The 221,063-nt window shown below is 32.0% G+C and overlaps 5 protein-coding genes and 1 long non-coding RNA gene across 11 annotated transcripts; 3 read left to right on the top strand and 3 right to left on the bottom strand.

Moving 5' to 3' along the window:
* Window positions 1-19,413: 19,413 nt before the first annotated feature.
* LOC130898479 (uncharacterized) lies at window positions 19,414-26,011 on the bottom strand. Of its 2 annotated transcripts, none has more exons than XM_057807816.1 (8): window positions 25,385-26,011; window positions 25,030-25,199; window positions 24,805-24,964; window positions 23,205-23,822; window positions 22,581-22,868; window positions 22,382-22,490; window positions 21,305-21,482; window positions 19,414-21,147 (listed from the first exon to the last, which is right to left on the bottom strand). In XM_057807816.1, exons 1-7 carry the CDS (start codon window positions 25,437-25,439, stop codon window positions 21,305-21,307), a joined length of 1,578 nt encoding a protein of 525 aa, XP_057663799.1. In that variant the 5' UTR covers window positions 25,440-26,011; the 3' UTR covers window positions 19,414-21,147. The 2 variants fall into 2 exon arrangements, with proteins under 2 accessions (XP_057663799.1, XP_057663800.1); XM_057807817.1 differs by having other exon boundaries at window positions 25,030-25,181; window positions 25,385-25,769.
* LOC130898480 (POC1 centriolar protein homolog A-like) lies at window positions 25,896-28,529 on the top strand. The gene has a single exon (XM_057807818.1). The coding sequence runs from the start codon at window positions 26,172-26,174 to the stop codon at window positions 27,087-27,089; it is 918 nt and encodes a 305-aa protein (XP_057663801.1). The 5' UTR covers window positions 25,896-26,171; the 3' UTR covers window positions 27,090-28,529.
* Window positions 28,530-30,352: 1,823 nt separating this feature from the next.
* LOC130898478 (transient receptor potential channel pyrexia) lies at window positions 30,353-42,476 on the bottom strand. Of its 2 annotated transcripts, XM_057807815.1 has the most exons (3): window positions 41,977-42,476; window positions 36,705-39,054; window positions 30,353-35,484 (listed from the first exon to the last, which is right to left on the bottom strand). In XM_057807815.1, exons 2-3 carry the CDS (start codon window positions 39,048-39,050, stop codon window positions 35,317-35,319), a joined length of 2,514 nt encoding a protein of 837 aa, XP_057663798.1. In that variant the 5' UTR covers window positions 39,051-39,054; window positions 41,977-42,476; the 3' UTR covers window positions 30,353-35,316. The 2 variants fall into 2 exon arrangements, with proteins under 2 accessions (XP_057663798.1, XP_057663796.1); XM_057807813.1 differs by having other exon boundaries at window positions 30,353-39,054.
* Window positions 42,477-46,688: 4,212 nt separating this feature from the next.
* Window positions 46,689-70,679, bottom strand: LOC130898574 (phosphatidylinositol-binding clathrin assembly protein LAP-like). 2 transcript variants are annotated; one of them, XM_057807967.1, is made up of 13 exons: window positions 70,330-70,679; window positions 64,545-64,687; window positions 60,168-60,243; window positions 58,390-58,492; window positions 58,096-58,304; window positions 57,936-58,042; window positions 56,281-56,405; window positions 55,488-55,656; window positions 55,155-55,428; window positions 54,994-55,098; window positions 54,729-54,924; window positions 54,488-54,668; window positions 46,689-54,428 (listed from the first exon to the last, which is right to left on the bottom strand). In XM_057807967.1, exons 1-13 carry the CDS (start codon window positions 70,469-70,471, stop codon window positions 54,348-54,350), a joined length of 1,911 nt encoding a protein of 636 aa, XP_057663950.1. In that variant the 5' UTR covers window positions 70,472-70,679; the 3' UTR covers window positions 46,689-54,347. The 2 variants fall into 2 exon arrangements, with proteins under 2 accessions (XP_057663950.1, XP_057663951.1); XM_057807968.1 differs by having other exon boundaries at window positions 54,729-54,903.
* A 1,236-nt stretch (window positions 70,680-71,915) lies between these two features.
* On the top strand, window positions 71,916-77,002 carry LOC130898577 (uncharacterized). Its single transcript, XR_009059907.1, has 3 exons — window positions 71,916-71,992; window positions 72,053-72,204; window positions 76,634-77,002. It is a non-coding gene; the product is annotated as an uncharacterized LOC130898577 (long non-coding RNA).
* A 187-nt stretch (window positions 77,003-77,189) lies between these two features.
* Window positions 77,190-219,984, top strand: LOC130899133 (caskin-1). 3 transcript variants are annotated; one of them, XM_057808911.1, is made up of 11 exons: window positions 152,671-152,853; window positions 156,805-157,236; window positions 179,891-180,061; window positions 201,184-201,371; window positions 201,433-201,654; window positions 205,276-205,488; window positions 205,546-205,779; window positions 210,933-211,109; window positions 211,786-212,311; window positions 212,375-212,535; window positions 213,044-219,984. In XM_057808911.1, exons 1-11 carry the CDS (start codon window positions 152,829-152,831, stop codon window positions 213,326-213,328), a joined length of 2,634 nt encoding a protein of 877 aa, XP_057664894.1. In that variant the 5' UTR covers window positions 152,671-152,828; the 3' UTR covers window positions 213,329-219,984. The 3 variants fall into 3 exon arrangements, with proteins under 3 accessions (XP_057664896.1, XP_057664895.1, XP_057664894.1); XM_057808913.1 differs by lacking the exons at window positions 152,671-152,853; window positions 156,805-157,236 and adding an exon at window positions 77,190-77,581; XM_057808912.1 differs by lacking the exons at window positions 152,671-152,853; window positions 156,805-157,236 and adding an exon at window positions 91,772-92,056.
* Window positions 219,985-221,063: the final 1,079 nt, after the last annotated feature.

Genomic DNA, 221,063 nt, shown 5'->3' with positions numbered 1-221,063 from the left:
CTTTAAATGTATATGGTGCATTAAAATATCAGTTCCCTTCAGTGAGTGTGGATGATCTAACAAGTATGTGATTGAAGATGACAAGTCTAGGAAAATCAACGGTCTACAAACTTCTTAAGGAAAGGAAAACAAGTGGATGTTTAAGTGGTCCAAAGTCTCAGTTAGGAAGGCCAAAGGTTTACATCGGTGAAGATTACAAATATGCAATCCGCGGGAAAGTCCACTCATTTTACTTTAAAAAGAAAATTCCTACCATTGATAAAATTTTGGCGTCCTTTTTGGAAGACGGATGGCCACCAATCAGCAGAAATAAGCTTTGGCACGGTCTACATGAACTAAATTTTTGTTGGGAAAAACAACGTAAAAATTCATATAGTAATGTGTAGTATATAAGTATGTATATAGTGTATATATTATTATAATGTGTAGTTTAGTATATTTTATATTTTTATTTTTAATACTTACATGTATATATATATTTATAAATAATTAAATAAAAATAACTGTATATATTAAAAAGCAATAATAATATTTAATTAATTGCGAAAAACCCATTTCAACGGCTATGATGGTAAAGGTCTTCTTACTTTTGGGGAGATTCAGGGGTTGGTGTGAAAGTATTAAAATAGAGAGAGAAATAAAGATATCCTTCAATTTTGGAAAGAAAAGGATGGCCATTTGGATTATCTAGGTAACCGCTTACATCTCTGTCCAGTTACTTATTTATCAATGGCATATATAAATATTCCAAATTTTAGACGTAAAATATCGTACTAAAAATTTCAGGGTTGTGAATTTATAATGAGCATTTATTAATCTACGCTCTTTCCAAATAGAGTATAGTAACTTACGTCGATCATAGATTTGCATCAAAGAATTCAACCCCTCTCAAAGTCGATACTAATATAATTTGACAAAATAATGAATTCATTCACGAAGATCGACTACAAACAGTATTTGGTTCACTTAGCTTTAAATCGAAATATAAGTAAGAAAAAACGCGTTGGTGAACAAATATGCTTGCTATTCAGTATAATAAATAATAGTAGCTTACCATTGTCAATTGAGATCAATTTTTACCTAATTACAGATAAGAAACGAAGAGCTCAACAATCTAGAAACACGAGTGAATGAAGCACTAGCTTCCCTATGTAAAATAATCGATTTAGGCATTCTAGCCGATGAACATATGCAATTAAACGCCATGTCTATTCAATGGTTGACAGAAATTTTACCTATAATGGAAGATCAGTCCGCAATTTTTGACAGTCTTAAATATGACGCCGAAGAGAAATTGCAAAAAGTAGTTGAAGACGTTTCCGAAATGGTTAAGGAAGTTTTTCCCTTACTGGTGATTTTAGACGAGATGGATGATATTGATAACGCCAAAAGTTATTTGAATTTTATAACGTTACATATGAAAAAAATTAGGGAAATTGAGAGTCAGATAGAGTGGATCAATCAAGAAGAAGTAAGTAAATAGATATTTGAACGTATAAAAAAATTATTAGAAGATTTAACTATGTAAGTACATCGAAATTAATGTAAAGATGCATCGTGTGTCGAGAGAATAAGCCATTTCGTGTTTTTTATATATTCAAAAAGCTCTATTCAAATATTATACCAAAATGCAAGAGAAAGTTGCAGCACTCCCAATAATGTTTGAACAAGGCGTGTGACTAACACAAAATGACAAAAATCAAGTTTATTTATCAATGTAATCTCCTTCAATAGCACTACAATCATTACAAAGCTTCTCTAACTTCTCAATACCGTGCTTGTAGAAGGATTTGTCTTTTGCCTCATAATAGGCTTCAGGCTTCTTCATTTGAGCTGAATTTCTAACCGGCGACCATTTTTTTGAGATCAGCGAATATCCAGTACTTACTAGGGTCTGAACTATTTGGTTTAATTTAACCATAACCTCCCCAGCTGACTGTTGTGTCTGTGTGGTTCACCGGGGCTGCAGTCCTTTCAGATGATGATCGTTTTGATTCGGAAGTGAAGTTATGGATTCATATTTCATCCAATATCACATATTGACACGAAAAATCTTATTTATTGCGTGTTAACATGACCAAACAATGTTCTGAATCATCAACACGTTGTTGTTTTTGATCGTCTGTGAGTAAACGCGCACCAACTTTAAAATATACTTTCACGTAATCAAATGTTCATGAATAATTGTAAACTTACTGACTTCTGATATCTTTATGACCTCAGCTATCTCACGTAAGTTCATTTTACGATTAGATATAACTAATTTGTGGACTTTTTTGATGTTTTCTGGAGTAACCACCTCAATCGGAAGACCAGAACGTTCACCATATCGATGTCTGTACGACCAGGATGTACGATGAAATTCTTCTTGTATTCCTCACGATTGTCTTCAGATTACATGCAATGTACATCGAAGAAAACCTAAATGTATCCATACCACTTGATTCGGGCACTCTTTCGTAGCATACTCGATGTGTACTCTCACTTTGGGGGTGCATTGATAAAACTCCTTCACCAAACGTTCATAACTAATTCTATCACTGTTGACAACATTAAATCCTCTTCTAATCGTTAACCAACTAAGGCAACGTCTTCAGTTTGCTCGAAAATTAACTTAAGGCAACTGTGAACAGAGCCATCTACATTATTTTATCTGTTTAATGACTATCGTCTTAGAAGAGTATCTGAACGTTCTGGTAAGCTCAATGCTCAATGTAATATTACGATTGGTATATATGCGTTAGTTTGGAAGCTTATACAGTCTAGTTGACATTCGAGGCGATTGTTTGACAGCTTATTGCTTATGATAGACATATAATGCCTTATGTAAAGGTAAATTGCCATTCATACTAACAGGAATATTGATTGATAACTTTTTTAAAGCTTTTCGAACGGTATATCAGGCAACGTTTTGTGATGCATTTTGACCTTTCGAATGCAAATAAATATGTTATAACTTCGCATAGTAATTTTTTAATACAAATACATTAACATCAAAGAATCCAAAAAGAAGATTACTTACTATTTTATAAAGCAAAATTATTGAAAATCTCGTCAGTTTTGTTATTTGTTGATAAACATTTAATAAAACCAAAAATTATAAATAAAATTTTAATTTGCATTGAAATAAATTCAGAAATATTATATTCACTGAGAAAGGGCTGATATTTTAACCAATATTAACAAAAATAATAAGAGATTCACATAATATTTGCAGGTTACGTTAAGTTTCCCGAAATCCACGTATTTAGAATACCAAGAATTAAAAAATTACGTTTATCCATTTCATCATCTCTTGAAAGTATGTTTAGAAGTACAGCAAAACCTCTACTGTTGGCAAGACGGACCTTTTGAGATGTTAAGTTACGAGAGTACCAAGAATGCAGTAAAAAAATACCAAAAAGAATTATCTGATATATACAAAATTTACAGACAGAAGTTAAGACAAGCTCAAGATGAAAATATTACTCTTAGATTCAAAGGAACGGTGGATGATCCTGATATTTTAAACTGGCCGGCGCCGTTGAAGTTGTGCGGTACTGCTTTGAAACGGATCGAAGCTTTCCAACCATCAGTGAAAGTTATGAAAATTATTTGCAATGATTGTTTGAGAAAAAGACATTGGAAAACCATGTCTGAAATTGCTGGGACTGACGTAACTCCTAATGCTGGTGAGTGAATAAATGTATCGGAGTTCAATAGTGATAACTTTTGCAATATCAATAAATTAATTAATTCGTGTCATTAATTCATTGAAATAGAAGTTAGGGGCAACATATTTTGGCAGCATTATTATTATTTTTGGTTAGTGCCAGTGTGCCACAGTTATCAAATGATTGAAAATATGTCGACGGGGCATGGAGACTTCTAGAAACTAAGAATAATTCTAGAAAATGAGAATAATTGAATTAGATGTGTGTTAATCTATATTTTATTTTTATTATCGAATGAATCGCTTTTATTACGTAAAATTTGAATAAAAAAGACTCACAAGATCTATAATCAATTTTTCTCTTCAGCTAAACTTAAAAATACAAAATTCTGATCATGGTAGCCAATAGTTCAATCTTTCGTACTCTTATGCAAAGGATACAAAAAAATTATAAATCCTAGTAAATCTAGTCAAGATAATCAGCTCTTTGATCGAATTATTGCTTTTTTGTCAGTCTGAAACGTGCGCAAAATTTAAATTGAATATAGTCACCCAAAGTATGGCAAAATCGAGTCTAAAAAATCATAAATGCATGTTAAAATAAATTCGGAACATTCAACATTTTGTTTACTTTACGTTTATTCTATACAAAACTTCAGTTTTTCACAGAGAGATTTGAAAAAGTTTTGAGAGTCGCAAGTAATGACTTTTTACGTTTCAAATTAACTTCATATTAATTGGGCTTTAGCCATAAAATATATAAATTCCCTTTATCATTTTTAATTCTCAAAATTTGGAAACAACTTATATAAACCTTTCCTTTAAATATAATTATTTTCACTAAACTTGTAGAAATAAACAAATTTTCGAAAAATTGAGGATTGAAAAAAAATATTTTTTAGAAATATAGTGAAATCATATTATAGGGCATGAAGTTTTCTACAATTCTTCTATTAACAATACGAGTAAAAATGAAAGAGATATCAACGTAAAAGACTCAGATTTCGATTGCCTCAGTTTAGGTCCTGGTCGCAGCGACACGATCGTGACGATCAGATCGCCGTGTTGTTTTCCTTCTCCAGATCAGATCAAACTATAGAATATAAAGTACTGTTAGTAGTTATTGTCTCGAGATATTTACGAAAAAAGCGAGGGAAAAGAAAATATACTATCCATTCAGTAAACGCAAACAGATTTATTTATGTCGATAGTTTCACACATTATTTGGTCTTCTTAGAACCAAGAAAAGTTTTTTTCATACTTACTTTTATCAGCATTATTGAGTTCAGCCCAGTATTGCACCACAGTACTGCTCACTTCGATACATAATTTTCCCTTGATGCCTCTATTAGAATATTACTTCAACTTTACATTTAAAACCGTCAGCCGTGTTTTAATTTCATATGTAAATACCTCAGTATTAGATTTTTTCAATCTTAACGTTTCCTCGTAATCTTGTCTGTCAACAGACTGAATGAAACTTAATCAGTTCGTTGCCGTTGAAATGTTGAATGATGCGACCATGACCATCGACATAAGAAAGTATGGATAGCGTTTTTGCGATCTGGTCGCGGCGACGTAAACGCTGCGACCAGGACGCAAGGATGGCCGTAGACTTGCTCTATGCCCAAAAGTTTCATTTCATCAGAAAAAATTGACATGAGGATAAGTTTTGGATGCATTTCACTTTTTTAGGTACAACTTTACGTAAAATTATGAAAGTAGATTTTTTTTCGAAAATAGAAGAATACGAAATCGTCAGTATCGGGGCTACAAAGGAACAACTTCTATTAGAACAACTAGTAGATTTGAGGAAACAATGGATTAACATCAATTTCAACGTAAATAAACACAAAATATATGATATAAAAATCTTGGTACAATTGGATGAAATAGAAACTATTATTAACGATCACAATACTATAATAAGGAATATGAAAAGTTCAGTTTTTGTATCACCACACGAAGCAGAAGTAAAAGATTATTTTGAGAAAATTTCCAAGGTGCAAGAAACAATAGAAAATTGGTATAACGTTCAAAATATTTTACTTAAACTTTACCCCATCATATCACTTAAAGAACTCGAAATTATCATACCGAACGAAACAAAAATACTAGAAAATATAATCGAAAAATATAATCAATCTATTGATGTAATTTGTAATCAACCAAATGTTTTTAAAATAATAGAAGAAACTAATATAGTAGAGGATTTGAAGACAAACGTAAATAATTTAGAAATAGTATTTGTGGGCGTAAATACTTATTTGGATAGAATACGAGTTGATTTTCCGAGATTTTATTTCATTTCTAATGACGAATTTATAAAAGCTATTTCAAACTCGAAAGAAATCCTGATGTGTGAACATTTCTTGAAAAAACTCTTCCAAAATGTCACTAGTTTGAAAGTAACAGGGAATGAAATAACGGGCATAAAGGGCACGATAGAAGAAGTTGTATTGGAAACTTCTCAAGACATAGAGCCAACATTACAAGCTACATTTATAAAAATCGAAGCTGAAATCAGACGTACAATTAGGACACAAATTTTTGAATGTTTTAAAATTTTTACAGGACTAGAATTTAAAGAAATTGTTTACAAATATAACGAACAAGTAATCAAAGTGTCTTTACAATGTTATTGGACGGAAAATATAGAAATGGCTCTTTGTATTCAATCAGATAAAAAACTAGAAATATGCCTTAAGAACTTATACAATTCCATTGGAGAAAAAGTAGAAATGATAAAAGATAATTCAAATAACGCTCATTATCTAAAAATTAAACATGTTATAGTAAGTGAATTGTACATAAAAGAATTCGTAAAGAAGATTTTAGATACTACTAAAATAAGTATCTATAATTTCGAATGGGAAGCGTATTTTAAATATAATTTAATCAACGATTACGTCAAAGTGACATGTATGAATACAACATTCGACTACGTATACGAATACTTAGGAAATTATTGTAACCTAATAACACCTAACACTGACAGGTGTTTTAGAATATTGATTAATACATATAAAATGAATTATTGTAGTTTACTTCAAGGCCAATCAGATGGAACCAAATTCGAAACCGTAAAATGTTTAGTTTCCTTGTTGGGAAATTTTTTAATCAAATTTGTTTGCAGTAGCCATTTAAGGAGTTATACGCTGGAACGATACTTGAAAGGTAAGCCCATACCAGGTGAATCCGAAATTAAATACTTTCGTTGTCTCAAAATATACGAACATAAAACAAAGTTTCACGTATTGAAAGTATTTTCTAATATAGAGAGTGTCCCATAGGTTCGCAGCTAGTGTTTCTAAAGCTTCCAGAATGCAATAATTTTTTCCGTTCTCTTCACAATTGGTTACCTACCATCTAGTCCAATAAAATGAGGATTTAAATTGCCTTACAAATGTATCTAGGTATAATTCAGATTGTCATCTACACTGTAAAAAGATTTACGAGGGTTGTCTAAAAAGTTGTCGACCTCAACCTGGGAAATAAATTAAGAAATATATTGAATGACTTAATGAGAGGATCTCATTAACATTTCCACCATTTTAGACGCTAGGTTTCTGTTTGACGTTGTGAAGATTTGCCTGAAAAAGGAAAAAATTGAGTATCACGTTGTCATTAAAGATTTGCTTCTGAAATGCAATAAGCTTAGCAGATGAAAGAGTGAGACACTCTGCACCATCATCTGGATTCACCACGACACTCCTGATACAAAAAAACAGTAGAGATTGTAGTGGTAAGTAGATTGCAAATGCGGATTTTCCTCCGAAGGTTTTGGGATAAACATGAAATTGTTGTCATCGACTATCTTCAAAAAGGTAACAATACAACAGACGTGTATAGAATATCAATGACTATGTTGAGACAACTCCCGTTTTCTTACTTTAGTACTAGAGATGCTTCGTTTATAATTGATCCTACTCCATTCGAGAAATTCTAGTAAAGCGGCACTAGCTGCCAATAACACTCATTTTCTATTTCTCACGCACCTAAGAGAACTATATGAAGAACGCGTTCCTATGAAATATTCAGTGCTTCAGATATCCGTTTTAACTCAATTCGACGGTCTGATAAAATCATGTCATGAACTGCAATGATATTTTCGGTGACTGACACAGAAACTGTCCTTCCCGATCGGTCATCATCTTCTATGGAAAATTTACCTCTTTTGAAGCTTGCAGTCCAATTTTTCGCATATGAAGGATCACCAAGGGTATTATGCATATCTTCGTAATCAGCTTACCTCTTAACCCATTTAAATACAGATACTTGATGATGGCTCGATATTCCAATTTTTCGATTTTCACAATTTCGGTGGACATCTTTTTTCTTTTAATTTATCGCGTAACTGTGGTTCACTTTTTTGACGTCAAACTTTACACTGACACTTCTAATAAGTTATTGTTCGTTGCTATGGTAACGCAATATTTTGTTTATACATGGAACTGGTCTAGGCTAACTAGATATCAATACATCCTCGTATTTACCATTATCTTTTGTATAATCGGAAGGAGATAATAGACAATTATATTATATAAAATATCCAGCTGCCTACAATCTTTATTCCTTGTCATATATTGATTATCCAATTCGCTTTGAGAAACGTTGTATTTCAGGTACTCTCCTATGTGGATCTTGGTTATGTTTGGAGAACTTAACAGAGTTGCACCCCAACGTAATGTCTAGACTTACTGAATGTCTTTTCAATATCGAACACGCTAGAAAAGAAAACTTGGAATATTGTCAATTTGGAAGTACAAATATTAATTTAAAACTCAGTAGTTTTATATGCTTTTGTACAACAAAGAATTCTCACAACAAATTACCAGAAACTATGAGAAAGTATGTCAGAGCTATAAGCTTACTAGAACCTGATTACGAAAAAATCGCTGAGATTATGTTATGTAGTATAGGAATCAAAAACTCCTTGTATTTATCTAACAAAATATGTTTTATCTTTAAAACAACACAAGACTTGTTATCGGCAAAACAAAAATGTTATTTTGGATTGAGTAAATTAATAAAGGTTTTGAATGAAATTGAATCGACTACAAAAGAAAATGTAGACGTAAATGAAACAGATAGAATTGTCTCAGGTCTAATTAACGTATTAGAAAAAGAAATAGATATGGATAATCGTGAAGAATTTCAAACTATTATAAAGTATGTTTTCCCAAGTAATAATATGAATTATGAAAAAAATATTTCAATCAAAGAAATTGTGGAAATATGCCAACAGAATAAACTAGAAACATCTGGGGACTTCTGTTCTATAATTTCAAATATAAATCAAGCTATTTCAAATGATAAATACACTATAGTAATGGGAAAAACCTGTACTTCCAAAACTACAATATTAAAAGTATGTCAAAAATTATCGGAGGTTATTAAGGAACAGAAAATTCATCTCCATTTCGTTGTTCCAAATTGTTACCATTACCGATCTCTTCATGGATACTTAAACAGCCCTCATGAGTGGATTGACGGACTAGTGACGTCGATTTTGAGGAAAAATATCGATGACAATCCCCACGTGCAAAACTGGATAGTATTCGATGGAGATATTAATGAAAATTGGATACAAATCATTAGGTTCAAAGACAAAAGAGTATATTTGGAATCTGGTGAAGTTATAGAGCTTGGAAACTTGAATAAAGTTGTTTTCGAAACTGATAATCTGCAAAATTGTTCTCCGTCTGTGGTAAGTACAATGATTTATTCTATTTGAGATGTTTTTTTTTCTATGAAAAAATACTCTTGACACTTAAGTATTAATGACTTCAGCTGGTATGTCTGGTAGACACCACGTCACACTGTCATCTGTCAACAACACAATTACAAATATATGTACAAAGTAGAGTATCACTTATCGACTATCTTAATAGCTTCCTAAAAGACCGATCCATCCAGGTCACTATCAATGGACACACCTCAGAAACAATCTACTTGACAAATTCGTAGACAGCAACAGATTACTACCATCAATACCCATCTTGAAATCCTTCTGGAGTAGGGTGTAAGCAATCTAATTGAGTTTAATACAGCAAAGACCCAAGCTTCTACATTTTCTAAATTATAAAGAAGACCATCACTGCAAATTCTCTTGTTAAGTATTGACGTTGGAAGCAATATGCTCTAATATAGTCACATGGCCGAATTAGCTTAGTCACAAAACCTTCGTTGGTAAATTCGTTCATCTTTAGAGTATGGCTCGCACATTAGGAGCTCGAATCCCAAGCTCTGAGAATTATCGACTCAATAAAGAAGAGAGCAATTCGACTTACAAGCGATCCAGAGTTGACTACTTGGACAGCTTAGAGCATAGAAGAAATGTCGCCGATCTGACTCTGCTTCACCGATACCACCACGGCAGATGCTCTTCCGTTCTGTCCAGCATAATCCCACCTAGAGCAGTATATGCAAGACCTATTGGAGAGGCAGACGTGGCCCAAGATCCTCGAGTTCGCCTGCAGGCGCCCAGCAGTGTAAGCCTTTAGAATCAGCTACTAAGACACGTCTTTTCCGAACACTACAACCTACTAAAGTTCAAGGTCTTTATCCACTGGTATCTCCACACTCCAGACACCATTCGAACTACACGAGTGTAGTGAGGTCACTGTCTTTTGCTTGCTTTTTACATAAAAAAATAATACGCAATACATTTGACTTGATCTAAATGAGCAGTAGGTTCAATTAAAACTTATTAAGGCAGAATTCTTATAGCTATCTTGCTTTAATCTTTTGATATTGGGTTTATAAGAATTTAATCATATTGTTTGCTCTTTTCACTTTTTCAATTATCATGATAGCTAATTTTCATTTTTTTTAACCTAGCTCTACACATTCCAAAGCTAATTTCAAATTGCAGATTTCCCAATCAACGGTTATCTACGTAAATCACGGGATACCGATGTGGAAAGCTTTAGTTAAATCATGGACTAACTCATGCACTTCGGATTGGATCCAGGGTTATCGTATTCAGATGGAAGACATATTTTATTGGATAATTTCAGCTAGTTTAGATTTTTTTGCGAATCATTGCAAACAACTCTACGAGTTGAGCGAAATCAACTTGGTACGTAATATGATTGCCATAACTCAAATGTTCTTAGACGACGTTTGCAATATCAATAAAAAAGAAGAAGATTCTAAGAATTTATCGACTTGGATACAAGCTACTATCATCCAAGCGGGAGTGGTAGGCTTAGGGGGGTTACTAGATATAGCTTCGAAACATAAGTTTGATGAATTTTATAAATTATTATGGAGAGGACAAAATCCGTCTCATCCTTATCCACATTCATTCGGAAAATTAGAAGTTAGTATCCCACACGATGGTCTTTTAGACGAATATCAGTATATTTATAAACAAAGGGGTAATTGGAAACTATACCAAGATTTATTAAAAACGGAGAAAATTGTAGAAAATGTTTATATGTGTGAGTTTCTAGTACCTACAGTAGATACTCTTAAATATTCTTATATACTTTCTCTTTGTATAGAAAATAAAACTCCTATTTTATTATTCGGTACTAATTGTACAGGTAAAACTATATTAATAGAAAATACGTTAAGGACTAAATTGGACGAGCAACTATATGAAATATCTCACATTAATTTTAATATAAATTTCCATGCGCGTAAAATGCAAGAAATGATATTCTCAAAAACCAACAAAAGGAAACACAACATATACTCACCTTCTATGAATAAGAATTATATTGTTTTTATTGATAATATGAATCGATTAGTACCAGATAAATATGGAACTTTCAGTTGTTTGGAACTTCTACGACAACACGTGGATCATAAAGTTTGGTACGATTACGAAAATTATAACAAAATTCAACTTAGCGATATGAACATAATAGCAGCTATGAGTGAAACCAAACATTTATTCAACTCAAGATTTCTAAGACACTTTTGCGTATTTGGAATTAACGAACCTACAGAAGAAACCATAACAAGAATCTATAATAATACTTTATTACATATATGGAAAAAAAACGGTTTTCCGAGTGATATAGGAAATATCGTAAATCATATAATAGACGCGACATTATTTCTATACAAAAATATAATAACACGCAGTAGACCAACATTAACACGTAGTTACTATAATTTCGATTTGAATAGTTTCTCAAAAATTATTCAAGGCTGCGCTTTATTAAAAAAGGAAACTTACGATGCGAATAAAAAGATTTACGTCAAATTATGGATCCATGAGGTTTTTAGAATATTCGGCGATAGATTCCATCCATTAGATAATAATTTACTTGATAATGACGTTAAAGAAGCTATTAATATATATTTTAACGAAACTGGAGAAGATTTATTAGACATTAATAAAATTATATTTAGTACTATCCAAGATAAAGAACATTTTAAATATGAAGAAATTGTTGATCATAAAAATATTATCGATATCATAACAGATGAATTACATAGATATAATTACGTTAATAAGGTGAAATTAAATATTAATTTCTTCGATTACGCGTTGGAAAAGTTATTAAAAATTTGTAGGATATTATCTTTATCACCTGGAAATTGTTTATTCTTAGGATTTAACGGATTAGGGAAATCCGTATTAACGAAACTTTCTGCTTTTATTTATAATTACAAATTGTTTCAACCGACATTAACACAAAATTATACTATAGAAAATTGGAAAGAAGAAATCAAATATGTGCTTAAAGAAACCGGCGCTATGGAACATAAAACCGTGTTTTTAATAAACGAGAAAGATTTAAAAGAAGATAAGTTTCTACAATATATAGAATCTATAATAAAAGATGGAGATGTTTCTCATATTTTCAATTTGGAAGAGAAACAAAGTATTTTAGAACTAGCACGCTTATCAGCACAAGGTGGAAATAGAAACCTCGACATCAGTAGTTCTGCGGTGTTTCTACATTTCAACAAATGTTGTAAATTGAATCTACATTTAATACTATGTCTATCGATGAAACCAAAACAACTAAGAACGCGTTTACGAATCTTCCCAGCTCTACTTAAATGTCATATTATGTTTTGGGACGACTGGCCTGATCAAAGTCTACAACACGTAGCCGATATAATGATAAAAGATTTACAAATAGATGATAAAATTAAATCAATCGAAACATTGGTTTACTTCCACAGAGATTTTCAATTATACGCTAAAACATCTTTTAATTCTTTATATATATCATCAGCACGTTTTATCCACGCTATAAAATTATTTATAGAACTGTTAACTAAAGAAAAAATGTATATAGGAACAAAAATTAAGAGATTTTCTCAAGGTTTAGCTAAAATATCTTACGCTTCTAAACAAATCCTGAATATGCAGAAAGTATTAGCTGAGTACAAACCACAATTAGCCGAAATGACAGCTAAAGCTATCGAAATGACTAAAGAAATAGCATTAGAAACTATTGAAGTGGAAAGAGCTTCTGAACTAGTGAGACAAGACGAAAAAATAGCTAGCGAACAAGCTATCGTAGCTCAAATATTAAAATCTGAATGTGAATCTGAACTAGCACAAGCTATACCTATATTAGAAGACGCGATATCGGCTTTAAATACTTTAAAACCTTCCGATATAACTCTAGTAAAATCGATGAAAAATCCACCAGATGCTATAAAACTAGTAATGGCAGCCGTGTGCGTTATTAAAGACGTCAAACCTGATAGAATACCAGATCCTAGTACTGGTAGAAAAACATACGATTACTGGGGACCCAGTAAACGTATCCTTGGCGACATGAATTTTTTACAATCACTCAAAGACTTCGATAAAGATCACATAAAATCTGAAATTATGATAAAAATAAGAAAAGATTTTCTACCTCACAAAGATTTTAAACCACACGTTGTAGCAAAAGCTTCAAGTGCCGCTGAAGGTTTATGTAAATGGATAATAGCGATGGATATGTACGATAAAGTAGCAAAAGAAGTAGCCCCGAAAAAAGAAAAATTGAGAAAAGCTGAAAGAGAATACGCCGAAACCGTAGCCGTACTTAACGAAAAAAAGGAAGAAGTAAAAAGAATAGAAGAAAAATTAGCGGGATTAAACGCTTTATTAGAAGAAGCTAATAAGAAACAAGTAAAGTTGCAAAGGGAAGTTGATATTTGTAATAGGAAATTAGCAAGTGCGCAAAAGTTGACGGGAAGTTTGAGCGAAGAACAAATAAGGTGGAGTGAAGCGGTGGAAAATTTAGAAAAAAGAAATGAAGTGATATTGGGGAATATGTTATTAACAGCAGGAATTATGGGGTATTTAGCACCGGTAGATTCTATAAGAAGAAATAATATAATGAATAAATGGAAACAACGTATATCAGAATACACTCCAATTTCGAAAAGCTTTTCCATCGAACAATCTTTTTCGGCACAATTAAAAATGAGTCGGTTTAAACTCGGAGATTTCCTTAGGGAGAACTTCTTCCTACAAAACATCATAATAAACGAATTTTCACAGCAATTTTCTTTATTTATCGATCCAGATTATCGGAGTTTCACTTGGATAAAAAAAATTGAGAAAAGAAACAAATTAACAGTAACGACATTTTCTCACGAAGATTTTTTGGATAAACTCACAGATTGTATCGTTTTAGGAAAACCAATCCTCATCCACCAAATTAAAGACGTCATTCCACTTTTCCTCTACCAATTCATATCGAAAGAAAGTTACGAGAGCAATGGAAAAGTTTTTGTTTTCTTAAACGGAGAACATATAGAAGTCAATATGAAATTTCGTATTTATTTAATAAGTAACTTACGGAACCCCAAGTTTTTCCCAGAAATGTATAACAAACTTACAATTATTAACTTCGTAGCAACTTCTGAGTATTTAACAAATCACTTTTTAAGAACTGTAGCTAGAGTGGAAAAACCGGAACTGAGAAAATTTAAAAAAGAAACGTTTTTGAAGAAAAGTAAATGCGATGTCGATATAATTAAAAAAGAAAAAGAGATTCTAGAAACATTGTGCGAATCTGAAACTGATATACTGGAAGACGACATTTCTATAAAAATATTAGAAGAATACAAATTAGTTTTAAAAACTTTAAGAAACGATTTTTATAAATATGAACAAGCAGAAAATGTTATAAGAGATTTTATGAATCAATATACAAGTGTAGCACGTTTCGTAGCTGATTTATATATTTATGTAACTAAATTGAGTTCATTGAACTTTATTTATAACTTTTCTTTCGATTGGTTCAATCATTTGTATTATCAATCGATTATAAACGCAGAAAAATCAAAATATGTCTTAAAAAAGTGTGAAAATATCAACAAAAACTTCCTCTATCAATTGTATAAATCACTCAATTTCACTTTATATCAAAAAGATACATTTCCAGTTTTAATTTTTTTATCTATATGCGTTCTAGTGTATCAAAAAAAAATAAGTGAGGAAGAGTTGATGTTATTTTTCAAAACTTGTGAACTGAATTGGGAAACTTTGAAATTACTAGAAAATATACCGGTGTTTTATAATTTTTCTTTCCATTTTAAAAACAATTTTCCGAGCTGGAAAAATTATATATATTCCAATTGTTTACTACCAGAACCTTGGGAATCGAAACTTAATATTTTTCAAAAACTTCTCCTAGTGAAAATATTCAAACCTAAATATTTATACGCAGACATAAAAAATCTTATAAAAATCGAACTCGGGAAGGAATTTATGGAACATTTTCAATGGACAATTGACGACATTTACAACGAATCTTATAGTTTATCCCCAATTTTAATAATACAAGAAGGAAACGAATTTATAGAAGACCTGTACGTGTTGATAAACAAAAAAAAAGTAAACCATAATTTTCGATCTTTCTGTTTAAGCGACCAATCTTCTAAAAAAACTTCTTCATTATTAAAAGAAGCACAAGATAACGGTTATTGGTTGCTTTTCCGAAACTGCCATCTCGACAAAAACTGGTTACAAAATTTAGAACACGAATTAGTCAGTATGGATTTTGAAAATACAAAAGAAAATTTCAGATTATGGTTAACAATTGAACCAACACAATCAATACCTTTAGAACTGTTACAAAATTGTATTAAAATCGTATATGATGATCCAGGAAGTTTTAAGCAAACCGTTCGTAAATTTATGAACAAAAAATTTATATCGGATTTTTTTTCGAACGGTGTACCAGGAAAACAAGAAATTTTCACAAAATATTTATACGGACTCGTTAATTTCCACAGCGCTATTTTACAAAGAAAATCTTACGAAAATCCCTTCTGGAATCCGACATATATTATAAATGAAATTGATTTAAGAACGTCTATAAAATTATTACAATCAGCTATAAGTGAACGAATTATAGACGTAGAAAAAATATTGTTCATCATAGGAAATTATCAGTATGGAACTCAATTAAATAACAAATGTGATATTGATTTTTGCATTAATATGTTAAGTGGATATTTAAATCCAGAAATGATGAAAAATAGGAATTATTGTTTCGGAAATGTTGCTGGATATAGTTTACCAAAAAAATGCGACTATTCAGATTATTTAAAACTAGTAAAATCTCTACCGGAAATAGATAACGTCGAAATATTTGGAATCAATAAGAATTTAGAAAATATTCACAATACCAACTTTATTATAGCAACAGTAAGATCAGTTTCTGAACTATTCAATGCCAATAAAAAAGATTATATAGAAGAAAACGAATTCAAGATTATATCTAAAATTAACGATATATTAGATCATCTACCAGAAATGATAATAAACAATTTTTTTGACGAATATTTCATTATTCAAGAAATCAAAACGTATAATAATTTAATAAAGATTATATACAATTCTTTGATTTCGGTTAGAAAAGGTTTGAGTGGAATTGAAAGTATATCGGATGAAGTAGAAGAAATAGCTAACGATATTTTAAGAACTAATGTTCCGAAGTTGTGGAAAAAACTGACTTGCTTCGAAAACGATTCATTATGTGAATATTTACATAAATTAAAAGAGAGAACAGATTATTTTAAGCAATATAAAAAGAAAGTTTTCTGGTTAGGAGCTTTTTTATTCCCAAAAGCTTTGTTTAGTAAAATAAAATTCGATTTCACGTCAAAGTATCAAATACCTATAGAAAAAATCGATTTTTCAATTGACGTAATTGAAAATTTGGACTTTTACGATACTGATGACATAAAAATAACAGGTTTATATAGCACAAACGCTTTGTGGGATGTCACTAAACGATCTTTCACTGAAACTATTTCTAATTATTACAATCCTTTTCCAACTGTTATACTGAGACATTTCGATATTTCAAATATCGATCCATCGAAATATTCCGAACTAGCATTATTTCAAACTTGCGACTTGAAGATTTTTGTTTATAATCTCAAAACTCCCCATTTTAATAACGTTAAATATTGGAAAATAAAGGCAACAAAATTGTTAACGTATATAAATTAGAGAAAATAACAGTACAGTAAGTACAACCATATGAACGTTCAATTAATGAAATTAAATCTAACCTATAAATCCAAATCCGTTCCCATAAAGGTAAAATCCACAAATTTCTATAATGGCCTTTTTTATCGAAAATACATTCATAGTTAGCACTTAACACGTTTCTTTTTCGCAGTGGGACTTCTTTTGGTACATTTTGGATTGTGGAAAGTATCTGGAAGGTGTCTCTAAAACGATTGAGATGCTTCATCTTCCCTAGTGTCTTTTTTCATCTTTTTTGTGTCATGATGGCATCATTCACATCATCTAAATTTTCTAGAAAGTAGTTGAGATGAGAATGAAGAAAAAGAACTTTTAAGTTCATTAGATAACCTAAAGCTTGAAATGCTTTTATGTTATTGCCTGAAAAATTCTCCACAACCTATCTAATGGCAATCTAAATAATTTTCTGTATACGTTTTTCTAAATATTCTTTTAATTTTATTGAATACTTTCTTCGGCACGTTTTAAATTTTGCTTGTGATAATCGCTTAAATCACTATTTGTTTCAAATTTGTCTGGAAATATATGATTTTACTTTTTGATCTTGCAACACTGTATTAATATTTGAAATTGTGAAACTATTATGTTGTTTGCTTGTACCAGCACTGTTCTAATCAACCGGTTTTTGTGAATTTTATTGACTTTTAGAATACAAATTCATGCAGGTAAAATAAACTGATAACAAACTTTTCCTTTAATTAAAATTGAAAGACCTATTAACTGCTAATCTCTCTAACTTTCAATCAAATGTCCTTTTTACTTTTTCTACGAATGACATCACAATCTTCAGTTTTCTTTCCATTTTAATTTTCTACAATTTAGTTTGTTACTGTGCTAACATTCCGTTTAATCCCTATACCTTGCTATTGTCTCCAAAACCATCTAAATAATTTTCTGCGTATGTTTTTCTAGATATTCATTTTCTTTGATTCAATTCTGTTGTATATCCTTCTTTAGCGATATTAATGTTTTATTCCCCAAACTTTTTTGAAAACCACTACTCTTATGTACTCGTCCACTATATGGACCGTAAAGCCGGTTCTGTTCGATTAATTCAATAGAATCGAAAATTTAGTAGACGCGCCGGGTATGAATTTCCGAGAAATAAAGTGGAAACCTTTGATATTGTTTTTTATAACTCAATTACAATCCGTTATAGCGGTTTTGATAGAATTAATAGGAAGACATTTTTGTTTGCTTACATTCTAGAATTCTAATTCTTTTATTCAAATGAATTAATATGTAAATAATTAAATAAGTGTTTAGTCTTAGTGTATAATTTAGTGAATTTTGGGTTGGTGTATAAATAAATTGAATAAGTAAGAAAAATCATGTATAAATTCACCCCACCGTTTAAAAATAGTTTAAATAAATAAGAACAACATTATATTACTATTCTTTTTTCAAATTATGTCTGGAAATCTTTTACCTTTCAATATTGCAACACTGTAATATGATTATTTGATGAGAATATTTAATTCTGGAAAATTCAGACAATACGTTGTAACCTAGGATTATATATTGTATATTTTTACAATAAATTCATTTGTGGCAGTGCCTTCCAGCTTTTCCACCTTTCTTATTCATTTTTAACGTCGTTCATTAAAAAGCTGATGGCGTCCAATTTAATATCAATTGATCACTCCACCAGTTATTTAAATACCTCAACTGATGCCGAATACCACTTCCTGAAGAAGAGTCTCCTGCCAGGGAATTAAGGTTATAACCTACTAGAGATTAATAGGGTTTGCCCTCTTGTGATTGCTTTTTACATAAAAATATCTTTAGTTCCAAGATCAAAAATAAATGATTAAATGCAGTAAAGATATGAATTTTACTAAAATGAATTACTATGCTATTGAAGTGAAAAAATTATGTTGTCGAGATCAGATTGAATAGAAACTGGTTAGTGATTTGCGTCGGAAATGAATTTCTTCTGAGGTGATCCCTGTGTATTCTGCCCAACAGTAATTAGAAACTAGTATTAAAAGCTAACTTTATTAGCTTAGTTTTACAATTGGTCTTTTTTGTCTCTTCATACATTATCTGGCAGTACCAAATTTTTCCAGGACATGTATATCAACACCATGTTTAATGTAGACACTTGATCGAAGTTCCATCTGCTAAATCCGATCATACAATAGCTAGATGATGGGAGATTTCATGCTTTCAATAAACTCTGTTAGCTATAGATACATTTTTGACTTCCACTTCTCGGGTTTATTTGTACCTATATTTCATGTTAGATCTATAGATAATCAAATAGTAAACAAGTTGATAGTTGGTTTAATAATTTATTATTTCCACTACTCTTATATATATAAAAAAAATATGTTCAACATATGTATACATAATGCAATATATTTATGACTAAGCCAATTTGAATAGTTGAATCGCCCTGCGAAATCGATTTTGAACAGCCAATTAAAGTTTTATACACTAACTCTACCTCTCAGTAATATTATTCATATAATTTGCATTTTCATCTGATTCCTTGGAAAATCGATCATCTCAAACGGATACACTTTTTCAATACTAAGTACCTTTGACCATAGTTTGGACAAGAAATCAACAAAAAATGCGTTATATCATATAATTGTCCAAACACATGTTATAAACTATCACATATTAATTATAGATAATTATTTCATGAATATATTGTGACATAATTATGGCAAAGCTTTAATGTACAACTTATTTTATACAAAAACGGTAAAATTACTAGCTATCTCTTACAAATTAAGTTTATACAATTTTATTTTGGAATAAATTAATTTCAATATCAGTCTGATGATTATATTAAGAGTTAATATTTTATTACATATAAGCCAATAATTACGTTTGAAACATTAATGACATTCATAGAAAATACACCATTACACAATTCCACTAGCTGGTCCTTCGAGCCTTGTAGCGGATTCATATCTAGTTCAAACGACTAATCAGTGTAATTGTGTGTTAGTGTCAATGCCAATAATTCTGCTGTGGCTAATAAGAATTTTGTTTATATTGTTACAAAGTTTCATTAACACAATGTTGAAAAAAGTTATCACAGAATAAAATAACAATATTGTATTTATCTTGATTTTTATAGAGTTGAGGTTTCCAACCCATAGAGAAAATATTGTAGATAAAGAAAGCGAGGTATAGTAACTTGGTATACCACTCTCTACTTCTTTTTACTCTATTCTGATTGGATCGAAATGATGTCGAAATTTCAAGTGGTAGGAATTGCAGAAGATGGATAATAACAAGTGTTGCATTTATTGTAGAGTAGAGGGATATAGAGAGTGATAAACCAATGCTTTTTCTCTTTTGTCCAATAGTACATTTTCACTTATACTCCACTCACTCTTTACATCTTTAATATTTTATCTATGTTCCAACTAGAGGTCACCTGAAAGTTTGCAAAATTTTTCCAAAAGAGCTCATTAGAAGACTTAATAACATTAGTAAAAACAAATTATTTCTCAAAATTCTAAGATTTCCTTATAACTTTTAAATCCTTATTAAAAGCAGTTTTTCCAAATTAGGATTCTTTCAGAATACTTGTGCTTAATAATTATATCAATAAAGAAATATAAGACCAAAACTTAAGTTTTAGTTAATTTCATTTAAAGCAAATTAGACCTTAGATCGCCTGTAAATTAATCTTCCTTTCATCTTTATGCATTCTCCTCCTTTTTAAATAGATTTCATCCTACAATTATTACTATTTTTTCTTTATTCAAAAATTATCGAACCTGGTCTAAATGTTAGAAACCGCTACTCTAAAAACAACTTTTAACCAATATTTTTAGTTTCTTTAGACCTTTTCTACATAAAATACATGAAATAAACTTATTTAAAGTTTGTAATGCAATAAAATAAGAAAATAGCTACTAAAATCCTTCTTATAGATAAAATATACAGAAGAACTTTTTTTCCAAGTCAGAATAATATATTAAAAATATTGTATTTTTCCTTCATCATCCAGATAATGATCTCTGATAACATCTTCACCAAAATCCATATACTGCGACAAAAATAAATAGAAATCGATTAAAAATTTTTAATAGTTTTCCAGTTTAAAACCTTATTTTACTATGAAAGTGGTGAATAATATGAAATCGAAGAAAATGAACAAAAAAATTTTTATAATAAGGAAGTTTTTTCAAGTTTTTTATACTCACTCATGTCATGCTACCGTATTTACTACCGGGAGGCCATACTGGAACTTCTGAAGAGCTAGGCGTCGGGGTTCGTGTAAAAGCATTGGATATTGAGTCTTTGAGCCTCTCTCTAAATGTTTTATATTCCAAATCGGTGTATTGTTGACCGAAATTGAAATCAGCCACTTCTATTATAAATCTAAATAAAAATACCTTTAAAAAACACATCTCCTACCCATAAGAATAGAAAGAAAAGTGTACAGTAGGTTGATCCTTAAAAACATTTCACGAAGCACCCTCTTATTTTGTTCGATGATGTATAAAAAGAATTCAAGAAAAATTTCAAGTTAATCAAAAATGTTCTGATGATCTATACCTCCCTTTAAATGATTGAAATGATTTTCACTTTTCTACACTAAAATTAGTAAATTACTTCAATACAATATTAGCACCTATCATTGTAATGGAAATCTGTGTTTTGAAATGTGTTTCATCAACAGTGATTTTTAAAAAGTTAATTTTTTAAATGTTTTTATCGGTCAAATTATAAAGAATATTTTTTTTAAAATCGAATTAAATTGACTTTAATTTAAAAGGTAAGCTTTCATTTTATATTGCTATACTATCAAGACATTTAAGTATGACATCAAGTAGAATTTTAACAGAAAAAGAAAAAATAATGACCACTATGAAAGCGAAGAAAGGATAACGAAAAAAGTTATAGAAGCGATCAAATGGATAAAAAATTGAAAAGCTGCGACAAAATAATACCTGGAATATTAAAAGGGAGATAACACTATAGAATTATTTGCAAAAATATGCAACATACCTCAGAATAAGGCAAAGATACTCAAAAATTACCAAAGACAGTTAAATTGGTGGGACCATTTAGAAAGAATGGAAGATTTAAGACCAGTGAAAAAGTATGGAAAGCAAAAACAAAAAAATAGGAACACCTAAAGCGATGTGGTACAAAGTAATTGGTTCTATACTTGAGAAAAGGGGCATTACGTTCATAGAAACAAAAATAACAGCATTTAACAAAAAAGAACGGACAAAATTAACTTAAAAATAAATCAGTGCTACATATATACTCACCTAGAACGATTTTGGAAGTAGTATGCAACTCCAAATACAATTAGGACTACAGCTACTAAACTAAAAGCCACTGGAACCACAATGACTGACAACTGACCTTGTTTTTTCACTGAAATAATTATATATAATATTATTTAACATATAAATCAATTTTTTATAAAAACAAACAAACTATAAAATATTATGTATATTAACTAACCTTTGTAAATATTAACAGTTACTGGTGTTACCACTTTATTGATGTCATTTTCGATGATGATCAATACAGTAGTTTTAGGAGAACTCAAATATCTAGATATAGTGAAATCGCAGTTATCTAACATCTCATATATATCACAAGTTTCATTACCAGTGATATTATATTCCCCTCTTCTATACTTAACACAATATGAGAAGTTTTTCGAACCATCACATCGAATTCTCAATGATAACATGTCTCCTGGTTGGAGCCAGTTGTTTCCGGTAACATTAACTTTCGATAGAGGATCTAAAACACAAAAATCATTAAATTTCACAAAATTATATATAAAAAACCAGTATAAGATCTGGACGGGTCTTGATCTCATTCACTATCGTCCTCAATCGTCCGTAATATTGTGCTTTCATTTCCCATGGCTGGTTTCCAATCCTAACAAAGTCTGTTGTGACAAAATCCTTCTACTAATCTTCACTCTCAGAAAATATTTTTATCATCTGTTATGTTTTTATCTTACTACATAACCTGCCTATTTTATTCAATATTAGATATTGGATTCATGAGAAATAGAGAATAAATCAACATATCTATTTGACAAAAGATAAGTTAGCTACAATATTTTCTTACCTTTAGACTGTAATATTTTATAAAAATAACCGTAGGTCTTTTGCAAATCATAATATGATCCCAATGAATAATTATGAATCATTGGAAATTGATTGTGATAAGGTCGAAAACTCCCATTTGCACAGGCCAATGATATTGGTTCAGACACAAATTTTGTATTAATAGGAGATCTCTTGATTTTTCTAGCAGTAGTTGTTTTAGGTTTAGTAGACACAGTTGTTGTGGTACCATTAGAAGTAGAAGCAATGGTTGTAGTTGTTGATGTGGGAGCTGTTGTTGATGTGATAGCAGTTGTTGTTGATGTGGTAGCAGTTGTTGTTGATGTGGTAGTAGGTACAGTAGTAGTTGGTAGAGGAGTAAAATCTGCCATTACTAAAGCTTCAATCATATGCTTTTCATAGGGCAATGTATAGTTGAAAGCAAACTCATATCCATTCGTGATTCCATAATAATTGCAATCGACAAACCAATATGTTCTCAATGTCACTGCATTTTGAACAAAATCTTCATCAGTTTGTTTCAATTTTACTTGATGGACAACTTCTGCTTTAGTCGAGACATACCCATTTGTTATTGTTTGGTTATGTTGTTCAATGAGAAGATCTCCATTTAGATCAACTGTTAATAAAAAAATAAAGATTAGCAATGAAATTTTTATTATTAAAACTAAATATACAGACAAAAAAATATCGAAAGAGAAATAGCTTTCAAGTCGTTGTAAAAATAAAGTCTTCAACAAGTATCTCAAGAACAATATTAAAACTATTTCAGCCCAATGTATAAATCTGTTCCTTATATGGGGCTGAAACATATAATAGGAAGATGTTCCAGAAAATTCAAACGTTCATCAAGAGTGTCTAAAAAATTTTTTGGCCAAACAAAATAAGTAAAAAACACCTTAGGAACATAACTAAAGAAGAGAAATAGATGTACTAGATGCACTTATGAAGCTAAAATGGACATGGATACATGTCATACACTATAAAAACTAGCACCAAACATAGCCAGAAAAGCATTTAATTACAATAAAACAGGCAAAAGAAAAAGAGGCAGACCTGTATGAACATGGAGAAGAATTAGCAAGAAAGATTTGCAACAGATAAACTTAAAAAGGAATATAAACTACAGAAATAGTCAAAAACAGAAGGAATTGAAGAGCCATCATCACAAAATCGTATATAACCCACTAAATGACTCATGAGGACTACTACCTCATTTTTTTATCACAGCTGCTGAAGCACTGAAAGATGCCCTTTGCTCCACTAGGAGCTATAAGATGATTATGATGAAACATTGAGCCAAATTAATTTTACAGCTCCAGAAATAGTAATTTATATTACAAATTGGAAAATGGTCTGTTAAACTACAATATTTATGGTAGCAATATTGAGTAAAAAATCCTTCAAGATATTATACTTTTCATATTTTCAGTTTACTATAATTTGGAGATAAAAGTTATTTGGTAAAATATTGTCAGCCTTGTAAAAGAATTGTTAATGTATTAATTTATAAAATAATAAATTATCATGAAAAACATATAAAAAGGTATAAGAAGTAAAAAGTTGAAGAAAATTAAATATAAAGTATAGTACATATTTACCTGTAATGATAAATTGAGTCCTAGCAGAACCAATTTGGTAGCAAACATCAAGAAACCAACATCTGCTTACAACTACTTGAACAATGTAAGCACCGCCTGGGTATTTATCAGCAGGGTATGTAACATTCCAGATATCTTTTGGTGAAGTTATTTCATTCGTCTTTAAATTGAAAATAAACTCTATTAATCTCAATAGAACCAGATAATTAAATTCATAAAACAAACCTGTTTATGCTGAGGTATAGCATTATCGTACCATTCAAATTGCAAGAGCTTACCATCTGGTACAAAGTCAAGTACAGTAGCACTGACATGTAAGGTAGCTCCTTGTACAATTGGACTATCAGTTTTGATTTCAACATCATAGCTTGAATACACTAAAAAATTAGTAGACCCTAGATGTAAAAGAAAAGTAGGATAGTAAACACACATTACTTATTTGAAATACTACAAGAAAATTTCATATACTGTTCAAGGGAATTTTTATATTCAAGTTCTAAAAGGGGAAGCACATACTAAATATGTAAATGAGTATTATTAAAGTCAAAAATAGTATTGATAATATCATAAAATCACTTACCAAAATCGCAACACAATATATTAAGTAGTATGACTATCACAGGTTTCCTAATCATTATTAGTTTACCAATTACAAAAAAAAGAAATTCAATATATTATTTTGTTTTTATTATCATACATAGTACTACTGTCAATCACAGAACTAGATTTTTAAGAAAGTTTAGCAGATCATATGACAGAAGGGTTCTTCGAAACCTACGATCTGATTAACTCAATACTCATCTGAATGTTGGAAAAGTAATTCGAATCCCATTCACTGTCGTTCGAAAACTGAACAAAGTAAAAAAATCCATAAATTTATAAATTGATACGCGAAGCTAAAATAATCAAAATAAAAGGTTGAGTACTAAATTTGAAATTTCCCATAAGCGAAACACAAAATTGACAAAGGTTATCAGTAATCAGCTGATAGATGATCTATCATTCAATTTGTTCAAAAATAGTATGATTATCCTTTTTAGGTTATGAACCGATATACTTCTGATTAAGCTATAATCTCATTTTTTATTAATCAATTTACTGTGAATTTCTTGGAAGCAATACATTACTATTTTCTGTCTTGTAAATCAATGAAATTTTAGTGACGACTAAAACATGTGGGTACACAAAAAATATAAATAATAGTATTTCATAAAATAACACATCAATTACAGAACATTAATTCTGTGGGATACACTTTTCGATTTTCCATAATACAGTTGGTGTCACTGATTAAATAAGAATAAATTTGAAAGGGAATAACGACAAAAGTATTTATTTTGAATAGTTCATTCTGAAAGTGCTTAATAATGTCGGAAATAAGTGAGACATTTTCTCAAGATCCTGTTTTGGTAATGAACTTGAAAGGACACACAAAGGCGATCACTGATATATCATTTAACCCGCATACCAATCAGTTTGCTAGTAGTAGTGAAGATCATACGTTAATGATATGGAATACAGGAAATAACGTACGAAGTTATAATTTCTGTGGTCATGTCGATATAATAACAGGTGTAGAATTTTCCTCTGATGGCAAATTAGTAGCCACTTGTTCGAAAGATCAAACAGTTCGTTTTTGGGTTCCTGCAGTTAAAGGAGAAACAACAGTATTCAAAGCACATACTTCCAGTGTGAATTGTTTAAATTTTTCCTCCGATGATACAAAACTTCTTACAGGATCTAACGATAAAAGTGTTAAAATTTGGGATGTATCACAGAGATTATTTTTATCAAGTTTAGTCGGCCATACTAATTGGGTGAATAGTGTAAAATATTCCCCAAATGGAAACTTCATAGCTTCAAGTGCAGACGATCATACACTCAGAATATGGGACTGTCATACTGGAAAATGTGAACAAAAGTTTGCTTCTGCTAGTAGTAATCCTACTCGGCTCGCAATCCATGCTAATAATAATACAATTGCAGCTGCAATGGATTCTGGTTCGGTTAGAGTGTACGATGTAAGAAATAATAAATTGCAGCAACATTATACTTTACACAAAGGAGCTACAAAATGTGTATCGTGGCATCCCACAGTAAATTTCTTACTTACTTGTGGAGAAGATGGTAAAGTTACAATTGTAGATGTCATGGAAGGAAGGCCCTTGTATACTCTCACTGGACACACAGGTAATGTTAATACTTGCAAATTTAATACAAATGGAACATTGTTTGCAACTGGAGGAACAGATCAACTTATTATGGTTTGGAAGATTAATTTATAATAATTATCTCTTTATTAATATTATTGACCACTGAATATTTTTTAGTAATTATCATGATATAATCACAATATATTTTTTAACACATCAGATGCTTATCAAAGTGATGTAGACTATAATCTTTTTTGTTGTAATGCTTTCGTCACTATTTCTCAAATTTGTATATTGAATAAAGCCTTATATACTCTTCAGTATGGGTATAGTGATGAATTAAAAATTTTAAATGATTTCTCAAAATCACATTTGCCTATGTTTTTTTAAGCTCGTACAATGTTTATTTCTCTATGAAGGGTGTAGAGGTAAATTTTTATTTATTTCTAATAGAATTTGCTCTATAAATAAGTATTGTATTGGTCGCTTTTAACATCCATAAGTTTATTCTATTTCTACAGGGTCTCCAGAAAGTTTACTGTTGAACACAAATAACAAATGTGTTTTTATGTTTGTCTAATGTAATTTACCTTTATCTAAAAGTTTCTTCTATAACAGTTAGATATTTTTGAAAATGACTAGATTTTTGGAAAACCTGTTACCTACACATTTTGTACATTTTATAATCTTGCAGTGATAGATGTTTGTGAAAGAAAGATTTGTTGAACAATTTTTAGATATGATAAGGGAAATTTTGTTTGAGTTGGCCCTCATATAGGAGGGTTTGTGAAGGTTGTGTGGGGTTGTGTTTGCTATCCTGGCTGGGAAGGAGAAAAAGCTAACGACCATTGGCTATAAGAAAACGAAAAGATATATATTTTTTTGTATTATTTTCGAAGTTTTCTAAATTTTTTGGTACTTCTCTAAAAATTCGAGTACTGTTTTTCAGGAAAATCCACTTCAATTTTTTATATTAATCATTATTTAGCAGCCTGTCTGGTCCACTGTCTCTCTTAACCTAGACCGTTTTGTTTGGTCTTGCACATATTTGACCCAGTTGGAAGATATACATTTCAAATCGGCCGTCCATCGATTCAGGAGTCATCGCTTGTTTCTGTATAATTCATCCCTGGGACGCCATTCTAGTATTCGCTATGTCCCCATATTATTTGATAATCTTACAACATGTCCAGCCAGTTCAATTTTAAATGTGTGGTTATTTCAATTGCATCATTAACTTTTGTTCTTTTAAGTAGTTCTTCATTTCGGATTTTTTCTCTTAATGTCACTTCTAACATGGATCTCTCCATGACTCGTTTTTTAATATCCAGAAATCAAATAATTAATTGATTATCAAACTTTTGATTCTGAGATACAGACTGATTTGAACAATGAACATCTGTTATCTGTTGGGTTAGAGGAATAATTTCTGGACACCCTTCATGTATACCTATATTTTTAATCTGTTTTTATGTAATTTAGGAACCCATTTTATAGTTTTTTAGTTATTTAAAGTAAAAGTTGGTTCTAGCAAGAATATATGTGTTTTATTTAAGAAAATAAAATTTTATAAACCAATTTTATTTTTATTAGCAATCAAAATTAATATAGCTCTATAAGCCATTCTGTTAAAATCAAATAAGATCTGTTATTATGTGAGAAAACCAGTAATCCTCTTCATATTTTGTGGTCTGTTTGCTAATTTATTTGTGGCATCTACATCCAGATTAGTTAAATTTTTAAAAATTAGCATCTTGTTCATTTGGATTTTATACATATAACCGGCACGAAAAAAGAATTTAGGTACTATACCATGTTGTCTGATCGTCAGAATAGTGAAAGAATGTTTTCAGGGGCGCATTTGAAGATTTGCCTCCCCTGGGATATTCACAATTTGAATTTTAACAATAAATACCATGAATCTCCAATTTTTAATTACTATATTGAGTAAATATGTCTATCATCCACACTCTTTACCAAGGAACGAGAGAATGTGGACGGTGCGCTCGTGTTCAATCGACTCGCCTCCCTGTCGCTCCGCTCCGTGTGGTGTTTCGTGCGTGATTCAAAGGATCAATCAAGAGTGTAGCTGGCTAGTACTCTTGTCGTCTCATCTGGTCAAGGACCAGGATCGGATAACAGAGAAAACACCATTTTTAGTTGGAAAACGGTAACAAAAATGTGTGATCACCAATTTCTAATATGAGGCCATATGTGTATAAAGGTCTATGGTAATCATTCAATTGAAAGGAAACGAAAACGAACCCTATTTTTGAAAGTGTAAACACCCAGAGACTTTCAATTTTAATTATCCACATATTTATAAGTCTTAATTTATCATAACTAATTTGAGAACAAACTGAAGGTAAATTAAACAATTGGGGCACTCAGTGACGTCATGAACTAAACCTACAAATGCAAAATGTCTTAATACCGTTAGAATACTTCTGGGTTACTTTGTGGAAACAACTCGTAAGGCTGTGTTATCGGGAAGTACCCAATTTAAAAGATTTTAAATCTTTGTACAGTTCTCATAACTTACTGTTTGTTGTACGTAAGAAAACCGAGGAAAGTGAAGATTTTCGTATTTCAGACAAGCACGCAGTGAAAATACATGGTGTATTATATTTTAACACATTTTGAGGCAACCACGTTTCAATGTGTCGATCTTAAAAGAAATTGACAAGCGTGTTGTTTTTCCCGAACTTTTACCACAAATTCGTGAGCAGGTCAATGAATTGAAAGTTGGACCAAGAAATATAACCACTTCAGTCATTATTGCCTTTTATACAGCGCCAAAGTGGACGATCTAATTATCCAGATATTTTGAAATCTAAATTTATCACAACAAATTTGAAAATAAACTGAAGGTAAATTAAACAATTAGGGCACTCAGTGATGTCACGAACTAGACCTACAAATGCAAAATGTCTTGATACCGTTAGAGCCCTTCTGGGTTACTCGGTTGAAACATTTCTTTTGGTAACATAAATAAAGCAAAATAACATAACCTCACAATTACAAAACTTTCAACAATCGACGACTTTTCCGACGATCAGGCAACGTGGCATTATTATGAAGATATAAATTGTATTGAAATGATTCAAGTGAAAATGTGTTAAATCATTTTTTATCTTAATTTTTACGTGAGTTAAGGGAATAAAAAATTCTGTTAAATACTTGCTGAATACAGATTATGCTTTTTCTTTTACTCTAATGCCTTGTTTGCGATGTTAGTAGAGTTATTCTATTTAGTTGACGACTTACATGAAATATTTAATATTTCGCCCTAGAAATTTGGCAAATAAGATTTCATTTCACTATAGTATGAAATGGATTGTCAGGTGTACATTTGTTATACCAATTATTCTGTCGAATCAAAATTCAAAGAAAAATGTTGTTTACAACGTTTATTCAAAAAAACATCAACAATCCTAGATCTAGTATCACACTTTCAATGGCAAGATGACTTTTCTATTTAAAATATTTATAATTTTTAAATAAAAAAATACATCTAAGTAATAATTTTCATGCATACACATGTTATCAAGTCAAAACTTAATATGTAATATTGAATAAATCAACAGCTAATTCAAATGGTGGTTAAAAAAAGTTAAAAAGCATAAAAAATTCAAGATTTATTTTACTTGTCCTTGGGCAACTTGTAGAGTAGGTATTTATATGCCCATTTATCGAAATTAGTCCTGTACTACTTTTAAGATTAGTTGTAAATGGATTATAATATCCTGTGAATATAAGAAATGATCTTCAAATCTAATAGATGTGGACGATTTATGTTCATTCATTACAACGGCAATGAAACGGGAAGATTTGGGGTGGAACTTGCAGCGCGGGATGATGTGGTAGGGAAAACAGTCACAGGTCTGCGTTGGACGGGTGAGGACCGCGTATACGCAATCAAGGCTTATTATCAAAATGGCGAGAGTTTAGCGTCGGGATTTTAGACGACATTTTAACATACCGTGTACCCAACCTGTCAGACCATGCGATTAAAACGTGGGTGAATAACCTCGAGCAAACTGGATCGACGTTTACAAAAAGAGGTGGTAGTGCCAGAACGCTTCAAACCCCTGAAAATATCGAACGTGTTCGACAAGCCGTGTTAGGAAGTCCACGTCTATCGACCGTCCGTCACGTCACACGCCTTCGAATAAGTGACAGATCGGTGAAAAGGTCCTCGATATCACCCGTATAAAATACAGGTTGTTCAATCTCTTCACCCGGATAAGTATCAACAACGTCTCAGATTTTGTGAGGTTACGCTTGCCAGGTTGGAAGAAACTGATGACCAAATTAACAATTTGTGGATGAATGATGAGGCACAAAAAACAGGTCTGGGTATAGGAGAACCCTCGTTTGCCTCACGAAACACCTCAACAATGTCGGCAAATGGAATCATCGGTCCGTATTTGTTTGAGATGAGGCTGAAAATGCCGTTACTGTTAATTCTGAGAAATACGTTGCAATGATTTGAAACTTCATCGCTTTCCAGTTAATGAAAACACAATTTTTCAACAAGACGGTGGATATCGCTTGGCCCTCTCAGTCTCCCGACCATTCTGTCTGTGACTTCTTTTTATGGGGTTATCTAAAAACGAAAGAGTTTGGAACTGATCCACCCAGGACAATCCCGGCCCTCAAACAACGAATTCGTGACGAGATTGCAGCAATACCTGTTGATATGCTGCGAAGAGTTATGTAGATATTTCAGACACGACTCCATGAATACATAGATGTCTACAGAGGACATTTGGCAGATGGAGTTTTCAAATAAATGTATATCGAATGGCTACTTTTTTATTTCCTATTAATGTATTTTTTCGACAAAAAAATTATTTGCGAAATCTTCCAGTTTCATTTCCTAACCCATTATAACCCAAAGATATTCCTACAATTTAAAGTAACTATTTCCAAAAATATTATGACAGCTTTTTTTGAAAAATATTTCGTATGGAACATAGTCTTGTATTTATGTATTCGTTATTATGAACTGTGATTAAATCTTGAATTGGGTACGTTACACCAGGATTTCCCAACGACGTGTATAAAGCCACATCTCAAATGCCTCAAGTTTTTTGATCATTTGAACTTTCAAGGTCCAAGTACAGCAGTATTGACCACACATAACATTTAATGAATCCTATTCTGACGTGGAGGTTTTAGATTTCTGTTTGCAAACGTTGAGGAATACTTGACAAATGCCTTTCGAGCCATTTCAATTCTGATCTTTTTAAGTAGAAAATAAGTCAACTGTTTCTGAAACCGATTCAACTACACACAATCCTGCCAAATTAAAAGAATAGGTAGCATAAGCAACATAATCTGGTAAAGGATTAATTGCAAGGAAAAGACTATCACTGATATATAAAAAAATTTATATCTTATCAACAGATTAAGAAGTTAATTAATGAAGATTGAATTAGAATTGATGAAAAAACTGTTAACTTCATTCAACGAAAAAAAATATTGAACCAAGTCAATAATTTTGAGAAAAAGAAAAATAACTTGTACTCAAAAAATTTACTCAAACCGAGAAAAAGTTCTTGGCTCAAGATTTTTTATCTTGAGTCGAGTTACCTATTTTTTCAGTCTTTATTCCATAGAAAAATTTTTCATTACAACTAATATAAATCAATTTTTGAATTGGATTATCTTTCTGGCAAAAATTTTGCCGTCTTACACCTCATGGGTCTAGGCGTCAATCCATCACTAATTATGAATAATAATACAAATTTACATATTTATCACGTTAGCAACGTCTCTTCTAATTTATTTCAGAAAATATACATAGAGGAATTCATCAGCTCTCCACTTGGAAAGACTTTGATTGTACAAATAACACACATATTTACTTAGCACTTTATCAAAATAGTTTGTAAATAATCAACAACTGGAAATTATTTTAAAAAACCAAGTCCTTGTATTGCAATACATTTAATTAACATATATGTTTATGTTGGTATTTTTTCCGAGATTTCATGAATTATTCAAAAAAGAATAATCAAATCATTATAAAATTACATAATATGACAAGGTCAACAACACATTTCTTGATATATGAATGTATTTTGTTTCATGTTCATTCAAAAAATTTCTCATAAAACTCCTTGTTTTTGACTAATAGGCTTTCAAAGTTGCGAAATCAGAACTTATATTTAAGTATATTTTCCAAATAATTATACATTGTGTTTCAATACCTCCTATAATTATTTTCAATAAATAATAACAATTTATGATAATTTTCTCCAGAATGTCTCTTTATGGCGAACAGTTTCTTTGGCATGTACAACGATCTAAAAGTCTACATATCTCCTAAACCATACATTTTATTGAGTTAAACAAAGAGTATCTTTTTGTTAAAAAATCGATTGAAAAATTCTTGTTTGCTATTTAGATTGTACAATTTGTCCCTGTAAAAGCTATGGATTGTTAACCATTAGGTATGAGACGCCCTTGGCCTTCAGATAGTAGTGTAGAATTATTTATTCCGTCAAACACACAGTTCATGGACATACGTAATCATCCATTAAAACTTCATAATATTCTAATGTTAATTTAGAAAATATATTCAATATAAGTTTTGATTTCGCAAATTTAAGAGCTCATAACTCAGAAACGAAGAGACGTATGAGAATTTTTTTTCTGACAGTATTTTTTTCACGTCATCTACGAATTTTTTGGACCCTGTATATCACTGTTAAATACATTATATACACCTATTTCGGTTTTTGTCAAAATATTTGGTTGAAACGTCAAATTCAAATATTCAAATAGACAAGACCTAAAATTAAGACAAATTAACAAGAAAAACATATAAAAATGTCTAGGAAATAAGAAATTTCATTATTTTTATAACAATATACACCAAAAAATATGCAATTTTGATACTTATTTGAAGCAAAAAAGTATTATTAAGTACTTGTTTTTGGTATTAACTACCGTAAAATAAAATTTAAATTTCGCGCTATTTTTAAAATATGAATTTGCCAGTATTTTGTCAAATATGTCAGTTTAGTAGTTGAAGTTTAGACATATAGATGACGCCTATTTGTCGTTGTTATGAACCATCTAAATATAGGTGACCTGTGATTGCGGATTTCAACTTTGGAAATTCTAATACAAGTGCTAATAAATGAGAATGTTTCTTAGTTTAAAAATCGATACGATACGATACGATAGAGCAAAAACTGAGATTCCAGAATGAGAAAAGTTTTTTTGTAACATTTTTACAAAGATTACAGACCATAAAATTACTGAAAATCAAAAGGCATTGAGCTTCATTACTAGAGTTATGCACGTATCAAAACTTCGTGTTTTCTAAAAGTAGTCCGAAACGCTCACAGCTTATTTCTGCTCTAAGGCATCGATATTTTATTTTCAACTTTTCGTCACAAAATATTCAAAATTTTAGATCATACAGTTAGATGATACTTTGGTAGAGAAACTGGTTAAACATCTTAAAGAATTAACGTCTTGTACATACACTTTGTACACTTTCTTTCAATCGTTTTTTTCTATATAGTATGGAATGCGATAAACATTAAATTCGTATATTGATAAGATATTAATGTAAACAAAGTTGAAATCAGCCGTAGCAGGAAGGAAAATATGTGCAATATGTAGCAAACCATACTCGCCGATTATCGCACTCCTTTGGACCTTCTAAAGATACCATACATCACCATTTAGAATCGTTAGATAAGACCTATGAAAGTTATCGACAAGGGCCAGAGGAATTAATCGAGATTCAAGCGAAACAGCTCCTTTCCCTTCCGAAAGATGATTGTTTTATTAGACGCTTTGTTATTTCCGATGAAGAATGGATTTATCTAAATAACCCGAACATGAAAAATCAGTTGTTAGACACAAGAAAATTACCAGAACCTGTCGCAAATACAAGTCGATTCGAGCGAAAAGTCTTGTGTCTGGTGGAATTATGAAGATTTAGTGAACTTCAAAATCATTTCAAAAGTTACGCGAAATGAGATCAATTGATTTAGTGGTATCCAGAGAAAGTAATGAAAATGCACTGTGACAATTTTTTGCATCTAATCCCAAATAATGATCTCACCAAGGTCTCAAAAGCTTGCTGATCGTTGGGCTCAAACCATAGAATACGATAGGCTATACTTCGAATATCAAGGCTTTTTCATTGTATGATTATTAAATAAACCAAGTTGACATTGGAATAGAACATTATTTATGAGGCACCGTCTGCTTTTATTGACTCCAAAACAGTTTTCAATATTTGTATAATTTGTCAATGGTTTTAGATTTTTTTACAAGAAGAATTAAAAGTTATTTTAATTGTTCTATAGGCTCTCCATATTCACTTTTCTTAGCTCATTTTAGCTGTGTTTACAATATAGTAGTTAATGAACCATGGAAAATTTGCAACTTGGTTCCATGCTTTAGCGCATTCGCACGTAAACGTAGAAAGCTCTTTAAAAAAATCAGAAATGTGTTCTATTAAATCCAAGCAATCGAAATCGATTATTATTGATTCCTAAAACAAAAAGACTCAAAAGTATTTTTCTATTTTCTTTTGATAATTGATTTTGGATTTTTGAAACATTGACTGCCCGTTTTTAAGAAACTGTATCGAAAATAATCATTGATTGTTTTACTACTGTTCTTTTACTGGGGAGAATAGAAGAAGGAGCAGTCCATGTAACTGTATGATCGAAGGTTGAATTGAAGGTTCGTTCCAACTCATAAAAAAACCGTCCTTGATACGGTGACGATTCTGCGCAATAGATATTACACGTGTTCCAACCGGACAGTAACCGTAATACGAACGATTCCAACCGAGTTGTGAACCGATTCCGGGATGGTGTTTTCGATATTTAGTTGATAGCAAGTACTGTTACAAGAATAAATATCTATAAACGCTTCTAATAACCGTTCCAGCTGGGAACAAACCTTAAATATGTCAAATTAATCAATCGATGCTTTATACTAATTGATCTTTCACAAGTGAAATATGAAATAGATCGATAAATATATTGATTTGCACAGGATATTATGATCGTGTATTTTATAGTGAATATTTTAACTAATTTTTTTATATTGTATACATTCCAGTTCGTATGCTAATATCTAAATACATATCTATCTACTTTATTAACATTTGCTGTTTTTCTTATTTTGTAAAATAGTATTCAAAAGCTGTTCGATAAGTTTTTGATTTGCTTCAACAAGATTTTTCAATTCCCTAATTTCTTTACTAAGATGTTCGACTTGTTCGCCATTTTTCTCAATTTTACTTTGCATTATCGGCAATACACTGTGACAATCTAAAATTTCAGAATTCTGATCTAGATTATTATTAACGGGTTTTTTGGAATAAGCCATTTCGCTAGCTCTAGACGATATAGTATGTCCGAAATGTTTCCTTTGTTTCGCAATATCATGCGCTGCTTTCAGTATATCTTTAGGTAACCTTTTTTCCCTCGGATTCAAAGGTTTCACGTTTAGAACCACTCGGTATGCCTTAGGGGATACTAATGCCGTCCAATGTAATAAATTTAACAAATATTGAGGTAAATATCCGTTGAAAAGAGCTAATTCCATGTATGAAATTAATTTAGTTTGTCTAACTAATTTTGATAACCCCGCTGTTTTTTGTAAACCTTGTATATCGTGTACAGCTATACCTACTAATAGATTCATTAAAATAACTGTAACAAATAATAAAAATAATATGTAAGTGACTTGAGCACTTACTTCTAAAAGAAATGGCGGATCTTCGGGATCATCGTCAACTAGAAGATCTAGATTCAATTCTCCCGTCATCATTACCATTACTGTAATCAAACCTATAAAAGGATTCGCGAATGTCGACGAATCTGGAAACATAACGCAAAAACTAATAGTAAATCCAATAAGTAAGCAAGAATAAGCTAGTAATAGTTTAGCGAATTCCCCTTGAACTCTAGTATACATAGCAACGTACGAACCAAAAATAGGCAACTGTCCCACCATCAACATCAAATTAGTCCAACCGAATAGCACAGCGAACGCACCTACATGATTCTGCCAAGTATAAGTTCTTCCTGTATATATAAAAGAAATAACGAAAACGCTCGCAATAACAGTCCATTCTATGATATTTTCCGGATGAGATAAATACTGTCTTACCGATGGATATCCAGCTATTCCGTACACTTTTCTAAGTATCTCACAGCAAGTTATTCCTACTAACACAAACCACTGCATTTCTATCACAAAAGGATTGTTTCTCAACATATGACCCATCATGGATTTTTTTTCGCAAAGTTCTATAACGTTTTGAGGTTGAGTATCGTTCATATTCTTACCGTGGTTGTAACAATTATGCGCTAAAGCTGTTAATACGTATAAAGATAAACTTAAAACGAAAATAAAACAAAATAACATACGCGCTATGTAGTACTTTCGTATCTTTTCCCATTTCAAATAGAGAAAAGCCGAACAAAGCGGATGGAGTAGAATTTCTTTCTGTCCTTCGTCTACGAATGTATTTAAAAAACTTATTTCTCTCGGATGGCAATATTGTAGAATACCTCTGAAATCTAAACGTAACTCTACTTCTCTATTGGAGGATTCTGGATGGTGGTGTAACGTTATGGCGGAATCTAGTTTTTGCGTTACCATAGCTAACGAAGCAGGAGTTTTTCTAGTTATTATCCCTAAAGCGGTCATGCCGAATTTCGATTTAGCAGTTACATCAGCTCCGTGATACAATAAAACCTCGACGCATTGAGATAGTTCGTTTAAAGCTGCTATATGTAGAGGAGTATATCCATATTGATCTTTAGTGTTGATATCGGCACCGTAATTCATTAAAATTTCTATGATATCGTAAGATCTCGCTGCTTTTCCTACGGCGCAATGTAAGGACGTTCTTTGATCGCAATCCCCCATATTCGGATCAGCGTTTCCTTTTCTCAGTAAAATTTCTACACAGTCGTAAGCTTGTGCTCTAGCTGCTAGATGTAGAGGTGATTGTGCTCTATGATTTCTTATATTTGCATCAGCTCCGTGTTCTAACAAAATTTCTATGCATTCCACGTAACCACTTTCGGCCGCTAAATGTAACGGTGTTTGTTCCTTATCTTTCGTTTTCGTATTGACGTTAAACTTTTTGGGTTCTAAAAGGATCTTCAAGCATTGCGGATGACCTAAATCAGCAGCTAAATGGATTGGAGATAAACCTGATTCGCATTCAGCTACGTCGGCGCCTTCTTGTGTGAACAATTTCACGCAAGCTATAGCGTTTGCTCTAACCGCGCAATGAAGGACACTCTCATGGCAACTATGAGGACTGTTGGTGAGTGTTTGTACTTTAGCGTCATTGTTTAGGAGAATCAGAGCCGTTTCGGGACTGTCTCCGAAAGCTGCGCAATGTAACGGAGTGTAACATTTATACAAAGCATTTACGTCACATCCTTTTGATATCAGGAATTGGGTACCGCTTGTACAACCGCTGAATGATGTTAAATGTATCGCACTTAAACCTTGAATAGGTTCGTAATAATTAAGATCGGCACCCATTTCTAAAAAACCTTGTAATAAATCATGCCTTCTCATAAATGCCGCCCAAAGAAATCCCGTATTAACTTCCACTTTAGAAGCTCCTTTAAAATGAACTTTCAAATCTTCTATATTTTGAATTTTCTTATTTTCTATATCGTCCAACAATTGATGCCGCCCCGACGAAACTTTCATATGCTCTAACAGATTCATTTTGATGGTGTCGTGACATATTTGAACAGATAAATCCGCACTTGTCGAGAATTCTTCGAAACTCTCGTAAATATGAGGCGTATGATCGGCCGGTGGTGACGGTCCGCACTCCATATATTCGAAATCGTCAGAAGGTAATTCTTCTTCGAAGATGCTTTGCGGATCGCCTTTGGATTTCCTCCATCTCAGTATCGTACCTGACGTGGGAGGTCTGTAAATGTTAAAATTGGTTACGTCTACGTTTACGCTCACAGATCGACCTAATCTCTTGGAGTTGCAGCTAGAATCTTGAAAACAGTAGTTGTCCATCCCGAAGTATGAATGGTTTTCTGAAGCCGAAACCATTTCCCTACAACAACAATAAAAAGTGATAAAGCTTCCAGTAATTTCTTGGGTATTTATAAAAATATCAATTTTGTCGAAACGTCTGTTTTTAAACGAAATTTCAATTGAAGGAGGCCTAAAATCAAGACAGATGATGACGAAAAAAATCATTATTACTAAAATTAAATAGAAAATCCGCCCCTTAATTCTTATAGAAAGGAATATAACGTGGAATGCAATGCGAGAAAAAACATCAATTTATATAGTTCTAATTATTAGAAACGTTGAAAATATTTCGATTTTTTATTGAAAACAACTATATATCAACCATTTTTTTTCGTCAATTCATTAAGCAGTCATGTTTTAATGATATTGTTTATAAACAAATTCCAAGTATATTTATTATATAATTTTATTATAATCACAGAGTATGAATTAAACGTATTTAATTTATAAACAAACTGCCTAAGATTAATGCATAATATCGTGGCAATGAACTGAGGAAATTTTAAAGTAGGGCAATATTAGAAAATGACATCACGAACAAAATGTTTGTAATTGCATTGCATTCTGAAAAAAAAACGAATAAATCGTTTAATGAAATTAAAAACGATTAAAAAAGACAATCTCTGTTTGAATTGAGATAAAATTTAAGTTATCAATAAATAAATAATCTTTAAAAGAACCTGATAATTTATAGTAGAAAGGAGAAAAACCTGTTCCAGGAAGAATTTTCCACGAAAGTCTGGAAAACTGGTTTTCGCCTAACTAGAGTTTTTGCGAAAATCGAAGTGAAATTTTCATGTTTGCAAATATCTCGAGAATCAATCAAGGCCCTCTTCAGCATCGCCATTTCTGTAGCAGTTTTGTGGTAAATAAATATTTCATGTAGTTTAACTCCATTTTCCGGATATGAACTCGTCATCTTGTACAAATAACTGTCTCATTTCTTCCAAAATTGAGATATTCTGGAAAATTCTACTTATTCGTAATAACCTCACCTGCATGCCCATTTGAAAAAAACCTTTCTCCTTTTCACCTGAAAATGGGTTATTATCCCAAATTCATCTAAATTGATTGCAATTTTTTCCCTATAGATTCAATTTTTCTAAAAAGTTTCTCATAACTGTTATTTTTTCAGTTTTGGGTCACTTATCAATCAATTTTTTTTCATTTCATGGGAAAATATTTGTTAACATTCAAAAAAAGGAAGATTTCTTCACATATATACAGAATAAAATACTTTAATTACAAGGCACTATGAATTTTTGTTGTCTGTCTTGTCCCTTCCACTGCTTGCAAACATGGATACTCGCCAAAACGACAATGGTTTCAAATAGCCTAATCAATATCAAAATCACGTAATAGTAATCTAACGACAACATTTTTCACCTCAAACATTGCCTAGAAAATAGGCAAGTATTCGTAGAATGTCGATTTTACTACCTCCAGGAATTTTAATTAACTACTAATCCATATTATTGTTTTTTTATTTTTTTCAATTTCATCTCCCATAATTCATATTTATTCACATTTTTTCAGACAATATTACAACGTATATTTCCGATAAAGTATTTTTTTGAGACTGTGACTATGAATATTTCGACTGAAAAAACAGTTATACATTACGACATCCAAAGAGCCCATTGGATGCAAATTAGAACTAGAAGATCAAATAATACAACAGAAAATGAAATTCAAATACCTTGGAATTGCCATAACTAGTTATTGAGACGTAGAAAACGAGATAAAAGGAGAACTAGTCATTGGCGGAATAAACACCTAAGATAAGAAACATAGGTAGGAATTTACAAAGCAACAATCAGACCCACAATGAAGACAATACGTTAGAAACAAAGCCAGGAATACAAAAACCAAAAGATATCGAAGAAGAACAAGCGATACACCTATTATAAGAGGAAGAAGAAGAAGTATTTATTTTTAATATCCTCTTGAAAGTTTTTTATGCTAACCTTTATCTTTACGCGGTCCATCGCTTACAGAAGCTTTTTTTTTATTAATAAACGAGGCGAATGAATGTTTTATAGAAGCAATCACATGTATCTATTATGGTATGTCTATACGATCATGTGTTAAGACAAGCATTAAAAATTGTTAATAATTCAGTAACTGGAAATGCGTTAGATAAGACGAGAATCGGTCAAAATGTACAGGAACTAGAAAAACCTATTTGTTCAGATAATTCACTATACGATAGGTTAGTGAAAAACTCAAAATTTGTACCCTACAAAGCATATTAATATGCAAATGAGATGAGTGCCAAATTTTGCTTTTCATTCGCGAGTTTTTGCTCGATATTAGTCTTCTTGTATGCCAATATCCGCCTTATACACCGGATTTGGCATCATGTAAGCTAAGTTCACAACATAAGTGATCAAAGTAATGGATTTAACTTTAGTATAAGTATTTTACTAGCTATATCTTGAATAATATCAATCAAATTTTATTTTTTTTCAATAAAATATTTCCGCGTATTTTTTAATCATACCTCGTAATAATTAACCTCCATTTGCTGCATATTTATGATCTCTATTTACTAGCATATTTTCGCGTCATATTTTTCATCCATTTTTTAGCAAAAAGTGCAAGTAAAAGTTATTTTATGAAATTTAATACTTCATAATTTTTTTTTAAAATGTAGACTCCTATTTTTTTATTTAGATTTTTGTTTTTAGTTGAATAATTATTATTATCAAATTTCTGTTAATCTACTGATTTCGACTGTTTCTTTTGGCTCTAGTAAAAAGGAATATTTTGCAAAAAACCTTCGAAAACAATTGTATAAAGCTATAATTTTATTCTGATTTTACCATAACAAATGAAATTAATTATTTCTTTAATATTAACTTCATATTGTAATCTATTCATTAACCTATTGTCTGATATGAAGAAAAAGTGTATGGAAAATTAGCAAAAATGAACTCACCGTCAATAATAAATAGGTAGTTAGACTCAACTTGATTGGCACAATAAAAATATCCCAACATCAAAACACTTAACTCTCGACATTCCTACGGTTCCCATAATTATCATTGATGTTTAGTAGTTGCAAATTCAATCAATTGAAAATATACTTCCGGATGTAATGGTCGGTATCCTTTGTCAAATCCATGGGTTTTATTCCGCTTTTATAACAAAAATAATGGAAAAACCTTTGGCCCGGTAAAAAGACATTCAAACATTCGCGTAGGTCGTCAAGTCAAAGTAACTGCGAATAACGCAAATTACTAAATTGCCATTCCACTAAAGACATTCTCTCTCTTTTTGAAGATGACGGAGAGGGGAATCTTTAATTAAAACTACTGTTGGTAGATTTTATTATACCGTAAGTGTTCACACTTATACGGCAGTGTTGCTTAAATCAAAAGTAAAAGGGTACCACCATATCTGATCCGATGATACTGATGACACTCTTGCAGGTACCACAAGCGATTCTGTTATGTATACGTTTTTCTATGAAGTTCTTTAACGCAGTGACGGACTGTACTTATTTTAACTAACATTATGTATATAAAAATTGTTCATTTCTTAAAGTGAATAGTCGTGAGGTCATATTTTGAAGAAAAGGAAGAGAGAGACAGAGAAATGCTTTATTGTCAAAAAATTGTTACAATTTGTAGACAAAAGCTTGTAAAAACTAAAAAACAAACATAAAAATAACTAAATAAAGATACAAATACAATAATATTTCAATATACACAAGAAAACCACAATGAGTAACAAAATTATAGGTAATAGTAATTGGTGACAATAGTATATAAGTCTATAGCAAAATGAAACCAGTATGCAGCATGTCCGGAATTAAATATTATTATTAGAAGTCGTTTAGAGTAGAAGGCACTTTCGATGATATCGATTTCATTTCAATTGGCAAGTGATTGTGCATTTTTTTGAATTGAGCCCTGGACCAATTATGAAGGTAGAATAGGTAGGTAAAGATCGTGCTCCGCGTTCCTATGTTGATAGCCGTGAGACGATCTTTCTGTAATTGGAGAAGCGTGCTTACGAATTAGGCTGTTTAGTCCGAGTAAATCTGTAACGGATCTCTTTTGTAGTTTGAAGATTCGCTCAAATTTAGTCGCACCACACGTACCCCAGGGCATATCGGAGATGGGACTCAAAAAAGGTATAATAATCTGTTAAGGAGGTGGATAAGTTCAGTTCTTTAGAAACTGATCTCAGCGCAAAACAGGAGGAACTTAATTTTTTAGATAAGGAGGCAATATGTAACTCTCATTCCAAGGAATTGTCTATAACAAGCACCAAGATCTGTCCTGCTTCTCTAATATTCTTCAACCAAGAAGCTTGTTTCCTTCTAATTCCTCTAAGACCTTCAACTTTGCCCATGATAATCAACTGGAGGATACTAAACCGGCTATCACGCATTATGTGTCCTAAATAAGCTATTTTCCTACATTTAATGTTATCTACCAACTCATGAACCGCATTTGTTCTGTTAAGAACTTCATCGTTTATTTGCATAGCTGTCCACGGTATCTTGAGAACAAAAGACATAAACGAGGTTTTTAGCTGTCGATCGAGATTTGTCGTCAAAACTTTTAGATATTTCTTTAAAAAAAGGATTGAGCTGAATTTACACTGTTTTCACTGATTAAGAATTCTTCATTGATGAAATTGATGAAAGAGCCTTCCTCCGCGATTGCAAACATGCTCAGTCCGGGTCTGTTTGATAATAAAAAACCATAAACTAGTCCTGAAGCTACTTGTCCGATACAGGAATAAAAAAAACAATTTAGATTTTAGTATGTCTCTAATATAGTATAATAACGAACATTAAAATATTTGTTTATCGTTATAAAACATAATTATATGCAGTTCATTAAAATAGCGGATGCTACAATCTATGATGTCAGGTACAATGGTCCAATTACATGTTACACCTCTGAATTACATACATAATATATTCGATGGACGAGTCCTTGAATAAAAATATGGGAAATTCGTTACACATACGGTATTGTTTATATAAGTTGCAATAAAAAATTAAAAGTGAAATTCCTAGAATTTAAACTAATTATACTTATGGTCATTATTATGTTTATACAATACATGGTGGCGGTTGTATTTGTGGAACCTCGTTATGGGATTTGGTTTTACAAAGTCGTTTGAATTTCGATTAATTTGATAGAAATTCAAAAGTAACAATCGCACAAATAACCCTCGGAATTTCCATTTTATATGACGATAATACTGAACTAATCAAAATAGATAATTTATGTTAACTAAAATATCTTGTAAACAATAAAATTTTCATTTTTGAACTTTTCCTTTTAAATGTGTTTTTCTAATATAAACAACTTTGCAAAAACGGGTCTATCAAATTTTTCCTGTAACACGGCTCTTACCAAAATTGCTACTAGAGGAGGCTATATGGATGTATAATAAAGATATAATCAAAATTATCTAATATTTTCTTACTTTAAATGTTTATTCTTAATTGAAAAGTTTGTTACAAAGGACTTAACCGTGTTTTGCATAGGACTTTTCAGTTGGGAATAAACAGCACCATGATATTTATACCATCAATGCTGTTCCCCTACTGGAACCAATCCAAACCTTAGAATCGAAGGAGAACTCATGGAAAAAGGAAAATAATGAGAGGAGTCCGTCAAAGCTGCATATGATCTTCGAGTAGTACTCGAGCGGATATTCAGCGAAGCCCTATATGAAACAGAAAAAGGTATACTACTAAATGGATACGGGGTAAATAACATCATATATGAAGATGACACATTGTCAGCAATATCAATGTCAAAAAGACAAAAAATAAAAATACGATGACAGGAAGGCATCTCTATATCAATCAAGTTCCAATACAAGAGTCAAACAATATAAAGACCTTGGCACTATTATAAACGAGGATTAGATAACTTTCATTCTAAGCCATCTCGGCCTGGTGATTTCTTTGATATTCCAGATCGTTTAACACGTTCAGCCCCACTTCTATAGACCTCACGACGAATTTGATTCCGAATCTACTCCGCGCATATATGTAATACTCCTATATGGACAGTTGGTATGAAAGGAACGTCCCTACCTCTAATTCGAGATACTTTATGTATACTGCGCATGCTTGAGAAAGCGCAGAACCGAACGATAAAGAAATGTTACCATTCTCTCTTTCTCAATCGGAACAGCTTCCACTTATAGAAGCTATAGAAGAAAGTATTAAATATATGACTCCGTGTCACAAAGGACCGTATTTAAATATATTTTACGGTTTGGATGGACAGTCCTGGGTCCTTGAAATATTATCCTACGGTTAGGTTTGATTTTTTTTCATGACTTTTAACTCCATTGTAAAACAAAAAAACTTACTTATTATATATTTTTTTGTTTTCCTCAAATAATTCAAATAATATTTGATTAAAATTTTTAATTTGTGCTACCTCTAAATTACCTTCATTATATAATATCCTTCATAAAACATTTTTGTTTTTGTATACTTCATTAAAAGCATAAATCATCGTTTAAAGAATAGAAAAGCAAACAAAATTTTGGTTTTCTATGCTGCAATTGAGGTGTACCTTTAAAGAAATATAATGAAAAGATTTATTTCTAATTAAAAGTGCAAAAAATGATGTTTTTTGTGTACGGACCATGGGTCCTGGGGAAAGTTTTAGTGATTAACTTTCCCTCTGGCTCATAGCGGGCCTATGGACGCACACAAAAAACATCATTTCTTCGCACTTTTTATTTCAAATAAATTTTAACTTGAATCCACACCTCATATGGAGTGTAAAAACAAAAAAAAATGTTGGGCCCAGGAAAAAGTTTATCAATTTTAGTTGGGGATCAACCTGTTAAAGGTCAGAGATATACTGGTCCTTCAAGGGCTTATTTAAAACGATATGGGGTTTTGGGAGATCCAAAATCACAATCAGATAGAGAATTGATCCAAATAATAGAATCCGTTTATTGAAAATATAATCCATTCACTTCGGATAGTGGTATTAACTCTTTTTAATAAATTTAATACGAGTTGTTACCAAAGAATTATTGAAAACTAAATGAAATAGTATCTACCATAAAATTAGAATTAATCCTGAAAGTTTTGCTGCAAGACTTTTTTCTGAATGCCCTCCATTTTCTCTGATGTGGTCTTCTAAAAAGTTTTTCATGAATCATTTTTGGTTAAAACCATGAGTCCTATTGTTTAAATATATAAGGACGATGTGGACAGGTATAGAGGCTTTTAGGGATCAAATTATCGGGAATTAAAACATGAAGCAGTTGGTTCATGTTTAAGCATTATTTTTCGGCTCCTTGTCCTGCAAGCGTTATAGTTTCCAGGTGAAGTTTTCGCACATTTTCAATTTTTTACGTCTTATCTATCCTGTTTTATGGAGTTGAGTCCTTGATCTTGACGAAGATATTAGTAAAAATAATGCGAAACAAATCCAGATATGTATTGCTACTGTGAGGCAAAATATATTTGGAAGAGGTCCAGGAAAAAAAACGAAGACCATGGCGTAAGAACCTTAGAACTGTCAACATTCCTCACGAATAGGTACCACAAGAAGAATACTGTTTATATATAAAGACTTCTATCCTTGTTGGCTAAACTAATGGTAACAGTACCCAAGTTGAGGAACAGGAACAAATAAAAATGCACAATTTCCAAAAAATATTTAATGACTTCTGATATTTTTCAGTCAATAAAGTTTGAAGAAACAAGAACATATTTAAAATCGAAATTAATGACAAAATACAGAATTTAACAAAGTTACATAGAGATTGGACTAAATTTGTATTAATACACTTAATGAAAAGAAAATATTAATATTAAAAATTTATAGAATTACTTTAAATATAGTATGAAACTAACCATCTTTATATTATAGATAGGATCTTTTAATCAATCGGCAGTTTCTGGCAAACAAATCAGATTATACCTTAAAAAAATTATTCTAACTTATATTTCCATGTTTATTAACTTTTGCCTGAAAATTATCAATATATAAACTAAATGAAAATAACTATTTCTACAAGAAATAAATATATTTAAAGAGCTCTTACGTAAAGTTTTCAAATTTGACAATAACAACTACTAAATATGGAAAGTGTAAATAAAAGCAATACTCGTGTATTAGGGAAAAATAAATATTAAACGTTGGCAGCCGTGTGGTATCGGGCCTCGGCGTGGCAGAATTTATTGTTATCAAAATCAGATTATTGTGGTAAAATTTCTTGTGTACTTATTTTTCACATATATGTGATACTCCTATATGGAAAGTTTCTATAAATGGAAGCTGTTTCAACTAAGGAAGACAGAATGGCAACGATTTCTCTATCCTGAGGTTCCAGCTCTGTTCTGCGCATTCTCAACCTGTACGAGTAATTCTCAAGCATGCGCAACCTGTACGAGGTATTCCTCAAGCATGCGCAATCTATACGAGGTATCTGGATCGATTGTAGTCACTATAATAGTGGGACATTCCTTCCCGTTTAGATAGAAGACAACGAATTATATATATGGAAGAGGAAATTACTTAGAAGGATATACATGAACAAGAAATTCGTAAAATTATTAGGTCTAGAAGAAGAGATGCGGAGGTACAAGAGATCTAATGGGGGAAGGAGTTCGACACTGAAAGGCGAATACAAGAAATGGGAAAGAGTGGAAGAAAAGTATTACCACGCCTAGATGGTCAGTGTGTAGCACTGAAGTCTTTTCCAACTAATTTATAAACGTTATTATTACGAGACTGTTGCCATGGAACTCTTTTTAATATGTATTTCAAGCTTTCAAATAACTAATTATAACAACCATCAAAATGACAATTAGATATGGTTAAAAGGGAGACCTAAAGTAAATGTACCAATTTCCGACAGTCTCCAATTGTCGACACACTAAAAAAACAGCATTTTTCCCAAACACAAAACCAGGAAAGGTTGATGGTGTAAACAAAAAGAAAGAAATAAAGAAGCGCAAATATTAAAGGAAGAATGAAAGAAATTGAAAGAAAAGAAAGAGCTACTGAAAAATTTAAAGCAAAAAATTAAAGAAGCGAAGTTGATGAAAATGATAGTGATTCTAATGACCAAATGTCATTTAGGAAATCTGACGAATCTCGATGGGAAGCTGAATGTGAGGATGAGGAAGAAATCTAAAAAATTGTTTTCATCAAATGAGATTAAAATAATGGGACTAAAAAGTACCGATGAGAAAAAAAAAACATTTGTTTCAAAAGAAAATGATATATTATCTAAAATTTCATTTGATCTAATTGTAGGAAAAGCTCCACATGCTCCACTGAAATTTGTATGTCGACATTTATGACATTTGCATACTTTGATAAAAAAAATTAAAACATCCATCAATAGTTAATGCGCTCAAAGTAATAGACGACATAATTTATATTCTGTTTTATTATGATTTACAGACAAATTGTAAAAGTTAAATCCTCAAAGTGTCGACTATTGGCACATTTACCTTATGTCTAATTGTCATTTTGAAGGTTCTTTTTTTTAATTAATTCCCTGATGATAAATACGTACTTATTCGAAAGCTTGGAATACATATTAAAAAGAGTACACTTTAGTGTTTGATTGCAACAGTCCCACAGATTTTTGTTAAAGATTATATATATAAAAAATTCATTTACAATGTAAGCTTATTTTCTTATAAATAAGCAACGGAAAATATTGCAACGTGGCAACGATGTAAAATACGTCATGTCTTGGAAACTTACCGTAAAAGCGGTTACTAGTGCAGTAATACCCACTAATTTTTATTACTACTTAATATACATTTTGCATTACAATCAATCTGGAAATAAAATATTACTTAAATTATATTTACAGTGCCAAACGAAAAAACCCTTTCATTAAATATTGGGATGAAAGGGTTGGTTTTCCAGTTGACTTTATGAAGTTTTTGTAAATTTAGTCCAATCAAATTATTCAATTATCCAATAATCTTATTTAATATTATTAAATATGCAAATAGAACGAAAGATGGAAGGGTTAAAAGTAAATAATTATAAAATGATCAAATGATTAGGAAGAAAATGTAATAAATACGATTGATTATACAAACAACTTAATAGGGAGAGGCAGACTAATCGCATAATGGAAAAATAGCATTAAGGATGGAAAATTTTTAGGATAATTGATAAATAAATAAAAAATATAAGAGGATTTATTGGTATAGAGGACGATTGTCGACGATAGTGCTTACTAAAATTATCTATTAAATGAAATTCCATTAGATTTAAATTGAAGTTTCAATTACCACTCGCCAAAACACGAGTATGTTTCGTGATTATATAATATGAATAGTTTTTATCACCGTATTGATAATGGACCCATATGGGCGCGAGAGAAGGCACAAATATCAATTAACAACAGCTAAATCCTGATTCCTTTTTGTTTTGGCCAATGACAACTAAACATAATTTAGAAAAAGGACGATGTAGAATCGGAACAAAAAAATAGCTTTATATGTATTAACTATATAATTTTTTAAATATATAATTTATTTCGTTCTAAACGATCTATAAAATATAGAATTATTTCGATAACAAGAATATTAAATTGATTTATTTGGAAGTTTTTAGGAAAATATCAAAATGTACAAGCATTAAATAAATTTCTGTTGATCCCGCAATAACGTCGTTTTTAATCTATTTTCCGTATTTATTAATATTTAATTTTTGATATATTTTTTGTTATTTAACGTCTAGAAAACTTGAGAAAATAAAAAAAACCAAACAATGGTGATAATAAAGATACTTTCAACAAATCTACACAAGGAGGACTCGACAATAAATAGAGAAAGACTCTAATTTTACTATAAAAATCTATTTTGGTGGAGATCAGGCTGCCGTTGAGTCCCCAAAGAAAAGTATACAATTGAGGTTGAAGTTACATTGAGATTGAAAGCTATGTTCAGTTCTACATACTTGTGTTGTATGTTGAAGTATGAAATTCATAAAAAACAAATATAGAAATAGACTGAGTGATGAACATTTGGACAACTGCATCAGAATGGCGGCTGCAACATACTCTCCAAACATCAAGAAAATACTTGATGGCCAAAAAGAGTTCCACTCTTTTCATTGAAATGAACATTTAAACTTGTTTTGCTACACTTTGGCGACCACTGTTCTAGAGTAACCTAACTGAATTGCTTCAAAGCAAGTAATAGACATTAGAGACAAGAATTGTATATTCTTGGGGTTCACGAGTCATGTGAGTTGCATTTTTTGCCCTCCTGTAACGCAAGCGCCATCTAGCGGTCAGATAAAACAGCTTTTCGTCGGCCATATTGTTGATGTGTTTTTTGTAAACAAACCAGGGTGATCATAGCACCATACCTTTGTCTTTGATTTTTTTTAAAGAATTACTGAAAGATGGTGAACTGCGTTGTAATGAACTGTATTCATAGGACAGATAAATGCCTTGTCGGACTAAAGAATGAATCGTAAGGCGCGTGAAATTTCTATCAAATATTGAAAAATCGAAGATGATCTGAGAACCTAAATTTATTAATCTGATATCGAAATATCTGGGAAGAATCTCAATTACTCATAGGGACGCAAGACATAAATTTCAGTAGGTAAATGTATGCACAATAAGTTTAATGCAAACCCCTGGCAGCACTTTCACGCGAGGACGAAATACTAGGTTAAAGGTGAGGAAATTGTGAGCTTCTAAGCTCTTTCTAAGCTTCTTTGGTCGTGCGGAAAACTAGGTTCTCCAGTTTGTCTAATTTGGTCACGCGTAGCCACTGGTCCTTATCTTCCTCCAATCTTCATACCGCAGCTGAAACGGGTCACAACTACACTCCTCACCTTTCTTCTGATAGCGCTCATCTTCATCAAACAATAATCACTAGTAATGATTCGGTATGCTCTCACCTTGTTGTCATGACCTGTCAATAGATGGCTAAACCGGGCCCTCGTGGACCTAAGGATAAACCTGAGTAGATCCCATCCAACAGATAATGAGATACTTAAAATAACATATTGAAATATGAGAAAAAGATTATTGATAACCACTTTTAGAATATTCGCAAACGTTCTAAGGTTATTCTCAGAGCCTCGGATGGGATGTAAAAGCAGCGGAAAAAAAGAGGGAACAAAGTTGAAAGATGAATTTAGGCAATATTTTATTTATTACTCATCACTTCGCTACTCTAATTTGAACACTTTTAGTAGAAACATACTAACTCTAAAAAGATCAATGTAGGATATATTACTTACAAAGCCTTATAGCAGACAAAATGGAAGATTACAAAATGTATTATTCAATGATCATGTTAAGGTTTGACTAAAGAGACAATTTTCAAATTTATTTTTAGAGTAACCTAACTGGATTGCTTCAATGCAAGTAATAGCCCATCGAGACAAGAATTGTATATAAACCTGAGTAGATATCATCCGGCAGATCAATAGATGAGTTACTTCAAGTTACATATTGAAATCTGAGTAGTAAAAGAATTAATAACAACTTAGGAAGGCTTTATATTTTAAGTAGCTCCATTTTCTTCTTGTCTCTGGCCATTGCCTATAGAAAGACTAATAAAATTTTACTTACAGAGTCTTGGGGCAGAAAAAATGGAAAGTTACAATGTGCATTATTCAAATACCTTGACATTAGCAGATTTATTTCTAGAATAACCTAACTGGAATGCTTCAAAGCAATTAATATATCATCGAGACAAGAATTGTATGTAAACTGTAGTAAATTCCAACCAGCAGATAGATAAATGAGATCCTGAAAGTAGCATATTGCTGTATAAGGATAAAAAGGGGTGATAACAACGAAGGCTCGATAAGTTATTATTAGAGCTTTGGATACTTCTAAGTGGTCCAGTTTCGAGAACATATCGACCTTTCTCTTGTTTATTTGATAATATAGTTTTGACAGTTTCTTTGCTTTCAACTTTCAATTTTTCTTTATAATTCTGGCATTTTATGGTATTATTCATATTTCCCTTCGAGATATGTGTCATTTTGCTGGTCTAACTTTAACACTTTCATTAGAAACACTCGAAAAACTCAAAAGAATTTTAGTTAGAAAACCTAACGGTACAAGAAATGGAAAGTCAAAGGAGGAATTGAAAATTTTAGAAAAAGAGACAATAAGAAGCAATATCATATACCTCACAAACATATAACCGAGTTGCTGGGAATTGAAAATTAGAATCTTAGAAGGAGAAAAGTGACAATTTAGGACAACTCGACATTTTAATTTGGTTCATTTTCTGCTGACGTCGAGTGTTTTACATCTTACTTGTAACTGGTTCCGATTTCAACATTTTTATTAACAATATTTCCATTATTTAATCATTTATTCAATAATATAGTGTTTATTGTGATACACTTATTTTTTTTCTTAATTTTATTTTATATTATGATTCCGATATTTGTCATAAAAAAGATAATTTAACTGTTTTTCAATTTACTGATTGTCTATTACATTAATTCGGTATTAAAATGTGCCAGATTCAAAAGGAAGTACCATAATATTTTCAAAATGAACTAGCTGCACGAAAATTTTAAAATTGGATGTAAAAATGGAATTTTTGGCACACAATTATGGCAAAAGTAATTGATTGAGAAACAGGGAATTGACATATTAAAATTTGAGTTCAATATTTATATAAAAGGCAAGTTTTTTTAGATTTCAAAATAGTTGAAATAAAAAGACACTTTTATCTTATATTATTTCGTCTAAGTTTTGGCAAAAGTCACTAAATTCCAGTTTTCAGTAATTTTATAGGCCTAACCTAACCATTCAATTTAAAATTAACTGATCTACAGATTGACAAACTCACTACTCACTCCTACATGTAGTTGTGGTAGTGCCTAATAATTCAACTACAGCGCTGCCTAATGTTGTCTAAACCTTTAAAACCGTCCTACTGTGTGTTTCATTGGATTTAGTAACTTCTGCCAGAACAATGACGATTTGAAAACTTTGTAACTTCTGCTTTAAAAATATAAATATTAACCCTGTATAAATGATAACACAAACAAGAATTTAAAATTCAAATTTGAAAAAAAAATAAATAAATATACAGTGAGGACCGAAATAACGAACATCGATCACTGTATTAATTCTGAGACACACTATAATATGGGTATAACGATTTTTCAACATTTCTTTGATTTTAATAGTTTTGCTTTATAAAAATTATTCCGCTTTGGATTGGGATACCTCATTTATTTTAATCTGAAAAAAAAGACTAAATCTTATCCTAAAAAAAGTGCAATTACAACATCAACTTTTTGCACACTGTGTAAATCAACATATACATACAAAATAGTGAGTTAGTGCCAACATTTTTCTTAAAACTAATTTAATTATAATTGCACTGTAAATAACAAGGCTGTAAAGTGAACAAATCATTTTATCTGCCATAAAATTTTTTTAAAATACATATTTTTTCGTGTAAAAACAATAATTTGATATCAATTCGCATATCAATATCCTAATTCATACATAACGTTGATGTACAAGATTTTACTTTACACAAAATAGATATAAAGGGATGAGCAAGCAAATCAATTGTAGCTGTAGTATCAAGAAGCCAATAGAAAATTCTAAACAATGCACGATACAATTTGTGAAACATGTCGTCAACATTCGAAGTCTAAAACACCATAAAAGAATAGAAAATCACCCAAATGTTTTTCTATAAGCACTAATAGAGCCCAACCATAATAGAAGACCACAAGAGAAGTAATCAGCTATGCTCCTTGGTATATGTATAGACCAAACACTGCATGATGATATCGGGATACCATTTGTGAAAGATTTCTCTCACATCTACCCATAACGTCATAAAATCTAGGTTAGGTTAGACTTCTAGCATTTTACAGTCGATTATAATAAATTTGCAGTGATCACCCTTGTTTTTTAAAGTTGTTAAACTTTATGGCAGACAATATAAATATATTCAAAGTATTTCAACAATAACAAATCTCAAAAATGTGATTTTCTTCTTTACTTATTACTAAACACACTATATACTATCAATTATCACAATAATTACGCTGTTTGATTCCTCGAACCTTTCAGTAGGCTCGAAGGACCAGACAGTGTATTTACAGTGTGTTCAGAATGAATATCACCGATGGTACCAGAAATTCCAACTTAATTTTTACTTCTTGTTCCTCTTTAACATCAGCCTAATCCAATGTATTTATTATATTTTAATATTATTAAATATATTAATTGATATTCATTATATTTAACAAAAATAATTTTATACATCTGGGAATTTCTTATTTATAGACGGATGTGGATGAGATATTGTAATGATCAATGAAATAGGAGAGACTGTGGTCCCATTTGACTCATCGCAGGATTCAATTGTGGCATCGTTTGTATAGGACGCATACTCTGAAAATAAAAAAAATCCGATATTTTTTTTGGTAAAATTTGTTTTAATTTTTTAATACCATCATTTGAGGGTGCTGAAGGTACATCTGTGGTTGCGGTGACGAAACTGTGGCATTATTAAATGGCGATGAAGACATGGCTTGATTCATAGGTTTATAACCTGCTCCTGTAGTATCTGATATGGGTTGAGGAGTCCAACTGGTTTTAGAACCGATTTTAGGAGAATTCCATTGAACTCCTCTGAAAATAAATATTCAACATAAATAAATTATAGATAATCTAGATCCTTGTTGAACTCACTTTGGGGTCGTTCTGCTGTTAATAGAAAGATTTTCAGCAAGAGATGCTAAACTTGATTCCAAATCACCAGTAAGTAATCCATTCGAAGACGTTGGTTGATTATTATTTTCGGTATTGTTGGATGTACTGTTTGAACTCTGTTTTCCGTCTAAATTAGATGGTTGGAGCACACCACCTAGGGCATCAAAGTTGGTTCCTTAAAGAAATGCATTTTATACAGAAAGAACGCAAATTACAAGTTACCACATAGTAAGATAGAACTAACCTTTAGATTCTGTATTTCCAAATACTGAAGCAAAATTATTTTCTGATACGAATGAACCAGTAGACGATAATGTTGAACTAGGTCCCGGATTCATTACAGCAAATCCTGGAATATATTTTTTATAGTGAATTTATACATTGTATAATATTTTACAAACTCACCATTTCCATTGGTCAACCAAAGGTTATTCTGTTGTGGCGGTAAGAATGCATTCAAATTTTGTGGTATTGGTTGTGCGAAAGCATCTGAGAAGGGATTAGAAAGTTGCAGTAGATCATCTGAAGCTTTAGAATTAACTGAAGCAGGTTCCTCAGTGAATAGATCAAATGTTGGAGTACTAGTGAACTGAGACGAAGAAGAACTTGTCTTAGACGTAGATGACATAGGAGATTTGTTCAAGAACGGATTGTTAGCTGCTGTCGGTGACACCTTAGTCTGTAAAAAATTTTTTATTGATAATTAGCTGTAGAAAGTAGTGAAAAATAATTTTATACCTTAAATTGATTCATGGCTGCTTCCTCTTCGGCCAGTAGTTGTAATTTTAATTGTTCGTCTATACCATTCGCTGAGCCAAATTTAGAATTTGCCACATTACCGAAAGCATTACTTGTTGAAGACAATGCAGTTACTCCCGATTTCACGTTTTTCTGGTTACTGGCGTTACTGTAGATAAAATTAAGTAGTTCAGGATAAATTAAGTTACAACAGGTGAATGCAAACATGAACTGACATAAATATATAATGCTTCATTAATAAGGTTCTTTTAACAATCTGTAAAATTTACAACTAGCAAATGGTTAATAGCAATATTATAAGTTGTCATGTAGGAAGATTGCCCAGTGGCAATTTCCTTTCACATTAGAAAAATTGAGGGATAACTACACGCCATTAAGACCCTAAAATCTGTTAGGCAAATTAGAAACATGGAAGAGATTTCTTTCTTATTCAACTAACTGGACTCAAAAAAATCATTGGACAAAGACGAGCTAAAGAGAGTTTCTGGTATGCTTACCGGACACAGTCTGGTGAACTACCAGCTGAAAACCATCAGAGAAACTACCAACAGCATTTGTCGTTTCTGTAAGGAATCAAAAGAAACTGACAAATACCTTTTTGAGTAAGAGGCACTCATTAAACAAGGACTACAGAACTTATATTCAAGTTTTTTAAAGCCAGAAGAGGTAAGCCGAATAGCCCACAAAGTCGTTACTGGTGAACAGTCCACAGTACATAATATCCATATCTAAACTATGTTCACTTTACTTTTCCAAACTAAACATAAAATACCTTGCTTGACTGGAACCTGATGTTTTTTTTCCTTCCATATAATTCAAATGTTGTTCCAAAGCATCCAAGAGACTGCTCGGGGCTTTTGTTAAATCTGGTATATCTCCTTTATCTATCCCCACGTTCTGAAAAAGAAAAATTCCAAATTTTATTCAATAAAAAATAATGATATTGTGATAAATGTAATTGATTTTTTTGCATCAGATAGTATAAAGTAAAAGATAAATTTCAAATCTTATGTTACTTCATCTCTCCATGTGTTGAATAAATGAATAAAATGAGCAGAGTTGAACATAAAGACTAAATTTAAACCATTAGTGTCTAACTGCAACTAAAGTTGCATGACAATTTAGAATTTTCTAGTAATAAAAAATTTTCAATGTTTAGAGAAACTTTTGATGTTAAAATGAGCAGGTGGTTTAGTTAACAATATCACGTGGTTCATATTGTTACCTGCTTGATTTCATAAAGGGAAAAAAATATTTTCTTCCTAACAGATCTATTATTTTCATATTCATGTATCCTTTCTTTTACTATGGCCAAAAAAAGGAATTATGTTCAAATTTTAATGCAATTGAAGTTGCTTATTTCAGGAAAAACTGAAAATCTAATTCAAATTTACAATGAAAATATGTGGAAAAAATTTAGTTTTGATGTATTGAAAATATAACTTAAATAAACACTTAATATAAAAGTCCTGTGGGAAAAGGGACATTACGTGGAAATAAACAGGGTATAAACATTCCTTTTCTTGGAAACTATGGGGTAAATTGATTTCCAATGGGAAATTGAATATGGACCGATGAAATAAAAATTTTCAGTTTTGATAAATTGTGTTCTAGTGCCCCAAAATCCGCCAATAGGTAATTCAAAAAGAATCAAAGACTCAAATGACTCTAAATCTCTTGCAGCTATAGCAAACCCACATTCTGAACCTTCTAAGAGGATGGAGATTAACAGATCAGATCAGCTGTTAAAACTGGGTTCCTCAGTATCGCAGCAGAAAAGGAATTATTTGGGTCAGGGTGTATATGATACCCCAATATCTACATACATCCATACATAGAAATGGAACAAGGTCCAAAAAATGGGGCAGCCTTATGCCATAAATGTTTGTACGGTCCAAAGATAGATATTGCATAGGCAATTAGGTTCTAACATAGACCTTTTGCCATACCAGAGGGAATTTTTTCTGTATATTCTGTATGGTCTTACCAAAAAGAAATGAGCATGACTTGGAGCGGTTAGATCATTTAATTGTGAAAAGTGAATATGAATATAAAATTTATGTAATGTATAAAAACAATTTATTGCAATAATAACTTCAATGTTTCACTACACCCAGAATGTTTTTTTAGGTACCATCAACAATAAGACATAAATTATTTGGAACAAAATTAATGAAATGTATTAGTAACTTTTTTTTAATTTAATTAATTAATAACTTTTATGACTATTAGAAATTCTTTCAAAAATATTTGATGTCATTATCCTAATTTAAATCCTGATTTGCTCCTTGAGTGATCAGAGCGCAAATTCAGTAACTCTATTGATGATTTATTGATTCAACACCATTTTGACACAATATAAATTGAAAAACATTTGAAAAAAAGTTTTGAGCATTAATGGGTTAAGGAAATTTATGTTTAACTTACCTCGGCTACTTTTAAAAATTCTGCTACTCTATCCATTCGAATTAAAAACCGCTTGTAAATATCTAGAGCTTCTTTACACTGTTTCTTATTCATATCAAAGAATTTTTCTAAAAATATATAATAAAAATGTTGTCAATTAATTTCCATAATATTCACTTACCTAATAAATTGATAATTCCATCATTATAACAGGCAAATAAACGAATTAAATCCTTAAAAAGCAACATGAAGCTCATGTTAATGACACCATTTGTTAAATCGTTTGCAGAACAATCAAACTCCAATAAAACATCCAGTTGATTTTGTAATGTTGGAAGTGTTTTTAATAATTTATCTGCATTCATAGTTCTCAACATACCATCATCTTTTCTGAAAAAAATAAATAATAATTATAAATTATTCGTTTGGAATAGTTTATTATAATTTTGATAAAAATTAAAAAAATCATAGTTACCCCCTTTTTATTTTACAAAAATCAAAAGCAATCGTTCTGTATGCTAGTGCCTTTTCGTTCAGATATCTTGAATATTTTCTTATAAACGGGGACATATCATAACCTGAAAAAATTCGTACCATTTGGGAATTTGCGTGGTTTGAGAAAAAAATAGTTTTGGATAGTTTATATATATATATATATATATATATATATATATATATATATATATATATCTTTCATTATAATTTTATGTTGAATCTTTCATCAATATTTATAGAGAAAAAAATTATTGAAGATTCCAAATTTTGTAGGTAGTTTGAACATTTCAGTAAGACCGCCATATTGCGTGACGTCATAAGTATAGAATAAACACTGAACATATGATACAAAGTAAATACGACAGTTATTCTCTCGGTTATCGTTAAATAAGTGTTATTATTAAACTTTGATTAATCTGAAAAATGGTATGTAAATCGTATTTTGTGTCAGGATATAAGACACGAAACACAAAAGTTTTTTTTTATAATGCCAAGCAATTCGAATAAACAATTAACGGATTCCACCAGGAGAACTGATGGAAATGTGGGACTCCCTTAGCCTACCCACTAAACCGCCATCTTCTGTCAACTCCGTCCAACCAGCGACTATTGTGACATTACTTCTGATTGGTAGGTCTGTCCGTTTATGATGTACGTTTCTATTATGATATCGTCATATCAGGCAGCCGTCTACATTCTCTCTGTGTAGGTAACAATCCGTTGCCAACATTCTACCTTGTGCAGCATCAACTGGACGATATTATCAAGTTTTATCCTTTACCTCCTCTCTCAAACCCCTCCAGTGATTACACAAGAAGAGTGTGTGTTCGGCATCATTTAAGTCGTTTCCACAATACGTACACTCAGTTGTTTGTACTTTCTTCATTTTGTGAAGATACCGTCGGAAGTAGCCGTATCCCCTCAAAAGCTGGGTAATGTAGAAGTTCACCTCTCCAAACTTCCTTTCGATCCACAGTCTAAGGTTTTTTTATTAGACCCCGCGACCATTCAGCTGATTTCTCTTCTGTCCATCGTTGTTGCCACGTCCGTATTGTTCTGGTGCTTTCGATTGTTGCCGCATCCTGTCGTGTTATATCTGAGCTGCTTCTGCATATCCTCTTACGCTTGAGAGCCAGGAGGTCCACGGGAATTATAGCCGCCACCACTAGGACCCTTTATGCAGAGACAGTCCGGTAGGAGCTGGGCGATTCTCGGTGCACCTTGTCTCTGTCCCATCGTCATCGCTTTATTCTCAGGGCGTCTGCCCCATACAAAAGAATTAAGTTAGTTGTCGCCATCAGCAACATTCGTTTCTTCGGCCGTGGTTCGTTAATATTTGCCATTAAGCGGCTCAAAAATGCTGTTATTTCGGCCGGTTTTTGAGCTGTCTTCCGTATGTGGGGCCAGAAATACATCTTCGTATCTAAGGTCACTTTATTTCGCATCTAGACTCTATTTCGACTGTCCCGATCTCAATGGACAGTCTTGTCTGTATACATTTCCTTTCCAGTTTTTTTCGTGGAGAGTTGAAGTCCATGATCTGTTATCCATCCCCCCACTCGTCTCATTGTCTGGTACACTTTAAGCTGCGCTAATTATGCAGATTGTTCGGTGATCACAACTGTGACATCATCGGCGTAAGCAACGAGAAGCACGCGAATAACTCAATTATTTTCAATGAAATTCACATCGTTGATTTGCAGCTATAGAATAAATACATAAAAAGGAAAAAATTGTTATGAAAATTATTTTCCTTACCTTGAACGCCGCCTTTGTCTAAGAAATTACTCAATTGGAATGTGCTGTTACTAGATGCTAAATATTGTGTGAATCTCTGAAAAAATAATATTTCGTAGTGATTGTTTCTATATACCAATTTATACATTAAAGCCGTACCTAATACAGGAGATGATGAAAATTTACTGAAATAATCAAAAATCGATTCAAATGTTTGTCTCTTCTAAGTCATATTATGTACAGAGTGAGTTTTATGTATGGAACTCCTCAATTTTCTCGGGAACGGCTTGAACGATTTTTATACGGCCGGTATTATGGTGGTATCTACATATTGATGTCAGATCTTTGTTATTTAAAATGAATCACCCTGTATATTTTACGCTTTACGAAATACTGATTATGTTTCATGTAATATTCTCTATACCTAAATGCCATAATTTCGTAGTTATAGCTACATTTGGGTTACAAATTTGACGTTTCAATAAATTATTATTGTTGAAGTTTATTGAAAGTCACAATGGATATTTTAATGATATTAGGATGTGGTTATAGGCGTAGAAGTCAACAAGAAACGTGTAATATCTTTAATAATTTATATCCTAACTGAAATCCCATAACAAGATCTACTGTCAGTAAATTAGTAAAAAAGTTTAACGAAACTGGTTCAGTAAAAGATATAAGCAAATCGGGGCGCAGAAAAACTGCATCAACTGAAAACAAATCTTTAGATGTTTGTGTCCTGTTAGAAGACGATCCACACTTGAGTACTAGACACATATCCAGGGAACTTGATATTTCGTAATCCTCCGTAATGAAAATTTCACGTGATAATAAATTTCATCCATACAAAGTAACGTTGGTTCAAGAGTTGTCAGATGACGATCTTGATAGACGTTTGCAGACCTAATAATGGAAATAGTTACAATCAAAACGATCCAAATTTTATAAGTAATGTTATGTTTTGTGACGAGGCCACTTTTTGTATTAATGGAAACGTAAATGGGCATAATTGTAGATACTGGTCACGTAACAATCCTCGTAGGATGCATGAATCCCTCACCCAATATCCCGAAAAACTGAATGTATGGGCTGGAAAAATAGGCAACAAAATAATTGGTCCCTTTTTCATTGAGGGCAACTAAATGGTCCGGCGTATTTAGAATTATTGGAAAATAGTATTATACCTGAGTTGGCTCAGATATTTCCAAATCCAAGTATATATTTTCAACTACATTTAAAAAAACTTCATTATTAGAAATTTTCAGACAGTAACAATATCCCAAACGGCAATAATTGGTTACAACAAGACGCTGTCCCACCTTCACTATACGTGTGATGTGAGGAAAAACCTAAATAATGTGTTTTCCAGAAGATGGATTGGAAGGCGTGGTTTTATCGAATGGTCCCCGCAATAACACGACATGAAAACTTTAGACCATTTCCTGTGAGGTTACTTAAAAAACATCGTTTATAAAACAAAACCTGCAAATATTTCGGAATTAAAAGATAGGATTACCACAGAGATAAGATGAATTGAGCAGTCAGGGATGTTGCAAAATGTATTGCAAAGTTTTAAAAATCGCATGGCTTGTTGTATAGAAGTAATTGGCAGCATTTTGAGCATTAGCTGTAATCGTTTTTACTGTATGTTTTTTTAATTTACTGTATGTTTTATAAAATTCCTAATTTTTCCACTTCAAAATGTGGATCTACCTCTAACAAGACACAAACATTTAAAGATTTGTCTTCCATTGTTGTAGGTTTTCTGAACCATGATTTGGATAAATATTTGACTCCTCCAGTTTCCGTTAACTTTTTACTAACTTACTGACAAGAGACCTTGTTACGAGATTTGTATTAGCACATAAATTATTAAATAATATTCAAATTAAACGAGTTTATTCAATCGTAGCCATCTAAATGTGTAATATTTATTTTAACTTTGGTGGAACAAAGTTCAATATATTTCCGGAAAAAGGAAAGATCTGACAACAATGTAGATACCACCATTATCCGAGATAATTGAGGAGTTCCATACATAAAACTCACTCTGTATAATAGTACAGTGATAAAGTACTAGATCTGTTCTTAAATTCAAACTGCTACTACGTTTATGGGAGCCTTAATATTTATAACTTTGTAAATTATTCATGAAATCAGAATGTGATAGATGGAGGGTATCTTAAAAATTCACTTCCATCTTTATCCAACTAGAACGCAAAGTTTTAATAAAATATGTCAATTTAACTACAGCGTACCTTGAAATTTTATAAAGTAAACGGAAAAAGAAATATTTATGTTATTGAAATTTGTAAAGGGCAAAATGCTTAACTGAAATAATTTCTGTTTTCTTTCCATGATTCAATTGTAGATGCCCTCAAAAAAAAAATGGCAAGGCTTAAACAAATTGAGAATTAATCGAAATTTCAACCCTTCATAGTCTAACAAACGTTATAAAAGTGGAATTTATTGCTAAGTATGTTTTAAATTTAAATAGCTATATCAGCGGGTGTTTCAATATATTATAAGAAAAATGTATGGAATTATAATGTCATACAACTATAAACAAAGTTTTAACAAAATATCTATATCAAATACTAAAATTTCATGTTTCGATAAAAAAATTGAGGTTATACAGTGAGAATAATCTGAAAATACTGGCACAAGTATTCTTAGAAGAAACACGAAAAGTAGGATTGAGGGTAAATAAAAATAATACTGAATATATGAAAGTGGGAAGAGTTGCAGAGCCCAATCATTCAACGCTGGACGTTAAGGGTTACAGCTTTAAAATTACTACAGAATTTAAATACCTAGGATTTATTATGAACAGGAACAATAAAATAGAAGAAGATACAGATGAGGTTAAATGTAGCCAGTAGATATTTATTGTATCGAACTGAGGTGTGGACACTAACTAAACACACCCAGAAGAAGTTAATATTAAGGAGGATCTATAGGCCAGTTTTCGAAAGTGTATAGAGAATACTCAAAAACAGAGAACTCAAGGACCGGTATAGACGACCAGCTGTGATAAGAAGTAGAAGAATTAGGTGACTGGGCCATGTAAGAAGAAGGGATGAATAGACAATAAGAAGAGTGAGGAGAAGTCAACCAGAAGGAAGGCGCACACTGGGAAGACCAAGAGAATGTAAGGAGATTTAATGGAGAAGTAGACATGGCTGAGAATAGAAAATTATAGAGGCAACTTGCTTGCTTTATATCAAAAATATCTTATATCATATTGGTAGACAATCAAATGTACAATATTATAAAACATCTTACCCTTAATAGTTAGGGAAAAAGTTGGCAATATACATTATAAGAGTTTATTGGGTAAACTATGGGACTTGATGGAAATTCAAGTAAAAATTGTAAGGGGGTATTTTGGTCTAGAAATTTGAAAACACCATTTTTTTTGCATATTTTCAAAGCTTAGACCCTTAAGATTATGTCCTTAAACGTAGCGTCTAAGCCGGCCGAGTGGAACAAGTTATTCTTCCGGATTGTTTCTCCAACTTTTAACGCGTTTTTCTGGAAACTATTTTTTTGAAGTGGTTGACATATATTAAGTTCTACCCGACGAGTTCCTTTGAAATTTGGTTGAAATATTTCTTAAAATATCTGTCTATCGCGTCTTCCTTGTATTTGAAAAAATTTTATTTTGAAGTATTTTTATTCGAAAAGGTCAAAAAAATTGTTTTAGATACTTTGGAATTGCAATGTTTTTTTTTCTTTTGTTATATTTGCAAAGAATTTATTTTACTTTTTTGGTTTTGGCTTTGAAATTTCGTTTACCAGAAAAAAAAACGATTGGGGTACAAAAAGAGCTCAGTTCACGTTTGGTACCCTGTTTAAACCAAACGCCTTACAAGTAGGTACATTTTACTCGTCTATTTACGTTCTATAATTTAATATTCAGTTGTAGCAAGTTAACAAGGTATAATAATGATTTTTTTCAAGTTCCAAGTAGGACTACAATTAAGTGCATCTGTCTTAATAACGGCGTATAATGCAGTCCAATTTATAATAATTCGATTGCTTGTAATTTATTGAAATTCTGTTTTTTAATATGCTCAAAACGTCAATAAATATCATATAAAAAAATGGATAGAAAAAATGTTTTTTATGTTTCAAAAATGCCTAAAATTTAGGCTTCTAGACCAGAATATCCCCTTTAAAGGATTTTCCACAGTTTCCAATCATATGATAGCTGCTGAAAAAAACGGGTAAAGCTAGAAGTAGACATTTAAATAGAAAAAGAAAATTATGAAAAACTGTCAAGACATAATATTCCACACCCGGATCAAATAAAACATATGGAGGGTTTGTTTGTTTGACAAGAGTCGTTTTCATATGTTTGAGACAAACCAGCACGTTTAGGTTTGGTATACATACTTCATTTCCATAACACATCATGTGGTGAACTGTAACTAATGCTTTGTATACTACTATCCAGTTCGCATTTTGTGATCTTTCTATCAACAAATTTGCTAATTGTGGTATTGACACGTTCGGTTCGTTTGTGCAATGAACTAAATCTAAAACAATAAAAAAAACATAGCAAAAAATATCTATATAAAAATTTGATTAGGAAAATATGGTTTATAGCATGAATATAAGAAAGACAAATAAGAAAAGCGTGAAGTATAAAGTAAAAGTGGAAGAAAAAGGAATGTCTGGAATGGGTAGTTTAACAGTTTCATAGTACAATATATTAGTCAATAAAAATAATTGGTTATAACCCTAAATATCAATAAACTATTTGAATTTGGCTTTTATAGCGATGAACAACAATACAATCCGTAAGGGTGTTTACTGCTGTTTAGTTTTTTTTTAAATATTTCTAGTGATTTTGGTAGGATTTTCTTTATTTTTGTAATTTCCTCTGTTTCCTAAACTTGTTTGTGTAGGTAGAATAAAAAGTTGTGCTTAAGAATCGGTCTAAAAGTGACAAAAATTGAAATAACCCTTTTAACACCATAGAATATGTTAAAAACCATCAAAAACCATTAAAAGTTTGTGTCTAAAGATGTCAGTTCTAACTTCTCAGCCTCATGAGATAAAAATTAATCTGAATGATGTATTCAAAGAGTGGAAATGGATTTGTTCGTGGAGGAAAAGACTTGAAACTACCAAAAAAGTGCACAAAAGTTTTATTAACTACTAGAATCGGATTTTAATGATTAGTACATTTGTAACACTACAACTTTTACCACGTTTTTATTGTTTTCGAAGGATGTGTGGTTGTTTTTATCTCAGAAAAGCACTTTGAACAGGTATTAAATTACTATTTAGACTAAATTTTCAAATGACACTTTCTATTGTTTATTAAGCAACATAATTAGTTCGTATTCTGGCTTTAGTGTTCACCTCTATTGAAGTTTGAAAGAAAACTAACAGATTTTCACGAATATTTTAAATCGACAGATGGAAGAGTAAAATGGTCGCTATCTTGAGCAGACAAGGTTCTAACTAGCCATTTGTTATTATTGAGAAAAACGTTGCCAAAGTTTCAAATAACTCCATTATTTTAAGGAATTAATTTTTAATATATTTTATTTTTTCATACATTTCATACAAGTACTAAAATGTAATTAGAACAGGGCCGGATTAAGATTTATAAGGCCCGGGGCTAAAGTAATGACGGGGCTCCCTTAAGGAATTCGGAAACTCGGAAAAACAAGACTAGTAAAAGTGATAGGCATTTCCAATAAATTGATTATACCACATATTTTTTGTACAAATAATTATTACATATATTATATCAAAAGTATACATTATAACTAGATTTTAGAATCTCAGTAACAATGTATACATTCGAGTATAAATTTATATGCTCTTTGAGTACTACATGAAAAAGTCATTAGAATTTATTTATGCACTTTGAGCTGTGAAATTATATGAAAAAAGTACAGAATGATGGGGCTTTTTTGGACCTGGGGCCCGGGGCTATAGCCCCCCCGGCCCTGAATTATAACCTTGTCACATATATTTTTGAATTATACGTAGATAAAAAATCTTTCTGCCTCTTTAATCATAAAACTTACCGCACATCACGCTGAAACTTTTAACAATAGTTTACTTTTTTATACTATTAATTATTTTCAAAAACTATATAATATTTAAACTGAGATATTTGTACATATACTGTATTATTGTTTCAATGGAAATTAAAGAAATTATATTAGTTAAGGGATGAAAATTTGTATATATAAAAGTACAGAACTCCACTTATTCTAAGATATCTTAACATACAACAGAAACTTTCTGCATTTCTGTTTGCATGATTCTTATATGGTTTATGAAATTTTAAGAACAAGTTTAAAGTAGTCTATGCAGTCGCATAAGAGGCATGGAATTGATATCAATCAATTAATGAGCTTGGAGCATGCCTTCAATTTTTTTGTTAAACAAGCTGTTCTTGAATGTTATAAGAATGTAATAACCATTCCGAAACAACCTCTATACAAGTTGATTCTGGAAGATCTATTATTTTACAATAAATAAATGTCTGAGGATGATTCAGGGAAGAACCAATGAGCTTGGAGCATGCCTTCAATTTTTTTTATTGAATAAGCTGTTCCTTAAAATTATAAGAATGTAATAGCATTTCGGAACTAACCCCTATACAGTTGATTCTGTAAGATCTAATTTTTTTTTCATTAAATGAATGTCTGAGGATGATACAGGTGATGAATCAATAAGCCTCATATGTCGAAGAAAAAACCACGGTTTCACCAAGACAATGCACCGATTCTCAATTCAGCTCAAATGAAGAAGCAATTGCTGAAACTGAAGCCTATTTTGAGACAAAAAACAAATCCTACTTGGCACTGCATCGAGGAGTTAGAGAAGCGTCGGAATGATTGTATTGGTCTTGAAAGAGATTACATTGATGAATAAAATCGATTTTTGGCAAAAAAGTTATTCTCAAGACTTATTGAGTGATGTGTAAATTGACAGAAATATTATGTGTATTGAATTTAACATCATAAACAATATTTAAAAACTTATAACAATGTAATACAAAGAGAATGGATGTGATATTATCATTAACAAATGATACGCCTACTTATTAGACTGGTGTTGTTAGATGATATGCTGGGCGTCCTGTTTTTTATCTTTTTAATTATCAATTTCGACAAAATTAACATTGTGAAAGTGTTTCGGGTTAACGTTTCAAGACATATGTGACCAAGATAAAAAAAATATTTTAAATTTTAAATTAAATTTACATCTGTACATATTTACATGACATTAAACGTTAAAATCTCTGGCTTACTTGGAATTAATTGGAACAATTTCTCTAAAAGAAGAAATAGAAATAATCAAAACCTCTTTACCATATTTAAACTATGATTGACAGATTTTTTCTCTTAAAACAATTCTACAAAGTCAAAAAATCCAAAACATTATTTTTCATTTTAGTTAAACAAATAATTACACTTTCACTTTTAGCACAGTTTTTATTTTCGGAGAGAATCGAAAATCGGATAGTGTCAAATCTGGTGATGTGAGCGGAAAAGAAGTTTTTTTGTGGTCAGAAACTTATGAATCAAAAGCAAATTATAGCATGATTAGTAGTGATGATAAGGAAGAAGTTATTGGTCCTTCTTTGCACTCTTCCTTTATAAATTATTTTGCAAACGTTTTTGTACCCCCTACCCTACCCTGACATCTCTTAAATCCTCCATCGGGCTCCAAAAGTGAGGTAGCAGCACTTATCATTATTGCTACTGACCACTTTTTTCTTGTTTATTTCACTTAGCTTTGTTACTGCAGGCAATTTATTGCAAGATCAAAATATTGCATAGATAAATATTGCATTTCGCTTGACATTATGTAAGTCTCTTACTAACGCGTCATAGTTGCCAATAATCAAAATTCCATAAGTAAATGCAAACAATTTCCTAACATAAAATTTTATTCAATATTTTGTGATCGGTTTAAAAATGAAAATAAGAAAGCTAGATAAAGTGGATAAGAAAAAGTGCATCACTCGCAATAATTACATCTGCTTCTGCCTTGCTTTTTCAGTCTCGTGGGCAGAAAAGAGAACCTAGGAGATGGTGGGATAAGCCCTGGAATTAGATGAAGAAACATTTGAAAAACTAATGAAAATAAAACATAAGATAACTAAGAAATCATTGCCGGAAGTAATATCAGAAGATTAGAAATTCATTTCTCTCTAGAATTGCAACTTATACAGAATAAAACATCATCTGATCATGATTTGATGAAGAAATATTGCGTCTTGCATTGAATTACACATTGTCTTACATCATATCAAGTGACCTTTATGAAGCCTTAATGAATGTCCACTAGATTTGATTGTAAATATTAATAAAAATAAGAACTCATCTAATCTGTTGAGAAGATTTTATTTTCTATCTTTTGATATGACAAAAGCAAAACAACTTTGAAGTTTTTAAAACTTCAAAGAATTGAAATCAGTGCCGCTTCAACAGAATTGTTTAATATAGATAGGCAAATAGATTATGTATATAGAAAATTCCTCTCATAGAATGGATCAAGTCGATGGTAGTCAGCCAAAAATATGCGGATTTACTACACTATACACCATAAAAATTTCAAATAAAAAATCAATTGAACAAACAGCTTTTTTTTAACTTGTGATCCAGATTATAAATTCTATTTGAAGTGGAAACTATGTTGTTTCAGACAGATAACTAAGGCAATTCTTATTATAAGTTGAGGCCAAGTATGGACACTTATTATTCAATATTCATTTAGTTAATATGAGTACTAGAATTCATAATGTACTTTATTCAAAATGTATTTAATGTGTCAAACAATTACTTGTATTGAATGAATTAAAATTTATAAATAAATAGTTGTAAGTCAGCATTTCATCAAATGGTAATAATAATTTTTGTTTTTCTGAACCTGTTTCGATAATGACCTACTACTTAAATTATTATTTAATTAATTTGTTGTTAAATGATATTTTGCATTTTCATCTTTTTAATACTTTAAACTTGTTTCTATCATTAAAAACAAATGTTGTTTTAAAAATAAATTCCTGTAATAGACAATTTATAAAAATTAGTTTGAAATCAGATTGAAAGTGAAAAATTTGAATGTAAATACAAAAAATTGATAAAAAAAACATATTTATATAATGATGACAAATTCATGTTTGACTGATCACCACACTCCCTTCCAATAACTCATTATTCACACCTAATAAAGATAATTGAATGTATTATTATGTTATTATAGAATATAGAAATGTATTATTAACATACAGTTAGGGACAAAAATATTTAACCTTTTAAAATTTATTACCTTCTGGGTTAAGTTGTATATTCATAAACTTAGTTAATTAAAAATACTCTTGCCCTGTTGTAAATAATGTTTTTCAAATTTACTCATCAGAATAGTTCAACTGATTTTTAAGAAAACATTAAAATCTTTACTGTGAGAAATAAATATATGATCCTACATTTACTGTTCAAAAGAGAAGGTCATGTCATACCTAATCAAGTAATTCTAGTTCTAAAATGTGTGCTTGTAAAATATTCAAAAATTTGCATAATACAAAATAACCTTATATCTATTAAATCGATCTGTTTGGCAATACTAAAAGTTGGTACTTATATAACTGCTAAATATGATGGAGGTAATCAAATTTATCATTTAAAGAAAAATTAACGTTGACCCGAATTTTGAAAACAGGTTTCTCTGTCAGATATCTTGTGTCTTTTACCATATAGTCCAAAAATAATGAAATAATATAGTTACATCAGTGAAACCTTACAATTCATTGAAAAATATACATAAAAATAGGATTCATTTTTCAATGGCATAAAAGAATTATTCTAATAAGCTTTAATATTATATGTTCGATAAAACATTAATCTAACTTATTTTTTGCAATCTTACCAATTTAATATGTTTGTTATATATTAAAATAGTTTAGTCAAATAAATATTTGGGATGCAAATTCAAGGGAATGTCGTTGTAACTAGTGATAAATTTGTAAATACTGATTCATCAATAGAATAAACAATAGTTTAATCAAAACTTTTCTACTGTAATAGAATATTTTATACAAAATTCAATGGAGAGGGTTTCTAACATATTTGGTGGAATGATTAGTTTTTGACAAGGGATATAATTCTAAACGAACCAGTTCTAGACTGAGAAAAAAACTCACAATCTAAATGCTTCTTTTTTGGTCCAATCATTTCTTCTGTCGTTGCTTTGCATACTGATTTTGCTATACCTGAACCAGATAAGCTATGTTTTGCGGCCAAAAGTCTATCGTTTATAGTCTGCCCTGCTAATCTTCCTGTCATATTGCACCTGTTGAGTCACTATTACTGACGGAAAAACGGTTAAACGAGGACAAACAATGTCTAAGAAACTCACTCAGATTTTTAAACGTTTGATTCAAATTAAATTGTAATTAAAATGAGTTAATAAGTGTATATCATTACTAACTAAAATCAAAATGAAACATAAGTGACAGTTGCGACACTGAGTTAACTGACAGCATTAGCGATATGAAGTTAGTTGATCCTATTGAAATGACCTTCAGCACGAGCTTACACGATCAGTGTAACATAAGCGTTCATGAATTTTTATAATCAAGGTAACTTCACCAATTATTATAGTTACACTAGTATCATTGTATAAAGAATATAATATAAATATTCTTTATACAATGCTATTATTATATGTGTTAATTAAGAGTGCCGCCACATGATTATCAAGGGAAATTTCAAAGGAAACGCCAACTATTATTTTCGCCTTAGATATTTTTTCACACTTTTGTAGAACGTAGGTTATTGAAATTTTCAATAATGAATAATATTTAACTGGATATTTCTCCCACATGAGATACTCCTCCTTCTCTCTACCATACATAATTATTACATTTTTTTTAGTTTAGTAGATTTAGTAATTGTGAGCCTGACATATAATTAGTTGGTTTTATTTCTTGGATATATATCTACTGTTATTTCAAAACTAAGATTTATATGTTGGTTGTAATAATGTGAACTATTCTCAATATATATTTAGAAATATGGATTCCTCTTAACGACCTCAGGGCCTAGTTTCAGGACTAGAGAAATGCTCTCTTCAATAACGTAAAAAACCGTAGGTGTTGTAAATAAAAGTTATAGTGGAACCCCTAGATTACTGGAGACTTAGGATAAACTGCTGAGTGTACAATATATACTTTTAGTTTAATTTGCTGCTAAGTTTTGATTAAGTCCGCTCTAACACACAAATATTTTATAAGCTGAGCGGATGTGACGTTGTCATCAACAGTGGTGCCATTTTTTGAGTAACCGCAGGCATTATGGATGGAACGGTAAAAATAATACTAAGGGAGAGTTGATTGGAACGTACCCTTACTAGTGTTTTCGATTAGGAAGGTGGAATTTAATTTCAGCAAACTAAATTATTTTCAATTTTCCATAAAAAACTTCTTTATTACTCTATTTGTTAATATATTAATATTTTCATTTTATTCTTTAGGTTTTATCATATCATGAAATTATTCTTAAATTTCAATTAAAATATATCTAATATTTTCCATCCAATATATACAACCAATATTTTTTGCCACGTCTATGGCAAGAGCGTTCGGTAATCTTCGACGTGCAGCTAATTCACTGAACAGACTTTTCAGCTGAATACCTCTCCCATAACTTCTTTTTTTGTCCTTGTCGCGATGGGAACATAAAAACAAATTTTCAGGCCAAGACATATCGATATAAACACGTTTATTACGTAGGTTTTACGTTATCGTAGGCCAGTCTGTTATACACTTAAGAATGTTTAGAGAAAAACGATGCTCTTAAAATGAGGTTATATCTTTGTCACTATGGTATAAAGCGAATTTATCAACAAAAAATTATCGTTTTTAGATCAATGTTTGTTTCGTTCAATGAACTTCGGTAATTTCAAGGTTGCTTCGTTGCACACAATATTAGTAAAAAAAACTACTTGGAACCGAACTATAAGTTGCATAATAGTGTTTAGAAAAGATAGTTGCGGTAACTAGAGGTTATAGGTAAAGGTAATTGACACATTTATACTCATTAATGAGTAATTACTTTACGCGTACTATATTTGATGTTTTATTTACTTCTATACAGTTCTCTCTATATTTTAGATGTTTCGGAATTGTAATTAGGTATAAATATATAAGCAAATGTTAACTTATATTTTTTATCAGTTTTCCGTTCAGATATTCACTGTGTGGGCACGGGTAAACACGACAAATGAAGCTCTATTTATTTTACGGGCTTATCGTAGCTTGCAGGATTTACGTATAAAAGGTGGTATTGTTTTTCAAGATGCTACGCACATCGAAAATTCTAACTTAAAGTTTAGTTTACATCCCGTACTTTTCGTTGGTGTTAAAAGCATCAAGATTTGTTTATTTAGAACTGTTAACAAGGTGTCAAGACTAATAATTGTGTGTGTTTAAAAGATAAAGATAGAAGAAAGGAGAGGAACACATTCGAGATTTATGTGTTCTATTAACAATACCGACTTTGATCGTCTGAATGGAGGTCTACTGAGAGCGTCTCGACGCGAAACGTCGTCGTCTCTTTTGAAATACTCCCCAATGACCGGCGCGTTGCCTCCCAACATCCTACCTACCGCCCTTTCGCAGAATCGATAATATTATCTAGTTATTTGAAAGCGACGTTGTCAGATTCAATATAATCTCATAGCAACTAATATTTTATAAAATATTATAGACGCGTATTAAAAATTAGAAAGAAATCTTGGTTGTTCCCCTCCCTAACTCTTTCCTTCACTATCTTACTTCTAGATTTATTAATCTATCAATTTAAATGTATCTATCAACAGTTTTTTATTAAAGTTTAAATTGCAATTGAAAAATTTATAGCATGCGTTCTATTAAATCGTCAATTTAGAATTGCCAATGAAGATTTCATGTTTTGAAAACATCGAAATATAATTACTTAGAGCGCTACAAGTTTGTTAATTTAGATGAATACATTTTCATTCTAATGATGTATTTTATCACATTTATTATATACTAAAACACATTGTTTTTATCTGTTTAATTTATTTATTGATGTATATTTGAGAAAATTGTCATTAGAAGGTATATAAAATGTACATTTGCTAAATTTTCAATATTTAACAATGGAATTATCATTAGTAAAAAGATATTCCGAAATGTACAAATTTGTATAGTGACTTATCAAAATTTATCGACAATCAGAAAATATTTTTTTCTTTATGCCTTAAGTACTCATCTTATGCATCTAGAGGCAGAAAGAATGATTCGTGCATTGTTAGGCTTAGGCGCATATTGAGCTGTGTGGCGCAGTCCGGAAAGCACAGCCCATGACAGCATCGTCCTGTGGGTGATGAGCATGTTGTTAAAATATTTGGATTATAGTTCTGAGTCGGATTCGGATGAGATTTATTATTGCTACTTCATCAGATAACATGAGAAGAAAAAGTGAAGAAACAGTGACTTAACTCAAAAAAGGAGTTCTTATGGGAAATTTGTTTTAACGAAAAAGTTGGGTAACGAAAGGTTTATAAACGACTTTCGTCAAAGTTCACAGGATGATCCAACCTCCTAGATTTCTCGCATTTATTTACTTTTTATATATTTGCTATAACTGATATTATATAAGATGTCCAAAGGTGGATTTAGAAAGTCTACGTTCGTTGGCGTTACGTTCGATTTTACGTTGGAACGTGAACGCGGGCATTTGTGTTTAACGCGGGCGTGTGCGTAGAAGTTTATAAATTGACCTTAATTATGCGAATGACAGAATTGAGAATCGAAATTTCGGATTCACAACAAAAACACCCCAGTAATCGACAGTTTCATTACCATGTCATATATAGATTTACTCATATTGTTAAATATTCGATTTGTAGGAAAAATTGAGAGTCGTGGATCTGTTCCATAAAGCCAACATATATTTGCGCATTTGCATACAGTCAAAACTTGGTATTGAAAACTATGGGATAAGAAAGACTCTCTGGGTTGCTCCTTATGAACGTACATCGTCATTTTTGCATACATAATCACTTGCCAATTGAAATCAAATCGATATCATATTTCGCAATAATTTGAAGGCATATTTACTGGAAAGTGCCTTCTACTCTGTAAATAATTAATTAATTCCGGGCATGCTGCTTGAAATTTTATTGTATTTGTATCTTTATTTAGTTATTTTTAAGTTTATTTTTAGTTTTCACAAGCTTTTGTCCACAAATTTTGGCAATGAAATATTTTTCTGACTCTGTTTTAAAAGAAATTCGCGCAAAAATTAAGAGCTTTGGCTGGTCTGAGAAAATGACTGTTGAAATGATTACACAATTTGTATTGAGTTTTCAAGTTCCATTCATTCGAAACGGAATAGTACCTGCCCCACTATAGCCCAAATTCTTGTTTCATATATGGATTCAAATATATATTGCTGATAATGGTAGCCCCTCAACTTTATTATATACATAAAAAATTTTTTTCAACCAGTGGGGGACATCTTTCAAAGTATTCCCATTCGAAGGAATACCATTTTTCGAATGGTTGTTCCAGTTCCTGAAACAGTCCTCCAAGTCGGTTTTTACAAGTGTCTTTGTGGTATTTGACGCATTAGCTTGAACAGACTCTTTATCATTGTTTTGATATCCTTTGAACGATAAAGTACGATAAATATAGTTTCGTATATATCACAGTAGGATCATTCACAGGAGATCATTTGTGAAGAATATCACCCATACGAATCCGAGGAACAAAACGGCTTCAGAGCAGGTCGATCGACGATAGATAGTATTTTCTGTCTATCACAAATAATCGAAAAGAGAACCGTAAGATCACAAGAAGTGCACCTACTATTGGTAGACTTGAAGAAAGCGTATGACACAGTACCTGTCTCAAAATTATGGGAGGTTCTGGAAAGAACGAGCATAAATACCACTCTAATAAAGGCTATAAAAGAACTATACAGAGACACAACAGCAAAAATAAAAATAGGTAACAAGGTGACAGACGGCTTCAAAACAACCAAAGGCTTGCGACAAGGGTGTTGTTTATCCCCAACTCTGTTCAACATATACATAGATGAAGCCCTAAGAATTTGGAAGAAAAAATGTAAAGGAATGGGACTAACTATTGGGGAGAGCACCTTGTATACACTGCACTATGCCGATGACCAGGTAGTGGTAGCACAGGAAAAAGAAGATCTGGAGTACATGTCTAGAAAACTTATAGAAGAATACCAAAAATGGGGTCTACAGGTTAGCACGGAGAAGACACAATACATATGTATAGGATCAGAAGATTCACCTGGGGATTTAGATCTAGAGGGAAAAATAATTAAAAACTGTAAGGAATGCATATACCTAGGTGTAAAACTAACAACAACAGGACGAAACGAGGAAACAATTAGGGACAGAATAACCAAAGGAAGAAAAGTAATAAGAGCCCTGAACTCAGTGCTGTGGCAAAAGAATATTAGACCAGAAACAAAAAAGAGAATATACAACGCCATTTTTCAACCAATAATTACATATAGCTCCGAGGTTTGGCAACTTACAGAAAAGCAAAAAAATAACTTAAATGCAGTGGAAATGGATTTCTGGAGGAGAGCAGCAAGAATATCTAGAACAGAACATACAAGAAACGAGGAAATAAGAAGACAATTGAAAGTAGAAAGAACTTTAGTAGAAGATATAGAAAAGAAACAGTTGATTTGGTACGGACACGTTAAGAGAATGGGAAGAGAACGACTACCAAGAATAATATTAGAATGGACCCCCACAGAAAAAAGAAAGAGGGGAAGACCACCTAGAACATGGCTACAAGGAATCACTAGAGCAATGTCCGAAAGGAACCTAGCAGTCGACGACTGGCAAGATAGACAGGCCTGGAGATTAGGAACCCAAAGGCGTATAACGCTATAAAAGGGGATATATATATATATATATATATATATATATATATATATATATATATATATATATATATATATATATATATATATATATCACAGTGCCAAATGAGCAAAAATAGACCGTTATTTGTAGTCAAAAAATCGATTTCCTTGCCCATTTCGGACATAAAAAATCGACAACACTTCACTATCAATAATTATAGATAAATATCAGAGAATATAAACTGAAAATAAACCAAAATTTGTTGCTAATTAGTGGCTGAAGAGCCCTACTCAATTTTTTTTATTATTTTTAGTCTTTAATTGAAATGTGAACCGGCCATGTATGCTGTTGGGATTATGGATAAGGTGTATTTATGAAAAAAAAAAACTAAATACGTTCTCAATTGTTTTATTGAACTTATATATAACGTTAATGCTCGGAGAGAACTAAACTACCTTTTCCTAACCTTAATACATTTTGAATTTAATTCTATTCAATTCTATACATAAACCTATACTTGGTTTTAAGACCTGTAGCTCCCAAACCTTTTTTTTTCTTTGTTTTAGGATACTACTACTATATAATACCAAAATATATTCTTGGTCAAGGTTATAATGTGTTTAACAGATGGTTCAAGGAAGAAAATATTATAAAAGTGCAATATCTTAAAAGAGAAAGATCTTTGCATTCAATATTCCCACACATCCTTATCTCGAAAGCCATCTTTTGAACATCTTTCTTTATTTGAACTGAAAATATTCAGTTATGATAATCTTCCCTAGTTTCGAGCTCAATTTTTCTGCTATTTTTGATGTTATGTTTTTTTGTAATATTTGTAAATGTTTCTGCTGCCATGTAATGCACGTTTGATAAATAATTTCATAGAATGTCAAACTTGTGTCTTATTATCAATTCATTTGAGTGACGAAAAATATACATGGATAATTGTTTAATTAATTAACTAACTAAATGATTGTTAGAATTATACTTGAACATTTAAATTCGTTTATTTCTAACAAATTTCGAACTTTTTCCGCCGTACTATTTCTACGGATGACATTACCTAGATCTGGCATCGCCGCCTTTAGTTTTACAGCCAAAACAAAACCCAACCAATAGTTAAAAAACAATAAGTTATGTTTTACCGATAAGCAGAATAAAAAAAAATGGTAAAAATTTTTCTGTCCATCATATCAAAGTTTGAGCCTTAATTTTTCTAATTTCATCAAAATAGAAAATGTTACTGACGCGATCGCGAATTGGAGGTGTGTTTCTGAAATATTTCAAATTAATTTTTAAACTTGTGTCGGTTTTTTGTAAGTGAAAACATGATGAAAAGTGTTAAAAGAATATCGCCGGATAGATATATTGTACGATGTACTCATTGATTTTTGTATTTGGCACAAGAACTGCTTCGGTTTTAGGTTAAAAACGGCTAAATTTTCATTCAACACTTAAAAGTATATGTTGAGAGTTGTTTTTTGTGCCGTTAAAGTGCCGGTGGTAGTATCTAGGTGAGTACGCTAAAAATATTAATGAATGGTTATATAGTAAAGCAGTATACGGTGTTGTAAGTCATCATTTCATCAATAAAACCTTGAATAATTGTTTTAATCTCAATTAAAAACATTAAAGTTTTTGTGAAATTATCTTATACTTGTAACAATACTAAATTTAATTAAAAAATGTTCAATTATATTTACAATATTCATTAAAGATATTAACAAATCCATTAGTTGATAAAAATTGTTATTGAAGCACCTAGAGGGCGTCACATGTATCACAAACTGCTTATTTATCATGACATTTAGTATTCGTGGAATATATTGTAATATGGATAGCACGCAAGGGAGATATTTCCAATTTTTTAATAATACATCCACCACAGAATGGCAAACATACGAGAAAAAAATAATATTTTTAAGAGATGATTTTAATAAAGCAGCTGTGATGGCGTGGCAATAAAAACTATTAGAATATATAAAAAATAAATGAATCTGAAAAACTAATTAGTAAGTAATAATTTTTGTTACAAGAAGAAAATTACTAATTAGAACATTAGTGTCACTATTATACAAGCGTGGAGTGTATTCTATGACATGTTTTTTGCAGTATTTATAACTACTTAACTTTTGTTTTGTAACTAGTCAGATTCCCAGACCAAATACTGTCAGAATGATTTTCTCGATTACTAAAAATTATTCACTGAGTAGGACCTTATTCCTTTCTTTTTCTATTCTCTTAATGAGCTCGAAATGGCTCTCTATAGTAAAATGGACGGTAGTGTTTCTCGGTGATGGGTCTCTAATGTAGGTGACTGAAATTTAAATGCGGAACGTGCCTCTAGGATAACTAAACTGATAAAGCTATTCAGGGTCGTACGAATTATTTTGCCATTACCGAAAATTACTTAGTAAATAGGTATTCCCTTCCCTTTAATCCCCATATCCCCATTTACCTGACTCGCTCAAAACTGTGATATCGAAATTTAACAGTTAAAAAAGTCCTACAAGCACCCCACGCTTTTATAATAGTGACATCAATGTTTTCATCAGTAATTTTATTTTAATGCCAAGAATTATTTTTCACTTTTTCATTATTGCTAAATTGTTTTTCAGTTTTATCAAATTATATTTTACTTTATAGCTGACTCTAAAATATTGCTCCTCAGTTAGTTGCAAACATACAGGTGAAATTACTAAGAGCGTGTTGATATATTGAACTCTGACGCGAAAACTATACAATGTGCTACTTTAAAGAAAAAAGTGACAAAATATCTAAAAGGACTACCGTCAAAATGATGTTGTGCGATGCCGACTGCTTTTCATTCTTTAAGAAGAATCAGAAATGATTAAAATTGTTTAAAAGTAATGTGTGTATTCTCTTTAGATAATCAAATGTTTGAATTGGAGTCAATTTGGGTTGTAAGAATGCGGATTGAAAACCCCCACTAGTCCTAATATCCTCATGTTTTGCTGCTGAGATAAAAGGAGTAGCAATTCATGTAACTGTATGGACTAAAGACGGGTTAACACGGAGTTGTAAACTGGGCGAGAATACTACTATTAGAAGAGTTAGTCGTAATCACTACCTGGTGTGAACTGGTAGTCTTTGTAGTGGGAGTCGTCAACGGCCAAAAATAGATCGGTCGTGGTTACTCCGGCAAGTTGGAGTGAACACGACCGGTTTAGTCGTGAAACACCCACCGAATGTGAAGTTTCTATTTATTAATTAAATAAATTAATACATTTTATTCATATATAATAATAATTGATAACATCTCCTACGTCAGAGAAATATAGACTTGGATCCATTCTGAAAAAGGTTCTGTATCCACTTTGATCTTCCAAAGACAGTTCTCGACATATATTATTAGTGGCACCAAGAGTTCCATTTTTTTAACATTGTTCAAACGTTGTAATTCATTAAATAAAAGTTCACAAACAATTTTTGCTCTGTTTAGCCATGATTAAAACACAATAAAAACACAAATAAATAAAAAACGTATCATGAACAACTAGATGTTAGCGGCGGTTCGTTTCTGGTCGGGACGCCTTTCAAACACTAATTCGTATGAACTGGAGATCGTATATTATAGGACGTGAAAATCAAGCAGTCGTGAGATATGTGCAGAACGAGTAGTATTCTAGCCCGTGCGAACCTGCCTTAAGGGTGGGACTATATTTTAAGTTATAGAACCTTCAGTACTATCCTGTCAATTATTAACCAGATTTAAGATAGTCTTTACTTGCGCCTTGTACTTTTTCTTTTCATTCTATAACTTTCCCTTCTTTTTATTTTTCCATTTATTGTTTTTATTTTTTCTTTAATCGTGGCCATTACCAAATAAGAGTTAGCGAATTAAATCTGAGCCTATTTGGGTACAAGTAAAAGGATATATGTATCGTTAAAACATGGCCCCTCGTAAGGGCTACTGGCGACTCTGCAAAAAATGATTTTAGAGCCACGTAAGGCATTTCGGATCATCTTTTTTTATTTATTTTTCTGGAGATAGGTAGGTAGGCAGGTGCTTGAAATAAAGCGAAAAAAATGAATATTAGTAGTCATATTTATTTGTAGAATAAAATGTCAAAATCAAATAAATTCTGGTTCAAACCCATTTTCAAGCATTTAATTGACTAATGGGGTACAAAAACGCTAAAATATATTTCATGGTTATATAAGTAACCACAAAGTTACAGATAAAAGTGTTAAAGATGAAATACCATTTATCTATATAAACTATCACCCGAGAGTACGTTTATTAAAGAGAGAACCCCCCTGTAGTGCCTTATTTTTATTTCACATATGAGTCAGGTAATTAGCTTCACTCCCCCCCATTGAGCACTGCGATTGTGATTTAAAAGATATTAGAGTTGGAATTAATAATGTAATTTCGTGGAAAGATTTTGATGTTTTTCCATAAAATATAAATAAATAATAAATAAAAAGTTTAGATACATCTATGAATGTTGATACTATGATTGTGGGTTAAAAGTGTGCTACAGTTGTTAATTTTTCAATTAATGTAATAAAAAGTTTTCGTAATAATAAATAAAAAAACAGAAATGACAGTTTAGAACGTGTTATTTCACCAAAAATCAAAGGACAAAAATATGTTTCCATTTTGTATATTTCATAAAAATTTGAGCAATTGTTTGGAAGTTTTCAACAATGGGGATCTTACGAATGTTTGCAGTTAGTTGAAAACCAATGAGAAAGTGTCCGGAATTTGAATATAAATAAAAACTATATTATAAATGCTAGAAAATTCCTATGTATATCAAAACACGTAATAAATCTTAAATTTTTGTTTTTCCTTCTAAACAGAGAGATCCGATAACATTTTGTAGTATATTTTTCTTAGAAAATCAGGTATATATTTGAAATGACAGTTACTATCCATGCGTGGATTTATCCGGGGGTGGATGCTTAGAGGGACGGGATTCCTCACGCGCACGTGTGTGTGTGAACCATCACTTAGTTTCGAAAAGTTTGTGACTTATTGATATGCAGTTTTCTTCTGTTTCTCACATGACAAATTGTTTTTCATTAAAAGTTTGAATCATGTGAAAATGTGCCACATTTCTAATAAAACTAATTCACGCAACAAAAAGAACACGTACTATTCTTACATAACAACTTATTAGCAAAAGAAAGTTTTAACGAGAATCACTATACTTTTAGATATTCAATTTGTAACAGAGGAATTGGTGTCTAACAACCAAAAATCAGTATGGTACTTTTGAACTAAGTACTTAGACAATTTTTCGAACTTTGTGAATAGTTTAACTGAACTCTAATAAGTAAAATAAAATTATTCATTTAATATATTTCCTCCTGAAATATGTCATTAATTCTATATTGCGTATTTTATATAATTTACTAAGTATATACAACCAATAACTATACTTTGACGTTATCTTCTATTTAATTTTGCGCTTGCGACGTTGCCAATTTGCTATCAACATATTAAATATGTTTATACAACGGTTATTGAACGGGTTATTGTCACATTTTAAAAGAGATGTTTCTAAATCATCTTGATTTTAAGTTTTCTTCGATTTTATATTAATCAATAAACCACTTACATACACAATACACATACACAATACCCAAATTATTAAAAAAATATATTAAAACAGATTTCTATTTTGATTTTATTCTTCTAATCATGATATAGGTGATGTATTGATTAATATAAATAAGCAAATTGCCAGTGTCAAGTTATACTTTGATGAAGACCGTCCAAACGTCAAATTCTCACCTGTTTATGAAAAAAACTAATTTTAAATCGGAAGAGACCTACAATCAAAACGATTTAGAAACATATATATGTATATATAGACATCTATTGCTTTATAAAAACAAATATTACCATAAAAAGTCTTCAAGATCAAGTTGAAAGTGAGAAAAATGTTCATCTACTTCTTTGACAGCCTCTTGGTGTTCCATAAGGAGTTTTTTGTACCTGGACAGGTATTGAATCAATCGAAATACTTGATAAACTTTGAAAAAGTGTCAACACTGTAAGCCTATATGTCGCGTACAATTAGGTACTGCACCCTGCCGCTGCGCATTGGTGTGACGCTGTTTTCAGATGCCAGTACTACATCTGCCATCCTATTTACCGTCCCAAAACCTCTTTTTTTAACCCAAAGTCATTCAAATACTAATTTCATTTATCGTGATTCAGTTTTCTGTGATATCTTCATGATAGGTTCTTAATATATAGTATAATTTATCTCTTGCTTATCAATTCAAAGTATAGCCTATCGTAATCTATGGTTTTAACCCTACGTTAGCTACGCAAGCTCTCTGATACTTCGATAAGACCATTCTTTGGATGAATTTTTTCTCGCGTAAGAATTTCCTGTACCATATTCCGCATAACTTTCGCAGTATGTGGATTAGCATTTTCTTGTTGTAAGAGAACCCGATTTCGGTTTACTAAATCTGGATATTTCTCCTTTAAAACATCATACATTTCGAAGTACCCTAAGCCTTCATAAATTCTCAAGACACACAACATCATCAGGACGCAGAAAAACTGCATCAACAGAAAACAAATCCCGTTAAAAGACGATCCACACTTGAGTACTAGACAAATATTCAGGGAACTTGATATTCCGCAAACATTCGTAACGAAAATTTCACGTGATAATAAATTCCATCCCTACATAGTAACGTTGGTTTAAGAGTTGTCAGATGACGATCTTGATAGAGGTTTGCACACCTAATGATAGAAAAATATTACAATCAAAACGATCCAAAATTTTTAAGTAATGTTATGTTTTGCAATGAGGCCACTTTTTGTATCATTGGGAAACGTAAATCGGTATAAATGTAGATGCTGATCACGTAACAATCCTCGTAGGATGCGTGAATCCCACACCCAATATCCCGAAAAACCGATCGGTCATCATCTTTAATGGAAAATTTACCTCTTTTCAAGTTTGCTGTCCAACTTTACACGGTCGCATACGAAGGACATTGATCACCAAGGGTATTAAGCCTATCTTCGTAAATCTGCTTACCTCTTAACCCTTTTTAATACAGGTACTTTATGATGACTCGATACTCCTATTTTTCGATTTTCACAATTTTGGTGTACATCTTTTTTCTTTTAATTTAATGCGTAACTCTTGTTTACTTTTTTGACGTCAAACTTTACACTGACACTTCTAATAAGTTATTGTTCGTTGCTATGGTAACGCAATATTTTGTTTATGCATGGAACTGGTTTAGGCTAACTAGATATTAACACATCCTCGTACAATATTTATTGGAATTGTTGGAGATACTGTAAATGTAGCTCTAACTTCCGAAATTATGGCATTTAGGTGATCCATTTGAAATAACAAATCTCATTATTTTTCCGAAAAAAGAAAAAATCTGACAACACTGAAGACACCACCATAATACCGGCCACATCACAAGACGATTGCGCACAGAAATTTATAAAAATCCTAGAATCCCAGATAATTGATGCGTTCCATACATAAAACTCACTCTATATGTGTTTTAAATCACATTCCCATTCTATTGGTATAATAATCCGGTGTGCCATATGCTATAAGTTACTATGACGGAATGTTTCTTCACCAACTAAAAATAATATTTGATATATAAGAGAGTGTCCCTGAAGTCTTCGTTATCAGCAAATATACTATACTCAATAAAGTAGATAACAACACCAGCTGTGCCGTAAATTCATTCCCGTTTTGTATATGTGTGCGTGGAACACTTGTTATCACCAATGAAATATAGCGGGAAAATTTATGTGGAGAAAACCTTGCGCACATTACAAAGAGAGTAGAGAAACAATGGTCTAAAGGGTGAGCGTCAACGAAATGCGTATGAGAGAATAAACGCGACATCATACCTTAGCTTTTACTTTATAGACTGGATATTAGGATCGCACCCGCGGGAAATCACTTCCCAAAATACGGTTATGTATCGTACAAGGTGTCTCCAGACACAAAATTTACACTACAATAGAATAGTTTGATTAAATCAATTTTAACATAAAATGAGGAGATATATTTGTATAGTAGTTCACAGTAACTCATTCAAGAGCGAACGTCAGTGTCAGAATTGGTTTGTTCGACTTCGTTCCCGAAATTTCAATCCTTGTCCATCCAAGTCAATACCTAGGTTTGGCATGAACATATATATAATACTCCTTTACGGACAGTTGGTACGGGAAAAAACATCCCTACGCCCATAGTATTCATTTTCCCTCTCGTTCGAGACACTTTATCTATACTGCGCATGCTTGAGAATGCGCAGAACCGAGCTGAAACTTCGGAGGATAGAGAAAGCGTTAGTATTCTGTCTTTCTTAATCGGAACAGGCTTCCATTTATAAAAACTGTCCATATAGAAGTTTTACATATATGGGCATGAATTAACATTTAGAAATGTAATGGACTGAGTGGCTATTCATTCGCGAAAAATACTTTGAAAACGTGTTTTTTTCAACTCAGTTTTGAATCGTGAATAACTAAAAAACTATAGATTTCTCGAAAAAGTTCTTCAGATATTTTATATTCAGAATTTGATTCTCTATTGATTTCTCCTATTTTTTAAAAATAATTTTTCACCCCCGAGAAGGGGTGTCAGCCCCCACCGGGATGGAAGCGACAATCGGCGCTATGTCTAATGATCACTGACCGTTTCTCTAAGTATGTGCCAAATTTCAAGTAAATTTGTACTGTTTCAAAAAATTCGGAGGTGAAAAGCTTCACTGACTGCACTACAGTAGTACAAAAGACGATATAGATCTGTAAATTAGAAAATAATAATTTTAAACCCATTAAAACATACTTTTTTTTATTAAATTACAATGCACGATGAAGCTACAGAAAAAAAAACTTATGACTCCAAGTAAGTTTGGCATTTTTGATATATTATACAATCCATACTTTACGTACACACTGTATGCATTATATCACCTCAATATCTAGAAAGGTATATCCTGTAGGTAGCTAGAAAACTATTACAATCCATTGAAGTTAACAATTTAACAGGGATCCTAAATTACTTATCGTAATTCAGGACCTAAATTACGGAATGTGTAAGAGTTAAAATTATTTTCCGCTATAAAACCGTGCGGCTGTGAAATTTTGGGATTTCCGAGAGAAATTCCATGAGATTAGTAGTTACAAGGATACTAAATAAAGGTGCTAGACGTTCGTATTTTGACGAGATTAATTTTAATTCAGCTTCTACTTGACCCTAAATACAGAATCGCTCATTAGATTTAGATAGTGAAATAAAGTTAATTGAAATTAGTGGAAAGATTAGATTTGGTATGATGTCTGGAATAATATTTTTTAGTACATAAAAAAGATGAAAATGAAAATAATGAAGATATTCATTTTTTTATGATTATTTCTAAAACTCTAAATATACGAAAATTTTCAAAAAAATCTTCTTGAAGAATGTTTCATAATCCACTAGCTACTTTTCTGACCAGTCGACTTTAAATATTTTAGGTTAAGTTCTTTTCCTCGTTATTCGTTTAGTGCCCGGCAGTTGCTACAATCGATCTGTATAACCCATGATCACGTGATACAAATCGCTCTCTGCTTGCTATGTTCCGCTAACACAACTATTGAATGCATTTAATTCTGTCATATTTTGAGTACTTGAGTGTACTAAACGTTTTCAAATTGTTATATGAATCAATAGTTAGATAATGATGTATTCAAAATTTTATAAAATTGAACTTTGTCGCTTGTAACCACCACAGTTGATGCGAGAGTCGAATTGAAGCGAAAAATAAAATTTGACGAATTTCCAATAGGCCAGGTACCAACAGACTTCCCGTGCAATTTTGATTATCAAAGTCAATTTTCTTAAAAATTGGTATGGAGGTAGTATTTATAACCCTCTTTAAAATATATCCTGTGCCGAAGGCTGCTTTTGCCCCGGGGGTGAAAGCCACCCCTTCTTGGAGATAAAAAATTATTTATAAAATAGTCTCGTAGATCTATAGATTAACTAATTCTAAGCAGCTTTCACTCTATAAAGTTTTTTTCTAAAGTTGGTACTTTTAGAGTTATTAACGATTGAAACTGCTCATTTTTCATTGAAAAAATCATGAATAACTTGAAAAGTTTTCATTTTATCAGTAAAATCATCAAGAACAAAAATGTAGATAATAAAAAAAAAGAAAGATATTCGTTTTTCAAGGACATCTGTAAATTCAATAATAACTGAATTATCGCTCGTTGAAGGAAGGTTATTTTTGGGGAACCCCGAAAATAAAAACCTTTAACTTCAAATAACAAATGAAATTTAGGGAAAAAACTTAAGAGATCTTTTTCAAAGCACATATAAAAACCCTTAAAACGAGCACTGTCAAAAGTCTTTTGCATAAGAGTTGACTGATTTATAACAAAAATAAGGTTTCTTCTTTATCCTTTTTTGAAAAACATATAATAATTATACCCTCGCTATTACCACTCTAATAGAAATTAATCGTAATCCAATTACAATTAATTTTACTTATGTATCATTGATATGATCCTTATGATTTGACCTATTTTGAATGCTTATTTTAGAAAAATAATTGATTAAATTGAACACTGCATTTCCGTAATTTTGAAAAAAAAATTTTCTTAAATAAACCAAAAATTATTCATGCTATGAAAAAATGTTTCCAATATTATTTGCAAGTTTTTTCTTCCCAAAATTTTTGACCTTTTTTAAATTTATGTATCATAACAATTGTAGGAAATATATTAGTCCAAAGTTTGCATTCGCGTACAAAATGTGGCTTATGTAACCCCTTTGAGCTACACTCTTTTCAAAATCGGGTATTGAAAAAAGTTTTAACTGATATGAAGTTGAAGTACTTGAAATCCCCTACAAAATGTTCTTTTAGAAAAGTTTTCAGCTTGAAAATTAAGCGAGTTATTGTCGAAAAGACAACTGCTTTTTTTTAAATTTCGGAGCATTGGAAAAAGAGAAACGTGGAAAATTTAAACTGCAATTTTGAAATTTTTGGTCATTGGGATTTATAAGGGTTGAAATATTTAAAAAGCAATACTTTTTAAAAATACTGCCGAAATATTCTCAATTCAATATAAATACACTTTTGAATAATTTTTAATTATAAACGAATCGTCCAGATTATTTTTTAACTTTTCATATGATTAGGGGATGATTTGGAGGGGTTGCATGAGTTCGATTAATTATAAACTTGTTAGAGAATATCAACAGATCTGCGAATAATTCATTTAAACTGTATTTTACTGAAATACATGCTAAAATCGAAGGTTTCTAAATTTTTTTCGATACAAAATAAAAAGCACCCTTCGGCACAGAGTAGATATTGAATAAGGGGGTAAGTAGGGCTTAAATCCCAATTTTCATAAAAATCGACGTTTTCTACAGCTGGTTCCTGGCCTAAAAATTGTGTTAGAAGCAGAATTCAGAAAAAGTTTTGAAATCCTAATTTGTAAAGTAAACTTTCAACATTAATTATGGAGAAAAAATCCATTCAACGATGATGTTTGTTTGCAGCATACAACCGTTATATTGTTTTGGTAATTAAGCAGTACACGTTTCACTAAAATGTCCGTTTTTTTGCAGTAGTTACAGCCAGAAGAGGTCGTTAATTTCAAACAGTTAATTACTTATCTTAATTACTTCACTTTCCCGTGTCCTGAACGTTAATTATACCACTACCAAAGAGAAAATCTAAGTTGTATTTGGTACCCATATAATTTAGATAGAAAAATATGCAAAAGGTTCATTTACAATTTATCTATATGGAATTTCAATCATATTTTAATCTCCTATTTCTTTGATTCTAACCTAAACTAACCAAAAAAATTACCTTGTGGAGGTGCTAAAACGGTGGGCTGTTGAAATGAATGATTTCCATGCAAGAAAAGAATGTTATTCATCAAGTACTACTTTTATTGTCTTCAAAGAAAATAATCAATTTTTAAAAATATCCTTAAACAGCTCAAATTGATTCAACACTTCCAGTAACTTGACCATGTTGAGAAAGAGTTCACTAAATTAAGTTATACTTCAATATCTTGCACACTTAGTGCCCTTATGCAATTTTGAATAAAGCCTAAAATTGTTTCCTGTAGAAGACTGGCGCAGTCAGAGGTACTTTGCCAATATACTGGAAATTAATCAATCAATCATGGGTAGTTGCAACTTTTCCAATTAAATTACACTGTTTCAAACCGCTGAAATGATCGAAAAGCGCGTAGAGATCGCTCGTATATCCCAGATGAATCATAATATTGCAACTAATCATTATTTATCTATGGTTTCATAGTTCACAGTAGGATTGAGGACGCTGAAGGTTGTTAAGCATAGAACACTACAAGAAAAACCTAGTCGAAAAGTTATCTGTTCGTAATTGAAGTTCTTAAACTAACATCCTGTATTTAAAGCACGTAAAATTCGCTATGATATTAAAAACTTTCCAAATCTTAAAAAAATATAATTATTGATTGCCCTGGGCATGTCATAATTGCCGAAAATTTCAGTTTCATATTTTTTTTATCTAATAAACTAAATGTTCAAAACGTGGATCATTAAGACCGAAATAACATGTTTTGTATATCGATAATTGTAGTTTCTAACCTAAAATAAATATAACATTATTAACGTATTTATAAATTTAAAAAAAAATGATAGAAAATCGTCTGAAATGGGGTTTGAAAGCACGAGTTTGTTGACAGATGTAAATGAAATATTTTACGAAACAACGACGGCTTCCGTTAATTATAGTACTTTCAAAATTAAACATCACAATTCTCAAAGCATTTTCAAATTATAAATACTCCCTTTTAAAAATAGTTATTTTCTATCGGAATTTCAGAAAGGAACGTTTCAAATCAGATTTGTTATCGTGAAACAACAAAATCATCGAAAATTTAATGGTAGTTATTATTCTTGAATTCGTGTTATGAATACTATGTAATTTCCAGAAATAACGTATAAATTTAACTGGAAATTGAACTACCTAATATATAATTTTACAACTTCTCAACAATAAAGTATTTGCTTTGCCCATACAAAAGGCTTCTTGATGTAGCAAATAACAATTTCATGATTGAAGCTTGAGAGATATTTGTAAAATGTGTTGCCTATAGAGAAATATTTTTTTCAAAATAAAGTTTGAATTTAATTGTATTACCACTAAAAAGAATATTTGATTTTAAAATTTTGTTTCAGCCTTAAGAAATACATTTTAAATGTTAAATTCTAACCATTAAATAAAACGCAGTCTAAATAAATAACATGTAGGTGATATGAATCTCAAAATAACGGCAAAAGATATTTTCTCTTGGTAAACAATAATCATCAGTTATTTCCTTGTAATAATCCCTGGGTAGGGGTTTATTTAACGTGAGTTTATAAATTTGAGGTTAATTATCGATGTGTATTATTTTTATTTATTTGTACTATACATTTATTTAGACTGAAAATTTGTTTATGTTAAAGTTGCGTCATTTCGATTTCAAGTAGGTAATCAATATATTTCCGTGTCATTGAAATGTTCCAGCTGTGCATTGATGTCACAATTTCGTAACACATATTCATTGTTTTGGATGTCTGGAAGCTCATAACTGGAAAACAAACAACAAAAAATAAAATTAGATTCTATTCATAACGGTTCGTATTGATACCTTCCAACACTTCAGCCATCAATTGTTTCTAAAACATTTTATTATTTGCAATCGGAATCAATTATTGAGAAATGCCCTAATCAGTAATTTTCATTTTACTCCGTGTTTATGATAAATAATAATAGAACATAACATTCAATTCTAGTACTAGGTATAACCTTTCTATGTTTACATTCATATTTATTATGTCTAAGAATACATACAACGGGATTGATGTATACAACATATTTATTTATATTTTTTGGGAATAAGTAGTAGATAAAATAAATAATCCTCAATGATTATTTCCACTATTGTCTTTTTATTTAAAATATTCAGAAAGTAATAACAACCTATTAAAACAAAATCACACCAACAGTAAATTACATATGAATTATTCACAATATTCACGCCCACTGCACGGTAACAGTAACCACTTTAATTTGACTTCGTTTTGATCTAATTCCTGTTTGTTGGTTATGAACGAAACCGTAAATTTTTTTATAAAATAATCATTTTCGGGATTCTTAAATTAATAATTCAGCTATTTGAATAATCAAGTATAAGATTCAATAATTAAACTAAATTAAAACTTAATTAAACTAAACTAAACTAAATTAAAAATAACTCGAGCTATTAGAAAAAATATTGAGGGTAGATTTGATGCAAACGAGTCATAAGTAAACATTATTCACCACAAAATTCTAATGTTACGAATTTTCAATTATCAATGTTCATTTAAACTTCCTCATGTTAGTAGGTTATAGTACTGCCATAAACATGCTTGAAACCTATTTTAAAATGCTTTGTCTACATTAAGCTTATAAATATTAATTGAAACTGTTGGAAATAATAAATTATACCAATATCAAATCTTGTATGTAAATCCCGCCATTCCCAATACCCCGACCGTAATATCGAAATCTGTCAAAACTTTCCGACCACAAATCAAACCCGGCCGAGAAAGCGGAATACGGGAAATATAAAACAAATGCATTACGTATGTATGTACCTATATTTTATACGCGTCCGCAGTAAACATATTTTCTATAATTAGTACACAGTCCAGATGCATGCATATGCACAAGATTTAATTTTACATTACATCGAACATATTGAATATATCAATAACGAACTCGCCCAACAAAATTAGAAGCTAGCGAAATATTATTTATAATTAAAAATTGAATAAAAAGAAAATTAAATAACATTAAAAGTAAATATAAGAATTTTTCATGGTTACCAGTATAGATTTTAACTTTATTTTTCAAAGTTGTGCACGTGTTTCACTCCATATAAATACAATGTTTATTAGGTACTGTGACTGAATTGACGTTTTGACGTGAGAAAAACATGAATCAAAAATTTCGTATTCAGCAACGGAGTTCCGAACGAGACGAGGTAATGGGACTTTTTTTGCTTTTTACGGTCCTTTTTATCACGTACTTTATCGAATACAGAGAATATTCGGTTCTTGGATGTTTGTCTATGTCTGACTACGATCTCAGTAACTTGAGTTGTTTTGATGCAATGTTGACAATAGTAGTCCAGTTCCAGACGTTATAGAACTGAAAAAATTCTGTAAAAAGTATTTACTCATGGCTCATTTGTGAATTTCTATTATAATATTTGAGTAATCACATACATCATTTTAAATATAAAAGTAAAATGTAATTAAATTAAACTGTGAAAATTGCCTTGGCAGTCAACGTGTTAACACACCTAGAAAAATAAAATGTTTTTGAAAAAATTGCACTTTTTTACCGCTATTTAGAAGTTATAAGCAAATATAAGTGTACATATTCATTATATTCATACAAATATTATTTCATACGAAAATACTCCAGTTATAACTTCAAAAATATTTCAACTGTCTACTAAGCCTAAACCGACTCTGTATTGTACTTTATATAATCAAAATTATGTAGGCAACCAATATTACACTTAATATATCTCAAAATTTATAAGCAATAAGTTTTTTTTTGAGACCAATTTTTCAAATTAAACTAAGAATCTTTTACATGTGCACTGTATTATGTTCAGTCGCTTAAGACCGGTCTAATCATTTGGGTTGCCTATCCGTGAGCTCCACAGTCAGTATTGTATTTGTTCCCTTCTTGTTAGAGTTCGACTTGAGCGAAAATTTCAGTTCTTTATCGCATCCTATCGTGAGCGTGTCGATTGTTTGCCGCACTTTAGTCGTCCGGGTACAGCTCCGTCAAAAAAGTACTTTTAACTAATAAGATGAATTGTTGTAAACAATAAATTGTGTGGTGTGTGATTTAAATTAAACTTTATTTAGCTTATGTGGATATTATTATGGTTTTATTGGCAAAACACGGTTAGTACCAATACATTCTTATTTGTATGTTTCTAGATTTGTTGTTGTTTTGCTATGAATTGTTTTAAAAATTGTTGTGCTTACTAAATAGACTTTATGTCTTGAAAATATGTTTCCATGGGAATTGATGACAAAGAGGTCGTTTATTTATCAAATGAATGCTTATTATTCTCTCGAATTAATTATTGTTATTAGAAAACAGATCAGTTCATGGACAGTACAGATACGTACTAGGATCTTCTAAAAGTAACAATAATGTTATCTTTGGTTAATTAAGATATCCCTTTATTGGTAATTTAGAAATCAATAGTTATAGGGTTTATATAAAAAGCGGATTACCTATTTATTACGTATGTGCTTTTTTACGTTCTTGTTGTAGGAACTGATAATGATTAATGGTTTTATATTCAGTATTATAATGAGGTTAAATTTGAAGGTGTAGGTAGAAGAAACAACTGTTTTGAATTCAAAATGGAAATAATATGATTTATTTACAAATAAAAATTATTTTATTGCCATATGTGGAAAATACCCAATTCTTCGATAATTCTAGTAAATCAATGTTTATGGAATTTGTTATTTATTTATCATATAAAGAATCTTTTCAATTTTAATTATATTAAATCAAAATTTTAACTTAGCAACTAGTAACTAAGCGATTGAATCAATTTTTCAAGTAATTTGTGATAAATTACTCTCATTTTTCACACAAATGGCGCAGTTAATAGGATTAGGGATTGTACATTGTCGAATTATTTTCAAGTCACGTTTCTACCACTGAGTCACCTCTACAAAATAAGATTGATTAATGTCTATATCGACATCTTACAGGAAATTATACAAGTTTTTTAAACATTGATGATACAAAAACAGCTGTTAAGAGAAATTTTCTAATAAAATAGAGATTAGTTATAATTTTAAATTAGTAATTATAAGAATTAAATCTTATGGTATAGAAATTCTTAGAAATGTGATAAATTTGACAAGAACAGATATAATATTTTATTAACTAAAAAAAGAACAATTTTAAACTTGTTCCTACAATGGAAGGTCTTATCGGTTTCCCATTGTTCAAAGTAAGTTAGGGAGCTTTTTTGGAAATATATATTTCCTACGTCTCTAAGGTATCGATCTTTGGAAGCATAAAAAAACACATGGTGCTAAATCAGGATAGTACGATATGCTATATTAAGATCTGTTGACGGATGGGCATTGGATGAATTCAGTTTTTGAGATCAAATTCTTTCACAATTTCTTCATGATCATGTGAAATGCTCCTGACAGTTTCTCTTTTCGCGTTTAAAAATTTTTGCAATCATCTGAATGGTCATCTTATACTATTCTCACATATTTTCATTGATTTTGGTTACTTTTTGCAAAGTTGAAACCCTATAAACCTCTAAAAAACCTTTACACAATTCGAAATATGTACCAGATAGAGTCGTGGTTCTCTAACAATTTATTTAACGAGACATTTCACTTCAATTCATTGCTCGTGTCTCTCTTTACAAATTATTATTCGTACGAAAATGTGAAAGGTCTTCTTCTTCTTTCTAACATATAAGTAGGCTACTGCATGTTCATTGGCAGCAAGCAAGGTTAAGTCCAGCAATCTTGCTATTGTTTAGATGGTCTTTCTTGTGGTTTCCGTAGTCTTCTTTCTTCCGGAAAGTTTATTTTTGCGTTCTTAACAAGTCTACTGTCTTTTATCATCAAATTAAATATAAAGGGACTGAGTGATTCTCCTTGTCTGATTCCCGTATTTACATCTATATCTTGTTGATGTCCCACTTTGATTTTTGTTTTGTATTGGGTATTATGTTGTATTAGGATAGAAAAGTAATTCCTATTATTATTTTTATCATAATATCCAGTGTAATTAATAAAAATTGTGTTGTAAATTATCAAAACATTGCTGTACATTTAATTTGACCTATTAAGTACTGATAAGAACCTGTACTAAATTTTCAATTTAATTTTTTTACAATAAATTTAAATTAAAATCGATATGAAAGTCACAAACTGGAAAACAACTCAATTTAACAAACTTTTACTATATAAATTGTCGATTACCTCGTTTTACTATCTATAAAATGCTAGATCATGTCCATCAAGATGCTGAGCAGTACCACATTATAACCTAAATATGGCGCATGTGGTTCCTCTTAATGGGTACGCGAGTTTCATGTTTCCTAAAAGCGTACATTATATGGGTAGATTTCTATAGTAGAGACGTGAAAACGCCAACGACTTTTTTATTAGTACAAGCGCTTAAGACATTTTTCAATATAATACAAGTTAACTAATTAAAAAGAGACGGCAATCCGCTAGCACGCCAAATTTTGAGGTACGGAATATACTAAATGTCTATACGAGGATGGTCCCAGAAGTACCTGACACAACATAGAAAACGCAAAAATTTTGAAAGAAATAAATTTATTTTCCATCATAATCTCCTTTCAACTTCATACACTTTTCATCGCCTCTTCATTGTTGGAAAATTTTTGATAACCGAGCCATTTTTTCAAGTGTTGGAACAGAAAATAATTCGAAGGGGCTAAATCTGGCAAATAGGGGGTAGCAATTCTAATTTTAACTCATTAATTTTGGCCATTGCATTGTTGACAACAAACAATACTTTCTTCTTAGCCATTTTTGCTTGATTTCTTCGCTCAAACGCTGCAATAACTTCGCATAATACTCGCCGTTGGTAGTTTTTCCTTTTTCAAGATAGTTAATGAAAATTATCCCACGCGCAACCCTAAACAACCGACGCCATGACCTTGTCTGCTGGTGGAACGGCCTTTGTTTCTTTAAAAACCGATTCTCCCTTTTCAATTAATTGTTTTGATTGTTCTTTTGTTTTGGGTGTGAAGTGATAGACCAACGTTTCATCCATGGTTATGTTTTATATCTGTGAAAAATTGCCAAACACTAGATGGAAACATCTTCACGACGCTGTTTTTGATCCATTGTGAGCAAACGCGGCACCCATCTAGTGCACAGCTTTCTCCAAATTTTCAATTGATATGCGATGTACCGCATTTTTTTATATGCCTACTGCTATGTCTGTTAGATCGCGCACATTTCATCGACGATTCAGTACCGCTTTGTGTATTCTCTTCAACATTTCTGGAGGCGTCACCTCATTTGATCGACCATTGCGATGCTGGTCTTCGCTGGTCGTACGTATCATATAACGATGGCAAAATTTTTCCATGTTTACAAATTCACTGAAAACGTTCACTATTGATGGCTGTCAAACAAATACTGAACAACGTGGCTTCATCAAACTTGAAACATATGCTGTACAAATTGTGTACTTTCTAATACAGTGGAATTTTTCAAGTAACTACCGCCATCTCTAAGGCAAGCCAGGTACTACTCCTATATAGACACAGTAGTTTAAAAAATTATTAAATGATGGTGAAGAAGAACTATGTGAATATAAATTGGAGGAAGAAATTATAAGAGAAGGATATAGTCATAATTGAAGGAAGAGAAGGTGATAGAATGCTTAAAATGTATGAATAATAATAAGAGTGAAAGAGAGAACAATATCCCAAGCAGACGTTCATCATCTTCCCCATAAAAGCTGCAGTCGCAGGAGTTAATTATTTTTATTTACTCAAGGTGTTCTTTTAAGTAACATCCTGTGAGAATAAGTGGATTATTCATGCAAATGACGAAGTGTTTATTTGATTTTTCACGATCGTAGTTTGCGAGGAAAAGTCTCGAGCATCTAAGGGTTTCTCGGCTTCCTGTTTTGTTTTTTCTTTCCTATGCGTATTTCTGTTCCTTTGGTGTTTCTATGATCAACTTTTCGGACACAATTTCAAAAAGTTGTCAAATCCAATTATCAAATAAAATGAATGTTGTCAATTAATTTGCCTAGCACGACGAACATGATCGAGTCAGCGCTCTAACAGTTCGCGAGTCACTTTTGCTCACTGCTCGTTGCTTCCGCGACAGGCCTAAGTCACTGTGCATTAATCATGGACGCATAAGTACTAAAAAAAAACAAAGTTACGCCAAATAAATATGAACAAGGTTTTGGAAAACGTGATTGATGGAAATATCAGTCAAATGAGATATTCTGGAACAGAAGCATATTTTGAGAATAAAGAAAAATCGGTCTAGAAACGTAGGAAGTTTAGAGAAGTTAATTGCATAATTGTTTAACGAAACTGACTTGATGTCAACACGATTAGTTTGGAACAATCATTTTTTGTTTAATTTATCTCGCGTTTCTCTCTAAATATTCACGATTTAGAATTTTTTGAGTTTTTTTAGAAAGAACCATATTGTTCTCGTTACTATCCTCGGCATATTACATCAAACGGCTTATCACTAATAATGATTAACTATTGCCAATAAACAATTTTATTGTTTTTCTGTATTGTATAACAATTTTGCCACGCAGTCTACTTTTTTGTCACAACGACCTTCAGTTAATTCACACTCAGTATTTACAGGTATGTAAATTACGAAATACTGATATCACTAGATATGGATAATTTATTGAACGTTACACTTAGAGTTGCGTGAATTTTGGCACGTCCTTGTTGTGCATGAGTAATTTAATACCAAAGTATAATAGGTGAAGTTGTTTTTACCGGTTTCTTGAAATTATTTATAATCAGAATCAGATAATAAAACATAAATAGGAATGAATGAAGTATGTAAACGAACCATTCATCGATGTTATGAAATTTTTATTTGCATCGTAAGTTTTATTTTAAAGGAATTTTTTTTTCAATTTCAGTAATTTTCTCACTGTTTTGTGTGCATTTTCCCTAAATATTCATTACTAACATATATTTCATTTAAAGTCAATGTGAAAAGGGCAAAAAATTCAAAAATAAATGTAAAAAGATAGTTCCCAAATAAAAGATAAATAATTCCAATCACTGTACTGTAGTGTTTTGTCACTAAAAAGAAGGTAATGTATTTTTCAAGCACAGTGCTGCTCTAAAAGAGCTTATTTTAGAGGCTTCAGAATAGGAAAGTCGAAAATCACGTGTTTGGCAAATACAGTAGGGTTGACAACCGTCCTGCTTTCCCAGGACATGTTCTAGTTTTTGTAGTGTCCTGTGACTTCCTGGATAGTTTTTAAGCAGCGTCCTGATTACTATTTTTTTTTTGCCCAGAGGTAGGGTGGAAGCTAATGCCTTCCTCACAACGGGCGGGTGCAAATGCTGTCTGGGACTCTCACCCACTAAACCACCCTCCTCAATCCTCGGGAGTGTCGTACGCCGGGAAGACAACAAATTGTCATTGCATCAGCGTACAACACTTAATCCTTTGGATTTTTGAGCTGTTTCACTCCTCTCCACCAGTCCGACAAGACGGCACAAGAAGAGAGAAAGTTACTGAGCCACTCCACCAACTTTAAGGTCTTACAGCTCCTAGGAGTGGAGTCAGATTACTATTTAGTTGTAACTATATGTTATAGTGTCTAATATCTAATAGTTATAGTCTATAACTTACCTAAGTTTCAAAAATTTGTTACAAACTGTTTGTTTTATATCTCAATGACTATTTTTCATATTTTATTCAAATATTTTTATTAATTAATAAAAATAGGGACCGTACTGATCCCTACTACCATCATTTAGTAACGCACATTGAGAGTCGTGGCTATTTGACATTCATTCCTGTATTTGCCAAAGTGTAGCAACCCTCGTATACAAACTTTTTAACTTCTAGCATCTAAACCTGTAAATAATAAAATATTTTATTTTAAATATCGGACCTGTCCCAATCTACTAATTACTTTAAATATATACGTAAATGTGTAATAAATTTAATAATGTCCGCTTGTAAATTTAATTTCTGGCAGTATTTGACACTTTAATATTGGAAACGATTCATGATTGATATAAATGATTTTCCGAATACAACATATCGGGAAATATTTTTTAATTTCTTATTTTTAATATAAATCGAGTACTAGTTTCTTATCACGTATTATGTAGAACGTCAGATATTGTCTTTTGTGTGATTGATTTTTATCAAGGACGTGTTTAGGTTAATGAGATTGGTCTCGTTGTATTAGCATGTAAATACGGATTGCCATTAATCAAATTAACTGATGAACTTCATTAAAAATGTACAAATCGACCGCAAAGAAGAAAATATTTATTATACTGTGTTACGTGATATATCATCATAAATTATTTTTTTGGCTTCAAGAACTACATAAATCTATCTGCTAATCTGAAATATTGAAAAAAAATACCTATTTTACGTATTAGAATCGTACTCGATAGGTAACAAAACTTCTTGTTCACAATTTATGCAAATAATACAATAAGCACGGTCGTAGCCAGTGGGAGGCTTTAGGGAGTTCAAACCACCATCGAAATAAACAAGATATCACCTAATAATATACCGAAAAAATACGAGGAGTGAAGAGAGTTAAATTATTACATTTGAATATATATAGTAGCGCCTAGCGCCATCTTTTGACAAGAGGCAGACGCCATCTCTAGTCGAGTAGCCGATTTATTTTGCATTGTATGTTTCTCGATTATTCGCCACGCTCTCGATCGGAATGAGCCAAGCTTAGTGGAAGTTTCTGGACGGCTACTGAGCTGTCTAATTACTTATGTCCATCAATGTTACATGAAATCTCACATTTTGTGTGTAATTAGAGCGGAAAAATTCAATAAACAAACTAAAAATTTTACATTCTGATGGTAGTTATTTTCGTTTTATAGTTGCCTTTTCTGAGAAAATTTACCGTGGTGACGGTATTATTTTTACACAATTAGGAAGTAGAGATTTCAACGGACAAAAATCTCACCGACGTTTAAAAAAAAAGCGGATATTTTGACGGGAGAATTCTCTTAGGGTGTTTTTTCGATATTATGTCAAACTTGATTTTTTTAAAAGTGTGAATACAATAGTTGTAGATTTTCTTATTACCTACAACTTTGCTATTTGTTTTTTTCCATAGCACTTGCCAGAAATCCAGAGAAACCGTTTTTTACCCTTAAAAACTCACCCCCTTTCCCTTCCCGATCGCAGATCAACCGTAAATTATTTTTCCTTTTATTGTTATCTACTTCTCCTCCTTTTGCAATGGGTTTCGTCCTACTATTATTTTTTTTGGTTTCAAAAATTATCGACCCTCGTCTACACAGTAAATGCGAACTATGTTAGCCTTGGGGATGTGCCAACCAAATTATAAACGCTATTACTCATTTCCAACTTACGAGACATTCTCATGCTACGGACAAAAAAGACTATTGCGACTTAGGTTAAGAAAATACTTCCCAGGAGACAATATGAAACGGATGCATTTTTCATGTTTCTAAGGTGGAAAATTGATATTTTTAAAAAAAACATACTCCGCCGTAAGATATTGGCCTCAAGAAAATAAACACTCGAGAATTCCTGTACGGACCCAAAAAAGTTTGATTGGAAATTTTAGGGGAGTACATCATTGGATTAATGGAAATATGGAATATGAAAAATCAATATTTGTCCTGGTGGACAACGTACTAAACGTGAAACTCAAAAAGAAAAGCACCTTTCTGCGGTTTAAAGCGGATTGGTTACCGCAAGTTAATAAAGCAGTAACGAGGGTGAATTCTAAACAATGAAGTTTGTTTTTTAATAATATTGACGAAGTTATAGTAACAAAATACGTCGTCGACCCCAGTCTAGAGGTAATAATGTCTGCCATAATTTTATACCCCATTTCCGGGTGCGAGTTTATCGTCCAAGGATAAATTTCAAATATCCGTAGGTAAGCCTATTCATAGTAATAAAATTTATCGAATGATTCATGGCGCTAGCTCGTGTCGATCTCGAGTTGTCGCAAAAGGCTACCCTACACTAAGATTAGACGAGTTGGATCAATAAAGTTTAGGAATATTCCAATTTAGAACTTGAAATTACAAATAACCCTAAAGAAATGTATTGTTACGAACAAGCTCGCGTAATTAGTCCTTAGGCCCAACCTGTCCAGGTATAATGGAATTTTAAAATTAGATGAATTCGCGCGACGCCTTTTATCTGTTTTTATAAATGGCGTACGCGCTTTTGGTATTTCCTTTCACAACTTTTTATTATAGCGGGCGGTTTATTTACAGTATTTCTTCTAAATAACTTCTAGGAAAGTCTATTTATTTATTGGTTGTGTTTCTTTTTGTTCTAGAACTTATTAGAATTTTACTTAGATATATAAAAGATTTATGTAAACGCATTTAGTTTAGTTTTAAATAAATAGTCGTAGTATTATTAAAAGTAATCGTAGAAATGATTAAGTGATATTTATAAGTAAATTATTATAAGTGTATTAAATAGTGTGTAAATAAATTAAGAACGTAAGAGATAATTCTCCCCACGAATACAAAGAGTGTAAATAAATAAAAACGAAAAACGTTACAGTATTAAATATAGACGGATACGGGTATTTTCGAAAAAATGTATCATACCCTAAGTTATTTTAGTGCGCATAGAAGTTATTTGAGTAAATATAAACTATTACCTATTACTAATAAATTTACCGCTATATCAACTTTACCGGTATTGGGCAGTACTTCTGTCATTCATCAAATTATTTATTTAAATTCTTTTTTCATAGTTTCACATATCGTAAACTATTTGAACAACATATTATATGCAATGTTGGTTACATAGCGGACCGTATATAATCAAAACAACCACTAAACGTGGTTTTCAAGTTTCTATATATAGAATACCTAGTTACTTGGAATAAGAAGAAAAAGAAAATACGGTTCGTTTGTATTAGAGATGGATAGGCTATTTCTAATGTCGACAATAACCAGATATTCTCATAATAAAGGTCCATTCCGCATTTGATCGATTGCTATATAAAGTTTTCTACTCGTATTTTCCCTATTCATATCATCGTCTGTTATAGTAATTTTCTTAATTTGTCTTAAGGATTTAATCCACTGTTGATGATATGAGAAGGACGTATTTAGTATGCGAGTACTAAGAAACTGGACGCCGTGAAGACATTGTGTCAAACAAGTATTTATATCCAACTGGTACCCGGCTCGTGCCTTCTGTTTCTTCTTCAAAGCATTTAAGGAGCCACGAAACACTACTTCAAGCAAGAACGGTTCTTCCCCATGAAAGCATAGTCATATCAAACAATTGTTTGTAATCAAATGGTAATCGGCTTGTGCCTACTGTTTCCCTTTCAAAACATTTCAGAAGCCATGAAACAGAAGTGCAAGCAAGAACGGTTTTCTCCATGAAAAAATTGTATCAAACGGTTGTTTATATCCAACTGGCAACCGGCCTGAGCCTTCCATTTCCTTTTCAAAGCATTTCAGAAGCCATGAAACAGTAGTGCAAGCAAGAACAGTTCTTTTCCATGAAAAAATTGTATAAAACGGTTGTTCATATCCAACTGGTAACCAGCCTGGGCCTTCTATTTCCTTTTTAAAGCATTTCAGAAGCCATGAAACAGTAGTGCAAGCAAGAACGGTTCTTTTCCATGAAAAAATTGTATAAAACGGTTGTTCATATCCAACTGGTAACCAGCCTGGGCCTTCTATTTCCTTTTAAAAGCATTTCAGAAGCCATGAAACAGTAGTGCAAGCAAGAACGGTTCTTTTCCATGAAAAAATTGTATAAAACGGTTGTTCATATCCAACTGGTAACCAGCCTGGACCTTCTATTTCCTTTTTAAAGCATTTCAGAAGCCATGAAACAGTAGTGCAAGCAAGAACGGTTCTTTTCCATGAAAAAATTGTATAAAACGGTTGTTCATATCCAACTGGTAACCAGCCTGGGCCTTCTATTTCCTTTTTAAAGCATTTCAGAAGCCATGAAACAGTAGTGCAAGCAAGAACGGTTCTTTTCCATGAAAAAATTGTATAAAACGGTTGTTCATATCCAACTGGTAACCAGCCTGGGCCTTCTATTTCCTTTTTAAAGCATTTCAGAAGCCATGAAACAGTAGTGCAAGCAAGAACGGTTCTTTTCCATGAAAAAATTGTATAAAACGGTTGTTCATATCCAACTGGTAACCAGCCTGGACCTTCTATTTCCTTTTTAAAGCATTTCAGAAGCCATGAAACAGTAGTGCAAGCAAGAACGGTTCTTTTCCATGAAAAAATTGTATAAAACGGTTGTTCATATCCAACTGGTAACCAGCCTGGACCTTCTATTTCCTTTTTAAAGCATTTCAGAAGCCATGAAACAGTAGTGCAAGCAAGAACGGTTCTTTTCCATGAAAAAATTGTATAAAACGGTTGTTCATATCCAACTGGTAACCAGCCTGGACCTTCTATTTCCTTTTTAAAGCATTTCAGAAGCCATGAAACAGTAGTGCAAGCAAGAACGGTTCTTTTCCATGAAAAAATTGTATAAAACGGTTGTTCATATCCAACTGGTAACCAGCCTGGGCCTTCTATTTCCTTTTTAAAGCATTTCAGAAGCCATGAAACAGTAGTGCAAGCAAGAACGGTTCTTTTCCATGAAAAAATTGTATAAAACGGTTGTTCATATCCAACTGGTAACCAGCCTGGACCTTCTATTTCCTTTTTAAAGCATTTCAGAAGCCATGAAACAGTAGTGCAAGCAAGAACGGTTCTTTTCCATGAAAAAATTGTATAAAACGGTTGTTCATATCCAACTGGTAACCAGCCTGGGCCTTCTATTTCCTTTTAAAAGCATTTCAGAAGCCATGAAACAGTAGTGCAAGCAAGAACGGTTCTTTTCCATGAAAAAATTGTATAAAACGGTTGTTCATATCCAACTGGTAACCAGCCTGGGCCTTCTATTTCCTTTTTAAAGCATTTCAGAAGCCATGAAACAGTAGTCCAAGTCAGAACGGTTCCTCCCCATGAAGACATTGTATCAAACAATTGTTTATATTCAACCGGTAATCGGCTTGTGCCTACTGTTTCTTTTTCAAAGCATTTCAGAAGCCATGAAACAGTAGTCCAAGCAACTAAGATCCTTCACTGTGATGACTTTGTATCAAATAAGTGTTTACATTCAACTCTTGTCTTCTGTTAACTCACTTTGGTTATGAGTGCCAACGAAGTTTTTGTGGTCAGATTTTCACCTTCACTCGTACAAAAATCAAATCACTAAATGATGAGAGATTTTGCTTTTGAAAATGTGGAACACAAAGCTTTTAATTATGAAGCTCAAGAACTTGACAAAAAACCTTTCCATTCGCCCAATGTTTTTTTTTTGGAAATGTTGGATGTTACTCGAAAATTATTTATTCCAAGTCTTCACGAACGTGAGCTGAATGAATGCATGATTCTCAACAAGAAGTTCTCCCAAATCTACTGATATCCCGTTATTCTAATTTCACTGCATTTTTCTTGTGAGGCAACCTGAAGAAAAAAGTTTTTGAAAAACTAAAAGCCAGTTGTTGCTAAGAAATCGAAAATTTTAACAATAAAATTATTTATCTATTTTGAATGGTGAATAAGTATCTCCGTACTTACTTAATTAATAAATGGAATGTATTTTTTTGCAAAAACGAGGATTTTATAGAACCATTTCGTAAGGGAGTCGACCACGAATGTTGATTCCTACCTACCTAAAATAATAAAAATAAAAAATTACGTGATAATGTGTCTAAACAACGCTCATTTCCTATATCGTGTTCCATCTCTATAGTATAGAAGAAAAAGAAGTAACAGTTCGTCGTTATTATGCGTTCTTCTCGTGTATTGCTGCTTTCTTGACTATTGCGGAGGTCACCAAGTCTTTTTTATGTTTATCCTGCCTGCCTGCGCCTTGCAGTACACGCTGTATATCCAACATACCACTCACTGGGCCATTGTTGCTTTTTATCGGCGTTGTCACGTTTCAGTAATTTCCGGAAAATTACACGTGTAAGTTATAAGTTGACATTCTTTAATTGATTGTATTTTTTTAAATGTGCTTATGCACGGAACATGTCCGAAAGTTTATATACTGCTTGGTTGAAGAATAATTTTAATTTTAAAAAATAAAGTATCTTAAAATTTTCGAAAAACCTATTCTTCTATACAGTAATGTGTCTCTTACTTTGCGAATACGGCAAAAAGTTATTCAATTAGAATCAACGTACATAATTCTATACCAAACCTCAAAATCATCAGTTAACTACTCGTATAATTTTATGTATATATATAACAATTCAAAGACTATTTGTGTCGAAGCCTAATTAAAAATATGAGTAGAACACATTTACAGACAATTTATAAAGCACACAGTATTTATACGTACAAAGTCAAATTTTTTCACACTTTAGAAGAAGGTGACGAAGCAAGGCGATGGCAGTTTTGTTTGTCTTTAGAGGAGCTAATTTCAGAAACCAGAAATATTCATAAATTGATAATTTTATCCGACAAAAGTATTTCTACCACAAGTGTTGTTTCGGTTCCCCAAAATATTGGAGCGTCTCATAAAAACAAGGAATCATCGGACCTTCGTTGAAGGGAACTTAAATGAGTATATAAGAAATGAAAAATAATGTTTACTCCCCGTATAAAATCCGGTAAACATCTAACAAACCGTCAATCCACGTGCACTCATCATCTCTACTGTTTACTAATGAAAATATCGAATCGTAAACATAAATGCATTTCTATTGGCCGAAGCTGTCGGAATGCGTATGTACACAAATATTCCTGCTAGAAAGTCTACGATAAGCAGTGGCGTGGCTAGGTGAGATTTATTTAATTCATAAATTTCTTTAAATAGATAGAACTATGGTTAGAACTTTAGACAATGGGCGAATTAAGTGTGTAGTGAGAATAAAGACAGGTATGAATTTAATAATAAAGATTTAGATATATCTACAAACCCAGCAAGTTATTTTAAATTTATTCGAATGTTTAAAAACGAAAAATATTCAGCAATCTGATAATGCAATCTTAATAAGAATTGCTGAATTAATATCGTAAGAAATCAGTTGACAAAGCTACTCAAGATTTTATACGTAGGACAATTTATAGTTTATATAAGAAGAACAGGGCTGCAACATTAGAAGTAATACAGCAAAAGAGAACAAATTATCCAGAATACAATTATACCAGTTCAGAAACATTGCATCAAATTTTGGCGGCATGTGGTTTTAAACACAAAAAACTGAATAAACGGATGGAAATAACCAAATCGTCAAGGCTAGTTCGATGACTACAAGATTATTTGCGTCAGATAAAAGACTACCGAAGTTCTAATAGACGAATGAGGGGCTCTGTTAACGTCTGGTACCCTGTTTAAACCAAACGCCTTTCAAGTAGGTACATTTCACTCGTCTATTTACGTTATATAATTTAATATTCAGCTGTAGCACGTTAACAGTGTATAATGCTGTCCAATTTATAATGATTCGGTTGCCTTTTAATCTGCAATTTATATTGGAAGAACTATACATACTTTGGACTCTACACCAAAAAGTTAACCAGCAACATTTAAAAAAGTAATCGCACCAAAAAATCTATTGGTTTCATAAACATATTAATGCAAATTTTTTTAAAAACTAACCATAGGAAACATTAACATTTTGGATAAAAAACTTATAGTTTTGAATAGAATGTAATCACATATTCTCACGGATAAGTTTTGTTTAGCAATAAAAGTCCAGTTTATTCTTCGCCTTATAAGCTTTGTTTGGGTGGTTTACTGTTTTAAAGAAATATATTTATGTATGTTAAATGCAAAACAAGGCCTTGTGGAACATCTGGTTCGGTGTAACGAATGATCTCACATCTGTGCGCGCGTTTTCTTACACCTCCATTACTTGGAAATACAGATGGCACTTTTCTTTATATCATCTTACAAGTGTTTCCTCTGTTGATAGAAAAAAATATTTGTTTGGTATTTATTTAGGAACGGAGGGGATGTACAAGAAACGGAAGATGGTTTCTAGCAAGAAAGTAGTCTATTATGCGTAAGATGAAAACGTAAACAAACAAGGTCTCTATCGAATCTATATTTGTTAAATAGTCCAATAGAATTTTTAGTTTTGATAAAAATGACAGTTTGGTGTTAGTGGCACTAGACGAAAGTCACCGGAAATATGTTTACGAGGATGGTCCCAAAAGTACCTGGCCCAACAAAGGAAACACAAAAATTATGGGGAAACGTAATCACTTTTTAGCTCCATACATGATCAATAAGTTCGATTCTTTTTTTTATAATAAGAATCAAGTTCCTCAAAATAGCCATTAATTGACGACATCATTTCTACATTGTTGGAAAATATCTGATCACCGAGCCATTTTTCAAGTCTGGAAACAGAAGATAATCCGAGGAGGCTAAATCTGGTGAATGGGGAGCATGAGGTAACAATATAAACTTTAATTCATTAGTTTAAGGCATTGCAATAACGAATGTGTGAACTGGTGCATTGTCTTGATGAAACAAAACTTGTTACCTTTTTGTCCCTCTTATAAAAACTTGATTAGCTTTGTCAACTGATTTCAGTTTTTCTTGTTATCGGTTGTGTGAATTATCCACAGCAACCTCTTTCGTGACTACACAATAAATGGAAAATTTATTTACTCTATTTAATTCAGCAATTCTTTCTTATTACGATTGCATTATCAGATTGCTGAATATTTTCCTAAATATCTAAATCTTTATTATTAAATTCATACCTATCTTCATTCTCACTACACTGTGCAATTTCATTATCTTCATTCGCCCATGGTCTAAAGAATGTTATATTTCTGTTTATTTAAAGAAATTTATGAATAAAATTAATCTCACCAAGCGAAGCCACTGCTTATCGCAAATTTTCTAGCAGAAATATTTCGAAGAAATTGTGAACATACGGCTTTGGCCAATAGAAATGCATTTTTATTTACAATTCGATGTTTTGATTGGTAAATAGTGGAGATGATGATTGACGTGGATTGACGGTTTGTTCTTTAATAATAATATTGATTGTTCCTCGCATAACTGTCGTTTGTAACTGGTATTGGAAAAACTAAATCACCTTATAGTATTAATATTTAATAAAATTATATAGATCTTTATCATATTTTTGAACAAAAATTGAAACAAACACACTACAGAAAGTTTCCGAATACTTTCTCTAACACATACCCAGTTACAACGTAGTGCTTCCACCGGTCGTGTCTTTGTTAGCTATACAAAGAACTGGCAGGGGCGATCGTAAAGGTAATTGCGGAGTACCCTCAAAAAAGTTACGACCGTTTTTTCTCTTGAAATTAGTAATTTCTCAAAACCACTTTATTCTCTAATAGCAGGAACTTTAATCATATTAAAAAATGTATATTTTTTATAAAATTTCATTAAATTTTAATTATGTTCAAGGGAAGGTAAATAGGTATTTCTCATTTTGTCTTAGTATATTTTTTCATTATTTACAAGATTCTAATTTAACTTTTGAGGATAATCATAAATTGCGTAAAATCATTTTCATTTTGTTTTCAAAAAAAGACTTTTTATTGGCCTATCAGATATAGTTAGAAATGCCAAAAATAAAACATAAATAGATAAAAATGAAAAAGTGAATAGAAATTTTCATTAAATCAAGTCATAAAACGTCAAAAATAGTATTAACAAAACAAGCACATCAAAAAAAAATCAATTTGTCTTCATCTTAATATCGTTAAGTAGAAGTAAGAAATTATTTCCTTTCTTCTTAAATATTATTTAAAAAAACTAGATTAATAAATACAATGAAAAATTGATACCAACTATTACAATAATAAAAAAGTGGTTACTAAGTTTCGTTGTGGCTCTACAAGCAGTTACCGGACGTTCTGAGGTGTCTATCCTCGAAACAATCGAAAAAATTAACGATGTTGGCTTATTGGAGTTTGAACGTACGAAACATTTGTGGAAGCCATAAACTTGTCATTTTGATCAATGGTTTCAATTTTTGCGCCGTTTCGTAACTGTTAGTCTATCGAAACTCAATAAAGACCAAACAACTATGGATATTTTAGGGTAGATCAATACTCACGATATAATCTACATTCACTTACTTCAAACAGTTAGAACAGTTAATATTGTTTCGATTTAACGAGAAGAAAGTTTTTTGCAGCTCAAAAATACAATATGTGTAGTACCCATGTCACAAATTGCTTCCTCATCCATTCTATTGTCCTGATTTAGCCTTGATTGATTATATCTTTTTTCCAAAACACGAGGAAATTGCTCGATAGATATTGATTCAGCTGAGATGGAATTGTCTTAGAAATAAACATGATATCCTCAATATACTTTATGTTTTTGAAGGGAAAAACTTTTAACAAAAATTTTAACACACTTCTCTAGGAACGACCTCGTTTTTCCAACTTTTAACTTTTATTTCCTCCAGTTTTGTTCCACCCCATCTAACTGAATTTTTTTGGGCACTCAAGTCCCCGTTTTTTGTCTATTTTTTAGATTTTCTACATTTACTATAGCTTTCTCTTCTTCTTTAATCGTATCCCATTTTTCATGCTTCACGTTCCTTACAGCCTCCAAAAACAATTGCTTAACATCACTAATTTTAAAAGAATTCTTCTTTCTTAAAACTTCTCTCTTTATCTGTGTTCATACCAGTTCAAACAGGTTTTTGTCACAGAACTAAATATTCTTTGAATTTAGCCAACTCTATGAATCTGGTTTCAACCACTTGGATTTGAGTAAAGTCTCGAGTGATTATCCATTACTATTATACATTTCTGAGGAAGAAGATCTATCATTTGTTCGAACAATTCGTTAAAAACATCAGTATTCATGTCTTCATGGCAGTTACCAGAACGAGTAGATTCAAAAGTCAATAATAGTCCAGGCTACCACGGGTTTCTCCTCCGATTTCCATCATGTATCGATTTTAATGAAATTTTGACAGTATGACAAGCAAAATCTACCCTATGTTGATGTGTGCTTTTGCACTAGGGGTAAGCTCCAACCCAACTAGGAGGTGAACATTTTTATGTTGAAAATAACCGCGGAAACTGGTAGAGGACCATATTTTCTTAGTATTTTTTTTTTGAAAAGTCAATAGTTTTTTAGTTATGCGCGATTAAGAACTTGAATTTTTCTTGAAAAAAACCACGTTTTTAATCGATTTTTCACGAATAACTCAAATGCTTTTCAGTTTATCAGAAAAAGTGTGAGAAGTAAAAATGAAGCTTATGAAAAGATAAAGAGATTGGTTTTTCTAAATTTGCTTTAGGCATAATACAAACCTTGTTATGATTTATAGAAGTTTGAATATTTTTATCGAGCGAAAATTTTTTAAAATTACATTTACTCTTTTTCAAAGCACTTTTAAAAAGCTTTGAAATGAGAGCTAGGAGAACTCTTTAGCATAAAAATTAAAAAACCTATGAACTTATAACTTATAAATATTTCAATTTCACCTTAAGCAATAGTACCCGAATTACAATAAAAATATAATCCAGTGAATATTTGCTTTATTTACGCAATAATAATAATAATCTCTGGAAGTTTGAACGATTTAGAATGCATAATTTCGAAAAAAATTATGTTTAAAGTCAAAAAATCATTTTCAAAATTTCGAAACCCCTGAACATATTAAAAAAAAATACCTGTACGTGTTTTAGAAAAAAAATCCGGCTCTTGGCCTAAATGATGAAACCATTAAATACGATAGTAACTCTGGAACATTACAACTTTTTGAATTATTATATCTCAGAAACAGTGGCTTGTAGGTAAAAAAGTATTTATACGTTTTTTGTAGATAATTTTATGATCTACAATTTTCGTCTGAGGCATTTTTATGATAAAACTCACCGTTTTGCTGAAAATTGCGAAAAAATCATTTTTTTGACCTTTGACATTGAATAAAATTTTTTCCATGTACGGAAATGATGGGGAACATTCAAATTCTATGTTCAAATGTATTTTAAACAATTTCACTGATTTTCAGCTTGATGGGAATTTATGTAAATTCGAATGTCTTGGTAATTTTTCCTTACTTTATATTATACCAGACCTTGACAAAAACTCAAAAACTTGACAAACATCAAGGAAAACTGCATCACAGTGACTTCTTTCTTCAAAGGCTTTAATATTGGCATCGATCACTCTGGAATATGTTCAATGGTGGTTGAGTTTTTTTTCAAAAATCTATATAACTTTTTACTGTATACACTATCAACAACTAGCTTTATCACTTGTAAAAGTATTTGTATGAGAAAGTTTGTTTACATATACGCTGTTATTTGCCTTCTATTTTGAATATTTATATTTCAAACCTCTTTTATATCGTGCCGTGATTTAGTTAATCAAATTTTTCAACCCAATTACCGACCTATAATTACCTGTCACAACGATATCAGAATAATTGCTGGTGATAATCTGAATTTTATTCAAAATGACTTCGTACTTAATGGACTGTTGTATCATTTTCTTTGCCCTTAATTTCTTGATTTCACTGTGTACACGGTCAGAGTCCAGTATATGTTGTCTTACCGTAAATAGAAACTTGGAGAAAAAAAAAAAAATAAATGAGTATCGATCGTTGCCTAAATTCTGAGAACAGCTTTTTATCAATCGGCAACGTTGCACCTTATACCTACCGTCTATATTTAGGCCTGTTTGGATGTAATATGATGTTAATAATGTTGTAATTAATATTAGGCTATGGGGAGGAACTGTTTCAGCACCCAGTCGGCTCCCTTTTTTAATTTTTTTTAAATGTTGCATTAAATTATGAAATACTAAATTTGGAAGGTGACGGATCACTTTCCAAACAAAGTTTTAACTGAGTTGACGATCGGATACATATTTTCTTTGATAAATTTTGCAGAAAAATACCTCATATATTCAATCTTGCAAAAGCACAACGTCTTTTGCATAATGAGCACTTACCGTATCTAGCCAAAACATCAAATTTCCTTCTGGATGCTTTCTCTTTATGAACTGCATTAATCTTAATCTAATACAACACTTTTTCATATGTTTTGGCCTCAACTTACCATAGGATAGAATCTGGAGTACCTCAGGGTAGCGTTCTGAGCCTATGTCTGTATCTGATATTCACAGCAGACGTTCCAAGCACAGACGATACCTTCATAGCAACCTTTGCAGACTACACGACAATCATGGAAATAGATGTAGTAGCTACAGAAAAGGTACAAAATAATCTAAATTTGTAACAAAATTGGCTTCATCAATGGAAAATTAACTTCAGTGAATCAGAGGGAATAATATTATACAACAAGAAAATCTGTTTGTCCGCAAATGTTCATCGATAATATCCCCATTCTGATAAAACCAGTTGTCATGTACTTAGGTTGCATTTATATGGAAAACAAATATCAAAATCAAGAGAAAACAGATTTGGAACTAAAAAATATGCACTGGCTACTCAACAAAAGGTCTCAATTAATAAAAGGCTCATCTACAAAACTATATTCATACCAATCTGGTCGTATGCAATAGAACTATGTGGCTGCAGTAAACTTTCAAATACGAAGATAATCTTAAACACTCTGTTTGTTGAGTAGAGCCCCCTGATACAAACAATTCATAACGATCTGAACATCACCACTAATCAAAGATGCGATAAAGAACTATCTTACAAGATACGAAATTCGATCCAAATTTAAAGTGTCATAACTGAAAAAGTATGTGTGATAAAAATTCAAAATTTGGAGGTATTATTCAGCTCTATATATAGAACAAATCTACCAAGTTTCATAAAAATCTGAGGTATTTGGTGAAATGGTATGAGTGAATTGATATGGAATGACCCATATAGGAGGATATATGGAAAAATTCTTAGCCTACTATAGAACCAAACAAAATTTCAATAACAAAATATTTTAATACTCAACATATTCTCTTCTTAATTAGATACATTTATTACTGCAAACCTAGACTTCTCAAAAAAAATCTTATTGCTCTACAAACCACACCTCCACAGCTTTCATTACCTCCTCGTTGGAAGAATACTTACGACCTTTTAAATCTTTTCTCAGTTGAGGAAAAAGATAATAGTCAGATGGAGCCAAATCTGGTGAATAAGGGGGTGCTCTAGTAATCCAAACCCTAAATCACCAATTTTTTGCATGACAACATGAGATTTGTTTGCAGGGGCGTTGTCCTACAAAAACAAAACACCTTTGGATAGCTTTCCGCGTGTTTTCTCTCTAATTTTTTCCCGTAGAGTGGTCAATAACTTCCAGTTATTGTTCTACCCTTATCCAAAAAATCAATCATGCTTACTCCATGGCAATCCCAAAAAACTGAAGCAAGAACTTTTTCAGCAGATTTTTGGACACGAAACTTCTTAGGTCTTGGAGAACCAGAGTGCCGCCATTCCATCGATTGTTGCTTTGTTTCTGGATCGTAGAAATATACCCAAGTCTCATCCATAGTAACAATTCGGTTTAAGAAGTCTACATCGTTTTCAAATCGAGCACAGATCGAACGCGATGCTTCTACCTTTGCACGCTTTTGGTCAACATTCAAACATTTGGGGATCCATTTTGCAGCAATTTTTCTCATGTCCAAATTGACGTGAACTATATGATGAACGCGTTCGTATGGAATATTCATTGCTTCAGATATCCTTTTTAGCCCAATTCGACGGTCTAATAGAATCATGTCATGAATTGCATCGATATTTTCGGGGACTGACACAGAAACTGGCCTTCCCGATCGCTCATCATCTTCAATGGAAAATTTACCTCTTTTGAAGCTTGCAGTCCAATTTTTCACGATCGCATACGAAAGACATTGATCACCAAGGGTATTGAGCATATCTTCGTAAATCTACTTACCTCTTAACCCTTTTAAATACAGCTACTTCATGATGGCTCCATACTCCAATTTTTCGATTTTCACAATTTCGGTGGACATCTTTTTTCTTTTAATTTATTGCGTAACTCTGGTTTACTTTTTTGACGTTAAACTTTACACTGACACTTCTAATAAGTTATTGTTCGTTGCTATGCTAACGCAATATTTGATTTATGCATGGAACTGGTCTAGGATAACTAGATATCAATACATCCTCGTATCCAATTCTGCAATTGTGTCGAGACAATCTATTGTGTATTCGCCCTTTCTTCGTCAATGTAGGATACTGGTATTGTAGATACTTCATCGTTTCTTCTTCTTCGTAATAATTGTCTGTTGCCACTCCTCATTTCTGCAGTTCTGTGCCAACAGTACAATGTACAGTTTACATGGAAATCGTGCAATCACATCTGTTTGACCATATATCTTGATCTTTCAATAAATTCATCGGTTATAACACTGTTACTGTCTTTTCACCAGCCTTGGATCTCATATCTTAGCGACCAAGTACTCATCAGAGGTTTCCTCCAAAGTGACGAATCCAGGAGAGTGTTCCTGTTTCTGTTTGATTCACACTTTTTTAACCAGTTTAGCAACTTTATTACTACCATAAATTTTAAATAATACAGACCTACAGATATTGACTTGGGATCTTCTATAATTACATATAACCAATTTAATATAAAAAAATTGCTTCTAGCCGTACAAAAATATGGTCTTTACACGAACACATAGTTGAATATCTTATAATAGTCTTGTAAATAAAATTTTTTATCTCGCAAAAACTTTCAAATTAATTTAAACTTCCTTCTAACCTCAAATTGATCCAGTTCACATGTCCGCGAATTATTTTTTTTCTGTGAAGGTCATATTCCATTAACCGTACTACATTCAACCGATATTAAAATTTGTTCCCGAACCGTAATACCAGTATTCAAATTAAATCGAACAATTCACGCCGAGCGAACAGTTTCCAATGTCGAATTGTACGACTCGCTAGAATCCAGATCAAAAAAGTCACACAAAATTCATCAATCGGTTGAAACGTGTGTTATTACCTCGACAAATTGGTTGAACGACTGGATGAAGGAGTGGAAGCCGTAGTCTGGTTCTTAAAAGAACCAAAACAAAGCAATAGAATCTCGCCATCTCGGATGCATCTTTTCTAGATGTATGTGGTCATAAAACTACTGTGTGGTTCTTGTGTATATGGTGGGTTGGGGACTGCTTTGAATTTCGATAGAGTGATATATCTAATAACGTATGGTAATAAAACAGAGGTTTGAACTGTTGATGGTAATCGTAAAGTGTTTACAAAGTCTCATTATACAGATCAACAACACATCAAAATAAACTCTAATGTGGGTTGCTTTTGTATCAAAAAAACAATACAAAAGAACCAAGGAAACTATGTATAATCGACTCTTGGATTTACGGGTTTCAGAAGGGAAAGAAAAATGATTATTTAGTTGGGTTGTAGTTTCTACGCCTGAAAAAATATAATAAATTCCTCTTAGAAAGTTTCTTTTTAAATTAGGTTCAAAAACAATCTAATCCAATACAGTAATGACATTTATTTTAGACACAAATTGAACGAATTGAAGTTTTGGATGGTTTGAACAAAAAAAGTCTCATGATAATTGAAAACCGTAGATTAAAATGGTATTGCAGATGGCCAAAACTTTCGAGAATTGTCATAATTTGTTATTTATGAGTTTCCAACTTCTCCAGCAACAAATTTTGCTAACTCTCAGTTCCGTTTCTCTGATATTGAGCTTTAGTCCATTTAACAATGGTAAAAATAGGATACGGGGGTTGCTACTTAAGTTTTGAGATAGACACATAAATATTTATAATTGGATATGACTTTATTGTTTTTCAATATATTCTTCGTTTGAACCAATTGTCGATTCCGATTCAGGTACCTCTAAAATATGTAATTTGAGCGCATCAACCGCTTCTTCAGGTGTAGAAAAACGTTGACTTCGCAATTTACTTTTGATCTTCTGGTATAATGAGAAATCACTGGATGCCAAATATGGACTGTATGGCGGATGACCGATCAATTCTATATTTTGACTGATTTTGTTTGAACTGATGAGTGAGAGATTAGGTTGTCGTAGTGGAGAATAATTCGTCTTCTGTAATTGGTTTCCATGATTTTTTCTGGCCAACAAATGCTGGTGTACCATTCAGTATTAATCGTTCTATGTTACTCTAATTATCTAGTTATTCTGATAAAACAAGCTTCGAAGTGATTTGTGTGCGAACGTTTGTTGGAAATCTTGATGAATGTTTTAAGTATTTGTAAACAACTGAACGTCAGATTTGACATATTTACATCGGTGTTACCTTATCTCAAAAATTGAGTAGCAGACCTCGTATTACCTCGAATTTTTTTCCAAACAACATTGATTTCTATGAAAATTTTGCATAAAGCTTGTCTTACCCTGTTCATCAAAAGTTGTGTATGCTCCTAAGGGGTGGAATCTACCCCTTCTTTTCAAAACGAATAAATAAACATTTCTTGGGCTAAATATCGCTTGATTGGATAAACTTAATTTTGCATATTACTCTTTAAATATGCCTTCATAATTCAAAATCCACGATATAATTGTTTTCAATAAATTAGCCATTCGAAAATCCACCCCTGAGATAAATTCATTTTCAACAGATTAAAATATCTTAACAGAGTATTTACTATGAATATAATTTTTTTAATGGTTACCAGGTGGTTCATGATTTATTTATAAAGTTTCATCTCTCAATAACCATCCCTCTGTGCATAAAAATTTTTATGGGTTAAACTGTAAGATAAATATATGAATATGTTATTTAGGTTGTAGAATTTATCTATCTATCTGTTCATCCCTCTAAAACCACCAGTCATCGCATAAAAATTTTTTATGCGATGTGTGTTTTATGATTTTTAAGTTTTTAGCGTTTTTAGTTATTCCGAAAGGTCTTTAAGAAATTCCAAATCTATTCCTACATCATTCAGTTCGACTTGTAAAAATAATAATTGTGGATGGTTTCGAACTGAGATTTTCGGTTCAAAATCACTTTCCAAAGCATTTAGGTAGCCGGAAGTTCAGGTTGTTTCAGTATCTTCTTTTAGTACTTTGGAGATATAGGTATATACTTCAACTCTGGAAGAAACTGGTTTGATAGCTGATTTAGTTTGGGTACAAAATATGTTTTGAAGCTTTTCTATTATGTTCCTTAAGTGTTTTCTATTCCCATTGGTCCAATGTCTTATTTCTACATAAAAATTGAGCTCAACAATCTAAAATCACTTATCACAAATTTCATTCGGGCCTGTGTGATCAATTTATGCGTCAACAATAATTATATTCAAAAATTTGTTGATTATATTATTGAGTTTGAAGCTTCACAGAAAAATATATGGTGTCATAAAAACCGAAAGGGATAAAATTTTGAGATAGAGGTGAGAGAATTGAATAAATTCTTATATATCACGAGGAATTTTACAGCTAAAGCTTTTCTAAAAATGATTGTCAAGAAATATAACATAAATATAGATTTGTTTTAAGAAATACACCAAACAGAAAGATTCCCGATCGCAATTGATGTCGTAAATTGAAAATACTCAATTTCTTTTGTCACTGAAAGCAATGAAAATACTCGTAGCGAAATATTTCTATCACGTATTTTCAGTAAAATTGATTTAGTGATGAGGACAATGTAGTTTTCACATCGGGAGACGAAAGATAAAAATAAATGTAAAAGAAGTACGAAATTTATAAGTAAGAATATTTTAACAAAGAGAAAGAACAAGAATTTGAAAAAGAATTAGTAAATTAATTAAGTAAAAGTAACAAAAATTATAAGGATAAGTGTTATACAAAATCTATGAAGTAATAAACTAGTTACCTACAATCTAAAATAATTTACTATTATAATAATTTACTATATATATATATATATATATAATCTGTAAAGCCTTCTACCACTTAATGGTATCAGGTATTAATGGTTATATTTGTATAGATTTCCTCCATTCATAAATATTCTGAGCTAGGTCTTTTGCTGCAGGCAAGGTCACGGCGTTGGTTTTTTTGGGTTGTGCATGGGATAATTTTCATTGACTATCATGAAAAAGGAAAAACTATCAACGGCGAGTATTATGCGAATTTATTGCAACCTTTGAGCGAATTAATGAAGTAATAACGGCGGCATTTGACTAAGAAGAAAGTATTGTTTCATCAAGACAGTGCACCATCTCACACATCCGGTATTGCAATGGCCAAAATTAATAATCAAAGTTTGAATTGCTACCTCATGCACCCATTTTGCCAGATTTAGCCCGCTTGAATCAATTTCTGTTCCCAGACTTGAAAAATGGCTTGGTGGTAAAAGATTTTTCAACAATGAAGTGGTTATTTTGAGGACCTTGACGATTCTTATTATGAAAAGAGTATAGAACTTATTGGACATCGCTGAGAAGAGTGTATGGAACTAAAAGGAGATTCACATCCAAATGTTAAAATTTGTTTGTATATTGTCTCTAGATATTTCTCTTGATGAACTGAAACATCAGTAATAAAAGCAGCAATGGTATTGAGAAATGATGTAAGAAGAAAAAATTTATCGTAGTAGAAAGATGAAAAAGAGTTGGCAAAATTAGATGGAATGAGATATCAGCAATAAAAGCAACAATGAAATTTAAAGTATGTAAGAAGAAAAAGACTTAAAGAATAGTAATGGGATAATGGAAGAGGCATTCAAAGACGAAAAAGGTGTAGACAAGAATTAGACGAAGTGAGTAATAAAAGCAACAATTGTATCCCAGAAAAGATGTACTCATAGTAGCAGTAATAGAAGAGAAATTGAAAGATGAAAAAGAGGTAGACAAGAAATAGATGAGGGGAAATATTAAAAAAACAACATATATGGAGACAGGATGTAATGAGAAAGCATGATGTGAGAATATACTGAAAGAAGAAACTGTATTAACTCTTTTTAATACATTTACAAAATTTTAAAAAAACTGTTTATAGTATAGAAAGAATGAAGGGTTATGTTATCGTTGAAATGAAACTTCTCTAAATAATTAACATAATATACGGTCTCTATTCACAAGAGCAATCGGCAACATCACATTTCAATTTTATGACCGAGGGCTTATATCACAGATGCACGTACTCATGGTACTGCCGTCATTTTTAGTATCGGTACTATCGTGAAGGTTGTCCCGTGTTCGTGCATATAGACTTCTGTGCGCGAATTTGTGTCTTTAAACCTGCTGTCGATATTTTCGTTAATATGGTCAATAGTGACTACTGAATTTTTCCGAATCGCAGTGATTCTTACTTATAGTGATAAAAATATCGTAGGTGTCGTGATTTTTTGCGAAAAAACCGATATTAAATTATGTTATAAACGTTGCTAGGCAACGATAGTAACGGTAAACGGTTTAGGAGGGGGATATATATTCTTATAAATAGTTTCAAGTAAATTTATATTATTTTTATATAATTTATAACATTATGTATCAAAATCACTTTCTTCTTGTCGCATTCGATTTACATTCTTATGTTTACGAATATTTTAAACTTATCAAATTGTTTGACAAATTTCTTTCACATTCCCAATTAAATCATTCGTTTCTAAACTAACAAAGAAAGAAGACATTTTTTTTTTTCATAATCATTTATATTTTTAAGTCTTTTTCATCGAAATAGGCGTTTACGTTTGCGATGACGTCCTCGTCTCATAAAAATCTCTCCCGGAAGTGAAACTTTGAGGTTAGGAAACAGCTGAAAGTCGCTGGGGACCAGATCTGGTGAAAACGGTGGGTGGTCAACGAATTAGTAGTGCAATTTGTGAGTATTAACCATAGCAATCGGCGAATTATGAGTAGGTGCTCTGTTCAAATGAAAAATCTCATTCGTCTTTTTCAAATGCGGAAGTTTTGCAATTTCACTTTATGAAGCAATGATGCGTTTTATATTTTTCAAGATAGTCGATGGACACAATCCCATGACTTGCAAAAAACGGGCGCTATCACTTTTTTGGTCGTTGAAATTGTCTTTGCTTTTTTATGATCGAGTTCATCCTTTACAATCCACTGTCTTGAATGATTTTTTCTTTTCGCAGTGTAGTGGTGGTTCTAGTTATAAATCAACTCAATTGGTTATCGTATTCAACTAAATATATCTATTTTCGAAGTGGGGTCCTCGCTTCATTGTGATTCATATTTAATGCAAAAGGATCATCCACTGTCTTTTTCTAAATGAAAATAAAATTGAAATTTGGCAGGAACTCGATAGAAGATAAGCCATGATTTCAAAAATGAAAATTGAGGAACAAGTCACGTAATACATGAAACTTTGTTCACTGTATATCTCTGAGGATGACTATTGTCATAAAAGTTATTGCAATGGAATATTCATTCGAGAAAATGAACTTTGATATATGAAAACAAACGAGAGCGAGAACGGAATTATTAAGGATACATTTTGCAACAAACATGAACAGACACTGATATTTTTTCAAATATTTTCGTTCTAATTAATACTTTTTAATTGTTTGTATTAGGTCAGTTATCTATGCGGAACTTTCCAATAATTAGTTCAAATTATAGTTTGTCATATTATTCTCACATTTTATTCTATATTTTTAGTCCGATTTCTTGCCTATTTCATCTACATACTTTGTTATTAGCTCATCAATATTAATTGCTCCCAAAGTTTATTTACTACTACAAAATATTTGTTTACTATTATATAATGAAATAATAATTTAGTTGAATATGTTCTGTAATACTTGAAAGATAACTTCGTTATTTTCTGCCACCGTTAAGAAACGCGATTATTACACAATAGAATTTATGCTCAACAAAACTAAGCGTTAAGCATAGAAATTGCTAAAAATTGTATATTTAGTAATAAGAAATCCACATAATCCCATTTATTATTTTGTTTTAAAAGTTATTGTGAAATTTTACAATACGAAACAAAATGGTTTGCATTGTGACGACGTCAATTATGAATATACTGTGCTTTTAACAAATATCAGAAAGAATTATGAAACTTTATGTAAGCGGTCGGTTTTTATTACTAAATAGGATTTGAAATTTTGTATAGAATTTGGATCATGAATAATTATTATAGTAACATCACCTCTAAGAACTTTTTGGGGGATATAAATTCCGCGAAATTACCTGACCTACGGCTTCACAAAAGTCGTTTTAAATTCAGTAATAAATTCCGCTGAAAAGGGTCACAGGTACTTGAATACAGCAGGCAGGAAGTAATCAAAAGCGGAAAAAAGGAGAATGGTTTGCACTAAATGGGTAGATAAACGACTGGAAATACGTAGTGCGGAAACATAAGAATATAATTTTTGGAAAATTGTAAATAATCATCGTTAAAGCTCTTCACATTTTTGGAATTGTCTTCATTAACTGTCTTAAAAAAAGGTGGAACAGTAAAAATGAATTATTACATAAAAAGCGACCGCATTTGGAGAAAAAAAAGTGCTGATCCACTTCGATGATTGCCAAGACTGAAAGTCACGAATGGAATTTGTGTATCATCCACTGTATTCACCAAAGCAAATTTTTCCGGTTTCCAGGACAAAAAAAAATGTGAATCTTCCACGTCTAGACCAATGTTTTCAAACCTGGGACTCACAATAGATAGTAAACTTTTCTGGAACAAACATGAAAAAGAGATAATCACCAAAGCCACAAAAGCCCCGATGGGGCAGTGGTTTGGGGTACTAGAACAAGTCTGAATACCATAACGAACAATATCTTAAAGGTACAAAGACTGGCTGGCTTATTTGTAAATGGGGCCACGAAATCTTTCCCAACAGCTACACTAGAAGTGATTTTAAATCTTTCACCTCTCCATATAGTACTGGGTGGCATAAAAAACATCACTTAGAATATTCAGAGACTGAATCATCAAATAAAACCCGTTCCTAAATGATGACCAGCCCTGGGACATGCCACAGAACGTTACATCGAAAAAGTTTATCTTTAAGAAAAACTTCACGTCAATAATAAAATGTGAAAGCAAGTGGGATCAAAACACCATACAAGACGGAAATGCCATTAAATGGTATACGGATGGATCAAAAACAGCAGACGGAACTGAAATAGGAGTATACGGAAATAAAATAGCTGTTAAGCTCGCTAAAAAGCAAAACCAATTATTGGGACAACCTACAGGGGCTGAGACAGCGAAGACTCTTCTGGAAAACAATAACCAGAGTAGATCTGAATGTATGAATCTACCTAAGTAAAAATAATCTACTAAAACTAAGAGGAGATCCATCCGGACACTGTTGCCTCAACAAACACCTGAAGATGCTAGACCTAGCAGATAATACGATGTTCAGATTTTGTTACACAGAGGACGAAGCCTCTATCCACCTTCTCTCGAAGTTTGAAGCACTGAGAAACTCCAGAGCACTACACCTGAGAGGTGTAGAAGATCTCTGGCAATTAAAATCATCTCACATTCTAGACTTTTTAATTGGAGTGGAATTGGTGGATTATCTGTAAACACTGGGTTCTCTAGTATCGCTGCAATAGATCCTTTAGATCGCAGTGTAAACGAGACTCCAAATTCCTTTTTATATAATTATTCAATCAACAAGCTTTTAGAAAATTTATTACTACAGTAGTTGCGATAGAACATTCAAGCTGTTAGTGAAATTCTAAAATGTCCGGGGTTCCCGGGGTTCAAGTTTACTTGACGACGCCAAATAACCAGTTAATATTTTTATTTCACATTCAAATGGTCCGTAGCGGAAGCGAGTTGAACTCGTGTCGAGTCTCATTTTTGAATTGCTCTTACAATCAAATTTCTCTTCTGTGGGACGTGGGCCCCACGTTGGAGAAACTGGTCTACACCATCTATACACAAATATGATTTAAACCAGAAATTAACTTGCCGTGCTAAATTATTAAACATTGAAGATGTTGAACCTGATGAAAATGTGTTGAAAGAAAAATGTGGGACGTCTGTAAGGCGCTAATACGAATTAGAGGCGACAATCTCTCAAGAATCAAAGAGTGTTAACGACGTAACTAATGCAGTAAATTTGACTTCGTTTTACGGATTAGTATGATACAAAATTCTATTTGTATTATTCACATGTTGAAACCATTAAATCGTCAAAATCAGTTCGTTTTCTCGAACTATTCTAGTGCTTATTCACTATAAAGAACGATCCTGTTGAAGATACTTTCCACTTTCTTAAATTTATGAGATTTGAATTATAGGTTAGCTTTCTATATTTAGTTTAAGAACGTGCTTCACCATCAATTAGATGTTTCCCCAAATTTTCAAAATAAATTATTAGCCCGACAGGTTTATAGAAGTCTTGTATATTTAAAAATATAGAATTACTAATTGAATTGCAATTGCGTGAATATGTAAGTACTTACATGCACAAACAATGTGTATTTAATTCCATTATTTATAAATGAGGAATGCGATAATAGTCTAGGCATCAAAGCAACATTTTTCCGGAAAGTATCGATTTATATGGAAATTAGGAATTAAGCTTGTTGCCTTGGCCTCTTAATTAAAAATTGAATATGCACTGCTCTTTACAAGTAAAAATACGTCGTCTCTAAAAAAAATGAAAACAAATATTAAGAACTTATTCTTATAATTTTTGCCGTCAGACTTTATATCAAACCAAACTTAACAATTTTTTCAATCATTTTCATTGTTTCTTGATGTTGTAGCTTGTTATTGTGGCTAAACTTTGATTTTTCAACTAAAACTGCTTATCTGGCTCGAAGGACCAAAAATCTGTTTTATTGTTTCAATTATTGTTAAGAAAAAAGTAGTAGAATGTATAATTTATAACAGATTTTGAATTATAAAGGGTGTCTCATAAATAATGATAGTTTCCAATGTTTTCTTTGTTTATTATATAATCATGCAAAAAAAGCCTTGATATTCGAATATTCTATGGTCTTAATCCAACGATCAGCAGGTTCTTTAAAACCTTGGTAAAACCATTATTTGAGCTTAGATGCAAAATATTCTTCCAGTGGTTTTTCTTCATCTCCTTTTTATTCAATTTTTTCCACGCAAGAATTTGATGATGGACTAAATACTGGAAGTGGTAGGAGTTCAATACTACCAAGTCGTTCCATCTTATTCCGAGAATATTTCGCATTATGAGGTTTAGCATTGTCTTGTTGTAAAATAACCCGCTTCCGGTTAACTAAACCTGAATATTTCTCCGATAAACCTTACAGATTGACATCAGATGTCCTGTATTGATAGCTCGACCATGTGGAATGATTTCTAAGTACACTAAACCTTCATCATTCCACCAGACGTTCCGCTAGACTTGATCACTCTTTGCGACGCGTTCTAACCTATGATTTTTCATATTCGAGTTGTCAGAAAAATCCATTTTTCATCTCAAAAACAATGCTTCTAATAAAACTGTAATCTTTCGTCAGGGCAAACACACATCGACACTTGGAACCTTTTGGTTACTAACCAAAAACAGTTGGTGACTGGACTATAAATGCAGCCAAGTTAATTGAATATTACATGAAAAATTCCTAAATGAATTACGTTATTACACTCTTTAAAACGTCTTGTTATAGATCTACCGTCATTCACCATTTACAATTATAATAACTCGAATACGAGGTATAATCAAAAACGCGTTGATTGAATTTTTTAGCACTTTTGTCAATTAGTTTTTTTCGTATCCTCATATAAAACTCATTTCGCTTTAGTTAGATTGTGTTCGCAGTTTGTCGTGAAATATGGATCTTAAACACCTAACGTTACGTCTATGATTCAAAGAATCCTTTTTAAAGTATGAAATTAACTCATTTAGAACCACGTTTAAAGCTTATTTGACTTCCCCTACTAAACTTTAATGAGTTTATTTGAGGTGTGACTTTATCTTGTGATTAAAACCAATCGCATAGGGCAATTCCGTGACTATAGGATGGGCGCGGCATTATCGGAATCACTTTTTACTAAGAAACTTATTCACAATCAATGTGGAATGGTCCGGTTCGTAATCATGGTGTCAAATACAATCTGGCTAGCTCTCATCCACGGCTAGCGCTAGAAATGTTCGACTGCCGACGTACTGCCCTGTGGATATCAAGAATACATTACCTTTAATTGTCACTTGGACATATTCGATTCTGTTGTACATTTCCCACATTGCTGACGTATCTCAAGGTCATACATCCCTGAATGATAACTTGAATCATTCAGATTCTGTTGTCAGTCTTGATGCGCCCCTAGGAATTCTAGTAATCGTTTCATGAGTGATAACCTTTCGGAGTTTCTTAATTGATATTCAATTCATCAGTTAATGTACGATTGGTTAGGCGCCAGTTGGATTTGATTAGTTTTCGCAAATATTTGATGTTAGCGTAGCTACGAGTAGTAACCTCCACGTGGATGGCTTCTACTGATTCACGCTTCTCTTAGAATCGGTTTCTATCATACACGATTGTTTTTAATATACACCAATCAAAACCAAGATAAATCAAACCAGGATTGGAATGAAACTGAAAGAGAAGATCTCTGTGGTGTTGATTTAGTGACGCAGTTATGCCAGTTCCAAAGTTGTGACTATATTCCTTGATTGTCGCATCATTTCGTATAAGGAAACTCCGAATAAATGGAAGACAATAAGTTAATAACAATAATTGTGAGGTGTTTTCATAAGTTACGTAAAAATTAATTTTACACGAGCTAGTTCTGCTTTTATATTTCATGTTTATACAGCTGAAAGTATAAAATTATTAAAAAACGAATTTGATTTAATATTGCTTGGTAAGATTGCGTACATTCTACATTCTCGTAACTAATAAATCTGTCACAAAAATAGTTTTATAGGTACGAAAACAATAGCAAACCTACCTTTGTTTTGTGTGTAATAAAATGGCTCGGCCCGGTTTTAAAGACCGCTACACGTCTTTGAAACACGTGTGTTCACAAAAGCCATCCAGAAATAGAAAAGGTTTCGAATTTGAAAAGGGTCGCACCCACTCTCTAGGTAGATGAAAAGAAAGGGATTCGGGGGTCGATGGAATTGGTAGAAAATATGTGAAATGAAATATTTATTAGAAAAGTCGTAGAATGTTTAATTGTTCTCACGGTTTTCATAAATTTTTTATCATATAAATGGGACAGAATAATAAATTTCATACTGGAATAGAATAGAAATTGGTATATCAGGATTCTTTTGTTATTTTGGTAGTTTACACCTTTTATAATTTTCAAGATTTTCAAGATTGTTAAATAATTAGCCCAGTCTATCAGGTAAAAAAAAGGAGTCAATCTCAGAATGAAAGATAATAAGCTGAAAATTGATATAAACCTTTGTTTTGTCGTTCTAAATATTGTCTCAAAAGCCACCATTGCTATCGTGTCCCCGTCTTAAGATATTGAAGGTCAAAGGTCATCAAAATCGGTTTTTTGCGAGTATCTCGGTTCCTATTGCTCAAATGAGACTTGTATTTATTATAAAAGTTGTAGAGTATAAAATTCTCTACAACTTTTGTTTAAACTTTTTTTCCAGACAACCAACCATTGTTGAGGTAGAGCGCTTAGAGTGCGCAGTGTATAGTATATGGGCTTATGCAAGGTTAAGCTGAGTTACGGTTGTCATTACGTTGTATAAAGTCAATCACTTACTAAAAATTATAATTATTAAGCAATGCCAATTATTTATGTACGAATTATTAATTATTTATTTACTAATTATCAATTATTTATATTTATCAACATCAACATATAAACGTAGTTAGGGAAGAACTTAGAACCTCAAGAATGGGGCTGGATACTTGAAAATGAAATCCCGGAGCCCGTCAGAACGTTATTACCTCCAGCACCAGCCGAACTACTTAACATAATATTTTGCAATTGCAAAAATGGTTGTGGGTCCCGCTGTGGATGCAAAAAATCGGGGCTACTATGTTCTTTAGCTAGTGACCAGTGCAATGGACAAGCTTGCCTAAACGCTCCACTATATCCAAGTAATCCTGATGAAGAAAGCACTATCCTGAAATTCTGGAAGGTTTGGAGATGAATATGACCGATAATGAGGCTGCTGACAATGAATTGAACATTTTTGAGCGACAACAAGAAGACGACGACGAAGAAGAAGATAACTAGCTACAATGACAATCAATTTCAATATTTAAACTCCCATTTTAATAAATGTATAATATGCCATATTTAATAATGAATAAAAGTTCCTTACTGTTTTTTTATTTCAAAATATATAATCCAGAATTAAAAATATAGTTAAATATAAATAAATAATAATTAGTACAGAAATAATGGGCCGTATCTCACGCTTGACCTTGCATAAGCCCATATACGCCGCGCACTCTTCGCCCTCTACCCCAAAAATGGTTGTTTGGAAAAAAAATTTAAACAAAAGTTTTAGATAATTTCATACTCTACAACTTTTATAATAAATACAAATCTCATTGGAGCAATAGGAACCGAGATACTCGCAAAAAACCGATTTTGATGACCTTTGACCTTGAATATCTTAAGACGCGGACACGATAGCTATGGCGACTTTTGAAACAATATTTAGTACCCCTAATATGACTGGGCTAAATGGTAAGGCCAGGTAATACAGCTTAGAATCTCCAAGCTTCGTTATTAAAGATGGATAATGGAATTAAAGCAACAAAAAGATAATTCAGAAAAACTAGAATGTTATAGTAAAGGTTAAACTTGAAAGGATTGTCGGAATGCGCCTTCGGAGATAACCTCATGATATGTGCATCTACAGAAAGAGATTTAATAACGATGGAATATTTAGGGGTTACTATACAAAGTAAATGAAGAAAAATAAATTGAAGAATCTATAGTGCCCTGACACTGTATCATACACCTTCAAAATCCCCTAGAAACCCCAAATGATGGTATACAAGACAGTATTTTGGACAATATTAACATGGAAGTGTAAGCTGGGTACTGAGAAATACAACAAAGGCGCTCTCTACGTGCAATTTCTTGTTCTGCTTTATTTCTTTCATTCGCAATGTTTCGAATGTTGCATTACAGCTTCATCAGGAAAAATTCGATTGTCTTTGGCATTTTTAATGATAATATCCGCACGATAAGCTAATGGAAACTCGAAACAACCGGTCAACTTCAAAACTTCTAATTGTCACATTTTCAATCATGCTCAATTTGTTATTTCGTGTCAGTTGTGTTTTGTTATAACATTTTTAACAAATCAACAGCTAGATTGATTGACCCATAATTTTTTAGGTTTGTGACAACACGTTTCATGGATAAATAGTATCCTATGTCCTGGTTCCAAGCTACCCTCCCATTAAAATTCATCCAAATCGGTTCAGCCGTTCTTGAGTTAAAAATAGTGTAATCAACAAAATATAACAATCGAACGTAGTCGAAACGTCAAATTTTATAACAGAAGAGGCCTAAAATCAATACGTTAATACTACTTATTGTAGTTGCACTCATAATATTGTGTGGTACAATTATTCTTGTTAAGTATTTCTATATTTTTGTTTTCTCTCTCTTGTTTTTTATGTTGTCGTCGATGTAAACATAGGTAATTGATTTTCACCCTCCTAGTTTTTCTACAGCTGTGATCTTTTCTTGAACTCGTTTATTTATTTTGATCATTTGATTGATTTAGCACGGCGCTAGATTTATGAATAAATTAAAGCAATCAATAACTTTAAACACAAAAGTGTACACAATAAAAAAATATACAAGATAGCTAGCGCGTCATAGTTAGACCAATTAAAGAAATTTTGTCGTGAACCAATAATTCATATATAGCTTATAAGACTGTAAATTATGGTTATGAAACGAATGCCAAAGGGAATTCCAGTCCAGACACAGTGGGCGATACGTCGCCAATATCTCAATGTAATTACTAATTCCAATCACATTCTACTATTAAGTAATCCTAAAAAGGTACTTTCATTTATTAAGATACTGAAAAATCAGGTCTCTTAGCATACAAAGTATATCCTTGGTATTGTAAAAACACTTATTTCGAGAAAAAAATATTTTGTAATACGTTCAAAAGTTGTATTAGTTTCAGCAATAGCATAAACTTTTAGTGGTGATAGTCTAGGCATCAATTGCTTTTCAGTTCCAAACTTTTTTCATTCCTCCTAAAAATATGGCGGATTCAGAATCGCATGAAGGAAGGTTTTGAAAAATTGAAAAGCCGTTCGCAAAAATTGCAAATTATAAACAATTCATGACAAATTTGTTTGCGGTATTTGAAATTCGATGGCTTTTTTATAATTATCTTACTTTTTCCTCTTAGACGTATACATGAGTGTATATTACTCTTAACTAGTAGTTAAGATATGACACATCCTCAAGAGGGCGGCACATTAGATCTTTGCCATTTCCATAGTTGCCGTTTCTGTTTGGACCCTTGTTGTTGCGATATTGGAATCCCATTCCCAAGTCTCATTGCTATGATTATAGTGAATAGTTTAAGCACTGACCTTAACACCCTTTTAAATTTGTCGGAATCCCTTTTTTTTCTCATTTTTCATAGTATAGCTCTTCTAATATTAATTGAAGAAGACAGTTATGCGAGAAACAATCAATATTTCATAAATACGCACGGCACTCATACCAAATAAGAAATGAAAAATTATGTTTACTCCTCGTATAAAATTCTGTAAACATCTAACAAGCCGTCAGTCCACGTGGACCTATCATCTCCACTGTTTACCAATAAAAACAATGAATTGTAAACATAAATGTATTTCTATTGGCCGAAGCTGCCACAATTTCTTTGAAATATTCCTGCTAGGCAGTCTGCGATAAGCAGTGGCGTGGCTAGGTGAGATTTATTTAATTTATAAATTTCTTTAACCAAATAGTTAAATGGCTTGGTTCTTTAGACTATGGGAGAATGAAGACAATGAAATTGCACAGTGCGATCTTCATTTTTAGTGTCTCTCCATACTTGATTCTTATATTATCAATATCAGATGCTTTTCCTTCTTTTAGTGTTTCCGTTTCGTTATTATTATTATATACTGCGATCTTTATCGGTATATTAACATTATCAGTAATATGTATTTTCAAATTAATTTCTGTAATGTCATTTACTAGTATTTCTTCAGTAATTTGTTTTTTCCGTTACGTATCATGTTCTACACATTCTTCTATAATTTTCAACAGTTTTGAACCTTTCATACTCTCATTAACCTGGTTGCAGCTTTTTATTGTCGTATATTTAGTTTTATCGCCATATTTGTTTCCAAATAACATATTAACTATCACCCTATATATTTTTTGCTACTATATGGTAACATCAATTTTATTTAAACACCTTGTATACTAATAATTAATATTGATGACCTAAATTCATAAAATATTGGCTTGGAAATTATGATTTCTAATTGACCTAAAATCTCTTATGCGATTTAATGTACTAACAAAATATTTGCCGTCGAATATGGATGGGTGCGTCTATAAACATACACACATGGAACACGAACGTGTTTCAGCGCCATCATTGTCGAAAACTAAAAGCAGTCAATTTTATTTTGGGAGTGGAGATGATGTTTAGGGTTGGGTGTCAAGGTAGACGACCTTATATCGTTACTGCTACACATCTTCTGGGCCACTATAAAAGGATTTTTGACGAATTACAGGATATTCCCGTTGAATAAATTGATTAACTTTATAAGTCGTAGTAATGAATCAATAAAATTCAAAATTTGTTAGTAGAATGAAAAGAAAAAGACATGAAATCGCAATATTGGAAAGGAAACAGAGGACAAGGAAAAAGCAAAATAAATATTTAAATACAACATTATATTTTAATGTTCTGCTTGCTCGGGAACCAATCCAAAAGTTTCTGAGACTTAAAACAATATACCGGGAACTCGCAAAAATTCTTTTGATGTTGATTTTGATGTCAAAGAACCTCGAATACTTTAGGATGACAAAAAAAGCCAAGAAACGGCTGTTCTATGTATTGTCAGGTAAATTTGTAATAAAAGAATAAAAAAACATTGAATTAAGATCTTCTTAATAATTATAATGCTTTTAATAGAGACCGAAATTTTATATAAGTATGACAAACATCTCAATAATTAGTTAATAGATTAGAAAGTCATCAATACGTTGAAAAAAATGGAATTACCTCAACCAATACAGAAACGAGTAAACTATTAATGATAAAAAAAAACAACAATTTGAGTAAAATCTACAATTTCAATGTTTTCTTTTACGTAATTTAAAAATTTGGATGGTTACACAGATTTTATATTGATACTCATGCGGAAGGTGATCTATTCGCTCGCCATAATTCAAAATAAAAATCAAGACGTTTTATCAGCGAAAGCATATAAAAAAAATCTTACAACTAGGAAATTTTGTTGAATTATTGAATTATTTGTTGAATTATACAGTGACCAAGTATATAAAACTAAAATTTGTCTAGTTTATAGTCCACAATTTATAATATTAACCTTCAGCGCATCACATCTTTAATTTCTCGTCTAAGACCCTCAAGCTCTCATTTATATTTAATGTTTAAGACCTGCGCAAACCAGAGCGGGACAGACGCGATGGGCACGGTGGACACTTATACCAACGACTTCGATTCTTATTTTTCAAATATCCTTTACTTAAACAAGTTTACAATCTTCTGTTAGTGGTTTTTTCACTTATTGTCCACAATAAGTACTTTTTGAATAAGTTTAATTAAGTCTTTTGAAGACACATATTGTTATTATTTTGTCCATCTCTTGGAAATTACATTGCAAATAGTACAAATGTGTTTGCTAGATCGCTCATTTGTATGTATATTTATATTTCAAGTTTGTGCGCACCTGCCATCACTTAGTGCTCAAATTCTCGACCAAACACATCTATAAAAGAATGATGCAAAACTCTATAAGTGGCAAATTCTCAGCATACTTATTAAGGTTAAATATCTTCTATCTATCTAGTTGATCAGTTTTCTGAACCAAATTAGTAGCCCTGCTAGTGGTCTAGCTGTTTTCTCAGCCGTTGATGCCTGATATAGTCCGTTAGCCCAGCAGCTGGATGCATCCATCGCATAGACATGTCCAATTCTTCCATTTTGGGCAAAAAAAAAATCGTCAATCATCACACGGTAACGCTCGCTATTCACAGTAACGTTCCGGCAATCGTCGCTTTTGAAGAAATGCGGCCCGATGATGCCACCGGTGCATAATCCACACCAAACAATGTCTTTTTCGAGATGCATTGGTAGCTCTTGCAATGCTTCTGGCTGGTCTTCACTCCAGATGCGGCAATTTTGCTTGTTGACGTATCCATTCAACTAGAAATGAGCTTCGTCGATGAACACAATTTTTCGATAAAAAACTTTGCCAGCGCCTATTCACCAAATGTTAGACGTTTTGGAAGATCGTGTAGATCAATTCTTGCATCAGTCGTATTTTATAAGGATTTACACCCAAATCCTTTCGCAAAGTTTTTCTCGTAGTGGAGTAACAGAGGCCCAATTGCTGCGAACGGCGGTGAATCGACATTTCACGGTCATCAGTAACACTGGCGTATACAGCCACAATATTTTCTTCGGTTCCCACTATACGTTTGCGTGTTAGTGGTTTGATGCCCAATAGTGTGAACTGCACTCTCTTAACCAAGTATGAATTTTGCAAAATTCAATAATTTGCAAGCGTTGTTCGTTCGTAAGTCGATTCATGATTAAATTATAGACCAAACTGAACAAGTTTGACAATGACACAAAACACGATACACGCGTTATCTGTCAAAAACAGTGTTGCCAAAAATATACCAGCAAAAAAATCACTATTTATTAATGATACGTTAATGAATAGAGTACAAGCCTATGTTTATATGTTTTGTTAACCTCTCTAAAGCTTTTAATAAAGTACTATTCAGGGACGTATTCTAGAAGGGAATAATAGAGATCATTAGTATGAAACTCTTCAAAGAACTGAACACCGACAAAAATAATATCTAAAAACGGGTACACAAAGCAAGATAAGAACCGACAAAACATCTTTGGGATCCATTCTCACGTATGCAACGTGAGAATGCAATGAGAAAACAGGATATTAGAAAAGAACGATGAATTCAAGAAGTGGTGAAATGGGTCGAAGAACTATATTGGATAGGAGAATGCCAGAAAACCAACACCAAACACAATGGAGACCACTTAGCAGCCCATTACTAATATAGTATAAGAGGTGGAGCTTATCGTCTCGAGAAGAGCTCAGGAGGTGGCTAAATATATTTATGAATGTTAGTATTAAAAGAAGAATATTCTAGTCTATTATTTATCTTTGTAATATAATTTGTATATTATCATTATTTTCAATATAAATTATATAGAACCTTGAAATAAAACTGCAGTTTTCAACGAAACTTAAAAGGATTCAGTATGCGGAACGATGTAGTTCGTTTTAAGAGTTTCGTGAAATAATCTTTACACAGAATAGCATATTGTCGGTTGGAAACGACCTCGAGAAGTTGGTAGAATCGAAACCAATCTTTTCTTAGAATTCGGAGTATTACTATTCGGCTCATTTCCGTAGAATTAAAAACAGGTTGTATTGTCAACACTAGTTTATGGTTTGTGGTTTCGCAAATTTATAGATTTGCATTGTTAGATAAACTGTTTTCTTTTTTGGAATACACTTCCAAATAGAATTTTTAATATAATGGAGAAATTTTATTTTATTTTACAAATTAACCATGAAATTATCCACCTAAATTTACCCGTAAGTTTTACAGGCACAATTTGTACAATCTGAAGATAGCAAAAATTAATTTTTCAATCGGTTTTTCTACGAAAAGGCACTCTTTGTTTAACTCGATAAAATTTATGGCTTAGGAGATATGTGTAGATGTCAAGGAAATCGTTAGCCATCAAGAGATATTCTGAAGAAAATATCATAAATTGTGATTATTCATTGAAAATATTTACAGGAGGTATTAAAACACAATCAAAGATTTCTAATGTACTGCATACTGTTGAACAATTTCTTCTTTCCTGAACGCCTTCCTATAGAATCTTCTCAGACTCCACCATGGACAATGGAAAGCACCAAATTCATTTCAATCGAAGGACACTTTAATAACATACTCAATGAGTACAAAAAGTTTGAACACATTTACACAGACGCATCGAAATATCAAGACTCTATCTCTATCTCTATCATTGCACCGACCTCCAAATGTATGCTAAGAGCTCCTCCAACCCCATCAACTTCCAATGCTGAATTATACGAGTTACACAGGTCGACGCTACATCAAACGAACCTAATCACCTCATACTTCCAGATGCCCTCAGCTCAATCCAAACTCTTCAAAAATTCACACCACAAATTCCTTAGCAATCAAAATCAAGCAGCAACTACAATATATACAAGATAACAACAAAAAATAGCATTTTTTTGTATCCCCACACTTTTTAACTACTGCCGATATTAAATCAATCCTAACGCGTAAATGCTCAACGAATGGGAGAACACATGTCCACATATAAGCTTAGTGAAGCGAAAGACGCAGTGAAAACACGAAAAATCGTAGAGATGCGACGCATCTCCGTCTAGGCCAGGGATTCCCAAACCATTTTAGGCAAGAGATCCCTTTTCCTAACTGAACTGATATCTCAGACCCCCGTAATCACCTTACAATTAATTAAAAAAATTCTATCTCTATTTTCTTTATCTATTGATACAAAATACTTACCAACTTCGCGGTTGGTTAAGTGAGTGAACTTAACATTCTTTAGTCATAAAAAACTCAGTAAATACCAAGTGTAATTAATAATTATTAATACAAGTTACGCAAGAATACGATATCGACCCCAAGATGTCAACATCGACCACTTTGGGAATCTCTGGTCTAGGCCACACGCGACTGACCCATAGATACTTATTTAATGCGAAACCTGAACCAAAATGTAGCAATTGCTATTGCAAAATGACTATAAAACACATAATCGCAGAATATCCATCTTATAACTCATCATTAAATCTACCACTCGGAACAACACGTGAAATTTTACGACCTAAGTACAATATTACTTACCTTAAACAGATCTCGATCATAAACTTAATTTAACAAAAATCTGTAGATAAAACATTTAATTTTTTCATTCATTAGTTCACCAAGAAATCTTTCATTGTATTTTAATACTTCCTGTAGATATTTTCAATAAATAATTACAATTTATGATAATTTTCTTCAGAATGTCTCTTTATGGCGAACAGTTTCCTTGACATGTACAATGGTCATGATGATTTAAACAAAGAGAGCCTTTTCGTAGAAAATCCGATTGAAAAATTAATTTTTGCTATCCTCAGATTATACAAGTTGTGTCTGTAAAATTTACGGATTGTTAATGTTCAAATGAATAATTCAGAAAATATACTTTTTTTTCTCATGTCACAGCAATGTTTTCACGGCATCTACTCATTCCCGAATTATAATATCAACACCTGGAACATATCATTTTTTATTAGTTCTAGTTCCTATGCAGGTATAAAACAGAAAAAAACATGTATTTACTAGGAAAAACTTTACTAAAAAATTAATTATTGAGTTGATGTGGAGACATCATATTTTTAATTATACCAGGTACAAGAAGGTGTTCTACTACAAGTTCAAAGTAAAGTTTATTATTCTTTTATTCCCAAGAAAATTTTGCATCGCCAAGACGAATGCTGTCCAAGCTTTTAGTTCTAACTAAGTCATAGAATTTCTAAATTGAGTATTGTTCATCGATTAATATGTACGATTAAATGATGAAAATCAATAACAAAGTAACCAAACAAGTCTTAAGTGACACAAATTTACATTATGTAAACCAGTGTTGTTCACTGGACATAGTTTAGTTAGAGTTGCAATAACTCATGAATATCAACTTTATTTGTAAAGATTATTAGAATTCCCAATTTAGGTGGTCATAATTTAGCAATGAAATCTACCCTAAAGCATTGAAACTCACATTTTAGAACTCTGTATACATTTCCTGTTTGATAAATACTTTTAGGAAGTCCCCTAAAATATCCCGCAGGTAAAAAGCTCCCCCAATCGGATCTCCGGATGTAAACTACGCTAGGGGAAGTTTTCATAAAAGACAAAGATAAGTAAAGCAACATCCGTAATTTAAATGAAGGAGGGTGGTTAGCAAATTATATACAAGAAATGGATACAATAAAGAACAAAATAAAAGAATAGGGAAGGAATCAATCCATCAAAATAATGAAATGAAATTAGAATTAATACAATTGTGAATATTGATTCATATAATTAGATGAAAACAAAAAAGTATTAAGAAACTGTACTAGAAAAAAGGGTATCTAGGAGATTGACGTCGAGTTTAAGGAAATTGCTCTAATTTTATATGTATGGAAACTAAATAACCGGTGGCAGGTAGAGCCACTCATCTAACAATAGAAATAACGATCATCAAACGCTTCAGGAATGATCCCAGATATTAGGAGATGAATAGCTGCCCTAATGGGAAACTTTGGACACTGTATGGATAAAAAACATGATAGGGTGGACTATTACCTGACACAGTTTCAGAGAATACACGGCTATTACCGTTTTTAATTGAATAAGATAGTGTAGGAAAAAGAGGCACGTTATCTTATGTCCAAAAAAAGGAGTAGCTTAAGAAAAAAGTGTCAATAGCGATCTAAGCATTCAATCTTGATTCAGCGGTTACCAAGATGCGAAGTGAAGAACAGACAGGAACACGCACAAATACACTGTCTGGTGCGTGTTTTGATACCCAAGTAAACTATTAACCTTAGGTCTCCGAAGAAGATTACTTGGTTATCGAAACGTGCATCAGACAGTGTAGTTGTGAAGGTTAGTGTATTCAGAATCTTTAATGATACCTGAATGCAAGCTGTCATCATAAAAGTAGATAGGAACGATGTTGGTATGAAAAATATCTTCAATTATCAAAATAATTTTGCTAAATATGAAATATTTCAAGATAGTGAAATGTAAAACAACAAGAAATACCATATTGGTCACGACTAAGATACTGTTTACTTAGGACAAAGATCGCAAAACTTGGAAAATTAGATTAGAAAGTCATCAATACTATAAAAGTATATTTTGGCCACACTCTCCTGACTCACTAGCACTATGGACTTGTAGCTGTGACATATTTGACACCATGATGTGCGTTAAAAAGCATAAACATAAAAAAACTTTAGTTATGATAAGTGTATTGCTTGTCTAGGGCAGTGCTTTGACTATTTTTTATCTTTTAACATTGTTTTTAATAAGATAATTCATTGTATATGTTATAATAAAAATAAAAACACGATTAAACGAGCAAAATTTTTAATTTCATAATATAAATTGTTGTTTCTTCTTATCTTTCGTATATTGAAACTAATAGAACACCAAAAAGTGTTAATAAAATAATTAAAACGTATGTTTGATTATATATTTATATATTTATATATTAAGGTTATCAATGTCAAATAATATTTTGATAAAGGTCAAAATTAAGCAGAAAATATTAACGTTGAAACATGTATTCAAGAAAATGTAGTTTATAAATTCTAAGAATATGATTTTTTTCATAATAATTAATCTTTGCTAAATTGAAAACAATCTTTATCGCATTTATATGAAAAATTGAATCATATCAATAACATTTGATGTTGTAAAACTACCGTTAAAAATTTCCTCATATCTTGCTGCGCATAACATCATGTTTTAATATAAAGATTCCGTAAATAGTTATACGGGGGCTATTCAATTTATAACTTATTTACTTTATACCTTGGATATTGAACTGAATAGTCCATTATTTAATATTCTACTGATTTTTTGCAAAGATAACTCATTGTTTGAGCTATAATCACTATGCTTCTTAGACTATATAGTTATGTATTGCACTGTCTTGGTCGATGTACTGCGTTTTTTCACAATGGAACAAAACCAGCGACGTGAAGATGTTTCCATCTAGTGTTTGGCAATGTTTTTCAGAAACAAATCCGAATTTTACGATGGTCCATAGCCATAGATAAAACGTAGACCCAACCCTTCACACCCAGAACAAAAAAACAATGAAAACAATGGACTGAAAAGGTAGAACCGGCTCCAAAGAAGCCAAAGACCGCTCCATCTGCAGGCAAAATCATAGCGTCGGTTTTTTGGGATGTACGTGGGATAATTTTCATTGACTATCATGAAAAAGGAAAAACTATCAACGGCGAGTATTATGCAAACTTATTGCAACGTTTAAGCGAAGAAATCGAGCAAAATTGACCGCATTTGGCTAAGGAGAAAGTGTTGTTTCATCAATACAATGCACCAGCTCACACATCCGTTATTGCAATGATCAAAATTAATGATTTAAAGTTTGAATTGCTACCTCATGCGCCCTATTCGCCAGATTCTGATCCCTTGGATTATTTTCTATTTCCAGACCTGAAAAAAAGGCTCGGTGGTCAAAGATATTCCAACAATTAAGAGGTGATGTCGGCAATTGATGGTATATACCAAAAAGAAGGAAAGAATTGATATTAGAATCAAAATCGAAGAAAATGGAACCATTCTTTTGTGTTTAAAGGAAGAAATAAAATATAAAAACCGATAAACAAGAATATTAAATTCTCTATGCTTATTCATAGGAAAATCAGGGAAATTTTAAGAGTTAATTGAAATTAGAATTATAAAAACTGGTAAATTGTAACTCGCCGAGGATACCAACGAATCCGAGACGCCAACAAAACAAAATAAAAAGAAAATAAAATGAAATTCATAACAAAATTAGAAGAATCATAAGTAGGAATCAAATTAAAGAAGCAAACACATGAACAAAAATAAAATGAGAAAGAAAACCCACGAAATTATTAGGGCAGAGCAGCCACGATAGAAATGGGAAGACAAAGCTAGAGAAGAGACTCCTCTGGAAAGTTGTTGGGTAATTAGAGCAGAATGAAAATGTTTGAAAAAGATAATATATCATTTATAACGGTGAGATTGATAGTGATTAATTAAATAAAGCCCCCAAACAAACAATGATATTTGAATTTTTGACATGACGGATACTACAATCCATGTCAGCACCATCACAGATATAAATGCGTCAACATTCAATCAATAATCTTGTCTCATTAGCCCTTCTTTCCATTATTGCCAGTCTCATTTTTGTTTATTCATGCGACAAGAATAAATTTTATACTATTTATTGAGTTTATAAAGCTTTGAAATCCTTTTATTTCGTAATCTACCAAAAACATTGTAAAAACCGCAAAAACAGAGGACATAGTGATTTGAATTGAATTTTTTTTATCAAAAGTTTCTGTCTACCCCTCTAGATAGACATTCGTCAATTGTTAAATAGTTGAGTAAATCAAAAAGACTTCTGCTACTGCCATACCTATTTATTTTTGTTTTTCTCATACTTCTAGTTTGATATTTTTACCAACTATCCCTCGTAAAATGTATCTCGCTGAGTTGTAACATCATTTTGCATATTTTCGAATGCTTCTGAAAATAATTGTTGGTAATATATGGCGATTTAATTACTTATATCTTAATAAAGTGAGTTCAATGTCAAATAAGTTGTATGATCCTTTTTAAATTCCGTTTATCCATGTTATCTGGTTTAGCTAGCAGCAGCAGCTTTACGTGATAGTGAGGCCGCTTATTATGCAAATTACCTCATCTCTTATTTTAGTTTTAATGTTTCACAAGATGTGACCTTCCAAGACGAGGTACTTAATATTAAAGTTTTGCTTCTTTTTCCAATTACCGACAATAATCATATCAAAATTATTATCCACTGGTTATCTCAAATTAGGTATCTTTCGTTTCGATGTAAAGTTACTTGTAAAATAGGTTTTGATTGGTAATTTATGGGTTTTAATTGTGGTTTTTTTTGTTTTCATTTTACATCAGTTGATTTAATCAAAGTTAATATAAATTTTTTTCTGTTTTCTTTATTTTTAAGATTTGTGAAGTAGATGATTTTGACTTTTTTTAATTATACACAGAAATTTTTTCTTATCCCCCAAATATATCAATATTTACAAATATTATCGGTTGGAAAAAAGATTTAAATTATACCTTTAAGCGAATTTTGGTTTTCTCAATAGATTTCGAATATAATTTATCAATTGCAGCTATGCCCAATCAATTCCGGATTTTTTCCAGCTACTTTTAGTTATTTTTAATCAATTTTAGTTGTTTTCAATTAATTTTCAATACATTCAATGCTTCTTTTTATAGATTTAAGTATTTACGAATACTTTACATTTACTCTTGCTTTAAATTGTCTCGCCACATCTGTATCATTATCTGCTTCCACATTTTCACGTGTCACTTCAATAATAACATAGCCTTACATATTTCACTCGCGGAACCACTCACTTAATATGGGATAGTTTCCCATTTCATAGTGTTCCTTCCCAATCCTATATCAGGGCCATTTTAAGAAGTTTCAGGCTTTATTAAGGTGTTTTCAATTGATTTAAGTTTACATTTCCAGTTTTAAACCATGATGAATTCATTTCAAGTTGTTTTACATAATTTTAAGTTAAACTTTATTATTTTAAGTACATTCTCTCCTTGTCTATATAGTTTCTAGTAGTTCCAGGTAAAATTAAAGTGTTTTCAATTGATTTAAGTTTATATTTCCAGTTTTAAACCATGATGAATTCGTTTCAAGTTGTTTTACATAATTTTAAGTTGAACTTCATTATTTTAAGTACATTCTCTCCTTGTCCTTATTGTTTCTAGTAGTTCCAAGTACAAGTAAAGTGTATTCAATTGATTTAAGATTATATTTCCAGTTTTAAACTACGATAGGTTTGTTTCAAGTTGTTTTACGTCATCTTTAATTCATATTTATCATTTTTCATTGTTTTGAGTACATTCAATATCTCTTTATAAAGTTTTGAACAGTTTCAGGCTTTATTAAGGTGTTTTCAATTGATTTAAGTTTACATTTTCAGTTTTAAACCATGATGAATTCATTTCAAGTTGTTTTACATAATTTTAAGCTAAACTTTATTATTTTAAGTACATTCTCTCCTTGTCTATATAGTTTCTAGTAGTTCCAGGTACTATTAAAGTGTTTTCAATTGATTTAAGTTTATATTTCCAGTTTTAAACCATGATGAATTCGTTTCAAGTTGTTTTACATAATTTTAAGTTGAACTTCATTATTTTAAGTATATTCTCTCCTTTTCTATATAGTTTCTAGTAGTTCCAGGTACAAGTAAAGTGTTTTCAATTGATTTAAGATTATATTTCCAGTTTTAAACTACGATAGGTTTGTTTCAAGTTGTTTTACGTCATCTTTAATTCATATTTATCATTTTTCTTTGTTTTGAGTACATTCAATACCGCTTTATATTGTTTTGAAAAGTTTTGGTTGATTTATATATTCATCATTATAAGTACATTCAATGCTTCTTTTTATTGTTTTAAGTAGTTCCAAGATTCAAGTGTTTTCTATTGTTTTAAGTTCATATTTCCATTTTTAAATCTTGCTGTTTGTTTGTACTTATTTTACATCATTTTTATTTGATATTAACATCATTTTATTGTTTTAAGTACATTTAATCCTTGAATATACTGTTTTAAGTAGTTTTAGGTTGAATTAAGTTAATATTTCCAATTTTTAATTGCACTGAATTTATTTACAGTTGTTTTACATTATTTTTAGCCGATCTTTATTATTTTAAGTCCATTTATTGCTTCTCTAGTTCTAAACTGTTTCCAGTAATTTTTTATCGTTTTTCACTGATATTCCATTTTCAAAAATTTTACATGTTTCTTCAAATAACATATTACGAATATCACAATTTTCTATAAATCCATCAGACGTTTGTAATACGAGAAATTTTCATTTTTATCACAGTTTTTTGACGACGGTTCTTTTTATAATTTCATCTATCTATCAACAACATACTAGAACAAGGAAGTAGTATTTGCTCTATCGATTTCACAACAATATTATATTTTAGCCTAAACATAAATACATCCTAATGTAAATACTACTTTTGAAAAGATAAAATGTTTATACAGTTTGATGTATAAACAAAAACGGAACTTCCCGACGAATCGAAAGTATGTGGCAAGAATCTAACGATGATTAGTTCAAATTGAACTTTATATTTCTGGAATTGGTGACAACCTACTCGTTTTCAATGCGCTTTGTTTTCTTGTAACGTGACCTAGTTTACAAAAATAAATCAAATCGATATTGAGTCGACGTTTCGACTAACGAGCGACGCCACTATAAAATAAATTACGTAATTTCCTAGTTGATGATTGTATCTACAACACTACTTGTGGTTGTACTCTGTAACTGTTGGTGCATTAAAAATATTAAAACTCGCCGACGAATAGACGATTAAATCTTTACATTACTACCAGCAGGAAGTTTTTAGTAATTTCAAATGTTCGCTTGTTCGGATTTTATTTACCATTCCCGATCAGAGCAAAAAGAATAGACGATATGTGGATTAACTGTCGAGAACATGGACGTTCTTATTTAAAACACAAAAAAATCGTTAAAATTTATTATTAGGTTAACTAGCAGTTGATATCTTAAATTTTATTTAAAACTACCAAGAATTATCCATCGCTTTTTCTGAATAAAAAACATGTATCTGTCACATTGACAGGTATATATAATCTAGCGAAAACAACATACCAAACCGAAGACAACGTGCAGTTTGCACAATTTAACATGTCGCATCTCCGCTCAAATAGTGTCATAAGTGAAAAAACTAAACTATTGATAATAATTAGAATTTAAAATTAATTATAACTTTCTTTTTCACTTTTCGAATGATAACTCAAAAACTAACGAAGTCACTGCAACGGCAACTATTTACGTGACGGTTATATCTTCTAATTTGATAACTTTTATAAAGTGTCGCTCAGACCAATCAAAAATAAATAATTTGAGTGAAAGTCGCTTGTCACTTCAAAAAATATCCATTTATAAAAAAATTATATATGGATGGGTTGATTATACCATTCAATAACACGCCACTTATTTATTTCAATATATAGTCGCTTATATCCTTTTATGCCGAATGGTTTAAACCGTTTAATTCAATCACAATTCGCTTATACCGACCATTTATAAAATGTCACTTAGACTCTTCAATATAGAGTGTCATTTATACAAGTTGTTATACCATTTAATAAAAAGTCACTCATACCATTCAACAACATGCCACTTAAAAGGCGTTATTCATTTCAATACAGTGTCGCTTATGGTTTATACCGTTTAATTCATTTAATTCAATCACAATTCGCTTTTACCGACCATTTAAAAAATGTCACTTTAATAAAGAGTGTTACTTATACAAGTTGTTATACCATTTAATAAAAAGTCACTCATACCATTCAACAACATGCCACTTACAAGGCGCTATTTATTTCAATACAGAGTCGCTTATGGTTTATACCATTTAATTCATTTAATTCAATCACAATTCGCTTACACCGACCATTTAAAAAATGTCACTTCAATAAAGAGTGTTACTTATACAAGTTGTTATACCATTTAATAAAAAGTCACTCATACCATTCAACAACATGCCACTTACAAGGCGCTATTTATTTCAATACAGAGTCGCTTATGGTTTATACCATTTAATTCATTTAATTCAATCACAATTCGCTTATACCGACCATTTAAAAAATGTCACTTCAATAAAGAGTGTTACTTATACAAGTTGTTATACCATTTAATAAAAAGTCACTCATACCATTCAATAACATGTCGTTAGTACTGTTCAATAAAGTTTTTCTCTTACCATTTGACAAATTAAAACTTTAGTATTTCTTCAAGTTTTTACTTTTTTATATTATTCGACATATCATACATAACATAACATAACATAACATTTAATAGCCAATAAACAACCTACCGTCTAGTACGTCTTCGACAAGATTACGATTAAAGGTGTCATTTAGGTGCTAATCTTCTTCTTTGTCTTCCACTTATTGTAGGAATTGCCTTGTATTCTCCAATTTTTCCCGTCTCGATGCCATAGTCCATGATTCGGCTATCTCTTTGGATATCTGTCTGCTGATTTTCTGGTACTTGTCTTCTCATTGAATGCTTGCTTCGCCAGCCGTTCCTCCTCCATTCTGTCTACTTATACCTTCCATTCTCGTCTTCTCCTCTGTACCCATCTGACTACATTTGTTATATGGTCGCAGGCCTATCCAATGTCGGAACTGTATTTTCTGTCCCAGATAATTACTCCGGCTATTGATCTATCTTCTTCGGAGAAGTTGTTTTATCCTGCTTGGATCCGCTCTTCTTTCAACCTCATAGGTGAATATACACTTGTTTTGTATATACGCACCTTACTTGAGGTGGACAAAAACTTCCGGAGATTAAGGCAGCTTTGTTAGCTTATATGCGCGCTTCCTCGTTGATGTTTCTATTGCATGATATTATAGTAACTAGATAATTGAATCTTATAACTTGTTTCATTATTTTATCGTCTATCGCTAATTTGCAGCGTACTGTGTTTTTACTTTTTGTCATAGACTTTGTTTTGGGGATAGATATCTTTATATTGAACTCTTCTGCCATTTGATTGCATCTGGAAAGAATTCGTTGTAGATTGTCTTCGTCTTCTGCTATAAGAACAGCATCATAATCTGTGTAGCATTCAGAACACGCTGCTTCTGTCTAGGACAAGGTTGAAAAACATTAGACTTAGACAGTCACCCTGTCTAATTCAAATTCATAGTCAAATTAAATAATACTGCCAGCACCTTTATTAGTGAGTTGTCACCATACTTAATCATTTCGTTGCTAATATCGTCAGGTTCTGGAGACTTATTTCTCAATCTTGGAATCGCTGTTTGAACCACGCCCTCGCTGATTTCGAAAGTATCAGTCTCTTGTTCCAGTATACTAGGGGTATTATCTTAGTCTTGTGATCAGATTCCATATTCTTCTTTGACCCTCATAAAGATCACGCTGCAATTGGATTGAGAACTTCTTCTAATACGTCTACCCTGTTTCGTACCATAATATATCGTTGGTGTTCTTTCTCGGTTTTAGGCTTCGATATATCAGATATTTACTTCATATACACATATTTTCAAGAAATGTGTAATTTTATTAAAATTAAACATTTTATAAAGATCTATGGTATGATATAAACTTTCTTCTGAGATACCTATACGATTTAACTTATTTTATCTGTGAAAGTATTTCTCTTTGTGTTTGTACGTAATACATGATTCAATAAAAACAAATAATCTACTTATTATTTGTTTATCTTTTAGTTTTAATCAATTTAGAACAAGAATGTCTTTCGAGATAAGAAATAATCATATAAAAACAAGCGAAAAAAAAGAGCAGATGACGGGAATTCGGCCTATTATTCTCTTCAAGATTTGCGACAATAACAAAGTCCGAAAGAATCGCAAAGGTTATCAGTGCACATTTGATCTACACATATTATTATTATCAATAATAAGTTGAAAAACAAACTTTTACAGCAAAGATAGGAAACAATTTCATCATTTGCAAGAATTTGACAAAACTGAATAAATGACAGACAATTTGACGTGTAGGTTCAACAACATAGCCGTTAGCAATTGTCAAAGTCTTTATTAAGAGTCTCTATCTAAACATTAGTATATTAAACAGAGTAGAAGATGCAATTATTCTAATAATTAATTAAAAATAACGATAAAGAAATTATTTATGAAACAAATTGTATAGGATGACTTTTTTGATTTTGAATTGACTTTGAGTACTCCATACACGCTCAATTAACAGCTCAGGTCACTCTATCGAAAGTAAAGTACAAGCTTTTAAAATGTCTCAAGCTTTTGTGTAAAACTACATTTGGCAAGATTACAATTTTCAAAACCATCTCAGTGAATCAAAAAGTAACCGTTGAAAAATTGGAAATTAAGGTGGTGCTTTAGTAGCAAGTGGAAAAAATTTAGAGACTGCGCCAGTTATATTATTCAAATAAGTATTTAATTCACTATCTTACTCTAACTATTTCAACAAAACTATTAATATATAAATCCATTCAAAAATTGTACATAAAATATATGACTGCTAAATTTATATAATTTCCACACTAGTGCTATTTTCGTGAGTCTTACTTACAGATTGACACTTTTTCAACTTTTCTCCCTTCTCCTTCTTCTTCAAGTACCATACACTTTGAGGCGTGTAGGTATCTCTTGTCCAAAACTTCTAATCTATTATCTGAAAGTACCCCACTTCTGCACGACGAATAATTGTTTCCGCACCCTGAATGCCGCACCAGTCTCTTATATTCCGTAGCCAGGAATGTTGTTTACGACCTGGTCCTTTCCTTCCATCGATCTTTCTCGTTACTATGAGCTTGAGAGTTTAATATTTCGGTCCTCATTTTCAGGGACCACGTCTCCACACCATACAAAAGGATTGGCCAAATATAACATTTTATCGCCCTCAATCTAATGCTTAGGGGAACTTCTCGGCGGATTAGGAGCTTATTAAACTTTGTAAAAGGTTTTTTTGCAATTGCTATCCGAGTTTTAACTTCCTCGTCGCAATTCCATTTTTCATTTAACATAAATCCAAGGTGTTTAAATTTAGTGACTGTCTCTATGTTATTTCCATTGACAAATAATTGAGCTTGGCAGTGTTGTTGTTTGCTTATGACCATTAGTTTGGTTTTATGCGCGTTTATTATGAGGCCGTATTTGGTTCCAATTTCGTTGATAGACTTGACCACCTCTTGTAGATCTTCCACGTTATCGGCTAATATCCCAGTATCGTCGGGATACCTAATATTATTTAAGAGAGTTCCATTTACTTTAATATCTTTTCGTTAGTTTTTCAATGCCAGCTGAGAAATTCGTTCTACGTATATATTAAATAGCATTAGTGAGAGTATGCATCTCTGACGGACTCCCCTAAGTATCTGAAGGTGTTCTGTAGTTAAAGAGCCGCTAGTTCGCAGTTCCGTTGTTTGATCTGCTTACAGATTTTGTATGATCCTGAGGTTTTTATTATCAGTATCAACATCCTTTAAGATGTCAAACAGTAAGTCATGCCCAATGGAGTCAAACGCTTCTTGGTAGTCTATAAAGCAAACGAAGATGTCTTTTCTTTCATCATAACATTTTTGAATTAGTAACTGATGCCTAACCCGTTTTTAAACCCAAACTTCGTTTAACCACTAATCTCTTCGCACTTTTTAAATATTCTTTTGCGTATAATCTTCAAAAAAGTCTTAAGTTTTGACACTGGGTTTCTTCGGGAGAGTCACAACGGTGGATTTTAGCCAGTTTAAGGGAATACTGCCATCTTACCTCTATCCTCCATAATTAGTGGTAAGGTTCCAAAACAAAACTGTTTTCCTCTAATGAAAAGACATTATAGAAACCAAGTTTAAGTCTAAGAACAAACTAATTGATCATAAGTAGTTGAACGATTCGTAGTTTGCAAAAAAAATAGCATCTCTGGGATGTAATACCAAGGCCACATTCTTCTTGTTAGTCATTAATCAAATGAATAAAAAGACACTCAGTTTCCAATTTAGTTGTTTTTTTTTTCATTTACACGTTATCAGTTCATTAATTTCACCCTTTTTTTATTTCATTTATGTCACTACCATTTTTTTCTGCCGCTTCCAGAAAAATTGTTAATCATTCGATGTTCGTCCTGTATCATATATTAAATTCATCTTGTCATCATCGAATAGGTCCCCTTTGTATACTGCCGTTCCTCTTTTCACAAAGTAGACGTGTCGTATTACATTTTTTCAAAGCCATGTCATATTATTTTTAATAATGACCTCAGCTACCGAATTTCAATTTTGTTTCGGGAGGAGTTGCAAAGTCACTAATCACTCGTTTATTTCAAATGCGAGGGTAGGGCGGCTCTATAAATAATGTACTAATTAATCTACTCTTTAAAAAAATGAGAATATAATTAATTACAGAAATTAGAGACGTAAATATTACACAGCAAATAGAATGTATTTACAGGATCCTCTCAAAGATCGATAAATTGAGTTGAGGTTATGTTACGAAGATTAATTATGTGGCAAACTGCAGAATTATTATTTTCATCCTATTAGACAATTTTCCTGGAAAAACCACAAGTAAATATTTTTGGTGATGTGGAAACCTGAACAACCAGAGAAAAATATATTTAATTCTAATCCGTTGCATGCTATGTCGTAGATCCATCGAGGTTTAAGCAGCACGCTGTCAATTTATAACTTTGTACCTTTTTTTGTTCAACACATGTTCAATTAAGGACAAATTTGGAAATCTTAGGGTCAAACTAATCTATATGAGTATACATTTGAGCCTAACTAAGGTTTGAAGCGTCATGAGCTAAGAAATCATTACTTCTCGTAGGTGACATTGAACTATAAACAAAATTGAGGTTTATAGCGTTGGCTTCACCTTCTTTTGAGGAGAAATTCATACTTGAAGGGTTTGATGTTTTTTATTTGCTTAGGCTTTTTGAAACGGCCCTGTAATAGATTTTTTCCTCTACTAAGCTTGTTATGGTTTTGTGTGAAGTTATTCAACATGGATACATTGCGTTTGGTACCTTGTTCAGTTAATAAAAACAAATAGGCTGCTCTATTTAGGATCATAAACGTTAAATCGGTGTTTTCCATATCGTCGAATCCATCTATCGATCTTTCAGATGTCGGAAAGTACTTCCGGTATTGGTTGACTTGTGGTTCGACTTTTTGAACATCAAAACTTTGTATTGCGCAACAACAATGTTGAAGATGCCTAAGTTTTTTGCAATTTTACGCTGATTAGTTCACGCTATCAGAAATCTTTAACCCTGAGTTTAAAATTGATACCTATACTTTTCATGTAAAAAGCATATTAAAGATTCTTTTCAACTTTTACTGCGGAGCTCCGAATAAAGTTAATAGGGATTCGTAAAACTAAATTCTTTCTCTTTCTATTCATGAGGTGAATTAATAAACACTGTTTCTTACGTTCTTAATTTATTTACACACTATACAATACACTTAACTTGAATAATTTACTTATAAATATAACTTGAATGATTTCTGCGATTACTTTTAATAATACTACGACTATTTATTTAAAACTAAACTATCTGCCCTTACATAACTTCTTATATATCCTAAATTGAATTCTACAAACTTCTAGAACAAAATAAACACAACAAATTAATAGAAATACTGTAAATAAACCGCCTGCCATAATACATAATAAAAAGTTCTAAAAGAAAACATCAAAGGCCCGTCTGTCATTTATAAAAAGTAGAAAGGCGTCGCGCGAATTTGTCGAATTTCAAAAATTCCATTCTAGCTGGACAGAGCCGGTCTAAGTGCAAGAGATTCCTGTCAAGAAGGATTTAATATTAAACTTTTCACCTTCAAAAATTCCGTGAATTACTTTTCTTTCGATTAACATTTCTACACCGACTCATCAAGATAAATAGCACCTTCTTTTAACGATAAATTTTTAGTCCAATTTTTGACTTGGGGTGAAACAAATTTATTGGGGTCTACAATCGGGATAATCGTTCGCGAAAAGGGCAAGAAATTTTTGTTGTAGGAAATTTAATAAACTTTTATTCGATAGGAACAGTTTTTGATTTTCTTTTTTTTTATTTTCTAGTAATAGTAAACAATTTTTTAGTTCTAATATTAATTATCATGAAAATATACCAATATTTTCACCCCAAAATTATATATTTACAAATATTTTCTCGTAATTAGGGTAATTAGGGGTGGAGTGAAACAATCAGCCTTTGTATTAAATGCATCTCTATCCGAATTATCTGATAAACTGTTTTGAACGTCATCTATATTCTAAATTATCTTCTGAAAAAATCGTATTCCCGAATAAACAAAATTTTTAAGTCGTCCTCGTACATTAGGGTAACGTTTATTATTTACCATAAACAAGTTTCGCCAGGTTCCTGTAGTACTGGTACATTTTTTAACAGTTTGTATCTCAAAAGGAGTGGGATGACAGATCGATATAGCTGTACCAATGGAAAGATATCTTTTTTTTTCTCGATGCTTTTTCAACCATGGATTTATAGCTCGGTATTTTTCCTTATACCTTAGTTGGTACCTGAACTCAGAAGGCGTTAGTTATATGGCGAAGAACCACTTTAATGAATTCTACGATAAACATACTTATGGGTGTACAAATGGGATTGGTCGTTTTTTTTTTCTTTTAGGAAATACAAGAGATTGTGAGGAAAAAAATGCGTTTTAATCTGCTGTGTGAACGCGCAACACGTTTATCTGTTAAAATACGAGGTGATTAAGAATTGTGTACATTATAATAGTGAAAATTAAATAAGTAAATTATATATAAATCAAACTAAGAAAATAATGGATTACATAGTGACGTAGAAAGCTAATATGGATTTTTTTTTATTGTCATAACAACCGGAAAACAAGTTTATACAGGGTCTGCCGCATAAGAGACTTTTTTCAAATGAGCTCAATGGCTGTAAAACGGGGCTTACAATCTGTGATTGGTAGATCGAATATCATTATACGCCAAATATTTTTCTTTCTTTTTTCTTAAAAACAGTATGATCAATATCAATTTGGTCATTGTCAATGATTTCAACGTCAGTTAATGCTATGCCTGGCATTCAGTAGATTAATAGAGAAAATGGACTCTTGATCCTGCCCATAACAGGTTTTAAAGGTCCAGAGGATGTAGCCTAGACGTTGCGTTAAGTGGTAATGGCAAAATTAGGTTGTGACCTGTACAGCTTTCAATGAAAAGCGTTTCTCCTTAATCATTTTCTTGTCAACTTCACTGAGCCATAATTTAAGTAGTTCGAAGATTATACAGGCTTTCTTATTCGCACCATAGTCAATTATTTTTAGAAATATTGGCCCTTAAACTCTATACATTCTTGCTTTCGCTCAAACCAATTCTGCAAACATTTTTTCACTCTGAAGCTAATATTGTAGAAATATGGTTTGTACAGTTTTCAACAGCGTCTTGAGGTGATGAAAATCGCTGTTCGCGTATCTTTCTAACATATTTTTGCTTTCGAGTCTTGATCAAATGAGTTACTAAACCCCAGTAAAAGAATTTCTAATTAATATTCGTCGGTCGAAGAAGTTAGTTGAGCTGGAATAAATTCAACCAATAGCTTTAGCAGCATGTGAACGAGAGTTGGTTTTTATCTGTCTTAAACAACAAGAAACTGCTGCTGCTTATAAACACTAGTGTGTTAATTCCCATCCAAATATTTCAAGTATTATGTTGACACTATTGCGAAGAGTTGTGTAGGAGAAGCGTTTGTGGGACAGCTTTGCCTTTCTGTGTTAACCATATGAAAAGTTAACATATCATAGTTTCAAATCGCAATATAAGATGAAAATTGATTGAACTATTATCAGAAATTATCAAAACTGAAGATCTATTCTAAGTTAACATCAAAACTTATCAAAAACTTAAGATATATTCTAAGTTAACATCAAATGAAATCAAGTAGCTCTATTTTGAAATGCCAAGTCAAGGTACTCAAAATTTAAACACAACTGATTTGCTCCATTAAAAAAATCTGTTCACTATCGATTTAATTCTCTGGGTCGCGTTTCATTGCAAACACTCTTCGAGAAGCTTCTTAGTTTGGTGCATTAGCAATGTTTTTGTTGAAATTTAATATTTGTCAAATTGAGATCTACAACTACTTTAAAAATTATATTGTGAGAAGAAATTAGAAACTATAACGTCGAAAAAACAATGAATAGATATTGTGCAAAAGAGAAATCGTGTTAACAATTATTGACAAGAAAATAATAACAAAAACTTTATTTATTTATGGAACAACGTATACAGAATAGGTCAATAACACAATCAATTTATCACTCATGTATTTTATAGAATAATACGGAAGATGTGAATACATTTTATCAATATATATGTAATAAATGAATCTTCTTCCTTATTAAAAAAATAGAATACGAGGTCTGGCGTTTTCTTTTGCGAGAGCCTTCAGGAGCTCTGCCGTTTTTTGCTTTACCGCTTCTATCGATTCAAATCAAGCCCTTTCCAAGCGGATCTTTTTCTAACCTTTCAAGGAAATCTGAGCAGACCCGTTGACGCAAGAGCTTTTAGTCAGGAGTCAGATTTTTTGGCACTAACTTCGCACAAACTTTTGTCATGTGTAAAATTTTTCGAACCGTTTCTTTATCGGCGTTTACAGCCTCGGCAATTATCCGGATGCTCATTCGATGATCTGCACGCACAATCTGGTTCATTTTGGTCACTGTTTCCGGAGTTCAAACAGTCACAGGGCGACCTGGGCGCTGGGTGCTCCCTCGGACCTCACTAAAGCGCTTACAACATACAAAAACACGCGCACGAGATGGAGAATTATCCCCATAGGCCTCTTGAAGCAATGATAAACTATTCGTAATTCATAGGCGTATCAAAATAAGAAAATTTTTTTATGAAGGGAACACAAAGCTCTGTTCTCACAGAAATAGGATGAAAATTACGATTCTTTGAATCTAGCCACTTCTGTTAAACTTTTTTTAGCCCTTTTGTAAGCAATTTTTCCAAAAGTCTTGATTGATAACTTGCATTATCCATTACTATTACACAGTTTTCAGGAAAAAGAACTATCATTTATTCGAAACATGTCATTAAACCATCTTTAACAAAACTGTTTGAACTACCGATGTGTACTATTAACAGTCTGCGCCTTTTCCTGTTGGTGGATTTAAACCAGTAAATGAATTATTTGGAAAAGCATGTCTTCGACTTGGAACATTTTCATTTTGCCAAAATATATTTGGTGTCTCTCATTGAGCCACCTAAATAAAATACATATCTTTGGTTTCTCATTTCGTTTATAGTCCTTGGGTAAATCTGAGTCTTCTTCATACATCAATATCATTTCTTTCTAAAACTTATTTCTTCTAAAAGTTTCCATAGTGTGCTTCGACTCAGTTCATCTCGAACCGTGACAAGAACATTGTCTAAAGAAGAACTTTCCTCCGAAGTCTTTCTTTCAAATGATTTTTTATTTGAAATTTTTGTTTTCCTGGAGCTTTACGTTTTGTTTGACACCATGGCTGTTCCATTCGCTCATTAACTATGTCTTCCCCTTCAATTTTATAAATTTCCTGTAACAACCTTTCAGGAGTAAAATCCTCACTTACATGTGAACTTTATTGAATCAAGAATCACTGTTGAATGTGAGTAATCTAAATCCTCTGAATTTCTAAATTTTTCCTCTCTCTAAGTAGTAAATAAATAACGCATGAGTAAAAACAATCAATTGACAATACCAGATAATATCATCGATTTATCAACTCTATTTTCCATTTGGTGCTTGTCTTGTAAACTCAATATCCACTAGTATTGAAACATGTAGGCTTATCTTTAGATGTTGATTCAAATCATCATCCTCTTCATCCTTGAATTTAAGGAATTAAACCCGTTCTATCACCAGATCTAAATCCTCTCAATTTTTTCTTTCTCGGAGTAAAAAATAGATAACTCATGAGTAAACCATAACAATCAATTGACAACACGAGATAATATCATCGATTTATTAACCTTATTTTCCATTATCCTTAAGATACTTTAACATAGTATCCTTTGCATTTTATTAAGATAGATGTTATCTAATTCAACCGCTTTATATATCGCCTACTGAAATACTTAGTTGTTTTGAATTTGTCTTTTATATATCGTCATAAAGTCAGATTTTTAGATCCGAACCTGTCGCTTGCGAGTTATATTCTTGCACAGGTGGGCGAAGCGCTGCTTATTTTTTACGTTTTGCTTCGCAATTCCTGTGTGGGTTTTTGGATACTTAGATACCACTCATATCTCGCAAAAGAAAATTATACACACGGCAGTCGTCGTTTGTAGTTTATATATGAAACTATCGCGAAAATTGGCGGTTCTCTGCGCTTTTTTCTTAATTTGCTTTTGATATCGTTCTCGTTTTTTCGTTTGGACGCGTACTATTGTCATTAGTTTCATATGGTGCGAGAAGTACAGTTGTTACAGTAATGATTGAATTAAGCATATGTTCACGTAGGTTTTCTACCATATCGCGAGATATGTTTTTGTATGTGATTTTCTCTTGTCAGTTTTAGTGGTTACAATAAATTTTGTTGTGTTGCGATGTATTTAAATGATAAAAAATTAGTTATTATATTATATACTTGATTATCTGATGCTAATGAGTTATAAAACTAACTTTGTAAGAGTTTGTTTCTAACTTTAAAACAAACTCAAACTTTAATTATTAATCACTACTTGGAATATATCAAAATCTTGATATTGTAGACCCATTAATCTTTGTCGTATACATAAAAGTTTTTAGTTTTCCAAGAAAAAGGTTCAAATTTCAACTTTCAACAAACTTAGGCAAAATAAATTAAATTTTGAATTTACGAAAAATACTACATAACAGAAAGATTAAGTTACTCAGAAACAATATCTGTTTTTATCAATTTTTCCAATTTTTATCACATATGGTCTTGCTGATCTAGGTCTTTGCTTGCAAGCCTTACGATTCTAAAATACTGCTCATTTGTACCAAAAAATCTTAAATTTATTCTGTTTTTTCCTGTGATGATATCTACTTGACAAACTTCGACGTAATGGGCACCGTTTGTAGTGCCGGTGCTTAATCCACATAATTTTGCTTCCTTCTTGTAGAGCTAGGACTAGAAACAATTGAAATGTTCAAGACAAGCTTTCAAACTATCTTTTAAATGATCGTCCAGCCTATGGAGATGGTTTTGTTCATTTCTCTTTACCAATTTTCACCAACGGGTCATCGGCTTTCTGTCTACGTGGTCTTTCCTGGAGAGGAGCAAAACAAGACCCAGATCGGGTTGGTTTTGGCGGTGTCTTTTATGGTATTGAACTTGCAGATAAAGGTCTGAGTTACAAAAGTCTTACGAGTTTAAAATACTGTTAATTTGTATCTGAATATCATGTTTTCTTTTATTATCATTAATATCTTCATGAGAAACTTCGACGTAATGGAATTAGATTGTAGTACAGGAACTTAATCTACGTGATTTTGTTCTCTTCTTCCCGAGCTAGGACTAGAAACAATTGAAATGTTCAAGACAAGCTTTCAAACTATCTTTTAAATGATCGTCCAGCCTATGGAGATGGTTTTGTTCATTTCTCTTTACCAATTTTCACCAACGGGTCATCGGCTTTCTGTCTACGTGGTCTTTCCTGGGGAGGAGCAAAACAAGACCAAGATCGGGTTGGTTTTGGCGGTTTCATATATACGATATTGGTCTTGCAGATCTCGGTTTTGATTGGGAAAGTCTTAGGAGTTTTAAATTCTGTTAATAATAACTCATTCAATAACTCAATTTTAATCGTAATGGTATCAGTTTCTAGTACAGAATCTTACTCCACGTGGTTTTGTCTTATTTTTCCTAAATTCGAGCTAAAAACAATTGAAATGTTACAGACAGACTTTCATACTATTTTGGAAACGGTCGTCCATAGCATGTAAATGTCTTCGGTTATTTCTCTTTACCAATTTTCACCAATGAGTCATTTGTGTTTTATATGGTTTAGGTCTTGCGACTCAAGTTTTAGTTGGAGTCTAAAATTCTGTCAATTTTTATATTGATGTCTCCATGACAAACTACGACATAATAGGATCAGTCCTCACATTTGTAGAGTCTTGTTCTTGCACCACACTTGGTGTTTCTTCTCTATTATCAATCTCATCATTATACTTTTATTCTTTTTTACTCATAATCGGTTTGACGTAATCCTTATAAATTTCTACTTTGCTTCTGGCGCTCTGTTTATCTTTCTTCGTGTAGCTTGCTGATGCATGATAATACACAACATCGGTAGTTGTACTTTCTGATCAAAAATGATAATTTTCCATCTCCTATGATCTTAAAACGCAGTTTTCCACGCGGATTTTGCATATTAAACCGTTTTCGCTATATGCAATCATCATTTTCTTCTTTAGTTCACCTCATTTATCATTCCACTCACTTTGATGTTAAATAAGATTTTGTTCCGGTTCTTCAGTTGCCATGAGGAATTTTACGCTTAAATTATATTAGCCACTATGACATGTATAAATATTCAATTATATAGTATAGTCAACGTTTCCTTAGAAAGAAATGAGTATAAAACCAGTATAAAATTATAATTTTTACTAATTGCCGCAGATTATTGACACTCTAATAATTCAAAGAAATTAGTCACTGATTAAGAAGCGATTCGACTGATATCTTCGAATCAATTCAATACCATTCCTAATAAGCAATTAACAAGTTCAGAGTTACTCAAGTTTGTTTGTTCATTAAGAACTTGATTTATTAGATTCCTGATGTGTTTTCTTTTTAATTTAAAAGTTTTCTTTCTAGAAAATCAATTTTGGATTGCCTCTAATTAACACGCGGTATTTCAGGTTTCAATTGTGGGTTACGTGAATAATATAAGAAACTTTGCAGAATGTTAGTTTTTTTTTTGTAAGATTACAGATTACGTGTCCGCTATTTCACATGTCAATTTTTTTTTGTTTAAACTGGTTAATAGAAATGCACTTAGTCTATTTTTATTTACTTGATTTGATTTATAAAAATTTGTAGCCAAAATTATTTGTAACTCGAACTTTATTGTGACTATAACCTTAAAAGAATTATGTAAATAGATGGAAAAAGGAAAAGCAGAGAAATAAGAAGATTGGATTAAATAGAAAAAAATATGACGATTTGATGGGAAAATTCCATGTTTGATCGAAATCAGTCTATTTCTAGTTTCAACAAAATGTTGGCACATTACCCGAACTTTCAACCCCTATTTCGACAATTTTGTGGATTAACCAAACTGGTAAAATCATTGTACCGGGTGTCCCAATAAGAATGGCTCTCGGGCATATCTCGGGAACCGTTTATAGTACAGCTTCGGGAAAAAAAAATTATAACAAAAGTGACTTCGAGAAAAACTTGGAAATTATTTAAACAGTTGTAGGTCCACCGCCAGAGGGCGTAATTAAATACCAAAAATTATAAAATGAATAATTTACAAATTTTGCCTAATTAAGATACATTTAAAGTATTATAATCGTATTCTTAAGAGATAGGGGGAAGCGGGAACTTTATTGTGAAAAAATGCATGAAAGTCCAGTTCTACTTAACTATCTATGCAAACTTAGTCTTTTTGAAGAGAGCTCCTTTCTACCAATGTAAGAGTTATAATTTCGAAACAACCTAATAAGTAACGTATACGCTAGAGGGCGAAATTCTTGGTTATAAATTATAATCAAAGAAAAAATAAGGTTTTCTCAATCATTTTCATCATTGTTTAAAAATAAATATTTAACTTTTGAAACTCTTTAAGAATATTTCATTCATATTTTCAAGAATTTTTTTGAAAACCACTGTATATATTGTTCGTGTATTAACTGGAGACCGCAATAATAAGAATAGCTCAATTTTAAGTTCATATAGAGCATAGTACCAAGAAGAGAGAGAGAGATTCGTTAGTCTAAGTTTGGTAGGATAAGGAGGATTTTTGTAAGGAATGTGGTTTGTTTGAGTAGGCCCTGATACAGGAATAGCTCCTCTTCAGGGCTGGGGTTGTGGTGGTTTATTTTAGAAAATTTTTAAAGGTATGACCACATTGTGTCTGCTTTATGTAGACGTCGTGTGGTAAGTAGTCCTAATTCAGTCGAAATTCTGCTAGTCTCGATTCGTAACACCAAGATCCTAAGTACTTTTGATGGCCCACAAACGGATCAGTTGTTGTTGGGGGTGTTCGCCACTGACAGCGGCCTGATTACAGTCCAGAGATAGGACGTTCATGTCCGTATCGACCTTAATTTTCTTTAATAAGATAGTATCTATCATAAGTGTGTTCTTAATACATTAATTTGATAATGATTACTTGAATTTGACTAAAAAAATTGATAAATCTAGTCTAGTTTATCTAGTAACCACTAAACTGACAAAAAAATTCACTCTTCTAACTTCTTTCTTAAAACAGTCCTTCCAGGTAAAACAACAAATAAAACGAAATCAGACATGACTACGATCTGCTTTCGCCCGCCTCCTTTACCGCCTAATAAAAAATCAAACCATCCGTCAAATGCGAATAGTCGTCAAACGCGTATAAAACAAAACCACGCCCTTCTCTCTTCGACTTATCTAAGTTTTCGCGATTCATCCGACGACGACGACAATTTAAATCTCCAAGATATCGGTGGTATTAAGTTCAAAGACGCTTTAGGCGAAAAAAAGTGCCGGAAATTAACTCATACGAACTCCTTGATAAGGAAAAAGGATACGAGACCTGTTCTGATGACGAGAAGTCAGTCCGATGGGAATATCGATAAGGCCGGATTGTCTTCCACTTCTTCGGTTTCTATCAATCGGTACATGAAAGTACTAAGCGGAAGCTGGAAGAATCTACTAAATTGTAAGTTTAAATACGATTAAATATTTTAAGATGATTATAAAAAAAATTGTAATACATGGTGAGTCATAAATAAAAATCAGAAAATCGGTTTAAGTGAAGTTCTAGTATCAACTAATTAATTATAAGCGTCCAATCTGACTTTATTTTAGTTTAGCACCAATTTACTAAATAATAAATAAATTCAATCCCATGTTTCTTCATTCATAGTTTCTCGTTGATACAAGTTTATTGCGAACAAAAATCCTTACTAGGGAAACACATTCACTTTTTTTAAACCCATTTGGAACTATTGAGAGACACAACATAAAATTTAGGCGATCCCGTACCTAAATACTCTCCTATATATGATTACGCATTGACAAAAGTAGATGGTACATCTTCATAAATGCGCTAGGCACATTACCAAATGTTTCAGCATATCCTGCACATTTTCAGTGGTGTTCAAATCTGGTAATCGGAATGGTCGCGACAAATTAATGGAAGCCAGCTTCTTCGGAAAACTCCAACTACATATATTCGAATTTCACAATTTGAAACTGCGTTGTTTTGCAAAAAACAAGTAGTGTAGCTAATGATTAAAGGGCCACTCTATATATTTTGAGATGCTAGAAGAGTTACAGCTGGTGATACCACTATCGTCAAGTAGTAAGCTCTAACTGCATTTGTGTTTTTGCCATCACATTCGCCTGATTTCGCCATGGGTGATTTCAGTACATGTACATAATAGAATGGAGGAATGTGGTAATGAAATGGAACAATACCAACTGCAGATAAACATACGAAAGACGGAAATAATTGAAATATCAAACTAACCACAAGAAAGAATTGTTAATACTACAACAGAAATAGAAAAACGTTAACAAGTTAATTGACAAAGAGATAGCCAGTAAAGTAAATAAGATAATATTTGTATATGTAGTCCTATGCAGAGGATTTTTCAACAAAACAAATAATAACGGCACAATTACATGCGAATTCAAAATAGTGAGTGTAGTTTAAAAAATATGACAACAACAGTTGAAATGATTTAAGTACATAGTGATAATAAAAGATAACGCAACAGTTAAAGGGATATGGGATACCGAAACAGACAATAAGACTAGAAGAGGCAGATCCAAAAGAAAATAGAATACAGACATTGCAAACAACCTGGAAAAAAAGGAAAAATTAGCGATACAGGAAATAAATGATATAACCAAATGGAGAATAAATGTTATTGTTACAACTTATAGTAGATGATTTTGTGGATAAGTAAGTAATCGAAGATCTATCTGATCTTTACATAAATGGAATAATTCATAAATTTTTTAGAGTATTCCAATTAGTGACTTCAAGATTTTAAGTTTGGGAACGTACAGTTATGAACGTATTGATGTAGGTGGGGATTATTTCGAGTACAAATAGAATCATTTTCCTTAAATACTTGATTTTTTCTTTGGATCCCAAAATATAAATCGTCATGAGGGTGTATCAAAATTTGACATATTGCTTATGACTTATCCTGTAGGTTGTCTTTTCACATTATGTAAACGACATTCGATAAATGAAAAATGTGACTACATTCATTCATTTAGTTTTTTTTATTCCAAAAATTATAATTTAAGCACCTGATTGATGATGATAATGAAGTTGTTAATTTTTACAGTCACTTAATTTTTTTAATAATTGTTATTATCTATTTTACAACTCTGAAATGTATTCTAAACTCTATTTTTCAATGGAACGTGAGCTTCAAATGTCGAAACGAACTCAACAACACTCGCTATAACTGAAAAAATATGTTATAAATCTATAAAATACATAAAAGTACACTTCATTTATTTATACTTAATAGATGTAATATTGGATTTGAGTTTGGCTTCTGCTTAAGGCCGTTTGACATAATCCAAGACAACGTGCAATGCAATGCAAGACGCAATATTTCTCAAAATCTCGCACGTGCAACATTATCGATTTGGTGCCATTTTTTTTGCGTGCATCGAGCTCCAAAAGCGATGTAGCAGCAGATATCATTATTGCCAGTTATTCGCTGATCACTTTTTTATTGTTTATTTCAATTGAGTCCGCTTGATGTGATGCAAAATAACGTGCAATGTAATGCGAGACGCAATATTTCTTGATTCGCAGGATTGGCAGATGAAGTTCAGCTGATTTTTTCATGTAAGATCTCGCACTTGCAATTTTATCAATGGGGTGCCATTTTTATTGGTTCTAAGTTTCAATTTTATAGAGAAATTAGTTCTGTACTGCTTATATTACATTTTATTTTCCTCGGGAGTTTTTTAAATGTTTCTTCGTCCATTTTCAACTAATTTTACTATGTTTTCTCGTTTAATTCTCTAGCTAAACTGTCCATTAGACTCCAAAAGCAAGTTAGAGACAGATATAATTATTGCCACTGTTTGAGGTTAGGAAATTGTTTACTTTTAATTTTGGAATTTTGATTAGTGGCAACCATGGTAAGAGACTTGCATAATGTCAAACGACCTGCAATATTCCTCTATAAAGTATTTTGTTCTTGCGAGGAATTACATGTAATTTCTTGTATGTTGTCATTAAGCAAATTGATTTTTGATTATGAGTTATTCGCTTTTCCGTCGTTTGTTTCGGAAAAAAATCGTAGACGTTTTCTGGGCAACGTCAAACCTTCGTTTTCATCTACAGATGTATTGAGAAGCTCTCATCTCTAATATAGAATTAGCTATCCAAATAATTTGTTTCTACAATAGCCACATCACGTTTAACTACTTATTAGTTTTGATCTGATACTCTGTGGCAATATTTATGTACAGTTTCAATAATGGAATGATACACATCAGTAGACAGATTTTAACTTACTTAAACCTAAAGAGTGGCGCCTTTTTTGTGCCATATGTAGTGGCGCCAAGAACTACGGAGCCAGATTTAAGAGTTCGTTAAAGTTTTGTAAAAATTTGGCTTAATTCACAAGAAATACGGAGAAATCAATTTTCTTGTATAAACTTGTAATTAAGTTTTTTCAAATATTTTTTATTTGCTGCAATGATTATGTTTTTGTTTCCTTTTTGGTATATTTTTATGTTGTTTCATCAATTTTCTTTCATTTTAACTTTTCCATACCAGACCATTTACGTCTCGTTTTAATTACTTATTCATAAACGCATAACAGTAATAAAACTTCGTAACCCTTGCAAAAATAATATAGAATGATACTTTCAAGTAATACGAGGGTTGCCTGAAAACTTTTTCAACACAATCTCCTTTTGAGTGTATACACTTAGTTCTACTATGCGTTTACATAAGCGATAACGTTCTCGTCCGATGAAAATCTCCCTCCGGCAAGTGAAACTTTAAGGTTAGGAAACAGGAATCAGTCGCTAGATCTGGTGAATAAATACTATGGGTGCACAACTACTTCGAAGTACAATTCTTGAATTTTATCCATTGCCATCGAAGTGTGAGAAGGTGCATTGTCCTTAGGAAACATTGAAGTCTGATACTCTTCAGCTGTTGTTTCATCTTTTTGAAGATAGTCGATGAATATTCCAAAAAACGGTCTCCCGACACTTTTTCGGTCGATGAAACCGTTTTTTACTTTTGCGGAGCAGATTTTCCCTTTGTAATCCACTGTTTTGGATGTTTTTTTGTTCTAGTTGTAGATATTGATTCAGATTTCATCCACAGTTATAATTAAACTCATTTTGCTTCAACTGCGTCAATAAATCATGAAAAATGCTCTTTCGAAAGCGCTTTTGGTCCACAGCATACACATTTCTTTTGTCAGTATATAGCAAATGTATTGTTCTGGTATGCCGATAGCCTCTTCTATCTCTCTAATACTTATTCGATGATCGTCCAGTATCATTTGGTGAAATTTTTCAAGATAGCCGATGACTCAATCCCATGAATATTTCAAAAAAAAAACTGTCGCACTCAATTTTCCGGCCTATGAAACCGTTTTTTACTTTTTCGGAGCAGGTTTTTGCAATCCACTGTTTTGGAAGTTTTTTCGTTCTAGTAGTACAGAGATTGATTCATATTTCATCTAGAGTGATAATTAGACTCACTTTGCTTCAACCGCGTCAATAAATGCACTTTTGGTCCAAAGCATACATAATTATTTTGTAAGTATATAGCAAATACATTCTTTTGATACGCCGATATCTCAGTATCACTTGGTGAAACTTTATCGATGTTATCGCTTATTGGCGCAGTTTTTGGTCGTCTCGAATTCAGCTGCCCAAAATTATTTGGTCGTGAATGATGATTAACAATCTCTGTACACAGTGTCTAACTATCTCTAATTTGCGTAGGCTGATGGCTTTATACTAAATTTTTTTCAAGACGATAACGTGTCAGATAGTGTAATTGTTGTAAGTGTTGGTGTAGTGGTAGTGTAAACAGCAACGGTTCCAGAAATCCCAACTTTTTCAATTTATACAAACTAAGAAATATGTCGACTATGATGTAACAAACTAAAACTGTTGTTTTGTATAATATTATAACTTTTATAAGTCGCGTATTATTGCAATAACAAAAAAAATTAACAATAAAAATAATTGGTTACATATATTGTGCTGAAAATATTAATCCGTCACTTAGAGAAAGAACGTTAATAATAGCTGCATCTATTAGTTTGTCAGAATATTATCTTCTACATAGACAATTCTTATGCCATGACACGTTCGATGGATTTCTTCTAATGTTTGCTAGTTAAAACTATATATTCTTTCGCGCAACTGCCTTTTTAATAATGTTCATATTTAATGGGATTTCGTCCACAACATACACTTCAAATCGATTTTAGTGTTGTTTTCTAGTAGTAAATTTCCAAATATGAATTTCCAACTATTTGTTCAAAATTTCATCATAAAGCATAGTAAATTGCACATGCCGTTGACATAGGGATACTAACAAGATCGAGGAGAGAAATTTGTGGTTGAAGCAAAGCAATTTGGCTAACAAATAAAAAAAAAATGAAAGGAAATGTAACTGTGACAAAATTAATCAATTTGATTATCTAGAAGTAACCAAAACATCCGCAAATCTAGAAGAAAATGAGATACATAAGAAAATTCTAAAAAGTAACTGATCGGAAGGATCGTTATCGAAAATACTGATAGCAAAAACTTTTCAGGAACAGTCAAAATTAGAGCGAATTGAAAAATTCTAAAACTAGCAGTTCTATACGTATCAGAAAGATGTACGATGACAAAAAATATGAAATTAACTCGAAATATGGGAAAAACGAATCCTCCGCGGTGTCAAAATGGCAGATGATATCTAGAGAAGACGTATAAACAGAGAACTGATTATGATATACAAAAAATCTAAAATAAGAACAATAGGTCGATCAAAAAGAGCCAGATGTCTATTGCCAGATTGCCACAGCAGAGAATGGTGCTGGAGAGAAAAGAAGGAAGGAAAGCTAGAAGAAATACAGCGGGATATAGATGAAGTAGGAAAGAAAAATAGTGAAGAAGATTGAATACAAGATTCTAGAAGATCTGCAGAATTGCACCATTTATATTTATTAATAACTCTAGACCTGAGGATCTTTTCATAGAGAAAATATTTTAAATCCTAACTATTCATTATGAAAGGCCTATGGAATTGATTTATTGTTCCGCTATTAGGAATACATTTTAAATAATGAATAACAACAGTACCATAATGTTTGATCCTACTTGTTGTTGTTAACCTTCAAACCTTCAGATTCTTATCACTTACCTCCCGTAGTACAAAATAATGAACCTCCCTCACATTTTCTTGACATCCAATCAAACTTATTCAATATAAAAAATGTCTATCTACACAAAAAAAACTAAATGTATAAACAGAGAAGTATAAACTGAGAACTGATTATGATATATAAAGAGCATAAAATAAGACCAATATTTCGATCAAAATGAGCAATATGTTTATTACCAGATTGCCACAGCAAAGAATTGTGCTGGAGAGAATAGAAAGTAGGAAAAAAGAGGGCGTCAAAAGAAAAAAATGGCTAAAAGAAATCAAGAAGATTGAATACAAGATTCTAGAAGACCTGCAAAATTGCACTATTTATATTTAATAATAACTCTAAAATAGAGGATCTGACGTTTATTTAAGCAAAACACGCCATTTGAATTTTAATCTGACGTAACTGAAAATGGATGTAAAGATTTTCATAGAGAAATCATTTTAAATCCTAACTATTCATTATGAAAGGCCTAAGGAATTTGGCCCATTGTTTGATTTATTGTTCCACCGCAATTAAGAATACTTTGTAAAGAATAAATAACAACAGTACCATAATGTTTGATGCTACTTGTTGTTGTTAACCCAGATTCTTATCACTTATCTCCCGTAGCACAAAATAATGAACCTCCCTCACATTTTCTTGACATCCAATCAAACGTATTCAATATAGAAAATGTCTATCTACACAAAAAAGAATAAATGTAACGTAAATGTCATTAACGCGCAGCATGATATGATCGATTACACCGAAAAACGAAAAGCATTAGTTGGTTAGGTTGACCAGCAACGTAGAATCTTGTTTTTAGCTTCCTTTTGAATTTTCGAGCTACGAAAAAAATGTTTGAAAGGTAAATATTTTGATGCGTCTACAATCGTAAATCACACAATATACCTATTGTCGGCCCGGAAACACGTTGCCTTTTAACTATTAAACACTTCAATGAATACTGTTTATTACTTTGGCGTCTGAACCAATTATATATACACATAAATTGATATTGATGGGAGTGAAAATAGTTTTTAGAGGCATTGTCGTTAAACCAACAAATTAAATGATGATTTATCCAGAAAACAATGATCGAATAGAGTTAGATAATTCTATCATGTGGTTTTATCGTTTTCCTTTCAAATGCTCCTTTGATCATTTCTATCGTAGATTCCCTCTTCTGTTTGATCCACATGTCAACAAATCCAACGTCAGATAATTAAGGTACGGAATATATGGATCAATGATCACATAAAGCGCACCAAACAGTAACTTCTTTGTGCGTAACTGTGTGTAATTATTTTTTTTTATTGACGTACTACCAACAATTTTATCAAATTAATTACATGCGGGAGATTTATTTTAAGATCTCTCATAATTCTCTGAACGAGGTCGAAAAAAAAAACTGTTTATATTGTCACCTATCTTTATAGGTCAGACACTTGAAATCTTGAAATCAGATACTCGAAATACTTTAAGTCTTAAGGTATTAATACAATAAGACGGATCACACTTGGATAAACACCTTTTTGATATGAGACACCAATATAGAACACAACGACAGAAATTTGATATGAATACGATGGAATTTCAATTATTATAAGATTTGGTATCGAAATTAAATACGGCGGAAAGTTTGAATACACTGAATCCAAATAAGCGTACAGCCTCTACCCATAGTGTGCACGAAACAATTGATTGTTGTCGATTCGTTAGGTGACGACGTTGGAAACAGTTGATTCGTTCAAAATAAACATCTCAAATAACAAAAAATTACAACAAAACTGAGTTTTTATGGAGAACTTGGGTTTACCATTAGAAAAAAAGCTCCCATACGTCTCTATGTCTAGTAAAGAAGTGAACTAGAGGTCGAATATTTCCTCGTAGTATTTACAGATTTATCTTGAAGAAGGACAATTTTACTCCTAGTTGTGGGTATCAGGAAGGATTTGTCATGATATTTAGCATTAGCAGAAACTGAATTCTATTCGAAATCAATACGTGCTTTTTAGCTTTTGCTGAGTTAATAGAGAAGTTTGACTTAAACTGTACACACTTGACAAAGACTTTGGGGTCCATCCGTAAATTACGTTTCACTAATTTTAGGACACTTTAACTCCTTCCCAGTCCTTGTCACAGGTTGTCACATTTTTACAACCCCCCTACCTCCTGATGTGACATATTTAAAAATAATCAAAAGAAAACTGTTATTTTTATTTTTTTATTACTTTTATTTTATAATCTTAAATAAAATCAACGTAAATTCAAATATTTTAGATATCGGAAAACACAAACGACTAGTGAGGAAGCAATAAATGACTAATTATGTTAATTAAAAACACAAAATTAATCATCTTATGTCCATGGCCTTTGGACCACTCCTTTATATTAGCTATGACTGGTAAATCAGGCACTTCATTCTTTCGTTCTGAATTTTAACATCTTCAGTGTCTACATCGTCTTCTTCCGTCCGTAAAGCTTCGTCATTATTCATTAAACAAAGTAAATTAGAGTCTCAACACCGCTCTAGATGTAAGTTGTTGTTGCTTAAGAGAAAATCTCATATCGGAAGTGCTAAATTACTAATAAATATAAATAAAGTTTTTTATTCACGTATAAATTTCGAACTATGAATTTTGACTTTTAACATGTGATGTAACATGTTTTTGACCCCCTGTCCGTTGTCACACTATGTCATATTCTGGTGTTCCCCTTCCCCCCTAAACATGTGACGTAATTCATGGATGACCCCTCGTCAAAAATATCTGATACATGAATTTCTTGTATCCTCTGCATAAGAGTAAGAAAGATCTAGTACATAATACGCAGGCGCAGACTTACAAATGACGAAGAGACAGAATAATAGAAAGGAAAGTTCTAGTCAGTGAATAATTTTCAGTAATTCTGATTATTCCTGACTGGGAATCAGACTCAGATCTAAGTTGGAATTTCTTGAACCGTTGGTAATATTCGAACACAAGTGAAGTGAGGGTGCATTGAGCGCACATTTGCTGGTATAAAGGCCTGACCTGACCTAACCTAACCTAACCTAACCTAACCTAACCTAACCCAACTTAACATAACCTAACCCAACCCAACACAACCTAACCATTCTTAAATTGAAAGGCTTTTTTGTGGAAAATTTAAAGTACAAAATTTTTCAATTATTTTGAAACTAATACCAATATGCACTCATTCTTAGAAAAAAACAATTTTTTCTATCATTTTTGTTCAATATTTTATATAATATGAACATTTGCTAATTTTGAAAAATCTTAGATGTTGCTGTTGGTTTCTCGTTTTGTCTTAATGATAATAATTATTCAAAAATTCGTATGTTTTCCCATCTCTAGAACTAGGAGATTAAATTTTCTTGTGCGTTCGTCGAACGATCTTTCGGATTCGACACAGATAATGTGCGCTAGATGCACGAAATATTTTCTAAATTTGCCTGTGCGCTCGATGCACCCTACCCTAACACTCAGAATTACACTGTCTGACGCGCTTTTTGATAACCAAGCTACTCAGAGACTGAAGGAAAACGTAACATACTTTCAGTTTCTGAAGACGATAACTTGGTTATCGAAACGCGCATCAGACAGTGTAATTGAGAGTGTTGGTGGAATGGTAGTATAAACAGTGTGATCAGATTCAGATCTATTGGTTTCAAAACGCAAAATTATTTTTAAAATAACATACAAAACATCTCACGCTAGTGACATCAATTTTCTCATCAGTAATTTTATTCTTATGCCAATTATTATTTTCCTTTTGATTTTATTATTGCTAAAACAGTATGTGTGATGATTGGCACTGCACGAGGACTGTAACAGATATTTTGTTTTTCAGATAATACCTGTGATTTCTCACAATTCGATAAAAAATTGTATTACACGAAATACAGTAACAGCTTCACCCTCAGGCAAATAAAACAAAGCAGATACAGCAAAAAAACACAATTGCAACAAACACGTGAATTAACTCCAAGAGAACGTTCAAAACTATTTCATTAAGGGTGTTCAAAAAAAAACTGATATAATATATTTTTTGGACGTGTACATACTACGAAAATTTCTTGAACTGTCTTATTTTTTGCACCAATTCTTGTTAAAATTCTCATTTTGTCAACTCATTTCTACCAAAGCTGAATTATTTATATAACGATGAAAATGTTGAAATTGAAATACTAATTGACCAAGGAAACAAGTAGGCCGCGCAACCATGATAGAACCCACAAATGAAATTCAATTTCTTTTTGCGTTACGGCTTTCATAGCGTTTCGAGATTTTTTTATTTTAAATTAACATAAATGTATTATTTTCATAATGAGCAAAAAAATTACCTATAATATTCTCGCTTTTATGTGTTTTTGCGCCCACTTTGGATAGAAATCTTTTAAAATTTTCCTCGTCTTAATTCAATAATATTTGGTTACATTATAGTCTCTTCACGAAGCGCCGATAAAACAAGAAATCATAAGAAAAAGGAAAAATGAGAGAGAGAGAGACATGCTTTATTTTCAAAAAAATTTACAATTTCTAGACAAAAGCTTGTAAAAACTAAAAAAAAACATAAAAATAACTAAATAAAGATACAAAAAAAAATAAAATTTCAATATACGAAAACAGCTTCACAAGGTCCAGATTCGTCCACCTATGGAGAATTGTTCTTACATTTGGAGTTGGCTCCCAATTATACCCTGAGGATGCTCGACGCGACTACAGAAGAGAGCAAGCAGAAACTTGGACAGTTTAGAGCATAAAATAAAGGCCGCTGACCTGACTCTGTTTTACCGTTACCATCAAGGCAGATGACCTCTCGAAGTATCCAATATAATCCCACCTAGATGTGCAAGACCTACTCAACTAGCACACGTGGTTAGTAAACACCGAGTTAGCCTGCAGCCGCGAGGAGGTCAATTTATCGAGACTCCTTGCTTTGAAGAAGTACAAGCCTGTGATGTCTGATACCAAAGCACGTCTTTCCCGAACACTACAATCTAAAGAAATTCATTATCAATATCCACAGGCATCTCAACACGGTCGGCTCCAGTCGAACTACTCGAGTGTAATAGAGTTCACCCTATGCTTGCTTTTCACATAAAAAAGAACTTAATTCAACACGGCATGTCCATAGATTCCATCAGTAACACTTTGCATCCAACCAGAGTGTCCGTGGATTTCATTGTAGAAAGAGCTTAATTGTGGAAATGAGATTCAAGAAATCAAACCAAACGCTCATTGTTGTGCTAGACAAATAACGGATCTCTCAAGAGTTGACAAAAATTATATAAATATTTGTATATCAAAAGAATATATAAAACGGTAGTAAGACCCACCGCACATTTGCATGTGCGACATGGATATTAAAATAGGCAGATGAAGCCATGTTGGAAAGATGGGAGAGGAAGATACTAAGAGGAATCTACGGAGGAGTACACACGAAGAGGGCTGGAGGAGAAGAATTAATGAAAAATTGGATGAACTTTATGGAGAAGCTACAATAAGATCATTTATTAAGAGACAGAGAGTGAGATGGTTAGGATATGTTGAGAGACTACATAGAGAACGAATACCAAAATTAGTACTTCGAAGAAGACCAATAGGGAAAAAGAGAAAGGGGCGACCAAGGAAGAGATGGTATGACTGTGGAATGGAAGACCTAAAAAATAATAATGTTCAGAATTGGAGAGAAAAAGCTGTGAACAGGAAGGAATGGAGAAATATTGTGTAGAAAATGCAAAATAAAGAACTTTGATATATAATATATAAAACTATGTAATATTGCCATTCTTGCCCTACGCCTATAGAGCATAATATATATCAAACGTGAGATATCAATACAAAACCTAGAATATATAAATATAAATAAATGATTTTTTTTAGGTGTATTTATTATATTTTTTTTCTCTTGTAACTTGGACTTTTTTTATATGATTACGTAGTGATAGGATATTCTAGAGAGTCACTAAGTGTTTAAGCGTATTCTAAGACTAAACTCATCAGACTCGGATGGGCTATAAAATCAACACATTATGAAATACATTTAGAAAAACGTAAAATTTGATTGACAAACATTGTTTTCTGTAAAATCCCCTGTTCCTTTATACTAACACTACCCTAGTAATACCCGTCGCGGCTTCGCCCGCGGTTTATTAAACCTCGCGTATTATAGGGATAATTCAATGAGAAATGACTTATTTATTCTATGAATTAATTCAATTTGGAAGTGTTATAAAGAAAAGACACATTATCATTTAAAAATTGCACACATTTATTATATATATGATAAATAATATAACAAATACATACCTACATAAAAATATTGAATAAATGATTTATTATTAAAGTAACAATGATTACAAAAACGCAAAACAAAATATTGTATCATATATAATTTATGTCAATATTTCTCTGTAAACCACGTTAGTTGTTTTGCTATCTTTTGCTAAAATAACACTAAACTTGACGGAGAACTTACTCGTGCAGGCTACATAAAATTGACCATGGGAGAAACAGTTCTATCTCAAGACGGAGAAATTAGTTTTTAGATATTCACACGGGAACCATTTCTAAAAAAGAATCGCTTTGATATCTCATTTTGTCATGAAAATTTGCTAAATATATGGTTCCGTAATAAAAATTTTTGTTCAACTCTTTGAACTCTTTCCAAGTCGAATTTTTAATTTTGAATTTTGAAAAACGAAAAATTTGAATTTGCAAACATACCCCGTTTTATCCTTTTAAAATCGAAATTTTGCAAAATCCTTTCTTAGCGCACCTCTACACACCTATACAAACATACCCTCAAAATTTCAAGTCTCTATATTTAATAGCCTTGGCTGGGCGTTGATGAGTGAATGAATCAGTCAGTCAATCAGGACATCCTCTTTTATATATATAGAATAAACCTCACGATAGATGTCTTATTTCTTAGAAATCCATTTGATATAATATTTAATGAACATATCTTTATAATTACCATTTACATAATTTTTAGAACCAATTTTAAAATTAAGATTTCTCTAAATGCACTTTCCGATAATAGATGATTTTTTAGAAATCTATTAACATCAGTTTCGTGAAACCGATTGACAAGACTGAAGATTAGAGATATCTCTTGAAATGTAGGTTTGTAGAACCGATTCGTCATGGGAGAATTGCTTTAAATTTTTAATAAACAACTTCGAGAAGGAAGTGGATTGGCGACCTTGGCAGGTTACCGACAACAACGTTTTGCTTTCAACTTATAATAATTTTGATTTTGTTTCTTGACATATATGTTGAAATTAGTTATAGTAAGGCTTAGTATTTGAGAAAGTACATAATTGTTAAAAATGTTATATGAAGTTGAGTGAAAATTATCTTTGTGAAATAAATTGATTTTTTTGATATAAACTCCGCCAAAAAAGGTTTCGCATCACTATGATTTCTGATTATTATAATGAAATTTAATAACTGTTATTATTTATATGAATGTATTCACATAGTTCTTAACCGTTTTCTGTTTTTAAATTAATAACAGTTACTCTTTCCAATACTATTATTATTTTATCGATAATTTCTGAATTAGAATACGTTTATGGCCAGTTACAGCAACCAAATGTTAAAAATTTTGCGTCCCGCTTTAGAGATGGTCCGCAACCACGGAACATTTGTTTAAACTAACTAAAATGGGGAAATGCTTCACTGCCCCGACTATAGGCTTAAGAACCTGGAGCTCTAATCACATCACGACAACGCCGTGACCAAGTCCTCCGAGTAATTTTGGTCAAAATTCTCCCACTCCATCATTCCCACATCTTGCAGTGGTTAAAGGTTAGCTGGTATCAAATCTGTGGATCTCACCCTAATCTTAATAGGGTTTAAGTCTGGGCTGTATGCAGACCACTCTAAAACAACAATATTTACCTCTTGAAGGTACTAGTATGCTATTATAGGTACTTGGGGACGTGCGTTATCATGCATTAACACAAAGTAATTGCTTATAAAAAGGCGTAAGGACAACATATGGCTCTAAAATTTGTATAAAGTATCTATGATCAGTTAACGATCATTCATATGATAGTACTAATTCTGTATGAGCCTTTGAAGATATTCTACTCCAAAATTTGTTAAAGGTGTTATGTTGCAAGGAAAATACCCCTAACCATTTCTTCTATAAACGGTTTTCTCAGAGTTGAAGTTGAACTCGCTCGTGAAAAGTACATTACCCCAATTTTGAACATTCCAGTTTTTGGAAACTAGCTGCACGCTGTTCCCTGGTAAGTTGAGGAACAGTGACAGCTACGGCTCTGACTACAGAATTTTATAAAACATTTCTTGCGGTTTCAGAAGGTATTCTTACATTTCAAGGATGAGCTAAATCTTATTGAAGCTGACTTGCCGTTTCATGCATGTCTTCTTCGTAAAGCTTGCGCTCTAAAAAATCTACCACCTGCAGGTGGAATTACCGATGGTCGACCCTACATTGGCCTTGTTTCATGTTCTTTGGTCTTTCGATATCTCGCAATTATCTCAGACACAGTTGACTGATTAATTTCCAGGGTATTGGCAACGTACCTTTGAAGGCACCCGTCTTTAATAAGACCATTTATTCTAACAATTTGTTTCCTTGTTAAATTTCAAATTCTGTTTACGTGCTTTTCCACATTAATTTAAAATGTGCCGAAAAAAAACTGGTAAGAAGCAAAATCCAATTAACATGTCTTTCAAATTTTTTATGAAAATTATACTAATCGATATTTATTTTACCTCTGTTTCTGTATTTTTGTTAGTTTCTATTAGTGCAACATGAATAAAATTCGTAACAAATAAGGTTATTTTGGGTGATAGACGGATTTCGGCCAATTTTTCTAAAACTTGGCACAATGATAGTTAGAAGCAAGCTAATTGAAAGTCTTGATGGGTACGAAACCCCAAAACCCCCCAACCACGTCGTCAAAACTGCCCCTGAAGTGTTCGAAGGTCGCCTGGGAGGAGATGAATTGATTTTGGTCAATTGTTCTTGGCACAATGATAGATCAAGATGCAAAACCAGATTTTCCTCACCTCATATTAGAAAACTTAGAGAAAATTTTTGCTTACCAATTATTTTTTTGTTACTGTTTACCTGGGAAGTTATTTGTCAATACACTCTTTCAACTGACATAACCTCGTACTCTAATTTTAAAGTGAGTTAGCTATAATTGAGTTTGTGTCCTTCACAAAGTAGTTGTGTTGTGATCAGTTAAAAAATTTCATAAGTTCATAGACCAGACGACCTTTCTTAAAATTAATGGGACGCACGATATCTTTAAGGTATTTAAAATACCATCTATTTTATAACAAAGCTGAACGGCCTAAAGGTAAGTAAGTCATTAAAAAAGCATTTTGAGTAGACTAAGATGGAAATTAAAATTATCTATCACATCAGTAAAATTTCATATTACATGGAAGAGAAAAGGCAGGTCCAGACTATATATACAAGTATATTAATTTCTATATAAAATTGATGCTATTGCATATAAAAACTGGATAATTTTGATAATTAATTTAAACATTGTTTTATTACCCTTTTCACACAATTTTTCAAACAATTTCCTTAAATATTTTTACATTGATAGAAATAACCCTTACTTATCATGAAAAGTTACCTTGTCTTCATATTTCAAGAGGAACATAATGAGAAGAAGTTGATGTTCCTTCTGCCCTATAACCACTGCTAAAAGATAAGCTCTGTAATGACAACTCTGGCAGATAGTTGGAATAGTAAAGTTACCACTTCATATCTTCAAAGTGTTTTATCTTCTTACCTTTGAAAAATTGGTACTATCAGATCAGAAAATAATGTATGTACATAGTCCTGGTTGACCTACATACAGGGTCCTTCACGACGAGCTGAATCCATATGTATATGGGAAAGTACTGCGACTAGTGTTCTGAAAATTTGCTTGCATGGGTTATACCGGAAGTGGACCCAAACTTCGTTATTTTAAACGGAATGCTATAGTTTTTATTAAATTTTTGAAATCTACGCAAAATTTCAATATAACTATATATGAGGCATCGTATGCCTAAAGTCCAGCATTTTTTAATTATTTCACATCTTCGAAATTTTTGGACACATGCAGCCCTCCACTTAAAAAATTATATTTCTAATAACTCTAATGACAAGGCAACATTTATAGCTCATACATAATGATTGTCCTGCTCATTTTAGACGATAATATGTCAAAAACCTATTGGATTCGATAATTACTACTGGGAATGTTATAGGTATAAGGAATTGTATCTATATCCGAATTTTTTCACCTCCTAGGTCTAGGGCGTAAAAGTGGGCAAGGTCAAGTGAATGATCCACCTACAGGTTTCTCGGACCATGTACGGCGCATTGGTTTGGTTAGGTTAAGTGAGACAAGTTAAGTTATGTTTGTACCTTTGAAAACCTTGTCTAATCCGTTACCTCCTTGCGGTATTCTATCGCTCCGTGTAGCACTTTATCGGTCGCTTGCATTATCCTCAGCAAAGAACACCCCATTTCTACATCGAACCCTCCAGAAAACTGGACCCATCATCCCTATTCCACAATAAAAGACTTGCATATCTCCGATTGTAGGCATCTTCACCGAATCAAATTTGGTCAATAACTTACCTTACTCCATTTACATTTTTTATGAGAAATTTCATCAGAATTAGAGGTAGGTGGTATACTGAAGTCTTACGAGATCTTGAGGCTTTTCTTTTTCCTGCCGATAGTGTATTAATTTCACAATATTGTAGGAAAAATTCTAGAAAAGGTTAAAATTTTCTAGAAATCTAGAAAAGTCTAACTAATAGAATGACTGAAAATTGTTTGCTATCATCAAAACTTATATTCCGTGTTCCTTTTGTTAACAACTTCTCCCTAACTCGTTCTATCTCCAAACTCTTTATTCTGAAGGGATTTTTAACTCAATATTCGTTTGTTTTTTCTTCTTTCCTTCCTATACGAGTCCATTGTGATATTACTTTAGCAGCCTCAATAAAATACCTTCCGTACTGTTTTATACAAGTCCTCTCTATAGCTTTTTGTATATATTACAAAAAAAAGTGAGACCTAGTGCATTCGAAATCATCAGAACTAACCTTCTGCTTTCCTTTTCTTAATAACTTTCCCCTAACTCGACCTATCTCTAAACTCTTTATCCCGAAAGTTATTCTGTTAAGTCTTCCTCGTTTGGAAACTTTTGGTTGAATACCTCGTCTGGATATAGTCGTATTGGTTTATATCAGGTCCCCTTTCAATCTATTTGTATGTATTACGAAATCAACAACCACGAGGTAGAAAAACGTGAGATTCAGTGCATATGAATAGCGATGCATAAACCGATATGTTAATAATTATAAGATGCCGTACTTCTAATAGATTTTTCTTACGACAGTACTCATGGATATCGATGTAGAGGCGCCAAAACTGTCGTCTACTGGACCATATCATTCTCCAATGCCTTTCACCATTACGTTATATTATTATGAAAACAAAAGAATATCTTGTGATCAAGAACACAGAACCGGCCTTCAGAAGTTTTCAATTTCCATTCAAAGAATCATCCATAAGTTTTATGGCTTTTTAAATATATTTTCAGATTTTCGATTTTATCTCCCTATTGTTTGATTTTTAGTTAAATCCTACAAATATTGAAAGTGACTCATATTATAGAGCATTTTATAGACGAATCAAATTAGAATTTTACTATGTACCAAAAAGCTGGTTTTAATACTGACTTAATTTTCGAATACCAAAAAAAATTATTAAAAAAGTGGTTACCAACAAAAACTGTTTAATATTCTACAAATTTACAAAACATTTTTCTTTTACTCATTTTCCAAACACTATAAGTTTAAGGTACTACTATTAAAAGTGGTATCAGATGAGGATTTCTTTTCGATGTCATAAATTGTACTGCGAAGCTCTGCTAAAACCACAGGCATAAAGAAAAAACTAAGAAAATTCGGGTGAAGATGAAGAAGCCTTATTTCTTAGATCATTCACATGGACCATGTTTCTTTAGAAATATTACGAGACTTGGCGAGTGTCCTATTATAATAAATATCTTTGCGGCTTTTATTTTCTTATAATAAATGTTTCTGTACATTTTTACGTAATTTTGGAAGAAGACATTGCTGAGAATCTCCTTAGGAGAGATAAAAATCACATGTTCTTTACCCTCAGTGGACCAGAATACTACTCTTATTGAAAAAAAGAAAGTAATGCAAACATCTAAAAGAAATAGTTAACATCAAGTTTTTGTAGATGGTTTATCGACAATTTCAATAGCCCTACGTATATTGGTAGTGACTCAGGATTCATGGGGAGAGTAGAAAGATTGGCAGCTAGAATCATCCAACATCCCAAACAATGAGCATTTCCCAGGATTCGAAAAATGTCAAAAATTGATTTCTTTTACGTTTTTCCAATCCTTTTATATTCAAAAAACATGTTCAAAAATTTCATAGCGAAATTCGAAATAACAACTGCGACAGAAAAGATTTTAAGCTTAAGGGACTAGTCCGGTTATAATTTTCAAAAATTTTTAAAACTTTATTACCAAAAAATAATAAACCAAAAATTTTATATGGAATTTTAATAAAGAAAACGAGAAAATAATTCTTAAGAGTAATTCATAACTCAAACAAAACTCAATTAGTTTAGTTCTTTAGAGCCCTTGTATTTGGAGTTAACTCTCTAGAAATAGAAGAACTTCGAAGTTGAGATATTTACAGAGCTTCTTCAAAACTCCTGACGATTTTTTTATTTCTTTTAGGATATACTCGAATTGAAGATCTCTATTTAGATCGTCGTTCTAAAGAAGCAGCTTTAATATCAAGATTTTGGTGTTTTATAGCTGTCTCAAAATAACTTCTAGTACTACCATTCAAGCCAACTTCCACACTAGTGTCAAAACGTTTTTATATATCAATAATTTATTCCGAAAGAATCGATTGTTCATCGCGCAGCCGAAACAAATAAAGCTACAATCATGAAATTTGGACAGTAAGCTCCCATTAAGACAGAATTTTTGGATTTTTAAACCGTGAGGGGTTAAATAAGGGACAGAAATTTGTATGAGAGTCCGTCAATTTTGTGTTTAGGCTAAAAATTGTATATCTGTAGTTAATCTACCAAAAATTATTAGACACCTATTTTCTTTAAAATTTTGAATACATAAACTAGGTTCACAAATACAGGGCGAGTTAAGACGCTGGCAACAGCTAGTACTTAATATTCAAATACTTATTTTTGTATCTAACATTCCATTTAAGTTTGATGTCGAGAATTTTGTAGATTCGATTTTTTTCTAAGATTGACCCTATTATCCTAGAAGTATAGTCCAGATCCATCCAGAACCATTGCGTCCTGGAACCTTCATTTACTTCTTTTTTGGGCTATCTATTTTAATTCTTATATTCTCTGTTGTAGGTGGGATTGCAGTATTATTGATAGTAGTGAAAATATTTTGTTTAGCTTCGTTATCAGGTCTTATTATCGAACATTTAATTCAAATTAAATCCATTAAGACCGTGTAAAAATGTAATAATCCTCTTAAACTCGAGTAGGAAATTGCATACTAAACTTTCTCTTTATATACAAGGTTGAACAAGTACTAGTAGTATTCCGTATTCGGTCATCTATTTCCAGTCCGGTTCTGATTTGTTGGTAAACCGAAACGCTGTTATTCGCCCACCTGTTTGTAGTTGAATGGCGCCAAAGAGTTAAATGGTCAGATTTATTGCAACTACAATGAATATATTAATAGAACAAGATATATAGTTTTTTCTACAATTCATATATTGAACAAAACCTACGCATAAATTACGTTATTTTTTCTTTCAAAACATTACCATTAGCGAAACTGAAATTCAGCTGTAGATAAATAAATAACTGCAGTGCTGCCACATTTAGTTTCGTGTCCTCAGAGTGATCTACGTAAACTGTTTATAGCATTTGAGTTGGCATTTGAATTCTGAGGTAATTAATTCACTAACTAAAATGCACAAAAATAACTGAGATTTGACACTTATCAAAATAATATTTTTCAAGTAAACTGAACATCAAATTAAAAAGTCAGACTTGAAATATCACGTCATAAAAATTTTATTGCATTTTGGGCCCTGGTTTTATAGTCGGTTTCTTTGATTAGCTCTATATCTAAACAGTCTGGTTCTTTAATATCGTTTCCTTTTCACTGTTATTAATCATTGCCAGAAAAAAACTGTTACTGAAATTCTGAATACATCCCGAAATATAACGATTTGATAATGGGAGAAAAGTGAGTTAAACTCAATTCATTGCCAATTTGTATTAGAAATCTTAGAAGATTGTCATATAATTAAAAATATACTGAGATCTTTCGGACCCCAGAGTGTATAGCAAAGGTTAATAAGTTATTTGACAGTCAAAATAACCAAATCGAAATTATGAATCTCTGAATTCTAAACAAATATTTTTCTATAATTTTGTTACAGGTATTTGTAACCAAAACAGAATAAAACCTATTTAAAATGTTTATATCTTACCTTGAATGTAGAAAACTGTTATGAGCTAATGGTAAAGTTTCGTTTAATTTACCAGTTGGCAGTGGTGTACCTCAAGATTCAGTTTCAGGTCCAATTCTTTTTGGTATTCATTTTGATTGCACAGACTCACGAATTAATGGTAAATTCACTTTATTTACTGATGACATCTGTGTAACCTGGAGTGGTCCAGGTATACAAGCTTCACATCCTACCATCTCAATAGTATTAAGTCCTGGTCTGACGCGAACGGGTTCTGTTTAAACATTAAAAATTCTTCAATTCATTCTACAACCTCTAAAACTCAACAATGACTTAATACGATCTTCAAATTCGATCAAGTTTCTTGGTCTACATATTGACGGTGCCCATGTAGAGACTTTGGTGAAAAAATTATCCTCTGCTTGTTTTGCTATTACATATATGTCTAAACAGCTCGATTTTCGTACTACTTTAACAATTTACTTCTCGGTGTTCGAATCGCACCTTCGGTATGGTTTGCCTTTCAAAAGGGTCTTGTAGCTTGCGCCTCTTCGAATATCTCTTTATATTTCAAAAAACAGCTATTCGTTACATTTATGGCTTAAGTAGTAGAACGAATTGCGAATTCTATTTTAAGAAATACAAAATTTTTACTCCTCGCTCTTTACGTTTTAGAATCCTTTTGTTTGGATCGCAAACACTTCCACAACTCAACTGGAAGAACCATTCATAGCTAATCTACCAGGAGAAAAAAATTGGACATTTACTTAACAATACCCACTTATGATCTTGTTAAAAATTACATCGTATTCAGTGCCAAAAAATTATTCAATCAGATACAATCAGAATTAAAAGTGGTTACTATGGAGTAAGATATTAATATAACATCTTATGATGCCTAGAATCAGATATAGGCAATCATAATGAATATCCTCGTATCTATGAAGGCGGTTTGATAGAAAAGTGATTTTTTTTCAAAGGAATTCTGAAGTAAATAACGGTGTCGAATTTTCATCATCATTCCTATCGATACGGTCAGCTATAGAAGCAGAAAACTATTTACAAGTTATTCCTTTGGAGGCGAAGGATAATATTTATTTAACTTCATAGTTCATAGTTACATTGGGGCGGCGAAGGCGCCGTTGAGCACATATGTCTTCAGATAGGCACGTCGTGCCCCAATTGTCGCTACCAAATGCTAATGTCCTTTGAGAAGCCGATCAGGAGCATTGGATTGAACCCTTTGTGATGTCATTAGGCAAGCCGTGAAGCTTGCATAAGCGTTTAAACCGCGCTCGTGTGAGTGCAGCGCACTCCGGATCGTCCATGATGCCCATGGTGTGAAGATGGCGTCTTAGATGGCGGTTTCTCGTCGAATTTTGCTCCTATTTAGATGGAGCAGTTATTTGTCTCATGCCAGGTGTCTTTATCTCGGTTACTTTAATTGTTTTTCCAAAGTAAAAATGATTTATTTTTCATATTTATTAAAATTAATCTGTTAATATGTGACATTTTGACCTCTGAAAAGTTACTTTTCCTTCAAATCGCCCTCGTATATTATACATATTTAATTAGAACATTTTTATTCTCTTCTGATTCACAATAATAATAAACTGGTTGACATTCGCTATGTTGTCGACATATGTATGATACACATCCTGTAATTCATTAAAATTTTTTATGTAAAGCGATTGCTAAAATATTAACACATATGTGCAAGCAATTTGTCTTTTTATGTCATGCAATTTCAAATATTTTTTTTTATTACCGACTAATATAATTTATGAACATTAATCATGGCTTATCGTAATACATTCGTTTTGTTTTTATTAAAATCGTGTCAAGTTCACACGATCGTATCCTAATACTTAAAATAAATTTTTCTATTAAAAATTTCACTACATATTATTTTTTAAATCTTAAACATATCAAAGCAGCAATCGGTTTAGAGGCGTACTTTAAACATATGAAAATAAAAATAACATTGGATTTTGATTGATCCTTGATTTCGATGTGTTCTCCTTTCCCAAATACCCCGAAAAAGAGTAAAGTTTCCTTTTTAATGTCCTCCGTGTTTGTATGCTTAACTGACGAGATAGTCCCCCAGTACCCAGTACCGTCTGAACGGGGTTTTAATGTTCAGAAAGCTTTCTGAATATTAGTGACGTTAGTGACAGAACTAATCCCCTTGACACCATAATATCCAGGAACTTACACCAGTTTGGCCTTTCTGTATAACCCTACCACCTCGAGTAAATAAAGATAAACTCACCAATGCTGTTAATCCTTAATCTAGTTAATTTCGAGTATTCACTGTGATAGGAAACCCTAGGTACAAAATATATTAGGCCTTAAGTGATTCTAGACTTTCAATTATTTGACATTTTGATCGCGTTGAAAAAAATTAAAGTTGCTTGTTATTTTGTTTCAGTGGGAGGCATGTCGCGGCCACCCAAGCCGGCGGCAACTGCGAAGAAAGTAGCCCCTCCAGCCGTTCCACATGAGTTCAGACATTCTGGAAGTTCGTTCGGATCCGCGGGATATGCTAGTTCAGAAGATACAGGATTACTGGCGTCGTCAGACACACCAGGTATCCCCAGAGGTAAGTTGTTGTCGGATATTAATAATAAGAATACATCATTTAAATAATTAAATTATTGTACAGAGTACAATTTACATTAAGAGAAAAAAAAGCAAAGTCAAAATCAAAAGGAATTCGAATAAGGATTACTGTATGTGTAAGTTTGTCCACGTAAATCTTCGAGCATTTCCAGATAACTTAAGCCTTGAAGCTTTAAAAAAATACAGAGATCTTCCCGATGGATACACACACCCCGGGTAGGTTTAATTCTTCTTACCAGAATCCTCACGTCTTCTAAATGAAGACTTCTGGTCGTTCCAGTACATGCAGTTATGCCGATTGACCGTACCGTTCAGCTTGAAGGTTGCTTCATCCGACCACAAAATAAACTACTGGAACTGTGGATCATTCTGACTGCATACCACATGCAAAATTCCAATCTACGATCGAAATCTTACTCGTGAAGTGTGTTGAGACGCGGACGGTAAACTCGATATTTGAAGTTCTCCCGATAGCCGCACTGCAGTTTTGTTCTGCCGTATCGGTAACAGAGCCCGCTTTCAAGAATTTCTAGTAAGTCTTACAGCTGTTTGTGAAATTCGGTTCAAACATAGTTTCGTAATCCGCTTTTGTGTAATGTCCTGGATACACCAAAGGACGAGAAGAGTCTTTATCTGCTTCCCTTTGTAGTAACTAGTAAAATACAGATCTTGGCTGTATGTCGTTAGACAAAAGGCCAATAGAGAAGTAGAAGAAGAATCCGCGTTTGTACGCAGATACAACAAAAATTATTTCTTGTAGCATGAACTTGTATCGGTGATTCATGCTAAAAACACATCTACTCGACGAGCACGTGTTATCATGACATAGACACAACTGTCTGAAGCAACCACCTATTTTGACAGCGTTGCCAGACTTCTGAGCGTTGCAGGACTTATGCCGATTTTTTGAGAGCGTTGCCTGACTTGTGCCGTCCTCTGTATTTTTGAATGATAAAACTAAATTTAAATACGAAAAAATCTAAGAGTCCAAATTTTGTGTGGTGTCTGATTATAACGTATATCAATAATGTATGTTTAAAAAAAATATTGTCAAGTAAAATGTTAATATTACGATTATTAACAAGAAAGTGAAGGTTATTTTCATCTTATGGTATAAATATATGAGTAATGAACTAGTAAGTGGGGAAGTAATCATGATAAAACAGTGTCAACTTTGTTTAATTTATATTTCCTGGAGAATTCAGCTTACTTTGTTTGAATATCGATTTATTGCGACTTTCCGTAAGTTTTGAACTCATCTCATTGAAATCTTATTAGTTAATTTTGTTATCTTTAGAAGCTGATTCAAGTCAATCCAATATTATATTCTAAACGTATTGTAGATGTCTACTTTTCACCATTTCCAATTTTTTGTCTATTACCCACAAGATGTGAGGATGTTATTCAACAAAAAATTTGAAAACTAGTATTTTATTAAATTTCATTATATCATCATTTGGAAAATCCAATTTTTATGAAACAAAAATCCTCGAAAATCTAGGTTTCTATTAACTTGAACTTAAAAAAACTTATTTAGTGAAAGTGAATAACGAATTTCTGAGGAAATTGACTGTAAAAGCCAATGGTTATGAAATTAACCTCAGAAAAACGATTCTTCGACAGCTAGCATGTTTTAGACCAAATAGAATATGGAAAAGCCAATTTTTTAATTATGAGCCTAAAAAAACGAATTTTTGAATAAATTGAAGTTTTGAAAAGGTTTCGACCAAATTGAAATAAAATATGGGTGAGTTAGTTTAGATGAAACCAAACTACAATTTTTTTTAATGGAAATTGAATTTTTGACTTTATTGAACTCAAAATAGAGGATTCTCCACTTCTCCACACTTTTGACCAAATTGTCCAATATGAACTTGAAAAGGCGTATTTTTGACCAGAAACCTATTTTTACCCAAATCAAAATGAATTTTTGATGAAAGAAACTCACAACTAACTAATTTTTTGAACAAATTGATTGTGAAAAATGAAATTTTTGACTAAATTGAACTAAGAAAAAAAGATTTCCAACTAATTTAAATATGTAACACGCAATTACCGACCAAAAGAATTTAAAAAACTCATCAAAGCAAATTTTTGGATAAATTAAATTTGAAATGTGAACTTCCAACTAAATAAAACATGAAAAAGTGAGTTTTTGACCAAGTTTATTTCAGAAAGCGAATTTTTTGTCCAAAAAGGACTCGAGAAAATGTATTTTTGACCAAATACAACATGGATGAACCGATTTTTGACCAAATCATACTAAGGAATACATTTTTTGAAGAATGAAACTCACAAATTAATTTTTTTTGCAAATCAAGTTTGGAAGAGATATTTTGGACTTAACTGAACTCGGAAAATGGATTTCCGACTAAATAAAAGATGGAAAAGAGAATTTTTGAACAAATTAATTTTAGAAAGAGAATTTTTTGTCCAAAAAAAAAACTTAAAAAAGCGCATTTTTGACCGAATTATACTAATAAATATATTTTTTTTAATGAATGAAAATACATACCCAATTTTTTTGAACAAATTAAATTTGAAAAATGAAACTAAATTCAAGAAAGGAAATTTGTGTTTAATTAAACATGAAGAAGCGGCTTTTAACCAAATTAATTTTTGAAATCGATTTTTCAATCAAAAAGAACATAAAAAGGATTTATGAACAAATCGTATATTTTTGAAAAATGAAACCCCGGAAACTAAATTTTGTGTGAAATTAAGTGTGAAAAATGAACTTTTCGACTAAATTCAACTCAGAAAAGGAGATTTCCGACTAAATTGAACATAGAAAAAAAACTTGAGTTTTTCATTCTTCAAAATAAATTTTACAAAAGCCTCTTTCTTACCAAATAATACATAAGTACATATGTACGATACGATTTTTTATCAAACCATACTAAAAAAATACAATTTTCGATTAACGAAACTCACAAAACCCAATTTTTTTAACAAATTGAATGTGAAAATTGAAATTTTCGACTAAATTGATCCCATAAATGGTGATTTCCGACTAAATTAAACGTGGTACAACGGAACTAAACAGAACAGAACAGAACTAAAATGAACAGAAATAATCGTATTTTGGCGAAATCAAACTCAACAAATACAATTTTCAACACACACTTATTACACCAATTAATGCTTTTAAACCGTGAATTTTAAACTAAATATATCTCAGTTACGCTAAAGTTTACCATGGAGAAGTAATTTTTCTACTAAATTTATCTTAAAAAAATCGAATTTAAATTCAAAATAACCTCAAAGAAACATTTTTGAACTAATTAAATACAAAATACAATTTTAATTGAATAAATTGATAAAAAAAATAAAACAAACCCATAAAAAGAGGAATGAAAACATGGAATAACTAATTTCATTTCATACAAATGAGTTTGCGAGCAAAATGATTGCCAAAAAAACAAATTAAACATAGGAAAAACGATTTTAGTCAAATTTCAGTTCAGAAAATGTAATTTTTCGTAAATGGAATTTACAAAAGTGAATATTTTACCGCATTAAAAATGATTTCAGAAATCCATTTTTAGACCTGTTACATCTAATAACGGTAGCTTGAGGGTACTACTATAAAAACACTTTCCACCTTATTGAAAAGTAGAATACGACAAAAACCGTATAACGACATCTTTAGTATAATTGACTATTTAATTAATCTAAATCACTATATGATCATTTTTATTAAAAAAAACTATTATCGTTCTAATTTATATCTCATACGAAAGTATTTATAGTAATGTTTTATAAAACAAATATAGTTTATTATCTTCATTCGGGTCAATCATGAAAAGTTCAATAGTATCGTAAACGATTATCCTTGTCTTTTATTCCCGTTGGCGTCTTCAGATTTAACACAATTTAAAGTAGTCTACTGCTTCTTCATTTGAATAATCTAGTTCAATAATATATCGCAAATCTTACCTTGTAACCAATGTATTTTCTTTTTATTCACTTTTTTTACAATTAACTCGGGCGTCTTATTCACTTTGTTTTTCAGTATTTTTGAATTTTCTATACCGCCATTATTAAATGATTCACAACTAATTCAGAGAGTTATTTCAATGTCTGGTAGGGTAAATAGGCCTAGGAGTGCTTCGTAATATAATTATTTCTCATAACTTGAAAGCGGATTTTTAAGTATTGAAATTATATATTTATATTCATTTTAGTCATTCGATTTTTATTATTAATTTACAGCTAAATTTACAGACGAAATTGAACAAAAGAAGGAAAATAATTTTCGTTTCTTAGTTTCATAACGTTCTCGTCTGATAAAAATCTCTATCGTGCAATAACATTAATTCGGAATGGTATACAAAAATTAGTCCTCTAGATACTTAAATTTGATTTTATGTCATTTTCAGTGGTGATTAGTTTGATTGATACAAGATCATGAATTTTATCAATTAAATCCTCGTTTTACGATGGCCGTTTTTTTTCAACCTCCGATCGCCGACATGCGCTGTAGGCGACTGCGAAGCTTCCGCACTACACACTCCGCCATTGTTGACATTCAGGTGTCAGTCGGCGTTGTGCTACAGCCACGTACACATGTCCGTCGTTATTGATGCTCCCGCCAAGTGTGAATTGCCAAATGTGATTCGTTTTCCACCAACTGAAGGTCATAGTGCTGCAGAAATCCATCGGAGAATGAGTCGTGTGTATGGGGATGGTGTTGTGCGTGGATGGTGTCGAAAGTTTAAAGATGGCCGTGAGGATGTGCATGATGAAGGGGGCCAAGGACGCAAATCTGTCGTTTCAGATGACCTGCTTCAACGAGTATGATTAAAGAAAACCGCAGATTCACCATTACTGCTTTGTCTACGGAATATTCAGAAGTTTGTAGGCCTGTTTTGTATTGATTATGTCGAAAAGTAACTCTAAGTAACTAATAAAATTAGTGTTTTATATGAACTTGTCCTATGGGAGGTTGAAAAAAAAACGGCCCTCGTACATTCCTTCAATATCCACATCATATAACACCAAACTTACTGTATGACGTTCATCTTTTTTATAGTCTAAAAATATTTACTTTATCTCTATCACAAGTGTAGTTGATGTGGAAATACTTCGCCTTTTCTCATACAAGTGAATTTCTGTTTACTCAACATCAAATGATAAAATGACTAATGTAGCATTGTGTTTGAATCTTTGTACATAAATATTTTACGACTGGCTTCCATTTTTGACGAACAACCAAATGTACATACATACAACGACTAATTCCTACATAGTATATGTTTTTATGATGCCATTTCTGCGAATTAGTGAGAAAGGCCTTGTAAGGCTGGCGACAAACAGTTAAAAGAATCGTCGACCTCAAAACGCCGCGAGATGAAACCTTATCGTTAAAAAAAGAAGCTGTGCTAGCTAGCAAGCTTATTAGCAATTGCTCCGTTCGAACAAGTAGATATACGAGGTGGGTGTGTTGAAAATTGAAAGACAAAACCACTTATTGAGAGAAAAATTTTGTACCGCGTTACTAACTGGGTAAACTACCGTACAGCGAAATTCACATTTAAAAAAAAAGTACTGTTTACAAACAAAAAAAAATTGTTGTCCTCAATGTTATGCCTTCAAAAAGTCAGAAATTGCTAAAACTCTTTATTCATTAACTTGAATTACTACCATGTGACTCACTGAAACTTCCATCTCATTTTTGTTTGAGATATATCTTTCCACTCAACTTGAATAGCCAACTTTAATTCTGGAAGAGTTTCTTGAAGCTGATAATTTGTTTTTTGTAACTTAATGCCCACGCAAAAAGTCAGAAATAGTTAAATGGCTAAAAACACTTTATTCAGTAACTTGTGTTTACCACCACGTGCCTCTCTGCAACTTCTATCCCGTTTTTTATCATTTTTGTTTGAGGTCTATCTTCCTACTCAATAGTCACCTTTAAGGTTTCATGAGGATTATTTCTAGTACTTATTCTTGTTTTAAGCTTACACCATATATGTCTAATGGTAATTTGGGTAAGAATTCCTTGCTGGCCACTCCACAACAACAGTAATTCTTCTTTCGCTAAAAGATTGAGTTATTAATGCAGCTGTATCTAGTCGAACATTGTCCTGCATTAATGCGAAAACATGGTGTACGGTATTACATATATTGTTTTGCATTAATATTACTTAGATATGTCGCGGATAAGATCTTAAATTCAGTTGTTTCTTGATAGCACATTTGCCTCAAATATTCCACGAATCTCCTCCATCAATTTAAGACTACGTAAATCCCAATCTTTGGTATACTTTTCTGCGTTTATTATTACCAAAAATATTATATTTACTAGGTATACAAAGTAATCACGAACCTTATTGTGCAACCCTCTGAAGCATGAGCGGATTAAAGCCGTAATGTGCGGGAATTAATTTTGCACTATTAGCCGGTTTGGCAACTGCTACTTACGCTTTATAATACATCTTCATTCACGACCTTTTTCATCCGTCTACCGTTTTCCCGAACAACAACCTCAATAGAACAATATTCCTTTGCGACCAGACCGACCGTCGCGTGATCTATAGAATTCCAAATTGTCTTTTTTTAGAATTTCAAATTACCTTTCTTTTATAACCGTCCTAACGTTCCTAACTGTATGCAATTAACTTAATCCTCTCCAATATACTTTGTAGCACGTTTTTTGATAAAATCGATAGGTCCCTCTACCTTTCTCACTATTTTATGTCACCTTCTCCTACCTTTCTTAAACGAAGGGAGACTCGTCTATAGTCGAGGTACGCTGCTTCTAGAAAATGGGCACTGTTAAATTTCACAAATTATATTTACTCAAGTTTCACGTTTACCTTTGCCGGAAATAAATGCAATTGAAAAATGTGTCCAGAACTGAAGACACTAGACTTAGCAAACTTAGACCTTTATCCACATTCTCTCGAAGTGTGAGACACTACGGACGTCCAGAGCACTACGAAGATCTTTGGCAGGTGTAAACACTAGGATACCCGGTACCGCAGTAAAAAAGGGGGACATAATAGATAGTTTAGGGGGATACAATAGATCATTTGGGTCTCGGTGTATATGGTATCCTAATATACATATACACGGTCTTATTAAGAGGGTACGAAAAATCCTGTCGAAGTTTAAATACGATTTTTTGGTGCGTAGAACCAAAGTATTTCATTTGGTCAATTTTCTCAAAAATTATCGGTTACTCCTCGTAGCGGAATCTAAAAGGACATATTATATATATAAGATGAAGTCGCGGAGTGGAACTTGACGTTTCCATAAAAGGGACTGCATTCTCTAGTTTTATATCTCTTGCTTTCTTTCATATTTTCAAAGATGGGATCGTGAAACGTACTTTATTTTATTTTTCCATGCGTTTTCGACTAACTATTTTTTTGTTCCGTTCGTTAATTAGTTCGGCCACTCCTTAAATTATGCAACTGTTTTTTGCCTTAAGAATTTTAATTGAGTTTGAAGTTATCTTTGTAAGATAATTGTGTTTTTCTTTGCACTTAAAAGGATACCGGAATACGATTATCCGTTAGTAATTCATTAAAAAAATCCCCCTTTTACGAATTTATTTTTGTTTAGAAATTTGTTACAGTTATTTGTTATTGTTATGGTTGTAATACAAAAGTTGTAGAGAATTGGATAAACAAATTAACGCGAAATTTTCCCGAGTCTCCTAGTGACACACGGATCGTTTAAATTCAATTTTTAAAACGGATTTCGAAAGAATGCGACCTCAGCTACACAATGTATATTCTGATTTTTCGAAAAAAAAAAGAAAAACTGTTTCAAATCCGACGTCAAAGATGACCGTTTTTCTTCGCGCGCCGCGAAATAGTCGAAGAGTGGGGGGAGCAGCGGCGGAGGAGAGCAGCGCATATATAGTAATAGCTGCGCGCTGCTTGTAGCATGCCGCCTCATTCGTTTTTAATCTTAGAATTTCTTTGCTATTATTTCATAAATCTCACTGAGCTAGCGAGCAGCGCGCAGCTATTACTATATATGCGCTGCTCTCCTCCGCCGCTGCTCCCCCCACTCTTCGACTATTTCGCGGCGCGCGAAGAAAAACGGTCATCTTTGACGTCGGATTTGAAACAGTTTTTCTTTTTTTTTTCGAAAAATCAGAATATACATTGTGTAGCTGAGGTCGCATTCTTTCGAAATCCGTTTTCAAAATTGAATTTAAACGATCTTTGTGTCACTAGGAGACTCGGGAAAATTTCGCGTTAATTTGTTTAAACAACCGTTACGGCAAAACTAATAATCGCACAGTTACAGGGTTTTGCATGCATAAAGCGCATATGTTCTTCTATCATTCTGCGAAGTTTCGGCTCTCCACGTCAAAAATTGACGGAGATATGAATTTTTAAAAAAAAGAGAGAATTTTCCAGTTTTTCCGGGTTTTCTCAGCTTCTAATCAAGCTACGAAGTCGCGCGACAGCTCATTTTCTTCGTTATCCAATTCTCTACAACTTTCGTATTACAACCATAACGATTCCTACAAATCTTTCGGATTTATAAATAAAAAACCAAAAAAAGTCCGAAAATTTACAGTTTTTTGTTAATAACAAACAAACGCGCGATTTTCTCGAGTTTAAAAGTATACTGTTTTGATGGGGGCAACTTACTCTATCGATTGGCACCACTCGCTACCTGTTAAGATTTGTGTCACGAAAAAATCCCCGTTGCTTGGCCTATAACGGCCTTTTTAAACTCATATCTGTATAGGTACTTTACTGTAATTAAATTATTTTGGATAATTTTTCTTTCTTATTCTGCTTCTACCCTCTATTTATGTAGAGAGTTTCAAAATTTCACCACTTCTTGTCGATATATAGACCTTTCACAAACACACTTTTTTTCCTATTCCCTTTAATCCACCATGAACTATCAACCTCACCAGCGAGAACAAAATCGTTTCAACCAAATCCAAAAAAGAAATCACAAATTCCCTCAAATAAATAGTAACTAATAAAAAGTTATAACAAATTTTACTTTCTTCTCTGTACTTGCATTCAAATTATGTATAATCTAGATCCGTGTTTCTCAACGTGGGGTCTACGTCACACAGAAGGGCAATTTGATTGTAAAGAAGGGCAATTCAAAAATGAACCATTTAAATTGAAAGGAAAAAGCAAATTTTCAAATAATCGCGGCCAATAAAAATTATAAATTCATTTGACGAGACCAAAATATCAACTGGGTTTTTGACGTCGTCGAGTTAACCTCCCTGCGGCAGACAGAAGGTTCCGCGTTAATCCCCGGACGCTTTGAAATCTCGCTAAACAACGTAGAATTAAAAATCCCTCTATTTATGGGAAGGTGCTGCGGTGACTTGTAAAAAATTTGTGGTTTTGGCAAAAAAAGAAGCTACCACCCGACTCGGAAGCAATTGAATCTCACAAGTGGCGCTGTAAGCCAAGATAAATCTCAAACGTCACGGGTCAGCTGACCAACTATAACTGAGTCTGAAAAGAATCTTCTTCTTAGCAACGTGTGTTTTTAGTTAGAGATTTCGTAAGAATTTAGGCTTTTCATTTAAGTAACTTATATTTTGTTATTTTTTCCTTTGACTTTTTTTGATAAACAGCAAAATTCAATTGCAAAATAGGGAGTTAGTTAAAACTTTATTTAATGTAAAAGTAGTGATGACAAGGCTTAGTAAGGAAACACATATCAAATACCCAAATTTGTTGGAAAATTAGTTTTACTGTTTCTATCTTCATATTATACTGAATGTGGATTTATTGCTGTAAATGATTTATTGTTAAAAAAAAAGAATTCGCCGGGTTATAAAACTTGAGACGGAAATCAACCAAATTGGAACCTAATATAAAATCTTTGTACAGCAAGCGTCAAGCGTAAGGATCTGACCAAATTTAAAACATTAAATTATTATAGAGAAAAATCTTCATTAAAATGATTTCGAATTTGAATTTAGTTTCTCAATATATGTTACTTTCGTTAACAATTTCCTTGTGATTTCTTCCTAAAGCCTATCATTTCTTTATTGAATAATTCGTTAATATTATTAAATATAATAATAATTAATATAATAATTTGTTATATACATAGTGCAGCATAAGAATTTTCGAAGGGCTTGGGTGGAGCACGATACAAAAAAGGCTGGGAAACTCTAGATCTTTAAGAGATTATTATTCCAATGATGCCATATTAAATTATTTAATATATTTTAAGAAATTCTTCTAAGAAATATGAGCAAGAATCTACGTATATTTTGAACAAAAGCTGATACAAATTTTACAGTTATAGACAGAAAGTTTCAACAATTCGTAAGTATGAAGTGAGATGAGAATAGGAAAACAGAATTATGACGCGCGGGTTGGGTTGATGCAACATAATAAATAATAAAAAAATCACAAACCACACTTATATGTATATATATATACAACCTAAAGAACAATAATTTATTATTTTTCTCCATCCTACATGGATGTTATTAGTAGGTGGTTTTAATTTCTGTTAGTAACCCACAGAGCGATTCTTTAAAGCTTGTATTATATGTATATTTACACAATATCGATTACATGGGTCATTTTCCTGCAATAAACTTATTTAAAGATATTATCTTCGGTAGTTTGTGGGATTATATTATACCATATGATATATACGAAGGTGGAAATCAACTTATTACTATAGTTATACGTTCTACTATGTGTAAATCATCACTTCGGTTAATTTATTTATCATTTTTTTGATTATTCGGTCAATCTTTTCAGGTGAGGTTTCTAACAATTCGTCTTTTCAATTGTCTAGATTTCAATTTACATTTTTCAAAAAAAATATAACTTTAATTACTTTGTTTTTAATAGGTAACTAGAAAAATCACTATTTAGCAACCTAATTACATTAAATAGTTATATAATATAAAATCTCTTGGAACATTGTCAACTATATGTACGATATGTGTACAAAGATGGTCCCAGAAGTACCTGGCCCGAAGAACACACATTAACTTCATATACTTTTCCCAGTCAATAACTTCCATACCCTTTTTATACTAAGAATCGTGGAGCTTCTCAAAATGGCCATGGATTGTCGATAATTTTGGACGACTGAGCCATTTTTTCAAATCTGGAAACTTGAGGAACTTTAATTAATTAATTTTGGCCATTGCAGTAACGGATGTGCGAGCTTGTGCATTGTCTTGATGAAACAACACTTTCTTCTTAGCCAAATGCAGTCGTTTTTACTTGATTTCTTCGCTCAAACGTTGGAATAAATTCGCACAACACTCGCCGTTGATAGTTTTTCCTTTTTCAATATAGTTAATGAAAATTATCCAACACGCATCCCAAAAAACCGACATCATGACCTTGCCTGCAAATGGAACTGTCTTTGCCTTCTTTGGAGCCGGTTATCTCTTTTAAGTCCATTGTTTTGATTATTCTTTTGCTTCGGGTGTGAAGAGATGGACCCACATTTCATGCATGATTATGAAACTGCGCAAAATTGCCATGGAAAGATCTTCACGACGCTGTTTTTGTTCCATTGTGAGCAAACGCGACAGTCATCTTGCGTACAGCTTTTTCATGTCCAAATTTTCAGTTAATATGCGATGTACCGCACTTCTAGAAATGCCTACTATGTCTGCTAGCTCGTCTATTTTCAGTCCACGATAATCCAGAACCGCTTTGTGGATTTTCTTCAACATTTCTAGAGTCGTCACCTCATTTGCAAACTCTGCTACCCAATATTTTACTGTTGATAATGAAGAAGAAGCCTCAGCCAGAATAGAATCTAGTTCAGCTTTTATATATTGTGTACTTTCTTATACAGTGGTATTCATCGAATGTTTAGGAAAATATTGATATAGGTATCTTTTCAAAATTGGTCCCGCTCTAAAATCTAAAGTTTCATCAAGGGATGTTATCAATAAATTTATTCAAGATGCTGATAACGAAACAAATTTACAGTACTGAAAATAAACAGTTTACCTTCAGTCACTGAAGACGATAACTTGGTTATCGAAACGCGCGTAGGACAGTGTAATTGCGAGTGATGGTGTAGTGGTGGTGTAAACAGTGTGTTCAGTATGAATATTACCAATGATTCCATAAATTTCAACTTACCTGTTAAATAAGTTGTCAAATAAAGCAGTGGTGCCAACTCAAAGTTATGAGCCTCTAAATAATAACACTTTTTGTTGATTTCCGCGGCGTATGCTAAAATAATTCGAGTAAATAAAATTTTTTTGATACCTTTCATAAGCACTTCTTGTTTTTTGAATAAAAAATACGCCGAGGGTTGGTTAAGTATCTATTACAAACAGTAAAATATTTAATCTATAGATTATGGGTATAGTTGAATGAGATGCTCCGTTTGAACACATCGGGTCTATCGTCTAAAACATTATTCATTCTTTTTATACATTGGCGGTTGTTTTTTGTGTGACATTAACCATATCGAAAAATGTGCACACGGGACATATACAGAAGCAAATCTATCTTCACACAACAACGTTGACATTAACAAATTGCAAAAACTCGTCCGTTATTTCTCGAAGCACACAACTAGCATTTGAAGAATGAGGATATTACGCAGAAAGGTATGGTTTCAGTTGGCGTCTGAATCGAAAAAGGCGGTTTTCAGTTTCTAATAAAAATTCTTAACCGTTCGTTTTATTCGTGATGTCGGAACTCCAAAAACGATTAATGAATTAGGAAAAAATATATAAAGAATATACGATTGTTTATTATAGGGTTATTATTATAAACGGCTCTTCGTATTCAACCGGCATTCTATGGAAATGTAAAAAAAATGACAATAAATATGATGATGAATGAAACAATGAATGAAATGGCGGGACTTTCTTTGTCGTAATGGGACCTGTTTCGGGCCGGAACTCTTCAGATTCTGTTACAACGGTGGTAATTTTAATAAGACATTACCTCACGTGTTTGTGGTGGGTTGTTTTGGAAGTACTTGTAATTTAAATACTTTTAACAAGTCAAAAACATATAATAACAGAATTGAGTTTAGTAATCAATTATTACTTTCAAGTATAAAAGTTCATTTCTGTTCAATATAGTAGAAATATTTTTCCTATTATAATTTTTACTACACTTTATTCAACTCACTCTGTTTTTATGGTATAAATTTCGTAATCCATATTGTCAAAATGACAGGGGATGGTGAAAGGTCACGTTTTGTACCCATCCGTGCACTTTATCCAGGAGTTGATGCCTAACGGGATAGGCTATGACTGAACATAAATACGGTACTCGTCTCTAGGATAACTTTACTGGTAAAGCTTCTAACAATAGACCTAGGTTCGAATCCTAAGTACGAGGATGGTGCAAGAAGTACCAGGCCCAACAAAGAAAACACAAAAATTTTAATAAAAAAGGTTTTTCAACGTAACCTCCTTTTAGCTTCATACAGTTTTCCCAGCGATGTTTAATAACTTCAATACCCTTTTTATAATAAGAATCGACAAGCTCCTCAAAATACTAATTAACTGCCAACATCACCCCTAAAATAATGCGAGGGGGCTAATTGTAGCGAATAGGGTGCATGAGATAGTAATTCAAACTTTAATTGATTAATTTTGGCCGTTGTGAGCAAACGCTGCACCCATCTTGCGCACAGCTTTCTGATGTCCAAATTTTCAATTAATATGCGATGTACCACGCTTCTTGAAATCCCTACTATGTCTGCTAGCTCGCCTACTTTCAGTCGAAGATAATCCAGAACCTCTTTGTGGATTTTCTTCAACATTTCTGGAGTCGTCACCTAATTTGGTCGACCATTGCGATGCTGGTCTTCGAAGGTCGTACGGCCTCGCTTTAACTCTGCTAGCCAATATTTTACTGGGGATAATGAAGAAGCAGTCTCACCCAGATTAGAATCTAGTTCAGCTTTTATATTGGTTGGGCTAAAGCCTTCTGAATAAAAGTATTGTATCAAATAACGATGATCAATTTTTTTCATGTTCACAAATTCACTTAAATCTTTCACTATTGATTGAATCAAACAAATACGATACGAAACGATAATAAGAAAATAATAATGCACCCAAAATTTGCGTATGAACTATATGAAATGTTTCCGATTTGTTCATCTTCCTCTTCTACTCGCAGTTGCTGATATTTTTGAGCATTTTGCGCACAAAACCTTTCGCGATTTCGATTGAATCGAGAGTGGCGAATGTATCGAGCTGGAGCTGGAAATCGGAAAGAACTCGGAAGCGTATAGAACTTGTGTGCTCACCCCGATCCGTTCTTTTTATGGATTATTGAGGTTACTTTTCACCATAAAAATAACTATTAGTATTAAACTTTATTACAAAAACCCTGTGCGTTGATAAATCGTTGATAACTGCTCAATAACAGAAATCTACAATCTATTATACAACTTTATAAATATCATGTAAGAATTAACGCCCTAAAAAAGGTATTAAAATAAAGTTTTAAATTTTCACACCGAAAATTGAACACGACTCGACGTTCGGAAAATGTGAACAAAATCTGGTTCTTCGTTAGGATCCACAATCAGCTAATAGATGATCTACATGACCTCAGATCATAGTTTCCGAGAGACCTAAGTTTAGCTGCAATACTAGCGAGTGTATGAGACCGAGTACCACATAAAAGTTTTCTACTATCCAAAACACAAATTAAATAGGTTTTGATATGGTTTAGACTTGTTAGTGGATGGAAACGTTAATAAAGGATATAATATAGGTATAATTAAAATAGCCTTTTTCCGAAAACTGATTAAAGTGGTTTGTTTTCATAATATATCATTCAAATTGATGTTTATTTCTTTACCCTTTTACTGTTACTAAAGTTGTCAAAAGTTGCCAATGGATGGAAAGATAAATAAAGGACTTGGTACACTTAAAACAGCCATTTTCCGAAAACTGAGGAGATGCAGGCTTTGTTTTCATAATATATCATTCAATTGATGTTGATTTCTCTACCTTTTTTCTATATACTATTACTAAAATTGTTTTATCCGTTATAGAAAAACAATTTTTTTATTTTAATGAGATGTTTTAATGACCCAAAAATCAAGCGCGTCTGTTTTATATCACAGATGATTTGTCAAATTGGTTATTTAATATTGCAAAGTGGTAAAACATTATAAAAAAATTAAATGAGAGCGTGTGATTTTGTATTTTAAAAATCAATTCGTAATTGATACATATTGCAGAATCTCAATACGAGGGTCGTTTCATTTTTCAACCTCCGAAAAGACGGATGAATATAGGAAAAAAGTTTTTATTACCAAAAGTAAGTTACAATACAGATTATTTCTCTACATAAATACCTTGATGATTAAATCATTTGTCATATTTTTGAACAAGATTTGTAATACCCTCTTCATAAATGGTAACGGTTCCTTTGAGCTCTTTGTCAGTTTGGAAGCGTTGCCCTCCAAGCAAATTCATGGAAAAGAAGAAAATGCTAGGTCGAAACTATGATAGTGGCTGTTCGAAATTGTTCCTCTGAAATTGCTGAAGGAGTTGTTGGGTTACACGAGTAATGTGGAAACGAGCATTTTCGAGGATCAGAACAGCTTCAGAAGAGAAATAATACCACTAGATGCTAGCCGAAGGCAGCAGAAAAGCCGGCAAAACTTAAAAGAATATCTCGAAAGCCGATAAAAAGAAAAAAATGAGGAGGAAGGAAAATTACGCCATGTACAATTACAAGGTACAGAAGAAAGTTCATACATCTTCGCTTGTTTTGAATAACTCTCCGTAAGCGTCGCAAAGTTTCACAATATGAATTAATTGTTGTTCTAGGCTGCATAAAATCCAAAAGCTACACACCTTTTTGGTCGCAACAAACAGTTGCCATAATCTTACGACTGTTAAAGGTTCTTTTGAATATTGTGGGTTTAGTTAGAATTAGAGAATCAATATCTCATCACATGTCACAAAGGATTTCAAAAAATCTTTTCCGTCAGTACTGCAAAGGTCAAGAAGCTGCACCCATTCGTCGATTTTTCTGGTTGGCTGAACTTTTCTGTAGCGCAATTGTTCAGTAATGATAAATACAAGGCAGATTCTGAAACTTATGGTGAACCATCGAGTTCCTCTAACCTCTTAGTCAACTTGATGAACAATTTCGTCTCTAGTGACATCAGTGACAACATCAGCTCGACAATCTTTAAGTTTTCGATTCTATTCACGAATAACGTCATAACTCAATAGACTCAACTCATTTTTCGATGAATTTTTGCTGTACTGTTCCCTTTGTCTGCATGAAACGAATAACGGTTCGCAATTTACATTTGGCGAGAGAATCAATAGCGACAGGCATGTTTATGTAACTGCAACTCAACGGGAAATAACTTGTTGGAGTCGTCAATAGGTCTCCGTTTGCGTGGGAAAGATTCTACTACGCACACCAATATGTGCGATCGGAGGTTTTAAAAAACAACCCTTGTAGTAAAGTTTATACATGGACTCTTATTAACATCAATTTATTATCTTTTTTGGACATGTACTACTGTATTCAGTTGAGGTTAAAGCCTCCTATAAAATTGTGCTGATGGAAACCAATTAGGTCAAAACCGTTCATATCATTTAAATCTAAATATGTTGAATTCTTTACCTGTTGCTATATATAGCTAGGAAAGCAATGGTTTTTTTGCTGTCAAAATAATATTTTAGAGGTTAATTTTTTTGAGTCTTTTTCAACAGTTATTTGAGATCCTTTATTAATAAAATTGAAAATTATGGAGAAGTGCTGTAGAATAATTATTTGTTACGATTAATTAACATACCTGCTGCAATGTCGCCTTCGTACCTTGAAAAGAATTCTCCATACAACAACAAAGTAATTAACGATTTTAGTAGTGTACTTACGTCAATTTGCTAGGATATTATAACGTCAAGTTATTTTACAATTTACTATTATTAGATTGTGTGAGAATTCAATTGCAATTCTTGGTCGTTAATGTCACAACAAAAATAGAAAATTTACATTATTATTACATTTCATTTAGAATTATCACTGTTCTTATATGTTAGTACATGTACTATTAATTTCCGTATTGTTTCGCTTAATTTATTGCACATGTTGGTATGTGTTCATGTGATAAACCAGTTCTCTTCATTATCTTCGTACTATAATGGTCGACATCACCTTCATAAGTGGAAACCGCCAATCATAGGTCTATAAAGATCTTATACAAGTTCTAAAAGCATATCTATGCTATACAGATGGTACTAAACTAGCACAAGAAGCTAGATTGAACAATTTCGTAATAAACCATGTCACTAGGAAAATCACTAATTATAAAATCTTACTAGCAATGAACATATGTTCTTAGGAAAATTTTTGAATATAAAACTCGCTAGAAAGTTCATTTACAGCGGCCTTGAAGGTCCTGAAAGCTGTTAGGTGTATATCTAAGCTCGCTTAGGAGCGCTAACTCTAAAAGCACTAATTAACATAGATAAGGTAACTCTAATGTTGCTACCATGTCACCAAGGTATACAAGGCAATGAAGAAGCAGAGAGTCTTGCAAAAAAGGACAAGAATTCCATATTTTGGATCGAAGCTCTTGAGATATCCATCAACAACGATAAAGGATCAGATGGAGTCTTACTGTAGAAACACTCTAGACCTAAGACACTTCCAAAGGTTCATAACCATATCAGGTGAATAGGCTGAGGATCTTCTAGAGATATCATGTAACCACATTAAACTGGTGGTCAGTGTTCTGACAGATCACTGTCACGCCAAATACCACCTTAGTAGTCAAAGGACAACCACAGCAGCATGTCCTGTTTATTTCAGCGAAAGGCTTACGTACCTCGAAGAAGTGGGATAAACAAAACAAAAAATAAATAACCTCCTAAGTATTTTGAAGGAAGAACAATGAGCATGAGAAGAGTTACTCACTTTTTTAGGTTTAGCTGCGGATCTGTTGGGAAGCTAAAACAACTACCCAAAAGTTAATCTACGTCCAAAGCTTGGTTTGGTTTTTACGTTTGTTTAGAATTCTTCTTATAATTTAATTCATCTAATTTGGAAAGAGTAGGGACCCACTTACTTAATTTTTAACGACATTGGAAATTTTTACGGAACATATAAATCTAAACACTTTAATAGACTCAATTACAATTGAGTTTGAATTTAATGTCGCGTTCAATTACAAAAATATTAACTGTTTCACTGAATTTAAACTCCACTCCCTGAGTATAATAATTATTAGAATCTAAATCAATCAGTAATAAAACAAGAGTTTGAAGGTGTATATCCAGTCCACATAAATTAGAATTTTCAAACAATCTCAATAGTCATTCAGCTTAAACGAATATTTAGGTCTTTTTGGCATTTAAAATTGTTTACAAAAAATAAAATATGAAGAAAAATAAACTTTACGATAATTTTAAACAGAAAATCGGCTTCTTATGATGTAGAAAATCACTGACGTTTGTTTTCGATACACGGGAGTAAAAAGATATCTTTTAGTGCGATTATATGATGGATAGCCGATTAACACGATCGATAAAGATTGATTAGCCTTTTCTTGAACGTAGTCAGAATGATTCCAATGGTTTTTAGCAAACAGATGGTTGTGTATTATTCGTTTTTGATCGTCTCACGTTGCTCTAACACCACTGATACCACATGACCGGTAGACCCAAAGAAACAGACAACTATTTATAATGCTTCTCTCGCGAACTACTTTTGTTAGATTATTTATTCAATAGAATATTTTAAACAGTACTCTATTTCGTGGAGCAAATACGAATCCAATGAATTGCATAGAGGTAAAACACATTTTTGGTAAAATTGGACATCAAGTTTTCGAACCAAAATCTTTCTTCTTGGAATATCACTTTGAAATATGTGAAGTTGTAGCCTTCGGCTAGCGTTGATTTGACATGGAAAACTTTTTCTTCTCGGCATGGTTATCCAATTCAATTATACGCTATAAAAAAATATTGATAATAAAGCTCTAAATACGTTCTAGTTGTTTTTCGTATAAATCCTTGATGTATCCAAAACGAATTCATGGTTTTTTTTTTGAATATACTCTTTAATTATTATGCAAGGTCAAAAGAATCTAATGTTTAATGACATACGACACTATCATGACTTGCTAATACCTAGACTATTATTAACACAATATGCGAATAAATAGAGGAGAGATATTCACAATGCCAAAACAGGGTCACACACGAAACTAGATTTAAAAGGACGATGTTATTAAACACTAATGAAACAAAAAAAATACCAGTTTTATTTAAACCCACAGACATAGTTCGGATTCTAGCATAGAATTACTCGAAGTTTCACAGCTGGCAGGAATTAATGTTGAAAGCAGTGTGGGCATTGTTTTGAATATTTTAATTGATCTGGTTGATTTCATAATACATTTAGGACAACAATTTGAAAAATGTCAAAATGGTTGTTTATTATAATTTAATTGAAATTGACTATAATGCTAATTAGGATTTTAGACGCCAGAAAAATGTAAATGTTCGTACAGGAAAAATTTCGATGAAATGTTTTCTATACATGATATGACACAAGTTGAAATAGTTGTTTGGTTCACAACTTTGAGTTGGCAGCACGCCTATTTGATAAGCCGTTTAACAGCTGATAATGGAATTCTTATTGGAGGAGATCGAATAAACAACTTACGCTGATGACACCACCATACACTAAAACGCAGGAGGAAATGGCGGTTCTCCTAAACAGAATATAGCGAAAGAGTGGAAAGTTTCCTCTAATGATAAACAGAACTAATGATAGTTGATAAGTCTAACGTTGTAAACAGGACTCATCTGCTTGACGATCTAGAAAGGAAAAACAGCTTTACATATCTGGATTCAATGATTAGCAGCATGAGTGGATGCGTCGAAAAAGTTGAAAGAATAGCCTTGGCTAAGATAGCGATGCTGAGACTTACTAAAATATGGAAAAGCTTCTGCATAACCATAAACTCTAAAATGAATCTGGTCGGGATATTTATCTTCCCAATCTTCTCGTAAGACTCATGGACAGTTAAAGCGAAGTACAGGGGAAAGAGGATTGTCTTATGCAATCAAACAAGTAATTAATCAACCCCTTCACGTCTCGTTACATCGAAAGAAAAAAGGATATTGAGACATTCTAAAGAGGTCAAGATACTCATGCCTGAGGAAACGAACAGAGAGAATTGCTTTTTCTTTGATTTGATATTTCAATATGAATAGACTCTACATCAAATCAACGCTTGCAAATTGTTGAAATGTTTTATCATAATAATGATTCTTTCCGTCAAACTCATCGGGCACTTCGTCAATTTCATAATTTACATTTACTCTTTTTCTATTATTTATAATGTGTATCCCGTGAATATGTGCACTTAAGAAGCTGTACGTAATCAATCAATGCGACGCCATTCTCAGCAACTGGAGGTATGTCCTTCCATTTAATGGAAGTATCTTGACTTAGAAGCTATCAATATTCAATTTGTGCAGGAATTAGAAAACTACCATCTTATGTGCCGACAATTTGGCAAATGGGCTAAAGCAGAATTTGAGTTCGAACTTCCATTCAAAATTTTGTTCACCGATGAAGCCCGTTTTTGGTTAAATGAGCACGTAAATAAGCAGAATTATAGTATTTGGAGTAAGGATCATGCACAAGCTTTTGTTCAATCAATATTACATACGCAAAAAATTAATTTTTGTGCACTTTATGGGCTGGAGAAGGTATTGGTCCATATTTCCTCAAAAACGATGATGGTCAGAATGATACTATCAATGGTCAAGATGAGAAATTAGCTTACCATAATTTGGCTTGCATGTGGTTTCAACAGAATGGAGCCACATGCTAAACTGGGCGCGCTATAATTCATTTACTTAAATACACTATTGATGGAAACATTTCACTTAATTGTCCAATTAATTGGCCACCGAAATCGAGTTATTCAACCCCATTGGATTATTTTCTTTAAGATTATGTAAAGTCACTAGTTTTTCGTAGATAAACCAAACACAACTGAACACTTGGAAATCAATATTCGAAGGGTGTTACTGTGAGAAACACCCCTTAATATCTACCTTTTATTTTCGAAATTTGACTAAAATATTTTACAATAGATATTAAATATTAACATGGGTTGCTCTTTCAGATGACCATTCCGATTATGGCAGCACAGTCAGCGGCAGCACTGGAAAGTCTCCAGGTCCAATATTTCCTGCTCCTTCCTTCACTTTCCCAGGTCAACTACCAGCTGGAACTGTTCTTACCCATAAGACAGCCGTCTACTACCACCATCAACTTAGCTTGCAAGAGGATCAAGGGATTGATATGACCCAGGTACAAAAAAATGATAATAATTCATCTAAAAAATATAATTACATTTGTTCAAATTTCACAGTCACCCGGTAGAGATAGTCCAGGTTCTTCAAGTGGTAGCGCCGGTTCCGGTTCCAGACATAGTACAGCTTCCTTAGATAGTGGAAGAGCGTCTTACCATCCATTAAGCACGGCAGGAAGAAGTACCATTGGTTCTTCGAATAGTCCCAGATGTTCTTTGAGTTCTTGTTCCATCGGATCCGATCAAGGACGTATCGAAAGAATGATACACCAAGGGATACCGGTAAGCCCAATTTAATTCAATATAATATGTTATTATTAAAAAATATATTAGCATTTCCCAAAGTTAATGGACATCATGATGATGTCTTTCTACTTTTTCAGGTGTAAGGTTTATTGGAAATGAGTTTCTTTTTCCACAAATGTTTTCATTCCTTCATTGTCTGTTATATAATCCTCGTTTTCACATGTCATCTCTATTTATTTTGTCCAGCGATTCTTCTCAGTATTCTTTTCTTGTTTTTTTTCATGTTTGTATTTCATATATCTTCCGTATTAATCGTGCGTCTCCTATTATCCAAAAACCATTTTAGTTGTATTTTCTCAATTTCCTTTTGATTGATTTCAAATTTTCTCTTATAATCTAAAAGGTAAAAAGTAGAAATCCTGTGTTTTGATACATTTTAAACACCTCATTACCATCGGAATCTATATTTTCGGTGACTACACTAGATTTCTACCTGACCTGACCAGTGGTTCTGATGAGATGTAATGACGTCGAAACTAGTCAGTAGTTTCAACCTCTCCTTGCAATTACGAGCCATTGGGGATGTTAATATCGACAAAAGGGTCTATTGACATCACGCTCTTCAGAGGAGTTGTAATTAAATATTGGTCGAGGCATTATCCAGGAAAGTAGTTGTGTTCCCCTTTGAAGAACGGAAGAATTCATTTTCGAAATATTTAATTTCGAAATTATTTCAGAGGTGAATATTATATATATTTCTGTTTTTATTTGTTTTGGTATTTTCTTTTTGGTTAGAAACTATGTCTAGATTGCGTTGAATAATCTTCCAGGTGTTCCAGTCCTCTCGTTCCAGACTTCCATATTGTATTATTGCCACGCCTTATTTTTGATTTTTCAATTTTTATCTCGTGCGTCATCTCCTTTTGGTTTATTATCATTAGGGTTCACACCAGCAATGAAAATTTAGTGGTCCAAAAGGATCGCCTAAGTTATGATTTAGTGGTCCAAAAATATAACGTGGTAGACAAAAGTAAAAAAATTAACATATGCATGCTACACACACTTTTATACATATTTTTACGGCATATATATATTATTTTATGCAAAAACAGCACAGTAAATATAAAACATAGGTTTTTTTAAAAATATTTTGGGCGACAAATTTGACGTCGATGTGTATGATTTTGGCGACATTTCTTGATGATTTGGCGACAATTGTCGCTATGTCGCCATACTGACGTGAACCCTAATTATCATATCTTTCATTCTCCTACTTTACACTGGTTAATTTGTCTCTCAGTTCTTTTTATTCCTTCACCTAACACCATGGTAAATGATTACTTTTAATTGGTTCTAATTGGAATATTTGTTATTTGCCACAACACAATTTATGGACAATTTTAGTGAATCTAAATTGTAGAACAGTCTATGAAAATAAGTCTAACGGACCGAGGTCAGACAACTGAATAGATTAGACGCTGTGGGAATAAAATTCTCTAAGAAGGATTCTAAATACTACCAAAAAAATAATTTGTTGAACGTATTTTTTTATTAAATATAAAAACGTTCACTTATCAATCCACAATATAATCTATGTAATGATTGATTTTCAAGTGTTGTGTAAATGTTTTATTTTTCTTTATTAACTGTTTTGAAACAACCTCGAAGTGCATGAAATTTACCGCGTGTCGTTCCTTATCATATATTATGGAGCTTATATTTATCCCTTATCTTCAGAAAGTTCCTTGTTTAGGTTTACACACATGTATGTGTGTAAATATGATATAAGAGATAAGGCATTATTTGAACTGTTATTACCATCACCGTTAAACGGTTTATAGAAACTTGCTTTTTGTCATTTTTCTAATTTATATTACGTATATATATATGTTATAATGAGTATATCTTCAAAATTTTACTTAATATCTTAAGCAACACTTTCTACAAGTAGTCGTAAATCAGGAAGGGAAGATTTTTATATTCCTCCATTTATATATGACTATAAAGAACCAATATTTGAATGAGAAATTGTTTTCGTCAATTAATAAATATTTTGAAAATTTTTAACCACATAATTTCGTAGCTTCTTCAAAAACTTAGTAATCTGCATACCACTTCCATGTCTAAATTATATTTATTAAAGATGAAACAGGTTCATTTTTGCTTTACCTACCATAATTTAATCAATTATATACGAGGTTTAGCTATTAAATAACGAGACTGTTCGCCTAGGGGGCACCCTAGACGTAAAAAACGAGTAGTGCGTTGGGTATCTGAATATCTTGTCTATGTACGTCCCTAAACTCGTTTCCATTTTTTTTTTTCCTGCCGAAAATTGAATTAAATTGAACAAAACTCCTACTGATTGCTATAAATTGTTGCAAGAGGCATATGGGGACAATTCTCTATATTGAGCGCGTGCTTTTGAGTGCTGTAAGCGCTTTAGTGAGGACTCAGAAAGCATTGAAGATGACCAGCGTCCAGGTCGCCCAGTGACTGTTTCAACTCCTGAAACAGTGACCAAAATTGTGCGTGCAGATCATTCGGATGATTGCCGAGGCTATAAACGCCGATAAAGAAACGGTTAGAAAAATGTTACAAGAGGAATTACACATGACAAAAGTTTGACTAAGTCCTGATCAAAAGCTCTTGCGTCAACGGGTATGCTCAGATTTCCTTGGAAAGTTAGAAAAAGATCTGCTCTGACCTTTTGATATATTTATATGTTTCTGAATGTTCTTGATTTTAAGTCTCTTCTGTTTTAAAATTAGTTTCAAAATAACATATTTTGATACAGACTGAAGTCTTGATCCTCATGAGCATTGACGAACCCAGTCAACTTTGGAGCGTTGTAACCGCATTTTAAATGAATGAAATTAAAAAAAATACAGAGCAAATTTTCCTCAAAAGATCATCTACAAGATTGGTCTGAGGTATTTTTTTGTAAAATGTATAAAAAAAGTTATAGAGCTAAAAAGAAAATTTTTTGCTTATAACTTGTTTAATTTTAAATTTAGGAGAAAAAGTTAAATAAACATATTTGTAGGCAAAACAATTTGCAACAAATGATGTCTTCACAAATTTTTTGTAAGACGCATAGTTTGCGGAGGACAATCAATATTCTCAGTCTAAAGTAGATGATTCGAATGATCTTCATCCTTTTGTACTCGTTTTTCCTCAATCTGGATTGGAAAACATCCTTTAAGGTTTTTGAAACGGCAAATATGGTGATGCATTATCCTACTAATTCTTTTTTCACATAAACTATTTTCTAACTGAACTGTAATTTGAAGTCAATAAGAAATTTTAAGTGTAGAAAGAATCCTCTTTAGAGCCTATATCAGTTTTAGACATTTGGAGTTAAGGTTTCAGGAGAATTCTTTTATCAACAATAATTTAGAAACGACAGTAATCTAAAAACAAAAAAGTTTCTTTGATACCACTAAAATGGTATAATTTTATGTTTAAGCCTTTTTGAGACAATTCTAAACGACTAGACATCAGCGACAATTAATCCAACTTAATACAATATGATTCCATATTTTTTTTTAAATCATAATCAAAAATAGTTTATTAAACGGCGGGAATGTTTTTCTAAATATTTTGGAAATTCATTCATTGTTTGTTATTTTATATAAAATTTTGTTTTTTTCCCAGGATCAAGAAATAATTCACTCTTGGCTGGTAGATTTACAATTTGAAGAATATTTTCCACTGTTTATAGCAGCTGGATACGATTTGCCTACAATAGGAAGAATGACACCAGAAGATTTGACTGCCATAGGAATTAAAAAACCGAATCATAGAAAACGTTTGAAAGCTGAAATCGCTCAACTTAATCTCCCTGACAACTTGCCCGAATTCATACCAGTAAGTAATACAATATCTTCAATAACTTAATTATATATGAATTTTAATTATTTTTAGGGGTCCCTAGAAGAGTGGTTAAATTTGTTGCGATTAGATGAGTATCTTCCTGCTCTTCTGGAACAAAATTATCAAACGGTAGACGACGTTACCCAGCTAACATGGGAAGATTTAGAGGAATTCGGTATAGTAAAACTAGGCCATCAGAAAAAGATAATGTTAGCCATAAAACGGATCAAGGATATTAAGTCCGGAAAAAGAATACACAATGATAATAGAATATATGCCACACAGGTGAGTTTGGTTTTAAACCGTAAACCATTTGCTCGTGTTACGAACTCTATTTTAGAGGTACTTAATATTCATTAGTACATTTTTATTTTATGTTCTTATTGCCATTTTGAGAATTCCCCAATTAATTCTGTTGAAGAATCAGAATACAAATTTATTGAAAAACGTGTCTCAACCTAAGAAAATGCTTTTCGCTCTATTTGATCTGATGCGAGTTTAATTGTAGTTTCAGAACCCAAAAGAGAAATTCAACAAAAACTTTATATGAAATCTGAGCAATGAGAAAAAGAAAAATAATTTTGAGAAATGTATATATAATAAATGTGTCCTAAGGTTTTACGATACTGAACATTTTGACTATGCAGAATAAGTTCGAGCTCATTTGAATTCAGAAAATTATAAAATTCACTGGATCATAACTGAGAAAAATGTCAAAATGACAAAGTGACAATGTCTTCATACAGTTGGAAAATAACCAAAGCATTCTAACAGTTAGTAACATGAGTTTGGTATACCCAGAATACCATCTTAGACTTTAGTCCATATGTCTTGCCAATAAGCTTGTGACAAGTCCATATAGCCGCAGTTGTCTAGGTGATTGTTCAAAGTAAGTGTTTCATCCTAGATATTTTACTTCATTGGAAAGATCTTATAAAGATTAAGAATTGGTGCGCTTACATTTGCCTTCTCCTTGTAAATGGAACTAGTGCTGTTTTACTGGGGTTGATCTTCATCACCCCAGTTTTTAATTGTGTTTGACCGTTTGCAAACGGGCAGAGGTTATGCCTGAAGGCTCACCCTTCACTACCACTACTAGATCATCCGCATAGCATTTGATTTAATTGAGCAGTTATTTACACATGCCACCTTGATTAAGTAGGACAAGTGGTTTAAGGCTTCTTCTCTACTACTATTTTCTCAACCGTCTCTATGTTATTAGGAGATTCGTCCAGACTCCGTTGGAGGCTCTCGATCTAAGACTCCCAATTAGTGAGTTTTGAATCTCTATTTACCCCTGGTTGAGTTGGTATTGCCTCCAGATCAAATTTGATACTTAAATGATCAGACAAGGAGGGTTCTTCTGTCACATTGCTGAATTTCTGCTTCTACTAATAATATCACATCTGATGATGTCCTTTGGATTTGTTGCTGCATACAGTGAGGAAAGTAACCAAAGCATTTTAACAGTTAGTACTGAATGTACAGAGTATAACATGATGAACTTACTCCACTTGAATAACAGAAACTATTAGAAATAGTTTACTAAATATTTTAATGTGAGTTTCCTCGTTTCATTCGAAATATTTTCAGTCATATATATATACCAATTATATCATATATTGGTTTTTATAAAATTTTTAAAAGCTAAATCAATTTCAATATTATTAAAATCAAATTTCATATGTCTGGTGGGTTCCAGTTTTAGGTTAAGTCAATATTCATGATGAAGTCCTTCATAGAATTGTAAATTTTTTGGAAACAAAGACACAAATCAAAACTCACCATAATTTTTCTGAATTAAGCTTGAAACTTTTGAAATTAAAAAAATATATTAAGGTAGCTGCTGTAGGTTTCTATAATAAAAAAACAAAGGAAAATTTTATTAAACTACCAATGAGATTTGCAATAGTGAATGAAACATCAGTCATTATAAAGAAGAGGTTTTACCTATTCATAAATGACTAAATTAAATACTATTTATTCTATTTTACTGATAATTCAGATATATTTAATAAACACAAGGAATTTCTGATTTTCCAAGTTTCTACGAAACCGTTCAATCTAGATTTAGAGCTTTTAGCATAAACTGCTAAGTTTTAGCCTATTTCTGCGCTTTAAAAATCTTTTCAGTCAAATTTTGGTTATTTCCAAACTGAATCTAGCTTATCTGTGTATACCTTGTAATGTATATTTAAGAGACAGGTATTTCAGTACTGCTGAGACTTTAATAAGCCAGTGATAAAGTAAAAAAGGTGACCAGAAGATGTTCAAATACACAAAAATATAAGAATATAGAATGAATGTTATATAGTGAATTTCATTTGATACACAACAGAAGGTCAAATTTTTTCTTTCCATGCAATAATCTGTGTTGTATCACAAAACTATTTTTAGAAGATGACATCTAAATCTCTACAATAAAAATTATAATTTTATTACATAACGTGATTTGTCTTCTAAATACACAAATTTTATTTTATGGCAAATATATACATAAAATGTAAATGTATTACTGATTATATTCAACCCAAGTAATTTTTATTTCAAGACATGCATTATTATATTTATCATTATCATCATTATAAGTTTTTATTTGAGCATGTTTAGTTTATTTTCAAACATGATATTGAATGCCGATAGAGTTTTACTTTATATTAGTAACAGTTTTTTCAATTATCCTAATTTCCACATCTTACCAACACAGATTTCTGATTCATCTAACAAATTTTTATAAAAAGTTTTGCTAACATTAAAACCGATTTTTCAATAAAAAATTTTGACACGAATGTTCACATATTTGCCAGCAGCCAGGAGAGATATGAACCAAATTAACAACATGTATCTGTATCTCACCACCTCCATCCAATCCTGATGTCCCGAGCTTGATATCTTTCACTTTAATGTCTCAATAACAAAGTAAAGTTTTTAGTAATGGCTTTTCTTAGTAGGATTCTCTTCATAAAAGTGTTGTACTGTCTTCTTGGAGTTTTCATTTCTTTTGCTATATTGGTATCATTGCCTCTTTCTTGATCTTCAAGTCTCTACAAAATTATAATCCAGGGAAGATCTGAAACAAATTAACAACATGTATCCATATCTCACAACCTAGATCCAATTCTCAATGTCCCATGCTTGCGATATTTTTCTGTATTGTCTCAATAACAAAGTCAGTTTCGTTTAAATGGCTTTCCACAGTTAGTTTCTTCTCATAAAAGTGTTGTACTGTAGGTAGTTTTCATTTCATTTGCTATATTGGTATCCTTGTCTCTTTTTTGGTCTTCAAGTGTAAGCTCATTAAATTTCTTCTCCTATACTCACAATCTACATAACTGCACGAAATTAAAACCCAGGGGGGATATGGATCAACTTATCAATTTCCATCCAATCCTTCATGTTCCTAGCTTGAGGTTTTTTACTGTACTGTTAATATTTGATCTAACTTTGTTAGATTTGACCAAATGAAGTTAGTTTCTCTTCATAAAAGTGTTGTACTGTCTTAAGGGAATCTTTATATAGACTTCATTTCTTTCGTGATATTGGTATGTATTCCTGTCTCTTCCTTGGTTTGTGTTCTATAGTATCTTGTCGTCTATTGAAGCGTGGATCCAAAAATGTTATTTTCCTGGACTTACAACCCTCCGTCATAAATCTGTGAACGGCTACTTACCTTTAACTGTTGTATATAAATTGATCTCTATTAATATTACGGGTATTTCAATTTTAGATTTCTTCTAAGATGTAAAGACATGTGTAACTTGTGCTCCAATTAGTGTAAATTAAAAAGAAGCTCTTAACAGTTATTAATTTTCATGATAATTTGGATGCTCAACTATTAAACATATATTAAAACGTTTCATACTAATTACATCCTAGTTCGCTCAAATATTGGATTAAAAATCACTTTTATTTTCCTTGTCACGATACTAGACTTGTTAATAAGCAGTTTTTCCTGCAACAAAAAGACATCAATGTTCCATTTTCTCTTCACGTCCTAAAAATATGTACTCATCCTTTTAAATCTACTTTTGTTTTGGTCCTAACTGTATGAATAGACATAAAAAGTAATGAAAGGTAATAAAACTCACCATTCAAATTTTATACAGAACATTTAGTTTGATTTGTAATATAGGAAGGACCATATAAGCTATACAATAGGTGTGTGCCAAAATGTATTGCCAGCATTCTAGTTATGCCTTCATAAATCATACTGCTAACAGCGCAGCAATCCAATTTTAATATGCATACTAATGTGAAAACAGTTTGTGTGTTGTCAAAAACTAAATTATTATCTGGTTACTGTGAAGAATCTAATAAATCTATTTTGATTTTTGTTTTCTAAAAGTCAATGTCTAATTACAAATTCATTTACTATATTAGTTAATGATCCAAGTAAGTTTGATTTGGAAAAAAAGTTCAAAACATAGTCCAATTTGAAACATGAGATATTATAATACATATATGTTATTTGGTTGGCACATAATTTTTTATTTGTGACTTTTCAAACCCTATTAGTGATAACTGATCGCTGTAAACTAGATCCTAGCAAAATTCTATACAAAACTTCAAAATACATGAATTTTTGCTTAATTAAACATTTCTTGAGGTATTGAGCAGATATACTCCTACTTATGTGAGATTAAAATGTTTCTACAAATCAACCAAACCCTTTGAGTATCTTAGGAAATTTTGTTTAGACTGAATAACTGAATAGTAGTTTATGGCAGACTATAATATTGTAGTCATCTCTATTACCAAGTATATAGAATAAAACAGGTTTCAAAATATTATTAGAATTGTACCCAATAGTTAAGAATTTATTTATTCGTTGGAATGAAGGCTTAAATTATATTCTGATGATTGTTGATTGGGGTTCGTTATGATTACTGGTGCAGCCGTATACTTGTATCCCTTGTATTAATTATTTTGCTAATACCTTCAACTTTTTTATTATTAATATTTAATTCAATTTATTATCTTATATATAAAATTTACTAAGGTCAGTAAGGATAGCCTACAGTTTTTATTTATTTCCCAGTAAATATCATTTTCAATATTAAATTTATTAGTTATTTATTTCAAATTCATTCTAATTACTTTGAAAATTATATACTTAATTGATATTACGATTAATTATTTTATACCAATAAATTTTTTAATTAATTCCAAACGATACACGTTACACTGTTCATTTTTTATTTATTTTCTCATTACAGAACATACTTTTACAGTTCACAAAAACAATTTTATATTTATAAATTTTTTTTCTAAATATTCAACTAATATAAATACTCTTTTATAAACGAAAATATGTTCTGTAATGATATTTACTTGTGGTATGGCATTGGAAAGACCTTTGCTGCACTTTAGCCGCAAAACCCCCGAACCAATCCATATACCTTCTACGTTTGCTTATGCTGCATGTTTATGTGTAAAAGGACGTCCTGGTGCACGCTCCTGTGGACCTTCCATCGCCTGGTGTACCCCCAGTCCACAGCACTTTTCGTTCTTTTCACCAACCCTGGGAAATCGACCAGACAAGGCAGCTACAGGCCGCAGGACATCCACACTACGTACAATCGTCATTGTATTGCACTGACATTGTTCCTATTAAGGTACACTATTATTTTTTTTGTTTCCAACATCCACACATTATATATTCAGTCTTTTAATCGAATAATCGTTTTAGGTGTATTTTTAGGCATTTTTAATTATACCACAATCAAATTTGTTTTTAATTTTTTCTAATAAACTTTCCAAAATCCATATATATTTAAAATAATACATTTTACATACTAGTGATTACGACTGAATGGGTTCAATGAACTTTTTTCACATACATTAAATAAATAAATCAGAAACTGCTCTTGAAAGTACTTAACTCTTAAATAAATCATATTTTATGATTGTATTGATTAGAAAGTTTTTAACACCTCATATAAAATAATATTCTCATTCATTACATATATATCAGTTCTTTTTTTGCTTAATATTTACGTTAATATTACTTTTTACAGTATATATGTGTTCAAAACAAAATAAATTTAGTTTTTAAAGTATGAAAAGGTTCTAGAAAACCAAATGAATTTATTTAGTCCATATGGTTTGTCAATTTTGTAAAAACTGCCCAACAAATTTCATGTTGAATGAATTCATAACCTCAATTATTCTATTTCTAATTTCCAATGAGTAAAATCTCTTATCGATATCATTATACCTTAAAATGCCTTAATATACATCTTGAAACTAGTTTCCAATTGGATAAATTCCTTTATTGGGCATACTTTTCAGATACGGACTGGTCGAGGTAAATCATTGGAATCCCTAGAAGATCCCAATGAGAGAACACATCATACATTTACTGCCGACAATCCCCAAACAGTATACTACCAACAACCGATAGGCTGGCGTACAAGATCATATGACGACGGTGATATAACACCAACTAATGAAACAGCACTATTATACGAGGGAGGAGGGACCCTTCCGAGACCACGTGGCATAATTCGACCAAGACCTATCGCTAAAATAGCTGCTAAAGCTAGAGAAACTTTCCCGGACTTTGAGAAACCCCAATTTAGCCCTCAGTATAAATCTTTACCAAGAGATGTTATAGATGGTAGCGCTTATCACGTGCAGTATACTGGAAGTCCTCTCATGGGGAAGAAAATTCCACCGAATCCACCCAAAAGGCAAGACAGTGAGTGTAATGAACAAACAACCACGGTGGAAATCCATCACGTTCAGACCTCTAGTCCTTTACCTCTGCCTGCTTATCCTAGTTCGGATAGTCTTAGTATATCTTTAGATAACCAAGGTAAGAATTATTAAATGCGTTAGTGTTGATTGTCGATTGAATAATGTTATTTTGATTTCATAGGTGATCTTCCACTACCGCCTCCACCGGCGCCGGGAACTCCTCCAGGAATGTCCCATACTCAGTGTAAGCTGAATTCATCTCAATCTTGGAGCGTTGAGGAACAGGAGCTAATCAAAACGTTGGCATTGCAGCACAGAAACGGTTCTGACGCAAGCTTCAAGGTATTTATTATACTAATAACACCTTTACAAAAAGATTATCTATTGCCAAAATGCAAGTTTGTTGAAGGACAAACCTTAGGGGTAATTTTTGGTCAGTAATTCACTTTCCACTGTTACTGGTACACTGGTCTGACTTCAAAACTCTACCCTGTAGATTATTTTACTTCCTGATGGATATCACATGTTACTTTAACAAATTTCTGATACAAGTCAGTAGAATTTCTATAAATCCTTCAGTAAACTAGTGTCTTCAAGTTGTTAACCACCAGACATAATCGAATATTCTATTTTCTAACTGACCTTTTTTAAACGAGCCTTGATAGTGTTTTTATTAGTTTATAAATGTCATTGTATTGAAGTTTCATAATTTTTAACTCCTTTTAAGTGGTTTTTGTTAAAAATTTGGCGAAGAAGGATTTTACTACCCATCCGTTGTAAGACAATTGTCTTCAAGTACCACCAATGAGTTAGACCAAAATTAATGATTTAATTTTATTGTCTATTTCAGTCGAATTCCAGTACAGAATCTGATTCTTTGCCATTTGCCAACGAGAACGCCGGTACCATCCGTACTCGCGCTGGCGGCGGCCGTGCCGCTGAGTTTTCTTCTCCTAAACCAACACGCCCCAGCGGTTTGCCACCTCATCCGTCCCCCACGCCTAATCGGCAACAACCGAACGTCCGAACACAAAGATCGGAACCAGCTGATGTCCTAAATGATATAGGGAATATGTTAGCGAATCTCACCGACGAATTGGATGCAATGTTAGAAGAAGAAAAGAGGCAACAGTAATTTGTTTGTACTTGGTATAAGACTGAACATCAAATTTACTCTTAAATTTGACGTAGAGGGTAATCTTAATAACTAGAATCAAACATTTCATAAGAAAATATTTTAGGAATTGAAATTATCATAGTGTTCAGGTTACTCATTTTTAAAGTTAATATTTAATTTGAAGCAGTAAATATGTAACTGGAAATGGAAAAAATATGAATCACAACAAAGTAAATCCAAGAAAAAAAACCGAGAAAAAATAATTTGATTATGATTTGAAAATAAAGAATGAAAAGCAAGAGATGAAATTAAACAGTTGAACTATCTATGACAGAAGAATAAATAAATCTATGTGGCTAAAAGGCTACAACTTGTATTTCTGCATGAATATACAAAACCTGTATATTTACACATGTAAAGTTGGTTGAAAAAAAATGCAAAGAAAGCAATAGAAAATATTTAAGTACATAACTCCTATGTATGAGAAAAAGGGACAATAAAAGTAACCTTTTTCAAATTAAAACATTTCTATTTTTAAACTACATATAATTTATAGCATTTTTTATAGAATTGTTTGATTTTAGGTACTAAGAACTGGTATTGGAAAATATTTTGAGGAACATAGGAAGTATCAAACTGGGTTCATACAGAAATTGAAATAATATAACATAATATAACAAAATGATATCAAAAATAAAAGTATGCCTTAAAGAACTACTCAAAGGCGTTCATAAATGATTTAAAACAAAGATGATCAACTTATTGTTATCTGATTATTTTATGTTAATGTAAAACACCCTGGTTGTCTTCAATTTATAATTGTTATCACCTTTGTTCTACACGACCGAGAAACCAGTAGCATGGCCAGAATTTTCAAATGGGGGGGGGGTTTACCAAAAATTTTGAGTCTCTTCCTACTCTCAGTGTCAGTAAAAAAGTTATAATGGATACAAATTAATACTAATATGTTACACTATTATTATTCAACAGGTATATTTTTACAAGTTTTACAATAGATCCTTTGGGTCACGGTGTATATGATACCCCCAAATCTACATACACACATACAAGTACCCTACTTATTGTATTCCAAATTTAGGGGTAATAAACGATAATTTATGGATTTAGAATGATCATTTTTTAAAGATCATTTAAAATTTCTTGGAAATATATTCTAAACAGTAAATAAAAAAATCCAAAAATAAGCGTAACAAGGGCTGAAATAATTTACCTCTTTCAGCTAAAGTTATCCAAATCTTTTTACATGGTTTCGAATTGACACCAAAATGTTTGTTACTCTATTATTTTGGATCCAGCAAATCAGTAGGAGTGATCTCACGATAGACATTGAGCAGACACAGACCATTCAAACGTATCTCACTTGTTATGTTTCTGAGGTAGGATTCTTCTAGTCTACTTAACGTCGAAAAAGACAATTGTGGTCTACTGGTAGAGTATTTTTGGGGTCACTGCGGGAAACCTTGCACCTATTCAGTTAACTCAGCGCCATTCTTTTTGATATCATCATAAACCTTTTTAAATACTTTATGTTTGGAGTACCCAATACATAATACATAATCAATATGTACGTACATAAATATCAAATGTAACAATATAGAAAATAGACGCCTGATTGAGGAAAACCAAACAGGTAAAAATATCTAGGCTTTTCACGTTCAACTCGATGTATGTATATACGAAACTGAATGTTATTTTACTATTGAAATTACGAAAACAAATTATTCCTCACTCACACAATATTACTTCTACTGTCTAACTGAGAATTTATATTCATATTCTTAAGTCCTTAAAATTTTCTCCAATACTGTATAAAACTACTTAATTTTGAATCAAAATATTTAGCAGCTGAGTTATATTTCTTATAGTTTTTTTTCAATATAGAATTTATAGATACAAATAATTATTTTATCTTTGTAAATATTTTTTAGATAGGGAGATATATGTAATGTAAATTCTGTAAAACTTTTCGTTTTATTTTTATTCTAGTTTCAAAAATATATTTTTTTAGGGGGTTATCTACTCGTATAAGTTTAGAAATGTTTTATTTTATGATCGTTTTAATATAGATACAGGGTGATCCGTAATAAAAGGTAAAAGTATGTGTACAGGGTCTGGACAATATTTTTACGTTATTAAGCTGTCAAAAATTGTTTAATAATTACATTAGTTGAAATTAGCTGTTTCTTATCCAAAATAAGTATGCAATTTTTATTAATCTAATCGTGTTTCCTGAAAAACTCGAGAGACATTTTATTTTTAATAATAATTATCCCAAGAATTTATGATTCCAACCTTTTAATTTTATTTTGGGACATTCGTTCTCGTGTTTTATGGAACACCCTAGTATATTTACCCTCAAATTTGCTTATCTTCGTATTGATTTAATTCAGATGTGTCATAGAATTTTATTATAAGCAATGATATAGTTGAAAAAAATTTTGGTGTTGAAAATGGACATAAAATGAATGTAAATAAAAAAAAATAGGTCTTGTACTAAAATTGTAGGTAGATGATGTAAAATGGATAAAAGAATTAGAAATTAGATACTTTTTGTACAGTCTTTTTAGTATACGAAATCTAGATCGTTTTACAGCTAGAGTTAGGCTGTTTTCCAGGAACATGTCACAAATATAAATTGAGCTATATAGTTACCATCAGTTTCCATGTCAGTTTTATTAGTACATCTTTGAAAACAAGATTCATTATCACTCGTAATTGTTAGACTTTAATTACCAATGTTGCTTTGAGAATTTTTAAATTTACATTTGAAACTTTGAGCTAAGATAAACTGTGTTGATGTAGAAATGATTCAGGAATTAGTAAAAACGGTGTAAATTTGTCCAATAAATTATCAATATCGGAGCAACAAGCAGCTGCAGACAGTAAAAAGGAAAAAATGTTGATTAGAGACAAATTTTCTCCACACTAAATAGATAAATTATAAAGACTCTATAGATCCACACTGTGGCGATATATTACTACTACTACCACTAGCACTAAGGCCCTCAAAGAGCCTTGGTCTCATCTACCACAATCCTCCAGTCATCACGGTCCAATGCTCAGCGTCTACACCTCCTCACAATTACCTCCAGAAGATCCACTTCTACATCATCCAGCTATCGTTTGCGCGGTAGCCTAGACAGTCGTCGCCCTCGGACTTCTGCCAGTACGCTTTGTGCACCCCCACTCCTCAGACATACGCTCTAAGTGGACTAACCATCTGAGTCTGGCCTTCTTGACTTCTGTCACCAGGCTGGGCTCTTCATCGAGCAGGTATAGCGCGGTGTTTGTACGGCTACGCTCCCACGGCTGTTCAACACGCAGGTGTTGCTAGCGTACATAACAACTGGGTAGAGAATTGTGCGATAGATCCGCTTTTTCGTTCTCCAATTCAGTAAACGTGACTTTAGAAGTCGCTGGAGACTTGAAATATGCTCTATTCCCCGCTTTCATAAGTTCTCTTGTTTCCATCGAGTTGTCATTATTTTCGGTCACTAGTAATCCCAGGTATTTAAACTACGGTACATTTTCGAATTTATACTGGCCTACTTTGAGAAACCTCAGAGGAGTTCTTCTGTTCCTTGACGTAACCATGTATATTGTTTTGGACTCGTTAATGGTGGCTCTACAGGATTATTCTAGATGCTCAAAGCTTTCTTTAAGTTCACGCTCCCTTCGACTGAGTATATCAATGTCATCAGTGTAGGCCACTGAACTGTTGAGCAGAGTTCCTCCTCTATTAACTTCAATACATTATCTTCTAAAAAAATACTCATTAATGGAAATTTATTATTATCTACTATAAAAAGATATCCACAGATGTCTCCAATACCCGCGATGTAAATTTTTCAACCGAGTTTCAAACCAATTTCTACCTGTTCTAGTTTTTCATAAGTCAGTTTAAATCAATGCCCTTCTGAAACTTTAAAAACTTTACAAATATGTATTGATATAACCATTTTCAGTAGCTAGAGTAACACAATTTGTTTTTGAATAGCTACTTCTATTGATTGTCTTCTGGGATCTTCTAAGAGAGATAGTAGGTTCTTCTCATTGCCACCGTACGAATGTTACCCATCCAAAATTTGCATTTTAACTTCGTTTCTATAAACCTAATATTAAGTTCTATGCATATTGGGGTACCATGTACACTGCGATCCTAAGGATCTATTGTGTCCCCCTTTCTTGCTGTGACACTGCGGATTTTCAGTGTTTGCAGCTGATCTATTAATCCCACTCCCAGGTGTAATACTCTAGACACTCCGAGAGAATGTGGATAGAGATTTCATCCTTTGTGCAGCAGAATCTATACATTGTATTCTGTGCTAGGGTCTTCAGGTGCTTATTGAGCCGACAGTGCCACGACAGGATTCCTCATAATACTAAGTTAAAGAAATCTCATAAGGGAATTGAATTTGCAACAGATTTATAATGTTGACAACGTTTGCAACAGATAATTAAAACTTCCTAGTCTCGCCGCGGTCTCAAGGAACTGTCAAATATATAAAAGCAAATGGGCAGTATATATTAAGGGAGTCTTGAATCTTATGTACAAATAAAAATATTGATATTTTGGTTAATTAGGCTTTGAAACCCTAGTTTTTTTATTCAATCTTGACGGGTTATTTTTGTAAAGTTTGTCAATATAATTGGTACAAACAAAAATGTATATTCTCCGGGTAATGAATATAGCTACAGTGTGTTGTAGATATCGTTTGTTGGAAAGCAGCCTTGGTGTGGAATGGCAGTCCCAAAACTAATTTTAGAACACCTCTTTCGTTTAAAAAAATTGTTCACTACTTTGGTCAATCAAAAGAAAAGCTACTTTGTGAAATTGTAGAGTTCAGTACATATTTGCACCATGTTTGTAATCGCAGTTTTACATTCTTGCATAATTACATATAAACTTTTTTCAGATTAATAATAACGCTTATCTTAGAATAACCGAGAGAATAACTGTCGTATTTACTTTGTATCATATGTTCAGTGTTTATTTTATACCTATGACGTCACGCGACCTTACAGAAATGTTTAAACTACCTACAAATTTTTTGAATTTTTAATAATTTTTTTCTCTATAAATGTTGATCAAAGAATTTAAAAAAAAATTATAATAAAAGTTGTATATGCACTATTTTTCTCTCAAACGATGCAAATACCCTATTATGATTCTTTTTGAATTTGTTAATAGATAGAGCCGATATAAATGAAATCAAACTAGACAGACATAAAACTGACATTAGAAGAACTTATTAAAGGAATAAATACAAACAAGGGGGAAACATTAGGGAAAGTAGAGATTGGAGAGTATAACATGTAGGGGTTAGATGATAGAGAATCCGTTTTTATTTTTCAAATTGTAAATTATTAAAATACAATAAATGTATTGTACCTAACCTAACCTAACCAAATTTTCGTTATTAAAATTTTCTGAGCTTCAAATAACTTTATTAAAAAATATAAAAAATGCTACAAAAGAAATGTTAATCTGAATCTAGTATACGGTTCATTTCGTCAGCATCTTCGTCGGGCGTTTCTTCAACTTCTAAATTGTCACTGCTGGGGTTCGCTTTTTTGCTATATTTTTCTTCATGTGTAGAATACTTATAGGTGCGAAATAAACACAAGTAATGAGAATAAAATTTCACATTTTAAATAAGAAATTTTCTTTATTTCGTTATAGACATTTTAAAGTTTGTTCAAGTTAAACATTAGTATTCCTTTCTTCACCTTAGAACAATTTTCAGAGTTGAAAAACGAAAAATTCTCGTTTCTTGTACTTTTAAAGAAAAAAGTCATTAATTACTATTTTATGTACTGCATAAATAACAAACAACACAAGTTACATTGTCAAAGGATATAGACAAGCTAATTACATTAGGTAGATTACATTAATAGAGGCAAACTGATACAATCGCGCTTATACCGTTTTGCTACTAATTTTTTTTGATGCTAATGATTAGGATCTAAATGAAACGAATGTACTTGTATCGTTTTACTTTAGAGTTCATTTTGATATATTTCGTCATATTATAGATAACATTAGATGTTAGATCACTTGAATCCTCTTGCCTCCAACCAAAATTGGTATTTTTCTTAAAAAGAGCACTTGTACCCTTTTGCATACCCTTCATATAATAATTTATATGACCCAATGATGAATTTGCTAAAGAATACATAGATTTTTGTACCTTTGCAATTTTAAATTTGTTTTGGGCTGTTCCATTCACATTTATAACCTAATTGTTATTTTTTTTTCTAATAATTTTGAGAAGACTGATAATAGATTTTTTATTATTGATGTGCACCTTATCTGAAGGATTATATAACTTTAACCATTCTTTTTAATCTGTGTTAACACTACTTAGATTTATTTTATATACATATATATACAAAAAAAAATTTGTATTCATATTAATTCTGTATTTGCATTTTGCAAGTTTTTTGCAATAAAAGAATGTTATGAATGTGCTACTTAATAGTTTATATTGAATATACCTATGTTGTTATTTGTCATAGCAGTTTTTTTCATTAATAATATAGCTGTTGAATATGACTTTGATACTCTTTTTATTACTATTATTTTTAATTAATATGATTAACTGTTAACAAATATGGATATAGATTAAATAATAAATATACTGATTACGAAATGTGTTTTTTTTATCGAAAAACCCTAATTAAGGCCCGTGCGATGCGAAATGCTATGAACAGGGGTGACAACCATACAGTCAAGCAACGCGTGCCGTTCGCTTTGCTCAGAAAGATATAGACATTAAGCTTATTTCTCGCTCTTCATTTTCAGTTCATGAATGTTAAAAACATGAAAAACCTTGTATTTTGTGGATCACGAGCGATAATAAGAACATAAGACGTTCAAGAACAAAAATTTCAGAACTCAAAACCCAAAGTTTTTTAAAGCTTTCATTGCACGGTTAAATCGTGTCTGGGATTTCCTTTTACCATAGGAAGAGTGGGGAATGTAAAGTAACGATGGACGATGATATTTTCCTATTTATTTATGTTCAAAACTTACAAAGACTTCTAAAAAATATCAGGGACATGTAGGGAGTTGAGTGTTTTAACCGTTTGCACTCCGTTGTCGCCGCGACATTGAAATGCTAACATTAAATCCACTGTCGCGACTACGGTGACACGGTTGTTTTACTGACTCGTCGCTCTAACAGACTACAAGATGGGGCATAGGCATATACGTTTTGGCTAACTCGGAAACTGGATATCGAAGCTACAGTGATAAATAAAAAGGATTAAGAAGATCTGAAGATAATCGAGATAAAAATACTGAGAACTATATTCGGATCAAATATTACAGTAGCTGGACAGAGAGGATTGAAGAAAAGTAAAGAAATAGAAGAAGAACTGAGAAGAGGAAATATAATAAGGGATATAAAACCACATAGAGTGAATTGGGCAGGACACATCAAGAGAAGGAAACCTACAGAAATGATGAGTAGTATAACACAATGGATACCTCTTGGACCAAGAAATACCTGGAGAAACCAAATTGAAAAAGATACCAGAATCCTAAAAATGCCAGCACAACAAAATACTGTAGCAAAAAGAACAAGGGGAGTAATCCACCCCAAAAAAGGGATTTGTGAGCATACAAAGCGCCAACCATAATCCAAGGGATTGAACGGCATAATGATGATGATGATTACCTACAAAATGAGGAAAAGCATTTCTCCCAACTGTAGGATTGATCTCAGCT

The sequence above is a fragment of the Diorhabda carinulata genome, chromosome 10 (genome assembly GCF_026250575.1).
Source record: "Diorhabda carinulata isolate Delta chromosome 10, icDioCari1.1, whole genome shotgun sequence".
NCBI classification, from domain to species: Eukaryota; Metazoa; Arthropoda; class Insecta; order Coleoptera; family Chrysomelidae; genus Diorhabda; species Diorhabda carinulata.
This window is presented reverse-complemented; position numbering and strand designations above follow the sequence as displayed.

Bases quoted from the DNA above. Each gene is read 5' to 3' on its own strand.
- LOC130898479 (XM_057807816.1), bottom strand. From the start codon at position 25,439: ATGATTAGGAAACCTGTGATAGTCATACTACTTAATATATTGTGTTGC. The intron at 22,869-23,204 runs GTAAGAAAATAT...TTTGTGTTTTAG, and splicing joins TAAAATATTACAGTCTAAAG to ATCCTCTATCGAAAGTTAAT. The intron at 22,491-22,580 runs GTTAGTTAATAT...TAATTATTTCAG, and splicing joins AACTGTTAATATTTACAAAG to TGAAAAAACAAGGTCAGTTG.
- LOC130898480 (XM_057807818.1), top strand. From the start codon at position 26,172: ATGTCGGAAATAAGTGAGACATTTTCTCAAGATCCTGTTTTGGTAATG.
- LOC130898478 (XM_057807813.1), bottom strand. From the start codon at position 39,050: ATGGTTTCGGCTTCAGAAAACCATTCATACTTCGGGATGGACAACTAC.
- LOC130898574 (XM_057807967.1), bottom strand. From the start codon at position 70,471: ATGACAGGAAGATTAGCAGGGCAGACTATAAACGATAGACTTTTGGCC. The intron at 58,305-58,389 runs GTAACTATGATT...TATTTTTTTCAG, and splicing joins TTTTGTAAAATAAAAAGGGG to AAAAGATGATGGTATGTTGA. The intron at 58,043-58,095 runs GTAAGTGAATAT...ATATATTTTTAG, and splicing joins TGGAATTATCAATTTATTAG to AAAAATTCTTTGATATGAAT.
- LOC130899133 (XM_057808911.1), top strand. From the start codon at position 152,829: ATGATTGAATTAAGCATATGTTCAC. The intron at 152,854-156,804 runs GTAGGTTTTCTA...TTCTTAAAACAG, and splicing joins TGAATTAAGCATATGTTCAC to TCCTTCCAGGTAAAACAACA. The intron at 157,237-179,890 runs GTAAGTTTAAAT...ATTTTGTTTCAG, and splicing joins CTGGAAGAATCTACTAAATT to TGGGAGGCATGTCGCGGCCA.